This window comes from Adiantum capillus-veneris, chromosome 24, assembly GCF_014529385.1.
Source record: "Adiantum capillus-veneris isolate H3 chromosome 24, ASM1452938v2, whole genome shotgun sequence".
Taxonomy (NCBI): Eukaryota; Viridiplantae; Streptophyta; class Polypodiopsida; order Polypodiales; family Pteridaceae; genus Adiantum; species Adiantum capillus-veneris.
This window is the reverse complement of record NC_140954.1, coordinates 23,179,096-23,467,453: the sequence shown is the minus strand read 5'-3', so window position 1 is coordinate 23,467,453 and position 288,358 is coordinate 23,179,096. Positions and strand designations below refer to the sequence as shown.

The window sequence follows — 288,358 nt, the reverse complement described above, 5'->3', positions numbered from 1 at the left end:
GGAGCAGATTTCCTATGTATGACCATGAATTCCTCTAGCAGATATTCAATGACTTCATTAAGAAAATGTGTCCCAGAATCACTGACAATTTCTATTGGTAAACCGTATCGTACAAAATATTCTCATACAAAAATTGTGCAGTGGTCCGTGCATCTGCTTGTTGCGTTGCCTTGGCTTCCGTCCATTTTGTGAGATAGTCCATAGCCACAATGATATATTGGGTATGAGTGCGATATACAGGGGGTGTTATAGGTCCCACAAAATCAATGCCCCATTTTGCAAATGCTCTTGCTCCCATCATTGGCCGTAATGGCATCTCATCTCTTTTTATCGGCACCTTGGTGCGCTGACATGCGTCACAACGCTTTACAAACTCTTCAACATCCATGTGCAATGTAGGCCACCATATACCTGCGATTAAGACAATTTTTGCCGTCTTATCGCCCGAAAAATGGCCTTCACTTATTCTGCTATGTGCATGTTCTAGAATCAGCAGGTATTCTCTTTCACTTGCATAGATTCTAAGTTGATTGTCCTTTCCTCGCTTATAGAGTTGGTTCCCAATTAACTGAAAGTCACGAGCTTCCAGCTCTATAGCTTTTTTCCGTGGTCTTGTTATGCTCTCAAGAAACGTCCTGGTGGTTAAGAAATCAATGATATATTGACTCCATGCAGGTGAAATGTTTACCTGAAATAATGTTGCGTGATCCATTGGTGGTTTGGCACCACATATAGTACAATTGGTAACATAAGAATGTGTGTCAGCATACATAGTTGGCCAATAAACCCCTAACTGTTTCAGTCTTTGGTGTGTTTTCACTCTTGAAGAATGAAATGCACAATCTTGGACATGTGCTTCTTCAAGGTAGCACTCAAATTCTTCCGGATTTATACATAATTGTAGGATTTGGTCCGATCCTAGATGATACAGCCGTCCTGCTATCAACTGGAAGTTTTTTGTTTTGTCGAATTGTTTGTTGTTTGGATCTGTATTATCAAACCTACTTCCAAAGGAAAGAATGCTAACAATTTCCTGTGACCATTTGGGTATCATTTCAATATTAAAAAGATAAGCATCTAGTATGTCATCATCTACTCCTTCAGGAGCTTCCCCGTTGTGTATCCTTGAAAGATGGTCCGCTCGTAGATGGGTTTTACCCTTTTTGATCACCACTGTGAAATCAAACTCTAGCAATATAATAAACCAGCATACAATTCTCCCTGTATTGCATGGTTTATTTACCAGATACAAAAGATCTTGACGATCTGTGAAGAACACAAATTTGTTTGCGAGCAAATAATGCCGAAATTTCTTTACAGCATAAATCATTCCTAACCCTTCTTGTTTGGTGGTTGTGTAGTTCTTTTCTGCACTGTTTAACTGTCGGCTTGCATAACAAACTGGAAAATCCATTGTTCCGTCCCCAGGTTGAGCCAGAATACTCCCGATTGCATATGCAAAAGCATCAATGTGAACATGGAATATTTTTTCCCAATCTGGTGCTTTAAGTACAGGTTCTGATATAAGGTTTTCCTTCAGCTTTTGGAATGAAGTTTCACACTCTTCGGTCCAATCCAAATTGACTAGAAAACGATACAGAGGCTGTGCGATGACCGCATACATGTATATGAATCTTCGATAATATCCGCAGTGTCCCATGAAGGATTGCACTTGTTTTGCATTAGTGGGCCTGGGTAGGTCTACTATGAATTTGACTTTGTCTAGGTCAGTGGTTATGCCATTTCTTGAGACAATGTGTCCTAAGATGCGGCCTTGCTTAACCATAAAGATACACTTTTCTGGGTTAAGACAGATTTGATATGTCCTGCATTTTTCAAATACCTTTTGCAAATGGTCAATATGTTCCTCTCGTAGAAGGGAGTGTACACAAAGATCATCCATGTATATTTCTAAGAATATTCTTTGAACGCGTGCGTCATTAACCTTTGGAAGGTAGCTGGGGCATTAGTTAAGCCAAACGGCATAACTCGATACGCATAAATTCCCCATTCTGTGGCATCCTCCCTTGCAATTGCCAGTTGGTTGTATCTTGAAAACCCATCCAGAAAGGAATAAGCCCGTTTTCCGGCCACCCACTCAAGTACATGTTCTGTGATTGGCAAGGGATAATTATCCCTTATGGTGGCTGCATTTACCTTTTTGAGGTTTACACACACTCGCAGTTTTCCGTTCTTTTTGGGAACTACCACAATGGGTGACACCCAATCTGTATGTTCAATTTCATAGATGAATTCAGCTTCCATCAGCTTGTCAATCTCCTCTTTGATTCGTTTAGCAAATGTATCATTATATGTATAAGGACGTTGTTTGCTAGGTTTTGCATCCGATTTTAAAGGAACTGTATGTTGGCATATCGATGGATCAACTCCTTTGAGGTCTTTATAGGACCATGCAAACACATCTTTATATTTCTTGAGAAGTTGTGTTAGCCGTTCTTCTTCTTTAGGCTCTAAATCGTTTGCTATATAGACCGGCTGAGGCTTTTCACCTGGTTCCGCGAGGTCTATCCTTTTTGCATTTTTTGGCCCATCGTAAGATTCTTGGTTGGTTCTTTCCCTGACTGGTGGTGTCATGATGATTTTTCTATCCTGGATGGTAAATTTCCGATAGTGTAATGGTACATTCATGTTTCGTTTCTCTGACTCCCCTTTACCATCACTATCTTCTTCAGTAGTCCATATCTCACGTAATGACCGTTTCAGTTCTTGGTATTTCTGTTTACGCTCCAGGTTGGTCCACTCTTGGTCTTTTGTTGTTTGTTTTTTTTATTTTTGATATTTTTATGATTTTGTTTCTGTTTTAGCTTTTCGTTCCTGTTTTATTTCCTCTCGCGTTCTTTCCCTTCGATCTTTTGAGAATCTTCCTGATATTTGATCTTTTACACAATCCTCTACTTTTACAAGCATCAAATAGTGAGTTGTACCTTTTATCCTAGGCATCAGGTTCTCTCTCACTTTGTTTCCTGCTCGTTTCCTCCTATAGCGTTCCTGGCGTCTAGGGTGCTGATTAGCAAAATCATAAAACTTGATATTCTCGATTTCCCTTCCACGCTCACTTGAGGTGTCTGAACACTCATTATTTGCATCATCATTTACTTCCAGATGTTCAGAGGAGTTATAAAACTCTTCTTGTCCTAGTGGTTCTATCGTCTCATCTTCTCCTGGTATAATGCTTACCATGTAGTAGGGTAGCACATCATAGCCATCCTTATCGCAAAATTTTGTTGTTGGACTATCTGTGATGGTACAGACATCCAATGTTGCTAGTATGTGTTCCCATTCTAGAGGGTTCCAAGGCATCTTCAGGGAAAGGTTCCGAAATATACTCCTTGTCCTCAATCACTCTTTCTAACACGCATTCCTCTCTTCTTAAGCTTCCACAATGTGAAGCTCTGCACATCCATAGCTCTTTTTGTTGCCCTAACCATGCTGGGAGTTTTGATCCTGCTACTGTAGCTGAATCAAACTCTTCGACAGGTGTTTGGTTCACATCTTTGTAACTATGGTCTATTAGGTGTATTTTAGTTGTTGTCTTGCCATGTTTGAGGTATATGTGGTCGTAACCCCAATCTTGGACCATCTTCAATTGTCGCATGAATCGTCTTCCCAAGATGCTTTCATAATTGTTCTTTTTGTCAAAATCGACTATTGCAAATGTATGCTCATACTCGATCCCGCACGAAGTGACAATCACTTTTTCTAAGAGTCCTAGAGGCTTCTCCATGAACCCATCTACCAATTGTAATTTCATTCTGGTAGCTCTTAAAGCTGGTTTTCCCCATTTTTCCAGATTTCCTTGGTGGCGATAGCAACTCCCACTCCACTGTCAAGAATAGCTTTGGAAATTACTCCTTGGAATTCTACTGGTAGCGTGGTGTTTCCATCTTCTCCCTCGTAATACTCTCCAACCTTGTTTAATGGTACTGGCCTAGTGTTTAGTTGAGGCCTGTCCAACTCTCTGATCCTTTCCTGTAGCCTCAAGGTGGGGTCTTTCACTCCAAATTTTTCTAGGTATTTACCTACTGTGGTCCACATGTTTGGTTATAACCTTAGGAGTTCGGCTAATGTGATTGTGCATGCCACCGGGGTGGACAATAACTCAATCAATCCTTGTGAATCCATTACTTTGTAAGAAGAAAGTCTTTGAGATGGGATTGCTCTCACTTCGGACTTGGCTTCCTACTCTCCTAGGTAAGAGGGTAAAGTTTTCAGCGAGTCTGCTTGGCTGTGCCCCGAACTAATTGATCTCTGGTCTCCCCCTTGTGAATGTATCTCAAAGTTCATTTGTGACCTTACCTCAAATTCTTCAATAGGAGGTAAGATCACATTCTTCTCTTTTCTCGTGCTATTCATGTGGTTACTCATTCTGTTAGCCTCGTTGGCCTCATGGATTTGCTTTCACAGATCGTCTAGACAGTTACAGTCCTTACCCATTTCTGTCAATGTTTTAGGCTGGAACCTGTCACTTTCCTCATCTGTTGTATTTGGCACTATGATAGGCTCTCCTCTGGACTCATAGGCATTAGTGAGTCTTTCCTTTGTTTCTACATGTTCCTCTAAAGTTGGTTGGATAGGCATTGGAGTTGGTGCCTCATGCCAATTTGCAAGTTTACCCAGCGGGTCTTCCATCAATGATTGAGTTGTTTCAATCATCTTTTTACACATTTCCAACCTTTGTTTTTCTATTTCCGCATATGGATAAGTCATCCACCTTTGCTCCTGGGTTTGGTTCTTTTTGAGTCTGGCTTTATAAGCTTTTAGAAGAGCATCCAACTGCTCATTTACCTTGTCTGTCAGTACAGATCCTCTTGATCTTGCACTTTTGGGCTCTGCTATTTCCTTGGGTGCTATGGTTGCTGTGGTGTGTGAGCTTAAGTTAGCTAGATCCTCTAACCGCTCTAATCTATCATTTGTATGTTTTAACTCCTCGGATAGAGCTGTTTGCTCTCGTTATTTCCTAGCTTTCATACGCACCTTTCTAGCTTTCCAAGTGCTTCTCTGATTTTTCGTTTCTGAACTTTGGGCATCGGTTTTTGGCTCTTCAACTATGGGTTCGTTCGTCATTCTTTGAGCTTGGGCTCGTGTTACCGCATGAATAGGTATGATTGTTTCATTTTCTGACCCTCCACTGGAAGGTATTGTTTCTAGCATGTTCAAGGTGGTTTTTGCTCCTTTGCTCGGGTTTTTAGGGCAATCGGGAATCAAGTGAGTAACTCCACACTCGGTGCAATATGCGTTGACTCTAATGATTTCATCATGAGGACAGCCTCTTAGCCAATGTCTCCACCACACTTGTAGCAGGGTCCCTTGGGTTGTTGAGGCATTCCTTGAGCTCCCCTTTGTTGGTATGCATGTCTCTATCCGCCCATGCCTCCATTGGCTATGAACAACAATGTTTGTTCATCTAAGCTATATCTTCCTTCTCCTGCTGCCTGTGCAATTGTTGGTGGTCATGTACTTCCTATCATGCTCCATGGTTCTGTTGTTGAGGGTTCTTCCGGTGGATAATAGAGAGAGTTTGCCACATATCCGTTGGGATCTTCATAATATACATGCATAGGCACCAAAGCCTTATCCTCTTATTCGATTACGGTTGGTGTGTATCTTATACCGACTGGTCGTAATCCTGGTAGGGGTGGTTGTTGCTCCAACACCGGTTGTGGTCTTTCTACACCTACAGGTCCTGGTAGGTTGCCTGCTTGATACCTAGGCATCGGTGGAACTTGAGGAGAAGCTACCGGAGCTTGGGGAGCGTAAGGTCTATCTCTCACATATCCCTTGTTATAATAACATTCCTCGGTCCCATGGTTTGTCCATTTTTTTTCATTAGCACACCACTTGGGCTGTTTAGCCTGGGGTTTGGCGTACAAGTTAATCTTTTTTAGCACTTCATCTACAAGCAGCTCTTGGTTTATAGCTACTTCTCCTTTCGGTGATGTCTTAGAAGACTTGCTTCCACTCTGTTGTGAAGATGAATCGTCATCAAGGTCCTTGAACTCCCCCTCTTTGTAGACCGCACAATTGTTCACAAGGTAAAGAGCCTCCTTGGTCAATTCATTCAACGTAGTGCTCCTCTTCATATGTAAGTCTTTCTGGAGATCCGCATTCCTTAGTCCTTGGATGAATATAAGCATAAGTCTGGACTGAGTTGGCAGTTCTTCTACAAGACAGAACTTAACATATCTTTTTAGTCTTAGGGCTGCCTTTCATACAGATTCCCCATCTTTCTGTTTGAATTTATGGATTTGTGAGACGGTATTATGAGCTATCCCCCTTTGTGAGAATTCCTCGATAAATTCGTCAAACACTTCCTCCATAGACTCAAAGTCTCTACAATCCACAGAGTCAAACCAAGTAGCAGCATCATCCTCTAGGGTTAGTCCAAACCCTGCAAATTGGGTAGGGAAGTCTAACACCTCTTCAGCTCTAATTACACGCACAAAGGCTGCTACATGATCTCTTGGGTCTCTGTTTCCTATGTATTTCTTGTTTACCCATTTTTGCACTTGAGAAGGTCTAATTCTACGATGGTCTACAAATCTCATCATTGGATCTCCACGTCCTAATCGATATACCTCCCCATGTCTTCTGTAGTAGGCTGGTTCCTCTCCCAGTGGTGCTCCTAAGCCATAATTTCTAACAGTTCTCGCCAGAGATGGTTCATCTCTTTGAACTCGTTCTATGGGTGGACCTCTAGGCTCTATTGACCCTTGAGTCTTTGGCTTACTCTCTCCTTGATACCTTGAATAGAGTGGTGGTTCTTGCAAATCCTTTAGCCCTCGTGCGGCTTGATAACCATCTCGGTTTTGGTCTTGCTCCATTGTTGTCGACTGTCGAAGCCATGCCTGCAATGATGGCTGGTTTGCTGGTTGGTTTTGATTGTTGAATGCCTGCAGTCGGGTGGAATGTGAGGTAGCGTCATACTCTTCAGAAAAGGGATTTGTCGACTTGCTTGGGGTGTAGGTGGCTCTTGGCACTTCCTCAGGGACATATGCTGATGCTCGTGGACCTGTTGCCTTTACGTTGGTATTCTTGCCCGTATCTATCAATAAAAATTATACCCTTCCCCATAGCAATTTCATAAGAGAATAAGTAAAGAACCTTGTCTTTGCTTAATTCGTTTAAGTATGGTTCTTTGCTACGAAAGTAAGCGACTATACCCTCACTCTCATGCTTGTAGATTTCCACGTTCTCATTATAAGTTGGAACCCTTGTTGTTTTCTTATCATACATAAAAATAGCTCCGGGCCGATCAATGTTTGGTGGCGGTTCTTGAGCTTCTGAAACCGTTTTCCCTTTCGCCACATTATCTCCATTTCTGTTGTAATCTTCAGGGTTACTGACTATCAGATAGTGGTTCCCCTTTTCATCTCGAAATCTATCTCCATCATCATAGACTCAGATTATTTCCAATCTCTAAGCCGGCCTCTCTTCGATACAAATGCACTTGCGTCCTCGATAGTCAAAATAGACTAGGGCTCCCCTCAAGTTTGTTCCCTCTAAGAAGATCACAGTGAGCTTGGAATCATTCAAAGGATTTAGGGAGGTGCTTCCTCCTGGCTTTGGTCCGTCATAGGTGAAACCTCCTGGCTGTTGACTACCCATCATGAAGAAAGATTTGTCTGACGAAGTGTCAGTATCACTACCTTCCTCAATAATCGGTGCTAGTGGATCTAGCCTTGCCCGAGTTACACTCTCCTCGGTGGACACTAAGCTACCTTGGTCACCTGCCACCTTCTGGTATCTAAAAATGTATCTTCTTGATCTTAAATTCATCAAACTTATCAATGCAATTTATCACAAATCCAACCACTCACCTGGCAAAGGATCAGTCTCCGCACAACTTCTTGCTTTGCTACTGAATATACCTGTACACAAGCGTTTAATTTCGGCAATCGAATCAAAACATTTATTTGCTAGAGGTTATCTTAGTAATTATTAGTATAACTGGAGAGTTAATCTCAACCACTACTGTATTTTATATACTGTTGATGTTCTAGATTAGGTCTGCTAATCTAGAACTGTACTTCCGTCGGATGTTGGTCAATTTACGTGATAAATTCTAAATTCAATCTTTGCTCCGTCAAATGGACAAACAAGGTCCAAATCCACTTCTGAAAGAAGTTATGGAACACTTAAGCCAACTCGAATCTCACTGTTTAAGCCCAGTCAAATTTTCTCTTCAGTAGGCTCCAGTAGACATCCTATGCGTAGGATGTCTCCTGCTTTGTTTTGCCTATATTTTTTCACTATGGATTCCCCTTGATGTGCTGAGTCCATAGTTGTTTTTACTTCTTGATTTGGACACCTATAAGCTGGTCAATGGATCAGAAATTTGTTTCGACAGCCTGTTGCTGATCTTGATCAGTCTAATCAACTCCAATTTGGACCAAAATTGACCAGGAGGCTTGCCTCAAACTATACAACACCTTGCTATGCCCACTGTCAGTATCTGGCTTCAATTTCTTGCTTTAGACATCCTACGTGTAGGATGTCTATTTCATCAGAATGGCTTCAAATTCAAAACACAGGCTCCCCTTGAGTTGTTGATCACTTTGGTATGCTCAAAATTAGGTTTGGAGTGTAAAATCACACAGAAGACATCCTACGCGTAGGATGTCTTTTTGGCCTGTTTGACCCTAGACTTGACCCACAGCTTTCCCTTGGTGTCAGTAACCCAGTGGTATGCTTAGATTTTGGTTTGGATTTCAAAAGTCCCCAATTTTAAACGTTCTTGCCTTTTTCAGTCAAAAGTGCTAAAGTCTGCTTTGAACCCAATTTTCTCACCCAAATGAGATGAAACCCCTCTCAGTCACTCAATATATCATGCAAGTCATGCTCATGCAGCCACCTTATGGTTTTGGTCTTAAAATAATTCTTTGGCACAATTTGGGTAAAATGTCTGGCAATTTCAGTCTATCTGGCCTTATCTTGTCAAGATATGGTCAAATTTCCACTTTCCAGTTGAAAATAGGGTAAACCCCACCTTCTGAACACACTGGTCAACTCAAAATCCCAAAATTCCCACCAGATTAGCCTGTAGTAGACATCCTACGCGTAGGATGTCTCCTGGCTCCTAATGCTTTGCAGCTCTATCAGCAACACTCACAGTAACTTTTGGACTTCACTTAGGCCTTCAAACACACTTTTGCGTCTTTTTGCATCTTTTACAAACTTGTGATGAATTTACCAAGCAATTATACATGCATGAAGTGCTCTAGAATCTGAATCATGATGTCCTACTTACTCTACTCCTACTCATCATGTGGAATGGTGATAATGGTGTTTTGGTTGCTTTCTGGCCTCTCTAGACTCTCAAGCTCTCCTCTCACCGCTTCTACCACTCCAACTCCTACTCAAGAACTCAACTAATACCTAAAACTATCTTAGTCTCCCTAAATCTACCTAAGTCAAAGGATCTAGGCCAGACACATGCTTCCTAGACTTCCTCTAAGACCTAGAGAGTCCTCCACCCTCTGATCCTATCTAAATTTAAAATGAGACTCTTAGCAAGCCAAAAATCTCTATCCTCAAGGACTAGTCTCAGTCACCTACCTAAGGTTTTCGTCCCCGGCAGCGGCGCCAATGTTGGACGGATACGCCACGACGGACGTTAGCATAGCGAGAACTCACCTAATATATAATGTCAGCTAAGGACGAAGCTTGACCCGCAGGCACGTGGAAGCAAGCATAAGGTGTCAACCTACACTCGACCGACTCCTAACTAATTCCTACAGAGGTCTCTACCAATTGTCTAAGTCATAGCCTTCAAGAGTGCATAAGAGGAAACTTCCTACAACGCTGTCTAGAGCCGAACACCCATCAAACAATCTCGAAACACCATAGAACTTGAGGAGACCCTACTAACACCAGTAGGTCGCTCTCCCTAAGGTCTATGAACCAAAATTCCAACCCAAAACACCTGGTGCAAAATCACGTAGGATGTCTGTCCGAAATTTGCAGGTCTTCGTTTTCGAAATCTAAAGTGACTAATGTGTAGCTCTACTCAATGTGAACGCGTGGATATGCTGCAAGGCAAAATCGGACAACGTACGCTCACCAAATCACCAGATGAAGCTCGTAGAAGGAGCTCGCAAAATCGGACCGTACGCGCGCAATGGTAGCTCTCGTCGGGGGCAATACACTGCACTTCTCCGCACTCGATTCCAACCACCGGTGCACACGTAGGGTCAAGATGAAGCTCACACTCTCTCTCGTACACAGTACGCTCACTCACAGACTTCAAAACTTCTTTTTCAAAAATGAAAAAAGGTTTTTCATTAAGGTCAAAAGTGGTATATATACCTTACAATTATCAAACCCTAAAGTTCCAAATCAACCATCTACTCAATCTAAATATCAAAACTGGGATACAATCTGGAAACTTCTGTAAGCCCCAATATTTACAGGTGAAAAATCAGGTTTCCTCAATAAATGAATAATTACAAAAAATGATAATCTTCCGAGTAGTCAGTTTCCGTGGGGTGTGTCCAGCTTCTAACATGGTCAGACGAGGAAGATTCAAGGATGACTTCACACTTTCCAAGTGGAAAGGGAAAACTACTTAACATGGATATGAATAGAAAATCTATTGACCAAGTGGGTGGACTTGTGGACAGTGACAAAGACAAGGCGTTTGCAAGAGAGAGAATCATGGAAACAAGCATGTAGGAAGGAGCGCACCCCCAGTGCCTAGACACCTTGCATGTTTCCCAAATCTCATTAGTGTGTAGTGGATTCATGAGAGAATGACCGAAGCAAAAGCGAGCCATTAGGAAATTTTGGAGGTCATTTGAAGGGCCTTATTGAAGAGAGAGAAAAGAAGGCGTAGCTAATGAGCAGCAACGTTACGTAACATAGAAATACATGGAAAACAACACAAAAATAAAAGAAAACATTTTAAAATATTGAGTTTGTTCCCATTTTTGTAAGGTAACTTCCTCGTCTCACAAAGTAGGGCCCACTGCTAGTAGCCATTGATGGAGCAAAAGACGTCGTACGCACACTCACACACCCAAACAACTCAACATGTAATGGAATTGGCCTATTTAATTTGAGAGTAGCGGAAATTAATGAGAGTACTTTTGAGAAATGACTTTGTGAGCATAGCGGGTGAACATAATTGAAGATAGCAACATAATCATAGCAATTAGTTAACTTGGCATGAACAATAATTTGGCAAGAGAGAGAATTTAGAGAACATGACAATAGTTGAGGACCGGATATATGTGGAGCCGGTCCCCCCTCCAATAGGCATTTGTATTATGATTTCTCACATTAAGAGAGACTTGTTACAATACAATCTTTGTGTTCCTTGTGACCTAGGTGATGCAATGAAGATGGAAAGCTTCATGCATCACAAACATAACATAAACTTGAAGAAAGCTTTAACTATCCCAAGCCTCAGTCCCAAGACCTCAAACACCTTCGAAGGTGGAGAGAGCTAGCAGGGAATGAGGGTAGGGAAGAGGAAGAAGAAACATTTCGTAGGAGAAAGAATTAGTTCCTCACTTATCATAACTCTTGTTGCTAGCATACATAATAGCATAGTAATGAAGAATAAGGAGATGGCAAGCTTAATCATTGAAGCATGGCTCTTGGATGGATTTGCACTCCATATCCAAAAGTGTTGGTGTAGGCTCTCAACCTCTACTTGCTTGGAGAAGGAGAGGGAGTTCTTGCACTTTGCATAGCACACAATGAGAGTGTTTGTGAGTGTGTGTGGGTGAGTATACCCTCTAAGCAACCCCCTAGCTTTCTCGGGTCGACCCCCCCTTGTAGCTCATGCTTGAAGCTCATTGGACCCCTCCAGGCCTAGCCAATCACAAGCAGGAGGCATTACAAGCAGCAAGGGTAGCCTTGAGACAAGTGTCCCCCATTCCCCTTTGAGAGAGAGGGCTAGATAAATTCTAAATCAATTAATTAAATCTCCTAAATTATTATTGGACCCCTTGGGTGGCCAACCAATAGGCTTCAGGCACACCACGAGGGCAACATGAGGAGAAACTTGACAAGTGTCCCTTTTGCTTTCTTTGTACCATGCATGCCTTGTGTGAGTGTGTGGATGTTCTCTCTCATCCCCCCTCATGTAGGGCTCGCCCCCTCCTTGTAGGGATTGAATATTTGACTTTTTGACACCTCAAGCCCCTCATGCATAGGCCCAGTTCCCAACCCACAAGCTTGGCTCATAAGCACTTTAAGCTTGGGCTGGGTTCTCACCTCAAGTGCAACTCTAGCATCTCAAGCATGTCAAGCACCTCAAGCATCTCAATAATTAAGCACCTCAATCATCAAGCACCTCAAGCACCTTAGTCATCAAGCATGACAAGCAGGACAAGCACCTCGAGCTGGGTTGGGTTCCCGCGCCTCAAGCTCAGCCCTAGCTTACCTAAGGTCAAAGGCCTTTTACACACATTATTGGAGGTCTTCAATGAAGTTAACCCTATGGTCTTATGCTCCATTTTTTATCCTTGCTCTTTGATAGACCATCTCTCATTTGGGCCCCTTTACCATTGGCCCTGTGTTGAGATAGATCTATAAGCACATGTCTATATCTTAACACTTGTTCCCGTTTATTCTCCCACATTAAGTGATCAATTTAATATGAGAAAATCATTTGGGTTGGTTAGATATTAGATATTAGATTTTATGACACAACACCACACAAGGAATTCACTTAAATTCCTCAACTCACTCACCACAACTCAAGAGCTCTCTAAAATATCTACTCACAAGCTCGATTCAAACTCCAAATGCCTCGATCGACAAATCACACTCGATGGTGACCAAAATATACAAGAAAAACCTTCAAAAGGTCAAAAACTCCAGCCACAAAAGGCCTCTCTCAAACCATTGCAAATCCTTCACCAAATTCCACTCTCTTGCTCTCTTTGGAGTAGCGCCAACCTTAATGGCACCGATACAGGGTCACATAGTCTTGCAGAAAGTTGCACCTTCTTCCCACAATTCCTTGCACATACATCCATGGAAACCTAAAAACTTCCATAGACTCTCCCAAGTGCAAAATTTAAGAGAGAAAGCTCTCATTCACTCCTCCACACACTCGAAAACAGGACCCGAATGCGACGGGATTGCACTAGACCACCTGTAGGAACCCTGCTTCCTCCCACACATCGAGAGGTGAAAGTGCCAAGAATTGGCTTTAAAAATACTCCCTCAGATGGAGCATGCATGGCACCGTGAGTGATGTGGAAATTTGAAGCCTTTTCACACCATTTTTGGTCATTTTTTAACTTTTCTAGGCCTAGTTTTGGCCATTTTTGACCCCTGACGAATATTTTTCGCGGGAAAAACCCCAAACGGACTCCAAAATTAACCAAATTTTGTATGATTTACTCTTGATACCCAAAGTACTTTTCCACATCCCCACATTCCATTTTTGACCACTTCTAGGGTGGTGCACGCATCATCACAAATCAGGCACCGTAAATAGACAGTTCCTGCATGTCCCATACTTCTCGAGTGGGATGAGAGTGCCCGCACTTGTTGCTTGCATTATTTACATTCTAGAAAGCTCAAACACATTCTCTAGAACCAAAAGAGGCCACTTGGAACCATATCCAAGGCCCCGATACCCTATCCATACACGTACATGTATCTGACTGCCGGCACACACGAACGACTATTTACAATATGCATACGCTACATCATTTTTAAAACTTGAAACCACTTTTCAAAGCTCCCAAATACATGTATTTACATCCTTTTGTACATATGACCATGCATATACGCACTACTTTGTACAGACCAAAAGTGGCTTATCACCGTCAAGTTCATGACACCTGACTACTGATTGATAGCTAACTCTCTCCGTTCATTAAAAGATATCCACTACCTTTATGAAAGGCTTTCAAAACTCATTTTCCCTCCATTTTACCTATGGCTTCATCTTCTACCCGCCCAAGAAGTTCTAGAGGTTTCTCTACATTGTCCCCAACTAGCTTCACCATTAGTGTGCCAAGAAGACCATGGAGTAGCATAAGCACTATCTCAATCTCAAACTCTCTCACTACAGATAATAGGTGCCAAGAGTAGAGGATAAGCAAAGGTTCCTTGGTTCTTATGCAGCCAAGAAGGAGAAAAAGCTCGAAAGCAACAAACATATTTCGTTCGGCATGGAAAACAAGAGTTCTAGATTTCAAAGTCGAGGTTGGTAAGAAGACTGTGAAAGAAGTCTTTATTAAACATGTTTTCACTCACTCTCATGTGATTGCTAATGGTGGTGATGTCTCCATGGTGCATAATCCACGGTGCAACTGTAAGTCAATTATTTAGCACTCCTCTATAAATGTTATCTTACATTTCAAATGTGAATTTGTTTTTTTCTTCTCTTATCATAGGTATATAATTAGGTTATACAGATGTTTGTATTTATTTCTATTCAGTTACATTCACAGATGTTTATCCTTCGTCTTTTGAGGAATGGGATCCACTGGAGTGCATTATAGGTCTCATCTCTGTGACACATGCTCATATTGGAGTCTTGCAATATGCTGGCAGAACTAGCAAAAGCCTGGTAGACGAGGGTATTTTCTTCTATGACCATTTCTACCAACTCAATCAAAGGAATCAGAGAGGAGTGTTGGTGAAGGTTCCACTACCAACCAACTGGAACTTCGTGGATTGGCTCGTTTCCAACACAACAATGAGTGAGGCATTGAGGAGCAGGCTCTATAGGGATGTTCAGAGGTCTCTCTGAAACTCTGTACCCACTAAATTGGTGAAACCTGAAAATTTTTGTCATGTTGGTCTCTTTGTTGAGTTATTTCATACCTGTAGAGTACATGTTGCTAAAACTATGCTGCTCTGCAAATCATTTGACTCCCTCTTGTGTGATAAGCTTCTTGATCGAGGGTGGTATGTAAAAGAAACAGATGTCATATGCTGTGAGATTGCTCTTGACACTTTCATTGTCAAGTATATGCTTGCAACACAGACATTAATAATCTCCTTTTGGTACAAGCGTTCTCACATTGTTGAAGGTTGCTATGTGCCTATGGATCAAGAGGCAGCAAGTTTGGCAAACAATGTTGTCATAGACGTGGAAGTGGTGGACAAAGACCTAAATCTTATGAAAGTAATTACAATAAGGCAACAATGCAATCTTTTGCAACTTCGGCATGACATAGTGGAGGAGACTGCCAACATTGACTCTGTAAACTTTTATTTCTTGCTGGGCGGACGAAGAGTAATGCAAACAAAGGGAGAAGCATTTTTTTGTGGAGATCTTTCTGTCCGTATTCAAATTGTGCCCATGTAATCAACCCTTAATGGCTTCAACAAAATGTAACTTTTTTGACTAGTTTAATGTTAATATCAAGTGTTTTCTCAAGGCTCTCTCTCTCTCTCTCTCTCTCTCTCTCTGAGCATTCAAAACACATAGACAGGTAGACAGTATCAATTTAAGGTATAAACAATGAAATACTAAGTACATTTGTAAGTACAAATTCCGATGTGCTCAATGGGCTTAAGTACATTGCTTGCAGGTATGGGACCAAAATGTCCTCTAAGTAAAAATTGTGAAGATGCCCTTCAAATGAAGGTGGGGAAATAGTAGTGCCGGGTGGATTAAGTAAACCCTTATGTGGTGTGCCATCAATCAACAAAGTATTGAAAGCATCATAAGGCACATTGATATGTTCAAAGGGCTTGTAGAAAAATGGTACATTAGCTTTAGTTGGGTGGAAATGTCCCGCAATGGTATTACAATTTCTTTGACTATACACAAAATAAAAATCTGATCTCTGAATTTCAGCCAAATTTCAAACTATGGTAACAAGGGGATTTAGGTTTTGTACCTGCATTGAAGACCAAGTAGCAACCCTAAACCGTGGAATCAAAAAATTCAAAAATTCCTTTATGCCTGGTCGAATTAATACTCTGACATTTCCCAAGCGAAAACTATGTAAATTGGAGAACTCTGTATGTACACTGTACGGCTATCGTAGCAGCAACAATCCATTGAGATCCAAGATAATCAGTCTCTGCAATCATTGTGTGCATACATATAAGTAGTTAGAAACAAAAAAGCCTATATTATTTAAGTACAATGGATATTACCGGAACAACCATATCTACTTGAAGCAAGAATCCATACTAGTCATTTCTAATGTTGACATTCTATTGTTGAGTGTCGATGTTTCCTTCTGTATTGCCAAGGGTATCCAACTCTTGTGGTTGTGTAGTACATGACTCTTATGTTTCCATGGCCGAATGGTTAACCTGTTCTGTTGTCTGTTCCTGGCCTTGATGTGCAATTTTGGACTCCTCCTCTACATGGTCAAGACACTCTGTATCTTCTCTCGGCTCTGAAGAGCTCTTCACATCTGCAATTACAGGAGATTGGACTCCCTGATTTTGATCATGACCTGCATCATGTGCCACAATAATAGGCATTCCCTTATCCTCCCCCGCTTAGCCTAGAACCTCTTTTGCATTCCTCGTCTTTGAGGAGCATTTTACATCTACATTTTTAGAGGCTTGGTCTACTTCACATTGATCAACCCCAACTTCGGATTCAGCCGCTCCAACTGCAAAGCTTACTGGTGTCTTTTCCTCTAATATGGGGTTAGTTTTAGGGATTTGGTTTCTAGTGGTGGAAACTGGCATGACTTCCTCTTCACCGCGACATTGTTAAAGCTATAATATGGTCGTCGACAAAACTGTCTTCTACATCTAAAACGCTTGGGGTTGAAAGAGATAGTAGATGTTGAATCATTGAAGCGTGGTACCTTTGTAAATATTCCAAGGTATAATTTTCCACAGCATTCTATAAAATTAGGTTACCTTATGGTCAATACTTTAATTAATAATAGCACCAAGTTGGTCCAAAGCATAGCAAAGAAATACCTTTAACATAAATGGATTCAAAGAAAAAAAACTCTGGAGTATGTACTTTGCATGGAGAAGACATCTCCAACCAACAGGAATTTGGATCTGTCTGATTAGGCACTTTGACAGCTTTAAAGGTTGACTTGTAGAGTTCATGATTTCCACAAAAGGCTTCCATAGACATGAAGTAATCTTTTTACACATCTTTGAATAGTGAAGGTTATTTGTTATTAATAATATTCGGGTCATCAACCATACCCCAAAAAACACTAAAGGTTTTATCAACACTTACACTCTTATCTCTGAATGTGTTGCTTGTATGGAGTTGATAGTCCATACCACTTGTTTGTCCAGTTCAATGCATACAAGGCTCCAATGGTTATTTGATTCATATGGCAACACCAGAGTTGTGACCTGAAGCATTAGAGAGTGGACAAACCATCTCTCCAATGTGCCATGAGGGGTGTTTTTTATTCGGAGTGGCACAGACAACTGTGGATCTGTGAGGGCCATGCCGGGTACCACCGACTGTACCATCTCCACATGGATACACCGTGATCTCCGACATCCCTCCCGCTTGAGACCGACACCAAGACAGGACTCCTCATGCTCTTCAATGCCAAGCCAAGGGGGTGATAATCTTCAATTTCTCTCATACGGATCCCTTAGCCCCGGAGAACCTTGCTTATCGATCAATCTTACCAATCGAAGTCATCAGACTAACGTGGAACTCAACCTCCCAGGGTCAACTGGGGGAGTTCTCTAATTCACCCTTGGTTCAAGGTCATTGACTCTTTTTTCCCAGTTAGGACCGAGCACAGCCGTCACTGCGTTCCCCTAAGGTGAGTGTATTATAATCTACACGAATCCCTCGATCCCAAGTTGTTCCCCGCTCCGTAGATCGGAATCCCTTTTTCCCCCGCTTTGGACTTAATTGCTAAGACAACATAAAATTGGGTTCAACTTTCCGGCCAACAATTAACCCTCCGGAATCCGTCCACCCACTAAACCGTTTGATAAATGCACCTTCACAAGGTAGTACTATGATACTAGAAAACAATATTCCAATCATGGCGAACCAAGAATACATTTCAAGCATTTGAAAGTCGCATGCAAGCTGTTGCATACCCTTGCAAATGTGCATTTATCAGGTCGTTCCCACCTTTTCCTTTATAGAATATTTCACTTCCTTTTTCCTTTAATATTAGTAAGATTATCTAGTTATCTTTCAAGCAATCACATATACTTCTCCTAGCATATCTCGATCCTCGTCCCAAGACTCGGGTATCATGTCTCCTCCGCCACGTGAGAAGGCGGCGCCTTTACACAGATTCCAGTTCTTACTTTTCTTTATCTTGTGTGGGAAAGGCTTCAAAAATAATCTACTTTAGATTCCTTTTAAATCAATAATCCCGAGAAGAAGAGCAAAGGTCCGGCTGATGAGGACAATTGCGGAATAGCCCATTTAGGTTCCTAGCCTTTCCAAGGTTCCTTTTTCCCAAACAATTTGAAGAGTTCCTTAATTAAATCACATCTTCCTCCCTTATCATGATCCCTCCATGGATCCTTTTTCCTTCCTCCTTTTCCCGTCGGCATCAGGCCTACCCAGACTAGGCCGATTTCCAGACGCATCCGCCGGTCACATCCACCCGTTCGGGACACACTCCCATTCAATCCCATTTGTAGGGCAATGAATGAACCCTGAGCTCAAACATAGACCAATGGTTATCAGCCCTAGCTGAAAAGGACCATCCCCCGTTGTATCCCACAGGTAAACACCTGCGCCGGCCTTTTTCCAAACATGAAGACAAGTTCACACTTAAACCGCTATGTTATGATAGGGCTATCCACATCATTCTTCTTGATAAAGGTTTTAATCCTAGTTTAAATTTTTTGATTAAGCTCCTTGAGTTATAAACCCTTAATTCCTAATTCCTTTTAATTTTCTATTGAAACAGGACCTTAAGAAAACAACGAATCTCATGGAAGTTTAAGGTTTTGTCTCTATGTAAGTTTCAAGTTATCCCCGACTTCGATGAATCCCATTTTGGTCCCTTTTCATCATTTGCAATCCATGGGGCATCTCCATGGAAGCGATGGGAGTTTTATGTTCAAGAAACACGGTCATGACATCCGTGAAGCTATCCCCTTACTCCCCCCTTCGAATTTGCAAAACAAACTTGAAAGTAGACAAACTTGAAATGGACAATGCATATGCTTTCTATAATGAGTTTTTACTTTGGTGTGATCTACGCGTGATACACACAAAAAATTCGACATGCACCAACTTACAACTTGGGCAATTAATCAAAACTTCCTTTGAGTGCTTATGCAAAAGTAAAACCCTTCTATGCATGGTAGTGTAAAATGGCAAAGTTCCTAAGAGTGGACTTGCTAGTGTATCATAAAATATGCATGTAATAGTGTATGAATGATTAACAAATTATTCTTTAGAAAGGGATTTAGGCGTACCTTTAATACCGTGGAGAGGATTAATCAAGTGGCTTAAAGAGGCTTAAGGTTTCGGAACCTTACTATGTAGATAGTAGGGTCTTCTCCTTGCTTTGAACGAGTAACGGCAAGCGTATTGACGTGGCCGGATCTTTTCTGCTCCCTTTTGCTTGAAAACCTCCAGTTTGGTTATGGGAATAGAAAGAGATTAAGAAAAATTCAAGCTATGGAAAGCTTGTAGGTTAAGGGAGAGAAGGTGAAGAGAGTAATGGTGATTTGGATTATGGTTATGGCTTCTCTTGAGGTGAGAGGGATGTGTAGGTGTGTGTGTGTGGAGGAGGATTAGCATTGTCTTTTCATGGCTCACTCTATCAAGCTAAGTGAAGTGAAGCATAGCGAAATGTAGCGAAGTGAAGAGAATAAGTGTTTAATGAGTAGGGAAGGCCTCCTTTGAAGCTTAATTTGATAAGGCCTTTAACTTATCGTGATAAGTTACTTTACATATTTTGATATGCTTTCTTCCTTCTCAAAGCTTCTCCAACAAGCTACTTATGCAAGAAGCTAATTTCCTAGAAGTGGCTTATGCATGAAGCTACTTTTCCTACAAGTGGCTTCTTCCACAAGCTACTTTCAACCTAGTGGATTTTTTTTTTCAACAAGTTACTTTTTCACCTTACCCTATTCTTTCTTTGTTTTCTTATGCAAACTAATATCCCATGCATTGGTTATATCCATGTTCCCACGGTGATAACCGAAAGTGTCTCATGGATAACTTTGCATTGATTATACCCATGTTCCCATGGTTAAAACCAAAAGCATCTCGTGGGTAGCTAGGGTGCTTTACTCGATCGTATTCGGAAAGTTGACGGCTTAGATACTTCAACAAGTGTAAGGCTAAGAGGAGGACCTTACAGGATCTAAAATATATATTTCAGTATGGGTTTCTTGAGGGAGTTGGCTCTTTATTAAGCTATAATAAAAAACAAGGATTAAATTAGAGGCCAAGTACAAAAAAAAAAGGATCTTAAAGGTAGAAAAGAGCACTTACTTTAGGCATAAATAAACAATAGAGTCTGTAATTTGTGCATTTGGATCTATTAAAATCCCAATATCAACAAAATCCAGTGCTAATGGCCTAGTACCATTAGCAAGGGGAATGGTTGCTAACAATCCTTCCTTCATGGAATGTAAAATATCATTGTTTCTTTCATTTAAGTCTATGGTAACTCGCCCATAATTTCTCTTATGGGTCTCTTCATCAGCAGACTGTATCCTCTTTAACTTCTCTACTTCAAAGTGACGTCTTTTTTCTTGCTCAACTCTGGCTCTGGTGTTCACATCATGAGTAACCTCATGAATATTAACCCCATGATCCCGGTGGCCTGGTGGTATTAGCAATATATCTTTCATTTTTGGGATGAATAAACTCATTAGGGATAAGGAGCTTATCGTATCTCCGACGCACTCTCTTGAGAGTCTCACTGTCCTTGTCCATTATTGTCACCCGGTGAGCATGAGCAGCAACAATGGTAATATCATTAAAATACTCCATTAAAAAATCTTTTGCTGCTTCTTGAAGACACAGCAGGGCAACAGCCTTCCATCTCATTGTATAAGCACATGCTTCTTCACAAATTTGCCTTTCTACTCTTTGTAAAGGAAGTTTAGGGACACAAAGCTCAATACATTTCAGAGCTTTTCTGATCTCCTTAAATAAACCCATGTTTCTTTGAATATTCTTCATTCTTGGTCCCTTGAATATCTTCATTGGTTTACCTGAAGTTTTCTTCTTACTAGCAGACCTTCCACATGCTTTCTTTGCAAGCCCTGGTCCTTTCCCTGCCTTCCTTGTTGTTGCCTTGGTTCTTGCCATTCCACTGGAAGAGAAAGATGCAAAGGATCTCTCTCTCTCTCTCTCTCTCTCTCTCTCTCTCTCTCTCTCTCTCTCTCTCTCTCTCTCTCTCTCTCCCCTTTTTTTGTGGATCATGGCACGCGGGCCCAGGTTTGACATGGGCTAATAGCCTATTGTGCATCGTGATCCAAATTTGAAATCTAGTTCATGCCTTTTAGGCAACAAGCCCCAATTTTATTGATTATGAAATTGAGTGTAAAGTAGTAATCTTGAGATGTAGAATACTATCTCTATCTCTCTCTCTCTCCCCTATCTCTCTCTCTCTCTCTCTCTCTCTCTCTCTCTCTCTCTCTCTCTCTCTCTCTCTCTCTCGCAGAGGTCGTCTTTTCCGTTAGCTGTCTCTCTCAACTTCTCGCACAGGTCGTCTATGTCGCCTTTTTTCTCTCTCTCCCTCTCTCCCTCTCTCTCTCTCTCTCTCTTATCATGAATTCAAGTGTGCATTTGTTACTATAAATGTACACGTACAAAAAGTACTTATTTGGTCGTATCGCCCATTAAATGCATGTCCTTGTAACATGTGTACAATATCCGCTTCGTTAAAAACGCCAACATTAATATCTATTATTGCATGAAAAGGGCAAAGGAGAGAGAGAGAGAGAGAGAGAGAGAGAGAGAGAGAGAGAGAGAGAGAGAGAGAGAGAGAGAGAGAGAGGCTTGAGACACAGAGAGAGAGAGAGTGAGGGAGTAAGAAAGAGACACCTAAGAAGGCCTCTGCCTCGTTCAAGGTGCAGGAATTAGAAGCTTGAAGACCCAAAACTACATTCCCATTCCTGAACCTCTACTCCAACAACAATGTCTAGTCCTAACGAGGGTAAAGTCAATCTCTTCAGTTTCATTATGTTCTTCGTTTAGTTGTGTCTAGGGATTGTGCTTCAAAATGTAAAAGATCATTTCACAATTCAATCACCATCATTGGATCATGGCGTGCCAGTAACATTATGGCGATTCGTTTACATACTCCACGTGACGTGATCCTCTTCTGATATTTACAGAGGATTTTTTGTAGAATAATATTTTAGGTATTTCAATGCATGAAAGCCTATTAAGTGGATCACGGCGTGCTAGCAGAGTTGTTGACGTTAGTTTACATACTCCGTGCGCTGTGATCTTCTTTTGATATTGTACAAACATTTTTTTTTTTAATCTTTGATGTTTTGGTAGCTATTCTATTTTATGAAAGCCCATTAAGTGGATCACGGCGTGCCTGTAGCTATGTGGATTTTTGTTTATGTACTTTGCATGCCGTGATCCACTTGTATGGGTTTTACTCTCCACAAATATAACCCAGTTTTGTATTTTATCCATACTAATCATCTTATTTTATAGTCTATATGATTAGTTGGTAATAATTGTGAGATACCTAGCTATAGTTTGCTCAAAACTTATATGATCATTTGGTGCTCTCCTTTTTATGTATGTTTGATGAAACTTATATTTGTGAGTATGAAATAAATGGCAGGTTTAAGATCACATAGGAGGAAGAGGTAGAAAATAGATCCCGAGCGCATTGTTGGCCAAGCAAACCTTCTAAGAAGACTGTCGGAGCTGTTAAAACCATCAATGAAGAGGAATGTAGACTTCACAGAACCCATTGATATATCTATTGCAGAGCCTGCCATTAGTTTGGAGGAGCCTACTCTAGGTTTGGAGGAGCTGATACTGACCCATCTGTAGAAACGGAGTCCTCTTCTACTCCAAAATTTACTTTACCCAACTCACTTAAGAGAGAAGTGGATTTTTCAGCACCTACTTTGCAGAGTGCCCAATGTGTTGCAACAATCCAAAAGAAAAAAGAGACAGTTATTTATGAAGACCCTACAGTGATTGATGAAAGGCTTTTAGATTTTACAGTTTCGTCTGGGGCTGGTGATAAGTTTGATTTAGTCTCCTACATTTTTAATGCTCCATTTAATCTTGATGTGTTTATAGCTGAACAGAGTGAACACTTGAAGATGGAACGAGAGAAGTTTGAGCTTCACACTCAAGAGGGCAGGGTTAATGTTGGTGAAATGGTGGTAGTCCATTTAAAATACTGTGATCCTAAAGACAGTCTTACAAGAAGTATAATCAGCTGCCTCTTATGTACAGGCCCCATTGGTGCAACTTACATGAACGGGAGTGCAAGCTGATCCAAGAATCCTTTAGATTTCTAATATTTTTAAATGGATTATTTACAAGTCTTATGAAAGATCCTAAGGAGGTCATGGAGGAACAAGATTTACTAACATATGAAAAAGAGGAAAAGAATGAGGAATATATTAGTGACAGAGATAGAGGAGTCCATTGATCTTGAAGAAGAAGCAAAAGAGGTGAAATGAAGCAATCTTCTCTCAGTGAAAACCTTAGATATCAAGCTACCTCTAGATTTGTCAGGTTTCAATGAGTGGCAAGCCACCTTAATGCTACCAGGAGTGCCAGAGTTTAAATTTGGAGATAGGTCATACATTTTCCTTCATGATATACAAAGTATTTTTTGTTTGCATGAGGACTTTGCACTGGCCACTATCTCCAAGTATCAAGAGGAGAGGAATGGATTTGTTTCAAATGGCAGTAGTGATGACGAGGCAATGGAGATCTCCAGTAACCCATTGGACTGCCTTAAACTCTACTTTGAAAAGGTAGAAAAGTATAAAGAAAGCCTTTAAGATGAAGCCACATTTCAAACTATTCGAAATAATCTTAAGCCATCAACTAGTAAACAGGATATGGAGGATTGGTTTAAGCGACCAGCACAGGAGTCAACCGGATCAGTCAACCTATGGAAGGATGAGATTTTTTTGCAAGATGAGAGTTTCATGTTATAAGATCCTGCCTCCCCCCCCCCCCCCCCCCCATCTCTCTCTCTCTCTCTCTCTCTCTCTCTCTCTCTCTCTCTCTCTCTCTCTCTCTCTCTCTCTCTCTCTCGGATAATACTCTCAGATAGAGGTGGCTTCCCTAACTGACACCACACCCCATAGGATAGCAGATTATATTTAGCACCCGTGTCCAATAAGGCGTTATATAGCACTTTTCCATAGGCACTATTTAACTCAATAGGGTATCGTAGAGGTGTGTCAGAGTCCAACCCATCCTCTTCGATTTCCACGTGGAATGCATTTGTGACTCCAAGGTTAACCTCTCATTTTTGTCTTATACGTTGTTGTCGCTCCTTAGCCTCAGCTTGAGCTTGTATCTTGTTTAACTCGGTTTGTGCTTTGGCGGCCTTCTTTTGATGAATGGCCCGTAGTTCTTCTTGGCTTAAAGGATCATAATATCTTTTGAATTTACTCCCATTGAGGAATCCAATGGTTTCAACTCCATCAAGAGTTTCCACACGAAGGGTACCTTGTGGGGTAATTTCACATACTCTATATGGTCCTTTACCAGCATATTTCAACTTTTTCTTCTCTTTACGTACTCCATACATAAGGACTTTATCACCAACTTTGATGTCATTATCCTTCACATGGTGATCAAACCACTTCTTTCTCCTATCCTTTTCCACAAGAGCATTTTGCACATCCAACTGTCTCTCTTCGTCTAGTTTTTCTAAGATATACAAACGCTCGGTTAAGGGGTTACCATTCCATCCTTCCTGTGAAGCTACCCTAAGATTAGGAATGACAAACTCCCAAGGCATAACCGCTTCCTGGCCGTATACCATTTTGAATGGCGTACAATTAATAGCCACTTTATAAGCAGTACGATAAGCCCATAAAGTAGATGTCAACTTCAAATCCCAATCAATGCGATGAGCTTCTACCGTCTTGGTTAAAATAGAGATTAGAGTCTTGTTGGTGCTCTCGGCTTGTCCATTAGCTTGCGGGTAATAAGGTGTAGACTTATGGTGGGATATCATAAAGGTCGTTGTAAGCTCTCTTATTACCTCATTTATAAAATGGGTACCATTATCACTAACAATTTCAAAAGGGCAACCAAATCTTGTGATAATGTTCTCAAAAAGAAACTTAGCTGTTGTCCTCGCGTCAGCTTTTTGTGAAGCCTTAGCTTCAGCCCACTTTGTTACATAGTCCGTAGCAACTAGAATATATCGAGATTGAGTGTTGCGAGCTGCGGGACTAATTGGACCTACAAAGTCTAAGCCCCATTTTTCAAATGGTTGGGTTACTTTAATAGGATGTAAGGGCATTCTGTCTTTGCGCTGTGTGGTCTTGTAACGTTGGCACTCATCACACCCTTTTGTAAAAAGTGACGCATCCTTAAATAAAGTTGGCCACCAATAGCCTGATTGCAGCACCTTTCTAGCAGTCAGGTCTCCTGAAAAATGTCCTCCTGCTATGCCCATATGTGCTTCTTGCAAGATATACAAATATTCATCCTCGCGGGCACAACGCCTAAGAATATCGTCCTTGCCTAGTCTATACAGAGTTCCGGCAATCAAACAATAGGGTTCACATTCTTTTACTAGCCTTCGAGCGATATCCTTACGAAGTTCCTTGGGTGGAAAACCATTAACTAAAAAGTTAACAATGTTCTCACTCCATTCAGGCATAGTCTCAACTATGAATAGGGAAGTATCGGGTAATTCATCATCAACTCCTGTAGGGGCTTCACCATTGGGTATGCGAGACAAATGATCAGCCATGACGTGCCTTTTACCGGGTCTCACTACAATCGTGAAATCAAACTCCAGAAGAATTAACAACCATCGTGTGATTCTTCTTGTGGAGCATGGCTTGTTTACCAGATACAGCAACGCTTGATGATCCACATAAAATACAAACTTGTTTGCCAGAAGGTAGTAGCGAAATTTCTTTATTGCATAAACCATTGCCAAACCTTCTCACTCTGTAGTGGTGTAGTTCCTTTCAGCATCGTTCAATTGACGGCTTGCAAAGCTAATGGGATAGTCCAATTTATGTTCTCCTGGTTGAGTGAGAACACACCCAATAGCAAAGTTTGATGCATCAATATGCACATGGAAAATGACATCCCAGTTAGGTGTCCTTAAAATCGGAGCACTTGCTAGTGTTTTCTTCAATTGTTCATAGGCCTGGTCACACTCTTCAGTCCATTTAAATTCAATGAGAAGCTTGTACAAAGGACGTGCTATCTCAGCGAAAAATAAAATAAACCGTCGATAATAACCCACGTGTCCCATGAACCTTTGAACTCCCTTGTAATTGGTTGGTGGTGGTAACTCTAGAATCACTTTAATTTTGCTCTCATCGGTTGAGATACCATTCTTGGATACTATATGCCCTAAAATAACTCCATGCTTGACCCAAAATTTGCATTTGAACAGGTTCAATGAGATACGATATAACCTACACTTTTCAAACACCTTCCGCAAACATGATAGATGTTCTTTCCAAGAAGAGTAAACACAAAGGTCGTCTAAGAAAGCTTCACAAAACTCTCTCAAATATTCTTTAAAAGCAGTGTTTATTAATCATTGGAATGTAGCAGGGGCATTTGTTAAGCCAAAAGCCATCACACGAAATGCAAACACGCCAAATTCCGTGATGAAGGCAGTTTTAGCTTGGTCCTCTAGCGCTATCGTGATTTGGTTGTAGCCTGAGTACCCATCTAGAAAGCTATAAGCTTCCTTGCCTGCAACTCTTTCGAGTACATGTTCGGAATATGGTAGGGGGTAATGGTCTCTTCTAGTAGCTGCATTAACTTTTTTGAGGTCCACGCACACCCTGAGTTTCCCATTCTTTTTTGGCACGATAACTATTGGAGACACCCATTCAGAGTGTTCAATAGGATATATGAACCCACATTTGATAAGCTTTTCTAGTTCTTCTTGAATGATCTTTGCGTACTTAGGATTCATCGGGTAGGGTCTTTGTTGTACGGGCTTCGCAGTGCTAATCATAGGGATTGTATGTTGGACCACAGAAGGTGGAACACCTTTCATATCATGGTATGTCCAAGCGAATACGTCCTTGAATTCCTTGAGAAGCTCTTTGAGGACCGCCTCTTCAACTTCTGTGAGGTCTTGGGCAATAAAAACAGGTTTTGATTCTTCACCGGGGTCAGCTAATTCTATTTCTTTAACTATTGCCGGACCATCATAGATTCCATTATTCCCATCGATTGGTATTCTTTGGGCTTTTGTGTACACAACGTTTGCTTCCCCTGTGGTGTAAGATTTGAAATGTTCTGGTGCAGGATGCAAGTCTGTGGATTCTGGTTGTGCTTTGGTTTGTGCTTCCATTTCTGCTTTCTTGTGTTGTCGAGCTAACTCTTGGTTTTGACGCCTCCTTGCAGTGCAGCTCAACTTTCGCTTGTCTATGATCTCTAATTGGGCTATGTCATGGGGTCGTGGTCTACACCACATAACATTTTGGAGATATTCACCCCAATCGTCTACCAATTTTCGATGAGCATCACATGCTCCTATATAACCGAGCCATTCCGCTGAGGATCTCTTCTTTTTTATCCTAGCACGTACATTGGCTCGATATCGACGCCTCTTAAAGTTTTTCTTTTTCTTATTTGAGACCTGCTTTTGATTTGCATTTAGATCTGGCTCACTAAAGGAGTCCTCGTTGGTGTCCTCTTCATTCTCAGAGGAGCTATCATCGGTTGATGTGCTCGGTCCTTCCGAACGTTTTGACTCTGAACTTCCTCCACTCTCTAATTCATGAGATTCAGAATCCGTTTCACTCTGGAAGTTAGTGTCTGACTCGTGTTGGTTAAAGTCTTCTATTGAGCTATCGGTGTCACTGTCAGATTGGTCCACAATTGCCTTGCCCTTAGAAGATGCATGTATGGCACTTATCATGTTCAGAGGTGCAATTTGTGGTACCTCTTCCCCCTCTGGTGTGACCCAAGTGGTTCCTCTCTTTCCCCAGGTATCTATGGTTGCAGCTAGGTGTACCCAGTCTACGTTGTCTGATTCCGTCATACCCGGTAACACATCCATGTAAGGAGAATCTTGGGCAATGTCTGTATCCTTCTTACAAGTGTAACAATATTGTAGTGGGGCCGAGTGAACTGTGGTGTCAGAGCGATGATCAATAATGGTTTTACTCCCTAAGGGGTGTACCTTACCAGTCACCAAATCCACTCTAAGGACAGAGTCTTGGAATTGCAAATAGACATGATTTTTAGACCAATCATGAACCATTTGTGCTTCCCTCATGAATGGTCGTCCTAAAATCATTTCATATGACATAAGGTGTTTAGAGAAATCCATTACAATGAACGTATGTCGTACCTTGTGTCCTAGAACTTTGATCTTAAGATCCTTGAGCATCCCCATAGGTTTGGCTATGGTACCATCTGCCATTTTTACCACAATGTTAGTAACACTGAGGCGGGGTTTTCCCATAGATTCCCAACAATCTTTTGTAACGATGCTAACTCCCACACCACCATCAAGAATTCCCTTTATAGTTAATCCCTTGGTAGTGATGGGTAGGGTCACATTAGACTCGTCGCCTTCAAAATACTGCCCTAATTCGTTAATGGGTACCTCGATCACAGACTCGTGTCCATCTAAGTCAAGTGATTGCGCATGATTTTCCTCATCAATCATAATCGAGTCAGGCCTATTTGGTTGCGCAAACTGCGGTAATCCCGTTCGTAGCTCTCCGTTAAGGAATGCTCGAAGTGCAAGGAATAACTCAGGATCTCCATACAGCTTTTCTATGATTGTGGTTCGGACCTCAGAAGACATGAAGTCCACTAGTTTGGCAACATTCATTGGCATTTTGCAGGGTGTAGGTCCTTGACTAGGAACTGGTGAGGATGGAATCTCATATTCCTCAATGGGATCAGGTATTCCTTCGTTAAACATCCTTTCCAACAAGAAGGGTGTATGCTCACTTTCTGATGTCCCGTCCTCACTCCCTTCTTGGATGATACTAGATATGGTTAACGGTCTATGGTTCATGTGGGGTGGATGAACTTGCGTGGGAAACACTGTGTCATGAATTTTGACATGCATGGGTTCTGGTTCTAGTTTCCCTTGAGTCTCCTCCACTAAACCTCTTAGATGTTTCACCTGCTCAATCTCGTCTACTGGGTTTGGGTACGTCCCAATCTTCTTTTTACGATTCTTCCCTTTTTGCCCCTGCAGTTTATCTTGGGGGTCTTGGATTGGATTTGGAAACACTTGTGGTGTTTTCAGAGGCTCTTTATGGTTTTCTCTTATTCGGTTTTCATTTGGTTCCATGTTACGGTTTTCTTTGTCGGTCTTTCCCTTTGTGGTATTGGTTCTAGTCTCCATTGTCTCGATTGAATCTGAATCATCCTCGAGGTCATTCATATACACGGGGTCATCTCCTGTTCCTATGTTTGTTTTGGAACTCGGCTTTGAATTTCCCGTATTTTGTGACCTCTTCCTTCGTGTCTTCTTTTTCTTTGCTTGGATAACTGACGCGGTATCTCTCTCTTCGAGGATATGGCCTGGCCCTTGAAACATGGACCGTGTAATCGCATAAGCGGGTGCGACGGGTGGTATTGGCGATGTCACACTAGCAATTTCGACCAAATTTAGGGGTGTGATTTTAGGCGCATTTGGGTTATAGGGGCATTGGGCAATCAAGTGATCTATGCCACAACGATTACATGTGAGTATTGGCATTGCAGACGTGCTCCCTTGATTCATTTGCATTTGTGCAGCATTCTTTTGCAGCCTAATAGGGCACTCCGCTGCCCGATGTGGTCCACCACACTCGTAGCATTGAAAAGGTGGCCTCCTAGCCTGGGTGTTGATATTTTGACCTCTGGATGCGAGAGCAGCAGCTTGATAAACCGGCTTGACTTGCCCCCAACAATCTTCCATGTAGTATATAGGACACTCTTCCAATGTATCAAGTCCGTAGGCAATACTAGTGTCTATTTCCTCCTCACAGCCATCTGCATAAGCATTTGATGGCTCGCAACCCACTTGGTTCATAGGGGCGACTCTTGGATGCGGGGGCTGCGGTCCTAGCACAGGAGGTGGTAGCGGTGTAGCTTGTACAACATTTTGAGATCTAGGGACCATGTGTTGCGGTAGTTTCTCAACAGGTGGAGCAGGCATCAATACAGGAGCTCGAGGCGCATCCGTCGAGGCTACAGGTGGTCTATTTGCCATCATACGTTTGATCATTAAACAATCCTTAGCTTGGTGACCATACCTACCACATGCGTTGCAAGTTCCATTAAATTTTACTCTAAACGTAGGGCACTCACTAGTGCTATGTGGACCCAAGCAAATGGAACACCATTGTTGCTCCCTTCTTGGATACATGTGACTATTTTGAGGGGGTCGATTGTCCTTAAGAGACTCTTGGATTGCCTTGGTCAGGTATGTCAAAAATGTCTCAAATACCTTTGGCTCATTGGCAATGGGCTTTGCAGTCATGGGTTCATACTGAATGGCTTGTGAGCTAGTGGATCTCGTGTCAGTAGACACCCTCATGCCTGCTATCATCAAGTTGTCCTCTAATTGGATTGCATTGGCAGTGACATCTTCCCAGGTTGTGATACCTCTAATCACTAGTCCATTATAGATTCCTTCATTCCTCAACCCTCGAATGAATCGATCAAGCAGGTGGTTATTGTTGAAGCGCTCATTTACAGGGCAGCGAGAGTTTAAGTGCTTTAGACGACTAATGAAGTCCCTTACTGACTCTCCTTCCTTACGTTCGGCCTTCTGTAGCTGAGATGCTACACCCCAAAGCACACCTTCTCGTATGCACTCCTTTAGAAACAACCTTCGAAGGGTAGGGTAGATTGTTTTCTCGTCCACCCTTAGGGTTCTATACCAATCTCCAGCCTTCCCACTTAATGTCAAGCTTAAGGCATTGCACTTATGTAGTTCGTTGCGTTCCCCTAAGGAATCACATACTTGTTCAAACACTTCAATGTGTTTTCTAGCATTTTCGTCCCCATTGAATTTTTGCGTGAGTTTGGCAATTTGTACTGCCTTACTTCTAGGCTCTCTATCAGATGCATGACACATATTTTCCTCGATAGATCGACCTATGGTTTGAGCAAACGCTACCAAGTCACCTATGTGAGGAGGCAGGGCCGGTGGAGGTACTCTTGGAATCATATGTGGGAGAGGGACGGGTACCGGTCTTGGCATATGTGTGGATGATGCAGGATATGGAACATAACCGGGCATAGGTCCACTCGAATAAGGGCTAGGGAGCGGCACTCGAGGAGCATAAGCAAGTGGTACAATTGGAGGTGTGGGGGCCATGTGTGCATAAGGGGCTAGAGGCACATACGGTCGAGGCCCCATATTAGGTACTACGACACTAGGTAGTGGCACTGCGCTAACTGTAGATGTCATCGGTACATTCTCTGTCAGGCCTATCCCTGGAGTGAGCACTGTGTTTTCCTTAATAGAGGGTTGAGCCAAGTTAGGGAAGCTAAAGTTTTCGCTCGGAGGCTCACATTGCATAGAGACCCCAAGTGAAATGACGTAAGATGGGTCCATGGGACTCATTAGAGGAGTCTCCATTTGTGATAGAGTAGGCTGTTGAGCCTTGCTCGTATCCAAAAATCTCATGGGGCTAGTTGAGAGTATATTTACCCCTCGGTTTTGCCTTTCTGATTGAATAATGCCATGGATAACATTACAGATCATTTTCTGTTGATCTTCGATGCTCATGGCACTAGAGGTGGATTGTACAATCTCTATCCATCCTACATGGTCGGCGTGGCCAGAGTATAGATCCGTCAACACCTCAGTGTGGAGGTCGTATGTCCAATGATCATTAATGAACAATCCTTCTAGAGTCGACGTGTTAACGGTTTCTTGTGAGGTAGAAGCAATGTTGCTCCCCGTGGTTTTACTTGTCAGCAACGGTACTCTAGAGGGAACTTCTGAAGGAGGTAGCTCAACAGGGCCTTCTTGGTAAGAAGTTGGCAGGATATCCACATGGACACTCTTTGCGGGTGTGGGATCCACGTGCGATGTGAAAGGAGAGTCCACTTCCCCACCCCCTTCGTGTGCTTCGTTCGCATCAGGTTATGAGCGAGTAGCTCTACCTAATGTTTCCATGAAACGGCTAAACATACTAGTACTAGGTTGTGGAGCTTCGGGAGGTGCATGGCCTTCTCTCTCAGTGTTTTGGGTAGGGTATGCTTCCATGATTTCTGAGTCGGAGGAGGAATCACTAGCGGCTATTTTAGGGTCTTGGGTGGTGCTACCTTGTGTCCCCGCTGAGGGTCTAGAGCCTATCGTGGATGGGTAATGGGTGTCCGTATGAACAGAGGCACCCTCAATATGCTCGTGTTCTAGCACCCGCCCAGAGCGTAAGTGCATGTGCTTTTGATACCCTAAGGTGTCAAAAAGCTGCTCTAGGGGGCCTTGTGACTAGTTTTTTGCGTGTTTTTTTTGTTTGTTTTTTTGCTAGATTTTTTAGAGCGTGTCGTGGAATGGGCCGTGTGATAGCTCGAAACGAGCGTATCGCTAGGAGGGACGCGCTGTGCTTTACAGCCCGCCGTTTGGTTCTATTTTGCTCCAAAAAAGCGCGAAACAGTCTTTTCCTAGCTGGGGAACTAGGCTCCAAATAGCAAGTTTAAGGGTGCAAGTGGGAAGACAAGGGAGGAGAGTGGAGGACTTGTCCCACATGCTCTCATTCCCTCTTGAGGGGGTAGGGTATATATATAAGAGTGAGTCTAGTATATATCATAAGACTGAGGCCTGGGCTTGGGCTTGGGCTTGGGCTTGGGCAAACGATCCCGCTCTAACTTTTATACAAACCAACCCGTCTGTTTTTATAACTCACGTTTTTTATTTTCGAAAATCTAACCTCCCCCTAACTCACGTTTTTATTTTTTGAAATTTTTTTTTTCGAAAAAGATTTTTTTTTTTTGATATTATTTGGTACGCGTTTTGGTGCGCGTTGACCTCACCTAACTATTTACTGTCCCACCTACCTACTAACCTGCTAATCAGTGGTTCACCTAATTACTAACCTGCTTAATTAACTAACTGTGCGCCTAACTGTGCACAAACCAGAAAACACAGAAAATACAAAAATTGAAACTTAACAGAACTGTGCAGTGCAAACCAGAAAATGCAAAAAACGCAAAAACGCAAGAAATGCTATCTGTGTAAGCTGAAATCGGAGCTTAATAGAACTAACAAAACAGAACTTAACAGAACACAGAAAACTTGAATGCAGTCAACAACATTGTGTCTTTCTCTACTGTTTTTGCATAACAACAATGATCAAACTTAAGCTGCGCCTTTCCTACATAAAAAATAGCTTCAATACAATTTACAGGTCGCCATTGGAGCTTCACGCGCAGCAGCTCCCCGACAACGGCGCCAAAAATGTCAAGGCTAGGGACTTGCTACGCGCCATGTGCGAGCCACAAAGGCTCCTAGCACACAGTCATACAACAAACAAGCTCACAAGGAAGAACGGTGTGTCACTCACCTTCCTGCGTAGTTGCAAATGAAGGATTCCCGCGCCGCGAAGAAGAGGGAGACACCGCTACGCCGCGCTCAACCACCTCGCCGCCGTCGTGCCGCCGCAACACTCGATCGCACACACACTCTCACACTCTCTCTCTCTCTCTCTCTCACACGCACACACACAAGGAGATGGTGAAGGAGAAGGTGGAGATGGAGCAAGAGCAGCTTCTATTGCACAATGAGAGAATGACTCAATTTAAGGTTTAATTGGCTTTTATGTGAGCTCACCCCATTCACACTTGGGCGCCCATGCTTAGCCAACTAACCCTAGCATGTTCGTGTTAGAGTGCGCCTCTCATCGGCGATCACTCTACCTTTTCCTATTGGACCGACAAGCCCGGTGCCTGACTCTACTTAAATAAATAATACGGTTACGGTGTCCGTGAGCCACGAGGGTTAACACTCTCACACACACACACACACACACACACACACACACACACACACACACACACAAACACTTCTTTTGTTTACAATCATGGATTGCTGAAAAGGACGACTTTCTTCATCGTTGAAGAAGACAGTTCCGTGGTAGGGATGCAGTTCTAGGACAATATCTTCCTAGTTTATGTGAGGCACCCATCCTAATCTTCCACAACGGAATGTCACAAGAGGGGAATACTACAACCTATGCTTTCAAGACATTAGCTTGCTTCTTAGGTGGTCCAATGCTGCCAAAAAATGCTGACAAAGTTATCCTTGTCGACAAGGTTTTTGGGAGAGAATGTTTTGGTTACTCGCCAGGATATACTGGCGGCCATGCAGTATAGTACTACACATACACAGCAATGGCATTCTCTTTAGGGAAAGAAAACCCTACTGAACTCTTAGAGTATGGCAAACATTTAATGATCAGATACAAGGGCGAGGTTCCAAATTTATTTGCAAATCATCAAAATGTTGAAATAGTTGTGGTACATATTGAATTTAATTCTACAGGCATTTGTGGTACATCCGATCATCTAAACTCTAACTCTCTTGTTCCACCGATGATTGGCATATTGCATTGTCTCTCTCCACCTGATTTGACTTTCAAGAGCACTTGAGTTGTTAAATGCATCTGCTCGCTTTCTTTTCTGAAGTTACAAATGTCTGATTGCCTATACGGTTGCTGAAGAGGCCAATACTTTCTTTTGTTGCATGCAATGAATGATTCTGCATAAAACCACTGAAATGACCCCTTCAAATTGTTTGCCTTATTTTGAGAGCCTCCATGTTGTGTGTGTCTAAAGTAGGCATTTCTAGCCATGTAATGAGACTTCTCCAGGCCCTGGGTGTTCCATATACCTGGATTCCCATACTTTTGGATGAAGTACGGCAAATGATTAAAAATAATGTGCTGCAAAAGAAGAAATTGAAACACAAACTTAGTACTAAGACTATCTGAGGTGCTTTGAATTTACCATGTAATGAGTGATTTGAGTGTCAGTCCATGCTGTCTTGAAGGATTTTTTTAGTAGCTGAAGGTTCTGTTTAAACTTGCTGAGATTATCCTGTGACCAATCATCATTTTCACACATTTAAAATAATATTTCAATGGAATACCACACATCACCCTTTGTATTGCGAGTTGTTGGCTCTTGGTCTTTCACTACTAAACGAAGTTTTTTTCAGTGCATATACTCAACTTTACTAATATAGGTAGAGTGGTATACTCTCCCTCGCTTTGTTAGCTTCACATCTTTCTTACCTTGAGGTTTAGATACAAAACGGCATGCCTTGACCCCACCTATGGATGGTTTGCAGGGTACATAATTCTCATTGGTTGACCTTTTTTCGTCCCGCTGTATTTTCACATTACCCCCATGTAGACCAATATTTGACAAAACTAGTGCCAAAGCCTCTAGAGAAACTTGTCATTTAGATGACTTTTTGATTTTCCAAGCAAACCCAATGTACAAATATACCAACTTCTCTACAATTCGGCAGAGACCGTACATTGTACAAATATGGACATTAACAAGTGGTATATCCAGAACTGGTCGAAAATTAGAGTCTTGATTGTGACGAGTAGGAGCCTTTCGCCACCACTTTGGGTCCATCACTTTTGTAGGCTCCATGCAATACAAGCATGGAGACTTTGCCATGGCACCCATTCCACAATTATACATACACTTCAGTGTTTTGAGGTCACCTGCAAGATGCCATTGAACTTGAAAGTCTCCTCTCCCATCTATAGCCAATACATCTCCTCGATTCATTTTCCTATCAATGATATCTAGAATAGGGGTTTGATGGAACACCCAAAATAAAATTTCATGGTCTTCTTTCTTTACCTGCAAGATCAATCCTTATGAGATACAAAAAATAAATCTAAAATCTAGGTACAATACAGGGCTTCCTAGAGCTGCAAAATTGGAGATAAATGGATTACCTGAAATGCACCAAGCCACCATATGTTTGTTTGTGATTGAACATTGAAGTATGAAGGGTCATTAGTGGGACATTTGGAAAGGGTCCTATTCATTAATGTGATTGTAACTTGCTCTAGCTTCTTCTCTTTAAGAATCTCACACACTCATCTAGCTTCAAAACAAAATGTAGAACGCCACATGTCTCTTCAAATGTGTTATTGTAGAACTCTACCATTCTAGTTTGGAACAAAGTGAGGTCCATGAATATAGTGTTGTACTCATCATAAGTGATAGTAGTTCCCTGTGAGCTATAAATATCTTGAATATGAAATGGACATCCAATGAAGTCTATTTGTTCATTATTGAGCTTAGACTTTATTCCCTTCTTCACAAACATGGAAGAGATAGACTTTTGAATAGCTGAGTAACCTCTTTTACTAACTCCAAGGGAGTCCAATGTACCCTGTATATGCTTAGCAGGCACTGCATTCTTTGAAATGAATCTGTCAACGACATCTTGTTGCAAAACCTTAAATTTTTTGTCATGCATGATATCCTTTGCAAGACCACTAGTTATCAATGGCTTTAACTGCTTTCCTACATTGGCCTTCGGGTCTATGTTTTCTTTGTCTAGATAGATGGAATCTCTATAAAGAAAGCATAACTAACATAAACAAAAACTTAGATTAGTTTAAATTAATTAGACAGTTTACAATGCTCATCTCAATGCTTGGATTCTTTTCTTAAGGCCGCCAGAGCCTACGTTCAACGTTTCAAGATTCCGTTGTCTCTTCTTTTGCACACGAGTGCCTAACATTGTCTCTTTGTTTTGTAATGACCGCACCTTTGTTCGCAAGACCTGTGATTCTTGTGTGCGCTGCATTACAGTCTTTTGGTCCTCATGATGCAAGTTTGAAAGTCTCTGAATCTCATTTTCTGGGTGCTTCACCATGTCTTTATAAGTTTTTGATTTGTTGTTTAGAGCTTTATAGTAGTCAAGCAATCCATTCTCTTCATTACCTGCAAAGGTCAATAAGTTACTGGGATTTGAAAATGTTGGGAAAGCATTTGTCATGGGATTTCATGGATAGAGTGAGTCTTTTGTCCAAATATCTAAGTGTTTTGCTCCCTCTGCTTTGAGTCTCTCTGTCATGATCAATGTCACTTTGATGTTAGTTTTTCCTCGCTTACACAGTGGTGTGTATTGGGGATCCAGGTCAATGTGTAGATGATAAAAGGGTCTTTTAAGGAGGACATTTGTGGGGGTGGAAGAAGAAGCCATGTGTGCAACAGGGCAAGAAAGGGAGGATTTCTTTAAGGTCAGTGCACAAACAGTGAGAGAGTAAGGAGAGAGCAGGCTTGGAAGGATACGTCCTATTTCCTTTAGTCATACATTCCATGTATAGGAAACTCCCTCCAATTATAGGACGTTCATTAAATGCAACTGAAAACGATTATTCTTCAATCATCACGGCCGTTATGACATTGTGGCAAGAATCTACTTGTAAGTGCACTTTTTGAATGGTTATTCCAAGTTTACATTTGCTTTTACCACACCTATTTTCTAGAGAGAGAAAGTCAAAATTCTATTTTTCTTAGAAGGCTCTCCAAATGACCTCCGAAATTTCCTAATGGGAGAAGACATCACCAACAAAGAATGGGAGTATACACAAGGCTATGTACCAAAGGTAGAGTACTCATATACCTAAACCATATTGTAAATTTTTTCTTGATTTTATCTTTGTTTTTGATAAAAGATATTTTCCTATTTTGTAGTGCCTTTCCTTTAACTCTGTGTTCAAAGGGTGGTCTCTTTCGTACGCACCAGATTGATGAGCGTAGAACCACCATGGATTGTGCCATGGGAAACTTTGACACAGACGGTGATGAAGCCAGGTACTGTGGAACTATCGAAAGGATAATAAACGTTAATTTTAGAACCTTTCCTACCTTCATCTTCGAGTGCATGTGGTTTGCAAATGTGTCTAGACGACATGAGAATGGCCTCTATATGGTGGACTCTAGTGTGCATCACACAGGGAGGTATGACAATTTAGTTTTACCGCAAAATTGTGAGCAGGTGAGTGACAACTACCTTTTTTATTCCTATTTGCTTGTAGCATTAATTATACCAATGTTACTCACTTTGAGCTTCTGTTTTATAGGTCATCTATATCCCAACAATCCACCAACCAAAACTTTGGTTCATAATTCTCATAATACCCCGGGGGAGAACCATTTTTTCCACTAATGAAGTGGAGACCATCTTCGACCCTCTTCCACCTCCAAATTTGGATGAGGTGGAGACAGAGGAGTAGGAAGTCGATGAATCAAGTCCGGCGGCGGCAAGTCTTAGCGAGGATGATTGTCATGATGATGAAGATGATGAGATGGAGGATGACGAATTCCAAGATGATGAAGCCAATGCATCCACAAACGATAATTATGTTTCTCTCTTTATATATTTAGGAGCCATGGGCTTAAAATTGGATGATGCTTCATGTAATCTTTTCGAAGATGATTCATAAACATTTTTCATACTTTAAGTTATGCAGATTTTTGGTCGTGTAATCCATTCATCTCTCTCTCCCCCTCTTCCTCTCTCTACTTTTGTGAACATCCTCAGTTATGTTAATCAAGTGACAGCATAATCAAGTGTAATTTTATTATCTCCCCCCCCCCCCCCCCTCTCTCTCTCTCTCTCTATCCCTCTGTCCCACTCTCTCTTTCTTTGAAAATTTCATACAATATTCTTTAATTTTTATTGAGAGGAGGGAAACACCAAAAAAAAAATTATTTTTTTTTTTTTTTTTTGGGGGGGGGGGGGGGGGGGGAATGTTTAAGCTAGAATTTGAAAGTTTAGGCGCTAAATTTCCCCTTGGAGATAAGCGTGATAATACCAGCGGTAATAATAGCAAAAATAAACACGATAATAATTGCAAAAATAGTTGCAGTAATAGTTTAAATACAAAAAAAAACCCGCCCTCCTCTCTCTTCCCTCTCCAGTTGAGTTTGGACCTTCTCTCTACAAAACGCGGAAAAATACCGTCGTAAAAAACTAGAGATTTTTATAGTGTGTGTTCATTAAGATAGAGAGAGAATAAGTATTCTCTGTAGCACTAGTGAGAGAGAAAGAGTAGCAAAGCGAAAGAAGTCGATTGCAGGTCTCTAGTGTGTGACTGTCTGCACGTATGTGTGTGTTAGTATGTGTGTATTAGTGTGTACATGCAAGAACGTGAGAGAATGGGAAGGGGAAGCAATTTGTAGAAACGCTAGGTGTGTGTGTGTGTGTCACGAGTTTCAGAGAGAAAGTGAGGGGAAAGAAAAATAACTGAGAGTAACTGGGTGAGTGCAAAAAGGCTAGAGAGAGAAACAGTTCAAGAGTGAAAAGAGAGAGATTTCTATTATCGAACGTGCAAGAGAAACTGACGACAAAGATGTACCAAATTGAAGCTTGGTGAACATCAAAAGCAATGTTAACATCAAGGGCAAAGCAATTTGTGGCTAGTCAAGTCATGAATTTTAAAAAAAATAAGAAATAAATAAAATAAAATAGTAAAATCATAACTGTTTGTCACTTTTCAAAAATGGAAGCATAAATGAAATCTTTGGATTTTGCATTAGTAAGCTTACAAGCAGAGTCATATTTTAATATTATTTCAAATTCAAAAGCAAACTTTAGTTGTTTAAAAGTATTTGGCAAAAGTCTGTAAGTCAAAAGCAATGATTGCAAAGCTGGCATATGCATTTTTAGAATAAGCGTTGGGTTGGGAATTGAACAATTAATTATTTCTAATACAAATATTTTGGTTGGTGAAATCCACTCTGTCATGATGAAATGGGTATATGTCTGTATGAGTTAAGAGTGGTGAACATTGTTGCAAAATTGATAAAGTAAAGAAAGAAAATTTATTATTTGTGAATATGTCAAAATTGTTTATAAAAGGATTGTTGTTGAAGATGCTTAGCAAAAATTAACGTACTTTAAATGTACTTTAAATGTTAGTTAAGAGGTTGTTGGCCTAGTTGGACTACAAAATATAGGAGAGTAAGTAAATTATGAATGCTTATTTATAAATCTGTTAAAATAGGCTTAGAAGTAGCAAGTAAGTGGAAAACTTGTGCACTTTTACATTAATTAAGGGGGCCATTGGATTAGTTGGACGAGGATAGAAAGACTTGGAAGGCAACGTTCATTTGGTGCGTCCGACGGGAGCTTAGCTGGCTATTAAAGCTACGGGGCACCCCGGTGCATACATTTTGCATGCCGAGTGTACCCTGGTTTGAATTAGAGGCCTAGAGTGAAATATAGAGCCATTTAGTTTAGGAAAGTGATCGAGTGCACATGTAAACATTCCCGTGGGGTCCTTGGACTTAAAGAGCCATGGTTGTTTGTGTGTGAGTGACAAGCAGATCAAATAAAGTACACGAGTGTTCGTAGGTACTTAGGTTTCCCAGTTGCTAGAGCATAATTATTAAAATCTCAATAGCGTAGGGTCTCTATACTGGAAGAGATACGACTAAGGTCAAGGACCATATGCCGTTAGAATGGGTCAGCAAATTGCCTGACTTAGTCAAGTGGAAGATACTGACCAAGCTTCTTAAAACTACAACTTCCATTGACTATACCCATAAAGGCATGTGCATAGGCTGGCTATGCACTATGTTAGGGAAAGAAGGAGAGTGCGTAAACGAGTACACTGAACCGGAAAGGGCTCTTTAGATAGACGCTCAGCAGTTAGAGACCTCTAAAATAATTATCAATACACCTAGTGATCTTGTGCCAAAGCCTTTAACGCATTTAGATACATACGCGCAATTCAATTGATCGCCCATTGAAAATTAGTGGATGTGATCTATTATAAAACTATAGCATTTGACTTTGGTGGGGGTTACTATTGTGAAAGATATTCAATCCCAAGGGAAAGACCGCTAAATTTTCAAAAATACCTAGCATTAGGGAGCGGGGTTCCTAGGGAGTTAGATCCGTACATGATTAAAAAGCATAGATATATCCTAGAGTGATAGAAGAAGGCAATAGCTGATTGGCTTCTTTAGAAGCAAGCAAACCTAAAGAGGATGCTTGGGGACCTAGAAGCTAACATAGAGTGGCTCGAAGAATATAAATACTAAGATTTTAACCCCAAAAAACTGAGACGACTAAGTCTAGAGAATTATTAAATCAACCACAATCAGTACAAAAGAGAAACACTTGTTGTCGATATTGTTGTCGAGTTCCACATCCACCCTGTGTGATAGGAGGTCCAAGTGCAACAATTATAGTCAAGCAAGCTAATTGGTAGATTGAGATACGCCAGTAAAATAAAACTTCATCTACGGCCTTTAGTAAAAATTACTTCAGTCCCTTAGGGAGACTAAAGAAGATAATATTAAGATAAAGTGAGAAATCTTATCGGTGGTAAACGTGGCATTAGAAGATTAGTCTTAAGAGAGGCTATAACAAGGGGAGTGTCGTATGAGTGGAGTGGACTCTAATAGAAGAGAGAATCAAACTAGGGCTAGAGAAGCACGTAGGAAGAGATGAGAAGAGCTAATTGCTCAAAACCTCCTTGAACAAATTAACGAGTTGATTATAGATCAACTTGAATGAATTAACAAGTTGATTATATATCAACTTGAACAAATTAAGGAGCTGATTAACGAGTTTTTAGTGTGCTCCACCTCCTTGACTAAGATCCAACTCACAACTGATTGCAAACAAGTTGCACAATTTTTTTCTAGGATTTTCCCATGGGAACAAGAATGTTTCTCAACTGGCAGGCAACTAGTTGACAAACCCGTGCTTCTACTTTTCTAGAGAGAGAATGTTGTTCTTGATTAATTTTTGCAATAACAAACATCTTTTTTGATAACGTGAACCGTAACATCAGCCTCTCTCTTATTGGTGGAGAGCCTTCTTTTCCAAACTCTTAAAAGGCCCTTTGGAGACCCCAAATTTCCTCTAATGCCATAAAGGAAAGGACAATACAATTGCAATTTTTTTTCGTCAAACGATCAATCACCGCATATGGTTGTAGGTTGCATTGTCATCATTGGCATGATATAACCAAATTACATGGCCATGAATAGATACCTCTTCTTTACCCATGCAATGCACTCTAGCTATAGCGAATTGTCATTCAAATGAACTCCAAATAAGACGGGAGAGCGACAAGAAGGGCCTATACTTATTAATGAGTGATTAAAGTGTATATTAAAAACATGTTCTTATGAACTTTTTAATATTTTTCTCTCATTTTGCAAAGAAAAAATCCATACAAGGCAAAACTCAATCACCAAGAATATTTATTATTTAACGACATAATATTGGCCAATTTTTGGACCAATAATAATTTTAGTTTAATTTCTTGATTTTTAGCTAATAATCATAAAAACCATACAAATTTTAACTCAAATCACCAAAAAGGTTGGAATCATGTTTTCGAAGCAAACAAAAAATCTTCAAAGGGAGTACTTTAAGCATATCAAATATGAAAAAATTTGAGAGATGTCAAATTTTGAGCCTAACCTAATTTGGCAAATATCACATGCACAAGCAATATAGTGCTCACAAATTAAACAAAGGATCACAAAATCCCATTGTTGGTATCTATTGCACGAAGGACCTTTGGGACTTCAAACCATTAAAAAAAACCACTAAATGCTCATAGTGAATTCTCTTATAGGTTGGTGTAATCAGATTTGAAACATTTGTGGTACATAGATCACAATCCATATACCCCTTCTCAGTGCAAGGAGAAAGGTTACCAACAATTACATCCAGCAATGCTTAGTGCAAAGCTATGAAGGATTTTCCATAAAACCAAGATTAGGGAAAAAGCCATAGATCTAGGTGGTGACCAACCCAAAATTGGACCTACACTTGACCTAGCACACCAAAAACATGGAAAGTAGTGCCAAAATTATCCACATAGCATGGGGAATGTGTGTTACAAACCCATGTGCAAAATTTTCAAAATGATAAATCATGATCCACCATTTCTAGAAAAAGTGGTACTCAATGTAGGCATTGATAAGCTCCAACCACTTATCCATCAACGCATCTCATATGAGATGATACCTCACTTCAATGTGCTTTGACTTAAGAGTAAAACATGGGATTCCTTGCCAAAACAATTGCACTCTGACTATCACGATGCAAAACTCGAACCTGGTCAATGTTTAAGCCTCCCACAAAATGTGCCAACCATATAGGTTCCTTGCTGGAATTTGACATTGCAGCATACTCAACCTCTAAATAAGAATAAGATGTACAATCTTGGAGAGATGACATCCAAGAGCTCCTCCTACAAATATGAATGTGTAGCCAGATATAGACCTCTTGCTATCTTTGCAACCTACATAATCCGCATCCAAGTAACCAAAAATAGATGCATCACTATTACCAAAGTGTAAGAACTTGTTGGGACATAATGCACATCATAACATGGGCACTGTCATTTCTTTTGTGCTTTAAAATGGCCCCAAAACCTATATATATCTGACATTGTTTACAACCCTAATTTCATGCATCTGTATGACCCCTTTTGGTGCAACATCAACCCCCATCTTCTCAAATTATTTTCACAAAATTCAGCCCAAACATCACATTTGTTTATGGCCTCATTGGGGAAGAGGGCCTCCAACCAACATCAACATAATCAACATTATCATCACCGTAAGTACATAGACTCAAGAATCAAACCAAACAAAATACATGCATCAAAAAATGTCATATACAACTCTATGTGGTAATCCTCAACGAGGTGAATGCATCCATAGTAACTCTCTGGCTGGCTCACAACCATCTTCCCAGCTTCAGGTCCTTGTTTGCCCTTGCTTCACAACATTGAATGAATCTTCCTCAACCACACTCTCTTATTGAAGGTAAATCACTACAAGTTCAAAAATCATTTGGCTCTTGCCATATTGAACACTCTCACACATGGAGAGTCTCTTTCCCCATCATTGATAAAATCATGTGAGTCCGTAATCTCAAACATATCCTTATCATTAACTATCATACTATGCTCTCTTTAATAGAGCCCTCATCATGAACATGATTGGTCTAGCACAAAAGGTCTGACTCTCCACTCCATCAACAACAACATCCACAAAAACTTGGCATGCTATACCTTGCAAACATATCCACCAACAATTAGTGCCTCTTATGAAAAATTTAGGAAGCTCATCAACCTTTTGTGAAAGCAACACATTTTGTATACATTCTAACCAATGTGTCCCCTAAGAATGAGTAGTTTTGAAGTAACCTGTTCTTGCAACTCTCATTGTGTATTCTACTGACTTGGTACAAACACTTCTTCTGAGCAAAATTTTTATCGTTTCTTTAATCCCCCTTGTCATATTTTTTTTTACATGCTTGACTTGTGTAGTAGTCATTGCTTCTTCCTAAATTTGCAAAGGGATTTCAAGGTGCTCTATGCCAACATAGACCTCAACTTGTCCGTCATGCTAGGTCTTAACAATCACAAGGTCCTCAACTTGTCCATCATGCCAAGTCTTTGCAATCACATGGACATCAAGTCAAGGATATGAAATGCATGATTTATCATCAACAAAGCTATCCTTCCTCAACAAGGTAGTATTGGTAATTTTCTAAAATCCCATGATGACCATCAAAACTCATTGTGAATTTGTGTATTAAACATGTCAACATGAAATAACATATAAGTGATTGGATCTAAAGAGAAGTTCTTATGTTGCATGTATCAAAACAATGTAAAAAAAACCCAGGTTGTGCTGGAGTTTTCCATGTTGGGCATATCTTGGATTCAATGAATTCAAGTAGACCATAACTGAAAAAGGAAGCTTGCGAAGGTCTTAGCCCTCTTGTTCGACTCATCCAAGCATGACAATAATAGAAAAAGGAAGCTTGTGAAGGTCTTATCCCTCTTTTTTGTCTCATCCAAGAGTGAAATGAGCGTGACAATGAGCACAACATGTTTTAACATCAGCCCATGATAGACATTCTCATTCTAGCATGGTATGCCCATGTTAACGTCCTAATTAGTGCGGCAAACCTTCAAGATGCAAGCTCCAATTAAAGAAATATTGGATATTCTTAGAGGACCCAAACGAGACACCAAAAATTACTTCTTGTAAGATTGATTTGTGGAATTATGGAAATATGAGGCTTGGGTTTCCATACCTTGATTATTGGTGGTATTTGAGATTCAAGTATCGAGCTACTTGTTGATTTGCAAAGCTCTTTTTTCCTCCATATCATTTGATTCTTTATTGTGTTATCATTGGCTTGACTTTGAGGCAAACTTGATGGTGTTTGTTGTCTTTCTTTGGCAGCCATATCCAATTTGTCTTGGTTTGCTATGGTTATTGGTGTCTCACAAATTATAGGCATCCACTTGTGGATTGGCTTGTTTAATGGTTGGGTGGTCATTTGGCAAGGTGATTACCTTTTTTGCTAATTTTAACTTGGTAAGGCTCTTGGTGAAGTCTTGGTTTTAATATTGGTAACACAAATCAAAGTAGTTGAGCTTCAAAGTGGTGTTTTAGAAATCCAAACTTTCATGATCCTCTACATGCTTTTTGGTTGTCGTTGGTGTATATGGCTAAAGATTTTGGAAGTTGTACTTATTTGGATTATTGGCTATATATGATCTATTAGTACATTCTATGGTATACCATTGTGACAAAATTGTATGTTATCCTTCTACCAATTTGATGCTACTTGCTATGTATGCATCTAGGGTACTCCCAAAATGAATGCTTCCCCAATGTCATGGTTAACTATAATATAAAACTGATGTAGACAGTGATGTCCATCAACATTACTATTCAAATTTTCACTTCCTAGGCTAACTATGATGCCATTATTGCATGCTCAAAGCTTCACTTGTTGATAATCTAGAGATCTACTATCCATTTGGCAACAAGTGGAGTAGTTCATTACATTTTCTTTGGTGGTGTCGGCAGGTTGGGGATCCCTCATTTGATATCAGAGTGTGTGTTAATTAAGATAATGGACCTAGAGATTTAAAAAAGTGGGTTTTGACAAAAGAGTTTAAAAATGTGTGTAATTGAAATGAGAGAGATAAAGAAAAAGAGAGAGATTGTTCCCATCTTTGGGGAAGAATTCGATTGGCCCTTCAATATCATGTTTATGGGAGCATGCACATCTCGAAGGTACACAGTTTAGAAGAGTGTGATGAAGCTATTGGACTACATGTTTTTCCCACCCACTTGGGAGATTAGTTGGGGAGGTTCTGGTGGAGTCTTCCTCATAGATGTGAGAGAACTGGAAGGTTTTGCATTAAATCTAAAGAGACTTAAGTGGGTTGAAGAGCTTCGGGTAATGCAAAATTTGAAGAGACTCAAATGGGTTGAAGAGCTTCGGGTGATTGAAGTTTAATTTTTCTTTGGAACAGAGGATTCAAGTGAAACCTTGGAAGTAGATGGTATACTAGTGTCTCAAAATCAGTGGGTATTGGACCAAGTAACCACTATAGTCTACCCCGGAAAAATTAGGCCCATGGGTATAGGTCCTAGTTTTAGAGGGCCAAAAGATGTTGTATTTTGTGATTGTATCCAACCCACCCATGGTTCACAATCGTTCTATATAGGAGTATTGATATCCTTGTATATCTTGGTTGCTCTTATATCATTCCTTGTATATACCATGGTTTTTTGGATATTGTATGTCATGCTTATTTTGAATAAAGAGTAGAGTGTTTATTCAGTGCAATGCAAATGAAGTGCAAAATGTTTCTTTTGAAAGTAGAAATAAAATAGAGAAATCTTAAAGTCCATAAATTAATCCCAAGGTAACCAACCCATAAATAGCCTCTACACTGTTACACAAGAGAAGAAATTTTGATTAAAGCAAATCCGACTCCCTACTTTCAAGGGAGAAGAACCCAATCTAGAGCAAAATGCAAAAGCATGGTTAGATTCTACGGATGATTATTTCATAGCTGCAAGAACTGCTCAAGAAAACTAAGCAATGTTAGGTACATTGCACCTCACGGAGATAACAAACTGTGGTGAAAACTTTTGAAATTAGGGTTGCACGCAAACACACACTGCTTGGTGAAGACGAAGGAAGCTCAAGGCACACCACAGAGAAATTACTTAGTGTGAAATGGAAAGTTAGATAGCCCTAGAATGAATGGGCATTCATACAATGCACGACGGGAAAAACCTCCTAGAGAGGGGAAAAATGCTCCAGCAGTCCTAAGTGTGTTCACACACATCACTACCACATGTATATGGTAACAAATTCCCCCTGGACTGATGCAGTGAACGAGATCTTCCACATGAGTAAAGGGAAGTGCCATGCTCTGAGGACATGATCAGTCCACAAAGGGGATTAAGGCCAAAGCTTTGTGGAAAGCTTTGAACTTCTCATGGGACAATGCCTTTATGAAAAGATCTTCAAGGTTGTCCTATGTTGGCACATAAGCCAAGCTAATCTCTCTTGCTGAGAGCCTCTCCTTGACATAGTTGTAATGCACCTCCATGTGCTTTGTGCGAGCATGAAAAAGTGGGTTCCTCGCAATTCACAATGCGCTCTAACTGTGAGTGTGAATAGTGTTGGCCAGGACAAGTGCCATGCCCTGAGGACATGATCAGTCCACAAAGGGGAGTAAGCCCAAAGATTTTTGGAAAGATTTATACTTCTCACGAGACAATGCCTTTATGAAAAGATCTGCAAGGTTGTCCTGTGTTGGCACATAAGCCAAGCTAATCTCTCCTGCTGAGAGCCTCTCCTTGACATAGTTGTAATGCAACTCCATGTGCTTTGTGTGAGCATGAAAAACTGGGTTCCTCACAATTGACAATGCGCTCTAACTGTGAGTGTGAATAGTGTTGGCAGTGTCCTGTCCAACACCCAAATCAGCCATAAGGAAACTGAGCCATACACACTCAAGTGTAGCTGTGAAGACTACCCTGTACTCAGCCTCACAACTAGAAGTGGCCACACAGTAGGTCGCTTCTTGCTCAACCATGATATACATGAACTGCCAAGCATGAAACAAAAACCACTTGGGGACACTTGCGTGTCTAAACAACCAACCCAATTTGAGTCCGAAAAAGCATGTAAGTATGGCATCAATGATCCCCCCTTTGGATAAAACAAACCAAGATGGAAAGTGTCACTCAAGTAGCAAAAAATCCTCCTGACATCCTTCCAATGCTTAGACCCTGGGTTATGCATAAATCTGACGACCTGTGAGACTGCAAGCTGAATATCCGGCCTCGTGTTGCATACATAAATGAGGCATCCAACATTAGTTTGGTAAAGAGTGACATATGTAGGATCGCCACCATCATGAAGACTCAATTTCAAAAATGTTTCCATGGGAGTGGCAATAGGTTTGCAATCCTCAAGTCCAAACATACAAAGGAATGTCTCTATGTAACTTTTCTGACACAAGGCAATACCACCATCACATTGCTTAAACTGTATACCCAAGTAATGATGCAACAACCCTAAATCTTTCATCTTGAAAGTAGCATTCAAATCAGCCTTAAATTTAGAAATATGTCTCTCATTTGGTCCAGTGATCAGCAAATCATATGCATAAAGAACCACAATAAGAAGTACATCACCCTCATGCTTTACATACAATGTTCTTTCTGTTGGACTGTTACAAAAGCCTCGTTTGACCAAATGAGTGTCAGCATTCTCATACCAAGCACGAGGAGATTGCTTCAACCCATACAAATCTTTGTTAAATTTGCACACCTTATGTTGTTTTCCATTGTTGACAAAACCGCGAGGCTACGTTACGTAAACTTCCTCAAATATTTCATCATTAGAGAAAGCAGTAACAATGTGTGATTGATGTATATCCCAACCAAAATGAGCTGCCAATGCACATAGAAAATGAAATGTAGTCATACAACAAGTGGGAGCAAAAGTTTCTTCATAATCTCTTTTTGTTGCACATAACCTTTTGCAACAAGTCGAGCCTTATGGTGATCAACCTCACCATCCGGCTTGTGTTTCAACTTCTAAACCCACTTTGTACCAATGGCCTTTTTGCCAGGAGGCAAATCACATAAAGTCCATGTGTCATTTCCTATAAGTGCATCATATTCTGATTGCATGACAGCCATCCAATTTTTTGAATTCTGTGCTTCATCAAAAGATAGAGGTTCCTCAACATCATGTAAGCTAGACATAGCCAAAGCATAACAATCTGATGCATAAAATGCATTGCAAGAGTCTGAACGAGTACGACTAGACAAAGGTGCATCCAATTTACTATCACGCAATGTATGCACCAGCCATTTTGGCATACCTCTAGCTTGCTCATTTTCAGCCCTTTCATCATCATGTACATCTACATTAGTAATAGGCTGATCTGTAACATTTTCAGAAACCCTTATAGGCTGTACATTTGCCTCATTGGAATTTACATTTGAACTTCCACCATTGAAAAGAGGCAACAAAGTGTCATAAATGTTGTGTGAGCTGACATTATTGTCTCTAGTACATGACAGCAAGGGCTGAATAGAATCTTCCACAAACCAACATCCCACGAGACAAAGAAACATATTTTTTGTGGATGATACAATTTGTAACCTTTGCCTTCAGCACTATAGCCAACAAAAATACATTTGACAGCCTTATCATCCAATTTTTTGCGCTATGTTTGTGGCACCAAAGCATATGCCAAACAGCCAAAAACACGTGTGTGCTCAATAGAAGGCTTTCTATCATGACATACTTCATATGGAGTAATAGATTGCAAAGATTTTTTAGGACACCTATTTAGTACATAAGTGGCACACATGATGCCTCAAGCCAAAAAGAATGGAACAAAGCTTAACTTTTGACCATACATCATGCCATTTTCGTAAGTGACCTGTTTTTCCTCTCAGCAACACCATTTTGCTGAGGTGTATAAAGCACTGTACATTGGTGTTTTATCCCACAACTAGCCAAAAATGCATTAATTCATGAAACATATACTCCCCCCCCCCCCCCCTTCGATCGCAACGGAGGGTGCCCATAGTACATTTCGAGATATTTTCATTCATAGCAAGAAATTGTTTGAAGCACATAAATACTTCAGACTTTGCTTTAAGCGGAAATACCCATGCATGCCTGGAGTAATCATCAATGAAAGTCACAAAGTAAGGTGATTGCCCAAGGAGGGAGTTTGCATGGGCCCACAAACATCACTATGCACAAGGCGCAACTTGCATGTGGCCCTAATTGAACCATCCTTTGGAAACTTAGAACGCTGCATCTTTCCCAAAATACAGCCTTCACAAACATGTTTGACAGGTGCCTCAAGACGCGGCAAAGAAGCAGCCATATCAAATTTTTGCAAACGCAGCAAACTGGCAAAATTTAGATGCCCAAAACGTGCATGCCACAATTTTGCATCTAAAACAGTCCTTGAATTTGCAACTACATTTGCAAAATTTTGTCTACACTTGTCACACAAAGTGAGCTTATACAGCCCATGGCACAAAAGGCCAGATGCAACAATTTCATCACCAAAACTAAGATCATGAACTATACTTCTGTCATCCACAAATTTGACTATAAGTTTGAGTCTAGCAAGTGCAGATACAGACAAAAGATTCTTCTTGATCCTAGGTACATAAAGTGCATCAACAAATGTGAAAGAACTGCCATTTGCAGCAGTAACCACAATCTTCTCAAGTACTTGAACAAGATAAGAGGCATTGTTGACACAAGTCACTGTATTCCCATGAGGAACATACTCAATAGGGGTAAACAAATCACGATGTGAGGTAATGTGGTTTGTAGCACCACTGTCAAAATACCACACATGTGAATCTTCAACAATTGACATACATGCATCATGGACAATAGGAGCATAAGTGCACTCTGCACTAAATTCCCATTCTGCATCAACATCAGCATCACAATCTCCTTTGATAAAAGACTCTATAATCGATGCACTTGTATTGGACCTTGTAGTGGATCCAACCTCTTTCTTCTTAGCCTCTTTTGACTTCAATTTTTGACACTGCTTGATCAAGTGATCATTAGCTTTACAATAATAGCAACACGTCTTCTTTTTGCTCTTATCACCAGAGTTGCCAGACGAAGTGCTGTCAGTAGAAGCATTAGGAACATAAAGTTTTTCCACTCGCAGCAGAACCATATGAAGTGGTTACATTGCTGTTCCCACCTTTTCTTTGAGCTGCAATAAAAGCTTGTTCAAATGCACTCTGCCTAGTCCTGATTTTTTTAGAAAGTGACTCTTGCAACAAGAATGTGCGTAATGCATCAAACTTGACAACTTCAGGATTTCCTTGGGTCATAAGTCTCCAAGTACTAGCGAACGTCTAGTAAGAATCTGGCAAAGCATCAAGAACAGTCTGCACAAGTGAACTGTCAGAAATGACTTCTCTTGCAGATATTAGTTGCTCATTAACATCCTTGACACCAGCAAGGAAAGTGTCCATTTCATCTTCCTCATGCATAATCTTTCGATTCCATCTCTTTACGCAACAATGAAATTTTAGCCTCATTGTGGCTTGCATAAAGACTAGCCAAAATATCCCAAGCTTGTTTTGCAGATTTCATTGAACGAATGTGAGGAGTAATGGTGCACTTCACAGACAATGCAATCAATGCATAAGCCTACGCATCCTTTACATCCCAATGAGCTTGTTCTGTCGTGGGCAAAACAACTATAACAGCAACAATCCTTGCAGCAAGACCTGCAACATCCTCAACATTTCCTACATCCTTAGAACCAGGACATACATCAATGCCCTGCACAATATTCCAGATAGCCTTTGACACAAGAACATGTTGCATCATGTAAGCCCACATCAGGTAATTGTTCCCATCCAATCTGTCCTTAGCAGCAAACATCTTGAACACACCGACATGGTAAAAGATGCACCTGAGTGTAAGGGACCTGTTATCAAGAAAACGGCACTGACAAAAATTCTACACAAAATGACAAAATAGCCTATGCAGTATTGTCTGTAGTGGAAACGAAGGCCGAAATGAGCCCGAATTAAAAATCTGAGCAGAACTGTGAATGCTCACCAAAGCTCATTGAAATCGAAGAAAGTGAGCAAGCATGTGTTGGAGCTGCTGGTGACTAAGCCCGGGAGGATGCAACTTGCTCTGATACCAATTGTTGAAATTAAGGTTGCATGGAAACGCACACGGCTTGGAGAAGACAAAGGAAGCTCAAGGCACACAACAAAGAGTGTATTAATTAGTGTGCAATGGAAAGATAGATAGCCCTAGAATGAATGGGCGTATATACAATGCACGGGGGAAAAAACCTCCTAGAGAGGGAAAAAATGTCCCGGCGGTCCTAAGCGTGTTCACACACATCACTACCACATGTATATGGTAACAGAAACAACATTGCAGAGAAAATCCCACCAGTAGCCCAACTTGGGAGAAAATGAAGCAAGCCATCAAAGAACACTATCACCCTCCTCCTACCCAAGCTATTAAGATGAATGAATTCTTTGGTCTACACCAGTTAGGACTTTCACTATAGGAGTACTACACCAAGAGTGTGTCTTTACAACGGTATGCTCCATGGGTGACCATGGAAGAGCAAATTTCCTGATTCTGCTAAGGTTTCAACAAGCCTTTGAGTACACGTCTCAAAGCTATGAGGCCTACATCAATTTAGGATGCCCTTCTTAAGGCCAAGACTCTTGCAGTTGAAGGAACCAACCCTACCAAGAGCTATAATCATTATAATAGTTATAGAGGAAGGAAAATTTCAACCAAGGAAATCAACGGTGTACATTAACTCCTACAGCAACCTTGAACTGGGTACTATGAGTTCATAGTCATGCCCTTTGGCCTTACCAATGCCCCGACAACTTTAATCGGCTCATGCAAATATTTTGAGCATACCTGATTGATTTTGTATTGGTATTCTTTGATGATATAATGATCTATTCTAAATATGCTAAGGAGCATGAGAAACATGTATGCAAAGTCTTGAGTATCCTTCGACAACATCAATTGTATGCCAAGATGAGCAAATGTGTCTTTTGTACTCCTGAAGTCAGCTATCTTGGATTTATCATATCTTCTAAAGGGATCTCAGTTGATCCTACAAAGGTTAAGGACATAATAGAATGGCCATAACCCAAAACTATTAATGAAATTTGAGGTTTTCTAGGTATTACAGGATGGTATAGAATATTCGTCAAGGATTATGCACTTATTGTTGCACCCTTGACTCAATTACTTAAGAAATACTCCAAGCTTACATGGAGAACAAGAAGACTGTTTCTAGAAACTGAAACAATATCTCACCTTTTCTCTAGTACTTACGCTACCCGATTTCACTCAAGATTTTGAGGTGGTAACAGATGCAAGTGGACTCGTTGTAGGAGGAGTCTTAACTCAAGAAGGCCGACCAGTTGCCTACACTTCTAGAAAATTAAGGCTTTTTTGAGTTGAATTATCCTACTCTGTAGTTGTTGACTGTTATTCACTCTCTAAAGCTATGGAGACATTATCTTTTGGGATGCCAATTTCAGCTAATCGTTGATCACCAAAGTCCAAAATGGATCTTCTCCCAGCAAACCCTCAACATGAGGCAAAGATGCTAGATAGAGCTTCTCTTGATATTTGACTTTCAAATAAAGTAAAAGCCAAGTAAGGAGAATATGGTAAATGATTTTCTTAGCAGGAAAGCCTTCCTTGGGGCCAATATTGGACTGTTGTCCATCTCCATGGCCAACAATACAATATTGGATAAGGTGAGGGAATGTGCATAAGAAGATAGAGCCTATCTTCAAATTTTACAAATCCTCAGTCAAGAGGATGCAACGACAAAAGAAAAATCCCTAGTTAAGGACCATTCTATAGGGGATGTCCTTCTTTACTCTAGGCATCGGCTTTACATTCCTAAGGATACCTCCCTAAAGCAATTAATTATACATGAAGGTCATGACACCCCAATAGTAGGACCTTGGATATGCAAAAACTCTTAATGCCTTAAGGAAAAGTTACTTCTTGACCAGAATGAAGGGTGATGTACTTTGATACATTAGACAATGCCTTTCTTGTCAAAGAAACAAGGCTGAGCGAGGGATGATGCTAGGAAAGCTGCAACCCTTGGACATACCTCAAATGAAGTGGAAATTCATTAGCATGGATTTTGTCACCGGTCTTCCCACGGTTCAAGGAGGGTATGACTCTCTGATGGTAGTCATGGATATGCTCACCAAAGTATCTCACCTAATACCAGTAAAAACCACTTACACAGCATCATATATAATTAAAGAGATCTTTAGAGTACATGGGCTTCCAAAAACAATTATAAGTGATTGGGATGTGAAGTTTACTTCCAAATTTTGGAAGGCTCTATTTGAAGCTTTAGGAACACAACTATGTTTTAGCTCAACATACCATCATGGATAGACAGAATGGGTAAATCAAGTGATTGAAGACATCTTTTGAGCTTATTACAATAGAGAACCTTGCAAGTGGATTCAATTTCTTCCCTTGGTAGAGTTTGCCTATAATTCCTCTTTCCATAAAAGCATTGGGATGTCACTTTTCAATGCTCTCGATAGGCATGAATATATATCACCTTTGAATTTCTCTGACCCTACTATAAGGCTAGAGGCCTCAAAGAGAATGCTGGAAGAAATGGAAGCATAGACCAAGGCCATAAGGCAAGATATTCATGCTACTAAGGACCATCAAAAGCATTATGCGGATTAACGATCAAATCTTCAAGCAGGGAGACAAGGTATTTCTTTGAGTCCGCCCAAAAAGAAGCAACCTATCCTTGGAAAAGTTCAAAAAGCTCAGTCCCAGGTATTGTGGACCTTATGATGTAATCAAGGTCCTCAGTGTCATCAACCCTACAAATTAAAGCTGCTTGAACATATCAAATTTCATTATGTATTCCACATCAGCCTACTAAAACCCCACATCCCAAATCCCAATCATACATTGGATGATGAACAGATTATAATGCAACAACAAGGAGTACTTGAACTCCAACCATATTGTATCCTTGAAACCAGAGAGAGAACTCTTAGAAATAGAGTAATTAGGGAACATCTGGTAAATTGGAAAGATTATCCCACAGAGGATGCCACTTGGAAGGATGAAACCTCTCTTCTCAAAGATTTTACAAAATTCGGTTGAGATGAGGACATCTCAAATTCTTAAGTTGGGGTGATTGGAAGGTTTCAGCTGCTAAAAATACGAGAGAATGTACAAAGCTTAATTAAACAGATTTGATTTTTAAAAATCAATGAAAACTTACCCGATTCAAGAAAAGGTTGGTATTTTTGGAATCTTAAGCATGACAAACCTATAGCTAGGAACTCTCAAAACTAAATTGGGAAAAAAATTGACACCGCTATCCCCTCTGGAAGTTTTACAGGCACTTTAAATTGCAAAAATAATTGAATGGTTCTAGTAATCATTAAAGCTTAAGACTTTCATTATAACCTCCTGAATATTTCCTAGATATTTACCAAAAAAGCAAAAAATAAACTAGGAAATTAGCAGTTTTGAGTTTGAAGGTGAATAGGAGCTAGGGAAGGCCATCACTGACCTGCCAGGCATAGATATAGCAGCAATTGGTTCCATCTTGAGCTTGGGGGTTTGCTTGGACTACAAGGAAGTGCCAGATTCATACTCTGTGACTTCGAAAAGCTATAAATAGGACCCTATGCTTCACAAATTGGCTCAGACTCAGAGTCCTGGTCACAAATCTCTTGTGTAAAAGAGATACTTTTCAAAAATCACCTAGAGAGCAAAAACTATAGTGATTAAGCGAGGTAATTAGTGTTACTCACAGTAGTTTAGTAGATGATATTAATTTATGTCTAATTTTTCTAATAAACTTATTTATTAAAAAAGATTAAGACACTCCCTACAATTAACTACTCTCTTAAACATAATTAGATTGTTGACGATTTAATCGTGAATTATGATTAACATTCTAATCAATCTTTCATTCGTATGAAGGCTTAAATTGATCAATTGGCCTTAATTAAGGAAAATTATATCATTCGAACTTAGATAATTACACCGTAATTATCAAAGCTTGTTTATACTATTAGGAGCTAGAAAATTTATGTGATAAGTTTTTGATTATTTTCTGCTTTTAATTAGACAGATATTAGTAGTTTCTAACATTAAAACTAATGGAAAACTTAGCAAATGAGCTTAGATAATTAGAAGGTAATTATCAAAATTAGAAAACACTAATACCAAGCCGAGATAATTATCTTATGATCAAAAAATTAGTTTAGATATTTAATTAAATAGCTAAATTAATTCTTTTATCATGAGTGAAGCTTGGTATTAGTGTTTTCTACCATGTGATTATCTAAGCTAATTAACTAATTTTGTCTTTAATTTATTAGCTAAAATAAAAAATAATTTTTTGATCATGAGATAATTATTGCAGCTTCGTATTCGTACTTCCTAACTTTGATAAATATCACATGATTACCTAAGCTAATCAACTAATTTCTCCCTTTAATTTATAACAAAAATCAAATAATTATAGCTATTTAATTAAGCTAAAATAAAAATTAAAAGAGGAAATTAGTAAATTAGCTTAGATAACTACATGGTAGTTATCAAAGATATAAAACACTATCAACAAGTCAAAATACTTATCTCATGATCAAGAAATTAGTTTAGCTATTTAATTAAGCCAAAATTGCATGATTTTAGATGTAAATTAAAGGGAGAAATTAGTTATTTACTTAGATAATTACACGGTAGATATAAAAAATAGAAAACACTATTAATAAAGGAAGATAATTAGCTCATAGATAGAAAATTAGTTCAAGTAATTAACTTAATTCAAAAAGCCTAATTTTGATCAAAAATTAGTTGGGACAAATAGTAAATCCATCTAAAAGTATTAAGAAAAATTATTGGAGGTGCAAAATATTGTTAGTAAGTTGAAATAATTATATATCAAGGACATAATCACCATAATAAATATGAAGTGAAAATAAGCCATTTTTAGACTTGGATATGAAGGGAAAATTAAAAAAAAAGGTTTAGATATTTATAAGAAAAATAAGGTAGTCTAAAAACCCTTTAACACTAGAATGGTAACAGGACACTTTTATGTCCTTGGACACTTTTGTGTCCTGTTAAGTGACCATTTTGCGTGAATTATTTGAAGAGTATGAAAATGAATTTCTAGGTGCTATATATCCACAAAGTTGCCTTATGAGCTGAAAAAAACTTAGCATTTTTTTTTTAGTATCGATCTCACCATTAACCTTACTCTTGCACAACATTTTTGAGCCTAAACTGTGTGAAAAAACGGGTCTTGTTTTTGGCTTTTTTTCAATTTTTAGCCACTATACCACTCTAAAATTCATGTTTGTGAGGTTTAGATGGCCAGAGGTTAGGCCTTCATAGTTCTCAACATGTTTTGATGCTTGTAGGGAGAACTAAGTGTTAAAATTGAAAGTTATGACCAATTTACAAGAATTGCATAATCCTGTTTTTTGGCCAAAATTAGCACTTTAATGATTTTTTTGTTGGCTTTCTTGATATCCAAATTCAATTTTGATTGTGTAAGTGTAATGTATAACATAAATCTAATCTTCCTTGAGTTTTGGGGGACCTAATATGCTATATAGCATAGTATATGATGATGGTTGAGTTTTTTGATTGCTGAAGAATACGATACATTTTAGAGTAGCAAGTATAACTTTCTCAATATTGCTAGTTTCTTAGGCCAATTGTATGTGTTTTGTAGGTAGTAACCATATCTAATCATAGACTACAAACTTGGTTAGATATTGAGTAGTTTCTATGGGTTTCTAGAGGTCATAATGCTAAACCCAGTTTTTTCATGTTTGCTGTATTTAGCATTTTATCATTGTCCCCAAGGTTCCAATTGTAAGAGATCCATTATCCTTTTGACATGCTCCATGGCTCCTTTTGAATCCAAATGCCCAAAGGGAACTAAGAAAACATGTATATAGTATCTGTATTGAGCGTGACTATAGAAACTTTGATGATAGGTCTACAGAATGGCAAAAATGTAACTTTTTTGTACCTATTTTTTTTGCCCAAAAAAAATTAGTGAGGTAAAAGCAACCATATGTTTTGGTCACCAACCCATTGAAGTTAACGGGGCATTTTATCTCATGTCCTACAAAAATCCCCACTCTTATTTATATGCAATCAACCGTAAGAAATTGCTGTTTTGGGCAAAATGCACTAGTCCATCAACTTTGGAGGCTTGTAGTGACCAAGGGATGAGAAAAATTACAAGTTTCTCATTTTTTCCATATGTAGTAGTTATTGAACTATAAGCTCATGAAAGGATTTTTCAAAATGAGTGGATCTACTATGGTTTTGGAATTTTTTCCCAAAACCCTAAAAGGACACTTTTATGTCCTGTTAGGTTACCATTCTAGTGTTAAGAAAGTTAGGATAAAATTATCTTACATATATAATCAAATAAGAAATTTGTTAGGATAAAAAATTATCCTTTATGACTTCAAACTTAACCTTAGTTGAAGTAAAAAGAGAAAATTAGATTCATTACGAAGGTGAAGTCGAGGTTTGATGATTTACCTAATAAGTAAACGTCCTTTTTATAAGGATAGAAGTTATGGTTCCAAAGAGGACACGAGCAAACCCACAAACTAATGAAGAAGATAGTATTCCAAAGAGAACCAGGGGATCTTACGACCATGACGCAGGATCCAATAGTAGGCCTACAGACGAGAGTGTTCGAGCCCAGAGATCTAGGAGATGCCCAATTAGTCCTAGGTGGGTCTTTGTTATATTCTAAGTTTTGAGGATTTCAAGTTCTTTTTTAAAGCCACAATTAATAACATTGCATACATTAAGGACTGGATAAGGAGTAGGAAAGATGAAATTGACTGGGTATCTGCTAAAGAAACAACATACACTTGTCTGTAAGTTAGGAAAAAATTGTTTGGGTTAAGCCTGGTTGATATAGGAAAGAAATGATTGGTCATCCTTAAGACAACTTGTCTCAAGACACCTCTAATTAGTAATGATGTATTTCCAGCCACAACTGAGTCGGTCTTTCCCATTTACGAGGAGTTTTTACCCCGTACATGTGTACATTTGTTGATACTTCTTAGGATACCGTTTTAATCCTGGGGGAACCGCCCGGTTGTATGGGCAACTGGTTTTGGCGTATAGGTGCACCGAACTTTGGGTGATGGGCTTCCACTCCCGATTATGAATAAGGAAGGGTGCCATTTTTCCACCCATGTATAGGTGTGCTTGAGACAGGTGGAGTACAGGTCAGGGTTATCAAGAAATATTATAAGTGACCGTATCTTGTCTTAAGTTTAAAGATGTCTGTTTGCTAAAAGATTGTTTTTAATGTTGATTTTCAAGACTTGTTTTACTAACATTTACTGTACGAGAAAGCTAAAAAGGAAACCATTATTTTAAATGTTAAAAGAATGTGGTTGTAATTAAGAAACAAAGAATCGTGTGTGAGTGTCGGGTGGTAAGTGGGGATTGACTAAGGTTGTCAATCATTGGACGGGTGGGCCTGATTAGTCAGGTAAGTATCCATCCCCGTGCACTAAAAATATTAATAGACTTCTTCATTGGAAGAAGAGTCCACCAACAGTTATGCCCTCACTCATGTAGGGGGGGAAAGTGTTGGATGAGGATACCTTAGCCCAACTACGGAAGTTATAGGGTCAAAAAAAGGTTTTGAAGTTTAGGATTTTTGTCCCGTTTTTGTTGTGAGACCGGACTAGGTCTTCTTCTAGGGCTATAGTCTCAAGCCATTTCCAATGGTAAAGGTCTATTCCCTGGATCCTTCTTACTTAGAGACTTTGACTTTTAATAGACTTCAAGACCTGTCATGGAGCCCACCTCCACTTTGGTGTCGGTGGGTTGGGGATCTCTCAATACTAAAGGACAAGTGTTAGGGTAATCCCACACTTGTGGCACCACATGGGAAAGATCCCTAGTCTACCAGGATGGATGAAATGATGACTTGGTCCAATAAGGGAAGTATGAAACCTCTCTAACCAATGGATGTAAAATACCAAGCTTATTTAAGAGGCTATTTTCTAATCAATCTTGCACCTTTATGCTCTTACTCTAAGCACTAGCCTAACCCTAATTACTCTAACCATAACCCTAACACCATGGTGAGCTTAAGGCTTCACCCTCCATAGCTTACTAGGCCACCATCGTAGCTTGGAGAGCACGATCCATTCCTTTTCAATTGGTATCAGCAGAGCAAAGGTGATGTTCGCCATTAGTTGTCTCTATCTCCCTAATCACTCATTAGTTAATCTTGGGCATACTCTTGGCAATACCAATGAGCCACTACCCTTCTCGATTAATGGAATCATGAAGATTAGTGATATTCCATTATTCTATATGTGTACAAATTTTTAAAAAAATTAAATTTAGCCGCATTGTGTTCATTTCTAACCAACTTCACACCACCATAGCTCTCATAATCCGTATTGCATTTTGCTACTTATGTGCATGTAGAGTACTTTACAACGTCGTTTCATATAGCCCTTAAGCATCAGAATTCCTTTAATTGGCCAAGCATCAAGAAATGGCGTCTTGATCTAAGTTTTGTGCTTTGTGCTTGATTTTCCCTAAAATATCTACTGACATTGCTTTGATTAAGTGTGTGTGAGTGTGTGGCTTTGAAGACAAAATACTTTTTTGAAAGGCCATCACTAGTGGTGGGAACCATTTTCCGATTTGTGTTTCTCTTTATTTTGGCACTTTTTGCTCGCTAGCTGCTTGGAGCCTCATGCCCACACACTGCACATTAACTGCCCAATCACTCCATTGTTTTTCACGGCCTGTCTCAAGACACAACCTCACTAACTTCACAATCAACCCTGTACAGCTTTGCCGTTTGTGGTCATCTTTACCCCCCAACCTATTGTTGAAATTCAGAGTCAAAAATTTGGAGTAGTGTGCTACAACACTACCCTATCCGTCAAGGTCCAGGGTCAGGGGGCAAGCAATCTGAGTTGTTCATCTACTCCATATGACTAACAGTAATTTTATGAACAACCGTTAGATCTGCGACAAGTCAGCATGTGTAATAAAAAATATCACTTCATTTAGCTTTGCCATCCACAACACAACACATCAGCATCTGTAATTAAACCACAGTCTGACACATCAGCACTTAGAAAAAATGATGACACATAAATTTTCTCACTAATTATTGTGCAGTCAGAACTCAGTGTGTCACTAAAACTGTCTCAATCTGATCAAAGCACACCTGATGGTAGATTTTTGCGAATGCACACCTGCAACTTCAACAACACCACCACCTGGATGTTCAAAATCGGCAGGTCCTGATCCCTTTCCCATTATAATCTCGAAAGCATACGGTCGTTGTGCTTCTTGGCGTAGCTAACTCCATATCAACAGGCAGGAGAGAAAACGAAGGAGTGGAGCCTGCATCACCTAGTATGTCTGGCGGAGTCGACTTATGAGCCCTCTCGACCATCTTCTTGCCTCGCCTGGATCCCATACGAACGCAAACAGAAATTTCATACCTCTGCTTCAAGCTAGTGCACGACACACAGGTAGCGCGTAAACCAACCTCGCACCCTAAGTTCACGACTTTCACATTTGGCCCCCTTCCCCTGGACCTTGACGGCCGGGAATGGTCATTTAGTGACCATTCCCCATAATGTTGACGACCACGTGGCGACCGGCGGAGCCATTCCCTACCCCATAATCGCGTCCACCTTCATTTGCCACATTCATCTATGCTCTACCTGTATGCGCTCAATTGCCCTGCAACCTGAAGACTACAATTTCATCACTGCCACTGGGGGTTGCTGCCTTTGCCTCCTACCTGCTCGTATTGCACTACCCTCATTGACCTTAGCTTCGATGCTATAACGGAGTGATGCTTGCTCAGCTTGATTAAGCTTGTCGTTGTGAGCCTTGGCAATGCCATGACTGTAACAATTTTCTCCTACCCAAGGTTGCCTCATCACCATCTGCAGCTCCATGATCCCCTCATTTTTTTGCACTATGGGGCATGTACCACCTGCCTACACCTGCACCACCATCACTCGTTGGCATACCCCACTACTGTGTGTTGCATGATATTGAAGAGCCTCATCTCATGCCCGCACATCTGCCTATGTTATTAGCTTCTCGCAGCTCTCGAGCCTCACAATAGGCTGCTACACCGGCTGTCCATTCTGTTGCAGGCCTACATCAGCGAGCCCACCATCGGAGGCGCGTATACACATTTATTGTAGGCACTCATCATCAGCTACTGCAACTGGCCTACCATACAAACCTTATGCACACGAGCTTTCATTTGTACCTTTGTTTTTGTTTCAAAACCCAAGATCACATTCCCGCACACACAGAGTGCTTCCAAACAAAGCCCTGCAAAGGGTGGATTCCCACAGTCAGCTCATGCACAAAGGAAGGGCTTTCCCATGGTGGCCAAAACCTCAAACCTTTAGCTTGGAAAACCTACAGATTCACTGCCCACAAGTTTTGGGTCTTCTAAGGGTTTTGTCTCACGAGCTTTATGCTCCTCCAAAGTTCCAAGCCAAAAAAAAACATCCAGGGGCACAAAGACTATGTATGAAATGTTTGTGTTTAAAAGCACCATGTACATGGGTTCTAGACACTACCTATACTATATGTATATGGTAAGACCGCCCATCATGAAAAGCACACACACGAGCACCAAATTTGGTATGTATGTGTATCTTTCACCGTGAGTCATGAAGGCTACATACTCGACAAACTCGACCAATGAAGAAGAACAATATGACCATATGATGATGAAGATAATGACAACAACATCCGACACCAAAGATGGTGCAGGGGGCGACAATGACTACCCTATTTATGTATGAATAAAAAAATTTATGACATGAATATAATTTTGTATTCCCATAGGTCTACCTTGTGAGCCTAGGATGAGTACTATTGAACCATAGGTGATGACTCCATAATGAGAATTGCCATGATGAATCATTTACTACACCTAGATATATCAGTAGAGCCTCGGAGTACACTATGACATGAAATTATGACATCTTTGTATTTTGCCCCAAGCATTGGCTAAAGGGGGTGATTGTTAGGGTAAGCCCATACTTATGGCACCACAAGGGAAAGATCCATAGTCTACTAGGATGGATGAAATGATGACTTGGTCCAATAAGAGAAGTATGCAACCTCTCTAACCAATGGATGTAAAGTACCGAGCCTATTTGAGAGGCTATTTTCTAATCAATCTTTGCACTTTGAATTTATTATCATTGTGTCTACACTTTACCTTTATGCTCTTACTCTAAGCACTAGCCTAACCCTAATTACTCTAACCATAACCCTAACATTATGGTGAGCTTGAGGATTCACCCTCCATAGCTTGCTAGGTCACCATTGAAGCTTGGAGATCATGATCCATTCCTTTTCAATAATTTTGTCTTTAGCACTTGAATCTTTAACTATTATCTCTTTTCTAAAGCAAGAGATACCAACTTAAGCACTCTCTTTTAATTTTTATAGCTAACCATTCTCTTCTTCCTTGGAAACTTCATTTTCTTCAATTTGAGTACTTTCTATTGGACCCTCGTCATAGTGTACCTAAGTGTACCCTAGTGCTCAAAGCCTAAGTGTACCCTAAGTATACATAGGTTGTACCTAAGTGTACGCTAATGCTGAGAGCCTAGTATTGGTGCCTTTTTCAAATAGGATATTGGGATAGAGCAAGGAGGTAACTACACATTATATAGTGATCTTATGGGAATTTTGTTAAGTGATGTTATGGGAAACACACTCACACCTTAGCATTGATAGTGAGAGTGCAGAGATCACAAAGAGAGAGTGTAGAGACATTGTGAGGCATTAGGTCATCTTGTATAAAGTGTTGTTAGCTAGGAAAACACACTCTTTGTACTTAAGAATTTAGTCTCTAGATTGGGTTTGGAGATCAACCATTGAGTCTCTCAGAAGAACCTATATTGTGTATCATAGGCACTTTCATAGCACTTATCAAGATACTCCACCATACCTTTTATAGATAGTAAAAAGTACTTTAAAGTACCTATTTATGTACTTTAAGTACTTAGATTGTATCTCACGATAGTTCTTTGATTGTTATAGATTTCCATTACATTATATCATTCTCTCTCTCATATCTGAGTTGTGTTTATCTTGTCTCTCTCTCACATATATCTTGGCACAAAGATACCTCTCTCTCCCCTCAAATTTTCACACTTTGAGATTGGAAAGAAACTATATACTTGAACACCAGATTACAAGTTTTACAAGTTTGGAGATGAGATGCGCAAAGAGAACATGACTTATTGTCAAATTTCTTTGTGATATTTCCCTTCTTAGTTCCATGTCTAGAGAATTTTGTGAGATGGAAATATTCTTCAACTCTAACCCCCATCCTTTTAAGCTCCTTCCTTTCCTCCAACAACATGAACTTTTAGGAGTCAATCAAAATTGATACATCAAACTCTCTCTCTCTCTCTCTCTCTCTCTCTCTCTCTCTACATGATGGCTTTAAGTAGCTTATCGCTTGAGGTTTCTTCAAGGATCTATATCCTTGGGTTCACTCATGGTTCTTGCTTGCCTTGGGCTATGCAAGAAATATATTTTTTACACGTACGAAACACCCTTAACACTTTGTGTAAGAGCAAACTCCAAACACCCAAACCAAGGATAAAGGGATGGACTTAGAATGTTGGAATGCTTGATTTTTTTTTGTGTAGGTAGACATACAAATGACTAGTTATGTAGAAAAGGAATGTATGTGAGAGAGAAAGGAAAATATTTAGAGAAATGCAACAGTTGTTGTATATGCAAGAGATGAAGACCGATGAAAATGACGCTAATGTCAAATTCAAATAGTGAAATTGACCTATCAAAGTGTTTTACTATCATTTTGCATGTGCATTGCTTTTTTGCCACTCCAATCTAGTCCCTCATATCCTCTTTGTTTCCTTTACAAAGTGATAAGAACCCTTGGAAGATATAGCAACCCATATATTTACATTGCCTTGGCATCCTTCTAGAAGGAAGTGATAGGGGTTGAGTGAAAGTCTCACTATTTCCTTCCTCACTTGATTCAAAAAAATTGCCCACATGAAGCATATTGGGGGTAGCCAATTGTTACTCATGCCTTACTCACTTGGTTTAGACAAAATTGACTCTAGAGGGGATTTTTAGTCGTATAATTGCCTCTCTCTGTGTCCGAGTGAGGAATGTATCCAATATTTTCTGGATTTTTGAGCACTTTGAATGCAATGATGATGCAAAATTTCCAAATAATCTCTGATTTTATAGTTACACGGAAACATTCTCCTTGCATCATGCGAGCAAGCAGGGAAAGAAGGAGTAGAGGTCCCAAAGATGCAACAGTGAAGGGTGTTGATTCTCAAAGATGCGCTCCTCACATCGTGCAAGCAACAAGGTAAAGGAGGACCTTAGAGCCCAAACATTGTGATGTAGGATGCACTCAAAAGAAAAATATCCTTTATTCACATTGGGTGAGCTAAACACTAAGAAACCTCCCAAATGATATGATAGATCTTGTAGTAGAAGAAAGGAAGATCTCATCTAATTTCACCAAATGGGCTTGATGGAATGCCTTGGGAAATCAAATTTGTGAGTGTTGAAATATAATTGTTGATGTCACATGTCACTTCATAGGTGCCATGTGGCATCAATGGCTATATTCCAACGCTTGTTAGCAGTGGCTAACACAGGCTACACCGAATATGCATCAAGCAGGAGATATCTATGGTTGTGCATAATATTTCCAACTCACTTTGTAAAGTATTGGGCTCACTTGGAGTTCCCAAGTTGTATATGCTAGTTTAGAGGGCTCAAGCTTAAACCCATTGTAGAAGGGATTGTGGTGAAAGCCTTTAAAGGGAAGCCTTTATGCAAGGAGTCTTCATTCTTGAGTATCCACTCTCGAGGATCCACTTTTGAGAGCTTCCTCTCTCTTGAGTGTTCACTCTATGGCCTAGCCTTGAGCTTAATGTTTATGCTTAAGAGGCTAGTGTTAATCCAATTGTAATTAGAGTAAGCTCTTCTTGATTAATCTAATTCATATTTTCTCATTAGTCTACTTCTTCTCTACATTTCATCATGTCATGGAGTAGTATTACACTCTCATTATTCTAGATTTGAGAGAGGTATGTTCTTCTTGCTATTAACCACTCTTATCCTTCTACGAGCAATTGATTTGTGATATTTAGCATCACAAATTAGGTTGATTAAGTTGGGTCCTAATCTTGTAATTTGTGTGTGCCGTATTCTTTACTTGTGTGTGTGGATAGGTTTTATGAAACTCTAGCACAATTCACCTCTTGTGTGTAGCTATTGAAAAAGTGCCGTGATTGACATATGGTAATTAGTGTGTGCTTATCATTAGTGTGCTTGGGGTTTCTAGGTCTATGTTAAGTCGGACTTCGATGGACTTGATGTGTGTAGGAGTTGTTAGATTAGTGATTAGAGAATGATTAGAGTTAGTCTTGCCATGGCTAATCTCTACTTGCATTGGAGAGTGATCTCTTGCATCCTCTATTTCTATTCATCCGATGCTCGTGCTTCCATGCCCTAGCCGGGTTGTCGATCTACGGATTTGATAATTTTATGTGGGTTGCGATTAGGTTGTACTACAACATCTCCCTACATTTGGTGCCGCTGCCGGGGATCGATAACCTAAGCTAGTGAGTATAGGATGTTTAGAATAGACTAATTTCATTACTAATTTCTCGATTTTTGAGTGTATGTAACTCAATTTTTGTGTGATTTGATGATTTTGTGCAAGTAATTGATGCTAATGTTGAGTTATGAATACCCCAAACCCCCAATGCCACCCCCAATTTCTCTAATTTCATGCTAGCCCTTACTAATTTCGCTTCATTTCCATGCTAATTGTACTAATTTCATGCTAATTTCTACTACCTTTGACTAAATTTGCTAACCTAACCGCTAACAATTGAAGTGTAATGTATGATTAATCCCCTTTTAAGAGGTGGAATCATCACTCGAATCAAGTTAATTGTGCTATTTTATGCCTAATTTGATGATTTGAGTGTTTGATTGTTGGCCTACGGTGGTCAATTTTGGAGCCAATTTGATGATGTACACACTTGTGTGTCCTATGATGCATCTTCGCGTGGAGCAAAGAAACAGCTTGAAGTGTGATTATGATGTAAGTGCACTCACTTGCTCATGTCAATTCTTGATTGATTAATGCGGTTCAATGTGCTAATTATTTGCTAAAATTAGCTGTGTAACACAAATTGACCTACACTTTGCACCTAATTGATTCATTTGGAATGAAATTCATGATCAAATATTGATTAATTAACCTTGGGTGTGCAAGATAATGCTTAATTCCTATCAAGAATTCATGTGTGTGTATAAGAATCATTGTGTGTGTGCATACACCAAAGAGGTAAAAAACTGTCAAAAAATTCAAGTGTGTGTGCACCTAATCTTGAATGTGTGCATACATAAAAATAGATGGAATTGATGATTTATGAGTATACGACCATGTAATTGATGTCATAAATCATAAATCATTGGATAAGCCTAAATGCCAAAAAATTGGGCAAAGATTGAGTGTGTGTGCCTATCCAAGACCACTTGATTTTCTATGATTGATGGTCAATTAGGGCACCTAAATGATTTTTGATAGAGAAATGTTCATAAAAAGAATGTGCAATCATTAGGTTTAAGCCTAAATGCATTGGCAATTAAGCCAAATTTGATCTTTTGTGCTTAATTTTTTAGTGTGTGCATTGCTTGATTGGGTAAAAATAGTGTATTTTTTTAGAAATTGAGCATGCATTCATTCATTTATGCTTGATCAAGTGTGCAATTTGAGCATTGCAATGTGAAATTGATGGATTAATTTCATAAATTTTTTTGTCTAAATTTGGGTGCGTATGTCTACTCAATGGCATGTGCAATCCGGTCCTTGAATGAATAATTGGTAATTTTTACCAATTATGATGATTAATTTGGCCAAATAGTTGATGTATGGCATTCAATGTCCAAATTGGGGATGAATAATTGGTAGCAATTATCAATTATAATGATTATTAGACCTAAAAGTTGGGGTGTATGATTGACTTGAGATGATTCAATTGATGCAATTGAAAGTGATTTTATGAATTACTATTGCTATGTATGCCAATGGGGTATGGTAATTGGTGAATGCCACATGAATTAAAAGTGTGTGGCAATGTTATGACAATCCAATTGGGTTTGAATGATTAGAGCTTTGGATATAAGCATTTAAAGATGCAATGATTAGTTTGGATTTGCAAATGAAACCTAATTGATTGTAATTCAAGAATAGCATTTTGCAACTTTTGAACTTTATTACGTGTATGGTCATGCAAGCTTGTGGGTTTATGACTAGCTTGGCAATTTGAAATCGAGCAATCAAATGATCATGGTTGTAATTGCCAAGGAAGGAAAATTTTTAATTATAGGTCGACAGATATGCAATTAGATTCATGACAATTGATCTCCGGGGTATGATTTTGCACGATGACCATGGGCAACTTATGTTGCAATGACTTGAAATAAGATCAAATTGGTAATTGAAGGAAATGTATGCACTACATCTTTGAATGCGAAATTAACTTTTTAAAGAAGATTTTTTTTTTTGAGGGAATGTGTATTATGTTTTTCCATAACTTTTGATGATGCATGAAAATCAATCCGGTCCTCGTGTGCAAAGGATAGAGATTTCGATTGAAAATTTTCTTGAGGAAAAGGCTTCTGAAGCATCCATTGCATGCTCCCGGGAACCTCTTCTTTAAAATATAATAAAAAGAAAAGAAAAAATTGTGCCCACTTGTTTTAATGCCTTGGCGTTTTCGAAAGAACCACACACACACTCTTTTTATGGGAGTTCCACTTTGGATGCTTTCAAACCAAGACAACTCAGACCTCGCCACTTTTAGCAAAAATACACACACACACACGCCCTTTTATGGCTTCATGCTGCCCGCCAATGAGCCGCTTCCACACTTTCTTCGACTGCAGATGCTCGCCACATAATCCACCTTCTCGGCCTCGTAGTCTAGCTTGGCCTGGCTCACACTGTACACACTGCCCCCGTACCCTGCCTGGCCAAGATTCTCGCCATGAAAACACACACACACACGGGCCCGTAGCTCCCGCCTCATGTCAGCTCATCCACTCGGATTCCCTGACTCCATGGTCCCGCGGCTCCCGCCTTGGCACAGCTCGCCTTTGTTAGAAAAACACAGTTACACACACACACACTGTCCATGTCTTCTCTCAACTCTGCTCCACTTGAATAGAACCAAGCCCCACAATCCCATCGTTGGCCATGTCACTCTCATACCTGCCGCTAGTGCACTGCACCTGCTTCTGCCACCTGTGGCTCGACATAGGCCCGCCTTAGCTGCTCTTGGCTTCATCCACATACACACACATGACGCGCTGGCTCAAACACGCACACACCTCCATGCTTGCACAAAAACCCCTGACCAGCTCTCTCTCGCCAGATTCTGCAGCACACAAGCCATGGCACTTTGAAAAATGATGTGTGATGCTTCTACTGTAGCCCCCCAATGACTTGCATCGCTTGATTCGTGCATCCTCCCTCTGAAATAGTGAAGCAAATAAAACCTTTGGGCCCTCATTGCTAGCAAGATGCATAAACATTACTCACGATGCGGCCTGCTGATGCAATACACACACAGCTCATGCTCGCGAGTTGGCGCTTGGGCTCACATGCTCATTGTCTATCATTTTGACTACAGGTCGCCAGAAGGACAAAATGAAAAAAATGAAAAAAAAACTCAGCAATGGACTCTTGTCAAGAGGGGGTTCTCACTCCTCACTCCCTTAAGCCCCTAGAAACCCCTTTTTGATCACAGTAAGAGTTGAAAAGTCATCCCTCAAAAATTTAGAGCTGTGATTAATCAAAGAGAATTGCAATTTTGCTTTGAGAAACATTTGAGGACTAAAAATCATGCCTCGGGTTGTTTTTTGGAAATATTGCTTGATATCATTTTTAAATGCTTATACAATGATTGAATTTTGGAACGGGGAATGACAATGGGGATCAAAAAGGCCATCAAAAGAATGCAAGCGGTATAGAGGTTGATTAACTTTTGACCCTTCATATTAAAGCTAAAACTTGAAGATTTTTTGCCATGCTGACGTGATTATTGTGGGTGCATGAGAGAACGAGTGACCGGTCGCGTATGCTTTCATGAAATTTCCTCGCTTTTATTGCTTTGTAACCTATCCATACACACAAACAAAGAATAGGGCACACACACAAATTACAAGATTAAGACCCAACTCAATCAACCTAATTTGTGATGCTAAATATCGCAAATCCAATTGTTCGTAGAAGGATAAGAGTGGTCAATAGCAAGAAGTACATACCTCTCTCAAATCTAGAATAATAAGAGTTTAATACTACTGCATGAGATGATGAAATGTAGAGAAGAAGCAAACTAATGAGAAAATATGAATTAGATTAATCAAGAAGAGCTTACTCTAATTACAATTGGATTAGCACTAGCCTCTTAAGCATAAACATTAAGCTCAAGGCTAGGCCATAGAGTGAACACTCAAGAGAGAGGGAGCTCTCAAAAGTGGATCCTCGAGAGTGGATACTCAAGAATGAATCCTCCTTGCATAAAGGCTTCCTTTTAAAGGCTTTCACCACAATTCCTTCTACTATGGGTTTAAGCTTGAGCCCTCTAGGCTAGCAAAGACAACTTTGGAACTCCAAGTGAGCCCAAGACTTTACCAAATGAGTTGGAAATATTATGCACAACCATAGATATCTCCCGCTTGATGCATATTCGAGCATGCGAGCTTTAATTCTATGTGTCTTTATTGCAACATTGAAAATTTTGCATTGAGATTTTCAACCGAGCATTATTTTTATTTAAAATCTCATTGCACTAAAAGGAAAGCTCTTGTTGAAATGCATGTGAGTTTCTCGATCATGAGAACTACATTGGGCATGAATCCATGTTTGGTTGAGTTATTTTGTGCATTTTAGTGCCTAATATGAATGAAAATCCTTGCAAAAGCACTAATCATTGAGCTTGTTTTAAAGATCATGAGATATCATTATCACAGTTTGTGATTGAACATGACATTTGTAGTGCTTGTATTGATTGACCAATTCTTAAAAGCACTAGCAATTGAGCTTCATTTTGAAGTGGTATAGCAAGGTTGAGCTTTCAATTAATCCGAGAAGGGGTCATCATTGCAAAATATTGCAAAATTTTGCTACTTAGAGCCATTCCAAATTCTTTGGATTAAAAGTTGTATACATGCTAGCCATAGCTTGGTCAAAAGTTAAATATTTTCATTTTTGAGCTAGTGTTTACCCAACTTTTTTGGGAGCTTTCAAGTAAAAATTTGGCTATTAAGAGCTATTGAGAATCATTTTCATTTCATCAAAGTTGCAGTCATCTCTAGCTCATAGATTGCTCTAAAATTGTAGAATTTCATGAGCTAGTTGTTAGCCAACTTTTTGAAAAGCTTTAAATTGTAAAATCTAGCTATCAAGAGCCACTTCATTTCATTCAAAAGTTGCATTATTTTCAGCTCTTGGCTTGTTTTTTCCATATCTCATTGAGCTAGAAATTAATCAACTTGTGAATCGTGCATGAGAGGACTTTAAATTGCAAAATGTGCTTATTTAGAAGCAATTTTCTCTCTCATGGTTGATATGTATGCATAAATTTGCTATCAAAGAGCATCATGTGCATAACCAAAGGCATTTTTTTCCCTTGGGTTTTTTCCCTTTGGCAAATTCGGGTATGCAAGACCCTAGCTTTAGGTTTTCATTAATGTTTTTTGTGTGTTTTTGGTTTTCAATAATTGGCTTTTGTAGCTTGTGTTTACACTTAGAGCTTCTTTTGCAATTAAAAAGATCAAGAGACTTCTCTACAAAGGGGATGCTTGCTCAAGGATGCTCATAAGAGCATGAATAGGTGTAATCCTTCCATGATTTTGCTCTTCTTTCATCTCTCCATTCTCTATGCTTGACTTAAGTGAAATCTTGCTTCTAAGCTATGGTTCTTTCATGTTCAAAAGCTAGGCATACTAAATTTTCAATACTTTGCTTTGTGAAAATTAACTTATCAAAAAATTAGGTTTTATGTGTGCTAATGATAGGTAATTGGCCTTGACCTTAGATTAATGTAGGTTCATTTCTCATTAGTCCTAGACTCTTAGTGATAGTCTTAATACTCCATTCATTTTTAACATGACCTAGGGCTATGATTAGGTTTTAGTCCTTTAGTCCAATTTCCATTAACATATCATATTGGAAGAAACAAAAAAGTGCTTAAAAATGAATCGATGAAGCAAAAGAGTGTCAAGAAAAAGTAGCAAAAGTGCTACTAGACACATGAAAAGAAAATTTCTATGTTATGTTGTGTCCATGTGAGGTCTAGCGTCTTATTGGCACTTGGCAAGCGAGGGGAATCACCTTGGCTTGATTGGTCAAGGCCCTAAACCGATGCCCTGGGCTGATAGGGGTTAGCCATCGCCTTGGTAGGCTAGTAGGCTTTTGGAACACCTTCTTGAGGGTTCAAGAAGCTGAGAGTCGCATCTAGACTTGCCTTGGGGTGGTAGCCTTGTGTTGTGATTTACTTTTTTCAATGAATGACAAAAAACAAAACTTCCACGAGCTTCAAAAAGGATGTACTAATAGATTAGGAGCTTTTTTATAGCCCATAGACATGATAGACTTGAATGATTTATTAATATTGGTCACATAGTTTTTAGGCTAGTGGGTTTATGAACTTGCATTAGCTTAGGGTCATAAATGATTGCTTGTGTTTCATGCATAAAACTAAAATTTCAAAGTGGTTTAATCTTCACGATAGTTTAGGCGTCTTTTTGCTTTAAGTTGTCTAGTTTTTTACTATGATTCACCCATCTTTTAGAAGCAAAAAATTCACTTTGCATGATTATTCATTGTACTTCATGTTATGTATCCTTGTTGGCCTTTGATGCTCATTACTTGTTCTTATGATTTGTAGCTCAACATTTCTTCCATGGACTTGCTTTCTACCATGTCATTGTGTTTTGCTTCACCGGCACACGAGGACGTGCACCAAATTAGGAAGGAGGGAATGTTAGCAGCGGCTAACACAACCTACACCGAATATGCATCAAGCGGGAGATATCTATGGTTGTGCATAATATTCCAACTCACTTTGTAAAGTCTTGGGCTCACTTGGAGTTCCAAAGTTGTATATGTTAGCCTAGAGGGCTCAAGCTTAAACCCATAGTAGAAGGGATTGTGGTGAAAGCCTTTAAAAGGAATCCTTTATGCAAGGAGGCTTTATTCTTGAGTATCCACTCTTGAGGATCCACTTTTGAGAGCTCCCTCTCTCTTGAGTGTTCACTCTATGGCCTAACCTTGAGCTTAATGTTTATGCTTAAGAGGCTAGTGCTAATCCAATTGTAATTAGAGTAAGCTCTTCTTGATTAATCTAATTCATATTTTCTCATTAGTCTACTTCGTCTCTACATTTCATCATGTAATGGAGTAGTATTACACTCTCATTATTCTAGATTTAAGAGAGGTATGTACTTCTTGCTATTAACCACTCTTATCCTTCTATGAGCAATTTATTTGCGATATTTAGCATCACAAATTAGGTTGATTAATTTGGGTCTTAATCTTGTAATTTGTGTGTGTGCCCTATTCTTTGCTTGTGTGTGTGGATAGGTTTTATGAAACTCTAGCACCATTCACCTCGTGTCTGTAGCTATTGATGAAGTGTCATGATTGACATGTGGTAATTAGTGTGTGCTTATCATTAGTGTGCTTGGGGTTTCTAGTCTATGGTAAGTCGGACTTCGGTGGACTTGATGTGTGTAAGAGTTGTTACATTAGTGATTAGAGAATGATTAGAGTTAGTCTTGCCATGGCTAATCTCTACTTGCATTAGAGAGGTGATCTCTTGAATCCTCTATTTCTATTCATCTGATGCTCATGCTTCCATGCCGTAGCAGGGTTGCTAATCCACGGATTTGATAATTTTGTGTAGGTTGCGATTAGGTCGTGCTACAACCTCTCCCTACAATGCTCATAGTGGACCTTTATAAACTTCTATGGGGATTTGTGAACTCATTTTAATTCTTGAAAAATAGTCCAAACGATGCAATTTCACATCTTCATGTTTCCATATATACAAAATATTGCATACTCCGTGCTTTCTCCATTGCTATGTTTGCTAGATCTAACCCTCCCAACCCCTTGCTCTCTTCATCCTACATGATGTTGGAAAGGGGGAAGGGGATACACACCTGAAACACACAATGTGCACCTCTCTACAGACCAAGGTAAATACAATACCCCTAACCACTAGTTTTCACCTTCAAAACGACACAATACCCGTTTCAACACACCAATGCACACATACGCTTCACAGGAAGCTCCAACACATATCACACTCTATTCCACACTACAAACACATACTCTTCTCTCACACTCATGGAATGGGATCATGCTAGCTAGGGTGGATGAAAGACAAACATTGTGCACAGAAGTGAGTGTGTGTAGGCTAGATTATCACTTAAGCAAATTAGGTTCCAAAATCAATTAACTTGAGCTCATAAACACAATCTTGAGTAGTTACTAATCCATCACAAGTTCACTGTAAACAAGAGAGAGATGTAATGCAAAATGGAATGGATTTTTTATTCATGAAATGAGCTTTAAGTAGCTCTACAGCCTTGCACCAATACATGTGGAATAACTCTACCTTTTTCCTCCTTGACTCATACTCTAGGACAAAGCTCGCACTTTACAATCCTCCCCTTGGGGTTTGGACTAGGATGAAATTGAAGAAACGGACAACTTTGGCACACTCTAATCTAGAAGCAAAAAAGGACATCTCCAGTCCAAGAGACCATCCCCAATCCAGGAGACAAACTACCTCTAATCTAAGAGATACTCAACACCTCCCCTCAAACAAATGTATAAAATTGAGACCAAGCTAGTCCAAGCTATCTCAAAACAAATACAATTGAAGGGGAAAGGCAAAACAAAACAAAAAGCTAGCGAATGTTGTTGTAGACTAGAAGGTTATTGCCACCTTCTTCTTCATCATCATCTTCATCTTTTTCTTCTTCTGCCAAATAGACTTTGGGCCTTGGATTTCTATTGGTGTTGCCTTTGTCCTTTTTGAAACACTTGGAAAGAAGGTGACCCTTCTTCCCACAATGTTGCAAGTCTTCAATACTAGATAGTCCTTTGCTATGTGCCCTTCTTTGCCACACTTCAAACAAGTTTTGTTACTAGAGCTAACTGCAAAAGCTCCTCCCCTTGAAGTAGCATTCCTCCCTTGATTCTTCTCCTCGAACATTAAAGATTTGATTACATCTTGGAAATCTGGTGCTGGCTCCTTCTCCTCAATGATGGTCATTATCTGGTCGAAGCTAGGTGGTAAGGCTGCTAGACGAACTGCAATCATGTCCTCTGCACTGTTTACATAAGCTAGTTGTGTGGTCATGCTATTGATGCGATTGACCAAGCTTACAATATCTTCGTTATGATCCATTTTTAACTTGTATGGATCCTTCCTTAATCTCACTTTAATCTTCTTTTTCCTAGCTCCAAAGTTTTTTTCTATTGCTTCCCATGTAGCTGATGAGGCTTCACAATCATCAATAAAGTGTACATATTTGTAATGTAGTGCAGTGATTGTGATTCCTAATGCCTGCTCATCCTTGGCTTGAGTTTGTGATCTCATAGCTTGTGTTCGTATGTGTGCTCCAACAATGGATGATGGATCAATGATCATTGGCTTGACTACTCCCCACAACTATTTTTTCATTAAGTATCCTTTCGACTTGGTTTGCCAAGTATAGAAGCCCTCCCCGTTGAATTTCATAAGCCCTTTCTCTTCCATTTTGCTAATAGAGGGGTCTTAGCTACCTCTTTACACAAGCACCATTAAAAGGTCATCCCCGTAGATGTAGACAATGATATTCATTGCACATGGTGCTTGGTTGCAAAAAAAATTAGAGTTTAATTGCAAGGGGGAGAGAGAGAGAGAGAGAGAGAGAGAGAGAGAGAATTTTCTTCGAACTGTGTGAAGCTCCGCTTCACAAAGAGATAGTGTCCTTTGCTTTGATGACGTCATTGATGCCCTAGAGATCCAAAGAAGATTTTGCTATGAATGCTTTTTGAAAAAGCTCAATGGCTTGCCTTTGGATGCCTTGGTGAATCTTCGAATGAGTGCTTGATAAGAGCGTGAAGTCTTGGTTCTAATCAAAATGCTTGATCTCAAAGCCCTTTTGAACTCGGCAGGTATGACATGCCGAAAATATGCAACAGGTGGGAATGCTCCCCAAGAAATGCAAGTCCCTTGGAGTGATGATGCCGCAAGAATAGGACCTTTGAGGACTGAGCAGCGTGAATGGGCTGGCCACGGGACACACACCTTATTCAGACCCAAAAAGGGCTTTAGGGTGGATTTTTTGGTTTGGCACGTCTAGCTGCTATGCCATAAAGGAAGTGGCATGTGAATTGTAGTGAGCGGACATGACTAGGCTTGATCAATTCCAGTTGAGCACCATTCTTTGGAGTCCACCCGGCTGGCTACTCAAAAACGGTGTAGAGACTAGACCCCAGAACCTTGCAAAGGCCCCCAATTTTAGTGTCTTTGCCTTCGACCATGCTGCTAAATCGGCCTCTTCTCGAAACAGTGGCTGGTACATAGGTTAATTTTGCTGCAAGGTTGTCCAAGAGTAGGGAGCTCAATTGAGCTCCAGATCAAGAATACTTAGGCTCATTAGGAGGGAGCTTCGCACACACATGAATTGCACATGTAGAATTCGTACACACACAAAAAAAGGGGATTTTGATTAAGCTTGCTACTTTTGCACAATTAGAAGGGGCTTTTACAAAACCTTTTGCGGATAAATTGGCGATGTTATGATCTCTTGAATGCAAAGACTAAGAGCTCAATAAGAAGCTCTTATTGAGTTCTACTTCCACATACAAATAACACTTCAAATAGGCACTCACATAAGGAGTAATTAAAGGAATAAATATATGAAAATTGAAGCCAAATAGTGCTAATGCAAAGCCAAAATGCAGGATTCAAAACACTAATTGCAAAATTGCAAACACAACCAATGCTAAAAGTGAATTCCCCTTCACCTAATCACCAAAGGGTAGTGGAGCCTGTTCTTGCCCAAGTGGTGATTAGGGATTGGGGTTATTAAGATAATGCAAATAGGGGTTAGTGAATTCTCATTAAAGAATGCTAATTACTAACACATAAAAGCATAGCAACAAACCTGGCTAGCACAACCTAATGTTTTAATACCACTTGATGGGAATGGAATCATTGTCGTGCCGCTCCGCTTCCATGATGGGAATAAGAGCAAATAAATGCAAGCTAAGCTTCTTTGAAGCCTACACATTTATTGAGCAATGATCAGTGCTTGTTAACATGCCAAGTTTAATGCTAAATGTATGCCAAATGAGGCTTTAAGGGGCCACAACTTATGTTTTTTATGCTAAAAGTGGGTACATCTGAAGTGATAATCAATGGAGTTTATGGACTAAAATTGTAGTGCTCAAAGTGCTCTATGGCTTGGCTTACAACTCGTTAATTGGAGCTACAATGACGAAGTTATGTCAGTTTAAAGTTTGAGTCGATTGTAAATCTGTACCCGATTGGGCAGCCACCGCAGATGAAGGGTCAAGGGTGAAGTAAGTGCATGGACCTGAAGTGCTCCTCTTGTGGAGCATGTCGGTCTTTTCAGATTGGCAATCGGAGCTTTGGTTGCCAAGATGTTGGCAGTTTAATTTTCCCCGAGGGCCAGTTCCGTACTAGTTTGGTCACCTCGGTGAGTGTGCCAACTGGAAGTTTTTGGCTTTCGACCAGGTTCTAGAATGTGGTGCACGTAATAGGGCAATAGCATTTAGCCCGAAATGCCAACTCCTGCAGTGCATTGATAAGGTATGCTTCCAGAGTTGTGCTACACTACGATGGACGGTATGTATGCGAAAAATGGTAATTTGACAATGCTTGGCTGGGATGTACCCAAAAGGTTATTCTTGGCAATGCCTAGAGGTCAATAAGTGCTTGAAGAGCTTTGTGTCCGGGATGTCGTCTCTTAGAATGCAATGATCGCGGGATATATGTTAAGTATGGAGCTTGATTTACCCTTGTAATTTTCTGTGGTAAAAGCGCACATTTGTAAGGCCCCCATTATGAGGAGAAGCCATCGTGCGTGAAGGAAAATCACTCGCCGGAAACCAAAATTTTCACGGCTAAAAATCAGGGGCAACTTTACGGGCCTCGGGGGCCGAAGCCCCCGAGACTTTTTTTTCCCCTCGCCGGAATATTCCTTTTTGCCAGAATATTATGGTTGGGCAGCGGCCGGAAAGTGGTCGGAAAACAACCGTCGGTTGGCCGATGGCCGGTAGTCAATGGCCGGTGGCCGGTGGTCGGAAGTCAATGGCCGGTGGCCGGTGGCCGAATTCAAAAGCGGACTTGTCTTCTCAAGGGCAGCCACACATGGGCGGATTGGAGGGTCCGATTTGGACTTATCTACACAAGGGCGGCTACACATCGCTGCCTCTCATGAGAGGGGGCAGCCCTTTTGGCCTATAAAAGGAGGCCATTTCTATACACATTTCATAGTGTGAAGTTGATGCAACAAGGTGAGTGTGAGGTGGTGAGAGTGAAGCAAGGCGGGAGCTCCATTAAGGGTATAATCCCTTTGTAAACTACTTCTTGTTTTGAAGTACTAAAGCCATTGAGTGGCTGCTTTCCCGTGGACGTAGCCCACATTGGGTGAACCACGTATATCGTGTGTACTCTCTCTCTCTCTCTCTCTCTCTCTCTCTCTCTCTCTCTCTCTACTCTATAATCTTTTGTGTGTGAAATCTATCTCTCGCCATTAAGTAATCTACTCAAATATTTATTTAGCTACGTCTTATTTCCTAACAACTGGTATCAGAGCAAGGTTTGCTCGTAGCTAAATTATCTCAAGGAAAGGATTCCTTGAATTGAGTGGGAGTTATGGCGGAGGAAGGGAAGCTCAAGATTGAGAATTTCAATGGCAAAAACTACCAACATTGGAAGATGCAGATTGAAGACTATCTCTACCAGAAGGACCTCTATTTGCCACTAGGCGGTCATGCAAAGAAGCCCACAACGATGGCAGATGAAGCATGGATTGTCCTTGATCGAAAGGCACTAGGAACAATCTGATTAAGCTTGGCATCAACGGTGGCCTTCAATGTTTCAGAGATGAAGACCACGGAGGACTTGATGAAGTCTCTTGACAACTTCTACGAGAAACCATCGGCATCCAATAAGGTATTTCTTATGAAGCGCTTGTTCAATCTAAAGATGGCAGAGAATGGTTCAGTTTTGCAGAACACCTAAATGACTTTAACACAAACATAAGTCAACTTTGATCGGTGAAAATCAATTTCGATGACGAAGTGCGAGCTCTCCTTATACTATCATCTCTACCGGATAGTTGGGACAGCCTTGTGATAGCTGTAAGTAATTCTATTTCTGGCACAAATACTCTTAAGTTTGATGATGTTGTGGGTGTTCTCCTAAGCGAGGAAATACGAAGGAGAAGCACAGGAGAATCATCAAGTGCTGCACTGTCAGTAGAAACAAGAGGAAGGCCTAAGGAAAGGTTCAAAAACCAAAAGGGTTGTGATCGCTCAAGGCAGAGCAAGTCACGCACAAAGTCAGTTCTTGAATGTTGGAACTGCGGCAAGAAGGGCCACGTCAAGAAGGATTGTTGGTCCAAGAAGAAGAAGGAGACAGAGTCTCAAGACAACAAGCCAACATCGGAGGCCAATGTGGCAGGTAAAGTAGAGCAAGATGCTCTAATTCTCTCATTAGACAATGTGTCTAATTCCTGGATAGTAGATTCCGGGGCTTCATTCCATGCGACACCACACAAGAAACATTTCCAAGACTACACCAAAGGTAATTTTGGGTATGTATACTTGGGAGATGATGAAGCTTGTGAGATTGTCGGCAAAGGTACAGTTTCTGTCAAAACTACTAATGGAAATGAATGGAATCTTAAAGATGTTAGGCATGTTACTTCTCTTCGCAAAAATTTGATCTCTACAGGACAATTGGACGATGAAGGGCACAACATTGCATTCGGAAACAAACGGTGGAAGATCTCAAAGGGATCTTTGGTGGTTGCCAAGGGAGAAAAGGTCGGTACACTTTACTTGTGTACTGTTAGCACGCAACCTTCAGCTTGTGCAACAACTACAGAAGTTGACAGTGCGGTGTGGCACTACCGGCTTGGGCATATGAGTGCCAAAGGAATGCAAATCCTTCAAACAAAGAAGCTTCTACCAGGTTTGAAAGAAGTGGACTTAGAGTTATGTGAAGATTGTGTTTATGGTAAACAAAAGAGGGTAAAATTTCAAAAATCAGGAAATGAAAGAAAAGATAAAAAACTTGAGTTGGTTCATTCTGATGTTTGGGGTCCTGCAAGTACACCATCACTTGGTGGCTCATTGTACTATATAACATTCATAGACGATGCGACTAGAAAAACATGGGTTTATGTCATGAAGAATAAATCCGATGTATTTTCCATATTTCAAAGGTGGAAAGCTTTTGTGGAGAATGAAACAAGTACCAAGGTTAAATGCCTCAGATCCGACAATGGAGGCAAATATTGCAGTAAAGCTTTTGAAAGCTTTTGTGCTAGCAATGGCATTCGGAGGCAAAGGACAACCCCAAGGACACCTCAACAAAATGGAATTTTGGAAAGGATGAACAGGACAATCATGGAGCGAGCACGAAGCATGCAGCTACATGCAGGCCTACCGCTTGAGCTTTGGGCGGAAGCTGTAAGTACGTCTGTGTACTTAATCAATCGGTCACCCTCAACTACATTGGATGGGGGAGTTCAAGAAGAGGCGTGGACAGGTAAACCTGTGAATTATGGATTTCTCAAAGTGTTTGGGTGTGAGGCTTTCATGCACATAGATAGAAGCCGAACATCAAAGTTAGATGCAAAGTCCAAAAAGTGTTTCTTCATTGGCTATGGAGAAGGTGACTTTGGGTATCGCCTATGGAATCCTGAAGATGGTAAAATCTTAAGGAGTAGGGATATAATTTTTAACGAACAAAATATGTACAAAGATTACTTGGAAAGAAAACAAACAAAAGAAACAGGTGATGAGTACATGGAGCTTGAGGACGGTGAAGACTCAAGGACTGTAAACGGTGACAATGTGCAACAACGTCAACCTTATGAGGAGCCTCAACCTATTCCCCGAAGATCTACAAAAGCAAGTAGACCTCCAGAAAGGTTTGTTCCTTCCGTAAAAGGGTTTTCTCAAAAGAAAGGTATTGACTTCAATGAAATATTTTCTCCTGTTGTAAAAATGAACTCAATTAGGCTTGTCTTAAGCCTTGTGGCTGCTCATGATCTAAATCTCGAGCAAATGGATGCAAATACGGCATTCCCTCACGGTGACTTAGAGGAGGTAATCTACATGCTTCAACCAAAGGGGTATGAAGTAAAAGGTAAGGAGAAAATGGTTTGCAGATTAAAGAAGAGCTTGATGGTTTAAAGCAAGCATCAAAACAATGGTACTTGAAGTTTGATCGATGGATGTTGGATCATGGATTCACAAGATGCAACTCGGATCACTGCGCCTACACGAAGAATTTGGGAGATGGGAAATTCATCATCCTAATGTTGTATGTTGATGACATGTTGATTGCAAGTACTAACATGCAGGACATCAAAGACCTAAAAGAGGAGCTGTCTAAATTTTTTTCAATGAAAGATTTAGGTGTTGCAAAGAGGATACTTGGTACGAAAATATCAAGGGACAGGATGAAGAAGACAATAAAGCTATCTCAAGAAGATTACATCAAGAAGGTACTAGAAAGGTTTGCAATGCAAAATGCAAAACCAGTTTCTACACCTTTTGATGAGTACGCGTGTGCGTGTACGGAGTGTGTGCAAGAGAGGGGAAGAAGAGAAATGGGGAAGGGTGAGATGCACAGGCAACCATTGTGTGGGTTAGTGGAGAAGAAAGAGAAGAGTCAACTCTACCTCTTTTTCTCCCTATATTGATTAGGCGAAATCAAAGTGTACAAGGGTGGTTTCCCACAGCCACCTGGCCTACACCCCAACAACCTCCCACTTGAAGGTCATGGTGGCCAATAGTGGCATTAGTATAGTTAGTCTATACAAAATTGATGAAGCATTGCCGAGGCTTCATCCTACACCCATAAGTTCTATACAATGTGTAAATCGCTCCGAGGCTAGGCTCTTTGTGAGAGCATCTGCGGGGTTGTCGTCAGTGTGAACCTTGACAAGTTCGATATGCTTGCCAGCCAATGCATCTCGTATGACATGGTATCTGCCCTCTATGTGTTTCGACTTTGAGTGAAACATTGGATTCTTTGCCAAAGCAATGGCACTCTGACTATCACAATGTAGTATTGGAACCTCGTGAATGCCCAAATCTCCCACTAGACGAGCCAACCATATGGCTTCCTTGCTGGCGTCAGACGCAACAACATATTCTGCCTTAGTGGTAGATGAAGACGTGCAATCTTGGAGACACGATCTCCAAGAGATAGCTGCTCCAGCAAACATGAACACATAGCCAAATGTGGATCTTCTACGATCCACGCAACCCGCATAATCCGCATCCGTGTAACCTACAATAGATGCATCACTGTTTTTGAAGCGTAAACACTTGCTAGCTGTACCTTTCAAATATCTGAGGATTTTCTTCACTGCTTCCCAATGCTTCTTGCCAAGGTTTTCCATGTACCTACTAACCACTCCCATTGCATGTGCAATGTCTGGTCTTGTGGCTACCATAATGTACATCAAACTGCCAACTGCTGAAGAATATGGTACTTTTGCCATTTCCTCTTTCTCCTCCACTGTCTTGGGAGAGTCTTCCTTGCTAAGTTTGGAGTATGCTTGCATTGGGGTACTCAATGACTTCCCCCCCCCTGCATACTGAAACGTTGCAAGACTTTGTGAATGTACTTTTCTTGAGATAATTCAAGAATTCCACGTTGCCTGTCTCTTTTGATGTGCATACCAAGAAAGTGATTGGCATCTCCCAAATCCTTCATGGAAAACTGAGTGTTTAGCATCTTTTTCAACTAATTGATTTCATCAATTGATTTGTCTGCGACGATAAGCATATCATCTACATACAAGATCAAGATGATTAAAGAACCATCGTTCAACCTTTTTGTGTATAAGCAGTGATCCTCTTGACTTCTTATGTAACCCTGAGACTGCATGAATTTGTCGAATTTTTGATACCATTGCCTGGAACCTTGCTTGAGGCCATATAGTGCCTTTTTAAGTCTAAAAACCAATTCTGTCCTCGTTGGTTTTTGGGTTTCACATATGAATCCCTCTGGTTGTTTCATGTAGACATCTTCATCTAGATCCCCGTGAAGAAATGCTGTGTTCACATCCATTTGGACAAGTTCCATGTCCTGGATAGCAACCAAGCCAAGCACAATGCGAAGTGTAGTCATCTTGACTACTGGAGAGAAAATCTCATCAAAATCCACACCTTTTTGTTGCTTGAAACCCTTGGCAACTAGACGAGCCTTGTATCTAGGCTCGAGATCTTCCGCTGTATACTTCTTCTTGTATACCCACTTGCAAGGTAAAGCATTTTTGCCTTTTGGTAATTCAACCAAATCCCATGTCTCATTAGCCACAATCGAATTGTATTCTAATTGCATAGCCTGCTCCCACTTAACGCTATCCTCCATTTGTATAGCTTCTTTGTAGCAGGTTCGCTCTCCACTGTCAGTGACCAAAATGTGGTGTATACCCGGCTCAAACTGCTCGGGCGCACGTGATACTCTCTCAGAGCGTCTCAGTGCATGACTACTAGACTCTGCTCTCTCCGGAGCAATAGTAGTATCTTGCACTTGAGGAGTAGGTGCAACACTACTGAACTGAGTTGGTTCGGAGGTTACATCCTCAAAACAAACACGTCTATACTCAACATCTTTGATGGGATTCTTGTGCATTTTTTATTCATTGAAAATCACATGTGAGCTACGAATGACTTTGTTTGATTTTGGGTGCCAGAGACGATATCCCATCTCTCCGTTTGCACCATAGCCAATAAAGATGCATTTGTGTGATCTGGGATCTAACTTCCGACGAAGTTCTTTGGGCACATGTGCATATGCCTCACATCCAAATACACGTAAATGCTCATAGCTTGGCCTTTTGCCAGTCCATAATTCCTCTGGAATTTTGAAATTCAAAGGAGAACTAGGTGACCTGTTGATGATGTGCACTGTTGTCAGAACAGCTTCCCCCCAAAACTTTGGAGTAAGCTTCGCCATAGACATCATAGAGACAACTCGCTCTTGAATCGTACGATTCATTCTTTCAGCTATCCCATTTTGTGCAAGTGTGTATGGAGCAGTAAACTGCCGCCGAATGCCTTTTCTATTGCAAAAATCCTTGAACTCTGTGGAGACGTATTATCCACCATTGTCCGAGCGAAAAGCTTTGAGCTTTGAGCTTTGTTCCTGATTGGTTCTCAACCATGGCGAGGAATGTTTGGAATGTCGAAAAAACTTCTTCCTTACGCTTAAGGAGATACACCCACACCTTTCTGGTAGAATCATCTATGAACGTGAGAAAGTAGTTCGCCCCCCCTAGAGTTTTATGTGGCATTGGACCACACAAATCACTGTGCACCAAGTCTAGAGGTTCGCCTAGTTTCTTATTCAATGGCGAAGATGTCAATCTAGTCTGTTTGCCATACAGACAATGCTCACACAATGGAAAGTCCGTGTAATCTAACACAGGTAAGTAGCCAAAACGCTGAAGTGTTTTCATTCCCTTTTGGCTAATGTGCCCTAGCCGGCTATGCCACAACTCAGGAGACAGCAGCTCAGCAACATAGATAGAGTGTTCGTCGACACTCAAAACAAACAAAGAGTACAGGGATCCGTTTTTATTGCCTTTCATCATGATAAGGTTGTTCTTGCGGATCATCCAAGAACGATTACCAAAAACTGTAGTGTAGCCAAGATCATCCAATTGCCCTATAGAAAGCAAGCTTTTCGTAAGCTTGGGCACATGTCTGACATTCTGCAGCACAAAAGTAGTGCCATTATGCATTTGAAGTTTCACATCACCAATGCCAATAATGTCAAGCTCATAGGAATCACCAAGATTGACTATTCCATGCATTGATGCATAAGAGGAAAACCACTCTCTATGCGGTGTGACATGAAAACTTGCACCAGAATCAAGGATCCAATTCTGTGCATAACCCTCATCCTGTGCAACTCAAGCATCTGGAGTGAGATCTGAAGTGAAAATGAGAACATCTGAGGCATCTGTTGTCACCTCGGCATGAATCTCTGTGGGCATAATGAGCATCACTGGAGGAGGAGCATCCTCTACTGCAGTGGTAGGCATGGGAGACTCAACAATATTGAGCTCCTCAATCTTTACTGTACTTTTGCCTTTGCCAGAATTATCCTTTTTCATGTTTTTTTGATCTCTTAGGAAATTGCGACAATCCTTGTTGTAATGACCCTTCTTCTGGCAATAGTAACACTCAACATTTTTGGCATTGCGGTCTATACTTTGGTTCCTGTGTCTACTAGGACTACGAGGATTCCGCTCTCTACTTTTGCTTTTGTATTTGTTCCTGTCACGGCCTCTTGGCTTTGTTGAACTGCCAGCCATATATGCATCTCCATGACTAGCGTTATCGAGAGTTTTATGATGAATCTATTCAATGAGCAACGCATCTGTGACAGCATTGAACTCTAACTTGCCATTCGGAGCTAAATTGCTAATGGCTGTGCAAAAGATATCCCATGAACTGGGTAGAGAGCATAACAAGAAAATAGACTTGAGTTCATCGTCAAACTCCTTAAAGCCCTGAGATGTCAGCTTACTAAACAAGGAGTTGAACTCATTTAAATGACTAGAAACTGTGCTACCTTCTTTCATGTTGAGCTTCATAAGCTTTTTCATGAGAAAAACTTTGTTGGATGCACTTTTGCTCTCCCATGCTGAACATAAGCTATCCCATAGTTCCTTGGTTGTTTTCTTCCCTATGATAGTGAAGAAGACTGACTCGGCTAGATGTAGACGTATCGTAGCCATGGCTTTTGCATCCAAAAGTTCCCATTGAGCTTGTGTATAATCATCATTCTCTGCGCGCTCTTTCAACGGTTCTGAGAGGCCTTTGTTTATCAAAACATCTTTCATGCACTCTTTCCACATGGTGAAGTTGCTACCATCAAACTTCCGAATGAAATACTCCTCCTTTTCTGAAGAGGAAGCCATCGCTGATAAGAGGGTTTGAGAGGTGCCAAACTATGGCGAGAATCTGTAGAAATTTGGGCAGAGTAACCTTTGTATCGGGAGTAAAATCTCAACCGAAATAAACTCAAAAGTGCCAACAATGGAAGTCACGATTCGCGGGAAGTAAATCCGGCAGAGTTTCCATTGTATGAGGAGTCAAAACTCAACTCAAAATGCATACAAATGTGCCAACTGCACTAACTGGGCATCTGCTGCACAAAACAACTGCTATGTGAGTGCCAACTCGACGTCAAAAGCATAAATAACCGTCCAAATACATATCCTATGGCGAGGGTACCGTAAAGGGGGAACTCCAGCTACCTGTATCACCGAAAGTGTCTCAACATTCGAGCACACCCCAGCTCAAAGAAAACCTCACGCTATCGACCCTCCAAAGGCTAATGCAGACACAAATGGACTAGCCACTGTCTCACAAAGGGCTCTTCCGGTCCGAGTCTCAGGTTTTGTGGATGTTGTTTTCTTGCTCTAACAATCCTTAGGGACATCTCCTTCATTGAAAATATCACAATTGTCTCCCAAGTCAATAGCATCTAATACATGAAGTTCTTTATTGAGAAATCCTTCTAGAAACAATGACACTAATCTTTCTTCTAATGGTATTTTTAATTCTGGGCATCTTACAATGTATTGCTTCATCCTAGTTGCACAATCCCTAATAGACTCACCTTGTTTATGTTAGAAGTTATAGATTTGAGCTACCGTGTTATGTTTTATCCCAGTTTTGGAACATCAACTATAAATGCCTGAGCTAATGTATTTAAATCCATGATTATCCTTGGTGAAATGTTTTGGAACCATGTCAAAGCTTTTCCTTCTAAAGTCATTCCTTATCCCACAAATTGAGTGTGGAAATCAAATATTATTCTACTCTTAGCACTTGCATGAAGCTAGCTAAGTGGTCATATGGATCCCCAGATCCATTGTATTTTTTGACCCATTTTTGAAAATCAGCTGGTCTGACATGTCTGTTCGGCTCAGCTCCAACTCTTCTAGTAGTTGGTCATGTCTCGAGTCCTTCTCAACTCTAACTCTTCTGGTAGTTGGTCATGTCTCGAGTCCTTCGAACCAATCTGTTGAAAATAGTGACTCATGTAGCCCTGCACTGGCTCTAATGTCACTTGGTTTTTTTCATGACGAGGTAGGTTTGAATTTTTTAACATTGCTCCCAAAAGATTTCTCATGGAGTTCCTCTCTTGGAATAGGATCAGGTCCCTATCCCAATATCAAATCTCTTATAGATTATCCTTGGTATTTGGTATGTTCTACCTTCTTAGGACTCATCATAACAAAGTTATCGTTATAAAAATCCCTTAATAAGTAAGATGGTAGATCTACTAGACCCTTGTCCTTGATCTTGAAGATATAGATGAAATTCATGGGTGTTAACTGCCCTGGTTTGGCATGAGAGGTCACTAATCATCTGGGAGCTCTAACCAAGGATTAGCTGATACAATCTGGAAGCTTACAAGTCCGTCTCATAGATTACAATATCCACTCGTCAAATAGAAGTTACAATATTCCCAATTTATCAAAAGAATAATTGTTTTTACAATGGAGCTCCCGAAAAAATGTTACATGGTGGTTATCTTGCTGCTAACAGTGACACACTTATTTAGGCATTAGTGCACACACATTGATTTCCTTGTGCATGAATGGAGTAGCTACATGACTTCATCTTGTATTGCAGAAGGTTCATTAAACATTTAATGGATTGAGTATTGCACAAGTAGGAAAGACTAAGCATATTGTTCCAAGCAAGTAGGTCTAAAGTGGTTGAGCTCGCAATGATCTCAATATGCATCTTTCAAAACCACCAATCAGTGGTGTGTGTAGATAGTTTTCACGCTCTTCAGTAGGTCAACTTCCAAGTTCACTAAATTGACAATTTAGTCAATTGGTGTGAAGCATAGTATTGTGGCCTCTTAACCCTTCTTTTAGTGCCGTTGTCGTGGACAGTGAAATAAGAACAAAGCCTAAATGATGTATGGTTGCTTGCATTCCATGTTTCTTGGGCCGTATCTTCATTCACTAGATTAGGTTAATAGAAGTGAAAGGAGAGAGAGAGAGAGAGAGAGAGAGAGAGAGAGAGAGAGATATAGATTTTTCATCCTTGACAATTAAATATGACATATGGCACCAAAAGTAACATATCATGTCGGGTTGGAAGCTAATAAGTGGCTATCAATGCTCAAGAATTTGTGGAAATGAGTATCACAATTGACAGTGCACATTGTGGTTGAGAGAGGAACGTGCATAGTCATGGTTGTGCCACCGATAGATGCGACAACACTCCCAACTTTGATTTTAGAACATGCATGCCATCAACTTCCCCAACTATGAAAGAGAGATGTTTTGGAGAACTTGCTAGGTCTAGCAAAAAAATAATCTAATGCGAGATTCTTGAGAACGAAGGAGTTAATAATGGTCAATGAGATCTCAAAGCACTACAATGATGATGTTACCTTTGACTTTACATCCAATACTAAAAGGTGCTAAGGAATGGATGTAATGGAGTCCAACTATGATCCACACCGAACAAGGCACTTGCTAGAGTGCTGAGAAAACCTATGCATAAAAAATCTAATGTGTGCAAATAACATGTACTCAAAGCTGCAAAATTATGGCTTTGGAACCTCCTTAAGCTTTGTTGATGATGCCCCCACAAGTTAGACAAACATATGAGGGTAGTGAACGAAAGCTAATCAAACACTTTTATGAAATTCTAATGTGTACAATGGAGTGTTCTGCATTGGTGTACTATGTAGTGAACATAGATAAAAGCATGTGATGCTCTTTTGCAATCACGATGACCATGCCACATGGAGTGGTACTTCAAAAAGCTTAATCAATTGCACTAAGGCATTGTAACTTGGGTGATAGGATCAACCCACAAATATAGAAGGGAATTGCAAGAAACTTTGTTGGAGTGGAAGAGCTTGCAAGCATCTTTAAAGAGAGGGCCCATTAGTTGAAGATGTGTGGTAGCCAATGCTTAGTGGTTTTTTAGGGTTGCATTTTTCCTCTCAAAAGCTCACCATCTTGTCTATTTCTAATAGATTAGGTGACCTATGGTAGCAACTCGGCAAGGAGGTTCCTAGGAGAGCTATGGCTTTGATGCCTTGTTGAAGCTAAAAAAAGGAACGTGCATATTATTATTTTTTGCCATGGGAGTTGCAAAGAGGTGTTTATTTTTAAGGTTTTTCCATTAGGTTGGCATCCAAGCTGGACCTTGTAAACCAATGAGGCACAACAAAACTGGTAATCAACATCAAGCATGGATTCAATTTTATTAGCTTGGGGGGGGGGGGTCACTATGTATATATTATGTATATCACGTGAGTTTAAGGACTATTTATTAAACTCCGTATCTGTGATTTTTTTAAAAATTGAATACACCCTTTTTCTATTCAATCTGTAAATTTTTTCCCAATTCCGTTTTATGGTACCTTTCTCTATGTGAAAATGTGAGAAAAAATAAAAATTAATAACCCCTTCTACTGCACTCATGTGATAGTCACATAATTATCAAGTGACTCCCCGGAGTTTATTAGTGTCTAGCTTGGCCACATGAAACTAACCATCCAAGCTTCTTTTTTTTTTGTCTCTTCCACCTTGGTGTGCTTCATAATCTTGTCATGAAAACAAGAGTTACCTGAGCAATGCTTGTGCATCTCAACATGAAATTACTATTCAAAATTACTAAGTATGAGATGAAAGACGAGGATATGGACAAGCAATGTCTTTTTGGAAAATCTTTAAATGAGTGATAGTCAAACACGATTGTGAGCTAACATACTTTCATGGCTTCATGGAAGATGAAAGCCCAAGCAAATTGGAATGTTGTTTGAGGAGTTTTCGATGGAGATAAGCAAAGTATGGGAGAACTTATATGGGTGCCAGTTGAATCACTTACAACTTCATTCCTATCATGTTGTGGCCCATGCCGAAAGGTATCATAAGACAATGTGCAAGGAGTGGAAAACTATGTCAACAAAAGAAGCATAAGCTGCAAAAGCCCTAGCAATGTAATAATGGTGGCACAATGGACATGTTCAAGACCAAGACATCCCAATAACAGGGATGTATGAAAGGAAAAGAACCATAGGTGAAAATTTATTGAAGTTTAAATGTTGTCGTTGGCTTGGAGATGAAGGGTTTCAAAGGAAGATCTCTTTATACAATACATACACAATAGAAATGGAAAATTCAACCCTACAAAGGAAAAGTGCATGGGCTCAGGTCCAAGAATAGAGGTTCTTAGGAATAGAGAAAACAACATTCCAACGAAGGTGGTGAGAATGGTGAACACATTCACTACTAGACACCCATGTATCGAGGCAAGAGCAAGTTCCTCATGCGGGAGACTACAAGCAATCAATCTTTTAGATGATTCTAGTCATCTCTTGGTGTACAATGTGCATACCCGAAACAAATAATTTGGAGGAAGCCCTAGAAAGATTCAATTTTTTGACACTACTACTAATAGGAGGCCATAAAGCAAAGATGAGTATGTGGTGGAGCAAAAAGTCAATGAGACATTTTGGATGATGCGGCACATCCCAATCAGCAACAACATAACATGTAGTGGCATAGAGAATGGGAAAAGAAAGCACAAAAAACTCATAGCAAGGTGTGCCAAAGGAGCCCATGCACGTTTGTTTCACGGCTATTGCAAGCATCCTAAGGGTCCTTGGAAACAAATGAAGTGGTAGTTCTTGGATCATGAAATCCATTGCTATGTAATGGATTATAAAATGGATCCAAAGCCCATTACTTTGCAAAGCATATGGCCTCTAACTCTAGGGATTACTTTGATGGAGGAAGAAGTGAAATCTTTGCTTTAGGAAAACCAACAAGGTGCAATGCAAATGAGAACTGCAACAACAACACATTTAACCAAAGCACGAACACCTACGATAAGATAGGGAAACACCCCATTTATCAATGTTTGCAATGGCATCTATGTGAATTACCGCTTATCAATCTGAGAGGAGACAGCCAAGAGGATAAGAAAGGCACTTGTGATGAAAGGGAGAATAACAAAGGAGATCGTGCCAATGGAGAAAGTTTGTGAAGGCACATTGGGGTAGGGAAAATTTCAAATGGACCATTTAAAAGCTTCAAAATTATTCTATTTTGAAAGCAATTACTTGTCTAAAATCAATATGGTTTAATATCTTGATGCAGATGAAGTAGGGGGTACCAGATGGGGTAAAATCAATAAAAGAAGGGAATTCGAGTTGATGCAAGGCGGAGGTGATCGATTTAACATGGGAAGGCCAGTGAGGCGCCGCGCCCATTGAGACACTTGGTAGATGCAGATTCGCAGAAGGGCTGTGAGGCGCTCGTCGAGGCAGGAGACAGACAAGCAGCGTTCACGATGCTCATGCTCAATATGTTTTTTAAAAATATATGGCTTCCATATTCGAGCAGCCTGAGGTCGGTGGTGGGTTGTCTACAGTAGCATTCCTAGGGCGTAGCTTCCATATTTGTGTGTGTTTGAATCTACCTTCTTCCTTTTAGAGAAAGCAAGCGAGTTCAAAGGCTGAGAGTGGGCCATAAGCATGGTTGGGGGGAATCTCTCGAAAGTCGAAATAAAAATATCGGAGTAGCCAGTAGGTGCTATGAGTAATGCTATGTTGGAAAATTGTGTTATGAAATATGACGTAGCTAAGTAGATAATTGAGTAGATTACTTAATGGAGAGAGATAATTTTCACACACAAGAGATTATATAGTAGAGAGAGAGAGAAAGAGAGATTACACACGATAAACGTGATCCACCCATCCACGGGAAAGCAGCCACATTAGGAAACTTTCAAAAAAACTCGGATATCAGATTTGGGGGGTACGTTTATTAAAACTCTCAAAAAGTGTTCAGACAATGATAACATACGACGGCTCCGAATTGAATGCCAATTGTCTCAATCTTTTGGATTTTTCAAAACTAAGATTTGGCACTCAACGAGGTGCATTGAATGTTATTCTTCTTCTCATTTTCGCGTCTCTCTTGCTTTCCGCCTGCGCGCAGTCTCCTCCTTTGAGCTCTCTTCCATTTGCTTCACTCTTGCGCTCTCCCCTGTTTTGAGCTTTCTCATTCACCAAGTCATCTCAATGTCATTATCATCTTCACAGAGAACTCAGACAAGGAGTCAAAATGATGTGTATCATATGCATATCGAACTGTCCAGAGAATACGAACCCCTCCACAAGAAGAATAAGCGAGGCATCCTTTCCGAAGCTTCAAAAGAGAACTTCAGATTTCAAGGTAAAAAAAGCGTCGATCTTTGGGTGGATGGCAGGATATATCCTGAGCATCCTATCACCAACTCAACTCCACCATTTAGAAACATAACGTCATTGCTGAACTATGTAGGAGACGGTTATTCTGGTTTATATGTCTACACCAAGCATTTGGCGGCCAAAAGTGATATTCTTAAGCTTGAGAGAGACCTTGCACACAAAGAAAACTTTTTCTTGGATCAAACTGTGACAGAGTACGCTCAACAACTGAAAGGCAAGGACGAAAGCATCACGCAGCTCACGCAGGATCTCAGAGAAAAACTCGGTTAAGAGAACGACGCTTACGAGACATTGAACAACTGAAGGTTGGTTCTGGGGGTTTGAAGAAGAGGGTTAAAGCAATCAAGTAAGATTATCATTCAAACAGGTTTAATTCATCTTTACATTTGTAGTTTTATATCTTACTTTTCATGTTTATGCTTAGATCGTTGTTACATCCTCAGTCAAATATTGACAACAACACACCAACTTCTTCAATTCCTTATGGTCTCATACTAAAACGCAAAGATGTCGCCGGACTTTTGGACGATAAGCGCTACTGCAAGATTGTTGCTAAGCAACTTGACACTCTTTTGAAACAGAATCAACTCCAAACACGTGATGTTCAGTCAATTCTGGATGAAGCCGGAATATCCAACAAAGATTATTCTGCAATTTTTAGGTATGTCTGGTGTTTGAATCAATTGTCTTCACCTGTCAAATCAAATGTTTGCAATTTTTAGGTATATTGGATATGTGTAGCATTTGAAAACTTGGAAATAGTCCATTTACTTAATTTTCTGTTTACAGAACTATGCAGCAACAAAGTAAGAAGTTCAATCTCAAGCACACGTTGCTGCCAAATCCTTCCTCCATTCGAAAGACAAGACTGGAGGTCAACCAGGAAGTGCTTCGGACATTGGGCACTCCTTTTCACATTGAAGCAATGTACAGATCGCCATCAGCAGAGGAAGTGGTCTATGACAAATACAATAATATATTTTATGATTTAGTAGCTTTGACGACATATATTGTTCAATTGTTCAAGGTTTCTCAAGAGGAATGCAATGGAGTCTTGAAGTTTGTGCTTAAACTGGATGAGTACGAGCTAGTGAAAGAGACAAAGGTTGAGCATGTCACAATAACACTTATGAATAGAGCATTAGATGAAAGCATTGCTTCAGACGACCCTAGAAACTTTAGCGTGCAATCCGAAAACAATATTTTCTTATTAGCCGCATTCAAGGTTTGATATCAACAAGTTTTTTCTTTAAAAAATGGTTAGACATGTTTCATTTAATTGGTTTGGTTTTCCCATTTCAGGTGCCTGCAGAGAATTTCGATATTCTTAACTGGGTTTTCCATCAAACAAGTATTCCTGAAGTATAAGCGAACAGAGAAATGGAAAGACACTCGATGTATTAGGCATGGGTTCATACACAGTAGAGTGGCATATGGCTGGAGATCTCAAAACCCTAAAGTGTATGTACAACATCTCAAAAGGAGAAACAAGTAAAAGCCCTTGTTTGTATTGCTTGGGAGGAGTCATTGGTCTTGACAAAAGAAATTGGAGGAGAGCACCGGACAGGCACTTGCAGGACCTTAACTTCCGCCCAGTGTTGGATATTCCACTATCCAGAGTACATATTTGCACGATGCATGCACTCTGCACAATCATTGAGAAACTTATGTTTCTGTACATTTGTTTTGCTTGGACCACTCGGCCAGGATCAGCAAAACAAAGGGCTATATTATCATTGGAAACATTTTTCTCAGATATGGGCTTGCATGGAGGATATGTGAAAATAGAGCAGGACGAGAAGAGGTCTAAGAATGGTCGAGATGTGCCAAAGAAGTTGTCTATTGGCGGTGTGAAAGCCCGTCTCTTCTTGTCGATGCCAACAAGTGGCAGACAACGCAAAAGCCAAAGTGCTCGGGAAAGGTTGACATTGAGATACAACCGGTGGAGAAACCTGCACAATGCAGTGGTTGACCACGCAGACAATGGTGCAGTAAGGACTCACAAAGCGAACGTGTGGAAAATTTTGGATTCCATATTCAAGTTTTGTGAGCTCAATACTTGGAGAGATACTGACTATACATTGTTTCAAGACGCTCTGGAGACCTTCCACAGGTCTTTCATAGCTGCATGGACAAATCAACACATAACTCATTACATGGTATATTACTTTATTTGATAAAATTGTGTTTATATATTTACATATAAACAATAGGCTGGTTTTTTTTTGCAGCATATCATATGCAACCACATGCCTTGGTTTTCTAGGCAGTATGGTAGCTTGGCTATATGGTCTACACAAGGTATGGAGAAAACTCACTACCAAGCCCGTACTGGCTATTTCAGCCACACTCGTCATGGAGGTGGTGCAAACAAAGCCAACAATTTGGAGGAACTACATCAATGGACTTATCGAAAACTTATGCATAGAACACACCGAAAGGAATGTGTCAAAGATAGTCAGATTGGCCAAGCAATGAGATTAGCAAGCAAACGACGGAAGAAGGAAATATGGGAGGCATCTTCTGCGACATGCAGAGTGGCGACTTCAAAAAGAACGCATCGGAAAAACTTGGACAACTCCGACCCAAGTTGTTTGAGACTTCCTAAAGATAGTGCATTGTAACACAATATAATTTTTTGTGCCAAGAGAAGACAACCAGTCACAAAAGTGAGAAACAAAATGTACTCATTGTTTTGATAGAAAATGTACTATTTTTTGGCATCGACAATATACATTGGAGCTTCTCTATTCTTCATCTTCGTCAGAAAAAGTTACAAAATATTCTGGCCTTTTTGCCTGCTGTGTGTCTTCTTCTTGCCTTGGTCTTTTGCAACCTAGTCCTGCAGGTTTGTTTGTCGACAGTACATTTGTCTCCACCTCCACAGCCACAAGAGACATTTCTTCAGTAGGCAGATGTGCAATTGGTTGTTTATTGCGAAACATAGCATGCTTGTCATACTCTAGTAATTGCGCAGGGTCAGTGATTCCGCATGCCAAACCATATGCTGCTTGGGTCAAAAAATAGCGACTATGCAAACCATACATTCCTGGCCCTTGGTCAAACATATACAATGCGGACTTTTTTTCTAAAAGCATTATTTTATCTGCGTTCCACCTGATGACGGCCCCTCCTAAATATCTTGAAAGTGTCTTCAACGTCATCAAGGGTAGTTCCGCGTTGTCATTGGAGAAGGACGAATGGAAGACCAAAAAACTCGGATACTTAAGATTCTTTAAGTATTAGCCGAGAGAGGAATTCTTCCCTAAATCTCCCATGCCTCGTCCACGAGGGCGAGGAATGAAGGTATCATCATAGACCACCAACTGCAACAAATTAAAGTTATGAAATGAGATAAGTAGAAACCAAAAATGTAAGGCAAATAAAAAAAGATTACCTTCTGGTTTTCATCTTCCTCAAGTAAGTCCTCATTCCATAGGTTGATGCCGCCGTGACCTCCAGTGGGCGCATTGGAGGTTGAGGCCAAAGATGATGAAGAAGTGCTTGCCTTACCCATTTCTTCAATCCCTGGCTTTTTTTGCACTTCCATGAACTCCTTTTCTGCTGGAAGCGTGCGCTCATACCTAGCAACATCATTGTAAATCATCACAAGTGCACTTGCGGGGTCAACGAACTCATCGTCATTTACATGGGCATCTATAACAGAATACTTGTCGTGCTCAGGGTCAATGACAGCATCATCCTCTTCGAGATTCTGTGCCACAATGGCAAGGCAATAGTCCTCTCGAAGGTCAAAAAGCTCCATAATGTCGTTAAGCAAGACATACTGCAAATCACCAATAGGTATGGTAGGTAGAACACTAGTAGGCAAAGCACCCTCTGGAAGCTGCACTCCCTCTGAAACCTGCAAGGCAAGGCTTCCCCGAGACTTGGGCTGTTGACCCTCCCCAGTCTGATCCTCTAGCGAGGCCTCTGCAGCATCAGCATGCTCATCCAAAATTAAATGCAAATATAAAATAAAACCTGCATAATATTCAGCCACTCGACACTTGCGGTTATGAAGTGTACACTTGTGGTCTGTTATCCGCAAGTACACCGGCAGCTTAAGGCAACTCCTAGAAAATATGTGTTTCTTGGAGGAGTCCGAATTGATATCCTTCATGTGAACAAAATGAACTCCTTGTATCTCGACAATGCCACCAGACGTTTGCTGCCGGTAGGTCTGCTCAAAACCTGATAGGTAATGTTGCGCGGAGACAATCCACTCATGCAAATAAAAATCTGAATTGAACATCGGCCTGATCTCTGTCTCGCGCTGCTGAAGCCCAATGCGGTATAGAAAATGAAATAGTTTGTCTTGGGGGGCATCGTGAGAGCAAGGCACTTCCTCCTCTGCTTCAACATTGAAGGGGTCCATAACGGAAATTCAAAAGCGAAGATAGACGAGAGAGCACAATATCCAAACAAAGGGCAAATGGGGGAGCAAGTCATATTTATAGGACTCCCGAGGACAATGATGACATCGATTGACATGCATCATGGGGCCGGCGTGCATCATGCAGTCACCGTGATGATTACGCCACATGTCAGCCACCGTGGAACGATCGCGCCACAACGCGAAAGTGGTGCCGCCACACCAAAAAAGCACCGCTATCGCGTTTTGGCGCGACAACTTGTTGTCGCGTCATAACGCGATAGAGCCAATCAAGAGTACTGCAGTCCGCCTCCTCACGTTGTGCCGCGACGCCTTTTTTGTCGCGCCACACGTGCATCATGCAGTCGTCGTGATGATTACGCCACGTCTCAGCCGCCGTGGTACGGTCGCGCCACAACACGAAATGGGTGCCGCCGCTCCACAAAAGCACCGCTATCGCGTTGTGGTGCGACAGCCTGTTGTCGCGTCATAACGTGATACGACCAGTGCAGAGTATTCTGGTCCGCCTCCTCACGTTGTGCCGCGACATACCATTGTTGCTAGGGCAACCCGTTGGGGCGCTTCTTTCCTCGTCGTGCCACCTCGCGAATAGGCAGTGCCACTAATTTCGGCACCACCAATATCGGTTTTGTCCCGTTGTGCCACGTGGCGCGTAATCATTATGCCCGCACGCTTTTCGTCATACCTCGCGATGTCATGATTAATGCAGCTGCCTCTTCTCATTATACTTATTCCACTAATATAAACACACCCCCCCCTTTTTTTCTCACCGTTTTTTTCGAAGTGTCTCTAGTCACTCTGCCTTGTTACCCACATCCAGATTTTCATATTTCCTCGCATTCTCCTCGTTCAGGTCATGGCCTACACAAAGCAAACAGCAAGGAAGGTTTATCCTGGCCATTTTGTTTCGCAGGGCCAGGCTAGCTCGTCTACAGTGCAACTCTCAACATCGCATGTGATTCAGGGCAAGACCATGCCGCAGTTACGCGCAACAATGCGAAGAAGAAGATACGAGCAGAATAGGAGCGTTCTGCTCGAACTTCGTAAGCTCCAAAAGCACATTTCATTGGCAATACCTAAACTGCCATTCCAGAGAGTTGTTCGTGAGATTTGCGAGCAACACAACCTGAATTTCCGGTGGTCTCGAAGTGCAATGGGGTGCTTGCATGAGGCCGCCGAGGATTTTTTTGTAGAGCTTTTTCAGGATGGCTACATTCTCTCGGCCCACGCCCATAGGACAACATTGATGCCGCGAGACATCAACACACTTCGCCTTCTCAGGTTCAGGTATGACAAAACAATACCACCTGCCGGTATTTCAGACCGAAAGATGGACAATATTCTTAGAATACCACCTATTGACAAGGTCAAAGTTCGTGAAGTGTCTACACAAATGCATCGATACAGCACCCGTCTCAACATCGAGCTGGACACAACAGAAGACGATAGTGAGAGATTGGAGCAGTTACGCCTTGAGATGATGGAGGAACAAATGGCAGATGCCATCAGCGACGCCAACGCTGATGATTTGTCATTGCTGTTTCCTCATTTCCATGTTGGCCTTCCTGTGTGGAGACGCATTCTGTATTTTCCTTATCACCCCCACGAGATTGCAATTTTACAGAACCGGACGAGGGAACTCACAGACTCAATCATCAATTGCTTGCTTTGGTGCGTTCTATTCTTTTTTTCACAATAAATTCTTTTAATATATTCAATTTTGTATGACACGAATTTCTTTACAGTTTTGTAGTTTCAAATTTGCCTTGGAATATGCAAGATGATGTCGCCGTCCTTGACTTGAACCTCTCGGTCGTTTTGACGGCCGAGGATACATCTTTAGTGGAAGTAGTTGACTGGTTCCAGTCAGTGAACATGGATACGGAATTTTTTTTTGTTCTGGCTTATTATGAAAGGTACGCAATGTTTTCAATAGTGAAATTATTTTATCTTGAACTCTAATTTATTGTGATGACATATGTTTTGCTTATGTTTATTTGTAACAGATCTCATTGGAGTCTTGTTCTCTTACACCTTAAACGAAACCGGTGCTACCTTGCTAATTCATCCCATGGATTTCATGGTGAAGTACGTAGGTAAGAGGTTTTGTATTTTATTCGACATCGCATAGAATTTTGTTAAAAGTCGCTTATGAAATTTAATTGTATTTTGCGCAGATCTGTTCGAAATCTTGTGTCTGATCTTGAAGCTTTAACGCCAGAGCAGATATATGAGAATCTTACGATTATTAGTTGCAAAGTCCCTAAGCAGGACAATGCCTACTCTTGTGGATGGAGGGTCTTATTCAATGCAGAAATTTTGTTAGGGGTCATGCTTGATGGAAGTCGTAGAAGTGTAAGCATTTGACACTCGTTTACAGATTTGTATCTTAATAAGTTAGTAGCTATGTTAATAAACATGATGTTCTTAACGGAGGTAAGAAATTTGGCAGATTATTCAAAGGCTGATGTTTCTTCCTTTAGAAACAGAATGATTGAAAACTTGATCAATTGCGTGACCATGCATCCAGACGGAGCACGTGATGATTTTATCCCGCCAGCACCAAGGCCCACGCCTAGGCCTCCGCCGACAAGATACCCCGTGTCTGCCACACCAACACAAGCACATATCAATATCTCCCTAGATGCCTCTCCAACCCAAGCTGCCACTAGCTCTCGTCCTGAAGAAACAGCTCCAAAACCCTCAAACCCACCACCCAGCACCTCTCCTGCTCATGAATCAGCTCCAGAGCCCCCAAACCCCCCACCCAGCAGCTCTCCTACTCATGAAGCAGCTCCAGAGCCCCCAAACCCCCAAGCCACCACCTCTCCTCAACCTCAACCAACAGCCCCCACATCACCGCACGCACAAGATTAGAAAGAGATTATGAAATGTACTTTTGACAAATTGATTACAAGCAGTGGATCAAAATTTGACTTTTGTTTTGATTATGGTTCAAAGTTTACAAAATGTTGAGTACAATTTTCCAAAAAAATGGTTGAGTGAGGATCCAATGGTGTTTGGTAATGTAGAGAGCTGCCTTTGTCGAGTAATCTTTGAGAATAGTATTTGAATCATTGTGTAAAGTTAGTTCACTATTTCAAGTCTGTCGCTGGTAATCTATGCACAAAGAGTTGTTTTTTCTTGTCTGTGAGGTACCTGCAATGCAACGTACGCGATAAGACATTGAGATACATGAGCACGATAGAGACATCAACGTATAAAAGTAATACATGTAGCTTAGTACCTTTCGCATGTCACACTTGAAAACAAATTTTGAAGGCAAATTGAGATCGGACTCATTTAACAGATCCTCTCGAACCTGTCTTAAAGTGACATTTGATCTAACCACAACAACTGAAAACCATATCTCGATGGACATCAAGGGATTAAAAGCATCGTCACTTAAATCTTGATCCATAGCTACCAACTGACCATTCACTCGATGCCACCTTATATAGTAGAAAGAAACTATAATATTCTGTGATGCTATCATACACTTGCACACAACCGAGCGCTTGTCAACTTTGCACAAAATGCGTTCAGAATCACTGACATCCCAATTATCATCCAAAAAATCAAGGCAAATTTGGGATTTGCAGATGAACATGGTTTCTGTTTTTCTAACCTCCTCATCGTGGAAGAAATCTATAAAGACATGTAATGGCATAAATAGACTGACTCGTGCTTGCCTGCTTGCAATGTTTGGTCGCAAACACTTCAAAATTTTTTGATGAAGCTTGAGTTTAAAACACTCAGAGGTTTATGAAGTTGGAACTGGCCACTTTAGGGAATCTTGTTGGGGAAGAGGGAAAGGTTTCAAAGTGCCAAATCCATGGACAGAGCAAGGGGCGTTGTAAAAGTAGTCGTAAAAGAAAACTCCCCTCTCTGCGAGAGCTCTTCTCGCACTAGTTCTGTACATAAGTTCTCCCACCGAAGCATGAAAAGCATAAAAAATACCAATTATGCACTCAACTGGTTGCCAGTCTTCTTTGTTAGAAGGATAAATATCTGCAAAAACAAAAGATAAGAGAATGGTCACAAGAAATAGTCAACAAAATAACTTAAAGGATCTTTAAAAACTTTTTAGCAATATAGTAGTCACACAGTTTGGTCTATGAGCAGGAAACCCCAAAGGTGACTGTTGTAGTCGTAGTTCGGAGTGCATATATGCATGCTCAATGAGCACCTCTTTCACTGTCTTTCCCGTTTGAGACAAGCAAAAATCTTTCACACGTCCTTTGTAGCTGTTGATGAATTCATTTGACATCTGTTTTCTTCTTCTTGTTTGAAGCAGAACACAACTACCAATGGTGACTGTGGTAGACATCCAGCGACCATGGTCTAAGTCAAAGCTGCTGAATAGTTCCACATATTTAACAGAGGCGGATGGTCGTCGTGGTCGTCTTCCTTCTATCTCTGCTTCTATTAGCTACGAAGTGAGACTACGCAAAAACGATAAAAGAAAAGAGGCTCACTAGTTTACAGAAGAAGTAGTAGCTTGAAAAGTGTTCATCAAAAGACGTGCCTCATTGAATGTGAGTTATGGCACATTCGACGTTCGTTGTCCATGGCAAGAGAATAATTTGCACAAATCGCGTCGTATCTTCTTATTGAGATCTTTTTAATAGAAAAAACTCTTTTTTGAAAACGCACAAATTTGAGATAAAAATCAAATAAATTGGAGCTACCGTTGTGGTGACTCAAACTCTATTGGTCGAACAACATTCTCTCTCTAACGCCAAAAAGTCATTTTTTTGAGTCCAAACTTTTCCTAATGAATGGCTTTAGTACTTCAAATAAGAAGTAGGTTACAAAGGGATTATACCCTTAATAGAGCTCCCGCCTTGCTTCACTCTCACCACCTCACACCCACCTTGTTGTATCAACTTCACACTGTAAAATTTGTGTAGAAATGGCCTCCTTTTATAAGCCAAAAGGGCTGCCCTCTCTCATGAGAGTAGCCATGTGTAGCCGCCCTTGTGTAGATAAGTCCAAATCGGACCCTCCAATCCGCGCATGTGTGACCGCCCTTGAAAAGACAAATCCGCTTTTGAATTCGACCACCGGCCATTGACTATCGGCCACCGGCCAACCGGTCATTTTCTAACCACTTTTCGATCACCGTCCGGCTATAATATTCCGACGAAAAAGATATGCCGGCATGAAAATTTTGATTTCCAACGAGTGATTTTTCTTCACACACGATGGCTTCTCCTCATAATGAGGGCTTTACAAATATACGTTTTTAATACAAGGGATAAATCAAGCTCCATACTTAACAAATTAAACTCTTCAAAAGCCTATTGACATCCTCTTTGACACAAGTCTATGCTATAGCTACCTTCACTTGCATAATAGAGCAAGTGCATTCGATGTGGGTTCAATTCACAATTTCGATTCGAAAGTTAAAAACTTACAAATTGAAGAAATATACTTGATTTTTTACCGGTGTTTTTATCCATTTTTGGGAGTATTGGGGCCTACGAGCTACCTTCAAAAATTACAATAAACTAGCCAAAATTATGTTAAACTCTTTGAAATCTGAAGGGCTAGGGTGGGCATCTAAAATCAACATTGTAGTCAACTTCCCCTCAAGAATTTCCACATGTTTTATGTTTTTGAGAAATAAAGTATTTATAAATCCAAATCTTTGGCCTGCAAAGACTTCAAATGAGATCTTAAAAATCCGTTCTCCTTGGTTGTGTGTGTGTGTGTATTATTTTAAGTCTGAAGTTGATATTAATGCAAAATTGGTGAAAAAAGTGGGGATCGTACATTTACACCACCTAGACTTTTTAGAGGAGAGGAATTCAAATTTGCACTCACTTACACGCACTTGTAATATCATCATCACATGCCGTTGATTCACAGGCTTCAGACTTTGCGCGCACAGACAGAGAGAGAGAGAGAGAGAGAGAGAGAGAATACTGTGGACCACAGAAAAAAAGAGAGAGAGTACGTAGATACCCTTACAAGCTGACTCGCGCATGGGGAGCGTGTATGACCTTGGAAGCTGGGTGTGTGTGTGTGTGTGTGTGTGTGTGTGTGTGAGAGAGAGAGAGAGAGAGAGAGAGAGAGAGAGAAGGTGCGCTCAATCTGAATTCAGCTCCTAGAGGAGTGAGAACTGAGTATGTAAGGTGACTCCGGCTCAGATGAGATAGACAGGTGTGTCGGTGTGTGTGTAGAGAGAGAGAGAGAGAGAGAGAGCGCCGTATAGGTGTGGGCAGTGTGTGTGTGTGTGTGTGAGAGAGAAAGAGAGAGAGAGAGAGAGAGAGAGTGTGAGCGCGATTAGCCGTGGCCCATATCTAACTTACCTGCAGACAGTTGAGAATATGTTATTTTGAATGGGGTGCTTTTGTGGTGTTCGAACTTCGGCCCATGAAAGGGTCCATGCTCTATTTTCACTCCTTTCTTCCCTCAACCACGTCCCCCACCCTTCCCAAAGCTCACCTACCACTTTGGAAGTCTGTAGCCTACGTACATCATCATATTTGTGAGCTGACTAACCTACTTTTGCCAATTTTTTAATCGAATCTTCCAAACCAAGCAAGATAGGTTTTCTCTAACTACACCTCACATTGCCTAGCAATGTAATGTGGCTCCCTTCCCCACCTTTCTACACCTTTTAGAGTTCAATTTAAAGTTGTTCAAAATTGCACTTGGCTTTCGTGCAATGCTCATTCAAGAATATCTCTATTTCTAAATGGAACCAAATCTTGTGTTACATAGGAGGGATAGAATGCACTAACTATGTCCACTATCTTCTATTTTTATGTTCTACTTATATATCTCTCTACTTACCTATCTACCTACCCATATGTATATCTCAGTCTATCTAGGTGGTCATACATGTGTCTATCACTCCATATGCCCATCCATCGTTTTGTCTGTCTCTTCATCCTAGTTTACTAACTGACTAAGTTTTGATTCATGAGTCATTTTACATCTTCAAATCTGTAGTTGCAGGCACACATCCACACACACACGGATACTCCTTGCCCTTTGATGGCAATGTTATGTATGCTCATTACATGCAACCACAAATGGGTTGTGTGTATAGTTTCTTGTCCCTAAGCCCCCTCAATAAACTAAATAAAACCTACATGGCTACGTTTACAGACTCTTCGATGCATATTATCATGAGAGAGAGTTCTTCCTCTAGGATGATGTTTTGAAGCGAGCCTTGCTTCAAAACATCATCCTAGAGGAAGATTTTTCCATGATCAACACAGAGCATAACATCAAATTGTAAATGTTGCGATCGTTCATGTAATTTTTCATGTCTTCGTTTTTGTAATTCATAGACATGTCCATAATGCTCCTAGTTAGGCATGTTTATGCATGCATTATAAGAGATATATCTAGATATATAGTAGGTAGTCTCTCTCCATGCCCCCTCCAAGATGAACACACCTCAGCTAAAGCGTCGCATTGTCCAAAGACAAGGAGCATGACGAGGTGTCACATCAGTATTAGTTGCTTGTGTGTCCCTAGCAATCGCCAATCATTTTAACAAAAGCATGTAGCATTGCTTATGTGAAAATAGCCAACAACATGCCCATTGTAAGTAGAATTAAGCTAGAGCGTGTGTGTGTGTGTGTGTGTGTGTGTGTGTGTGTGTGTGTGTGTGTGTGTGTGTGTGTGTGTGTGTGTGTGTGTCTGTCTGAGAGAGAGTGAGAGAGAGAGAGAGAGAGAGAGAGAGAGAGAGATTGAAAACATTGAGGTAAAAATAAAGACTCAATATCAATAGAACACTTTGAGTGTGATATATACAATGATCTAAGGGATCCACTCTCTATAGATAAAAAAGAGTCATAAAAAATCCTCCTTCCTAGAAACTGTATAAAGTAAATTTGACCCTCATTTTTTCCACTTGCACAATTTGAAATGAATAAAATCGTTATTCCCCTATATAAACTTATATATGGTTTCTATCAAATGATCTAAGGTGGAGAGTAGTGAATAACCCCACATTTAAAAATTGCATAGAGTTGTATTGAAAAATCAAGATTGATCTCTCTCTCCAAGAGCGACTCGTTTGATCCAACAATGTGGACCGGGTGAAAGGAACAGGGCTATAGTGGGTGCTTCTGATGAGGATCCATGGCGTAGAGGAGGGTGCAGAGCATGAATGAGAAGGAAGGGGGGGGTGGGGTTGTGTTTGAGAGAGAGAGAGCATAACGACACCAAAGGAAAAAAACAACGCTATTGATTTTCTTGTATTAACTTTGTCAAAAGGCCTTACATATATAGGAATCCTTGCCATGCAAACTCAACTAACAAGAGGGGCTCTCACTAAATGTATCTGCATGCTATAGGAGAGCGTTCCCACGGGTTTGACACCAGACCAGACTCGAGCTTGAAAACCCAACAACCCCCCCCCCCCCCCCCCCCCCCCCCCCCCCCCCCCCCGTTTGACAACAACATAGGTGTGTGTGTGTGTGTGTGTGTGTGTGAGTGTGTGTGCACTTCCCTCGGACAACAATCAAAGTGAGACAGCAAGAACTCGGCCATACAAAAATGGGAGGTCTTACCACTTCTATGTGGCACTGTCTATAACCCGTGCAATATTTTGGCATGACAATAACTGCCAAGTGATAAGGTAAAAGAAGGCTTTGAATGAAAATATGTGATTGTGTTGATGACAAGTGATAAGCTAAAAGAAGCTTTCAGTGAAAATATGTGATTGTGTTGACAACAGACAAACTTTGAACAAATCTATGACACTTAACAAGGAAAGAACAATTTTGAATCTGCGAGATGATTTGTGGTTGCACTCGAGAAGATCCAAATTGCAAATTCTTTGGAATGTCAAAAGCTTTTGGAGGATGGATAGCAAAAAACTCTCGAGCTGATGATGCAAATTGAAATTGGTCACCTCTATCAAACTTGTCAATCTTTGATGCCGTGCGTGAATCTTCAACTTCATATGCTTCATGGTAAAGTGTCTGCATACAAGTACTTGGAACATCGTCATGGATCTGGACCTGGATCACAAAACTTCAAATACTTTGAACTTTAACTCGAAACTTTGTGATTTGTACAATCTGAAGTCAAATTGTAATTAGGCAAATTGTTGAATATCTCCTTCTGAAATGTATAAGGAGTGCGTTGTTGTATGAGGCTTCTGAAAAACTGCTCGTTTACAAGCAATGCTTCACAGTAGCGTTTTGAGAAGCTAGCAAAAGCTCACCTATTGTTGCCTTGACAAGAGCATAAGCGTTTCAATGTATTAGGGTAGGGAACTCATCATCTAGGACGTTTTGAGCTGTTGCAACCACTACCACTGCTACTGCAACTGTGCCACCTTGAAAACTTGAGAGCGTTTTGAAACGCCAGGTTCAAGTGCTTCCTCCCACCTTGAAGTGTCGGGCATGACCAAACACCGGCAACGTTTTAGAACGCTCACCTGCAGCCCCAACGCTTGGGATGGCGATTGTCCTCCTCGAGCCTCCTTGGCTCTGATACTACATGAAAGGAACAGGTCTATGGTGGGTGCTTCCAATGAGGATCCATGGCATGGAGGAGTGTGTAGAGTAGGAACAAGAGAGAGAGAGAGAGAGAGAGAGAGAGAGAGCAGAACAATAGCAAAGGGGGGGAGAACACGCTATTAATTTTCTTGTATTAACTTTGTCAAAAGACCTTACATATATAGGAATCCTTGCCATGCAAACTCAACTAAAAAGAGGGGCTCTCACTAAATTTATCTGCATGCTATAGGAGAGCGTTCCCACAGGTTTGACACCAGACTAGACTAGGGCTTGGAAACCCAACACCAGGGAGATAATGTCTAAAGATAAGACTTTTTGGCATATGGGAGCCCCTTTGTTGGGGGTGGACGTAACTCACAAGAAAAGATTCATATGGGTTATGAGAAATTAAGGAATAAGATGCGAAGGTGGGAGTTTGTGCTTCTCCCCTTTTTTAGTAGAGTAAAGGTAATCAATTCATTATGCTCCCTTATATAGCCTTTAATGTTTTGTTCCTTAAGCTAGCTTGATGCAACTGGAAAGCTTTCTTGAAACCAGTAAAGAGATTTCTACAAAAGAAAAACACTAAAGATTCGACGCCTTGGTAGTAGGCTAAATGGGAGATAGTTGCGAGACCCATGGAGCAAGGTGGTCTCAAGATTCTTAACCCTAGCACCCATGTGGAGGCCTAGTGTGCCAAGTTTGTTGTAGCACTAGCAAAGAAAGACCAAGCTTGGGCTATTATGGCTAAGGCTATGATGGACAACTCCAGAGTATGCTCACAAGGTGGCCAATGGAAAGGGCTCGAGGTGCACAACAAGCTGTTGGCCACTCCATGGGCCGCCCTAAAACTTGGGGGTATGATAGGTGAGCTCACTCGAAAGTGCAACAAAGCAATAGAGTCCTTGAAATGGGGAGATCTATCAAGATACTTTTATAATGATGTCTTGTACTTTTATAATGGTCTCCCCAATCTCAAAAAAGTAAAAAATCTTTCAAAACATATTAATGAGTAAGCGTGAGTTTAGGAAATGAAAAGATAGATGAAGGTGGAAAGTAAAAAAACCTTTTGTGTCCATATAAAGAGGTGGTCGACATTTGTGTTTCCTTTCTCCTTTATTTTCCCTTTAGCGTTTTCTTCTCTTTAAAGTGTCCTCTCTCTCTCTCTCCCTCTCTCTCTCTCTCTCTCTCAATGTTGTATTCGTCCTTCTCACATCTATCTGATATTGTTGCAAATCTATATGGTTTGTCATTGCCTGTTGCTACGTGCTATAAACTAACAGATCGTTTTTGTTGTTATTGAGAGAAAATTACAAATACCTTTTAATTTGTTTGCAGCCATTAGGAATACCTTTGAATTATGTCTCCCCAATCTCTGAAAATTAAAAAGCCTTTCAAAACATCAAAAGGAAATAATTGAAGGGTGAGTTTAGGAAATGAAAATACCCATGAAAGTGGAAAGTCAATAAACATTTTATGTCCCATACCACCAAAAATTGCATACACTATTGGTTTGAAGTGAACTTAATAATCATTTTTAGCATCACTCTATGGGAGGATACAATGTGCACGTTGCTACATGTATAGCCCTATATGTGTTGAGCGATATGACACTTCCCAATTGTGGTAAGGGTAAATCTGTCTTATTATGTGTCTAATGATATGGTGATAGCCAATGTGAAAGAAGATCAGGTTGATGTGCCGAAGCTTGTCAAATAGGATAAGTTGTCAAGGGACATGCTGATGGGAGTTGCAGTGGTAAGTGTTGTTGTAGTGAAATTGGTTCGAAGCAAAGAAGAGCAAATCCACATCTATGGATAGCAAAGCGGGTCTAGCAAGTCGACAGAAAAATGATGATGAAGCAGAAACACAGGGTGTTGGGCATTTTTATGGTGCTCATGAGGGGCTAGATGCTGATCAAAGGGAGGAGCAGTTGGAGTTGCTTACGAATTGCCATGATGATGCTTTGGATGTAGGTTCTTTAGACCAGGTATGCTAGAGGATGAGTCTGATTGGGGATTCAATGATGCTAAGGTTGCTATGGATGAAGGGATGCAAGTGCTTGTTGATAGAGCTTTGACAAGGGTAGTACATGTGATGCGAATATTAGTCCCCCCAAAAGAGGAAATTCCAATGGATGAGCAATGTGCTATGGTTATACTGTCAGAGGAAAATGTGGTGCATTAATTTTCTCAACCGTAGTGCTCTTTGGAGGGGAGCCCTGCTCTATATGGTTGGAAGGGAGGGTCAGGTACGTCTATTTTGAGTGATGGTGAGTTTGATGCTGCTTCTTTGGATTGTTTCCCAATGGATGCATGGAGTGCTGAAGGAAGGCCAGGGGAAGCCTATTAGTTATTATAAAACAAATCACACAAAATTAGGAGAAAATAGATTAGAGAGAATGTATTTAATATAGATGGACTTGCTTGATTGATTAGAATAAGAGAGAAAATTACAAGTTAAGCATGTTGGTTGTATATAGGATCAAAGGTAGAACAACAAAGCATTCATCATAGTGAGAGCTTCATCACAAAATTAAGAGCAAATAGATTAGAGAGAATGTATTAAATATAAATGAACTTGCTTGATTGATTAGAATAAGAGAGAAAATTGCAAGTTAACCTTGGTGGTTGTATATAGGATCAAAGGTAGAAGGTTGAAATTAAGGCAAGAGGAGCATGCACCACAAATGTGGGCAAGTAGCATGTGGGCTACAACATGTAGCTTGTGGTTATAAAGTGTAGCATGTGTGCATGGAATGAGAAGCATGTGTTAGGGTTCATTATGTAGGAGGTTATATCTATGAATATAGAGGTGCATGCTAGTATGCTTGGCTTTAGGGATTGTTCATGTATTGAGTGTAAACTAAAAGGCTTACCTCAACATTCCATACCTTTGTAAGAACTTTTAAGAAATTAAAAGTCTTACTGAAGGCTCTTTTCTATTTTATTTTATTTTGCAAAACTCACAATATGTGAGTGGAATGTATTTAAAAACCAAAAAAATTACAATCCCAACAATGCTCAAACCGAGATATGGCGTCCATCATCACCACAATAAACCAGACCATATTGCAATAGTTCAAAAATGGATACTAGCTAGAATAGGGGAGGCCAGCCCCAACACAAGAAATACAAACCGAGTTATGGCATCCACCATCACCACACCTAAATCAGACCATATTGCAATAGTTCAAAAAAGGATACTAGCCAGAACAGGGGGAGGCCAACCTCGATACAATGACATAGGAACCAATCAAAAAATGAAGCACACATATCTTGTTGTGGCTTGGCCAAGGAAGGCTCTTTTCTAATCTTATGGAGAAGTGTATTCTTTTCAAAGCTATGCATGTACTTTATTGTCTATTCCATTTGAAGAAATTTAGAGTCTTATTCAAGGCTCTTTTCTAATCTTATGGATAAGTGTATTCTTTTCAAAGCTATCTATGTACTTTATTGCCTATTCCATTGGAATCTCCTAGTTCAAAGGCAAAAAGCATTGCCCCATTGCCATCATGGGTCTTTGTGTGCCATGCACCTTTGGAGGAGGCCGAGGACCACCACGAGACACACAAAGAGAAGAATCAACATAGTCCACTACATCATCTATCTCTCATAACCCAATGCAAGAGGATTGCACATGACATAGACCAAGAAAAATCTCTCCCTCTCTTGCTTTCACTTGCACATCGCACTGTCGAGATGACGCATGCCCAAAAAAGTCTCTCTCTCTCTCTCTCTCTCTCTCTCTCTCTCTCTCTCTCTCTCTCTCTCTCTCTCTCTTGCCTTTGATCTCACATGGAACATGTCTTACTTTAGCTCCATGTGCGTGTGTGTGTGTCGCCTCAACACTATGACTATCATCATCCTATGTCTCCCCCCTTGATCATCGCTGCATGTTTGCCTTGCTATGCCTGCAATATCAGTGCTTGAGAGCCACATATGTCCTTGCTCCATAGCTACATAGCTCTGATGTCTGATAGCAATCTTGTCCAATACTCGCCCCATCCAAATGATCAATCTCATAAGCATTACCTTAGCTTCAACACACACAACTTTGTATAAGCTATGATGTGAGTTGGATTCTCCTCAAAAAGCTTTGTAGTAAAGAGTTTACATACCTTGATCAGAGAGGCACCCTCGCCATCGCCTGCTTGTTTTGGCTTCCTTGGATGCGTAGCCCCCTTCCCTTTCTGTGCCACTCAGTACTAGAGCCCACTACACCATATCTCTGTCATATGGCATGGTGCAGTCCACTGCATCATCTCTCTCTCACCTTATGATGGCAAGAGCCTTGAACTATCGCATTGCCAAGGCCATGCAAATTTAAAAATCTCTCCCTCTCTTTGTCTCTGCTTGCACATGGCATCTCTCTCTCTCTCTCTCTCTCTCTCTCTCTCTCACTCACACACACACACACACACACACACACACACACACACACACATGGCACCTCTCCACCTTTTCACCTCAAATAGCAAGAGAATATCTTACCAAATTATTTTTAATGAAATTATTTTTCAAAATCTAGCACACCTACTCCCTTATTTCAAAATCCTATGCTATTATCCAACTCAGTGTACGTACGTTATGTGTTCCTTTTTTTTTGCACGGGAAGTGAAAGCAATCAAAAGAACATTTTGTGTGTGAGAAACAATTTGCAATCTGAGATGGATCATAGATGATGTCTAAGTTAATATGATTTGGTTTAGATAAATGTGGCTTGGGGTTCTCTTGGGACATAACCATGGTTATATACTCCTTATCAATTTTATTGTCGTGCATTAATTTGGTTTCATTACTTGGAAGTTGAAAGAATCACAATGCATTCACGAGAGGTTCTGTTAAATAACCATAACACATCATTGTAGATGTTTGTGCGTGTGTGTGTGTGTGTGTGTGTGTGTGTGTGTGTGTGTGCGTGCGCACGCGCGCATGCAAGTGTTTATGCGTGTTGCATGCATATGTGTGTACTCAAGAATGTGAATTTGGTGCTTTGCTCCACAAATATCTGTCTAAATGGAGTTAAAAGGTGAAACTATTGAGAAGAATTTCATAATAAGGGGCTTATTTGTGTGAGAGAAAAATAGAAAGTGACACTAGTATTTTGAAACATGTGGTATCCGAGTCACAATAAAATATTATGTTTTTGGAATAAAGTGTAACAATGAACTATTTAGATTACAATATATTCCAAAATCATAAAAAATAATGATTGAAAAAACAATTGGAAGCATTGTAAGAAATTAAAAAGTAAAAAACAAGGTGAAGAATCATGATGGCCTACTAAGGAAATGTAATGCAAAAGTAGATTAGAGTTGTGTTTGTAGGACCTTTTCACAACAAATATTTTAAAATGTTTTAGAGAGGGTATATTATAAAGGGAGTAATAGATATATAGAAAAAGATGACTAAAAGGTCAAGTTGTTTCAATGATAAACATGGAAAAGTTACTTGTTGACCAAATTTGGTGAAACTTGGAAGTTTTAATTTGTTGTTTTTTGAGATAAATGTTGTAGTGAACTTTGTAAAGAAACCAATGTGATTAATTCATTATAGGTTGCAATTTTAGAGTTAAAAATATCAACATTTAAATGACATCAAAGTCTGATCAAATGACATTGATCATTGCATTATAGAAACTTATACAAAGGAATTATGGGCCTAAGTAATTATAGAAACCAATGTGATTAATTCATTATAAGTTGCAATTTTAGAGTTAAAAATATCAACATTTAAATGACATCAAAATCTGATCAAATGACATTAATCATTACATTATAGAAACATATACAAAGGAATTATGAGCCTAAGTAATTTTTGTGTGAAAATTCAAGTTAACAATAATAATATTTCATGAGATGACACTAATTAATGATATTTTTTTCTTACAAAATTCTCTTAATCAAGTGTTATATGTGACATGTATATATGAGTTTCTCAATTGAAATTTATGCTATCAATATTGAGAATGTCTAAACCTAATCTCTAATGATGATACATGTTACACTAAAGTAACAAGGCAACATTTGCATATTAAAAGCAAAAGTTAAAAAAATAAATTCTTAGTTGTGAAGAAATTCTTTCATTTAAGGATAATTTATATTTTTGGTGAAGAAATTTATACCTTTTTTACGATTTATAATTCTGTCATACTTGGTTTTGAAAAAGTTCTTTCATTTAAGAATAATTTTTAATATTTTAATTATAAATTATCTTCAAATAAAAGAAAAAATTATAACAAAAAAATATGTTTTAAATAAAAAATTGTAAAGAAAGCCATTAGATCCTTAAACGAAGGGACCCATTTACAAACTAAACAAAGACAAAAAGCAAAGGAAGTCAAGTGAGAATTAAACCAAAGGACCAATTTACAATGATGAAAAAAACATTTACATTACAAAAGGAAGATATAATACTTATAAAACTTTACTTTTCAATAAAAGAGGATACTTGTCCACCATCAAAGACCTCTATATCAACAACTCAAAATATGCACATTTTCTTAACCTTCCCCTATGGATCTTGCATGCCAAAGAGTGAAAGAGGATGTGAAAGATTGAGTTTTACACAATACTCAATGCCCTCTTTAAAGAGAGAGGTACACAAATGTCAACACCCTCGGCCTAAAATAAATAATAAAACAAGGTGAGGAGTCACGATGACCCGATGAAGGTAAGAGGAGAGAAGATTTATCGAAAGTAGGTCTTAATCAATGTTGCAATTGTATTGTTTTAATATAAAATTGTATTGTCCATATACACATAATTACAAAGTAGTGATTCCACTACCTGCAACTACAACTGATTATGGATGTGGAAAATGCACTTTCCCTTCATTCTTAGCCTCCACACACAAATGCACACATCTACATAGAGGTGAAACGATCAACAAACTGTGAGGTTAAAATTTGTGTAAATGTAGAAAGAAAAGGGGAGTTTTTTTGTGACCTTGAAAATTAAAAAAATTAGAGTCGCCCTTAAGCTGATCCGTGGATGCCTTGAGGTCTCACCATTTTTCCCAAGCTCCATAAATAGGTTGTAGAGATGCCTTGTATGTTATGATGGGCCACTTAGACAACAAGGTGAAAAGATCACATTGGCATTCATGAATTTTATAAAAAGGAGTTAAATAAAAACAAGTTAAAAAAAAAGAAGAAAAAGAGACGCCATTATAAACTAAAAAGTAGATTTAATAAGCATAGATAATGACAAAATAATTTCTTTTTAAGAAGTCCTCAAATAAAAATATTCTTTCACAGTTGAGATATTAATGTCTACTTCTTTAAGGACTTTTTAAGCAAGCCGATAATAAAATTTTTGTAGCATTATGGGCATTCCCACCGGATCAAATACAAAGGTGTGCTTTCAGGCATCACTCAGCCGCAATTCACACCATAACTCAGGTCATAGAGATTGAATGCTCAATTAATTAAGCTACTCCTATCGACAACCGATAATATTTTAATGCCTTCATAAAAAAAGTTAGGTTTAATAAGCATAAGAATAAGAAAACAATCTCAAGAAAATGTCCTATTAAGAGGTACTTAAATGAAAGATTCTTTCATGAATCAAAATATTATAATATTTCACATCATGGGATCAAACTTCCATGAATGCACTTCTAATGCTTTATTCTGTCAGGGCTTTTTTACTCATTCCAAATAAACAAAGACCAAAAAAAAACGTCAAGAGAACTTTAAATAAAGGACCAAATTACAATGATGGAAAGACCCATTTACAATTTAAAAGGAAGATATAATCTTTACAAAACTTTCATTCTCAACCCAATAGGACAGGTGTCCACCATCAACAACCTCTGCATCAATGGTTGAAAATTTGCACCATTTCTCCACCACCCCCCTATGGTCTTTGTCAGACCAAAAAATTATTATCATCAGCTTGCCATGTGGCACTAATCCACAAGCTTTATCCAATGGTCTTAAGATGCACTCAAAATTCAGCCCTTTACTGAGGACTACTTATGTAGTCCAAAAACGATAGGCTAGGAGAAGATATGTGGAAAAGTAGGAATATGCATGGCAAGTATTAGTTCATGTAATGGTGATCAACAATGGTAGTTTACAATGAGATAAACAAGCTATGTGATTCCCAACACTTCGGTCATTATTTATGTGCGTGGAAGGCTATTTTGCCATGGCAGTCATGGTCTGTTTTTGTAGGTACTTTGCAAAGGGGAGATTTCTTTAATGAGGTGTCTCTGCAGTACATTGGATTTGTAGCATCTTAAGATGAGTGATAAAGGGAGTCAAGTCATTGACAAAAAATAAAAGTATATGATAGCACGTGTCAATGCAAGAAACTAAATTATGGAGTTGCAATGGCAATCACCATTGAAAGTCGATGATCTTTGCAGCATGAATTTGTTAGAATAAAAGCTTCAGTTGTAAACAAAGAATCTCATAAAAAAACAAGTGAAAGGTTCACGGTGGCTTTCTAAAACAATAAGAAAGTGATAAAATAATTAGGTTGAGTTAACTAGAATTATATAAGGTAAAGCATTGTTCAAGAATGTCTCTTTTATTAAGCGAGTGGGTTTCCTCTTTGCAAAGAAGCAAACCAGAAATACTAGTAGAAATTTTGAATTTGCAAGATTTTTGAACTAAGTTCTCACATATTTCACGGGTTTTTCTTCCCTTTACCATGGTCTGCTCATTCATATATATATATATGTGTGTGTGTGTGTGTATGTAAAATAAATAAATAAATATATGGTCTGCACATACATACATATATATATATATATATGTGTGTGTGTGTGTGTGTGTGTATATGTATAGAATTTACTAGAATTATGCAAGGTGAAGCTTCACTTTAGCATTCTACAATAACAGAATGCAAAAGAAGTGAAGCCATGTGAGGATGTGAAATAGAAAGATTCATTTGATATTTTAAAATAGAAAGAACATTTAAGGTAAGTCTCAATCATCGCTGAAAACATTGAAAGTATACCTAACTCAACCCCCCCCCCCCCCCCCCCCCCCCCCCCCCCCCCCCCAAAAAAAAAAACAAAAAAAACAACCAACCCCCACAAAAAAAAAGAAAAACACACACACACACATACACATGGGCCAAAGGATTGACACAAGGGTCAAGAGGGAAGTTGAAGCCATTCATATTACTACACTCAATAGACTTCATTTGTTACTTTGTAAATTGCTGGATTTTGCACAAGATGAAGCACCTCCGAGGTACTAAAGTTAATTGCTCTTTGAATGAGCACCTATATGCATATCAAATTTTGGTCATAACATAGGCAATTAAGGTAAACTTAGTAGCCACCTAATATACAAGTTCCAAGCATTAAAAAAATAACCTTCTTCGGATAATACTTGATAGAGCATCAAGACAAATCCATTTTCATGTAGCCCCTGGGGGATGCACCACTAAGAATGTGGCTCTTTGAAGAGTTGAATCTTTCACCTAGGGTCCATGTTCTTTATATATGTCTACCAGGGTCCAATGATTTTAGTCAAGTGTGTGTTGCATACCATCTTCCCAGACCACTTATAGGGATCGTGCATCCATTCTAAGCTCAATATTTTTCTTCTATCTTTTGGAGCTTGTTACTCCCTCTCATGAAATTTTAGAAAGTTATTGTGGGGAGCTTCAATGTATCTTCACCCTGTACTCCACAGATCTCTCCATGTCCATAATCTCATTGGGAAGTCATCCCTGCTCAAACAAAAAGGAGCATGTAAGGGTTTTGTACCCAGAAACTCTTGAACTCCAACCCTAATGTGTGTGAGAGGCTTGGGGGGGGGGGGGCAAGAAGTCTTGAGCTCAAGACCTAATGAGAATGAGAGAGAGAGAGAGAGAGTGAGTTGCACAAGCTTTGTCAATGATGTCCATATGGTGCACATAATTGCATCCAATGGTCCCTAGAACTTTGCTTGGTGCACCATTCATCCTCACTTTAGTGGTTTGATGTGCTTGCTCATTTGCCATTCTCATTCTACTATCATTAGCTAGACGAAGAAACTTATTGATGCATAGGAGAAATATCATATACTTAGTGGTGCATTACCATAGTTCGAGGATTACAAAAAAATAATTCAAACTTCTCCATTTTGGAGAGGAGGATCATGTTATGCGAGAGCAGAGGCCGTGTTCTATAATTAGCCACAACAACACACGGGGCACATACTAGTTTACAAGGTAAACAAGGTGAAGAGTCATGAAGGCCTACTAAAGTTAATAAGGGGGGACAAGAGTTATTGGGAGTAGGTCTTAATGAGAGCCTACAATTATGTGTCATTTTTTTGTATTTTAATATAAATTTGTATTTGTCTAAATACACATATAATTACAAATGCCTTATATGCTATGACGGGCTCACTTAAACAACAATGTCATCATTGCCATCAATGTAGTCAAGATATATGAAATTGTATGTTGAAGATGGTTTGTAAAAGTTTTCTACTTGAGCAGTTTAACGTACAAATAAAAATTAGCACGTTCAAGATCTGGAGAGGAAGTTATGTAGTGCTCGTAGACATTACGTGATACTCTAGAGATATTCTTTTTAAGAAATTGGCTAGATGTATTTGTGGGTTACAATGGAAAAAATATTTTGAACTATAAATTTACACACTTACCAAATAACTTTACAAAGACAGAGGTTTACTCTTTATGCTATAACTCTCAAGGAACGGAACATGCCAATTCTTTCTCTTTGCTTGTTTCTAAGAGTCTGGAAGAAGCACTTCTCCCACCATGGGAATATTCCAAAAAGAAAAGGATGGGTGTGTGTCAAATATGTGCAAAATTAAAAGCAAAGCGAGATATAGCAAAAACATCAAAACAAAAAGGTACGCTTAATCTAGATTTGAAGTTCAAGCATATTTTTTTGGATCATTCTATTCAATAAGTAATATTCTTGTTTTGTTTTGAAGCTCCTATTCAACTTACACTCAAAATCCACCAAGAACAAGAAAGTGAAGAGCAACAAAATCTAGCAAAGCATAGGAAACAAGTGAAAGAATCATGGTGGCATTCTAAAATAATTAGAACGTGATAAAATCATTAGGTTGAGTTCAAGTAGAATCAATGTTCAAGAAATGATTTCCTCAGCTTAGTCTTGAGCCGGTTGAAAATGGAGGATTACCTGGTTGCAAACCATGGTAAAGAGAAGAAAAACTGGTGAAATATATAAGAAAATAGTTTATAAAATCTGCAAGTTTTTAATTTATGCTAGTATTTCCGGTTCGCGTCTTTGTGGGAAGGAGACTCAGTCGACGGCCCCTTAATAAAGGAGACTTTCTTGAATGTTGACTAGAATTAAGTTATAGAATATAAGAAAAGTCAAGCCATGTGAGGCTGTGAAATGAAATGTGAAATTAAAAAAAGATCATTAATATATATATGTGTGTGTGTATCCATAGAATTTATTAGAATTATGCAAATGAAGTTTCACTTTAACATTCTAAAACAATAGAATGCAAGAAAAGTCAAGATATGTCAAGAAGTGAAATAAACATTTAAGGTAAGTCTCCATCAGGGCACTCAAAACAATGAAAGTCTCCCTAACCCAACACAACACTAAGATTTCTTTTATAAAGCCAAAAAGCTAGCAAAGCATAGAAAAAGTGTATGAAACACAAAGATTAATACTTGGGATTAGTCATTGATGGGATGAATTAGAAGAATTTGCTGCCTCATTTTTTATGTGCTCCAAAAAATCTTTAAAATCTTGTGCAGCTACATGTGGTTGGAGAACTTATCTTCAATGGTGTCATGACATCCACAATTTTCATCAACTTACCTAATCTACATAACAATCCAAACCTCACAATCACTATGATTGAAAAGATTTAAAATGAGTGGGAAGGATAACTACTAGGAATATTGTATAGCTTGACAACACAGCTCGAGTAAACAAGAATCAAGTTTTGATAGCTTATTGAAGCATGCTAGTGGGAAAAAAGGTAAACTTAGGTTTTTGTTAGTGGGGCATACCCAAGACCAAATTGACCATATGTTTAGCAGATTTTTGGTGAAACTGGCAAAGAAAAGTGCATTTGATCTTCTTAAAAATTTATGAAGTGCTAACAGAGAATCTTACGAACCTCAACCTGAAGTACATGTTTTCAAAGGAACATATGATTTCAATGAGTTTGGCATAGGTGGAGCTTTAGGTACATCACCCTTTGTGCAAGTAAATGATCATAGTTTTCAAGTACATTGCAAGTCTACTACCGCCTCTTCTGAATGACAATGGAGGAGGAACTGAAATATTGCAATAACTCACATTATGGGATCAAAATTCTATGGCTGGGTTTAGATGATGCCAGAGGAAGAACATTTTGGTGCAAGTCTACCACTACCTCATTTGAATGATGTTGGAGGAGGAAGGACAAAAAAGAGAGAGAGGTTGAGAGAGGTCAGCAACTCTTTCGAGGGGCGGGGGGGAGGGGTTTACAAGAAAAATGGCGGGGTTGGAGGAAGACAATCTCAGCTGCAATAAATCATCTTTTTGCACCCAACTTTGATACCCTGTGCAAAGGATTTCCGCCACCTAGTCTGAACTTGATCTATTCGTGCACTCCCTAATGCTTTATTATCTAAGGACTTTTTTAGCAAGCGAACAAAGATTAAAAAATAATAATTCAGGTGAGCCTTAAAGGAAGGGACCAAGCTCTAATGACGAAAAGACCCATTTACAATGTAAAAGGAAGATATAATCTTTACAAAACCTTTCTTTTCAACCAAAGAGGACACATGTCCACCATGACAAGCAATGCATCTATGGTTGAAAAATTTCAACCTTTGTGCCACCACCTCCCTATGGCCTTCTGCAGGCCAAAAACATAACACCAATGTACAAAGTAATATCAAGCACCCTTGTCATGTTAATGCTTGTTTCATATATATGGACTACATTGATGGAAGTTAAAATTTTAAATAGTCTTATAACTATAAATAATTATCTTTTTCTTTTCCAAGAAATAAATGAAATAAATTTTTATGCCCACATCCCTCTTTTATCAAACAAGGTGAAATGTCACACCGGCATTCTAAAACAATTTAAACCTAGCGTTGTGATTGTACACTCAAGTGTCTTGTTTTCCCGCCAAAGCTTTAGGTTTATTGGCTTTCTCAAAGAAGCCTTAGAGAAGTGTTCAATTAGCCATACTTCCAATGTTTTCAAGTGATGATGATTGAGACTTACCTTAAATGTTATTTGGTTTTAAATAACATTTAAGTTTTAAAGTATTAAAAAAAATATTCTTATTTCACCTTTATTTCACTTCCTCACATGGCTTGACTTCTTTTGCATTCTATTCTTTTAGAATGCTAAAGTGAAGCTTCACCTTGCATAATTCTAATAAGCTCTATACATACACACACACAGACACACACACACACACACACACACACACAATACAAATAAATAAATATAAAATATATATTAATGTGTTCTTTTTATTATATATGTAGACTTTTTAAATTTTTATCTATTTATACACACACATATATTATTAATAAGTCTTTATATATATACATATATATATGAGCAAACCATGGTAAAGAGAAGAAAAACATGTGCAATGATGTCAAGACTTACTTCAAATATCCTACAAATTTCAAAAAAATAGTTAGTATTTTCATTTTGCTTCTTTGCTAGAAGGACACTTGGTAATTTCTCAATAAAAGAGAAATTCTCGAACAATGCTTCACCTTATATAATTCTAGTTAAACTCAACCTAATGATTTTATCAAATTTTTATTGTTTTAGAAAGCCATCATGATCCTTTCACTTGCTATATGTATTTAGAAACAAAGTTTTCAAATTTGGTAATTGTGTAGTTAGGTAACAACATGAAGAAAATTGAGGATTTTACTCTATGTCGGAAAAGTATTTCACCAAAATTTAAGTGTTTTTTCTTGAGACTTTTATAAAATGCCTTTTGGCCTTTTGCCTTTTATAAAATGCCTTTTACCTCTATGTAAAGTATTACCCAAAATATATTGTCCAATAAACCATACATATCATAATGAATAATAGGCCAATTCAAGTGCAGGGGGGCCTTGAGTCCCCATCACCTGCCTGGTTCTCTTGAGGTGCCACCATGGAGCAATTGTGCCATACCCTGCAAGGACCATAAATGATACAATTTCATCATCCGAAACATAGAGCCCACGAAAGTCAACTAGAACACCAACATGAATCTACATCTTAGATAAGGAATTCCTTAGCAATTGAAGGTGCAAACCAGCATCAAGCAGAAAACAACACCCAATGAACTAAACCAAGGTGATCTCGCAACAACACTAAACCATCCACATGAAGGCAAGGCGAGCTTTTGCCCCTGCAACCACAGGAGCAGGCCAATGCCAAGCCTATCAACCCAAAAATGGAGCGGGTATGAGAGGGTGAGAGTCAGCAGCAACACCGCCAGCTGGAATGTATGCTCATTTAAAAATGAGAATTTTCAATGTGTGCAGTTTTGCAATGTAGCAAAATCTCATAGTCGTAGTTTAGAGAAACATCAATAACTATCATCTTTTTCTACTTTTAGCAATGCTCACATAGTGTTAGCTAAATTTTGTATTAAACAAACCAAAAAGTTTACAAGCTCATGCACCTAAATGCCATGAGAGACTAAGACAGTTCACAAGTACACCAATTCAACCCATACAATTCAGTGGCTTTACAAGGAGCCCATACTTAGCTACAATAAAGACGAAAAGGAAAAGGAAAAACCATGTACAATGCAACAACAGTCAACATAGACAGTCTTGGCACGGGTGGCACCAATATCCTCGATTGAATTTGAAACCTTTGGTAAAAAGCATAGTAGCTGAAATCACAAGATTTGAAGGGGAGCCTCAACGCTACTATCTTTATTTGCTGATGATGCCACCAACGAGCAATAAACTTGTCACAAGTGTCGTCCACCCCATTGAATCAAGAGCACAACAACTTAGTTGCCACATTTTCACCCTTGAGAGGGGTGGGTGGGTAGACCACTCCCAGTCATAGGACTACCGGAGCCTCCCTCCCTCGTGCTGACCCCTTTCCCTAAGGAGCAAAGGTAGAGACGATAATACAAATTTGATTTGCATACATCAGGATACAAAGCTTCACCTTACCTACCTGGTTGTAAATTTTTGCCCCTTCTAATATACTCTAAAGTGCTTTAGTACTAGATGGGAAAAAAAAAGGAAGGTGAAAAGAAAGTCACTAAACTCTTCAACGAAGGACACAAATTACAAACTAAAAAATTGGATCAACAAGGTGAAATTTCACTATGGCCTACACAAGGTTAAGACGCCAAGAAGAATCTAGTAATAAAAATTACTTCGCTAGAGGAAACAAGAAAGTAAGAAAGTGACAAACTTTTTAAAACATTTGTTATCACAAATGTAACAACAAACTATCTAGATTATCATATATTTAAAAAACATTTTAAAAAAGTTTGAAAAACCACTTGAAAGCATTGTAGCAAATTGAAGAAAAGAAAAAGTGGAAAAAAAAAACAAGACCCCAGTATTCAATAGCCCTCTTTAAAGAGATAAGTACACAGATGTTAACACCTCTCACAAATACCTAAAAACAATGTTAAGGAAACAAGTTTTTTGCCATATGGCACTAATAAGCAAGTTTATCCAATGGTCCACAATCGCACCAAAAAATCAACGATTCACTAAAGACTCCTTATGTAGTCCAAAAAAGAGAAAGGGTGAAGTTCGCACTCTAAAAGTGCTACATGACGTATGACGTATATGAGGCTCTTAAATGAAAGACTCTTTGACAAACTGTAATATCAAAGAAAATTTTAATCATTCAATACTTCATATCAAATGCATTTGAAGTATCATTAACTCCCTTTTTCACTAAAGGCTTGTTTTAGAAGCCATAAAAAGACCCTGTATAAAACTCTTGAATGAAAAGACACACATAAACTAAGGTCTGTTTTAGAAAGCCAAGAAAAAGCATCCTCTAAAAACGTTGTGTAGGTTGCTGCCATAACCTTTTGAGAGAGAGAGAGAGAGAGAGAGTATGCTTCCCTTCTCTCTTGCAACATAAGAGAGAATAATTTCAATGAAGGAGAAGCCCCATAGTGGAAGTGCCGCTAATGCTGTTTCCAATCCTCATCTTCTAGGATGCCTCTTTGCAGACAGAGAATCCACACACTTTGCCACCATAGATTCTTGACATACCTACCTCCAAAACAAATCAGGCACAAAGTAATTATTGGACCGATCCATACCACAAACCATAGAGTTGCGTTCACTGTAGAACAAGTACAAGAGAAACGTGACGATGTTGCCATGCAACCTTGAAAACAACATGCAACTATTGCATGCAAGAGCTTGTAGCTTAAGCAACAAGCTTGCATTCATCAAGATGAAAAAAATGAAGAATTAATAACTTATTAATATGAATTAATCGATTTGAATCAAAACTAACTTCGGATTATCAAAAATGAGATCCAATATCAATCCAAATTAATCACAAATCAACCATATTTAGCACCATGCATATAAATTTATACACAACAATCTGTTCAAGAATCCATTTGCAAGCCTCAACACAAGAGAACTCCTCTACAATGCCAAATACTGCTAACTAACGTGAATTCCTTTTCCATGATCATTAGAAGCTTTTCCATACCAATGTTATCCCATGGCTAGGCTCCTTTAAGGCGCTCCTCCTTAAGCCCATAGGCTAGAGTCTAGTGAACCATCACCCAAGCATCCTATATAGAGGCTCCTCCTATATATACTCCCTGGACTACCAACTCCACTTGGTGTAGGATCCTTGTCATGAATAATTACATCTTCTAGACTTGCATCAAAAGATTGGCTGATCCATAACGTAATTTAAAACCTACGTAGGTTGTACATGTGCTTCATTAGGACTCACATTCGCACTCCCACAATCAAATAGAGGCAACAACGTGCATCTTCCCAGAACCTACATCTTGAATTCATCAAGATATGTTGATGATACAACATGTACCTTTGCGTTCTAGAACATAACCAATAAAAATACATTGTATAGTCTTATCATCCCATGTTTGTGTTGCTGCTCGGTCTTCAAAGCATAGGCATAGCAACCAAAGATAAGCAAGTGACAAATATATGAATTCTTGCCATGCCAAGCTTCATAAGGAATGATAGATTGCAATGCTTTAGTGGGACATCTTTTTAGGCTATACGTAGTGCACATGACAATCATGTTTATGAGGGGTATAAAACTTGCTAGAAATGCATTGAATTTTCTAGACAATATATACCCCACCTCCCATCAGAATGGAGGGCACCCACTCTAGAGCCATATACATTTTTAGCCACAAGCAGAAATGGCTTGAAGCACATAGACATTTTCAACTTTGCCTTGAGTAGATTTACCAATGTATGCCTAGAGTAAACATCAATAAAAATCACAAAATAAAAATGATTCTGTAAAGATGGGTGAGAGGACAGAGGGAATGGCATCCTGTTTCACCGCCTAACCATTGCTTATATAGCCTCCTAACTACTTAAGCCCCCTTGCGATGCCATGTGGGCTCATAGCCCCTTGTGTAGGCCCTATCCAAGACCTTTTGCCCCCAGAATGGGGTATGCATCAGACCAAATGCATCACTATAAACAAGTGGCAATTTGCTAGTAGCTCGCATAGAACCATCCTTAAGAAACTCAAAATGCTACAGTGTGCTCAAAATACAACCTTCGCATACATGTTTCAATGATACCTCCAGAGGGGACACCAAAACATCCTCGTAATTTTTTTTGCAAATATAGCAAACTAGAAAATTTAGAAGACAAGGACATGCCTACCAAAGTTTTGCATTTGTATCAGTCTCATGATTAGAAACTACACATGCTGAGTTTTCACTGATCTCTTGTAAGCATTGAGCTTATACAACCCGTAAAACGAAGATTGACAGCCCACATCATTAGATAATTCTGGGCCACTAATTCCACTACTCTATATTATTCTCCATCGTTCAATGATTCTCGATTGCTAATCCCATTAAGGATGGGCGGCATTCTGGGCATCATGGGGAAAATCGAGGCCATAGATTTGAGGCCCTGCTTCAGAAAATGTTGCCCTAAATTTTCTAAATTTCCACAAATTCACATTGGTCCGTATCTACAACATCAAGCTGACCCCAACTTCAAAAGCGTGAATGCGTGAAGCAGTTAGGGCACCGAGCTCCGAAGGGTGATGCTCTGGGTTCAAGTCGCAAAGAGGGTCCCAAAATTTACAGAAGTGCATCCGACGGCCCCGATGCTGCCAACCGTTGATCCCCTCCCCGACATGCCAAAGTGAATTATAGAGAAGAGGGAAAGCGTTAAGGGCCTGTCGCAGCGCCTCGAGACCCAAAACCGAAGTGCCGGAGCTGGACACTGGTCCGGTCAGGTGCGGCTCTCTCTCTCTAGACTCTCTCTCTCTCTCTCTCGGGCACTCACACTCACGACATTGCACTCATTCGTCTTGTGCCCGTGACCGCTGCTTCTGCAATTCAAACTTTCAAAGCCTCATCATTGATCATTTCCATGCGCTCTTCCTCTCCTTGGCATTTTTGGCCCAAGACCTTCACATTACTCGCTCACACAGCTTCTCTCAAGGCTTGCAAGAAGGGACATGCACATCATTATAGCAACAAGCAAAACGCAGACAGATTTTGCAGAAACTCGCATAGAACAAGGTGTCATTTCCAGCTTCTGCTATGATGGAGAGAGCGTATCTAAACCCATTTGGCCACATTATTGGAAATGCGGCTGAATTCGGGTCGCTGCAGTCCCGTTTGCCACGGAGAAACATTGCTGACACACATCTTGGGAGTAGCCCTGGATCAGCCATAGCATGCGACTCTTGCTCTTTACATGTCGCAACTAGCCTGGATTCTGTAACGACATATGACACATATACTCCACATCCAACCAGCCCGGCTGCCATAGCACATGATGGCATAGATATGATGTACGATGCTGCCTCTCCTCATCTGAGTTTTGAGAGACCTGTCATGATGCAGAAGACTATGCATCTGAATAGTGAGACTTTGAATGCACTTGTTGGGGAGCATTCATTGCGATCATCCACCTATATAAGTGATAGGGATGATAATGCAAGTGATACCAGCAGTGACATTAGACAATTTTATCTGCAGCCCAACAACAGGAGAGATAGGTCATCAAGCCCGCCTTCTGAATGCGCCCGTCTTGATGTCACAAGAGTTGGGAGTGAGTGCTCCAATGGAGATGGTGATTGTGAGAGCTTCAATACTTGGTGTGAGCAAGACCAAACGCTAGTCCGTGAAGTCTTGGCTGCTGAATGCAGCTTGCCCGATGGTGCTAAGATGGACAAGGAGGTGCATACAAGACTAGCATCTCACTCCAATTATATGGTAGGCCTCCTTCGTTTCTTGTTTCTTCATTGGTAAATCATCTTCAGCTTGTTATGGATAACGTTGTTCTTAATGTGGATGTATTCACCAAACACATTATTTGATCTATGTAGTTATATTCTTGTGTAATTTACAAAGATTATCACTAAGAGCCACCTAAGATTAATTGGTGGACATGAATTTAATTGGGGATGAGAGCTAAAGTTTATGGTTTTGCTTCTCAGGGTAGAGACGATGAAATGCAATTCTGTGGTTTAAGCAGTTCTTTGTATCAAAATAGCTACAAAGGTCAAGCAAATGGTACACCACAACCCTCATACAGAAACATGAAAGACATGTTATGCAGCGAGAATAGTTTTGCAAGGTGTGACATTCCGATCGAAAGGACAGCTAGTGGGCCACCAGAAGACCCTACTTTGGCCTTGCAAGGCAGGCTACAAGACCTGTTACTTGTCGCCAGGGTCTCCGATTTTGTATGTAGCCCTTCATCATTTTGGGTCTTGAAAATGTTCCCCTCTTGCTGGCTCATGGAAGGCACTTGCAGGTGCAGGAGCAAGAGAAGGATGTGCATGCATCCTCACATTCTGGGTCGCTGAATGTAAGAGAAGATGAGTATGAAGATGGAGGAATGGGTATGCGGAAAATCGATTTCATGAAGAGTTTGTCAGAGGACAGAAGAACTGCTACTGAGGTAAGATTTGCTTGAGTCATTAGAAATACGAATATTTGTCATAGGGAAGGCTTTTGTGCCTGAGTAGGCGGTACTTGCACACACCTGAAATGAGGGTACCCCTGATTTGAATTTTCCTGGCAGGCCGAAGTGCTTAGAAATGAGTTGAATTCAATGTCTTCTGAGCTTGCTGAGGTCAAGAAAGCCCTTGCTTTTCAAAAGAGAGACAAGCTGTTATGTTCCGGAAGGCAGACACAACAGGTGAATTCCCCTTTTCTTGTTAAACCAAACCTTCATGTTTGGACATAGAATGCTGTTCGCTTTTCCACTGCAAATAAAAACATTGTTGGGTTTCTTTGCACTTAGACAGCGGCAGAAGCGATGTATTGCAAGGAGACTATACAGAGATTAGTACAACAAATGCAAGCAGAGATGGAGCAATGGTCTCAACTGCAGGACATTCTTTATAAATTGCAAGGAGAACTTGCTAGTCTGACTGAGGCACAGAGGTTTTGGGAAGAGCGAGCGCATCGTGCGGAGGCGCAGCTCTTATCACTTCAAGAGGAGGTAAAGATTTGTGGCCAAGCACAACATTTGCACTATGCTATACCTTGTGTATTGCCGAGGGAAGGTACTGTTTGTAAGCAGCTGACCTTATTTACTTTGTGATGATTGCCTAGTTGCATGATTGGAGATGTCTGGCACAGAGTGCCAAGGAAGAGCTGGTGATGCTCCGATGCGAAAGGCAAATATTGAAGGACAGAATTGAAATGATGGAAGATGCCCAAATGTGCATGTCAGGTGTGAATGAAAGACTGGTGGAGGAGCGGAGAGGTGCAATGGTTGGAACGCGGCATGAGGAATTCGGCGTCTGCGAATCCTTTGTGCACAGCCGGAATGAGAGTAGCCGCAGTAGTGTCGACCTTGGGGCATCATCTCAGAGGAGCTTTCGCAAGGGCGTCAAGAAGTCGATAAATTTTTCCACCAACAATGAAAACATCAACACAGATACGTTTCAGTTTGGCAACGTAGGAGTGTCAATAAGAGCAGAGGCCGCCGGGATGCAGCAGCTTGCTGGCAAGAAAGATGATGCGGGCAGCAAAGGGAAGGCCAAGAACCCAAAACCATTTGCTCATTTCATGAATGTAAATTACTCCAAAGATAGCTCTGCCCACGTAAATAGGCAGGAAAGAAAGAAGGCAAGGTTATTTGCATTAAAGGAGAAACTAAATATTGCAAGCAATGGAAGCAATTTTGCCTTCAATTCAGAGAATGTGAAATCTGGGGTGCTAGTAGGCCATGCGATAAGCGCAAGGCAAGATCATACTGACACCTTGTGGACGTTGAAGCCCAAGGCATCACTACCTTGTGCTCCAACCTCAACACCATTGCCCTCTGCTCCAACTTCAACACCATCAAGGGTACTATTTGGCAATATTGTGAACATCAGCAATCATTGATGGTGCCCTTTCAGAAACCTTTCCAAGATGGGGAATGAAACAAGAATCGAACACAACACTCTGTGGTCGTCATTAAGTTTGCTTTCCATATAGGTTTTTTAACTTGAAAGTATCCCAAAGCCCTTTCAAGGCCTACCTTACAACCCTTATTAACTTGTGAAATTTATACTCTTTGGCAGGATTGTACAAAACATAATGAAGGATTTAAAAGTATAGACTATCTATTATAAGCCATTTCTCAACTAAACTCAAGCATTGGCATTTATTAAATGAAGGGTCCCTGGCTCAGTGACCGGCAAACATTTGACTCTGGTTTGCTTGTTCTGTGTCAATCCTTAACTTTACATGTTGTTGAGGATTGGTTTAGGTGCAATGAGGTTGAATCTTGAGTGAACAAAAGGTGTTTTACTGAACATTGATTGAGAACACTCTATTGTAGGTGAAAGTGAAATGGGGTTGAATCTTGGGTGACCTCAAGACTTATTCTTCATGGTGCCACCACATGTCTCACTTTTCTTTGGGGGCATACATCTATTTTTGGGTTCTCATTGAATGAACATTGGTGATAAGTACTCCATGTTTTGTCTTCATTGAGTATGGGCACCACAAAGTTGCGCACATTGCAGCCAATGGATGAAGGCAACTCCATCCCATGTCCCGGTGGTTTAATGCTTCCAATAGAGCAGTGGTGGCTCTCTAACTCTCTTTCTTTTGTAAGGAGCAGCAAGGTCTCCTTGGATGCTTACCATCTCCACCTCAGATACACAATACACACCTTCCTTTTGTTTTTTTGTGACTCTAGATGCAGTGATCACATGAAAGGCGCTCAGAAGGCCAGCCAAAGAATACAGGGATGTGCTTCTTGCACTTCAACATGGACCTTTCAAAATTGTAAGAAGATTGGGGACGTAGCTTACAAACTTGAGTTGTTTGGGAGATGCCAAGTGCGGTTTATAGCCCCCAACTCGCCCGTTGAGACCTGCTGTACCCCTTATGTGCTAGGCCTATCTGGTAAGCTGCAACTTGCAAGTCTTACTATCGAACACATGATAAATTTGCTTCAATTCTAGCATTGCTACGCTTTTGCCTTGATCCAATTGCCTTGGCTCTCTCAGATTCTATCTCAAGCTCCCACAAAGCCTGCATAGCTGCGTTGGAGGTTAAAGTGTATGAAGCCATAGTAATGATGACATGGCTATGGCTCTCATTACTTCATCCTTGATTTGGATGGAGCAAGCTCATGCTGTTGCTGCTGCTTTGGATGCAGGGTGCGCATGCCCTTGCTGATGACTTGGTCATCACCGAGTCCTGACTTGCAAGCAATGGAAGCCATCAAGCAGGACTTTGTAAGTTGGAATTATGAGATCTCTATCCAAAACAATATATATATATTAGATATAAGTAAACTATGGTACTTAGAGATTTGATAGGTGAAGAGGGTTGCCATGTGATGTGCTTTGATTACCTTTTTGGCAGGTATTAAGTGAGCCTGTTTACTAAACGTGTCAACTATCATTCAAATGTTTTAATTTCAATGAAATGACTTTGGAAGCCCAAATATGTCTTTGGTGGCTTTTGTGTAGTTGCAAGGTGATGTTCATAGGATGAGGTTTCTCATCGTCTCTCTTGCTTAAAGCCACATTGGCCTTTAATTGGGATGATGTTGGGCTTAAAGGCTAAGTGGTCCATCATCGAGTGTGGACACACATATATACATAATATATATGCATATAGTCTATTTATTTTCTAGTAGTCCAAGGACTAAGACTGGGGGAGCTCACCATTGGAGCGTCAGCTATAGAGCTTCTCTCTCTCTCTCTCTCTCTCTCTCTCTCTCTCTTCAAGTGGTTAATTGTCACTGTGGACACACACACACACATATACCCATCACATACACACACAATGTCATAGTGTATTTATTCTTTGTAGTCCAAGGAATGAGTGGGGAAGCTCATTGAGCTCCAGCTATATAGCATTTCTCTCTCTCTCTCTCTCTCTCTCTCTCTCTCTCTCTCTCTCTCTCTCATGCTTCCTCTCCTATCAAGTGTCCCCTAGAGAGGAAAAGCTTAGTGATGTAGCTAAAGAGCTGGTTAGAGACCCACACACTATAATTGTAACGTGCTTAAAGTAACACACTTGACAAATGATTTCCGCTTAGACTTTGATGGGGAGCTAAATAGAAAAAGAGTCGATTGGCCAAATTTCCCTAGACCTTGTGTATGCTCTGGTATTGACCATCTTGCTAGAAATTGCATAGAAAGACCAAGATACTTGCTAATCCATGAGTCCAAAAAGAAAGGTAAGATGCCACTCTATTATCCCCTCTCCCAACACATCTAAAAATGAGTGAACTAATTCCTCTTATAATGGTGACAAGAGCCCAAGCTAGAGTAAGTGCAAACCAACCTAGAGTGCCCTCAACTTAGGGGCCAATGTTGCAAGAGCTTTCTCCCAAAGTCACAAAGGAACCCAAGACTTGGGTATCACATATGAGGTGCCAAAGACCAAAATCTAAATAGGAATGAGGGGAATGGTAGTGGAATTGATACAACAAAATCTTGCTTCCGTGAGTCCATAGTGCTAGAAATGCCCAATGGAGTTTGCCTTGAGTTGAATATCACAGTTCCCAATGGACCCATTGCGCAAGGATTTAGAATACCTGTACCTCCAAGAGAACTTCAAGAGGCTTAGAAGAATGAAGAAGAACTCCCAAATGGTATGTCAGACATCTCAAGTATATCCTTGTGTGGAGCTATAGTTATATGTAAAAGTTGTTGAGGTCCTCGATGCTGTGAAGATTGCCATGCATGCAAGGAATTCCCTTACAAAGAATCTCCCTAAAAAGATTTAATGCTATCCATGTGTATTGGAAGAGGCTGCCCATTTTCCCTTGAACCAAAAGTTGATCAAAACCACCCAAGCCATGTTTGGGTTGCACAGTCATCCCTGCTTCAAGCAAGCACTTTCTTCCCATAACACACTAGAGATGATATTTGAAGGAGATGAAAGCTTAGGAGAGTCACAATTGAGTGGAGCTAAAAGCGCAAATCAAAATTGCAACCATGGAAATACCTAGGATCTTGATGAGGCACAAAAATTAGAGGCCTCATTGAGTCTATATTCAAATGAGCCTATAGTTGGAAGGGCGTATATTGAGAAGTCCGCATCTATGATGAGCTCAAAAATAACTTTCCACCTACAGAACCAAATCTTGATACTAGAGGAGCCTGACAAGGATGAAAAAGAGGCTCTAGGCTCCTCTACCCTTCGAATACCTTGATTTCTCCAATAAGTTTAAAAACTTAGAGATATGAACTCAAGTGTGAAAGACCTCCTTGATAATGATAATGATAATGATAATGATAATGATAATGATAATGAGATTATTAAAAACACTCTAGCTACACTTCCAAAATACCTAGGGGAGTATAAGTTTATATTAAAGATAGTGCCTCGGCCAAATGTAGAAGTGATAACCCCTAAGAAAAGGACATAGGTAACTAGCAAGTTGCAATGTAGGCCCTGATGATATGTACTCGGCCCTTGCCACATTTACTTAAGATAATGCCTAATTAATGGTAAGAGCTTGGGCATATAAAATTAATGACTAATTTTTGTGACAACCAATACGAGCCTACTCACCAAGAGTTCTTGAGACTAGTAAAATGAAGGAAACAAAAGCAAAAGCCAGTTCCAATCCACAAGGTATCTTAGGAACACAACAAGGTAGACAAAGGAAACACAACCCTATATAATGAGCAAAAGCCAATGTCAATTTTAGATACTAGGGTAGGAGGTAACATTGCCACAAAAGACACGTGGAAGAAATGGGGAGAATAAGGATGACAAAAGACGGATATTATTTTAGCTAGTAGGTAATGGAAAGCTTGAGAAACCCATGGGGCTACTTGAGAACATCCCCTAAACATCAAATTCGTTGGCTGCGGGATGAATATACATACCCATTTTCCATCCTAGATTGTGGCAGGAGCCCCAACTGTATTTTAGGCATATTTTTCATGAGGTGATTCATGGCTATCCAAGACAAGGGATGCACCTCTCATGTTGCCTTGTGAACAATTTGGGTGAACTTACAAACAAAGAGGATACCGACTTGAAAAAAAAAACACCAACTTGAAAGATACATTGATTTTACCTCACTGCTTTGATTCTTCTGCTGTTGTGACCTCTACCTCCTTCCTTGGGACTCTCAATATTCTTCAACTTCTTTTGTATTTATCTAAGCCAAGCTATGTCCTCTTTCTTTTGGTTGTATTCAACAATGATTGTAGGTTCTTTACCTTCTCCTTGCTTTTTTGAAGTTGACGATGAAAAGAATCTTTGAACTATTGTAGCAAATGGTTCTTGTTACCCCATATATGTGGTGTTGATGTGTGTGAACACACTTAGGACCATTGAAACATTTTTTCCCTCACTAGGGGGTCTTTTTTCCCTGTGCATTGTATATACATCCATCATTCTAGGGCTAAATTATCTTTCATTGTGCACTAAGCAATATACTCTCTATTGTATGCCTTGGGCTTCTTCATCTTCTCCAAGCTGTGTGTGTTTGGAAAATGCAGTGGACAGGCACCTAAAGAGCCGGCTACAAGCCACACTTCATTGTACTCTTATCTTTTTTTCGAAGAAGCCTTGTAATGATTCTTGAGGTGTATTCATCTAGCCTAGTATTCTCTATTTTTCGCTCAAAACCTACAAGCCTTGTAAAGTGACCAATGGCCGTGGGAAAGGGTTTCAAGTCTTTGGGTCAAAACCCTAAGTTTCTAAAGTAACATTATCATTATCTGTAAGGAGCTTTTGGACATCGACTGTGAGCTGCAACTCTGCTACAACTTGTAATCAATCTTTCTCTTTGCTTGGTAATCAAAAAGTGATTCCGATTAGTGCATTGTGTTCCTTGTCTCTTGCTCTTGAATCTAAGTGTAATCATTCTCAGTTTTGTTGTGGTTCATGACAACTTGTTTGTGAGCTAAATGCATGGATTTGAGTGCTAAAGTGATTATTTTTTAATGTTTTAACCATAGGAGAGTATTCCTAGACCATAGGACTACCCTTCTGAATAGTTCTGTTGCAATTTTTTTGTACATTTTTTTTGGATGATCGTGATTTTGGTACCATCTCTGATGATTGCGAAACTTGGTAGGATTGTGTCCTTAGGTGTTGTAATACCCCTCCTTAAGTTCCATTGCATTCTGACCTTGTTTTGATATCAAAAAGGCGTGATGACCTAGAGCCGTGAGAGTAGACATAGGTAGATTTCTAAACTAGAGAGTGATAGATTTTCTATAGTAGTCGATTGTGTAGTTTCGTAGGTTCACTTCTTGAGATTAACAACCTCAAAGAGTTTTCGTGTCCCATCCCGAGTCGCTTCCTTGAGTATTGACATATGTTAGTGTTAGATAGCTATGATGTAGACGTCCGTCGTGACGATCCGCTAACATTGGCGCCATTGCAGGTGAATTGATCCTTAGTGGTGAGTGACCTAGTCATATGAAAAAGCCTCCTTTCTAGAGATTTTGACACCCATTCCATTTACAGTTAAGTAGCAAAAGCAGCTAGACGAGGGTTTAGTGCTTGGTAGAGACTGGAGTCGAGGACTGGCCAGTTCAACTCTTTAGGAGCAAGGAGAGCTATGATGAGATACAAAAGGCATTTCATTCTTTGGTTTTCTCTATGCTTAGAAAGGCTTGCTTCTCCATCCATTACATTGTTATTTTTGCATTGTTTTATTCATTTTCATTCATAGATTCATTTCACTTTATAGGAGTAGGCTAAACAACAACTTCAACCATCAAATGGGGCTACATGAATTAAGATAAAAACTGCACCCGAAACCATATTTTGGTACAAGAGACCATAACTCTAAAAAATTGAAAATTTGATGGTCAGAGCATAAAACCTGATTCAAACTCAAAAATACCTTGCAAAAAGGGTTAAGCAAGCTTGTAGGAAACAATATGAACAATTTCTTTCGAGTTTTGTTGAGGAGCATGGATTGTGATCCATGTACCTTTGTGACCAATTGACTAGAAATTGTCACCCATTGGTTAAGCTTGCTCCCAGATACTAGAATCTTGAGTGTGACCATAAATGGACTGCTAAAGTACATCCAAAATCAAGAAATTGGACAAATCTACAAAAACCTTGGAAATCTAGTCAAATTTGGAGGAATTGAACTTTTAATGTTCCAAATTCCAAAAGGGGTGAGATTTAACTTCTACAGAGATAGGGAAATGAGATCAATCTAGATCAAGAGTTCTACCTCGACGATATCCGCTGATCACTATACGGTGATGCATGGACAAAGATGTTGGAAGGCAAAAAACCTCAGACTTTAAAAACTTTACCTTCGTTCATTGGCAACCGTGAAACAACATAAAAATTTAGGAAAGTACCATCTCAATGGAAATCTGATCCTAAGATGATGGACACTAAAACTCTTCATCATGAGTTGATATCGTCTCCTATCCATTGTACGCTAACTCTATCCGAGTTATTGCAGATTAGACCTCATCTTTGGAAAGAAGTGGTTTTTCTTTTGAAAAAAATAGGGTTGGTGGTTCCGCAACAAATCATTCCTTCAAAAACATCAATCAAACACCAGAACAAACTAAAGCAGAATCTGTATCAGTAAATAAGGTGGGAGACTACTGCGAGGGAGAAGAAGGAAACACCACCTTACCTGTGAAATACAAAGGAGTAAAGACGGTTGCGATATTAGAAAGTGGGACTAGAATTGCTATTACAACCAAGGGGATGTGGAAAAAATGGGGAAAGCCTGCTCTAAGAAAAACTCACATAAAACTGTAATTAGCGGATGGATACATGGAGAGACTGATAGGAATATTAGAACATATCATTGTATCCTCTTGTGGCATTACGTATGAACACACCTTTGCCATAATGAATTTTGACAAGAGAAGGAACTTTGATATCATATTGGGCAGACCATTAATGCGTCTACTCAAGATGGTACAAGACTAGGACTATGACTATATCTACTTGAGACATAAAGAGGTCACTATGAAAATCAATGTCAAAGATCATAGTTATAGAGATGTCGAGCAAACCCTTAGGGAAGAGTTAAACTCCATAACTGAACAGCAAGAGGAGATACCTGCATGGCTGCAAAGCAAAGTGCATATTTGGATGTGCGAAGCTTCGGAGTGTGGAAGTTTGAGAAAAGAAGATCGCATTCTTGATCGACCAGTAAAGGATGACGCGTATGTACCAGAGCCTTTTCTGAAAGAGATGTTGGAACCATTTGGATGACAAAAAATATTGGCCACCCTTGATGTGTGTATGAATGAGGTGACACTAACCAAATTCTGTGATGAGGAAGGATGTGATATAATTCCATTCCAGATGATGAGTGTTATCTTGAATTCAGAATCAAAACTAGAAGAACCCGACGTGGAGGGGGTTACAAATTGCAGATGCATAGTGGATGAGATCTCCATAAGAGACCTTAGAAAAAACAATGAGGAATTATTACAAGACTCCCAAGCCAGACCTTTAGAGGACGACGTAGAGGATGAGCGCTCTAGTAGCTTTGATAAGGACATCAAACTTAGGGATCAACAAGCGGTTTTTTAATGATTTTTCTAACCAAAAACCACAAAGACAATGAAGATACCAGGAAAGACGCGTGAACAAATGAGATTGAAGAAAAGAAAAACCCATAACTCTCTTGAAAAACAAAATGTAGTGTAAACCAAAATTAGAACCCGAGAACACCTCTAAAAAAGCAACAAAATCGTCAAAAACAGAGCACAAACAAAGATACAAAGAGTTGAAACAAACTTTGAAAGAAGTTTGGACAATGGAGTTGGAGATTGAGGAAGAATCCGATAATGATAGGTTTGATGCACCTTCCTACTACAAAATATACATTATCCAAGACAAAAAATTATAGTTCAAAAGCCAAAACGAGACCCCAAAGAACCTGGAACCTCATACGATGGGCCAGAAAAAGCCAAGTGCATAGACCTTGCAGAACTAGGAGAGGAACCAAAGCCGACATACATTGTCACTGACCTTACGGAAGAAGAAGAGCAGCTATTGATAGCAATGCTCCGATAATATAGAAATGTGTTTTCATGGTCATACAAGGATCTTAAGGGGATAGATCAGAAATCTATCAACACACGATACCCCTTAAGAGTGATGCAAAACCTCGCAGACAACATCCCTATACATACAATGAGACATTTGTCAAAAAGATTAAGGAAGAGATATACAAACTAAAGGACATGAAGTTTATCTATGAGATTGAACACATCGATTGGGTGTCTCCAATTGTGGTAGTGCCCAAGAAAAATGAAAAATTACAAGTCTCTGTGAATCTCAAACAAATAAATTCTGCTACTATCAGAGACAACTATCCCCTACCGATAACAGATCATGTGATAGAGAGAGTTATAGGGAAAAATGCATTTAGTTTTTGGGATGGGTTCTCAGGCTACAACCAGTTGACTATAAAACTAGAGGATCAACATAAGACGACCTTTGCAACAGGATGGGACATATTTGCATTTATGGTGATGCCTTTTGGCTTGACTAATGCACCTACCACCTTTCAGAGACTAATGAGTCATGAATTTAAGGAGTATCTCAGATAATTTTTGAAAATATACATGGATTATCTATGCGTGCATTCTCAATTGAGAAATAAGCACATAACACACTTGGAGAAGGTATTTGAGAAGTATAGATCTTACCTATTTGCTTAAACCCTAAAGAATTGTGTCTTCATGGTAAGACAAGGTAAAATCTTGGGACACATTGTGTCCAAAAATGGGATTTCCACTTATCAAGAGAAAATACAGGTGATTGCTGCACTTTCAAGCCAACCAATTAAAGGAGATACAAGCCTTTATGGGCCATTATGGGCATTATAGGCGTTTCATATACATGTATGTTGTTATAGCCAAGCCTCTTTACGTGCTTAACACCAAGTTTTAGTGGACGAAAGAATGCGAGAAGGATTTTCAAAAATTGAAGCAAGGACTAATCACTGCTTCAATTTTGCAAGCCCCTGACTGGAACAAGATCTTCCATGTCCATGTGGATGCATCAGCCTATGCCATAGGATGCATATTAGCTCAAACTAGAGAGGAAAACATGGAATTTTTTCATTTGTTACTCTAGTAGGTAGCTAAACAGTGCAGAGAAGAACTATAACACTATGAAAAGAGAAGGCTTAGGATGATCTATACCATCAGAAATCTTAGACATTACCTTCTCGCGAAGAAGTTTGTTTTCTTTGTCCACCACCAGTCACTATTGTACTTGCTAAACAAACCTTGCAATACGGGAAGGTGTTCGATGGTTTATCATATTGCTTGATATTGATTTCATCGTGGTTGTCAAGAAAGGTACAACGCACCAGAGAGAAGACCATCTTTGAAGATTGTTCTATGGAGAAGCACTCAAAGGTATTGATGATGATCTTCCAGATTCTTATCTGTTCAATGTTGAAATGGTTCCAAGGTGGAGTGAAGAAGTAATTCTTCTACTCACTATGGGATCATTACAAGTAGAAAGACAACCGTCAATCATTAATCAGACAAAAAATATCCAGCTTTTAGCTGGATGGCTATACAAGAACGGTAATGACGATATCTTGAGACTATGTGTAGAGTTGAACGAGCATGAGCACTACTTGAGACTTGCCCATATACAACACATGGGGTTTCATAATGGGAAAATGCAAACATTCCAAAGACTGATGAGACTTGGTGTGTACTAGCTAAACATGGGGAAAAGCATCCATGAATACATAAAATCATGTGAAGCCTGTAAGGGACAACCACACCACACTCTTTAGAGTAATTGGAGCGCCCAAATGGAGTACTTAAAAACCAAGAGCTTCCCAGAAGGATTGAGTAAGGCACGAATGAGAACTATCAAAGGGGAAGCAAAACACTATGTGCTGATCTCGAATCAATTGTACCAGCGGGAAAAGACAACCAATTGAGATTTTGTGCTACTCAAGGCAAATATTTCTCCATCCTAGAACAAGCACACGTAGGCTAGCCAGGTGGACATTTTTCGACTGACAAAACAACAAAGCTGACACTTCTTTCAGGAATATGGTGGCCAACCTTGTTCACAAATGCAAAAACATATGTAAAATGGTGTGATGAATGCCAACGCACTAAGGCATCTCTACAGAGAGATGAGATGCCCTTAGGATCGATTGAATAGGAGTTCCAACTTTGGCCAAGTGAGGCATAGATTTTGTAGGCCCCATAATACCTCCTGCATATCGAACACACACTCAATATATTATAGTAGCAACAAATTATTTGACCAAATGGGTGGAAGCAAAAGCAACATAGAAAAATGAAGCACAGACTACAACACAATTCTTATTTGAGAACATATTTACCAGATATGGCCTACCCATTGAGATTGTGAGTGATCGAGGAACCTACTTTGTGAACACTTCCATTGAAAGTTTGCTCAACGAATTCATGGTGGTTCATCGTAAATCGGCCCCCTATCACCCCCAAGCTGATTAGGACCTAAAGCTACACTCAACGTTATGGGCTTATAGGGTAGAATTTAAAACTCCATTGAAACCACTCCATTTAATCTTGTGTTTGGAATAAATGCTATTCTCTCCATGGAATTCTTGATTCCCACAATTTGAGTCGTAGCACAGTTAGGTTGAACGGGACACAAACCCTCGAAAAGACTAGACATCTTGGAACAACTAAACAAAACATGATTGAACGCGGTAACAGGGATATATGCCCAGAAATGACAAATGAAGGCTTTCCATGACCAACCTATAATAAGCAAGGAGTTTCAAAAAGGGGATTATGTGTTGGTGTATACCCTAAGCAACACTCCAAAAAAATCATAAAGCGTGGGATGGGGCCTTTTGTGATCCACTATATATCGCAAAGTGGTGCCAGCATACATGCAACATTGGCAGGTGAGGAGATGCCTAATTGGATAAGTGGATGTAGGTTAAAAAATTATCTTCTCCAATTGACACTAGTGGAGTTAGAAACAATTCATGCAGCAGCTAAGCGGAAGAACCAAGCCCATGCTATCAAAGCACAGGCCAAGGAGGAAGACAGAATGAGGATATTGAAGCAAAAGGAACAAGCCAACCATAGGGAAACTTGGCCAAAATGCAAAGATCCCAATCCTCTTCCAATCACATCAATTCAAACGGAACCTATGTGGCTTGGTGGTATGGATGTACGAATTATCCTTCAACTTCCTGATGGTTCCACTGAACGAGCACTAGTAGACACAAAAGCACGAGCCAATGTCATAAAATAATTGGCACTCTTGAGAATGGCAATGCAACCTCTAACACAAACCACAATGAGCTCACGGCGGCCCATCAAGGGACAATGCTCAGCTTGTCAAGCCAATTTATCAATCGATGTTGATGTTCACAACTTCCCTCATCAATTTCATGTAATGGCTACTACCGATCTTAATGAAGCAGTGATTCTTGGAGTTCCTTGGATGTGCACGTACAAAGAAATACCAAATTGGCAGGATGACACCTTACAACTCAAATTCCATGACACATCCTTCACCACTCCATTGGCGCAAACAAATCACTTTTGGAAAATTCAGTCTCTTTTAGAAAAACCTAAACCTACACCGTCACGTCCAACCAAGGCAATCAGAAATGTTTGGGTCAAGAAGTCCATGATGCAGTCAAATCCAAAGAAAATATGGATTCCCAAAAGTAATTTTACTCACATTCAAACCCTGCTAATTGGACCTAATTCTTCAAACACAATGCCTGCTCATCCCAATGAACACAAAGCTTCTCATGCCCAATCCGTCACTTCTCATTAGATATCAAGCCAATCCAACCCACCCACAAGCACCCCGCAACAACCACATGGCAGTGGAGACCAAAACAACATCAACAACAAAATGGATCACAGTCTCCACGCTTCCCCTCAAAGCAACTCCAATGGATTTAAAAAAATAACCAAACCAACTACAAAGGATATTAGTTCAAGGTTACTAGCCTCCATAATTAAAGAACGAGTGCATCTTCTCCAAATCCTTTTATTTGGGCTTCATAGCTTCAAAGAAACCTCGCCAACACAAACCGCTGAACAAACAGTTCAGAACCCATATCTTGCACAACATTTTGTTACTCAATGCATCTCTTCAATTTGCATAATAGGGACACATTACACGGCCTTGCATAGACACATAGTTCGCGCCCATGCACCACACCACACCTTCGTTCGGGACGACTCAAAATGGGAAGGGGGGAGTATTACGAACTAGCAGCAAGATGATCATACTTTGTATATATTGTTTTCTTGTTAATTGTTTGCCTTTTCATGAGACCTTTTATAAATTTTTATCTCTTAACAGGCATATTACTGAGCCATATTGCAAAATTCATGAGAAGTAAGATGTTAGACTGAGAGTATGTATTTATGAGTGAGAATAATAGTTTTGGGATTTTTTTGACTAAATAATAATAATATTGGTATTTTTCTTTTAATTTCAGGCTAAAAAAGCTTTAAAAATCAATAAGTTGAGCCAGGACAACTGAAATCAAGTTCTGAAATCAAACACTGAATCTACAAAGTAAGGACTTCAGACATGAGAAATATGGAAAGGTTTGGCACTGTTCGGATTTTGGGCCAACCTGTGAAGGATCAAAACTACAGAATAAAAGCCATTTGGCGATCGAATGTCCAAATGATGAATCGTTCAAACTGCAGGTGGTATGACAGAATGATATGAGCAATCAAGGTAAGTGTACAAATGGCATTCCGATTAGGCTGGGGGAATATAGTCAGAATGTGGAAAAATCAAGCTCATTTGCATTGAGGGGGAGAGAGAGAGAGAGAGAGAGAGAGAGAGAGAGAGAGAGAGAGAGAGAGAGAGAGAGAGAGAGAGAGAGAGAGAGAGAGAGAGAGAGAGAGAGAGCTAGGAAACCTAGATATCTTTGTCGCATTTCTACCTGTTGCGACCACCACATTAGCTCTTACCTCACCAGATTTGTCAAGTATGATCACTAACCCAACATTTGTGTATATGCTACACTGCACCAAAACAAATCAAATTAGAGGTGGGAAACTTTGCAAACTGTTAGCGCCAATTGGGGACAGCTACACATGTCAAAATAAAATAGTTTTCCATCGGGAGGCTCTTGATACTTGGCAGAATCATCCCAACTAATCACAGTTTTAAAAGGATGTGGAACATGGATCACAATCCATGTTCCCAAAACTTTAATTTCAAAAACAAATGGACAGTAGACTCCCCATAAACCCAGGAACACACTGTTCTACTTGGATCTGCAATGCATGCTCCAACATGGATTGCGATCCATGTACTACTGTCTTTCAAGAGATAGACCTTGACGAGAAAAAGCAACAGTTTTGTGCGGGATTACTTGAAGAGATGGCCGAGTATGTCAACTCTCAACGGCCTGGTTCTATCACTGAAGTAATCCACCACACCATGGTTGCTTCGCGCATCAACTGCCAACAAGGGGATAGAAGGAATGTCAAGCCCATGGAAAATAAAGACAAAGGTGATGCCAAGGGAAAAACCAATGCCCAAAATTCTTCCCAAGGCACTTCCAACAACAACAACAACAACAATCGGTCCAAGGAGAAGGGAGTTTACAAAGCCAAAAACAAACTCTCTCCTGAAGATCTTGAAGCTTTTCGCAAGGACCATAAGTGTTTTAAGTGTGGGGAGCAAGGACATGGCTATCGTTCTTGCCCCAAAAAGAATGCTCACAGTGAGACTCCTAGGGCTTCCACCATCAAAGCTTTAAAAGAGTATGCTCATTGCAAAGGTGCACCTCTCTCCTATGCTTGGGTAAAGGTAAGAGAGCACGATGCCTTCATCTTGTTTGACCCTGACTCTACTCACAACTTAATATCAACGGAGTTGGCCACCAAGTTGGGCATTCAAGCTTTCGAGATGGGAAATGTTGTAACAACCGACACTGCTTTCAAGGGACAACGAGCCTCCGTTACTCCCTTGATTGGGAAGTTGAGGCTCCATGTCCAAATCTATGTTGACAAAGAAGATTTTTTTTCATCTCTCCTCTCCAACGTGAGGATGCTATCCTAGGGGCACCATGGTTTGATCGCATGGCTGCCAACCTAAAGTTCCTTGAAAGGAGAATCTACTTCACCTATAGGGGAAAGAATATGTATATAGATGCTTGTGAGTGTGGTCGTACTATACCACTTGTAAATCCTCCTGCTTTTGATAAATCAATGAAGAGCTCAGTTTTTTCTACGTCAAAGAGTCTCTAAAAGATCCTAATGTCATCAAATGTAAATGGTAGGAATCAAGAAGAGTTAGAATTATCTAATTTTCTAAAAGGATTCCATGATGTGTTCATCGATGATATCCCTATGGATTTACCTCCAAAACGAGGGGATGATGACCATCACATTGAGCTTCTTCCAAGAAGCTCACCGGCTAACAAGCCTCTCTATTGAGTTTCTCAAGCTCAACAAGAGGAGATCATAAGGCAAGTATAAGAATTGGTTGACAAAGGGATGGTGAGACCTAGCTCCTCTCCCTTTTGTTCTCCAGTCCTTTTAGTGCAAAAGAAAGACGGTACATACCGTATGTGTGTGGACTATCAACAAGCACTAAATCATATCACTATCAAAAACAAATTTCCCATGCCTCAGGTAGAAGATCTGTTTGATAAGCTACAAGGCTCTACCTACGTCAGTAGGATTGACCTTAAAAGTGGCTATCATCAAATAAGAATAGTGGATGAAGATATCCTAAAGACTGCGTTTCGCACACGTTTTGGTCTTTATGAATATCTAGTCATGCCTTTTGGCTTGATTAATGCACCGGCCATGTTCAATCGTCTAATGGAGAAAATTTTTAGACCCTACCGCAAATTCACTGGGAGTGTTCTTTGATGATATCATCATCTACTCCAAATCTTTGGAGGAACATAAGCACATCTTCAAGTGATTTTTCAAGCATGGAGGGAGAATAAGCTTTTTCTCAACCAAAAGAGAAGCGAATTTTTCCTTCAAGAGATTCAATACCTAGGTCATATTATCTCTCAAGATGGTATCCGTATGGATCCATCAAAGTTCGAGGTAATAAAAGCATGGCCTAATCCAAGGAATCTACATGAGCTAAGAAGCTTTATTGGTATGTGCGCATATTATAGACGGTTCATAGCAAAATTCTCTCAAGTAACGGGACCACTACATGACTTAACAAAGAAGAACGTTAAGTATTTATGGACTGCTAAGGAGAAAAATTCTTTTGACAAGCTCAAAGAGAAGCTTACCTCCCAGCCAGTCCTCATGCTTCCGGATTCCTCAAAGCCATTTGAGGTCCAATGTGATGCTTGTGGTGATTGCCTTGGAGCAATTTTGCTTCAAGAAGTGCATGCCACAGCATATGAGAGCCGAAGGCTCTTTACGGATGAACGAGTCGTGGGCATTTATGAGAAAGAGCTTTTAGTTGTTCTACATGCCCTAAAGACATGGAAGCACTACTTATGGGGGACTCCATTTATTCTACAAACCGACCACCCAAGTCTCAAGTACTTCATGACGCAAACCAAGCTTTCCAACAAACAACTGAGGTAGGAAAATTTTCTTTCGCAATTTAATTTTCATATTGGTCACATTACTGGTAAGCACAATCAAGTGTTTGATGCAGTTTCACGACGACCAAAAGTTAATGTGGTGTGTATAGCTACTCACAATTATCTATCTTCTATGATTGATGAGTATGCTACTGGACATAATGTTAGCCCTTGCTTTGGGGAAGAAAGAGGAACCATTCACCTTGCAAGATGGTTATCTTCTCCTCGGAAATAGGCTATGTGTTACCCATTCCCTTCGTGAGAATGTTATGTATGAATCCCATGCTCCTCCCTATGCGGGGCATAGAGGAATTCAACCTACTCTTCGTGGAGTAGAATCGTATTTCTATTGGCCTACCATGAAAGTGGACATACAAGAGTATGTTTCAAAATGTGTAGTATGCCAAAAGACCAAGTATGATAGAGGGAAGTAGCCTGGATTACTCCAGCCATTGCCTATCCCATATTCACCATAGGAGAGTATATCCATGGATTTCATCTTTGGATTACCCAAGTCTATCCATGGGAATACGGAAATATGGACAATAGTTGGCAGGTTTAGCAAGCAAGCACACTTTATTCCTATCAAAAAGACTATCAAGGCACACCAAATGGAAACTCTCTTCATACCACAGATTTTCAAACACCATGGATTATCAATATTCATCGTGTCAGATAGAGATCTTAGAATGATCAGTAATTTTTGAAAAGGTCTCTTTGAAAATCTAGGAACAAGATTGAATTTCTCTTTGGCCTATCACCCACAAACGGATGGCCATAGTGAGATAGCCAATCTTACAATACTCAATCTACTAAAAACTTATATTATAGAAGTAGATCAACACTCACAATGGGAAAAGTAGTTACCTCTTGTAGAGTATGCCTACAATAATACTGTACATACTTCTATGGGAAAAGCACCTTTTGCGATCATTGAGGGAAGAGCTAAAAGTCTGTTGCTAATCAAAGTACATGGGAAGATCTTCGCTGCTGATGAGTATAGTGTGACCTACAAGAGTCTTTTCAAAAGATTAGGGAGGCTATATCCATCTCTCAACAAAGGCAAAAAGCTGTTGCTGACAAGCACAAAAGGGCCTTAACATTCAAAGCAAATGATTTGGTCTTACTTAAGTTTCCTAAGGCTCGATTGAGGCAAACGATGGGCAAAAATCCTACGGGCCATCAAAAGTATTATGCTAAGCTAGCAAAAATATACTGTGGTCCTTTCCAAATCTTGAAGCCTATCAATGAGACGGCTTATCAACTCAAGTTTCCCAACCATTGGCTCATACAAAATGCTTTTCATGTGAGCCTACTAAAGCCCTACAAAGGAGAGCCACCAAGTGAACCAATTATTGAAGACCGATCCCAAAGTTGAAGACCAAGAAGAGGTGCTACAACCCGAAGCTATCCTTCGGCATGAAGACAAGGTATTACGACATGGTAAGATTATCCAACGGTATCTTATTAAGCTAAAAAATTATCCTTTTGAAGATGGTAGGTGGATGCAAGGAATACAAATTAAGGATAGTATGAACCTTTTCGATGCTTACAATGCGTACAAATTTCTTTTAAATGACCAATGTTTTTGTCTTATAAGACTAGTTCTCTTTTTATTGTGCACAAATTTAAATATAATGTATGCTTAGAGTCATGTTTGTAATGACGACGTCTCTCAAACACCAAGTAGAATTTTTCACTCTACTTGGGAGAATGAAATGGACTAAAGAGCAGACATGCTTGCGGCAGCTACGTCTCCCAAGCACCAAATCGATTAGTCATCCATATTGGAAAGATATAGTAAGGTAAAAAGGGATCCTCTACCCGCTAAGTAACATTGACTAATGATTAAGGCTTTATCTCTTCTACCTCATAGTCGAGAATGAATATGATTTCAAGAGAGATGTAATGTCATAAAATCTAATATCTAACCAACCCAAATGATTTTCTCATATTAAAATGATCATTTAATGTGGAAGAATAAACTAGAACAAGGGTTAAGATATAGACATGTGCTTATAGATCTATCTCAACACGGGGCCAATGGTAAAGGGGCCAAATGAGAGATGGTCTGTCAAAGAGAAAGGCTAACCAGTGGAGCATAAAGACCTTAGGGTTAGCTTCATTGAAGACCTCCAATAGTTAGTGTTAAAACTCCTTTGATCTTAGGTAAGCTAGGGATGTGCTTGAGGTGGGAACCCGGCCCAAGCTTAAGCTGCTTGAGATGCTTGTCGTGGTTGATGACTAAGGTGCTTGAGGTGCTTGATGAATAAGGTGCTTGAGGTGCTTGTCGTGCTTGCCGACTAGGGAGCTTGAGGTGCTTGTGGGAACACCACCCAAGCTTGAGGTGCTTTGTCATTCTTGCTGACTAAGGTGCTTGAGATGAGGTGTGCCAAAAAGTCAATATTCAATCCCTACAAGGAGGGGGCGAGCCCTACAAGAGGGGGGATGAGAGAGAACACACACACACACACACACACACACACAAAATCACACAAGCATGCTTGGTACAAAGAAATCAAAAGGGACACTTGTCAAGTTCCTCCTCATGTTGCCCTCATGGTGTGCCTAAAGTCTATTGGTTTGCCACCCAAGGGGTCCAATGATAATTTAGGAGATTTAATTAATTGTCTTTGCATTTATCAAGTCCTCTCTCTCAAAGGGAAAAGGGGGACACTTGTCCCAAGGCTACCCTTGTTACTTGGTATGACTCCTGCTTATGATGGGCTAGGCATGGAGGGGTCCAATGAGCTTCAAGCATGAGCTACAGGGGGGGGAGGGGGGGTCGACCAAAGCAAGTAGGGGGGCTACTTGGGGGATATAGTGTCCCATATACACACACGCACACACACTCTCATTGTGTATTGTGCAAAGTGCAAGAGCTCCCTCTCCTTCTCCAAGCAAGTAGAGGTTGAGAGCCTACACCAACACTCTTGGCTAGGGAATGCAAATCCAACCAAGAGCCCTGCTTCAATGCTTAAGCTTGCCATATTATCCATCTTCATTACTATGCTATTATGTATGCTAGCAAGAAGAATGATAATAAGTGAGGAACTAGTTCTTTCTCCTATGAAATGTTTCTTCTTCCTCTTCCCTACCCTCATTCCCTGCTAGCTCTCTCCACCTTTGAAGGTGTTTGAGGTCTTGGGACTGAGGCTTGGGATAGTTAATGCTTTCCACAAAGTTTATGTTATGCTCGTGATGCATGAAGCTTTCCATCTTCATTGCATCACCTAGGTCACAAGAAACTCAAAGATTGTATTGTAACAAGTTTCTCTTGATGGGAGAAACTATAATACAAATGCCTATTGGAGGGGGGACCGTTGGCTCCACATAAATCCGGTCCTCAACTGTTGTCATGTTCTCTAAACTCTCTCTCTTGAAAAATTATTGTTCATGCCAAGTTAACTAAATGCTATGTTTATGTTGCTATCTTCAATTATGTTCATCCCCTATGCTAAAAAAGTAATCTCTCTAATTTCCTTTACTCTCAAGTTAATAGGCCAATTCCATTACAAGTTTGTGCTTTTCCATTATGAAGAATAATATTTGGAATATATAAGTGAGCCAAATAGACAAGTCTTTCTTTAGGCTCAATGCATAATTAAAATATTTGGTGTGATTCTGAGACATTGATAGACCGCTTTTAGCATGTACAAAGTAGCACGTATATGCATGGGCATATGTACAAAAAGATGTAAATAAATGTATTTGGGAGCTTTGAAAAGTGTTTTCAAGTTTAAAAAAATGATGCGACATGAACACATTCATGCTTGAGTGTCGGCAGTCGGACACACATACGTGCCTGGACAGGGTGCCGGCACCTTAGATATGGTTTCAAGTGGCTTCTTTTGGCTCTAGGGAATGTGTTTGATATTTTTAGAATGTAAATAATGCAAGAGAAAGGTGTGGGCACTCTCATCACGTTGGGAAGTTTGGCACATGCGATAATTGTCTATTTGCGGTGCCTGATATGTAGCGATGCGCAAACCGCACTAGAAGTGGCAAAAAATGGTATGTGAGCATGTGGAAATGTTGTTTGGGTATCAAGGACCAACCCTAGAAACTTTGGTGGATTTTGGAGTCCGTTTGGTAATTTTCTCACGAAAAACCCTCCGGGGTCAAAATTGGCCAAAGCTGGGGCTAAAAAGGCTTTAAAATATCTAGGCTTTAAATTTCCACATCACTCATGGTCCTGTGAGTGTTTAAGCTAAAGGAGGATTTTTGAAGTTCATTCTTGGCACTTTCACCTCTGTGTGTGTGGGAGGAAGCATCTTTTTCTCTTCAAATTTTCACTTGGGAGATTCTATGGAAGTTATGAGGTTTTAGTGGATGTGTGTGTGCGAGGAATTGAGGAAGGGTGTAGCTTTCTTGCAAGACTATGCGACCCTATATTAGTGCCATTAGGGTTGGGGCTACTCCAAAGAGTCCAATAGAGTGGAGTTTGGTGAAGTTTTTGCAATGGTTTGAGAGAGACATTTTGTGGCTGGAGTTCTTGAGTTTTTGATGGTTTTTCTTGTATATTTTGTTCACCATCAAGTGTGATTTCAAGTGTTGATCAACTCGACTCACCTTATAGTGTTTGCAGCAGTCAAGGGCTTGTAGGTCAAGGTGTTTAGAGTTTTAATAGGGATTGTGGAAAGGATTTTCATTGAGCTCTTGAGTGGTGATGTGTGTGGGTTGGAACCTAAATAAATTCCTTGTGTTGTGTTGAGTTGTCTAGATGTGAGTGTGCGCACGGTGTCTTTTGCTCCATCATCCTTTGGTGATCCCGTTGGGGAGAGAAAATTTGATGGTTCTACACCCAAGTGAAGCAGTTTTGATGTGAAGTTTGAACATCATTGAAAAAAAGTGATGGTTTGGTTGAGGTGCAAGACTTCAGAATATGTGGAGTTACTCACGCAAGGGAGAAGCGACTTTGAAGGGATGGCATATAGTCGGCCATTGTTCATGGGGAAGGAGGATGTGAAAGACTGGATTGCTGACTTCGAGTGGCACACGCTTGGTATGCACATTGTGAATGGTTAAGCAAAGCTTCATGTATTTCCTCTTGCACTCAAAGGAGAATCTCGCGAGTGGTTTGAAGGTTTAGAGGAAGACAAAAAGCAAACATGAAAGCAGGTGAAGCAGAAAATTTTTGACAGGTTTGGAAAGAGAATAACCGCAACAGAAGCAATGACAAAAATGAGAGGTTTGCAGCAAGATATTCATGCTAATTTTCAAGAATTTTTGCAACACTTCAAAGGAATTTGGGTGCAATTAGAGGTAGCATCCCAAGTACCTCTAGGGGATTTCTTTAAAGTGCATCAGTTTATGAATTTTCTCCATCCAAGTGTAAGAGAGAAGGTCAACCAAGAGGAGCCTGCTACATTTGAAAGAGCTATGGAAATTACCGAGGCCAAGAGAAAAAAGATTAAGCGAAGGTGGGAGCAGGGTGTGACACATGTTGAGCCAGTGCTGGTGCAACCAATGGTTCCTATGGTGGCAGCGGATGATAGAGTGGAACTAATGGTTCAAGTTCAAGGTCCTGATCTTGTTACAGCCAAGGCTTTGCATGACCTTTCTAGTCAGTTGTAAGAATTAAGGATTAACATGATAGATAGAAACCAAAGAGAAGAGAGGCCAGCTAGGAGAGTCATGTGATGCAGGCTACAAGGTAGGTGCTACAATTGTGGTGAAGAGGGTCACCACGCCCTTGATTGTCCTTAACCACCAAGAGAGAGAGGAAGGATGTACCCCTTATATGGGCGTGGTTGAGGGAGAATATAAGAAAATCATCAAGAGCGGACACTAGAAGCACCACCTCCGCAACAACAACCACAATTGTTGCCTGCAAATGGAGAAGGTAGGGCTATCAACATCATTACCCTTGAGGATCAAGATGTAGATGTCTTGGCCAATAAGAGAGCCAGGCATGATAGGGAGAAATAGACAAAAGAAGAGAGGGAAACAAGAGTAAGGAAAGGGAAGGCTAAAGTGGAAGATCAACCAGAGAGCAGCAAAGAGGTGGTGACAAAGAAAAATAGGTCCAAAAAATTGCCTTCTTGGCCAACGGGTCAAAGACTATGATATTGTTGACACCATATGAAATCAAAAGGCCAATATATCTTTTGGTCAGTTGGTAGCTTTAAACGCTAAATTGAGGAGGCAGTTGACCAAATGTGTGAGTACGTGGCTTTCTTCCAAAAGGGAAAAGCATCAAATCATGGTGTCATCCTTGAGTTGAAGTACATGAGTCATTTACGAAGTTCGTTTGTGTTTTTTCTACTATTTGCTACTAGCTCTAACCTAACCTATAACCTAAACCTAACCTAACCTAATCTATAACCTATAACCTATAACCTATAACCTATAACCTATAACCTAGCATATCACCTAAACCTAACCTATAACCTAACCTAACCGAAGTCCGTTTGCGCTTTTTGAAGTAAACGAGTCATTTTTGAAGTTCGTTTTGATTTTTTTACTATTTGTCGCTAGCTCTAACCTAACCTATAACCTAATCTAACCTATAACCTAAACATAACCTAACCTATAATCTATAACCTATAACCTATAACCTAATGTAACCTAACCTATAACCTAAACCTAACCTATACCCTAACCATCAACCTAACCTAACCAAATTTCATTCGCGTTTTTTGAAGTACACAAGTCATTTTCAAAGTTCGTTGGTGGTTTTTCTACTATTTGCCGCTATCTCTAACCTAACCTTACCTATAACCTAACCTTTAACCTAAACATAGCTTAACCTAACCTATAATCTATAACCTAACGTAACCTAACCTATAGCCTAACCAAAGTTCATTTGTGTTTTTTGAAGTACACAAGTAATTTTTGAAGTTCATTTGCGTTTTTTCAACTATTTGCCGTTAGCTCTAACTTAACCTATAACCTAAACTAACCTATAATCTAACATAACCTATAACCTAAACCTAACCTATAACCTAACCTAATCTATAACCTAACCTAACCTATAACTTAAACCTAAACCTAACTTAAACCTATAACCTAAACCTCAATCGCATGATGATGATGAGATGGTAGCAAGAACGTTCCCCAAAGCATAATTTCAAAATAAAATTGCATAAAATTTTGTCAATACAATATGATTTTAAAATAAAATTGCATAAAAATTAAGAGCACTCACATGCGGCCTATTTGAGCAAGAAAGAGTCTTAAAAACGTCTTTAAATCTCCAAAAATGCACACACACACACACACACACACACGCGCGCGCGCTATGTTACACACACACTAAATTGCACAAACCTACAAGAAAACTTGAAAAGAATCTCACCTTGATGTTGCGGAGTATTCCACCAGCGAGAATCTCACCTCCGGTGGGTCATTGAGTGGCAAATATGCAACAGGTGAGGAGGAGGAGGGCAAGAGAAGAGACAAAAAAATGAGGGAAATGCGCGGGGAAAGACCCATAGTTTTCATTTTTACAGGGTCCACCGGTACAAGTGCCGGTAGGAGCACTAGAATAGGCGCCAGTACAGACTACGATAATTTGACGTCTGAATTTAAGCGATATCTTGTAGTGTAAGGCACTTCTCAACCCAAGCACTATGGGAATCAACACAAGGCTACTCAGCATAGAACTTGCTAGGGGAAAGTGCAATTGGTGTAGTGTACATGGGGGTACTCCCGGATAGTCAAGTGGCAGCTGTGAAAAAGTTCAAGGATGACTGCCTTGCATGCTCACAGGAAGCATTGCTTCGAGAGGTGCATATCATGAGCAAATTAAGGCAATGAAAGTAGTAGGATGCATCCTTAACCTAGAATTACGTGCACTGGTGTTAGAATTCATGCCAAATGGGAGCTTGAAGCAATATCTTCAGAATCATGCAGAAGAAGTAAGAAGGCTAAGCTGGGAGGTTTTTCTCAAGGTAGCTCAAGGTGTTTCCAATGCCTTGGCATACTTGCATCGTGAGCATGATGTGTGCCCATCATCCATGGGGATATAAAACCAAGCAATATCCTTCTCGACTCCGAGCGAGCTTGAGCCTCATCTAGCAGACTTTGAGCTTGCAAAGTTTGCAAAAAGTGACGCGGGATGTGCCTCCATATCTTCCAACCTCCAAGGGTCCATTGGCTACCTGGCACCAGGTATTTGGTGATAGCATCTAGTTGTGTACATAGCTCACTGCCTCTGCCTATGACACACATACTCATGGCATTGCTAGTCACTTGAAATTCTTAGCACAAGGTAACATGCTTCAAGTATATTGAATTGAACATCCTTTTTCCAATTATTTGACAATGCAAACTATATTGCACTAAATTAACATGCAGAAGTGGTATTTCAGACAACCATTAGTTAATGCAAACATGATTGTTTGCTAAAAATTGTTTGTATCAGAGTTGGCATATGCATCAAAAATCACAACCAAGGTGGACATCTATAGATTTGGAGTGGTTATCTTGCCAGAGGGCCAACTCATGAGCTCTTTCATGAAGTTACCATCCATAAATGGGTCAAACAAAAGTTTTTGCTATATTTGTGTGATGGCATCAATTTACGAGAGAATGTACTACATGGGATTTTGTTGCAAAGCACCTCCTCAGAGACAAACATGGATCATGAGTCACAAGTTAAGCTCTTATTGCAAATGGCTATGACATGCACAGAAGAGATACCAAACAAGCGTCCAGCAATCCAACATATAAGGGAATTCCTCAGGTCACTCATGGTCTGCTAAGTATTATGATGTCTCTCAAAGATGACTATCTTTTTTATTGTCAATAATATAATACAATAATTAAAACCCATGGTTTGAGATATGCTCCTAATAATTCGCAACTATGGCAAACAAAGGTTTCAGATTCCAAGGCATCAATAATTAGGGGCTATTTATAGCCCAATGGCTATTTTTCAAAGGTCGGGTATCTTTTGGTTATTTTACAAAAAATCCTTTGTCAAAGGATCAACCAAAATTTCCAGACTTTTGTGGTTTTGAGAGAGAAATTTACCAAAAGTATGGAATAAAGTGCTTTTTTGTTTTGCAAAATTTCAAAACCTAAATCCTATACACATATAATAATGGGTAAGATATATTTGTTGTCCCATCTATAATTACAAATTCTTGAAGGGGTCTTATTTTATCCGTGGCTGCAAGAAAAGATTGCAAAGGATGCATTCACTATCATGCCACTCATTGATGGACTCTCTGACAATGGGATTAAGTTGCTTGTTGCCATATTAGCAGATTGGCTTCACTTGCATATTGGCCCCCTTCATGAGGAATTGCCTTCATTAATGGCCTTGGCCAATCCCACTCTAAATGGAATTTTGACAAATCGAAAGAAAAGTGGGATCATATATGTATTACCTTCTTTGTTCAATGCCTTTATTGTGAGTATTGTAGGCTCCTTACTACTCTAGAAATGCAAAACATTAATTGTTTGACTACATCTTTTTCTTCAAACTACCAAATACATCTACATTAATTGCCAACATACACCAAAGACTTTTTCCTATGAAAAAAACTTTAAGAAGTTGAAAAAAAAGCCATAACATTTGAGGTTTTTTCAATGCTTGCAGCTAAATCTTAGCCACTTGTTCTTACTAGGCTGTTTGCTATGCATCAAATGTGATGCACACGATTCATTATGAGGCTCAAAACTGCACACACACACTTTTGCTATTTGGTAGTGCAAAAATAGTTTTCCATAAACATAAGTATGCGTGCGCGCGCACACACACATAGCACAATGTAAAATCATGCAAAAAGTGTATGGATATAACCAAAAATAGTGTGGCATGAAGTTTTGAATGAATTTAATAAACTATTGTATACTCTCTAGTTAGCATTTTTTGAGATATGCTATTTTGGTTCACATTGACATGCTTCTAGTTCTTCATTAAAATGAGAAAAATGAACCAGGTGGAAGGACCATTTTATAGGCCTAGAATGGGAGGCTAATGTTGACATCATAGGTGATGGAAGGGCTCAAACGAGCCCCAACTAGTGGGTAACAAGTGTGGGAGTGGGTGGGGCATGTGAGGGAGATCCCAAATCTACCAAAGGTCCTCTAGCAAAAGTACAGTGTATATAGTCAAGATGGTTTAGGGGTAATGCTCCATGATGTGATCTAGTCACAAATCCTAATAATCCTCCCCTTTTATATCTAAAAACAACAAAAGATCAAATTTTGTTCTAGTGGGTCTATGTCTCCCATCTAGATAAGCTCACAAAGTAATTGCCTCCCCAAGAGAAAAGTACCAAGAGGGTGTATGCATATCAAACTTCTTCCCCTTGAGAATAGTAGTCAACAAGATGATAAGAACAAACAAAGTGTGTGTCCTATAGTACATCTTCTACAAATCATGTTGCTCCTTTGTCTTTGTCACTTGAATTTTGGGCTATTTTGACTTTGCCTTTACCTTGGTCTTTGTACAAACACCAATTATAGCCATAGTTATTTTTACCACAATGCACATAAGGATTAAATTAGGAAGTGAATGGGGTATAGGAGGGCCTCTTTATTTGACAATTTAAGGAAATATTTAAAACGTAATCAAGCTTTGACCAAGGGCTAGAATGGTAGGGTAGATAGCTTAGACATGCCTTTATAAAAATACTTTTGCTTATTTTCTTGGAGAATATATGCAGATTTTACTAGGTTTGGTTGGAGTTACTCTCCCCCAAAAAGCACCTTTTCAATTTTCAAATATTGAAAGTTTCCCTCTCTTGTCCCCTCTTTGTCTTCTCTCTCTTCTTGTTTCTCCCCCTCCAAAAGTTTCCCAAGATCTCTTTCTCTCCCATCAGCTGCTGAAAAGTGCATATCTGCAATCTTTATCCCCCCTCTCTCTCTAAAATGCCCTGGCATATTTCTCTCTCCTCTCTTTTCATGCTAGGGCATCTTTTTATAAAGTAGCCTACCACACGTCATTCTACCTCTATAACATCTCCTTCTAGATTTGCAACCTCTTCCTCCATAGCTACAACCTCTCCTTCTAAACCTGAAACCTCCTCCATAGCTACAGTATCTCCTTGTAAACCTGCAACCTCTTTCTCCATAGCTACAAAATCTCCTTCTAGATCTGCAATCTCTTCCTTTAGATCTACAACCTCTTTCTCCATAGCTCCAACATCCTCTCTTCTATATTTGCAACCTCTTTCTCCATAGATCCAGCATCTCATTCTAGATCTGCAACTTCTATCTCCATAGCTCCAGCTTCTAGGTTCCTAGTCCACTTTTGCTCTCTTCCCAAGCTTGCATCTCTCTTTCGAGTTCCATAACCTCTTTCTTGATGTGCAACATCAAATTTCTTACTCTAGCTCCCTATCTCTTTTCAAAATCTTTTTCACAGTTGCTGCAACATCTCTTTCTTTACTGTGTGTATGTGTGTTTGGGAACTATGCACTATGCAAGTAATTTCTAGCAAAATTGTACTTGCTATAGCTACCCGCCAAAGGATTACAATGTAGTATAGATCTACTATACATGGTGCCAATGTAGTAGAATGCAAGGGGTGTATGTAAGGCTTATGAAAGGTCACAAGTTTTCAATGTTGGAAAAGGATTCTAAGGTAAGTGTCAGTTCCTACAAAGCATGTGTAATTAGTGTATTTTTTCCATGAATGACTTATTGGAGCTCTTTTTTCTTTGAAATTAGAAGGATTATTTATTAATCATCTCTTGTTTTAGCAGATTCTCCTATATTCAATAACATTGAAAACTGGTACTAGTGCCTCCAAAAGATTTATTGGAAAGCTATTGTCAATGGTTGGAAAACTTGACTCCAATGCATTTAAGCAATGTAGGCCACAACATGGGTTGGTCTAAATTCAACAATGTTCAAATACTTGCTCTTGAAAGAGGTAAAGTTTTGAATGTTTATATTGCAATCGAATTCATCTATAAATTTAAGAAACTCACATTGTATTTAGCTTTTGATATTGTATATCTATGTGTTCATGTTTCATCTGCAGAAGGTGTATCGCAAAAGTTAATAGCATGGAATTCATGCCTATAATATTTAAATAGTCAAGCCCTAGCGAGATATAATCAGTCACTTTGTGGCTCAATTGCAAACCAAGAACCAACAAAGTCAAGATGGACATTCAAGTGTGGAGCCAAATCTCAACAACCAAGAATCGATTGAAAGTGTCTGCTAAACTTACAACTGCAAAGAAAGGTGTTGCAAATGGAAGGCAAGACGAAGGGGCCAAAAGGCGGAGCAATAGAGTGGTTGTGTGTGTGAGAGAGAGCCTAGCTTGTTCTCATGTACGGAACGGTAAAAAACTCATATGCTAAGCCAGTGGGCTTATGTAATTGATTAATGCAATACAACCTTTACCATCTTATTGTTTCATCTCTTTACTCGCAGTGAACTTTGTCATTGTTTTAAAGTTACTTTATGTTGTCATTCAGGTTAATTGCATGCACTTGTCTTGAAATACTATTGTTTCCCTCATTTTCTAGGCCCTCACAAATTTTTTTTGTCAAGAACCAGGTTAGCCAAGAATGTTTGTAGTTGACATGTTCTTGTACATAATTGGATATCAATAGTGGCTGGTGAAAGCTCATTATTCGTATTTCTAAATAAAGGGCATTTAAATCTGAAATGTGAACATGAAAATATAGTTGCTAATAGTACAATTAGCCTTTATAGAAATTAGGAAGAGAATGGGATATAGGAGGGCCTCTTATTTGGAAGTTTAAGTAAGTACTTAAAACTTAATGAATCTTTGACCAAATGCTAGAACGGTCCGGTAAGTGGTGGACTTTAGGACATATGCACAAAAGTTCCTTGGATCAAGTTAGTGGTTTAAACCACTCAAGTACAATATGAAATATTCATGGAAGTATAATTTTAATGCGTTAAAAACATGATAAGACTTTTATTTAATTTCAAAGGACCCAAAAAATGGATTTAAAAAAAATAGAAGTTATGCAATAAGTTGCAATTTATTAACTGAGCCTAAATGAGTATTGAATTCCATCAATACATCTCGGGCAAAGCATTGCCTAGCACAACATCTTTCTTAAGCAGCCCCTGTTGAGCTAGGTATATCCCACAATCAATACGCTCCATGAAAGGAGATTTCACAGACAAAGAGCTTATCAATAACTTTTTGTGCTTTCATAACTGCACCACATTTGGTATACACATAAGCCAAAGCATTACTGAGCTTCCATAATTGTTGACCTAAGCACTGTTGAGCTCCATTTTGGCCTATCAAGCACGCCCAACTACCAATGCACTACAAGTGATGAAATTCTGAACAAACCTCACCGTTGTTAGTCATTGTAGCTGAAGTCAAGCATTAATATCTTACAACTCCGGACTTCGATTGGCAAGCTACAAATTCCTATGGACTTCTCAAGCTGTATAGAATGCATACAAACCTTGTTGAGGGTGTAAAATTCCCAGATGGCACACCGATCGATCTGACCAGACTGGTGCGGAACTTGCCCCCGATGAATCTTTAACTTGCGATATCTTGGCAACCATAACTCCAATTGCTGATCTGAAAAGACAAACGTGCTCCACAAAGTGAGCACTTCAGCCCCATGCATTCATATCAACTTTAACCCTTCATCAGCAGGCTACCCAGTCTGGTATGGATCTGCAAACATCTCGACTTCAAACTTCCATAACTTCTTTACCATAGCTCCAATAACGAACCGTAAAGACACACCGGTAAAGCACTTCAAGCACTACATTTCTAGATCATAAACTCCCATCTGTGCTTACTTCAAGCAAGCTCATTTTTAGCATCATTAAGGCATCTGTTGGCCCTTTAAAGGCGCATCTGACATACATTAATCATTAAACTTGAGCTGTTAACAAGCCCTGATCACTGCTCAATAAATGTGTAGGTTTCAAAAAAGCTTAACTTGCATTTCTTTGCTCTTTTTCCCATCATAAAAGCGGAGCTGCACGACAATGTCTTCATTGTCACCATTAATCATTAAACTTGGCATGTTAACAAGCCCTGATCACTGCTCAATAAATGTGTAGGTTTCAAAAAAGCTTAACTTGCATTTCTTTGCTCTTTTTCCCATCATAAAAGCGGAGCTGCACGACAACATCTTCATTGTCACCATTGGCTGCCCAATGTGCTTGGCATCAATATGTGGTGTAGTCCATTTTTTAGCTTATTGACGTAAAAAAAGGAAAAATATTGGATTTACCACATAAGCCCCTTTTGCCACAGCTCACCATTTTTTGGCCTTGCCCCCTCCTTTTGGTTGCCAAGTCCACAAGTTCCCATGGCCATACCAAGTCTATCTTCCCATGACCACAATTCCCTTGTCCAAGCGCAAGATTCTAAGACTCTCTTACTAAAGATATATTTGGAACTAAGACCCTAGCTCCATTTCAACAAGAAAGCTACACACTTGATAGCCACATAATACTTGTGGTAGCTCACATGACCCTTGACATTACCATATGTGGTGAATATCCATCCACTCATTGATTCCATTCTCCTATCTTGAGCCTACATAAGGCCACTATCCAAAGCTTGTAGCCTCTCTCTTACAATTTTCACAATTGATCAAGCAAGTTATGGTTTCTACTTTGTGTATTGAGATCTACTTTCTAATCTACCTATTATCTATTGGTATGATGCAAACACAGCCATGAATGGTACAATGGTGTATCCTCCATATCCATCACAACTCCAAAGTGTCTCTCCAAAGTGATCCAAGAATCATAGGAATTAGTGCACTATCTAAGTATGGACATAATTGTCTCCTATTGACTTGAGAAGTATGCCCAATGCTTGTTCATATATTGTCATCGATTGTGTGATGTCTTGCCTAGTTTCCATTCTCTCTCCTTGCCCTAATGGTCTCACAACTAACCACAACTGCTTCTTCATGAGGTATCCCTTCATCTTAGTTTGCTAGGTATAAAATCTTGGCCATCGAAGATGGTGAGAACATCTTTCCTTATATTGTGTACCCTTAATGTGTGGTGATGAGAAGGTCTTCCCCTTGTTGTGGTAGTGTCTAGTCTCTTGTGTTTACATACATCTCATGTGTGGAGAATTTTAGCTTGAAAAGTACAAGAACACTTTGTGGAATTCAAGCTTGAATGAACGTGACTTTTGCAAATCCGTGACTTTTGGTGTGAAATTTATCCAATCAAAGTCCCTAGAGCGTTGTAGGTTGCAAGGATGTCCTCAAAATGCGTGCTAAACAAGGCCGTGATCTTGGAGCTCCACTAGCTTCACAATGTGATGGTAATGGTTGCCAATGCAAGGAAACAGGACCAAACATTCATTCCAATTAGAGGCCACAATTGTGCAAGAGAAGGGAGTCATCCGATTGCGGCTAGCAATCAAATTCGCTTGCATTATAAGTTATATTGAGTGTTGGAATGAATTTTTCCCCATAAGACCACTTCCAAAAATAGTGTTTTGTATAGGATTTGACCTATGGCACACACACCTATGATTGGATTTACTAAAATGAGCTAATGACAAGGCAAGATCCCTTTTTTAGCAAACGTGGTGAAGAACAAACAACTTTCGTAGATGTATAGAGAGCAATTGGAAAGGCTTCTCTCCACCAAATCAAGATCTCAACACCTCATGTAAAAGTCCTTGGAAAGCTGCTTGTAAAGGGACAATCAATTATAGAAGATGTCTACTAAATACACACACAATGAACTAGTGATTGTGGGTACTAGCATATTCCATTCGGGGTACATAATCCATTAGTAAAGTATCAAAAGAAGAGTAGTGGATTAGTTAAGACTATGTAATTCAATGCAAAGAGAACTTGATTTGGCAATCACATGAGAGAGAGAGAGAGAGAGAGAGAGAGAGAGAGCACTTGATGCGATCTAGCTTTGTAAATATGAAAATACACCTAGGATCTAATGCCAAATAAAGAGAAATTCTAGCTCTTAAGCTATGATACCACTTGTTAAGTAAATGATGATTAAGATGGATATACTAAACTAGCATGCATGACTTAATCATGGACTTAATTAGATAGTTCTAATTAGGATTAGGGGTTCACAATGACAAGGTATTTACACATAAAATAAGCTTCATTAGAATGAGCAAACTGAAGCAAGTATAAGGGCCATTATATAGGCCTAGGAGGGGAGGAGACATTCATGCTAGCCCATAGCTATAGTGCTGACTTAATCATGGACTTAATTAGATAGTTCTAATTAGGATTAGGGGTTCACAATGACAAGGTATTTACACATGAAATAAGCTTCATTAGAATGAGCAAACTGAAGCAAGTATAAGGGCCATTATATAGGCCTAGGAGGGGAGGAGACATTCATGCTAGCCCATAGCTATAGTGCTGAACACATAGTAAATTGTTTCATAGTGCATATCACCCTTCTAATTTCAAAGCTTGAAATAGTACAAGAAGCTCAGTAGCATGGGCATCTAGGCTCTACCATCTCCTACCCATGCTTTTTGGTAGAGAGAGGGATGAGACCACATAGTACCCCATCATTGGTTTTGAGATAGATACCAAAATGCTCGCAGACATGGCAATGCTCCTCCACGTGGTCACCCTCTTTCAAATTTAATTAAGTATAAAAAACAATAAAACATATTATAGATTAATCATCCATTCACCATGCAACTTAGGCCGTGAACACATGATATGTTCAACTAGAGGATAGTATGCTAAGTGGTTCCCCTACATGTGATCTAGTGCGTTTGAACCTAGTGCATCTAGACATCTGATAGAGATCAACAAGATCTGGATGTGATGGCTAAGTAAATGAGAACTAAATGAGATTTTAGTACATTAAGATGTCAATCTAGATGAGATGACTAAATACTGTTGTGAGTGCATCAAGAGTTCCAAAAGGATGAGATGCCTACACAATTATTTAGGCGCCCTAATCTACTATGATGATCCAGGATAGGTCCCCATATCTCCACTCCATAAATCATGGTGGAAGTGACCAATGGTTCAAATAGCCACAACGTAGTGCGTGGCTCCTAAAATTGCACCTGTGAACATAGATCCTCTCTAGTCCTCGTTAAGCTGCATATACCCTCATCATTCTTGCCTCTATGGCACTCTTAAAGAGAAAGTAGGTCCACTAAATACAACACCAAGGTACTCCAATATCTCCTATCCATATGTAAAATTAGGTGTTGATCTACTGACCCATCGTGTTGTAGTATTGAATACCATCACTACCACTCGGGGGGGGGGTCACTTAATTATTATGTGACTATCACGTGAGTGGAGCAAAAGGGGTTGTTGAATTTTATTTTTTCTCATATTTTCACATACAAAAGGATCCTATAAAATGGATTTGGGAAAAAAAATTACAGATTGAATGGGAAAAGGGTGTATCTTATTTGTCAAAATTTCATAGGTGAGCATTTTTTTAAAATAGTCCTTGAACGCACTTGATATACACAATTTATACATAGTGAACCCCCCCACCCCCCCCCCCCCCCCCCCCAAAGTACCATCATCATCTTGGTCTTGCCAAGGGTGATAGAGAAACCATTGTCGTGTGAGTAAGCATCTAACTCTTCTAGATGTCTCTACATACTCTTTGGAGAGTCCAAAAGAAGCACAATATCACTGGCATAAAGTAAAAGAGGTATCTATCTACCTGATACCTATGCTCCTCTATCCCCTATAGTCTCAATATAGTCAAAAATCTCATCAATATACAATCCAAACAAATTCAAAGAAAGTGAGCATCCCTAATTCACCCAAATAGTAGAGTGAACAGGATTTGAAAGACCCTCTGCTTTCCATACTCTCCCTATAATTATCTCATATAGTTCCATGATACCCGACACACAACAAGATCAAGCTACATAGTATGAGTTAAGTCTCTAATTATAAAAGTATAATGTTTCCATAAACGTTCATCTACTTACCTTTTTAATAATTCATTCTCGTAGTGTCTCTTCCTCACAAGTCCCACAGAATATATCTACAACTTTGAGACCTTCTTCAACCCCGATATCCTCTCCGTCTAGGTTCCACGTGTCTCCATGTGGTGTAGCTAAAGTTGGTCGATGCTATGAAGAGGGAAAAGTAGGGCTATGCGTGTCTACAGGTGCATGCCGAAGAGGTAAAGTAGGTATAAAGATGAAGGGCAAGCACATTATTACAGTTTTGTATGCTTCTTGGGCCAAGGTACTCTACCATAGGTCCTATCAAAGGTTTTAAAGTGCAAAATTGGAAGTGCCAAAGGTGGTCCAAAAAGTGTTCTCCAAGCTGGTCTAAACGGTTCCTCAATCGGAGGTACAAGGTGCAAGATATGACAGCCTAAATGTGAAGGTGGTTTGTAGATCACCACTGGATTGGACAGGTGTAGATGGGTGGTCAAATCATGGATATTCCAATAGGTTTGAAGCGCTCACATTTTTTAGCATGCCGGTCTTTTCGGATCAGCAATTAGAATCCAATCGACCAAGTTATGAGCAATTGAAGTTTTGTCAAGTCCAGTTATGTGTCAATTTGGTTGCCTTGATCAGTGTGCCATTAGGGAGTTTTTTTAGCTTTCAAGGGTTTGCAAAGGTAGTATGCAACATATGAAACTAATCAGCAGTTCCAAGACATCAATCAGAACTGTGAGCACAAAGTTATGTTCAATTGAAGTTGCTAGAAGGAAGCAACGATGATGAGTCATATGACTTTTTGCCGTATTTGGGCTCATTGTTTGAGGGCACAAGTGATTCAAAATGTAGAGCAAAGGAGTGAAGTCAAAGTGGGTAGTATAAGCTTCTATGCGGTTTTTACAGCTTGTTCAATAGGATACTGTGCAGAGAATGGGAGCATTCCCAATTGGGGGACAAAAGAAGGTCTTTTGCTTTGAGTTTGAGAGAGTTTTAATTTTTTTGAGAATTTTGAAGGCAATTCCTAGAGATGCCATGTAAAGCCACATGAGCCCACATGTGGAGCACTGAATGAGGAGTTTGGGGTATTTATAAAGCATGGGGACATAGTCATTTGCAAAAAAGAGAGGAGAGAGAGGAGCTCCAATGTAGCTCTCTCCCCCCTCGTGCATATGTGTTGCATAGGCATTGTTGATCGGTGTTGCCCGAATCCATCGGTGGTGGTTGGCTATGTTGTGTTATCTCTAGCGGACTGTCGGAGTCTGTTTTGGGAAGATTTACACTATGGGGACCTATGTGGTCTCCCCCTTTTCAATGAGGTGAACTTAGCCTTCTAATGGAAACAGGGGCACGTGGTTGGCTTCCTAAGAGGGAAGCTCCATGCAACTTCCCATGCAATAAATATAAAGGGAACTCAAACATGTGTCCAATGAAGGGGATTTTGCTAAAATGGTCACACATTCCTCGTAAAGGGCTTTTTTTTGCACATTTTGGATAGCTTTTGGCTGATAAGAGAGAAGGAGAAGCCATCACAAAGGAATGTGTGTATCTCTTGTTTTTTTCAAAAGAAATTCAAAGCTCCTTATCTCTCATTGTGCTATCTCTCTTCCCATCCTTTCTCTCCCTTTATTTTGCATGTGTGTGTGTGTGTGTGTGTGTGTGTGTGTGTGTGTGAGATCCCCGCACCATTTGTGGTGTGCAAAGTGTGTGCAAGTGAGAACTTGTGTGCTATGGGGGTGTAAGAATAAAGCATTAAGGGATATGTGTAACTTTTGATCATCACGATGTTGTGTGCATTGGTTGGGGTGTAATCGATGGTGTGTTTCTCAAGACTTATGTTGAGTTTGAGTGGATTGGGGTGATGTGAGTATCCTAGGCTATAGAGAGGCACCTTTCATAAAGAGGATGGGTTCTAGGAGGGCCTCTTTATTTGCCATGAGATTATGGAGGTGATTATCATTTTGACAAATAGATGCATGCCATGTGAGGAGGAATGGTAGGTGTGCGAGTGAGGTGTAAGAGTGGTCAAAGGATGCACTTTTCTCCCCAAAAAAGGGAGTGAGGACAACTTTATGATTTTTGGCTTTCCATAACTCCTACATATGGTCTCCGATTTGAGTGGAAATCATAAATCCGTAATCTACATTTCGCGCTCTTTTCGTATATATGTTACATGATATGATTTTGCTTGCTAGATTTTAAATTTCATTTTGGGGGCAAATTTTGAATTCAAATAGACTAGCCATTTTTCCATTTGAATTCAAAAATTGTCCTTTGATTGCTTTCTTAGTACTAGAGGTTTGACTCCTTTAAACTGCCAAATAAAGAGGCCCTCCTAAACCCCATTCTCTTCCTAATGAATGTGTGCTTGGTGTGTTCCCATTTTCCCCTTTCTATCTTGTGGTGCCCCCATTGAGAAGCATCTGGTTGCTCATCAATTGGTGAAAAAAAGTGGTTTTTATTTTCAAGAAGTGACGGTAGCACAAAGCTACATGCCAATCTTCATTGGCAAGGACAATCCAGAGGAGTGGATGGTCAATTTTGAGTTGTGTATGCTATCATTGCGTATGTCAAATGAAGATAGTAAGATGCAAAGGCATTACACTGTCATTAGCTAGACCAAACTTCCACAAGTTGTATCTTCCTAACGAGGCACCCAATTGTTAAGCCATAACTTAAAGCTAGCTCCATACGGTGCATGTTTCATTCTAGAACTTGGTTGAGGCCCAAAAACTCTCAACAGGCATTCGCCATCCTTAGTTGAGTGCACCCGTCATCAACTACCTACTCTAGGCTCTTGCCTCCATCATCTGCCACATCACCACAGTAGCTCTACTCGTTTGCAACCTCAAGCTATCCCGCGATTCCCACCCTTTACATTGCATTGTCTCTCATTTGCCAAGCCTTATCACTTTTATGCTACTCTCCTTTGCAAATAGGTATCGTTTAATTCAGTAACCACACCCCACGCCACTCAACCTTGCACACCCACGGAATCAAAGATCATCATCAATTGTCGCTACATGTTTGAAATGATGTCTGCAACATCATAATACTGGTCACCTGTGGTCTCTACTACCCGCCAAACCTCACTCGCTGTCCTACTTACTTCTTGTACAATGCGACCCATAAAGTTTTACTTTGCCATTCTAAGTGTCATCACCTTTAAACCGTTCTAGAGTTCGTGGAATCTGACACGTTCATTGAAATTCGCGTTTTTAAGCCCACAAGAAAAATAGTGTAGGTTTTACCTCCAAATTATATAGTTTCGGACAATGTCTAAACACTTACAAATTCATTGCTTTATTTAGGGAACTATTGGCCTCATCTCCTATGCATTAACTTGCTTTTTGGGAATCTGGGGTATTCTAATGATGGTGCACATGTAGGTGCATGTGGTTTGATCCGTGTTAGATGCATATTCATAATAGAAGCAAGTTTTGTGTATATGCATAATTATGTTGGTGCTTCGGTTATGGGGTGGTCTTCCCAATAGATATTAGTAGTGTCTATAACTCCTTACAATCTTAAGATTAGGTATGTCATGGATAGCTTAAATGGTTGCACTTTTTTGTACAAGTTTTGATGACTCAAATTTTGCATACATTACAATTCTACCCAAAAGCTTGAATGCGTAAACGCCTTAAATTCTCATGCTTGAATGCTTTGAACTACTTTTTGCTACTCGTGCTTGAATGCTTTGAGATTACTTTGAAGCTCAGATGACATGAATGCTCAAATACGAAAATCTACCACTCTTCTGCTTGTAGAAGCAAGAGCTTTAGTGCCTCGTAAAACAAAAATGAAGGAGATCCTTGGGAGCCACAATTAAACTTTTTGCTTTTGGTGCCAAATGGTACCACCTAGCAATCTTGTCCATTAAAAGATAATGTGCAAAGCCCCCCCCCAAAAAAGTTATGGCATGAGAATATGGCCAAGTGGTTGTGGGAACCCATCAGATTCGATCTTTATGAGCCCCATGAAGTTACTTGATGTAACCCATGTTAGACTCCCTAATCAAAGTCCATGCTCTTATCATTTGAGCTTCAGCTTACGGGGGTGTTTGTTGAGGTAAGCATGTAGCTTACACTCACGGTAGAAACAAATCCTTGTGGTAGCTAGCATGACCTTTGTCATTTCCACGTGTGATGCATATCCAATCATTGATTGCACTTCTCCACATTGATTATATAAATGGCCACCATGCAAAGCTTGTAAACTCTCTCTCCAATTCTAATCAACGCAAGTTCATTCTCATTGCATTGAGTACATTATCTCTAATCTACTTATTCCTACTTGTTATGAATCTCCTATTACAATGAATGCCTCATTGGTCTATCCACCATAGGCATTATGCATGATGTCGGTGTCATGTTTTTGATATGGGATCTTCCCAAGAAGAATTTAGATCTTTTAGGATAGAATCACGCTTCTTCTTTTTCTGTTGCTCTTGTAACTTTTTTCTCTCTTTAGATAAAGTAGATTGTGTTATCGCAGCTCTCTTAGCAGAACTGTTTGGATTTCTTACGATTTTCACACGTGACACACTTATGAGGTGTGTCAAATGAACGTTGGTTCATCCTTAGTGATCTCACTTTCAAGCTCCTCTTCAACGCCTTTGTCTTTATACAAGAGTCTAAATCTATAAGCATCAATATTGGGGTATCTTGCACATCCAAGACCCCTGATGCTATTCATTGCATAGCTTTCCATCTGTAAGGTGATCTCATTCTCTTTATTGGTTGCCTAGAAGAGTCATTTAATCGTCCTCTGGGATGATAACCCCAAAGAACACTAATTAATACTAGAAAGGTTAGATTCCTCATCAAAAGATCAATTTATTTTCATTGGTAGAAGATCTTGCCCTGTCTTTTGGTTTGACCCTTTTGCCATTGTATTGAATGTCACGTTCACTCTGGCTATCATGTTTACTATCACCACTCCTCCTTTGTTGTTCCTATTCCTTCAACTTAGCCTCATGCATGCTTGAGAAAAAGAAACCAACAGGACGGAGGTTTTCTCCATAGTTTCCATATATTTGACAACTTTCATAGGTTTGACTTGTATTTTTGGATTTTTAAGAGGACCCAAAGGGTCTGCATGGGTACAACAAGTTGCAAAAGCCATGGCACACTCAACACAAATAGGTGCAAATAGCCCCCTCCATGCTCCTTTTTCCCAAACTACAAACGCGATTATACTCCATGCTGTGAGGGCTTGTTGTTGATGGTTACTCTGTCTCGCATTGTCCCTAATTGTCTCTCTACACTGCCTTGAAACGAGTGCCTTTTTGTCAACGCACTTAAATAGCACAGGTGATCACAAAAGTTATCAGTAATAATAAGCGTGTGCAAATGAGTCAATGTTTCTTGCGATGAAGTTCTAATCACTCCGTTGCTGTTAAATTAACGTGTACTGTAATGGATGCAACTCTTGCAATTGTATGAATCCTGTGAGGGTGCAAGGAGAAAAGGCAACCCTGTGGTGATGTATAGGACTTTGGGTTGAGGGAGGCTTATGAGGGGCCATACAATTTTGTTAACTTGTTAACGGCTTAGATTTCAGCTACACGGAGCTGCCTTTTGACTCATTTTACAGAAAAGGCCCCAGAGGGCTCCCCCATAAACCCTCTAATGGTGCTATTAGAGGGCCCTCGCAAAAAAAAAAAGAACCTCATAGGCTATGCAAAAGTAAAGGGGCCTTCACCTAAAATGTTGCACAAAAGTTTTAAGGGATCAATACCACCCCCTACATTTCAAAAACGCCATTACATAGGAGGTTAACAAGTCAAAAGTGAGGGGGTGCTCTGGATTTCGTCGTGTAGAAACTTCTTTTTAAAGGGGTATATGGGCACACAACAGTAGGTTCTATCGATTTTGGAAAAGAAACAACAGGCAGAATCTCTGCAAATTCTGAAAGTCGTCCATGAGTTTGTACAGCTTGCACATGCCGCCCTTCTTGTTGCATCTGTAGAACTGCAGAACTACAAGGGGTTCTCTCTCTCTCTCTCTCTCTCTCTCTCTCTCTCTCTCTCTCTCTCTCTCTCTCTCTCTCTCTCTCTCTCTCTCTCTCTCTCTCTCTCTCTCTCTCTCTCTCTCTCTCTGATTCTGCCGACAACTTTGCATGTGTCCGTTCTCGGCCGTGTGTGTGTGTGTGTGTGTGTGTGTGTGTGTGTGTGTGTGTGTGTGTGTGTGTGTGTGTGTGTGTGTGTGTGGACAACAATTGTTTAGGGTTCGGGCAAGTTTTTTAGGGCACGTGCAGGCAACAACAGGTTGCTCTCTCGTGCCTCCTCCATCCCCTGGCTACGCACACCCCTTTGGCTGCTCAGTGTCACCTCCCTGGGCAGCGGGCTGTGTGTGGTTGTGTGGGTGTGTGTGTGGTGGAGGTGGAGAATTTTTCTCGAACATGGCGCCATTTTCTCTCGTTGTTAGCCTCGCAGCTGGGAAAGGTCATTTGTCCCCCGAAATTAGATGCAAACACAAATCATTTCTGCATCTTATGGGATACAGATATTCCTACACCTATTGGTATTTATGTAAATTCAGGGGATCCTTTGGTGGGCAAACGACCTTTTAAACTGAAATGGGGTAAATTTGCCAATTCATGCTTTCGTAGTGGTCAGTTCAGACATATGCAGTACGAATGCCCTGAGCCGAATTTACAGCCTCCTCCTTCAACAGTTCCAACCTTGCAATCCATCCCGCTTGCAAAGTTTCCACCTGTGCATAGATCTCTTGGAACGGCGGTTTCTACATCACCTTCGTTGACAGATAAAGGGAAGGGGAAGCAATCTACAACTATCACCACTATATCAAAAGAGAAAGATAAAGGGAAAGCTATAAACACAGATGCATGGATGGTCCCTAAGAAACCTGTTAAGCTTCGAACTCCGGCTTCTTCACGTAATTATGTACCGTAACCAAAGATTGTGGGTCAACACAAACTCCCTTGTAATGACAATAAATCTTTGGCAACAACATAGGATAAAGTAGTTTGCTCCTATAAGGATGTGGTTACAGGTGAAGCTTTTGGCTCGGATCCGCATCCTCGGCCAAGTCAACCATTAACTTCCCCTTTGCACATAATGGATGAAGACGTGTCTATGGGCATGTCGACCTAGCTAATACTTTCTCGCCCTTTGTACATATGTGGTGTGATGAATAATAGTATAGTATGCATCTCATATACTATGTGAGGCTTATGCAACCCCGACAAGTGGAGGCTAACCTGGCACTTTAGACATACATGTAAGGCAGATGTCGTGGTTTTACAGGAACATAATCAGCATGTTATTGGATAGCTTATGCTGGCTTGGCTGGCTTTTCGGGTGTTGTAATGCTAGCTCAGCTCGTCATGAACTACAGCTCTAGCTCGTCATGAACTACAGCTGGTTCTTGCTTACAATGATCCGGGTGGTTGATGGATGGTGATACAATGTATGTTGCATGATCAAGTGTATGAGGTGGGTGGTGTTTATGCGCATACGACATCTGGGCACAGGGCTGTCTTGTGGCAAGATATTAGCTCTTACTCATGGACTTCGAATGCATTACTTTGTGGGGATTTCAATAATGCACCGAATATCTCTGACAATACTATTGGTCATTCTCATATGCTACGAGCTGAGAGGCAAGCTTGGGATAATCTTAGTGCTTCTATGTACATGCAAGATCTGTGGACGTGTTTACATCCTAATGTTTCGGGCTTCACTTTTCAACATAATGCGCTCTTCTTACCATGTACGATTGGACCACTGGTATTTAATGAATTCGCAACAATATGATGACTTTGTCTATGAGATGAGAATTGATCGGACATTGATGTTATCTAATCATGCTCCATTTATTTTGACCTTGAAATTCGGCCCGCCAACGTGTGATCAGCCTCTTCCTTGGAAGCATCTTCTGCAAATGAATAATGCTTATCTTTCTCATGACCGTTTTCGAGATATGGTTAAGGAGGCCATTCCTCCACTCTGCGATCGATGCATTATGACCCGAATACTGCATGGTGTCGTTTTGTCATACGTCCAATGTGTTATCCGGCATTATGGTTAGCAGTACATGCACCAACTACGCGGGGATGTTCATGGGGCAAAGCTGGTTTGTCAAAGTCTTCAAGAGTTGGCTGACTCAAGACCCTTATCGGCTTCATAAGAGGCCGCTCTTTGTCAAGCTCGTCTATGCCTACGTCAGAATGATCATTGCAAAATTGATAAATGGAAAACTCGCGCTCGCAAACGGGCTCTTATGGATACAAGGTGTGCCTCTAAACAATTCTTCAAACACCTGCATCATACTAGACAAACCCAAAGTATAAAGCGGGTTATGCTCCCCTCAGGCTCTTGGACTTCTACCAAACAGGAGCTTGTTGATGCTATGGTTTCTCACTACATTTCTGTGTTTGCTGCTCCTCCCTCAGCCTCTGTTGAGGCTCACCAAGCGCGGCAATTATTGTTATCTCGAGTGCAACCAATCCTTTCACCATAGGCTGCTAATTGCTTGAGGCAGCATTTACGCTGGATGAGTTACACTTGGCCTTGCTTGCTCTTGGTAGATGGCATTCACCTTGCTGGGATGGTTTCACAGTTGAATTCTTCATCTCGTTTTGGTATTCTCTCAAGGAGCCTCTGCTTCTCATGATGAATGCCGCTTGGGACACTCAGCATCTGCCAGAATCTTGGAAAGAGGCTCTTCTTGTATTGCTACCTAAACACAAACTCTGCGACCATTTTCCCATTGGCGGCCTATTACCATTATGCCCGTCATTTATAAGATTTTGGCCAAAATGATAGTACTTCACATCAAAGATTATCTTTTTGTAGGTCTTCATCAGGCGCAATACGGATTTATCCTTCGTCGCCAAATAATGGACAATCTGACGAATATCCTAGTGGGTATGGAATTTGCTAAGTATACTCAACAGGATGTGCTAGTGATGCAAGTTGACATAGATACGACTTTTGACACTGTCCTCTGGGATTATATTTGCGGATGTCATACAGTGTCTCGGATTTGGCCCAAAGTTACCACATATTGTGTATTTTTTATACGCTCACAGTACGACCTCAGGGATCCTTGCAGGCGAAGTGACAGATTCATGGTCCCTTGGATGCTCAGTTCGACAAGGTTGCCCGCTTAGTACCTTGTTATTTGCCATTGCTACCCACCCTCTGCTTTTGCACTTGGATCACTTGATCTCCCAAGCCCGCCTTCATGGATTACATTTGCCTTCAGGCCAAAATTTTATTGGACAGGCCTATGCGGATGACTCCTTGTTCACGCCCAAGAATACTCTAGAGAACATGCGCGAAATTATGCATGCGCTGGACTTATTTGGTCTTGCGGCAGGTCTTAAAGTTAACTTCTACAAGTCTAATCTCTTGCCTTTTCATGCACAAGCTTGGCATCAGCTTTTGTGGCCTGGAAAGATTGTGCCTCCGCATGAAATTACCCGACATTTGGGATATCTTATTGGCTGGTAGGTTACTGGCACTCAACAGATTGAATGGGTTATGCATCGTCTCAATATCAAACTCCAATATTGGAAATTGTCTACTTGGCCACTACATGTCAAGCTCCGCATTGTACAAAGCATCATGATGGCATATGTTCATTTCAATTTGCCCTTGTTGCCTTGGCCGCAACATCGATTTACCTCTCATCAATCGGCTATATTGTCACATTTATGGCATACAAAGGCTAACAAATGTGGTTTGCACTTGATGTCCATGGGCAAGATTTGCAGTCCAAAGCGCTTTGGTGGCCTTAACATCTTGGATTTGCGCGGACATGCTCTTGCTCGGAAAGCATCGCTTTTGCCCACGCTTGTTGAACAAAGACAACCATGGACAGTGATGGTTGCTTTCTTATGTGAGCATGTGGTTACCTCCTCATTTGGCCATTGGCATTCATCTGTTTGGGAGTTTGTGTTTGAGAAACTTGATGGGCATATTCTTGGTTGTCCTCACATCTCTGCTTTGATATCGGATTGGAAAAAGGTCACCTTGCATTTGACATGGGCTGGGCACACCGAGCATGAAGGTAACTCTTTGAGGTTGGAAAGCATGTTCATTGGAGCAGGGCTTTCCCGCTGACTTTGGTGGACAGCTTCACATGCCAGGCATACTTTCTTTCTCGTCGTGGGCTACGTATAGTTGCTGATGTCGTGAATTTAGAAGGGAATGTGCTTCGTTTTGACGAGATGGCACGCACTTTCGGTTTAGGCATGCATTATCGACCTATCTGGCGGCAATTGCACCTCATGCTGGCTGACCTACTCCCCATTCCACCTCTGGCTGATGGAGGCCGTATCATGGATTGGCAATTGCATCAATTCAACTTCACTACAGTTTAGCTCACCAGGTTTACAACATTTTGTTGCCCGATTTGTGGCTTGCGGACCACTGCAATGCCCTATGGCCAGTCACTACAATGTTCCACCCGGTGGTGGCAGAAACCCCTTACTACCATTTGCAAGAGCCATTTGTCTCTTAAGGAATGTCTATTTCTGTGGCGTTGCTTGATGGGTGTACTATCGATTGGTTCTTTTTTGCAAAAGCGTCGGATCAGCTCCTCACGCTTCGTTCATTGCTTTGCTTCCGAAGAATCTGTTCAGCACTTTCTATAGGATTATCGTTGTACTAAAGTCTTTATTGCTCGGGTTTCTACACTCATGCGTCTTCCTTTTCCCATAGCGATCTTTCAAAAGAAATTCTAGCTTTTTGGATTCATGTCGCTGACGTTAAAGCCTTTCTCTACTTTCTTCATATGGGTCAGATATTGGACCTTCTAGAGTATCTGTCGCCAACGTAACTCCCGCATGTTTGACCACATTGATCTGGACTCTTGCCCCTTCTTTAAGACGTCTCTTCGACAATCCTTGCGCTTTGCCCTCGCTGCTGGGGATATATCGCTGACCTTTATAAGCTTCCTTATGTTGGCTTTTAGAACTTTTTCATACTTGAACACATTGGTGTTCACCCTGATGTATCGACTTCTTGTTGTGGGTTTTCCTTCTTTGAAGGTTTCCCACTTGTAAATTAATCAAATGCACTCACTATTAAAAAAAAGTGTGGACATGGGTTTTCCTTCTTTGAAGGTTTCCCACTTGTAAATTAATCAAATGCACTTACTATTAAAAAAAAAGTGTGGACAGATGCTTGTAAATTAATCAAATGCACTTACTATTAAAAAAAAGCGTGGACAGATGCACCAGTTTCGCTCTTTTTGCATTCATCAAACGGCAGATAGTATTGCTCTCCTGCTTGTTGCCCCTTTCGATGTACAGACCCTGACAAGGGTGAAAGCATTCACGATGAGATTGCTGGTCATGCAGGGCTGCTACAGAGACGCTGGACAGTGGCTGGGAGATGACTCTTGAGGGAGGAGTAGCATGAGGAGGGGAGGGGCTAGGAGGAGGAAATGGAGTAAGGAGGAAGAGCATGGCTGTGAGGCGTGGCTGGACGACGCAGGCGAAAAGGAGGTTTTTTTTGTTACCATAAAGGGCGCAAAGCAGATTCATACTAAAGAAAAAGGAGCAAATATACGAAACGGGGGATTTTTCATTTAAAGAGGAGCGAGATAGGTCGTTAAGGGCCTTTTTTAAAATTGTTTCGTAACCATACGGCGCCACCCTCAGGGCCACCCCCGATCGTCGACTCTCTCTCTCTCTCTACAGGCGCCTCTCTCTACGCGCGCGCGCACACATTTGTGATCGTCGACTCTCTCTCTCTCTCTCTCTCTCTCTCTCTCTCTCTCTCTCTCTCTCTCTACGCGCGCGCACACATTTGTGCAGAATGTCGATGTTCGCCGAAGGATGCTGCGAAGCTGTCCGCTGTGCACAGGGTCATCCAATCAATTCCTTCAATGTGCAAAACCGTAACCTGTCGAACACAATGCGGATAAGCGCGTCTCGCGATCCACTGCGCTTCAACCTGGATCACCCTGCTTATGACATCCCTGTGGCACCCCTCTTCTTCCGTATGCAGGAACCCACCAGCGCATGCAACCTCAATTACATGGGATTCACCTTCTCCTGCTTCCACAAACACTACAAAGCACTCTGGGGTGACACTTTCCTCAATCCCGATCCGACAGTGCCATCTCGTCGCAAGCGCAATAGAGTCAATGAGCACATTACGCTACCAAAATCCATGTTCACGCGCCAGCCGAGGTTTCCATTGCCACGCACTACTGCACATGCAGGTGTGCCGTCTGCACCACAACACCCTGCCACTCGAAGACCGCTTTTTGGCCATGCAGTTCAATACCTAGCAAGGAATCCAGGAGCCCCATTACCGCCTGAGTTGAGGTCTACGCAACCCTCTCAGCAAACAGGCCCAACAAGTACGTCTACCCAAATGCAGCCACCACATCGCACGCTGCAAGATTCAACAGCAAAAGCAGCTTCACAAACACAAGCTCGTAAGCCCGATGCAACTTCAACGACAGTCCCAACCAGAGTGACTGCGCCCTTGACCAGTGAACCCAGGGGCCATCACCGAGTAAACCCGCTACCTCCTCCTGTGGGGAGTAGTACTTCTCTCATAGATTTTTCCGCTAGTGCTGTAGAAACAATGCGGCCAAGCTATGCGCGTCAGAGACAAGTTGTTCAAAGAACACCCATGCCAGAAGCCATTAGGCCGCTTCAAACCCTTGTACCTACAGGCCAACTCGTACCCATTCCAGGAGCGTATCGACCACAAGTACCAGTACCAATGCAAGTACCATATCAACAACCAGCTGCTTCCCCACCCATGCCAGACCCATTTAGACAGCGACCTTCTTTCGTTGAAGGCAGACTGCAACCTGCCATTGGACCTTTCTCTGTACCAATCAGATCTTCCATTGTCCCAATAAGACAACCAGCACCCCGCCAATTTCAACAGCAACCTCCTTTTCAACCACCACAACCATTTCAAGCGACGTATCTACAGCAACCTGATGACGTACCACCGCAACAATCGACACCCCTACAACATCAACATCAACTTTCTTTTCAGCTATCAGAAAATTATCAAAGGGGTCTACAGCAACCTGATGACGTACCACCACAACAGTCGGCACCCCTGCAAAACCAACAGCAACTTTCTTCTAACCAACTATGGGAGCCCAATCTACATTGGCCTGATGATGCACCAACACAAGAACTGGCATGGCTGCAACATGAACAACAAATGTCTTTACAACCAGGAGCACGATACCCAGGAACACATCATGTACCAAAGCAAGAACCGGCACCTCTGAAACAAGAACCGATGTTCATGCAAGAGACAGATCAACCATGTCCGTCAGAAAGAGATCAAATATTTTCACAAGCAGCAGCACAATGGGAAAGTAATCTTCCACCTGCAGAGGACTGGTTCGACTTCACACCTAGGCAAGCACCAACGCCCATGGAAGGTATAGGTCAAGTGTCCAACCACATAGCAGATGAAGTACCTGCTCAAGGTGTGGGTCAAGTACCAGTGCAAGGAGCAGATCAAGTACCGTCAGCAGGTATGGGTCAAGCGTCCATGCAAGGAACAGATCACAAGCAGTAGTTCGATAGCCACCTCCTGAAGACAATCAGCAACAACTACCCGCTAGAAAGAGGAATTTCTGAAGTCTCAATGATGCTGTCTGTAACTCTAGTATTCTACCCTACCCAGCACATTAAGGAATGAAAAAGGAGGCCTCTTCATGCTTTTCGAAATATGGTGGTTACACGATCAAAGTTGACCAAAACTGAAATGTGGATTATGCGACAGGGGGAATCAAGCAGTTTCCACAAGAAAGGCATATATGTGTATGACTCCAAAAAGGGCCTGGATTCGCTTTCAAAGGAAAGTTGAATAGGCCATCTGACATGTGCTCTAAAAATCCACCTTTGGAAATATTAAGATGATAGTCTCCAAGGTCTATGCCTAGTACACCTTCTGTGCTTCCTGCTTGGACGAGTTCAAGACTCACATCTTGCAGCTATCATGTCCCTATTGTCATGCTAATAATAAGGGAAACCCTTTATGACATAAAAATGAACACTAGAGATCGACAATGGCATTCCATTAGAGCCTCCATTCTCGAATAAAATAGGTCCTTCAAATGTTTCTGAGTCATCGCCACATACAGAACACAAATTCTGATTAGATAAGAAAAGCACTTTGCGCTATGAAAAAGAAAAGGCTCAAAATAAACTTCCTTTTTTGAATCATGCATTGACAATTGTGTATTTAATGTTCAACAAATTCTGCCACACTGATTGCAAAATTTAAAAGAGAGGGCCGTAATGTTGCCAAAAACAATCTTTAAGGGAAGACTAGATAGGATGTATTCTGGGAGTTTTTCTACATTCAGATTTTGAGCATTGTGAAGCTGAAGACTACCACATTACACCATGCCCCATCTATTCTCTCAGTTACACACCTGCCTATGGACAAGAGTTGCATTTTTCCGCTGATTTGTTTGTTAAACGTTCCTGTTAGGTGAGCAATTCTAATTTGAGATGCTGTGCATGGTCTTCTATCAAGATTAAAGCAGAGATCTGTTAGCTTTGCTTCTGTCATATCAAACTTGTTCTGCTTCACATGTTCAAGATTGAACGCATGTGACAAAACTTGTGAATACATGAATTATTGTGGATGAAGTATCACAAGCGGAAGTTGAGCCTATCATTGGGCAAACTTTCCAATTCGGTTGAAAAGGATTCTTACATTGTAGGGTTGAGTTGCACAAAGGGAGAGAACAACTCCCCCAAGAGACATCCAACTAATAACATCTGTAAGCTCGAACAGCTTGCCTCTCTCAATTCTCACTAAAGGTAACTGCTTGATGACCAAAGCATAGCTTCAAAAACCATGTCTTATGGGCCTTCTCGTAGTTTATTGCGATCTCTTAGCTTTTCCATGTATATTTCGTGTATATGAACGCCATTTGTTAAATTTTTACTTTGGTCTTTCAGATGGTCCTTAAAACTTCTCATTCTGATCTTTCAGATGGTCCTTAGTCGCCCCTTAACAGGTCGACCATCCACATTTACAAGTAATAAGATGCCTGAACAACATAAGCTATGATGTTAGTGACGCTTGCTCATTTTCAAAATAACCACAGCACAAACATGATCTTTTAACTACAAAAATAATTATTATCAGCTAGATCACGTCAACGCATGTGAATCTACCACAGCAAGAGTTGTTACCTTGTTTTTTTCAAGCTTAGAGTATTTTAACAAGGTCCAATCAAAAACATAATCAAATTGATATCCTACATATTCAACAAATGAATCATGTTATCTCAGTAGTCATGTTGGCTTCTTTGTAAAGCAGTATCATATTTCACACACAACAACTTGCAACAGCTTAATTTAATGTCGCTATCCCCTTCAAATTTGTGACACAGAACACAGAGCTACCTTGTTGATTGAACAACTCTCGAAAGAGCTCCCTAGCATAAGTGTAGTTTGGCTTATCAACAAAACGTAATGATCGGCAATAGTGAAGATAGGTTGCAAGCTCTACTGGATGAGACTTGCAGATTTCCTGCAAAAGGATCTCTCTCTCTCTCTCTCTCTCTCTCTCTCTCTCTGTGTGTGTGTGTGTGTGTGTGTGTGTGTGTGTGTGTGTGTGTATGTGTGATATATATATATATATATATATATTACACACAGATATACAAAAATGTGTATGTGTGTGTGTGTGTGTGTGTGTGTGTGTGAGAGAGAGAGAGAGAGAAGAAGAAGAAGAGAGTCTTAACGTCGTAGGAAATCGTCCCAAGAGACCTCAAAGATCTAGCCGACGAGGGGAGAGAGAGAGAGAGAGAGAGAGAGAGAGAGAGAGAGAGAGAGAGAGAGAGAGAGAGATGAAATGAAATGAAATGTTACATTAGCGTCTTCAAAAGGCCAAAGTGACCTATGAGACCAGAAAGTTACAATGTGGTGGATCTGATACAAAGTTAGAGTAACAAGATGACAAAATGACAAAATAAAATACTATGGAATCCTAAACTGCTAGGTGTGAACTAAGCAGCTAAACAACTAGCTGGAATAGCTAGATCACAGGAGATCCAGCATCCGTCGCTGGCGGATCTCATCAATCTCCTCCATGGTCAGTAGACTGACCGGGCGTCGCGCATGTCGAGCCAAAGTGATCCAAATCCTCTGATGCAGCCTCCGTCGATGCTGTGTAGTCAGAGAGAGAGATTGTTTTCCACAAATATATCTTGATTTCTTTGCTTCTCTCTCTTCGAATTCTCCTTTTCCATCTTCTTCACATGCTCTACACAGGTTTAGACTAAGAAAAATTGACATCTCTCACACACTTCAATCCAGTAGCAAAAAGAACATCTCCAATCCAAGAACCAAGCTATCTCTAATCCAAGAGACATTGAACACCTCCCCTCAAACACATGTATAAAACTGATTCTTAATGGAAAAGGATTTTGGGGCTAGGAAAAAGAAGAGCAAAGTGAGCTTGAAGAAGGATCTATACAAATTAACCAACGAACCCATTGATATATTAACTAGCTTAGACTTCCCAATGGAAAACCTCGTTTCCACCACTTTCTTTCTGTTTAAGATCTCTTGGAATAGTTTCCTACGACGTTAAAATTCTCTTCTTCTGGGGTGTGTGTGTGTGTGTGTGTGTGTGTGTGATAATAAGAAGAGGAAAATGGTATAACCTTTCTATCACCCAAGTGTGGTAGATTGGTTATGCCATTTCCCTCTTGAATAACAGGTCTTGAGTTCACCTCTCCTCGTCGGATAGATCTTTAAGGTCTCTTGGGTACGACGTTAAAATTCTCTTCTTCTTTCCTTGTTGTGCATCACGCCAAGTCTTCTTCTCTCATTCAACCCTCTGGACTGCTGCACTAAAATCCCCGCCTCGCTTGCCGACAAGCTCCACTCACTGCATAGGCTGGGCTGCACTCAGCATATCTCTGTACATGAATCTGGTCTGGAGCTCCACTACCATTAAGTATTTTTTGAAAATCTTTTTTTGATATTCATGCTTACAAATAAACTCATGAAAACTATCTAATTCTTGCCGTGGGTTGCATGATGGGTAATGGATGACTGTCGAGATGAAGGCTTAAAGCCTTACATTGTAAATGGCGCCCTCTGCTTCTTATGGTAATTTCTGCTCTTTTTTTTCTATGCTAAGGTTGTAGATACTAGGCCTGCCATGTCTTGCTCCCAATGGTAACCCTATCTGCTCTACTACTTGTGATTAAATGAAAGAAATAAAGTTTCTATGTAATTGTAGAACTTCTCCTTGTCTAGATTCTCAGAATATAGCCTCTGGCAAGTTTATGGGTGTATAGCTACAGCTATGAAGTGGAATGTCATGCTTCTTAAATCCTCCTACCTTTCACCTCTGTATATAAGGTGAGGGATTCTTCGTCCCTCACTTAGCCTTGGGTCCATTTTCTAGTTTCTGTTGTTCAGTAGAGAAAGAGAGAGTGTTTGGTAAAGAACAAGACCTTGTGAGGAATCTCTATTGTGGCTTTGAAGGTGAGTTGAAGTTATCTCCCCCCTGCTACTATGGAACTGGTTTTGCCCAGGTTTCTTTCATTCTCATTCTGCTCACTAGTTTTAAGTTATACTTAGAAAAGCCTTCAAGTGTTTGAACCGGAAATGACTGATGATATGTTGATATACTTGACTTTGTAAAGTTTTTTTGATGTCTTATAACCTCTAGCCGGGGAGCCTCTTCATTCACTAATGACATAAACTCCTCTTTTGTTCTATTGGTTAAAGGCTTCGTTGTACTGCTGGTTCTATCTTCATTAAACAAAATGGAAAGAGTAGAAAGGCTAAGTACTCTAAATGTAGTTGGATTGAATGAACTGATTTCATTGGATGACTTTATGCTAACTTAGGCCTTGAATAAAAGAACTTTAACTTTTTGTTGGTTTTTTTATACTCTACTCCTTGATGATCATTTCCCTTCTTGATCTCATAAATAATTGTGTGGGCAAGGTGGTGGTAATATATACAAAGGCCTAATTCTTAGGCCTGGCTTAATATGGTTACTCTGTTGCTTCCTTGTGACTTTAGACATAGGTTGTATCTGTTGAGAATCTGGTGGATTTTGGCCACTGGTTATTGTTTTGCTTGCATGTAACACCTAGTCTGGTTCTGGTGGTTGACTCTCACTTTTTGCTCACTTACTTGATGGTTTGCTACAGTCATCTTGACTCATACATAACTCTGGGGAACTTTTATGATGCGGTTCTCGTGGTACTTTTATGTCCCCAATCTAATGGGTTATTGACATCATCTTGACACAGAGATAACTCTATTAGTATTTTCTTGCTGTGTATCTGTGTGAACTTTGATGGCCGATTTCACTTCTTGCTCTTGAATCCTACTATTTCTTTTAATGGTATGGTATGCATAAATATCTACTTACACTTACGGCTTTCATATCATTCTCTTGAATAATTAAATCCATGTCCCCTTGTTGCTTCATATTGACTTTGAATTGGTTTTTTTGAGAACTTGGCACACTCTGGGTTTTAGTTTTACCTATAGTTTACTCATTCTAACTATGCCGGTCTACTTCTGATAGATTGCTGCTTAACCTAATCCAAATTTTCTCACTTCTATGCTTGTGATGATGACTAGTTTTCTTTCTTGCTTTAATGCCTACCTCAGATGATACTCATTGGTTCTTACTAGCTAAAGAGCCTGATTTGGATTTTATTACTAGAAATTACCAATAAACTATATCTAAACCATTGATTGAATGGATCTTGATGCAGGTTATTATAATAGAATAATTATGGCTCTACTTCAGGGACTGTTGGATGGATTTGCACTAGCAGACTGAAAATTCTTTTGGTCTGAGGGATACATGGCTTTTACTGCCTCGTAAATTCTTTGAGTTGACAGAAAAAAAGAAAAAGATTGTTAAGGTTTATAGTGCTCAGGAATCTCATGGTGCAACTCACATGCTGGTGTTTGCCTGGCATAAGTTTTTCTCAGACTTGTGGTAAAAAAGTTTCCAAAACCTCTTATAAATTGGTTCCTAACACTACTAGTAAGGATAGACTCTATAAAGGTGGGAAACCTTGGTATTTATATGTTTTAAAGGAACTCAAATTAGTCACCTAGCAAAACGAATGATGACCTTTTATTGTGGTTTCTGTTTAAAGAAAGAAGGTTTTCTTTTATAAACGGATTCACACAAACTAAGTACTTTTAGGATAGCCAAGGAAATAAGAAACCTTGGTATTTGTATGTTTTAAAGGAACTCAAATTGATATCACCTACAGCTCTAATCCTAATAATTAGGAGTATTGGAATGATTCCTCATTCTGGCTATATTGAACAGAAATGAATCTAATACTGAGTTGTTTTTGTCTAAAGCCAGTTAGTTGTCTTTTGAACATCATGTTCTTTTGTGTATAAATATTAAGTTAATAGAGCAACACATGCACGCACGCACGCACACACTAGGACTCACAGCAGGCAGAGCATCAAGCGTGCTAAAACACACGCGCACGTGCGTGTCGGCCTGCACTAAGCACAGAGGGCGAGGGGAGGACGCTGGGAGTAGAGGACTCGAGCATCAAGAGCTGCTCAAGGCAAGGCAATGGGCGTTGCAGCTGTGAGCGTGCAGCAACAGGCAAGCAACCCAGACGCGTGCTGAGAGGAGCAGCAGGAAACAAGCGGGCGCCAGGCCGAAGCTGAGTGGGCATGTGGGGGCGTGAGTTATTAGCCCTAGCAGGTGGATGGTGCAGGAAGAGCAAGCCCCAAGGGCAATGGGAGCAGCAGGCGAGAGGGGCAACCAGATGTTGTCAACGCGAAGCTACAGGCGATCGGCAGTGAGACCTCCATAGCTCTCTCTCTCTCTCTCTCTCTCTCTCTCTCTCTCTCTCTCTCTCTCTCTCTCTCTCTCTCTCTCTCTCTCTAGCCCCGCCGCCCCTCGCGCTACGCCCGCCCCGCACGCTGCTCTGTCCCCTCGCTCTACCTCTGCCCCCCGCACTCCCCCCTGCTGCCCTACCCCCTCGCGTCCCCCCCCCCTCTGCACCCCTACCCCCTCGCGCTCTCCCCTTGCTGCCCTGCCCCCCTTGCTGAAACACGATCAAGAAACACACTTGATGAGGGAGAATTAAAACCCTCAATAATAGAAGAACTCAACACGATCAAAGCGCAAGTAAAGTACAGGCCATCAAAGAGGGAGAAGAGCAACACAAAGAATTGACGACTTCTTGGGTGCATGTTATTACAAAGACTCAACAGAAGGCGGATGAAGCCGAGAAATGGATCAAGGTTGCTAAGAAAGGAAAAGGCAAGGAAATAACGTCCACGTCCACACCCACTATTATTAATCTGACACTAGAGGAGGAGCAAAGACGACATGTGCGTGCTTTACATGTGAGAATTTGCGAATTTGTGGCCTTAAAGACAAAGATAATGTGGACGAAGAGGTAAAAGAACTCATGGCTTTGATGGGGGTTCATGAGCCGATGCACACAAGAGCTTGGAGAGTGGGCAACAAGAAAAATGGAAGCAATGGGGAAACCTCGAAAGAAAGGGCACTCATCCTTCGTTTTCCCTCCATGGAAGCGAAGGACGACTTTTTGAAGAAAAGGCCAACTCTTAAGAAGACGGGCATCTTTGTCGGGGATGATCTTACCCTCTCACAGATCGCTCATATGCAGGAGATAATGCAGGAGATTAGAGCGGCAAGAGAAAAAGGCAAGATTGCCTTTTACCAAGATGGAAGAGTGGTAATACTGACGCGACGCTCCACATGACAGTGCGAGACCTATGGGACAACACTCAAAGTTGCCACCTGGAGTTGTAATGGATCTATGCGCCTTGATGTGGGTGCTTTTGAGAATAGTTTTACTGGAAGGGACATCATCTTCTAATCTGAGACACATCAGGCCCCTGGGCAATCTATGCCTCACATCAGTGGATACAGATGGGAGACAGCCTGCAGACACGAGACACGATCAAAGCCACAGAGGGCGGGGATCAGGGGGAGTGGCAGTGTTATTCAGAGAGGAGTTGCAGCCATTGATACATATAGCCCGCAAGGATGAGCACGCTAGGTACATGTGGGTGAGATTGAGAGCAGAGACAAGCAGATATCTTCACATTGCTATTTGCTACTTTCCCCCCAGTACGTCACTCTACGCATCACACAGAGCAGTCTCCCTTTTCTATTTTGGATGATGACATATGGGAGTTCTCTAGAGATGGCGACATTATCATTCTAGGGGACTTCAATGCTAGGACTGCCCATCACCAGACAGTATTTTATGATACGTCAGAGGAGATGTTGAGAGAGCTCGATATTGTAGAGACGGGCCTGTCCAAACTATCACAGGATGTGGAACATATTGAGTATGGACGACACTTGATAGACATAGGAACTGCACATGGACTGGCCATCTTGAAAGGCCTACAGAGATTTCCCGTTGCAGGAGGTTTTACATGCTTTCCACACAGACATGGAGCCAGCACAATGGATTATGTCATGGCACAGACGAGTGTCATCTCTAGTATCCAGGATCTCACAGTTGGACCCAAACATATTGGGGTGGCGGTGGATCATACCCTTTTGTTGATGACCATCTCGTTTCAGTTTAATGTATCACACAATACACGGGCAACAGCACCTGCTCGCTACACCTTCACACGGGAGACGAACTCTGTATATATAGATGGGATATACAGACGGCTATGCACTGAGGAGCCAAGGCGACCTCTCGAGGAGCTTACTACTCTACTGACACTGACATTACATGAGGCAGCAACAGAGGCGTACCCACACACTCAACCTAAGTAGAGACGCCGTTCTGGGAGCATGCCGCAGAACAGTTGGTATGATGCGGAATGCCGCGAGACTAGAGCCACACTTCAGAGGGAGGTGCTTTTGGGGGACATCACTCACAGACAGTCACAGATAACTTCCGACACCTAGTGCGGCGGAAGAAGAGGGCATTTTTGACTCGACTGGAGCAGGATCTATACCAGCTATTCTTGAGTCAGGACTCACGTGAGGCATCACGGCTCTTTCATGAGCACTCTCCCCCCCTTGCCATTACCTCTACAGAGGCCTCGATCAGAACGCTTCATCTTTGTACACAATTCCTGCAGTCGCCCCTTCCCGACCCTCTCGATCCATGCCCACACACATGTGCTTTTTTCACCGCCGTTGAGATGGTGAAGAAGGCCATTGACAAGATGAGGACTGGGAGAGCATATGATCATGATGGCTTAGTGGCTAAGAATTTAATGCATGCCAGAGATCTACTAGCAGAGCTTCTAGCACTTATGTTTAACCGTGCCATGTGTGAAGGCTTGCTAGATACTTGGAGCCTATCTACTATTGTACCTATCTTTAAGTCAGGAGACTATCTACTATTGTACCTATCACACTATCATGATTGGACACACATTGGCACGGTTGTACGCATCCATTCTTGAGCAACAGCTTAGTAGATGGGCAGAGAGGGAGAGGATACGCGCAGCCGGGCAGGTAGGGTTCAGGACAAGGTAGAAAGGTACGTAAGGTACGGTACGTGTTCGGTACGTATTACCGAATGGATTGAGTGGTAAGGTACGTAAAATTCGTAAGGTTTTTTTCGAAAACGTCAAAAACCTACAATACGGTCCGTACTTGATAATAAATTCATAAGTATCACTTTTAGGATATTAGCTCACTGTTCTACTATCCAAGGCTGTCATAAATAGACAATCCAAGGCGAGTCATGACCACTTTCTCGACATTCAATATTCACAAACAAATACAATTCAAAGCTTCAGTTCTCTCTCAAATATACTTCAACAAACTTCAAACTTCAAACTACAGAGAACTTCATATTCATCATGATTTGCACACTGTATAGTATTCGACAAACGAGACTTGAAACTTGAGAGGCAATACAATTCATAAAGTACTGAAATGACACAGAATCATAGATGGTAGACCGTAATCTCATCAAAATACCAAGATGAATCATGATAGAATCCATACAAAAAAAATGACATCTAATAAACCATAATCCACAAAGAAAGCCACAAGTCTCGACTCAACAAAACTACGAAGCATGCTAGCAGTTGCACTGCTGCAAAGTACATACTACTAACTGAATGAGAATCAAAAATCCACATCAGACTCTAAAGATGAGGAGTCCATGTTTCCATATGTCAAGACATTGCCCTCCTCATCAAACTCTGGCTCAGTAGTGGTGGGATCTCCTGAAGCAGCCGGCTCCACTTCAAGTGGGTCGTCCTCCTCTGAAGTCTGAATGAGACGCACTCTCTTTGTAGTACTCTGTAGTCAATAGTTTGCAATAAACAGGCGCCCAAACTCACTCTCTCTCAATAACCAGGCGGCCAAACCCCCAAAACAAAGGCGAAATTAAATCCGAAAACGCGAAGGGGAAATTCGGTTTTTTTTTTTTTTTTTTTTGGGGGGGGGGGGGGGGGGGGGCACAGTACGGATCCGTATGGTACCGTACCGTACTGTACGGACGTACGGTACCGTACGTACGTACAGATCCTACCTTGGTTCAGGAGAGGCTTTTCTACTCTTGACAATATCTTGACACTCAAAGCCATCATTGAGGAGGGCAGATCACATGGGATACGGATCTATTGTAGCTTTGTAGCTTTGTGGACTTCCGCAAAGCACTTGACACAGTACCCAGAGCTAGATTAATACGCAGACTACAGGAGATGGAGTACCCACACAGCTCATTTGGGGAATCATCAGGTCAGTAGTGGGGCATGTACGCACCTCAGAGGGTCTATCTACACCAGTTCACTCCACTATTGGGGTGAAGCAGGGCTGCCCACTCTCTCCTACTCTATTCGGTATGTATGTGGATGAGGTTTCTGACTACATTGAGAGTGATGGTGATAGAGGTGCACAACTGGCAGGGACATGGATTCCACTATTCTATATGCTGATGATATTGTGTTGATCTCCCACTCTCCGGAGGGGATGCAACGTCACTTGAATGCTTTACATAGGTTTGCCCACGAAAGTGGTTTGTTTGTCAACCTTGGTAAAACCAAGGTTATGGTATTTGATACCACCCCACAGTGGATCAGGAGGCCAGCACCTACAATCACATACGGCCAGGAGGCAGTGGAGCATACAGATGCTTACACTTACCTTGGAGTGGTTTTTAGTGGACCAGCATTTTCATTGGGGAGAGCAGCAGAGACCAGATTGACTAGAGCCCATGTAGCATTGGGTAGATTGGAGAGGATGTGTTCACAGGTTCAATTTCAGAAGCCTCGGACGAAGCTCTGGCTCTTTGACACTTTGGTGGCTTCCCATTGCTCTACGGAGCTGAGATATGGGGACCTTCATTGGATCATCACGGGAGGTCAGGTCGCACTGATGGACATGAAGAAACCTCTGGTCTCTATGATCTCGCAGCTCATTAGAGCCAAGGCTTCAAAACCACGCGCCATTATCCAAGCAGAGCTAGCGGTCCCCCCACTAGTCGTTGAGGCGCTCCCCAGATGAGTCTCCTTCATACACCGCATGTGGGAACTTCCCAGAGACAAATATGCCCGCCTTGCACTTGAGTCCTCTCGACAGTTAGCCATGCAGGGAGATACAGCATGCTGGTATGGGGAGATGAAATCATGATTTCAGGCGCATGGGTTCAGCATAGACAGATTGCCACCCTTCCAATACTCATTGGATGCACCATCTCTCACTCTTACACAGTCCGAGATCACCGGGCTCATCCGCCAGGACTTGACTCAACTAGACATCAGGAGGACATGGATACAGCCAACACAGGAGCTGGGCAAGAAGATGGCTTTCTACAGAGAGCATCTTCTCCAGCTTACGGAGGACGGTTTTGTGACAAGACCTAGATACATGGACACCCACCTGTCTCATGGGATACGAAATCCAGATACGCACATCTTCACACCAGCAGCGGATTGAGACTGGGAAATACCCCTTGTGTGACATGAAGCTTGAGACAGAGTTGCACTACACATGCCGCTGCCCCGTCTACTACGAGATACGAGGCCGCTTCCATTGCTTGTTCAAAGAGGGCTTTGGACCACTCTCCAAAGTCATGGGGTATGAAGATCAGAGAGGCACACTGATCGACCGAGCGATTGAGCTGGGCCGCCCACGATTGCGGAGGACTACACAGCATCGACGGAGGCTGCTCAGAGGATTTGGATCACTTTGGCCAGGCATGCACGATGCCCGGTCAGACTGCAGACCATGGAGGAGATTGATGAGATCCGCCAGCGACCGATGTTGGATCTCCTGTAATTTAGCTATTTAGCTATCCCAGCCAGCTGCTTACTTTGCTTAGTTCACATCGAGCAGCTTAGGATTCCATAGTATTTGTTCTTTTGTTATATTGTTATTTTGTTACTCTGACTTTGTATCAAATCCACCGCATTGTAACTTTCTGGTCTCATAGGTCACTTTGGCCTTTTGAAGACGTTAATATAACAATTCATTTCATATCTCTCTCTCTCTCTCTCTCTCTCTCTCTCTCTCTCTCTCTCTCTCTCTCTCTTGAAACGCACACCCACCCACAATGGGAACTCACCTCTATAGACATACTCGTCTTTTTTTCGCTTATCTTTTCGTACTTCAGCTTTTTATTTTTAGCTTTTAAGCCCTGCCAAGGAAGACTGATATAAAGCCTTGAGATCTTGAAAGAAAACATCTTCAATATTGAGTGCAAACCCTACATTCCAATGTACTACCTGCCTTCTAGGAAGTACAAAAGGACATAACCAAGGGACTCTAAATCATCACGTCTGCTTTGCTCTGCTTTGCAACAAAAAATGCTGCTCATCTTGATTAAGACTTTTATCTGTAATAATGGGGAGAGAGTTACCTATTCCAAGATGTGTATTTACGCTTGCATAGCGTGCTGTTCCTGTTAGATCCTTGTCCTCTCTGCATTCACAGTTTGATAGAGTAAGCATAATGCTTAAAAATACGGTAATCATCCAAAATGTGCCCAGCTTTCCACATGGAAAACATGAACAGCCAGATGCTGGTGTTGATTATGACAATTAGCTATCAAAAAACAAGAAGCTAGAAGAGCAATACTGATGTCACACAACCTGGAAAGGGAATGTAGTAAAAATGAGAGTAAAAGGACTGATTTAAAATTTAAAAGAAGAAAAATAACAACATTTACTTAAAAACAAGAATCAAACAAAAGAGGGACCCAAAGGAAAATGAGAGAAGCTTACTCGAATGAAGGACTTATGTTTCTCAGTTTTTGCATGTTAGTTGACCACAACAAAAATTTCATCTTTGGAAACACATTGACCTCAGATATTTCAATCAGGAAACAACTGCCGAATTGGCCATCTCAACAGTGTAAAGGCAAGAAAAGTACAAATTCCAACAAGCCAGATAACACAGTTCCAAAAGCATTCAATAGGTGAAGAGTCTCGTAATTGACACATCTCTGAAATAATGGTCATGGCTTAGTTCATGAAACAGGCAATTTCATTGCATTATGCAGACATCAGTCACATGGACTTGTCCTCCATCAGCACAAAAGTCAGTACATCAAACACATTATCGTGGACAAGAGCACCCTAAAAAAGAGGAACACATCCACCAACCTACCTCCACACGCTTACTTCTTTCCTTTTGGTATACTATTGGACACGCACAAACTAACAACTGTTAATGTGTAAAGGAGGTGGATCAACTTCATTGTGAAGGCACCCGTGACGAAATGATGTCAGGGGTCAGGGGGAGGCACTCTGGCGTTCTCGTCTAGCGGATTCACTCTTTCAAAGGGCCCATGCATGGTTGGGTGGCCGAAGAGTAGCCCCTACTTTTTCTCCTCTGCATGAGAGCTCTTTCTAACCATGCATAAGGATCTCAGAGAGCCTAAGATTTACCAACCTATGGATGATTACTCAAACGTATTGCCCAGCAACAACTTTTCAGAATAGAGTGGAGTGAAAATCCAAATGATCTGCAATGGCAGCACCATCACAGCAAAACTTTTGCACAAACTTGATGATGCCTAGTCAATGGGGAGGCCCTTTCTTAGTGTCGCCTCTGTTTATGCAAGCTACCATCTTCCATATAGAAATCTTGTGCTTCCCCCTTCACTTCTCCCTCACCTAATCAACGTGTACACTGTAGACTCTCAACTCACTGTTATACAGCCTCAAGGACTCAATAGGCAGCACAAATCTTCAGTTTACTAGAAAGACACCAAAAGTGTTGTCTGTGAAGGCAGCCTTGCACACCATCACCTGCAAGAGTTGATTTTTGGCCCCTAGCTTAACCAACATTTTGGCACTGTGCTTGATGTGGCATTGTGACCAATTTCTTCTTATATTTCCCCTCAATCTTTTTGGGCATTTTACTGGTATTGTTGATTGCTTTTTCCACTTCTGAGTTTGGAATTGGGTAAAAGACTCGGAAAATTATCCAAAAAGGTCCTTTGTTGCACACTTAACCACAATAACTTCATTTCTCATAGCATCCACAAGTGCTTCACAAGCATCATGCTGCCTTTGCCACTAGATAGTATTTCACACAGCACACACTTTCCACACAGAGTAAGTAATGTATCACCTTGCATTTGACTTCCTTCAACTCAAAAGCACACTTCCACAAACTTTCGAGCAATCCTAAAAGGATCTCCAACCCCACTATAAGTAAGGACAGAAAGGAGTGAACAAACTCTACTCTATGGACACTGCTCCAACCACAACAAATTATGATTTTGGGTCATGCAAACAACACTTACAATACTTGCCAAGTTCTTTGTCTCCATCCTTTATGAGCAGTAGTGGCATAGTAGCCATGGAGTTTTGAAATGTATCTGAAACGAGTTTCAAAAGTTTCGAAGCGGTTTCACTACTTTATGAAACGCTACAATAGAACTTCCGTCAAAATCTTTGAGTGTCAAGCCACAATTATGTATCTTTGAGCTTACACCAAGGTGGAAAGGTACGGAGTGTACGGTACGTAATCAGTACGTAAGGTACGTACTTCTGTACGGATCGGCCTTTAAGGTACGTGACCAATACGTAACATTTGTAACAACAAAAAGAATAGTGACTTTAGCTTTTTTCAACCTATACATACTAGGAACTACATAGATAGATACTACTTCAAACAAACATCCATTAGATACTGCTTCAATGTCCATTAGATACTGCTTCAAATGTTATCTATACTTAACTCTTAGAATACATCACTTAGTCAAATTCCAATAGCACTAAACATGAGTCACGATTGCGAAAAGTTCAAACTTAAAACTTCAACATACCATGATACTGGAATCAAAATACATAAAACATCAAGAGTCAAGATTGAGAACTGATTATCAATCCTCATACGAAGATGGATACATCATACTATAGTGACCAGTCTAGACTCTACCATCAAAAAGACAGAAAAATGGGAGTACACTATATAATACAAAAAACTTTAGTCCATTGCCCAATGGCAAGATGCCCCTAAAAAAACAAAAAAAACAAAAAAAAAGTGAAAAAAAAAATCCCGTACACTATCTATCCGTACGTACGGAACCGTACCGTACGACTGTACCGTACTGTACGGATCCGTACGTGCGTACGGATGCAACCTTGGCTTACACTCATCGCATCGGTACGCACAGACTACGAGATTCAATAATTCAATTTTATGTTTAAAACTAACTTCTGGACAATACCATGTGACTTAGACAATAGTAGAAAGGATTTGCCTCCAATTTCATGGGCGTCCATAAAGTAACCCTAAAATTTCAAATTTATTTGAAAATCTCTAAATCTCACTTTTCACTCTCCAAAAGCTCTCCTAACCAAATACATGGTCAAAAAATTATTTTCTTTGACCAAAATCTGCATTTCTCAGCAATACCCTTTATTCTACCTCTTCTCTCTACTCTCTCCCCTTCTCCCCCTCCCTCCAAGCTTTCCATAGCTGCAGCACATATGGAAGCTTTCCAGAGTTGCACCACTTGTCTCCCCCTTTCATGCACACCATCCCTTTGAACTACTTCTTCTCCCCTTGCCGCAAGTGTTTTCTAACGGATTTTGGGTCTTCGTGCAACCTGTAGCTATCGGACCTCATTGAGTTTGAAACCGTGGCAACCTTGACAAACATTGGAAGGGGAGACTTCTTGGTTTAAGAACCATAGAGTCAATGGCACAGTGGCAATTGTTCAACACGTGTACTCTTGGCGTTCCATGCGCTTGAGGAATGGAAGCTCAAGAGATTTCCCAATAAATTGGAAGTCGTAAAGCATTGTTGGTTGCGGATTATAAACGCTTGTTATTTGTTTTTTACTTGATAGTTTTTGATGTTGTGATAGATATATTTCCGTCCGACTTTGTTGAGGAACAACCAATCAAGAGTCTCACAAGAACCTTCAACGCTCTTCATGCCGACATTGATGTTATGATGCTTCCCACTCGCCACCTTTGATGCTGCTGCAATGCAGAATCTTCTTGCACTCACAACGTATGTAGTGCCGGCCTCGAAGGATGGATATGGTAAGATCATTGGTATTGACAAACCTTCATTACTGAGACTGGAATGGCCACAATCCAATGCTTGGTAAGTCTTCTCTGTGAAGGAGAAGATGCTTTCTGATATTTGATCCTCATTAAAATTTGGGAAGGCTTCCAGATCACTAGGACTCAGTTAGTGCTGCCCTGTGCATGTTTTTGTACACTTGTTCAAGACGTTCCATTCAGTGTCACACCTACTATGTTTTGTACCAAGAATGTTCTGTATGAAGCACTAAAACTTGTATTTGGAGATAATTGGGGAATGGTTGAGGGAGTGCACCAAGGAGATAAATACAAGCGCAAGGTGGAGGCTTCAAGTATCGGGATACGATATCTGAAAGTGCGCACTACTTTGTATCTACGCGTTGGATGTGTAAGAGTGGAAAATGGATACCCTTACAATCTCGTGTTGCTGATTTTGTGACATTTGCATGCCTATTACTTTGTCAAATGGGGTTTTGAAATTGTGCAAGTCAATGACCACTGGACTCTCACCAACATACGGGAACACTTGATTATCTTGGGCTACGAACATATCAAAGATGCTTACTTTCGTTTCAATAGGTAAAAGGTCAGTTCAACTTTTATGTTGTCTACATGTGTCAAATGTTAAGTCTTATTAAAAGCTTTTTTGTTGTTTCAGATTGATAGACGGATGGAGACAGCCATAAAAGTGCAAGAGGAGTGGAGGGTTGGCAGCGCACTGTCTTTAAGTTGATCTCATAAATCGATGTAACAGGCTCTAATGCCACATTGTAAAGCATGCTGTTTAATGAAATTCAAAACTTTTTTTGTCGTTATAGTATCACCGTTATTGATTAAGTTTTTTAGATTTTGTTTGGGTGTTTGTGTGCGCACCCATGTGTGTTTGTATGTAATTCAAAGAGCTTTGGGATGGTATCTTTTTCTACGCGGGGGGGGGGGGGGGGGAGGGGGGTAATATAAAGGGGAGGGGGCTTCTTATTTGTTTGTCAACGCTTGAAAGTGAAACAGAGAGAAACACATAGAGAGAGAAAGAGAGAGAGAGAGAGAGAGAGAGAGAGAGAGAGAGATCGCCATGGCAGCACATGCTAGCACATCCGCCTTCAACGCAGCATTGTTTAAATGTTCTACATTTGGTGCTCGTAAAAGGGCTGCCACATCCGATTTCTTGAGGCACAAACTTAACAAATGGATGTGATCCTCCTGGCTGTGGCCACCACAGTTCTTGGATAAAATTCCTACAAGAATGAACAAAAACATTACCACAAAATTCCTACAAGAATGGACAAAAGCATTACCTCAGAAGCACATATTGAGGTGTAGCAAAATGCACCTTGTAGTTGTAACCCTTCTTTTTCGAGCATCGCCTTGGGGGGCTAAAGTCTCTATGGCATCGAAGCTCCTCTTACGTTCCCTTGCACCTAAGGGCATCTTTTTAAGATGCATGATCTTATCTTCAAGCTTCGCAATCTTAGCATCCTTCTCTTCCACGTGTAGCTTAAGAGTTTCCACTTCCCCTCTGCATGAACGATCCTTTCGCGCAATCCACTAGTGGTATGGGAAAGAAGTTGACATTGATGCAAAGAACATTGTGTGCTATCAGCTCCAATAGTCGACAATCGCTTGCAGTATCCAAGAAGAGCTTGCTCCCCTCTACCTACATATTGTAAGAATGAAGCAAGGCTATTGAATGTTGGATACACATTGATGGCTCGATCATTAGGGAAGAGGCAACCATGCACCCAAATGTCCACATTGGTGTGACCTGCACCACGGCGTTGTTGTGTAGTTTGCAAGTAATGACGCTTTGAGGGTGCCAAGTCCTTTGGCAGCCGAACATGTAGAGAAACCGTTTCCAAACATGACAATCTTGTTGTGGATGAGAGGTTTGTAATGTCGCCTAGCTCCATGGCAAGGGGAATAAAGCTGGCCTCAAGCAAGAGTGGAGAGTTGTAGTAGAGCCACGGAGTGGAGAGGTGAGCTATGGGAGGGAGAGATGCAAGAGAGCTATGAAGTGGAAGGAGAGCTATGGGATGGAGAACTGTAGGAGAGCTACGGAGTGGAGAGGAGGTCTATGGAGTGGAGAGCTATAGGATGGAGACCTGCAACAAAGCTATGGAGTGGACCTGCAACAAGGAGAGGGAAGGAGGAAGAGTGTGTGCTGAAAAGTAGGAGAGAGAAGAGAGAGGGAAGGAGGAAGAGTGTGTGCTAAAAAGTAGGAGAGAAAAGAGAGAGGGAGAGGAGTGAGAGAAAGGGGAGTGATTTTGGAGGGAAATAAGAAAAGGTGGGAGGTTTGATATTTTGCAGGTCTTGTAGTGAGATTTTGAGAGAGAAAATTGAGTTTTGGTAATACATATAGGTTAGGGAGAAGTTTTGAGTAAAAGTGAGGTTTTTTTGAATTTTTTTCTGGAAAAAGTGCTTTCTTGGGTTGAGGCTATGGACGCCCTTGATGATGTGGCAAAAGAAAAGGGGGAAGGGTAGTTATTGTCGTAAGGACCACCACCCTTTTGGGTAGAGAGAAAATGTATCTATCCTCCCTCCCTAGCCTCTATTTCAACCTACAAAAAGCCTATGACAGCCTAAAAAAAAGTTTATTAGAATACCCTCATTCAATGGCCTTGTCTCCTGAATCACACACATTTTCAGTCTTAATCCTTTAAAAATAGAGGTCCTTACAAGGCCCTTTTGGGATTCATATTTTTCCTAATGTCCTTTGTCAAACTAGGAGTGTAAGTTCTAGTACATGGGTGGGTGTTGTGTGGCTGTGGAACGTGGCACTCTACGTACAACCGTAAATCGTAGAAGAGCTTTCTCACATTAGCTTTTGGATCAAGAAGCTTTTGGTGATCTAAGGCTTTTCACTATAGTTGCTTTTATGCCAAGGGCCTCTATATATGAGCCTTGAGGGCTCACTCTAGCATTTTGGCACGTGTGAAAGCAGAGATCGAGTCCCCTGATAGTTGTATCTTTGTGAGGCAATATAAAAGAAACACGAAAAGGGGCGTTGGGGTTTTGGGGCGAGTGCTTTGGGAGTGGAACTCCGCCTCTCTCTCTCTCTCTCTCTCTCTCTCTCTCTCTCTCTCTCTCCAGTTGTTTTGAAGTGCTAAAAGTTTGTTGTAGTTTGTTCTTTTCATGTTGGCACGTGGGGCCCTCATGGAAGTTTCCGCACGTCGTATGAATGCCCATATCGTACAAATACACCATACTCTACAACCTTAGGAAACAACATACCGTACGACATCAATTAATCTTTCAGAGTTTTTTAAAAAAACACTACCGTACGATATAATTTGTAATACACCATACTTTACCTTATGTAACAGTACCTTATTTTACCATATGATTGTAACATGACAACCCTAAGTGCCTTTCCGTTAACACAGTGGTATCAGAGCGTCAGTCGTTTGCTCTTCTGACAAGCAACCCGATCCTACATGAACCTACATTAGCAAGCTATGGAGTTTGATGAAAAAGAAACAACACCAAAAGGAGGAGATGAAGAAACAAGAGTTCCTTTTTGCACTAAGAAGCTCTAAAACCATGCTTTTTGACACTTTTCTGTGTTGCAAAGGCCTCTAAAAATCTCTTCAAGAGTCGAGAATTTGGATCTGAGGGCGAAGACAAAGTTGACCCTCTCAACGAGCTCTAAACATGGATGCGAACGGATTTTGAATCCAACCTAATTTTGAAAAAGTAGGGTTTTCAATAACAAAGTAGGTTTTCAACGGCATGTGTCAAAACTATAGGTCCTTTTTGTATCAAACAAGTAGCAAGATGGAGGAAGAGGAAGTTACAAGCGGGGGAGATGAAAAAGTAACAAGAAGAACCACTTATCTTGATTTTTATTAAGATTTTGAATACTATTTGAGGATACTGCTTGAGAATTATTTGAACTAGATCAAATCTTGTTTCAACCTGTTTGACTCTGTTTGGGAGCTGATTAAATTTGTTTGTGATGATGTTTGGATGACTTTGACTACGGTTTGGGGAGCATCTAGTTGTACTCGGGACCTCAAAATGACGCAAGCTGTCCTCCAAACAATCTCTTGGTGATGGAAATTGTCTCTTATCCATCATCTTCGTCACCAATTGAACTCTCCCTTCTATTTACCCATTGCCTTACTCCAAGATCATAGCAATTGGCGGGCATATGTCCGACTTCGAGCTTTTGCAAATGTTCCTTGTCCTTATCTCTGGTTGTGGCTTTTGATTGTTCGATTTTTGATATACATTTGCAGAGTATGATGCTTTTGGTATTAAAGACGATGTTTTTCCCTATTCTATTAAGAATAATTATCTTTATTTCCATCAGGCTCTTTGTGTGGCACCTCCACTTAGAACAAAGGTAATGGATGAAGCACATGCTTCTCCTTACGCAGGACACAGAGGCATAATGTCCACGACACAGGCCTTAGAAAGATATTTTTATTAGCCAACACTACGAACTGACATAGATAAATATGTCAGAGAATGTGTACCATGCCAAAAAGCTCAGTATGATCGCCAACGACTCTTGGCTTGCTTCAGCCCCTATCAGTACGTCAGGTACCCTCGGAAAGTATTGCCATGGATTTTATAATGGATTTACCACGAACTCCAAATGGAAATGATGTGATCAGGACTATTATAGACAGATTTAGTAAGCAAGCTCATTTCATTCCCGTAAGAAAGACCATTAAAGCTGATCACATGGCCAAAATCTTTTTGGCCCAGATTTTTAAGCATCATGGCATGCCCAAAACAATTATCAATGATCGCGATCCACGAATGACCGGAAATTTCTGGCGAGAATTTTTTACGAACTTAGGAACTAAGCTGAATTTTTCTTCGGCTTATCATCCTCATACAGATAGACAAAGCAAAATCGCTAACTCCACACTCTTAGACATTTTAAAGTGCTATGTCTCAGATAACCAACGAGAATGGGAGAAAGATCTACTGCTTGCAGAATTTGCCTATAATAAAGCTCTATATTCCTCTACATGAAAAGATCCTTTTGAAGTTATTTATGGCAAACCACATCCTTCCCATATCCTTCTCACCAAGGATAAGATAGTCGCAGCTGATGAATTTGTTCGAGGTCTAGATACAGCTTACACTCAAGTGAAGCGTGCTATCCTTAGATCTCAAGAAAAGCATAAGAAAGCAACTAATAAACATCGTCGTGATCTCAAGCTCACTGAAGGACAATTTGTTCTTCTCAAGTTTGATAAAGCGCGACTTAAGAAAGATGCCAATCGAAAAGGGAAAGTTGTAAAACTTTTCAACAGATATTATGGCCCGTTTAAGATTACCGAGCAAATAAATGATGTAGTACTTAGATTGGATCTTCCAAAGAATTGGAAAATCCATAATGCTTTTCATTGGCGAACCTCCTGTAGAACCAATTACAAAAGATCTCCTTGAGGTAGATGAAACCAAAAAAAAACTTCTTCCAAAACAGATCATACACCATCACGAGCGCCAACCATAGGCTGGAAGAACTCGTCGTAAGTACTTGGTAAAGTTTAAGAATTACTACCCTCTAGATGCTCTATGGCTGACGCAATTAGGATTGCAAGAATTCTCAGACATCCTACATAAGTATCATGCAGCCTTACAGTTGAGGACGATTGTTTAAAAGCCAGAGGGATGTAAAATTTTTAGCTACGGCTACAGTTAAATGAAAATGATTTTTGTGCACACACAATGAATATACGAATTTATAAATTTATTGATATCAATCAAGAACCGGAGGATTAACCAGTGCAATGCGCCATCTTGAAATTTATCCGTGTCTGAGTAGTAAGTAGAACAGTAGCCAGACGCAGTGCAAAATAGTTCAGCACAAGCACATGAATAAGATGGTGTCCCCAGTTCGCTTAAAAAAGATATAATCTAAATGTTTTTGCGGTGGCCACCCATGAAGTAGCCAGCCGGACACAATGAAAATCTGACCCGACGGGAGCTGGAAAATTGAGTCGAAAAAGATATGAAACCGGCCAAAAAACTAGGATTTAATGCCCATTTTTAAGTCTAAAGGTTTACAATCTTATAAACCCAATGGGTAGCCATTTTAAACGCGGCCAAAGTTAATAAACATTAAAAACTAACAAAAATACGGTTAACGACACGCGCTCGCTGCTGCTATTTCTTGCCATCCATCGCCATCGCCATCACCCCCCCCCCCCCCCCCCCCCCCCCCTCCCGCTGTCCTTCAGTGCACAACCCCCCTGCATGTCCGCCTCCTTTGCCCTACGAGCGTTGTCTCGCCCTCAGCTGTGCGCAGCCCCCACGCTTGTCCCCCCGCCCCCTTTTGCCCAACGCGTCCCACGCAGTGCCCACCTGTTGTGTGCAACCCTCAACCCGCCACCTTCAGCCCTGCACCCACCCCCCCCCCCCCCCCCCCCCCCCCCCCCCCCTTTTCGGTTTAGCCTCGCCTTCTTTCAATTTACCTGTTTTTCTCTTCCCCTTCATCGATAGGCAGCTTCGACCCTACTAGGCTCTGTTGTTGTTTCTTTCTAGACATCATCTGCCTCTTCCTTTCTTCAGCAACAGATACAGAATGGCGGCTCCTGCTCCACCTCAAAGGGAGCAGATACAGAATGGCGGCTCCTGCTCCCGCCTCGGTTTAGCCTCGCCTTCTTTCAATTTACATGTTTTTCTCTTCGCCTTCATCGATAGGTAGCTTCGACCCTACTAGGCTCTGTTGGGTTTGGCCTACGGCTGTTGTTTCTTTGTAGACATCATCTGCCTCTTCCTTTCTTCAGCAACAGATACAGAATGGCAGCTCCTGCTCCACCTCAAAGGGACTCGACGGAAGCCCCCTCCCCAGACACCGCGGAGTCGACCATTCGACTTGCTCTTTCGCCCACCAAACAAGTGAGCTTAGAGGCAGAGGTGGCACGCCTCCAAGCCACCTCTGATATCTCCAAGATTATCGGCACCCGATCTAGCAAAGGGGAGGTGTGAGATCTCCTGCAGGCCCGCCTTTTAGCCGAGGTGGGCAAGATCATCAACGTACAACTTCTCGGGCACGGCTACTATCAGATAGAGTTTGAGTCTTCCGAGATGGCGTCCCAAGGTCATTGCGATGAGTCCCCAAGCCATTCGAACAACTAGAGCTCACTTTCGACAGTGGCGTCATGGATTCGATCCGGCTACAGATGTTCTTGTTGAGAAGGCAGACCCCCCCATCTTAGTCTGCTTCCCAGGTTTGAGGAGAGAGTACCTCCCGCTCCGTTCCAGGATTGGCTTAGAGATTCGGATTGTCCTAGAGACACCTCGCAGGGCAACTTCTGTAGCTGCCAAGGCAATTGGCATACCTTCAGTACGCGTTTTGGTTTGTGACACGCACGCCCTCTTGAAGGTCCCTTCTCCCTCGGGGGAGTGGTGGTTGGCTCCGCCAGACTGTGGAGTATTCGGGCCTCCCAAACCAGTGCTTTATTTGTCAACAGACGGGCCATCTAGCAAAGGCCTGTCCACAGAGGCAGCCGAGACCTTCAACACAGACTCAGACCCAACCTCCTAGGGCTGCCAGACCCAGCAGGCAGAGACAGAGGGAGCTCAAACAGACCCCTCCTCTGCGCTTGGTGCCCAAGCAGAGGAGGAATGGCAGCAGGTCCATGGCCATCACCGCGAGGGACCACCACGTCAATCCGGTCCCCCCCAAGCCAGCAACAGTGGGTTCCCACGGGGAACCGTTTTGAGTCTTTGACCCCTTTCAGCAAGACGAGACCACAGCTCCTCCCTCCACCTCAGCTTCACCATCGACAACCCCTCCTCCCCCCGAGGCCCCCACCGCACAACCCCCCCTCCCCCTTGCCGCTCCCTGCCCTCCCATGCAACTCGTTCGGACCCCAACACCTTCACCCCCTCCTACTCCTGCCCCACAACCGGCTCAGCGGGTAGGACCTTCATCGTCTGCCACGAGGTCTCTTGGCAGCGCTTGTGCCACGAGCCGTCTAGTGAGAGAGGAGCAGATATTCTTACGAGTCCCCCCTTCTAGTGCATACATCTCCCTTCGCCGTTGTCCCTCCAAGGTTAATAAGTTTCAACATCCGTCGTCGATGGGACTTCTTCGCCTACGACTTCACTCGCTTCCTCGGTGACTCTTTACTAGACTTTGATGCGGCTTGCTTCAGAGTCTATGTCCTGTTCCTGGCAGCTAGAGGGACAGAGGCCCTAGACACATCGATTGGCTTCTCTTTTCCTCTGTGTGGCAGGGACCAATGTGAGTGGACTCAAGACTCTGTGTTGGACTGGCTTCTGGCTCAGGATTTTAGTTCTCTCACCACATGGGAGACTTGGGGATTACAGATCTGGTATAAACCTTGTGGCTGTTGGCCAAGTTCTCGGTGACACCTCTGGACACAGCAAGATGTAGAAACATTGTGGTACACTTCTTTGCTGACACGCAGAGCCCACCGTCCTATGTATATATGCATGAGGACTCCTGGACAGAGGAGGTAGCCCAATGAACGGCACGCTCTTCTTGGGCAAGGGTTGGACACTCTTTACATTCACGCCAATCTCAAGGTCGCTCGGATGAGGATTACTCCCCATCCAAGACGGCCTCGAAGATAGCGAGATTTTGTTGTTGTTGCAGCATCTCTTCTCTCTCACTGACTCCATGAGGATTGTCTCATGGAACGTGCACGAATTAGGAGGATCCCAGTTTTAACGTCAGCGGGGTCGGTTGTGCCAAGAGCTTCAACGATGTCTTGTGAGCGGTGAGATTGATATTCTTATGCTTCACGAGCATCATCTATGTGAGAGTCGCATCAGACGATGTGGTCAGATCTTGCGTGGTCGCCATGAGACATTTTGGTCAACTGCATTTGAACCTGGTGGTATCCAGGAAGGGGTATGTATGACTATTGTGGACTCATAGTAGGAAGCCATTGTGGGCAGAGGTATTATTGTGCCAGGCAGGGCTCAATGGATTACTATGCACGTTCAGGGTTGCCTCGTGGGCTTCCTGAACATCTACGCGCCTATGTGGCAAGTGCACGAGCAACATTTTGGTCTCATATTGTAGAGTCTCTGCCGCATGCAAAGCAGTGGTGTGTTAGGGGAGACTTCAATATGTTGGAGAAACCCTCTACTGTTCACGGGGCTACGTTGGCAGCTTGGGAGCATCTATGTATGACTTTGAGGATCTCTAATGTTTGGCAGCATTCAGGCTTTGTGAGGCCCCCAGAAAGCTTGTCCTTCTCTCACATTGACCACAGAGTAGGAGTGAATCTATCTCGGATAGATCGCTTCTACACCGATGACCACCTCTGTGACATGGGGGGATCCGTTTGCGTTCAGGCAGGGACTTCTTTCTCCGACCATGCATCCTCAATGTGATAGACAGAAAGAGGAGGGAGATGACGATGTTGCGCATCCCTGAGAGGATTTTGTTGGACTCAGAGCTTAGATAGTAGTGGTGGCGCTTTGGACAAAGGACTTGGACACACAGGACACCCCGGCGGGTAGAGTGGCATCTGGACTTGCTGAGATTAGTCGCTTCTTCCTCCAGGAGTCTACAGCTCCCTTGGCTGCAGCCAAGGAGGAGGAGAAGCGTCTTTGTCGAGGCGTGGATTCCTCACTGAGGATGCAGGAGCATCATCCAGACAGTCCTTGGTTGGAGGACAGTTACATCACGCTCGACAGGAGCGGGCTAGCATTGAGGAGAGGCGTCATGAGTTTGCCTTTCATCAGCAAGCATCTCAATGGACCCAAGAGGGTGACATAGTTACTGGGGAGTTCTTTGAGACGGTGGGTCCCCGTCATGCGCACACCAGTGTCATCCAGTTGAGGAGACCCGACGGGTCAGTTGCTTCAAAGCCTGAGGACATGCGTGCAGTTGCTCATCGAGAGTTGTTGTCAGCTGAGCTTGAGTCAAAGCGTCAGGATGCATGCAGAGAGCAGGTTTGGGCAAAGATGCCTTGCCTAGTTATTGAGGAGATGCGTCAGAGACTAGAGCGTCCCCTCCAGTTAGAGGAGCTCCATGAGGCCCTCAGAGTACTCCCCCGTGGTAGTTGTCCATGGGAGGATGGTTTGACTCCCAGTTTCTTCTTGGAGTACTGGGACTTGCTTCATTCAGATCTTTGCAGCGCTTTTCAGTACATCTTGCACACTGGAGAGATGCCTGACAGCATGAGTGAGGGCTTGATTTACCTTATTCCCAGGGAGGGAGGCTCCTTGGATGAGATTCGGCAGTGGCAGGCCCATCACCATCCTCAACTCAGCCTACAAAATTCTAGCAAAGGCCCTGAGTTTGAGGATTCAACCACTACTAGAGAGCATTATACATGGGACCCAAACAGGTTTTGTCAAGGAGCGTAGTAGCATCTTCACTTTTTGGGAGGCGTCGCCCTCGCGTGTCTCCGTGGTGAGGATCTAGTGATACTCCTCGATTTTGAGAAGGCTTACGACAAAGTTGATTGGGACTTCTTGGAGGGCACCCTATGCAGGATGGGTTTCTCAGATGCTTGGATCAAAGGTGTGTCATCTCTCTACAGGCATGCACACAGTCAGGTGCTCTTGGCAGGAGACGAGGGAAGTGCTTCATGCTCACACGGTAGACAAGGTTTCCCTTTAGCCCCCTTCCTCTTTTTGTTCTATGTTGAGGCAATAAGCAAATTTTTGGCCTCACATCAGGTTGGCTTGAGAGGCCTAGAGCTGCCGATTAGGGCAGATGAGCTACAGGACGCTAAGTTTTCCGACGACTTAGCCTTGTACTTGGAGGGCCGGGAGGCCAATCCACACATGTGTGAGCAGGCTCTAGAGGTGTTTTCTTGTGCATCGGGCGCACAGATCAAGCCGCACATGTTGACGTGATGATCAATCATCATACTCAGAGGGAAGAAATTAAGGATGTACAAGTGAAGAGTGGATTAGTAGAGTCTAGTGGGCAACATTGACATATAGCTCAAGACTCTGAAAGCCCTAGAAAATAGGTGTGGAGTCCATTGCTCGCGTCCCTCTTGCATGTGTCACCGGGACCCACGTCCCGAGACGCGTTCCATGTGAGGGACCCCTCTGCGTCGCGTCCCTCCATCCCGCCCCACGTCCCCCGTTCCGTCCCCACCAAAAAGGAAGCCCTAGAAAATAGGTGTAGAGTCCACTGCTCGCGTCCCTCCTGCATGTGTCACCGGGACCCACGTCCCGAGACGCGTTCCATATGAGGGACCCCTCTGCGTCGCGTCCCTCCGTCCCGCCCCGCGTCCCCCGTTCCGTCCCCACCAAAAAGGGCCACGTCCCTTGGTCCCCTGTTTCTATGCTTGGGGCCCCATCGGACAGGGTCCCCATAAGTTGGTAGGACTTCTTCTTCTGTTACTTGTTCTCCTTGGGGTTTAGGCCCCTCGGCCGGCATCTGCAAGTTGGCTTCATTCTTGAGTGCTTTGACACGTGAGCAGTTTGTGACAGAGTAGACGCACTCAGACAAGCATAGTAGTGGCTGTCTGCACCGAATTTCAACATTCCGACGACGTGTATATATAATTTTCAGCCACGAAACACTCGTGAGGGTATGTCATGTGACATATCCAACCCCATGTGTCCGTGGACAAGCTACACCATAACAGGGTTTCCGTCAAGTCCAGTCAGTCTAGATTAGGAGTGATCTGGCACTTTTGTGAGTCTATTCGTAGACTGTGCATGCCCAGTTACTTGGTATAGATGCATATCCTCTGGTTGCACACAGCATGCTCATCAATATTCCCATCAGAATCCATTAGAATCAGTTAGGGGATTTTTCCAGTGCATTTAGCCTATTTTCCCTATTTTTGATATTTTTCACTTATTAATTTAAGTGACTTTCCAACAAAAGTAGGTAGGGCAATTTTGCTAAGTTTATATATAAGCAAACCAAAGCTAGCACTCTTTGGCAGATGAGCAAGGAGCACAACAGGCCTCAGGCAACAGGTACTCCCTCTCTCTCAGCAAGAACTCATCAAGCACCCCTTCAGCCCTAGCGTTTTTGCCATCGCTAGCAGTCCCCCTTCCTCAACGTTTTCAGATTTTCTGGACCACATTGCTACCCAAACACCTAGCGTTTTGACCACCGCTGCAAGCTGCCAGAAACCAGCGATTTTCAGCCTCAGAACAAGCAGCATATCAGCGTTTTGTCAAGAGATTCAGCCCTCCCAAAAACGCAAATTCAGCTTCTTAAAAGCGCAACCAAACCTGCGTTTTTCAGCAGTCCCAAACAATCCCAGATTTTCAGCCCATAGCGTTTTTGGACAACAAATAGAAGACCGCCGATTTCAGCCCTTGAGTCGTCGTCGCCATCCCCGTCGTCGTCACCGGCATAGTCCCAAGTTGTGTCAGTTTCCATGCATCATCATTGTACTACTTTTGTGCAATCATAAGTAGACCACTCTTGCCGACGAGAGTGGGGCCTTCGGAGGAGGGTTTTACAACGTCTCTGGTGTCGTATCTCTCTTCTCTCTCTATCTCTCAGTCTCATACATTTGCACGCACAGTGTCCATTCACTTTGTTTGTGATCATAGCATTCTCTCATTAAGGACGGAAGGCTCTACCTTCCATAAGAACAAAAGGAACCTTGAGCACAGTTCGGAGCACTCATCTTGAGCAAAGCGCAAACATTCATTCCGCTACACCTAACATTGGTACCAGAGCTTTGGTAGTGTTCTGTATCACTCAAGGAAAGAACCACAAGAATCACAAGAATTCTTTTTGCTTGTTGCGGTCGCACGAACCCAAGTTCGCTTGGACGTGTCGATTCCTAATCGTGTTTTTGAAGAGTGACAGGAATCCCAGGAAAGAAGGGCTTGTCCAGCCTCCCCTTGTGTCTCTTTTTACTCATTGAGAGCGGACCGTGCACTTAGCGGCCCGCCGCTCGACGTGAGATGGGAAAAAGCAACCTTGGTGTGAGCACAAGGCCACCAAGGGGTGCGCCCGCAGAAAGGAGTAGAACTCGGGTGAACACAAGATCCTTCTCAAACACGGTTTGCAAGCGAAAGGAAACGTCAAGAACCTCAGGACCCCCAAGAACCCAAGTCCCTCGTGAACTTAAGAATCAAAGATCATAGTGCATGGTCGTCACCCGAAGCGGAATGGATACTTCGCATACTAGTGATGAGCATGAGAGAGGCGACGAAGGATTCTCCCCCACCGGGAGATTTTTCCAACCCTCCCCCTTCGCCATCTAGGCCACGAGTTGGACCCACGTCTATGGAGGCGACGATGGTCAAGTCGATGTTGGACATGATGGCACAACAACAAGAAACGAATCGAGTTGCGTTGGCACAACTCGCAAGCAAAGCAGAACAACCACAAGCTAAGGACCGCGAGCGCGACGAAAGAAACGCAAGAATTGCCACACAACAAGAAGAAAATCGCATTGCTTTAGAACGGGAACGCGACGCACGAAAAGAAAGAAAAGAACTAAGAAAGGAGGAAGCGGCAACACGAAGCGCAGCCTTGGAGACCGAGCGAGAGGCTCAAAGAGAGCTACGCACTCAAGGATTGCTTCGACAAGTGTTAGCCTCAAAGTCCGAACCAGCCAAAGATCGTGGGAGTTCATCTAGTGGCGCAAGCCACGATGTGGATTCTAACCATCCAGTCACAGAGAAGTTGACTTTCAGTAAGTATGATGGTAAGATGGATACTACGGTTATTCATTCTTGGTTGCATCAGTTTAATGCTTACTTTGCGACAACTAAGAAGACAGGAAATAGCAAAGTTTTGACGGCAGCTACGTACCTTGCCGGTGATGCCATTAATTGGTACCACGCATGGCAAGAGGCACAGTTAGCCGCGCACCTAAAGGAAGCCGACAAATTCACGCCCCTTTCCTTCAATTGGGCTGATTTCCAAGACAAGCTCAAGGCGCGGTTTATGCCACCTCAATACCTCGCACGATTGAAGGACGATTGGCGCGCTCTCAAACAAAATGGTATGCCGGTTATGTCTTTTTCTAATCGTGTTTTGCAGTTAGGTACCCAATTACGCAAGTCGGATGATGAACGCAAAGAGGCATTCCTTTTTGGGTTAGACGACTATATCAAGTTTAATGTAGAAGTCTTCGACCCAATCGATCTCAACAAGGCGGTAGCGATTGCTCTCGCACAGGAGATGAAGCACAACAAGGGAAAGCCCAAGGAGAACAAGACTTCCACAAGTACCTCGCAGACTTCTCAGAACCCTCAGAACGGTAAGAACGGTAAGAATGGTAACTCTTCTAACCAATCTTCCAACAGTCTCTCAGAAAAGAATTCTTCCAATGAATCTAAGGGTAAGGCTAACACAATTGCTAAACCTAAGCTTACTCCAGATGAAAAGGTAGCACAAGGAATTGTAGGAGGATACATCACGTCGGAAGAGCAAAGCACTTATTCTAAGAAAGGTCGTTGTTTTCATTGTCACATTAAGGGTCACATAAAAAGAACATGTCCTAAGCTTGAATCGAATAAATCTAAAGAATCCACAGAACCCACTTCCTCTGTCCTCCCAATTAATGATAACACGAGTACGCCCCAAGTTTCTCATGACCCTCCCATTGATGATTCTCTCATTAAATGTTATGGTCGTACGTCGCAGCAGCATTTTGTCATATTGTTTGACCCAGGTAGTATGTATGATGTGATCAGTCCCTCTCTTGTTGAGAGAGCCCGCCTCAAATTTAGTCAGAGATCTCCTATCGAGGTCTCTGGTTTTCTTTCCGGTATGGACGCTCTCATCATAGAGGAGTGCCTTGATGTGTTGTTTGTAATTCAACAAGCTGCCTTCACTCGAAGATTTGTTACCTCTCCTCTCTCAGGATGTGATATGATTTTAGGCATTCGATGGTTTCGGGATGCTAACCCTCTCATTGATTGGGAGGCTAACAAGTACCTTCCGCTCCTTTTCAGGACAGGCTCAGCGAATGGGACTGTCCTGGAGACACCTCGCACGGCAACCTCTGTAGCTGCCAAGGCGGCCGGCATCCCCACAACAAGCGTTCTGGTTCGGGACACCTACACTCTCCCAAAGGTCATCCTACTACCTCGGGTGAGTGGAGGTTGGTTCCGTCAGAGCTTGGCGTATTCTGGCCTCCCAAATTATTGTTTCATTTGCAGACAGATGGGCCATTTGGCAAAGGCATGTCCTTGCAAAAGACCTCGACTCACAGCGCATGTGCAGTCTCCCAAGGTTGAGCATGCCCAACAGCCAGATACACAACGCACAAGCTGATACCTCAACTGAGACCAACGATCAGACAGCTGACGGTTGGCAGCAGGTGCCTGGCCGCCACCGACAGGGGCGGGCTCGCCCCACTGCTCCCCCTGGTGGCCAACCTTTAGCAGGACCCGCCTTAGGAGGCCCCATCCACTTCAGTTCCTCCACCTCCTCCCCCGGACACTGCCGTTCCGCCTCCCTTGCCTCCTCCCCCTCCCTCACCTCCACCTCCACCTCCCGTCCCTCCTCTCTCCCCGGTGAGGCCTACAGCCTCTTCTCCCGACCCCTCCTCCACTCCTCTGACGCAGGGTACTGAACACGCGTCTGCTGCGAGGCGATCTCTTGGTACGAGCCGTGTGGCTCGAGAGGGACAGCCCTAGGTGAGGCCGCCTTTTTGGGTGCAAACTTCTCCTTTTGCAGCAGTCCCTAGAGGTTTGACTAGCTTTGACATTTGCAGACGCTGGGACTTCTTCGCTACAACTTCACATGGTTCCTGGGTGACTCTTCTCCCGACCTGGAGAAGGCTTGCTTTCGAGTCCACGTCCTCTTGCTTGCAACTAGAGGCATTGAGGCTGAACACAGCGGTGGGCTTCTCCTTTCCGCTATGCGGTAGGGATTCCACAGAGTGGACCCGGCACACAGCTCTTGACTGGCTCTAGATTCAGGCTACTGAGTTCTCACACCACACAAGGGACTTAGGGGTGACAGATCTGGTGCAGACACTTTGGCCTCTTGCCAAATTCAACGTGACGCCTACAAATGCAACGGGTTGCAGGCACATTGTGGTGCATTTGTTTGCTGACACTCAGAGCCCTCCTTATTATGTACTTGTACATGAGGATTCTTGGACAGAGGATGTAGCCCTTCGAGCTGCACGCTCGGCTTGGGCCTGGGCGGGACAGTCACTCGGTTCGCGCTTGTCTAGAGGTCGTTCGGATGCAGATTACTCCCCATCAAAACCGGCCTCAAAGATAGCGAGGTTGGCTGCTATGGCAACATCAGTTTTCTCTCACCGACTCCATGAGGATCATCTCATGGAATGTGCAGGGATTAGGAGGGCCCCAGTTTTAGCATCAGAGGGGTCGGCTGCGTCAGGAGCTTCAGAGATGCCTTCTCGGTGGTGAGATTGACATTCTTATGCTACAGGAGTATCATCTTTGTGAGAGCCGCATTAGACGGTGTGGTCAGACTTTGCATGGTCGATATGAGACGCTTTTGTCAGTTGCCTTTGGACATGGAGGCATCCAAGGAGGGGTATGTATGACTATTGCGGATTCTTTGCAGCAGGCCATTGTGGGCAGAGGGATTATTGTGCCAGGCAGGGCTCAGGAGTCAATGGATCACTATGCAGATTCAGGGTTGTCTCGTGGGCTTCCTGAACATCTATGCGCCCAATGTTGCGAGTGCACGTGCAGAGTTTTGGTCTCATATTGTTGAGTCTCTGCCGCAAGCAAAGCAATGGTGCATTGGGGTGACTTCAACATGTTGGAGGACCCCTCTGACACGATTGGAGGTAGCCATACTATTGTGCATGGAGTTGAGCTGACAGCTTGGGAGAGGTTATGTATGACTCTGCGGGTTTCAGATGTGTGGCAGTATTCTAGCTTTGTGAGGCCCCCAGACAGCCTGGCCTTCTCTCGTTCGGACCGCAGAGTGGGAGGAGTGAATCTATCTCTGATAGATCGCTTCTACACTAGTGACCACTTCTATGACTTGGGTGGGACAGTTTGCATTCTAGCTGGGACTTCTTTTTGGGACCATGCATCAGTGATCCTCACACTGACAGATAGACAAAGGAGGGGGAGCACGATGCTCTGTATCCCTAAGAGGGTTTTGCTAGACTCTGCGCTCAGAGAGCGAGTGGCAGCTTTTTGGACAAAGGGCTTAGACATGCAGGACTCTCCTGCTCTCAGAGTGGCCTCGGGACTTGCTCAGCTTAGTCGGTTTTTTCTTCAGGAGTCCATGCCCGCCTGGCTGCAAGGAGAGAGCAGGAGCAGCGTCTCCGACGGGGCGTTACTTCCTTGCAGAGGATGCAAGAGCAACATCCAGACAGTCCTTGGTTGGAGAAGCAGTTGCAGTAGGCTTGCCAGGAGCTTGCCAGCACAGAGGAGAGGCGCCATGAGTTCGCTTTCCATCGACAGGCATCTCAGCGAACCCGGGTGGGTGATAGAGTGACAAGGGCTTTCTTTGACACAGTGAGACCTCGACATACGCACGCCAGGGTCAGCCAGTTGAGGAGGCCTGACAGGTCAGTTGCTTCAGAGCTAGAGGACATGCGTGCAGTTGCTACTGACTTTTATCGTGAACTGTTGTCAGCAGAGCCTCAGTCAGAGCGTCAAGATGCACGCAAAGAGCAGGTTTGGGCACAGATGCCTTGTCTTGTGACTGAGATGCGCCAGAGGCCTAAGTTGCCTCTTTAGCTAGAGGAGCTCCACGTGACCCTCAGAGCACCTCCCCGTGGTAGCTGTCCAGGTGAGGATGGTTTGACTCCCAGCTTTTCTTTAGAGTAGTCGGACTCAGATCTCTGCAGCGCTTTTCAGTACATCCTGCACACAGGAGAGATGCCTGACAGCATGAGTCTAATTTGCCTCATTCCCAAGGAGGGTGGCTCCTTGGATGAGATTCGACAGTGGTGGCCTATCACCATCCTCAACTCAGCCTACAAAATTCTTGCCAAGGCTCTGAGCTTGAGGATTTAGCCACTTCTAAAGAACATTATACATGGGACACATACAAGTTTTGTCAAGGAGCGTAGTATCCTTGACAGCGTCTTTACGTTTTGGGAGGCTTCTACCCTCGCTCGCCTCCTTGGTGAGGATCTGGTGATTCTTCTTCTCGATTTTGAGAAGGCCTACGATAGATCTGACTGCGACTTTTTGGAGGGCACTCTACGCAGAATGGGCTTCTCAGATGCCTGGATCAGAGGTGTGTCAACTCTCTATAGACGGGCACACAGTCAGGTACTTTTGGTAGGTGGTAGAGGTGATCGCTTCATGCTCACACGTTTGGTCAGACAAGGCTGCCCTCTTGCCCCCTTCCTCTTTCTATTCTATGCTAAGGCGATGAGCAAATTTTTGGCTTCACAACAGGTTGGTCTACGTGGCTTAGTGCTCCCTATTCGGGGCGACGAGCTACTGGATCTAAGTTTGCACACGACTCAGCTTTGTACTTGGAGGGCCAGGAGGCCAACCTTCACAGGTGTGAGCAAGCTCTTGAGACCTTTTGTTGTGCATCAGGCACACAGATTAACTGGAGAAAGACAGTGGCTTTCTCGGTTGGTAGTGCTCCTACGCCTGATTGGCTGCTAAGTGAGGGTTTCAGATGGATTCCCCCAAGGACTACAGTTCAGTACTTGGGTTGTCAGGTTGGTTTGGACTTGTCTACTCAGCAGCAAATTGCTCCCCTCCTGTCCATCAAGAGGAAGTTGTTACATTGGAGCTCCGAACGACTTTCTTTGGCAGGCAGAGTTGTAGTGGCCAACCAGGTGTTGTTGGCTACTATGTGGTACATCACATCTTGTTGGATCTTTTCGAGTCCTTGCATCAGTCAAGTAGAGAGGCCGATAAGGAATTTCCTTTGGTCAGGGCGCAACAATCAGATAGCTCGGGCCAGAGTGGCCTGGCAGGTCATCACTCTTCCTTGTTCTCAGGGGGGGTTGGGGATCATAGACCCAACACAGCAGAGCAGAGCCCTTCTTGGGAAGTTTGTTGTCAGAGGATTGCTTCCAAGGGAGGAGCCCTGGAAGGAGTTTTGCTTTAGCGGCTTAGTGCTAGAGTGCCTCAGGCTGGAGGCCCTTGGAGACCTTCGACCAGATGAATTTTCACAGAGATGTGCAGAGTTGGCCTGAGCAGAAGACTGGAGGACTGTTTGTTTGTGAGTCTGTTTCGCTCCTGGCAGCATTTGAGGAGAGGCCTGGAGCAGCACCAGCATACTTGCACAGAGGAGTGTTTGTGACAACCCCTTGTTTGGAACCCCATGGTTAGCACTCAAAGAGGCCACTTGGTTGGTAGTAGGCCTCATGTTTCTTGGGGTCCCATGGCAAAGGGTCCAGCACGCACCTTAGGTGACTAGTTACAGTTCTCAAGCTTGTCAAAGGAGCTTCAGAGCATCCAGCTACAAGGCGTGAGAGGGGTGCAGACCATGTGTCAGGACATCACAGAGGGAGTACTAGATGAGTGGCTCACACCTCTCGAGTCAGCAACGCGCAGATGGTTGGGGGCCTTCACACAACTTGAGGTCCTCAACGCAGTTCGGGCTTGTTCAGAGATTGTACCTTTTCGATCTACAGGGTGAGGGTTGTTTACACCGAGTTTTAGTTGAGGGCCCACAAGCTGCAGAGTGTTGTTTTCAAAGGATCAGAGTTGTGGGCATCTGTGGGAGGACTTGTGTCATCGATCCTTACCCAGCAACTCTCGAGACTTGCACTGGAGGTTGTGGGCTTGGGAGAGCTGTCCACTGGCACGAGTGCAGTGAGATCCTGGAGTGTGGTTTTGGCGGGACCCTTTCGCCTCAGCCGACCATCCAGGTGTCCCTTTCTTTCAGTACACTATTCGACTGGGACACCACATTCTGGCACGGAGAGAGGCTCGTCTTGCTGCAGCACCTCATTGGCAGGAGGAGGGTCTCACATTTGAGTTCTTGTCAGCTTTTTGGGCGAGGTTGTGGGACGCCAGACAGCCGCGGCGAGTCACTTTGTTCCAGTGGCTGGTTGCACATAGAGCTACAGCAGTGGGAAGCTGGCTTGCACATAGTGGTCTCTCGGTAGCATGCGCAGCTTGTGGCCATCCTGTGGAGTGTCAGCATCATTGTCTTTGGGACTGTCCTAATGGCACAACAGGTTTGGCTTCGTGTCCTTTGGCTGATGCCAGCTTTTTCCACAACACGATTGTACACTTGGGGGGCAGCTGCTTGGTCCACTCTGACAGACCCGACACTACAGTTTGAGTTATCCTCCACCAGCAAGATGATAGTGATCCAGGGGGAGTCGACCTACGCTCTAGCCTGCTACAGAGCTTACTCCACAGGAGTGGTGCAGTGAGAGAGAGGAGTGTTGGGAGCTCATCTGCGGCCTGACACTCTGGTTCATCCGGCGGGCCCGCTGCTTTCGCATCTTCGAGACTCGCCCTGTACCACCAGCAAAGACAGTTCGAGATCTTTGGCTAGAGCTGATCCATTCTCTGAGGGGACAGTTTGAGAGACTACAGGGCAGCTCCGACCGCATGCAGGAGCATAGAGAGGCTTTCCTTTGACTCTGGCGCAATGGGCCTTTCTTCACCATGGTCCAAGGTGGGCTCAAATGGCACTACCGTCTTTTCCCTCCTCCAATCTCCTTATTTAGCGTCATTGTACATATACTATTTTTTCATTGGGAGAGTCTCTCCTTATGATTGCTGTAAACCTCTCTAGTAGAGGTGGTTGTAGCCCTATGGGTAGTTTCATTAACTAATAAAAGGATCTTTTTCTTGGAGAAAAAAAAAACTTATGCGTACTTATGCATCTGAATAGTATCTGGGATACCAGCAACATATGCTGTTTCGGATTTATGTGCTTGTAATTGTTCATAAATAATAAGAAATCTCCTTCCGGGAGGGGGGACCACCCCATCTTCTGGTCCCTAGTGCTATGTCCTTTTCTACGTCATTCCCACGTAAATATCTTCTACAAAATCTCTTGTGAAAAAGTGAAATTAATTTTTAAGTCTTAAGTACATGCCTCCGTTTTTGTGATAAGAATACTGTCAGCCCGTCAATATCCCTGAAATCTCAGAAGAAATCAATGGCTATATTCCATCGAGGTAACCTGTGACAAAGGAGCAGAGTAACTCCCTTCTTGTGTAGTCCCCACCCCACCAGATTCAACTTGTTGATTCATCCGCAACCCTTGGAATAGTCGGTGATCCTCCTCCTCCACTTGGCATCAAGAGCCGGATAATTCCTAAACTTGACCAAATACCGTCGTATCAACTTACATTTCACTTTCCTTCTTGTGAGCTAGGACCTGTTCGGGAATGAGAATATCCTTTGTCTCTTCCTCTTCGGGCTGCTCATCTAGCTCCCTCTCCACTAGCACTTCACATTTGAAAGGTCTCAATAGACTCACATGAAACGCATTGTGAATCCTTCGAGTATCTGGTACCTTCAGCCTAAAGGATAAATCATTTATCTTTTCTTGAATCTGGAAAGGTCCGTAGTATCGCATACTTAGCTTTCGAAAAAGCCTCTCCTTATACTTCCTTTACTATAGGCATGCCTTCTCAAACCGTAGTAGCACCCAATCATCTTCCTTCAGCTGCAAGTCACGTCGATGCTTGCTGCTGCTTTCTTATGCCATGCTTCAGACTTCTCTAAAGCCTCCCATACCTTGGCAAACATAGTGTCCAGATCCTGTGTATACTCATCTGCTTCAAAAAAATTCTCTTTGGTGCTTAGAATAGGTGGAACCTTCCTGACACCCTCGATAATCTCAAATGGTGCCTTCTCCGTAGACGTATGAGTATGACCGTGTTATTGTGGTCAAACTCCACCAAGGGAAAATACTTCTCCCATTGAGTCTCCTAATCAGAGATATATGACTTCAACTAGTCCAAGACCACCGAATTGGCTATCTCCGACTGTCCATCTATCTGTGGGTGAAACAAGAAAGAGAATTTAAGCCTTGTGCCTATATTCGCCTAGATAGCCCTGCAAAACAAGCTCGTGAAACAGAGATCTCTAACTGAAACTATGATTCAGGCATACCATGTAATCTAAAAATCTGAGACAAATAGCTTAGCCAAATGGTCGGCTTTAAGTGTCTTCTTTACCGGAATAATGTGGGCCTATTTGCTGAATCGGTTGATGACTATCCAAATGCCATCATGCCCACTCAATGTCTTGGGAAGATAAAAAATGAAGTCCATTGTTATACTCGCCCAAGGTCAGCTAGGAATGGGTAAAGGTTGTAGGAGACCACGTGCCTTATGTTGATCAAACTTGACCTTTTGCCACACCAAACAATTGCGAACAAACTCGTCCACATCCTTGTTGAGCCATGGCCAATAAAAATACTTCTCCACACCTTTCAAGGTGGCATCATTGCCCTGATGGTCCGCAAGAGGTGGACAATGGTACTCTGTCAAAACATTGTTCCTCAACCCTTGAGTAACATACAACATTGTCTTCCGCATTAAATAACCATCCTGCAGAGCATAGCATGCAACTGTCTCCCCACTCTGCAATCGATCGAAGATGTCTCCAATATCTCCGTCTATGGCATACTGATCAAGCATATCCTCGAAGATGTGATGGTGAATTATCAAAATAGCATGCTCAAGGTGGTCGTGCTGGTTTGCCGAGTACAGAGATTTTCTCTTCATCGTATACATCGACTCATCGGAATCTGAACTCTCAAAGGACGAAGAGTCCTCATCCGAACTGCCTGAATCTTGCCAAGACTTCTTGCAGGATCTACTTTTCTTTGCCTTCTTCTTGCCTTTCTTGTCTTTCTGCGTGTTTCTCTACTTCTTGTCTTTTCTATTGTCATCACTAAAGTCAGACGCGTGTTTCTTTGTTTCCCGTCTTTTCTACTATCATCATCAAAGTTAGAGGAAGAGAAACTCTTTGAATTGTCTGAAGAGGACAAGGATGAACTGGGATCATCCTTGAAGCAAACACGCTTCTTCGGTTTACTAACGACCTCAAAGGTAGATTTAGACCCAAGTAGCCGGGATAGTTTGTTGTTCGACTCTTGTTACGCGACTGCTTCTTGTTCTTCATAAGTCTGTTGACTGTCACTCTACAGCTTCATCAAACTCATCCTCTGAGTACACTCTTTGTCTAGAGGCCGCCGACGTAGGTTTCTTATTCAAAGCCGACCTGAGAGGTGAATTAATGGCAACACACCATCGAGAGTGCACCTCGTCAAGTGGATGCTTCGCCAAAAAATTTGCATGTTGGGGAACCTTGCGAGTGTCGTATCATCTGTTGAGCACAGTTGTCGACCTTTGTTGACGCTGCATTTCCATTCTTTCAAAAGTTGAGGATGGAAGCGGACCATACTCCTCTCCCGATTCCTCGGAAAGGCATTGGGATCCCTGTTGGTTTCTTTTTCACCCAAGTGATCAGGTGCAATAGTTTCCTCTTGGCAGGATTTTTCAATTGAATACATCTATGCTGCAAGTAAAGGATGGGATTCTTTGTAGAAGAAGAATCGTCTGAGCCCTAATACCATTGTAATAGACTTGGACACTCCAAGCTAACGATCTCACGCAACACATGCGAGAGAAACTAAAACAGCTAAACAAAATTGAGAGAGAGAAAGAGAGAACTTAAATGAAATGAAATGTTATATCAACGTCTTCAAAAGGCCAAAGTGACCTATGAGACCAAAAAGTTACAATGTGGTGGATTTGATACAAAGTCAGAGTAACAAAAGTAACAAAATGAAAAAATGAAAATACTATGCTATGGAATCTGTAATGGAATTTGCCTATTCAATTTGAGAATAGCGGAATTTAATGAGAGTACTTTCAAGAAATGATTTTGTGAGCATAGCGGGTAGACATAATTGAAGATAGCAACATAATCATAGCAATTAGTTAACTTGGCATAGACAATACTTTTGCAAGAGAGAGAGAGTTTAGAGAACATGACAACAATTGAGGACCGGATTTATGTGGAGCCGGTCCCCCCTCCAATAGGCATTTGTATTATGATTTCTCCCATAAAGAGAGACTTGTTACAATACAGTCTTTGTGTTCCTTGTGACCTAGGTGATGCCATGAAGATGGAAGGCTTCATGCACCACAAACATAACATAAACTTGAAGAAAGCTTTAGCTATCCCAAGCCTCAGTCCCAAGACCTCAAACACCTTCGAAGGTGGAGAGAGCTAGCAGGGAATGAGGGTAGGGAAGAGGAAGAAGAAACATTTCGTAGGAGAAAGAATTAGTTCCTCACTCATCATACTCTTGTTGCTAGCATACATAATAGCATAGTAATGAAGAAGAAGGAGATGGCAAGCTTAAGCATTGAAGCATGGCTCTTGGTTGGATTTGCACTCCATAGCCAAGAGTGTTGGTGTAGGCTCTCAACCTCTACTTGCTTGGAGAGGGAGCTCTTTGCACTTTGCATATCACACAATGAGAGTGATTGTGAGTGTGTGTGGGTGAGTATACCCCCTAGGCACCCCCCTAGCTTGCTTGGGTCGACCCCCCCTTGTAGCTCATGCCTGAAGCTCATTGGTCCCTTCCAGGCCTAGCCAATCACAAGCAAGAGCCATTACAAGCAACATGGGTAGCCTTGGGACAAGTGTCCCCCTTTCCCCTTTGAGAGAGAGGACTTGATAAATGAAAAATCAATTAGATAATTCAAGTAATTTATCATTGGACCCCTTTGAAGCTTAGCCAATAGGCTTCAAGCAACACATGAAGGTAACATGGGTAGGGGCCTGACATGTGTCCTTGCTGCCTCTTCAAGTTGGGGCTTCCCTTGTGTGTGTGAGTGGGTGTTCTCTCTCTAGCTCCTAGGAAAAGGGCTCGCCCCCCCTCTTGTAGGAATGATTTTGACTTTAGGTGATCAAGCACCTTACTCATCAAGCATGACAAAGCACTTGAACTAGGGGGTGTTCCCACAAGCATCTCAGGCAAGATTCTCAAGGCACCTCAAGTACTTTAATCATGCAGCAAGTCAAGCACCTCAAGCATGGAGCCAGTCAAGCACCTCAAGCATCTTAATCAAGCACCTCAAGCATGAAAAACACCTCAAGCATGACAAGCACCTCGAGCTTGGGCCGGGTTCCCACCTCAAGCTCAGCCCTAGCTTACTTAAGGTCAAAGGACTTTTACACACATTTATTGGAGGTCTTCAATGAAGCTAACCCTAAGGTCTTATGCTCCATTGGTTAGCCTTGCTCTTTGATAGACCATCTCCCTTTTGGGCCCCTTTACCATTGGCCCCGTGTTGAGATAGATCTATAAGCACATACCTATATCTTAACACTTGTTCCCGTTTATTCTCCCACATTAAGTGATCAATTTAATATGAGAAAATCATTTGGGTTAGTTAGATATTAGATTTTATGACATTACCTCTCTCTTGAAATCATAGTCGTCCTCGACTATGAGGTAGAATAGATAAAGTCTTAGTCATTAGTCAATCGTACTTAGCGGGTAAAGGATCCCTTTTTACCCTACGACATCTTTCCAAGATGGATGACTAATCCATTTGGTGCTTGGGAGACATAGCTGCCGCAAGCATGTCTGCTCTTTTAGTCCATTTCATTCTCCCATAGTAGAGTGACAAATTCTACTTGGTGTTTGAGAGACGTCGTCATCACAAACATGATTCTAAGCATGCATACTAGTTAAATTTGTGCACAATTAAAAAGAGGACTAGTCATATAAGACAAAAACATGAGTTATTTAAAAGAAATTTGTACATTTGCTTACTCTAATGTAGCATTGTAAGCATTGACAAGGTTCATACTATCCTTAAGTTGTACTCCTTGCATCCATTTAGCATCTTCAAAAGGATAATTTTTGAACTTAATAAGATACCGTCGGATAATCTTACCATGTCGTAGTACCTTGTCTTCATGCCGAAGGATAGCTTCGGGTTGTAGCACCTCTTCTTGGTCTTCAACTTCGGGAGGGTCTTCAATAATTGGTTCAATTGGTGGCTCTCCTTTGTAGGGCTTAAGTAAGCTTACATGAAAGGCATTGTGTATAAGCCAATGGTTGGGCAACTTCAGTTGATAAGCCGTCTCATTGATAGGCTTCAAGATTTGGAAAGGACCATAGTATCTTTTTGCTAGTTTAGCATAATACTTTTGATGGCCCGTAGGATTTTTGCCCGTCGTTTGCCTTAATCGAGCCTTAGGAAACTTGAGTAAGACCCAATCATTTTCTTTGAACATTAAGGCTCTTCTGTGCTTATCAGCAGCAGCTTTTTGCCTTTGTTGAGAGATGGCTATAGCCTCCCTAATCTTTTGAAAAGATTCTTGTAGGTCACGGCTATACTCATCGGCGGCGAAGATCTTCCCATGTACTTTCAGTAGCAAGGGACTTTTAGGTCTTCCTTCTATGATCTCGAAGGGTGCTTTGCCCGTAGAAGTATGTACAGTATTATTGTAGGCATACTCTACTAGCGGTAAATACTTTTCCCATTGTGAGCGTTGATCTACTTCGGTAACATAAGTCTTGAGTAGATCGAGTATCGTAAGATTGGCTATCTCACTTTGGCCATCCGTTTGTGGGTGATAGGCCGAAGAGAAATTCAATCTTGTTCTTAGATTTTCAAAGAGACCTTTCCAGAAATTACTGGTCATTCTAGGATCTCTATCTGACATGATGGATGTGGGTAATCCATGGTGTTTGAAAATCTGAGATATGAAGAGAGTTGCCATTTGATGTGCCTTAATAGTCTTTTTGACAGGAATAAAATGTGCTTGCTTGCTAAACCTGTCGACTATTGTCCATATTCCTGTATTCCCATGGATAGACTTGGGTAATCCAAAGATGAAATCCATGGATATACTCTCCCATGGTGAATTTGGAATAGGCAATGGCTGGAGTAATCCAGGTTGCTTCCCTCTATCATACTTGGTCTTTTGGCATACTACACATTTTGAAACATACTCTTGTATGTCCACTTTCATGGTAGGCCAATAGAAATACGTCTCTACTCCTCGGAGAGTAGGTTGAATACCTCTATGCCCTGCATATGGAGGAGCATGGGATTCATACATAACCTTCTCACGAAGGGAATGGGTAACACATAGCCTATTGCCGTGAAGAAGATAACCATCCTGCAAGGTGAATGGTTCCTCTTTCTTCCCCAAAGCAAGGGCTGACATTATGTCTCTAAAGTCAGGGTTAGTAGCATACTCATCTATCATAGAGGATAGATCATTGTGAGTAGCTATAGACACCGCATTAACTTTTGGTCGTCGTGAAAGTGCATCGGCAACTTGATTGTGCTTACCAGCTATGTGAGCAATATGAAAATTAAATTGAGAAAGAAAATTTGCCCACCTCATTTGTTTGTCAGAAAGCTTGGTTTGCGTCATGAAATACTTGAGACTTCGGTGGTCGGTTCGTAGGATAAATGGAGTCCCCAATAGGTAGTGCTTCCATGTGTCTAGGGCATGTAGAACAGCTACAAGCTCTTTCTCATAAATGCCCAAGACTCGTTCATCACCATTGAGCCTTTGGCTCTCATATGCTATGGCATGCCCTTCTTGAAGCAAAACCGCTCCAAGGCAATCACCACAAGGATCACATTGGACCTCAAAGGGCTTTGAGAGATCCGGAAGCACGAGGACTGGTTGGGAAGTAAGCTTCTCTTTGAGTTTTTCAAAAGCATTTTGCTCCTTAGCAGTCCATACAAACTTAACGTTCTTCTTGGTTAAGTCGTGTAGTGGTCCTGCCACTTGAGAGAATTTTGCTATGAAGCGTCTATAGTATGCACACATACCAATAAAGCTTCTTAGCTCATGTAGATTCCTTGGGTTAGGCCATGATTTTATTACCTCTAACTTTGATGGATCCATACGAATACCATCGTGAGAGATAATATGGCCTAGATATTGAATCTCTTGAAGGAAGAATTCACTTTTCTTTTGGTTGAGAAAAAGTTTGTTCTCCCTCAAGGCTTGAAAAATCACTTGGAGATGTTGCTTATGTTCCTCCAAAGACTTGGAGTAGATGATGATATCATCGAAGAACACTCCAGTGAATTTTCGATATGGTCTAAAAATTTTCTCCATCAAACGATTGAACGTAGCTGGTGCATTAGTCAAGCCAAAAGGCATGACTAGATATTCATAAAGACCAAATGTTGTGCGAAACGCGGTCTTTAAGATATCCTCATCCACTATCCTTATTTGATGATAGCCACTCTTAAGGTCAATCCTACTGAAGTAGGTAGAGCCTTGTAGCTTATCAAACAGATCTTCTACCCGAGGTACGGGAAATCTGTTTTTAATAGTGATATGGTTTAGTGCTCGATAGTCCACACACATACGGTATGTACCATCTTTCTTTTGCACTAATAGGACTGGAGAACAAAAGGGAGAGGAACTAGGCCTCACCATCCCTTTGTCTACCAGCTCTTGTACTTGCCTCGTGATCTCCTCTTGTTGAGCTTGTGAGACTCGATAAGGAGGTTTGTTAGGCGGTGAGCTTCCTGGAAGGAGCTCAATACGATGGTCATTATCCCCTCGTTTTGGAGGTAGGTCCATAGGGATATCATCGATGAACACATCTTGGAATCCTTTTAGAAAAGTAGACAAGACTAACTCTTCTTGATTCCTATCATTTTCATTTGATGAAACATTATTAGCTTTTAGAGACTCTTTGACATAAATCATGTACGCAGAAACTGAGCTCTTCATTGATTTATCAAAAGAAAGAGGATTTACAAGTGGAATAGTGCGACCACGCTCACTAGCATCTATATACATGTTCTTTCCCCTGTAGGTGAAGTAAATTCTCCTTTCAGGGAACTTCATGTTGGCAACCATGCGATCAAACCATGGTGCCCCTAGGATAACATCCTGATGTTGGAGGGGAGAGATGAAGAAGTCTTCTTTGTCGACATAGCTTTGGACATGAAGCCTCAACTTCCCAATCAAGGGAGTAACGGAGGCTTGTTGTCCCTTGAAAGTTGCATCAGCTGTTACTATATCTCCCATCTCAAAAGCTTGAATGCCCAACTTGGTGGCCAACTCTATTGATATGAAGTTGAGAGTAGAGCCAAGGTCAAACAAGATGAAGGCATCATGCTCTCTTACCTTTCCCCAAGCATAGGAGAGTGATGATCCTTTGCAATGAGCATCCTCTTTTGGAGCTTCGATGGTGGAAGCCCTAGGAGTCTCATTGCGAGTATTCTTCTTGGGGCAAGAACGATAGCCATGTCCTTGCTCCCCACACTTGAAACACTTATGGTCCTTGCGAAAAGCTTCAAGCTCTTCAGGAGAGAGTTTGTTTTTACCTTTGTAAACTCCCTTCTCCTTGGACCGATTGTTGTTGTTGTTGTTGGAAGTGCCCCTTTGCATCATTTTTATCTTTGTTTTCCATGGGCTTGACATTACGTCTAGCCCCTTGATGGAAATTGATGCGTGAAGCAACCATGGTGTGGTGGATTACTTCGGTAATAGTACCGGGCCGTTGAGAATTGATATATTCGGCCATCTCTTCAGGTAATCCCGCACAGAATTGCTGTCTTTGCTCGGCAAAGTCTATCTTTTGAAAGACAGTAGCTTTGAGATGTAAATCCCAAAACTTATCTACATATTTGTTGATAGACTCATGAGAGAGGAGCTTCAAGCCGCGCCATTCGGTAAGAACTTTATCTTTAGTATCGCTTGGAAGAAATTGCTTCATGATGGAAACTCGTAGAGTTTTCCATGTCTTTGGGGCTTCTCCATTGCCACGAAGGCTAGCCCACCATTGACGAGCTGATTTTTGGAAGTGCATAGCTACATGGCGTAGCTTGGAGGACTCTGTGAAGCCCTCGTCCCCAAAGGCCGCATCAAATTGCTGGATGAAGGCCAACACTTTGTCGGTAGCACCAAAGGTGCCATCGTAGGTGAGAAAAGAGATACTCTTTCCTCCCTCCTTGAACTTCTTTAGCTTTTGTGACCTTCGCCATGCAGGAAATGATTTGCGATGTCCTCCCCTCTTGTATTCTCTAGGAGAATAGCCATAACTTTCATCGGAAGAGAAGGAAGGTGAAGAAGAAGGAGAAGAGGGTGACCTCTTCCTAGCCGTTTTCTTCCTTTGTTTCCTCTCTTGCCTTTGAGAGTGATGAGGAGAAGGACTATGGATTGCTCTTTTCCTCTTGGGAGGAGTAGGCGATCGTCTAGACCGCTTTCTTCGTGGAGCCACATCTTCAGAAGAACTTAGACTTTCATTGCTTTCTTTCTCTTTGGATTCCTCCTCTCGAATGGGAGAGAGTCTTCTTTTGGGGGTCTCTTCAAGAGGCCTCCTAAGCTCTCTCTCCTCTTGGAGAGGAAGGGAAATTCCATAGGCACGAAGTTGTTGAGTAACTTCGGCTTGCAAGGTAGGGTTGCCCATAGCTTGTTGCAACCTAGTCACAAGATAATTCACAAACATGGGAGCATCATCATTAGCACCTTCATGTGCAAAATCAAAGCTATCAATGTTCATTCTACTCTCTTGATTATTGTCAGCCATGTTAACAAAATTTTATGTATGTACTTAGTGTATGCTTTGGCAATTCAAAACCTTAGTTGCCACTCCTCTTAGCCTTTGAAAATCGGCTCTTAAGTATCTACACCCACGGCTCAAAGTGGTTAATTATAGAGAGTAAAGGAGTAGGTCTAACATAGCAGAGTTGCCAAGGGCTAGCTCCTTTCGGACTTCTTATGGCTCAATAATGGTAAAGCCGTAGGTAAGTCTAAAAAGACTCCATTATTAAGTCCAAAGCTCCCGAGGTGTGCACCATCCCCCACATAGTGGGCTTAACAAAACCGGTATTAGATCCCAGTTCCACTTACTCTATTATAATTAACAACATCAACCATTTATAGGCTACTTAAGGACCTCTCTTCTTAAGCAAGAAAAGAGAAACCAAATGCTCTGATACCAATGTAATGGAATTTGCCTATTCAATTTGAGAATAGCGGAATTTAATGAGAGTACTTTCAAGAAATGATTTTGTGAGCATAGCGGGTAGACATAATTGAAGATAGCAACATAATCATAGCAATTAGTTAACTTGGCATAGACAATACTTTTGCAAGAGAGAGAGTTTAGAGAACATGACAACAATTGAGGACCGGATTTATGTGGAGCCGGTCCCCCCTCCAATAGGCATTTGTATTATGATTTCTCCCATAAAGAGAGACTTGTTACAATACAGTCTTTGTGTTCCTTGTGACCTAGGTGATGCCATGAAGATGGAAGGCTTCATGCACCACAAACATAACATAAACTTGAAGAAAGCTTTAGCTATCCCAAGCCTCAGTCCCAAGACCTCAAACACCTTCGAAGGTGGAGAGAGCTAGCAGGGAATGAGGGTAGGGAAGAGGAAGAAGAAACATTTCGTAGGAGAAAGAATTAGTTCCTCACTCATCATACTCTTGTTGCTAGCATACATAATAGCATAGTAATGAAGAAGAAGGAGATGGCAAGCTTAAGCATTGAAGCATGGCTCTTGGTTGGATTTGCACTCCATAGCCAAGAGTGTTGGTGTAGGCTCTCAACCTCTACTTGCTTGGAGAGGGAGCTCTTTGCACTTTGCATATCACACAATGAGAGTGATTGTGAGTGTGTGTGGGTGAGTATACCCCCTAGGCACCCCCCTAGCTTGCTTGGGTCGACCCCCCCTTGTAGCTCATGCCTGAAGCTCATTGGTCCCTTCCAGGCCTAGCCAATCACAAGCAAGAGCCATTACAAGCAACATGGGTAGCCTTGGGACAAGTGTCCCCCTTTCCCCTTTGAGAGAGAGGACTTGATAAATGAAAAATCAATTAGATAATTCAAGTAATTTATCATTGGACCCCTTTGAAGCTTAGCCAATAGGCTTCAAGCAACACATGAAGGTAACATGGGTAGGGGCCTGACATGTGTCCTTGCTGCCTCTTCAAGTTGGGGCTTCCCTTGTGTGTGTGAGTGGGTGTTCTCTCTCTAGCTCCTAGGAAAAGGGCTCGCCCCCCCTCTTGTAGGAATGATTTTGACTTTAGGTGATCAAGCACCTTACTCATCAAGCATGACAAAGCACTTGAACTAGGGGGTGTTCCCACAAGCATCTCAGGCAAGATTCTCAAGGCACCTCAAGTACTTTAATCATGCAGCAAGTCAAGCACCTCAAGCATGGAGCCAGTCAAGCACCTCAAGCATCTTAATCAAGCACCTCAAGCATGAAAAACACCTCAAGCATGACAAGCACCTCGAGCTTGGGCCGGGTTCCCACCTCAAGCTCAGCCCTAGCTTACTTAAGGTCAAAGGACTTTTACACACATTTATTGGAGGTCTTCAATGAAGCTAACCCTAAGGTCTTATGCTCCATTGGTTAGCCTTGCTCTTTGATAGACCATCTCCCTTTTGGGCCCCTTTACCATTGGCCCCGTGTTGAGATAGATCTATAAGCACATACCTATATCTTAACACTTGTTCCCGTTTATTCTCCCACATTAAGTGATCAATTTAATATGAGAAAATCATTTGGGTTAGTTAGATATTAGATTTTATGACAGAATCCTAAACTGTTAGGTGTGAACTAAGCAGCTAGCTGGGATAGCTAAATCAAAAGAGAGATCACAAGAGATCCAGCATCGGTCGCTGGCGGATCTCATCAATCTCCTCCATGATCAGTAGTCTGACCCTGCGTCGTGCATGTCGGGCCAAAGTGATCCGGATCCTCTGATGCAGCCTCCATCGATGCTCTGTAGTCCTCTGCAGTCGTGGGCGTCTGGATCTCCCCATCTCGGTCGCTCGATCGATCAGTGTGCCTCTGGTATAAGGTGACAAACTATGCAGTGGTGGTAGCTCCTCCGGGTGTCTAGTGTCTACTCTAAAGAAGTCTGTGATCTGTCTCTGAGACTGCCTAGCATGTCCTCTCGCCACGGAGGAGTTGCAGCCATTGATACATAAAGCCCGCAAGGATGAGCAAGCTAGGTACATGTGGGTGAGATTGAGCGCAGAGACAAGCAGATATCTTTACATCGCTATTTGCTACTTCCCCCCGAGTACGTCAGTATATCCACCACCCAGAGGACAGTCCCCCTTTTCTATTTTGGATGATGACATATGGGAGTTCTCTAGAGATGGTGATATCATCATTCTAGGGGATTTCAATGCTAGGACTGCCCATCAGTATTTAATGATACTTCAGAGGAGATGCTGAGAGAGCTAGATGTTGCAGAGACGGGCATATCCAGACTATCATAGGATGGGGAATATTCTGAGTGTGGACGACACTTGATAGACATGGGGACTGCACATGGATTTGCCATCTTGAATGGCCTATAGAGATTTCCCGCTACGGGGGGTTTTACATGCTTTCCACACAGACATGGAGCCAGCACAGTGGATTATGTCATGACACAGCCAAGCCTCATCTCTAGTATCCAGGATCTCACGGTTGGACCCAGAGCTGCTGGTGTGGCAATGGATCATGCTCTTGTGTCGTTGACCATTTCTTTCCAGTTTAGTGTAGCACAGGCTACGGGTAGCAGCTCCTACTCGCTACACCTTCACGCGGGAGACGGACTCTGTAAACATAGATGGGATCTACAGACGCCTGTGCACAGAGGAGCCAAGGCAACCTCTGCAGGAGCTTACTACTATACTGACACAGACATTACATGATGCAGTAGCAGAGGCATACCCACACACCCAGCCTGAGCACAGACGCCGTTCTGGGAGCATGCCCCAGAACAGCTGGTATGATGAGGAATGCCGGGAAACTAGAGCTAGACTTCAGAGAGAGGTGCTTTTGGGGGACATCACTGACAGACAGTCACACATTGACTTCCGACGCCTAGTGCGGCGGAAGAAGAGGGCATTTTTGGCTCACCTAGAACAAGATCTATATCAGATATTTCTGAGTCAGGATTCACGTGAGGCATGGCGGCTCTTTCATGAGCACTCCCCCCCCCCCCCCCCCCCGCCAATACCTCTACAGAGTCCTGGGGCCAGTATGCATCATCTCTATATATAGTTCCTGGACAGCCGCCCCTTCCCGACCCCCCGATCCATGCCCACACACATGTGCTTTTTTCACCGTTGAGAAGGTGAAGAAGGCCATTGACAGGATGAGGACTGGGAGAGCATATGATCATGATGGCTTAGTGTCTGAGCATTTCATGCATGCCAAAGACTACTAGCAGAGCTTCCAGCAGTTATGTTTAACCATGCCATGTGTGAGGGCTTGCCTGATACTTGGAGGCTATCTACTATTGTACCTATCTTCAAGTCAGGAGACCCTATGGAGCCTGGGAATTATCGCACTATCATCATTGGACACAAATTGGCACGGTCGTACGCATCCATTCTTGAGCAACAACTGAGTAGATGGGCAGAGAGGGAAGGGATACGCACAGCCGGACAGGCAGGGTTCAGGAGAGGTTTTTCTACTCTTGACCATATCTTGACACTCAGAGTCATCATTGAGGAGGGCAGATCACATGGGAGACGGATCTATTGTAGCACTAGCCTCAAAGGCTGTCGCCCCTTCTCGGTATTTCTTCATTATTAAGCTTCAACAAGTACAATGTCCAAGGGTCCTCTCTCTAGCAACCTCCCAAGCTAATCTACTTGGAGGAGAGGCCCTGGCACACTTTTATAGGCCCATGGCCTTGCTCAAACGTAGTTACATGAAAAGCGATAGTCTAAAAGCATCCTGTACCCCAAAAGCTAGCATCCCATGGGCCGTCCGTATAGCATGCCATGTCAACGTTGTCAGAGCGATTAGCGAAGATCCGTACAGCTCGCCACGTCATCAACCTTTACGCAAGTTTTGGGTTCTTGCTTATTAATAATAATTTTAGGCCCCTCAGCCGCGTTCCATAAGTCTGGAGGGTTATTGTTTTAATTTCTAACCCTTCTGGCCACTCGGATAAGTTTTGTCAGTTGGTAAAACTTCTTCTAGCTTTTTTGCTAGGGTTTAGGCCCCTTGTTGTCCGGCCTTTGTCCTTTAGGCCATGCCATGTCATCACTTTGTGACAGCCCATGTTTATCTAGTTTTTATAGTTTTCCAGTTTGACGCCTTTAGGCCTGCTTTATAAATAGTGATGTACTTGCCCTAAGAATTGGCACCATTTGGGCATTATGAGGGATCTTTCAAGTAAAAGAAATCAGCATCTTTGTGTGTGTGTGTGTGTGTGTGTGTGTGTGTGTGTGTGTGTGTGTGTGTGTGTGTGTGTGTGTGAGAGAGAGAGAGAGAGAGAGAGAGAGAGATATTCTTGTGAGGCCAAAGTCGACGTACAGGACAAATCAGTAAATCTGAAAGTTGCATCCCACTATAGGCATCGTGCCATAAAGGCATAAAAGAAGAAAAGAAAAATTAGCTAGCTTCTAGGATCCTCTTATGACTCATAAGAGGGGTGCAATGACCATATATAAATGGTATGAACGATAGATAGATCTATGAGAGGGATGTCCTCGGTAGTGGATTCTCGAAAATCTTGATAATTGTACACTATACCAAAGACAGAGGAGAGAGAAATTATCAAGGATTTCTAAATTGATGTTCCTTTACCTTAGAGATAGATAGATAAATAGAGAAAGGGGGGAGAGAGAGAGAGAGAGAGAGAGAGAGAGAGAGTTGCCAAGGATCTCTTTCGCCGGGTTCCTTCCCATCAGCATCTTTATTGAAGTTTCTTATCAAAATCCCCCATCTCGGATGTTCTCATCCATGGGTCGTCCTCAGTCTCAACATCCTTGCGTCATGGAGGCTTCTTCGCCGGGTTTGGTTTCTCACCAAAAAGGAGTCGGCTTTGGTGGCAGACACCGTTCATTCTTTCCATGGGCGCACCCTCATTGGCTGGATAGTTGGACAAGCCCCTCCTTGCTCCATCATCAGACAATTCCTCCCATTCACACGCTCTGTTGTATCGGGCCGAAGTTTGAAGCTCTCTTTTCTGGGTAGAGGCTACTTTCTGGCACATTTGTCTACGCTATGGCTCCTATAGTCTCAGGCTATTGTATGGTGGTCCTCACTCCTGGTACCCAGGTTTCACTGTTGCTGAGTTTGAGCGCCGCCACGAGATCCCTCGATTTTCGGTTACCTTCCTTTTCCCTGGCATACAGCTTGACCACCGTGGTCCGGCCATGGCATTTCCACAGCAATGGGGCTTGGTCATCCCAAACTATACAACTTATGACTTGGGTGCCATGCGAGTACAGGTATGTGCCACAGGCTCCCCAGAGTTTTAGAATTCCTTTTAGGTGATGTCAGATGGAAAGGTTGACTCATCGTTCAGACCAATGTCTTTGGTGCAATAAGTTTGGAAACATGGCACGTGAGTGTCTGCCCCACTTTATGTCGTCCTCAACGTTAGCTACAACGTGCTAGACTTTGATCACCACCCCCACCACCTCAGAGCCCCATTGATGCCTGGCAGCCACCGCCATATCTTTCACTGTCAGTAGTCTGTTCCTCAGCACTGTCCTGTCTCTCCTCCAACCCCTCCACAGGCAGCTTTCCCACTTCCTGCTTCCTTCATAGGGCTCAGCCACCCCACCCAGTCCCCCCTCCCTCCCTAGCGCTCCGCTTCTACCACGCGGGAGCCTGCCCCCACCATTGCTGACCCTCCCCCTTCACCCCCACGTTCGAGTCCCCTACCCCATCGAGAGCTGGACCCCTCTTTTGTTATGGACACAACCTTCCCTCCATTGCCGATCATCGCACACCCTCTGTTCACTCTCGCTCTGCCTCCTCCACCTCCTAGACCCACACCAATTCGTCGTGATCCTTGCCCCTGCTCCATCTCCTTTGCCACTTATCCCTACCCCCACCTCATTGGTGCCAGTTTTACGCATCCCTCTGACTGGGTCCTCCATTGCGTTGAGCAGCGGTGATGGTCTTACCCTACTCCATGTGCAAGTATACTTGTTGTACAGGTCGAGCTCACCTCGTTGGTGGGCAATTCTCAGCATCCTAGGCTATCTTTCTATTTTCCTTCTACAGGGAAGCAGTCTTGGACAGGTGAGAGACTATCACAGCCTTTGTTGAACAGCATGCTCATCCCGCCATTCGCTCATGGCTGGGTGTTCTAAATTCTCCAAGAGGACCTTTTTCCTGCACGTTTTGCCTGATTGCACAAGTGCGCTCAACTGGTCGGATGAGTTGCAATGCTTTTGTCTCCTTGTTTTCCTCACTGTACATCAGGCATGGAAGTTGTCCCCGAGAGTGCAGGAGTGGAGTAGTCGATCTATTGCAAAAGCACTCTCATGTCTCACAATGATGTCATTGATAGCAGATCGTTCCTTTTGGCTTGGCTTCTGGAGAAGCCTCTTCCACCAGACAGGGATATGATGGCAGATGCAGACGTGCCTCCTAGGAGGAGGCAAAGAGAGGTCGCGACTAGCTTTGTGGCTGGGGTCTTCAACCCCAAGGTTCACTCTCAGATCCCTACCGACAGAGAAATGTGGTGCATCAAAAGAGGTGCTGTTGCAAGCCTTTGATGGCTGAGTCCGAAACAAATACAATGCCTTCAGAACATAGCAGAAGGAGAACACATACTAATGAAAATTTTAAGAGCAAAGAGTTTAAAATATGTCAAAAGCAGCATAAGGAAGAAAAAGAGGAAGTGCTGAAATGACAAGAGCATAGGAAATTAAACTTCCACTATATAAGGAGCAGAAAAAGTGTGAAGTCCTCTTTTCTGATTGGATAAAGAGTTGCCACCGTAAACAAGAGCAAGCTTAAACTCTAATTCCAAGCTAAACAAGAATAAAAAGAATATGTTGGTAAACCAGGGAATCTAAATGGCCCTACGTTTCCTTTTCCTAGACTGTCACAATGTAAGAGCATATAAGCTACATATAAATGTTCGTTTACACTGACCTGTAAGAAATATGTGAGTGTGACAAGGGATCTCTGTATTTCTTGGCAAGCCCATAGTCGATCAAATAAACCTGCATTCAACAAGCTAGTGAGAGATTGTTACTTTGACATAACTCAAACTTGAAACATGCAGAATGGTTCTGTTGCAACCTAATATCTGTTTTGAACGTTCTCAAAGTTTGCAATTAGACAATCAAATTCTGCCTAGATAATAATATAGTCAGTTTAAGAACCCATACCTGGTTTGCTCTGTCACCGGTCCCCATCAGGAAATTTTCTGGTTTAATGTCACGATGGAGAAGGCTCTTTGAATGCACATACTCTATCCTATTGAGCTACATGAAGAAGTGTAAGATTAAATTCTCTCTACCTATTCAAACTATTTAAAGTTTTTCCATGAGGCAGAGCATTTCAAACCATTTGATCTGCAAGCATCAGCACCGTCTTGAGGGAAAACTTCCTATTGCAAAATATAAAAAGATCCTCCAAACTTGGTCCCAATAAGTCAAGCACCAATACATTAAAATTCGCCACTGCTCCTGTCCACCTGACACTTGGAATCCCCACTGCGAACACAAACTAACATGTATTCAAAAGCTCTTCCCATATGAATACTGACCATCCCAACAGAAGATAATAAAGCACCTACTTCCTCCCTGAAGAACTTTGTAAATATCAGCTTCATAAAAGACCTGTGGATGTTGAGCTTTGGCAGTTTCCTATTATTGAAATAACAAGAGCGCTTGATTAGCATACTTCAACATAGCTAACAAAATCCAAATCAAGCAAACAAAAAGGAAAACTGAATTACAAATCCAGCCGTTTAGTTACATTCCTATCTTGGTTGCCAAAAAAGGCGAGCATAGAAATAAAATATAAAAAATTCCAGATGTACTGGGAGTTTGAGCTGCAAAGTATTATCACACACGACACTTGAAAATAAAGTAACAATGCCATGTTCTACTCTTGCTTCTCAATGTTGGATGCTTGAATTCTTTGATGACGTTGTTGCACGCATTTTGAGAACCCCGTTTTTTGTAAAAATTGTACATAGGGGCTTGAGATATAATTTCATTAGAGTGTTTGAACATGTTTTTGTGGGTTTTTATGATTGCTTTAGCAAGCACATGTACATGGAGTGCAAGTCACTAGTGTAGCATCAGCTGTCAGGTTACTGTATATGCCCATAAGTGTTTGAAGTGCCACTTGTATATAACTAAAACTAATGTAAAAACTTAAAAAATTCCGCCAAAGTTCGGAAAATTGCAGGTTTTGGGTCGTTTGGGCTTCTCCATGCTTTTGAATGCAGTTTTTGCTCTCGCCTTGCCTTCTCTACGTGTAGTCGTATCAAAGCAGCTCTCTATTCGCATCAATTTTGCATGTAGCGGCGTGCAGATTCAACTTTGGTCATCTTCAGCTTTCTCGCCATTCATTTTTCAAGCTTTCTTCCAAGCTTTAAGTGCCCCAATTGGAGTTGTTCTCTTCAGGTTACGACTAGTTCTCTGCATGGTTATGGCTATGGCAGCCTAGTGGCAAATTTTGTGTAGACAGATTGGGAGGGCATTTATCTATGAATTGTGGAATTGATGTTGAAGTTGTGGGTTTTTGATGTTCAATTGTGAAAGGGGAGGCCCTTGTCTTCATATGCATTGGTCACCTGTGTTGTAAATCCATGCTTTGACAGGGTTTTGTTCCTATGTGCTATGGTCCTTTGGGTGGGCGTGTGCTTGTAAGTTCCCAAGGGTGCATAGGCCTTTTGGTTGGGGTTTACTAAGAGTGGTTTTGGTTTACATTTTGGTGCTGAGGTTGAAGTTTTAACGCTCTTGAGCTATAAAGCTATAGAGGTGTCCCACTTTTCCTTTTGCCCAACAATGTGTAAACAACCAACAAATTTTTTGCAAATGGCATTTTTTTTGTCTTCTTGCCTTGCGCAATGACCTTCGCCTAAGATAGATTCTCACTCCAGTGAATTTTATGGATACTAAGGAACGTTGCTATTGTTTAGTGTTCTAGTTTTGATGGTTACACTTTGTTTCAAAGATCTCTGTATCAACCCCTATATGACAACCTTGTCACCAAGGGCTTAGATTCTTGGAGGTAGGGTTGCAAGAACGCACACAGCTTAACGATGGAGGAGAATATCAAGGCACACAATAGAGAATGTATTACTCAGTGTGCAAATACAAAATAAGTTAGCCCTACAGAGATGGGGTATATACAAAGCACGAGGGGGAAACCTCCTAGTGAGGGGTAAAAGTGCCCAGGCAGTCCTAAGTGTGTTCACACACATCACTACCATTTACATAGTCAAAAATCCCCCCTTAGAGTGATGCGATGAACGAGAGTTGGCACACAGAGTATAGTGAAGTTCCATGCTCTATGGGCATGCTCAGTCCACATAGGGAAGCAAGCCCAAACCTTAGCGAATAGCTTCGAATCCCTCACCATGCAATGCCTTTGTGAATAGGTCTGCAAGGTTATCCCGTGTCCTGCGTCGGCACGTACGCCAAGCTGATTTCTCTAGCTAAGAATCTCTCCTTTACATAGTGATAATGCCCTTCAATGTGCTTTGTGCGAGCATGAAAGACTGGGTCCTCACAACTGCCAATGCACTCTGACTCTCAATGTAGAAATGCCATACTCCTCGCCAACTCCCAAATCAGCCACGAGGCATCTAAGCCATGAACACTCAATCGTAGCAGTGAAAGCTACCCTGTACTCAACCTCATAACTAGAGACGGCCACAATAGGTTGCTTCTTGCCTAACAAGATACGCATAAACTGCCAAGCGTGACACAAAAACTACTCGTGGGCACCTAAGGGAGACCCTAGCAAAAAAATACATTGAAGCCCTAGTAATTGGGAAATCGGGCCTTCAAAAGAGGTAGACAGTAGCCTCAAAATTTTAGGCTCTGAAAATTATGCGCGTCAGTGCGAGCACGGGAATGAAATGGGGTCCTTAGAATAGTGATCCTAAGGTCGGGATTATTTTTAATAAGGCCTCAAGGTCAGCTAATTAAACTAAGATTAATTATTTATGCCCGGGCCAAATGCTCGGACAAGTGCGAAGAGGTGATGCAAGAGCAATGTCAGTACGACATTATGGCCGAGAGCATCTGATGTTTTCATAAGTAGCATTCATGTGACCTGAGTTATTTGCATATTTTAATAATGGCCTAGTGAACTTTTAAAGTCAAAAGTTGAATGGTTTTAAAGTTATAAAGTTAGTGTGCCAAGTGGCACACTTACCCATGCAAGAGTCACTCCTCTTCACACACTCTCGTGCTTCTAGCACCCCCCTCTTCCTATAAGCTATAAGAGAGCATCCCCTGTCTCACTTGAGAGGTTGGCAGTGCACCTACCCCCCCAAATGTGAGTAGCTTGAGAGCAACCCCTTGGACGCTAAGTTGCATTATTCGTTATTCGAGAGACGTATAATACGCGAATAATGGGCCTATTATTCGTTTATCTAAATTATATGGCCGTATTGTACGGTGCCACATCAGCATAAACGGCGAATCGTATAACTTCTTGATTTTTCGATCGAAAAACTTTTCGAACGAAAGTATTTTCGATCAAAAATTATAACGATCGAATATGTTAATATATATAGCAACACGCGAAAGGCCTCATACCAGCTTTCAAAGTCAGTGTTTTCCATGTGAGTACTCTCACCAAACGATCAAAAAATGTAATTTGTAAAAAAATAAAACAATTTGAATGCAATAAAAATTAAAATTCAATAGAATTTTAAGTTTTGTGATTCAAATATATGAATTTGTTTTGAAAAACTTAGTAAATAGTTGAAAGTTTGTATTTTGTGAAGAGTTTAATCTCTCACCTGATACAAACTGTAATTATAAGAATCACTTGTCAATGTGTTCAATTAATTGACACTTGGAAGTGACTAATAAAAAAAAAGTAACATATTATCGTTGTGTGTAGAGTGTACTCACATGAGATATTTAGTTTAAAAATATAATTACATAAAAATTAATTTTATGTAATTTAAAGTTCGATTTTGATGTGTAGAGATTTTCTCTCACTTCAAAATGAATATAATGAAACAAAATTATATTTTTACGTTTTGTGTAGAGCTATTCACACTGCTATGCTCTCACTAGAGTAAAAATTTAGGAAAAACATGTCCAAAAATAATGATATTCTCTTATCTTTATTTGGACTGCAAAATCTACCATACTGTGTGAGAGCATACATATGCTCGCATTGTAGATAGATAATCGCTTAAAAATCTATGGTAAAGTGTAAGAACTTTTTGTTCGCACTTTACATAGATACGATAATTATCAAGTATTGTAAGTGATTATCGTTTTGACATTTAAAAATGTCACTTATAGCTCTTGTATGTATAGTAATTTATAATGATAATCATTTTAATACTTGATTTAATTGTAATTATTGATTATCGTAATGTGTTAAAGATACAAGCTTGCACTTCAGATAAATCGATGCAATTTATATGTAATCCAATGGTATTGTTTTTTATTATTGTATTTTTGTTCAATCATTGTTTTTAATTATTTTAATTTCGTTCAATCATTGTTAGTTAAATTAATTTAATGTTTTAATTGATTTTGATTATGAAAATGATCATTGACTTTGTTTTTACTAGCAAACTATTTTTGTGCATCATGGTGAAAGGACAAGAGTGGAGTTATGTGCATGAGTTGAAAGCTGGGAGAACTACATCTCGACTTAAATGTAAATCTTGTGGCCACGAGTTCAGTGGTAATGTAACCAGAATTAAAAAGCATTTGTTTAAAGTCCCTGGCAATGTTGAAAAGTGCGGGGCACCACCAAAAGATATTCATGAAAAATTTGTCATGTATTCTCGCAAAGTAAAGTTGATTCTTGCAGCTAAACATAAAGGTGATGTTTCTAAAGATATTCATGCGAATATTGAACCATCTGTATGCAATGAGGCAACAGAAGAGGTGTGTACCACTCAAGTAAATGATCAAAGTTCTCAATTGAACCCTCTTCATGGACATGCTTCTACATCAGGAGGAGTTCCTAGCACAAGCAAATCCAGCAGAGCGTCATCCAATGGACAGACAATGCCTGCAGCATTAAGTAAACAATGGTTGCTTGAGTTGCATTTAAAATGGACACAAGTATTTGTTGCGTGTGGCATATCATTCAATGTTATGCGCAATCCAATATTTCAAGATGCTTTGATGAGTACAGCCAAAAAAGGATTTGTGCTTCCTGACTATAACAAGATGCGAACTGAATATCTTGATAAAGTCAAAGACAGTACTGAAGCCATTTTCAAACGCACAGTCCTAGAGTTTGTTCCAGCATATGGATGCACCATAGCATTGGATGGATGGACTAACTGTCAAAAAAAACCTTTAATCAATGTAATGCTTATTAACCCTAGAGGGGCTATGTTCGTGGAAGCAATTGACAGCTCATTGAGAGAGAAGAATATCACCTACCTAGCAGGGGTGTATGAGCGTGCAATTGCAAAGGCAGGTGGACCAAAGAATGTGACTGCTATTGTCACAGATAATGCGGCCAACTACAAAGGAGCAGGAAGAGCTATTCAAGTCAAGTATCCGGAGATTTCTTGGGTACCATGTGCAGCTCACATTTTAAATTTTCTTTTAAAAGATATTGGTAAAATGGCATGTGTGAAGCAAACTTTATTGAATGCAAATCATGTGGTGAAATTCATTAATTTGCTACGGCATACTATGTTCTTGCTGCTTTGCAAGAGTTGAAGCCTGCATTGATGGAAACCTTAGCAGACAGAAGATGGGATGGATGGCTCAGCAAGTATCCAAGTTATCAGGAAGCAGCTGGTCGATGTGCACAAATAGTAAACTCGCCAGTCTTTTGGCGTAATGTAGAAAGAATAGTAACTGTGTCTAAGCCATTTGTAGATCTTTTGAGAGCAGTTGACACAGATTCTTTTATTTTTGGTCGGGTCTACTGGTATATGTCAGAGGCTATACGCAAGCTAAGAGAAAATGTAAGTTTTGGTGCAAAGGATAAAGCTACCATGATTACAATTATTAACAAGCGTTGGGTGCAGTTGCATACGCCATTGCATGGTGCGGCTTTTGTATTGGATCCTAAGTTTCAAATGCATCAGCAATCTGCCAACAAAGAAGTTATGTCCGACTTCAAAACAGTGTGCTCCCAACTCTTAGGGCACGAAGATTGAAAAACAGCTTTTCATCAGCGAGTAGATTATGCCAACAGAACTGGTATGTTTCAGGATCCGTGGCATATAGATGCCATTGGCAAAACAAGTGCACCTTTATGGTGGAAGGAGTATGGTGGAGAGAAAGTGGAGTTGCAACACATTGGAGTTAGAGTTTTATCAGTAGCTGCATCAAGTGGAAGTTGTGAACGAAATTGGTCAGCATTCGACTTTGTGCACACGAAAAAGCGAAACAGACTTCATACTAAACAGGTTGCTGATTTGGTGTATGTTTTTTGGAATATGAGACTTATTTATAAGCCTCAAAACATTACAACTAGAGCCGCTCAAAAGCAATATGGAGTCTTCCAAACGCATGGAGCTATTTCTGCAGAAGTTGATGATGAAGATGATATGGAATGGGAGATAGTTTCAGAATGCTCAGATATGGACGAAGTAGATGATATGGTTGCAGTTTTTGAAGATGGAGATGATTTGTGAGAGTACCATTGTAATACTTAACAAGTTTTTGCATATGATGAAAGAAAGTGGTATCTCGTTGTCGTTCACATCAAAACCTCTCTTTCTCTCTCTCATACGCACATATTTACTCACACAAATATAAATTGCCGATAATATCTTGTCGAATAACAATTACATAAAGTCGATGTAGGTTTGAAATTACAACAAGGTTCTGGGAAATTACTCAATCGAAAAGAGTTTGATATAATTTTGAGATTACAAAAAGCTTGTGACTTATGAGTTTGATAGATTTGCTATAAGCTGGTCTATGGTAAAATCTGTAATTCCTAGCTCAGGGGATGGTTGAGCACCATCTTTATGCTTTATGTGAAGTGGTAGTATCATCTGGCAAAGGTCCATACAATGATTCATATCGTTGAAGCTTTGCTTGTGCATCACTTAACTCTATTTCAAGCTCAAGAATACGGCCACGAAGCATGTCCGGTGTTTCTCCTTGGCTGGCAAGGTCTTGTCCTTGGCTGGCTAATTCAGTCAGTGTTTCTGACTCTCCAGGAAGTAAAACCATAGGACGCTTGCGAGGAGGCATTGGATTATTTGCATTGCGTGCTGCCACCTTTTCTGCAATGCGTCCACGTCCAACGCCAGCGGTGCTTGGACGATCTGACCAATCCACTCTCTTCAGCAAAACATATCGAACATAGCATTGTTGGATAAAGTAAATTGCTACTTGGTTGTTGTTTGGTAGGCATCTCTCTTGTCGTATAAACCTTTGCAGCAATACACGTGTCAGTCTTTTATGTTGCAAATCAAAGAGCTTTAACGGAGCTGTATCTTTTGCATTGCCACTTATTTGAAATAGTTGATGGCGTACAAAGTGATTAGGGCAAAGCTTTTTGCACTCTTTAAGGGTTAGTGGTTCGCCCTGCAGCTCAGATTCATCTTCTTCAATGTTCGCAATAGTAGAAAGATCTACTTGTCCACATCTAACTTGTTCTTCTTTAAAAATTGTCTTAGCTTCAACGTGGTTGAGTTCTTCTTCCATATCTACATATTAGGTGAACATGTCATTACTTTTAAATACCCATTCAATTAATTTGACATTGGACAGTATATCAAATGACAAACATAGATATTTTGTTCAATTAAACATACAATTAAATCTGACACCAAAAGTAAAACAATGATGAAATCATGAGACTTGTGTTTTCATTAATCATCAACTGGTCGTAAGCCAGTTGTCATTACAATGTTGTAACCCACTCTATGGGCACCATTTAAACATAAGGAGAGGTCAAAAGCGTTAGGCCGGGTTTTGGGGTTTAGGCGCTTGCCGGTTTCAAGATGAGCAAGTACATTACTCAAAAAATGTCTCTTGCTTTGTTCTTGGGGCTCTGGTAAGCACTTCAAAATGCGTTTACATGTATGACACATGGAATAAATATCCATAGCTTTGGTCCAGGAGAGAGGATTACTAGATATACATTCGGGGGCTGCCCATGGATAATCTCTCTCATATTGTTTTCTAGTTTCTATCTGCATATCACGTAGAGGAGGAAAACCGGTTGTGGTATTTGTTTTGGTGCATGAACCCCAATCCACAATGCCGGCATAAACACCTTTTTCGTCAAAATGCAGCATCATATTCCGAGAGTGTAGATCATTGTGGAGGTAGTTATGCGAATGTATATACTTTAGAGTTTGGAGGAGAGCATTGATGATCTGCAAAATATTCTCCTGGAATAGCTCTATTGTTCTTGCAATGAGTACATAATCGCGGATGACAGGTTGGCTCCGTCTGCAGTGCATTCTTTGATCCATTGCTCCACATAGCCGCCATTCCAAAATCGTGAAATGAACATTGGTCGCTCCATGTGGCGCACCATGGCAAGAGGGTAGATAATACCTCGATGTGAAATATCCAGAATTGTTGCTTCGTCTTTAACCTGTTGCTCCATGGTGGGCCCATGTAAGTGTACTTTGAACACTTTTGCAGCATACACTTGATCTTTGAAAGCCGGATGTGTGACACCCACACGCTTCACATGTGCCCATCTTCCCTCTCCTAGCTGTGGAGCTTGGATATTGAAGACGGCTGTGTCGGGTAAAAGGTGTAAAATAGGTGGTAGTTGAGAGAGGTCTAATGTAGCAACGGATGAGTTACAGGCTCTGTTCTAAGAATGATTTCTGGTTCAACAGCAGCTTCAGAAGAGCTGACTTCCACTCTTGCACGCTTTGCTGCTCTTTCTAACTTTTCCTTGCTCTTGAACTCCGTGTAAAGCTGTTGCACAAGATGTATGCGCTCAACTATATTTGGCAAGGAAGTAATTGCAGGATTTTTCAGTTCTTGAAAGGTTTTCATGATCTGTCCAATGGTTTGTTTGACCATGTTTACTAAAGCACCTGATGTCAGGAGGGCTATGTCAAAAATAGCTGGTGCAAACTCTGCCTGGAGCTGCTCAAACACAGACTTGATTAGAGTCTCTGAAAGCTGATAAAAATGCTCCGGAGCAACAAGGTTTAAACAACGCCTGATCTCTGCCTCTGACGAGTAATGGAAGTGTCTCAAAATCACTTCGGAGACGAACTTTCGTTGATGTTTCGCTAGCTTCGTGTCTGCCATATCTGTATGACAAAATTATAAATTAAGAATCTTACGAAATGATTGTACACCATAGTAACATAGTTATTATATAATGAGTGTTAACCTTATATATATATTAAATGATGATTCAAATATATTAAACAATACTAAATTATTGCAAATTAAAGAGAAAATCTTATGATTACAAACCACATTGTGCGAATCGACCATGAAAATTAATTTACAGAGAGAGAGAGAGAGAGAGAGAGAGAGAGAGAGAGAGAGAGAGAGAGAGAAACAGGCCAGGAGTGTGAGATGCTCTCAGCACAAGAACTGGACCCTGCTATGTGCAGAAGTGTGAGATGATGAAAGAAATTACATCTAAAGGGTTGGACAATCATATATGTGAACACCTTAGCTAGTGTGAGATATTCTCAGCACAAGTCCTGGATGCTGTTGTAAAATAGATTGATAGTTTTTATCAATCTAATCCCTGATAAAGTGTGTGGAACTCACAACACAACTATCAGCGGATAATTTAACAATTGCAGATGTAAGTTACCTATCGTATGTGTTTACGTCCAAAACAACACCAAGTCATTTAATGATGAAAAATAATGTTCTTTTTGAATATGAAACACACGAGTAACCAGTATGTCACATTAAGATGAAGAGGGCATGAAAATATGCATCTCTTCACTCTTAATATAACGAGTGGTAACGCTTGTGTTTCTATGTAACACATATGACAAAAAAACTTAATCTAAAATTGTAAATTTTATAAGCTATTTCTATGGAGTGTGTGGCACGCACAACACAACCATCAGCAAACAGCTCAACAATCTCAAATGTACATTAATTGTTGTATATATCTACGTTCAGAGTAACACCAAGTCATCTGCTGATGAACAATGATGTTACTACAGAAATAGAAGCACAAAAATAACGAAAGTCGTATTAAGATGAAGAGGGCATAAAGTATGCATCTCTACACTCTTAAAATGACGAACGTTAATTTTTGTGCTTCTATGTAGAATAATCAATAATGATTTACTTTAAGATTGTAAATTTTATAGGCCACTCTGAAGTGAGAGGTGTAGCATCATGCCTACTACACTCCACGAGTCGACCTCTAATCCTAACTCATCTCTATGGTGAGAGATATACTACTACACCATACGAGTGAGAATCTAAATTTACCCTAAGCCTTCCCTGGAGTGAGTTATATAACTACACACCACGGGAAAGGAAACTATATTCTATACACCTCTGGAGTGAGCCATATGGCTACACACCACGAAGTGGCCTACGACCTGCAAGCCAACTTTGTGGTGAGAGCCGAAACTACTGCACCACACAAGTCTGGCACAACACAAAAAAAAAGTTAATATTTATTGAAAATTTAAAAAATATACCTGAAAACCGCTGTAAATCGAAGACGCTGTCTCTATCTGGCAAACTCTCAGAAGCTCCAAGCTCTCTAAACTCCAAGAAAGTCCACAATGCTTTTCGATCGAATACGGTGACGATTGTATATATATACATTTTTTCAATCGATATATTTTTCGATCGAAATACTTTTCGATCGAAAAATATATCGATCGAAAAATGTTTTATACGGCTATTCGGTAATTATTCGGAGATACAGCGTATATTGACATTTTATACGTATAATTTTTGTTATACGGGCATATAAATGCAACGCAGCTTGGACGTATGTGGTAGCTTTGAGCTCCCATAGTCTAGAACAAGGGCTCTCACAGCCATCGCCATGTTCTTTAGAAGTCTTGTCGCGAAAAGTTGCAGCCTACGCTCTCCTTCTCGAGTGTGGTGGCTGTAAATTCTCTGTTTTCAGCCCCTAATCACCTCTACTAGGGTGAATTTCAGCAAAGCATTCACAGAATCTCATTCTTCTCTACCTACCCTACCCTACGTATATGCAAAGTTTGGTGCAATTCCATTGCGAAAAAGGCCTCCATTTCGGCATTGGAACATGCTCAGGTAACAATTTCAGGTTATGTGCAGAATATTACAGCAAGCATATGTCTGTGCGTTTTGCGTGCAAAAAAATCTAATATCTGACATCATACTCTACCACCATAACTTGCCTTCAAAATTTTCTTATACGTGACATCAATCAAAAAATGTCCTCTTAAACTTCTAGTGTGTGCCTCATTGATTACTTGCATCCTTGCTTGCATGGACACATCTCCTAACACTCCATCAATGCACAATCTGTATAAAGATCCAACTATGATTGTAAATTTTAGACTTCTCATGATGAGGGCCTTCTTACTAGATTGAGGCAAGTCTTTTGATATTCCACCATGCAACTCTGGATCTATCTTTTTAATTGCCATTGTCTAAAATAATTCAGCATCCATTGGTTCATCTCTTAAGGACATCGATGAGATACCTTCTGTACTTTTGGATAGGACGTCCGTACAGTTTTGCCATGCTTATGAAAGATCTTGAAATCAAATACTAGCAAGAACATCAACCATTTGATTAATCTTCTTTCAATGACGACCTTATTAATCAAATAAAGCAAAGCATGATGATTAACATTGAAATGAAATAGCTTCCCTAATAAATGATGTATGAACTTCATGGTGCCTCTCTTTATGTGATTGAATACTCTCTCTGCCTTACTAAACCTCCGACTCGCAAAGTACACCTGGTAGTCAATTACTCCAACGGGTTGAGCCACAATAGCCCCGTCACCCTACCAGAATCATCTACATGAACATGAAAAATGAACCTCCGACTCGCAAAGTACACCTGGTAATCAATTATTCCATCGAGGTTGAGCTAGAATAGCCCCATCACCTTGTCAGAAGCATCTACATGAACATGAAAAATGACATTCCAATCTGGCTGATGCAAATCGACCTGGTAGTGATGGCTACTTTCAAAGACTGACAAGCAGCTTCACATTCGGACAACCATACAAACTTAACTCCTTTTTAGGTCAATTCATATTATGGAATAGTTGTCGTTGCGAATATATGAATAAACCTCCGATAAAAATTGAAATAACCCAGAAATGAGCTAAGTTCAGATACATTTGTTGGTGCTTTGCAAGAATTCACTAAAGATTTCCATCATACATCGTTGATAGATTGTTCGAGCATTGCACACACCAAATGGCAAAATGATTATACCCATTGTACCCATCTAGAAAGCTGTACATTTCATGTCTGGCTATCTCATCCAACATTATGTCTGTAAAGCGTAGCATGAATGGGTCTTTAATTGTTTGAGCGTTCGATTTCCTCTAGTCAACACATACCCTCAGTTTCCGATTCTTCTTTGAAACTACCACAATCTGAAACAAGCAGTCATTGTTGGCCACTTCAATGATGAAACCCACCTTCAAAAGGTTATCAATTTCTTCTTTAACCTTCTTTGCATGATTTGGGCTCATACACTATCTCTGGAATCAGACTGGTCAGACATCTGGTTACAGTGGTATCCGATGTTGGCATACTTCTGGGTCGATACCTTTCAGATTCGTATGCTCCCACACAAACACATCTTTATACTTTTGGAATAATTGCATGGCTTACTCTTTGACCTCCGTCTTCAAATGTTTATTAATCATTATAACCTTAGGACCTGACTCCAATTCCAGGTTTCATTCTTCTCTTTTTTGATTGTCTGGTAGTACCAGTTTGGTGTCCAATCTCCTTTCTTTCTAACCAAGAACTCTCTCTCTCTCTCTCTCTCTCTCTCTCTCTCTCTCTCTCTCTCTCTCTCTCTCTCTCTCTCTCTCTCTCTGTGTGTGTGTGTGTGTGTGTGTGTGTGTGTGTGTGTGTGTGTACAAATGCCCACTCGTTGTAAGGGTTATCTAAACTGGTTGAATCCTCTCTTCCTTCCACTGGTATCCTAGTGTGTTCATGTGCGTGCTCTGTATCAACTCCATCTGGTCTGGTTGTTGATATATATTCCTCCGGTGCTTCTCAAGGTGTCGCCACATCCTCGTCTTCTTACATCCTACCATCTTTCCCCTTGATTTGTGTCACCAAGAGGTGTATTTTTCATGTTGCCTTCCATAAATAAGTACTAGATATTTTTATTTATTTTTATTTTACTTGTTTCGCCCGGAGCCCTTGAAAAGGTGCAAGTGGAGATTGCATGGCCAGTGTGAAACGGCTGTGAGGCGGCCAAACAGGTTTCTCACATCTGGAGTCTAGGTCGGTCGGTCTGGGACTGGTTGGGCCAGTTAACACTGAATTCTGATGACGTATGGAAGCCTGTGTGCGCCAAATGAAGTCTGGGCCACTCGGAAAGTCACTTATAACTTTATAAGTCAGTGGGAACTAGAGAATTAACTCAAAGGGGCAAATTGGACACTTGGCAAGAGGAGAGCTGCCTGCAGGACACCTCAGCAAGAGGAGGTGCCCAAGAGAGAGGGGGCTGATTTTTTACTCATAAGTGACCTACAGTGTGTGTGTCAATAGTGGGTGCAAGTCTACAGCTTTAATGGAAAGCTTGCCTTCTCCTCTGTCTCATGTAGCGCGATGATTTTCTCTCGTGCATCTCTCTCTCCCCTTTGGCACATATGGTAATGCCCCACTAGTTGGGCTACTCAGATGAACATGTACAGTTATGGGGGTTTACGCGCGTTTGCCAAGGCAAGAGCCTTCTGAACACGAACCGGATTAGCTAATTGCTAATCCCCCACAGGTACGCACAGCCATCGTGAAAGATTGCGAGTTTGAAGAGTTTTCTCGCGTGAAAACTCGTCCAATTCACAGGGGAACTGTCCCATTGTGTGCGGGAACCCTTGGGACACGCGTAGGCGTGTTTGCTCCGCTAAAAACGATCCGAAACGGGGAATTACAAACTGCTGTGTTTTTCTACAGGTTTAGGGTTTCGCACCTAAACTGCAAGGGAACACCGGGGGAGCCTCGTGAGAGCCTTGGGATGCGTGTACACGCTTTTGGGCACCCAACAGTGAAAAACAGAGAATTACAGCCCGCTGCATTTCTGTGACAGCTCACCATGAAGCTTCCAGATAGCGAGGGAATTCGTCCTAGACAGGTGCTTTTGACCTACACGGGTTTTCGCGCCGTTATGCTGCCGAAATCAGGTCGAAAACCTGCGTTTTCAACCCTCGCCAGGTTTGGACAGCTTTGTGAAAGCTTGTACTAAGTGGTCGAATCGTCTACCTTAATTTGTATAAAGAAATACCGAAAGGGGCGCCAGTCTTTGGGGCCTACATGGTGTCGGTCTCATGTGCGCAGTGACATTCTAGTCGCTGGACGCAACTGTGTTCTCTTCCCTTCTCAATGCTCTGTGTAAAGTTAACAGGTAATTGAAATAGTACCGTCCTCTACGTTGTACAGGCCGGTTATAATTTGATTCAATAAAATTTTCAAGGTATTGTTTTCATTGTTTCTCCGCACTCTACTAATTTAATAGAACTGCATTCAGATCTATTTTGGCTACTGGAAAGATGCTCATTGACGCTAACATTCTTTCTATCTTTTTGGTCCCATATTTCGTGCATAACTTCTTTGGTCACATTGCTATTTTCCAACTTCTAGTATTTCTCTTAACCTGTATTCTTATGTTGAGTCCTTAGATGGTCAATCTTTGGCCCACATAATCATAGATGGCTCATGCACCCCTTAGCCACAGCCTTCCTAAGATTATATTGTACACACCTTGGACATCGAGAACCATAAAGCTGGTTTTGAACTTCGAAGATCCAACCTTGATCTGAAGGTTTTCAATTAGACCTCCTGCTTGCACAATTCTTTGATTTGCCATTCTTATTTGGAAAGGTGCAAGCTTCATTTCAGTTCTCCCTAATTTTTGTCTAACATGTTCGCCGAGTATTTGACTCCAACACCTCCATCCAAAATGACTCCTGACAGTGGCTCTCACTGTTGTCTCACCTTGTAGTCAATTTGAATGACGAGTACTTTGGCATCATTAATATCAGATCATGCTGCTGCCATCACTTCAGGTTCCTTCTCCCTTTGCTTTCTTATGAACTTAGCAGCTTCAGCATGTCATTTAGTTCAATGGACAAATTCTGAATCCTTTCACATGCTTTGACATATATTTCGTCTTGCTCAATTCCAAAACTGCTATCTGAACTTGAGGACCTTCCCTCTAGAAAGTTGCTTTCACGTTGCCATGCCTTAGCTGGCCTTCTATGTCTCCTTACTGATGGATCCTTGAGTGGGTATTCAGATTGTTTCTTTCGAACATTTTTTGAGCCCAGTTTCTTTCTTTAAGCTTCGGCTAAGTCAATCTTAACTTGGCACACTTCCTTCTCACGATGCTCCATAGATCCTTTTGCTAGTTTTTCAGTTGCTGCCTCCTTAGCACACTTCTTACTGAATTCAAAAGCTAGGATTTCCACTCTCACAGCTTTTGAAGCTATCGTCGAAAGCCTTTATATGGTTCTAGCCTCTAAGCATTCTAGCTTCTCTTGCTTCCTTCGCTCTGAGTTGCCAGCACCCTTTGCTCCTACCACTCATCCGCTTCCTTGGCTTTTCCCTTAGCCTTCCAAACAACCCTTTGTTTCTTCCACTTCTGAGCCTCTTTGCTTTGCTTCATTTCATTGGTTGGCTCGTCTAATAATTCTTCAATGACAATGCCAACGCTCCTAGTCATCACGCGCACTGGTATTGGCTCTGCCACCTTTGCCTCGGCCACTTTAGCTTTTAAATTGTCTTGACATTGCGCTGCAAAGTGTAGTACTCTCCACACGTGTGGCAGCTGAAATTATGTTTGGTAAAGTCAGCTCTACCTCTACCCCAACCAAAAAAATTCTAGCATCGTTCTCTTCCAGCCATATTGCTGGAACTCGCTCTATTGCCGATGTTTTCAGGTAGCTTCTCCTAGCTCCAGGTTTGTTAGAACTATCATGGAAACATCTTACCCTCCTTGAAGTGATGAATTCTGATTTTACAATTATTCCATAGGTGCTCAAAAGCTTTGCAGTAGATACATACAACACTCAACAGATCGATGTTCTTTGGATTTGCATTTTGTGCACCAGGTGGCTGGATAATGATATTACCATTTTCGTGCACCATCCTTAAGAGTTTATGGAAAGTATTCTGCCCGATCATCTTTGTCTATTTTCTTTAAATCCGCACATTGCTCGAGCACCTGAATGTGGTTGTCTGGGTCATCCTTTCGACTTTCTTTGAAAGTAAAAAATGATATTCTCAAATCACTAGATCTCTCTCCATGCTTCGCTTTCGCATAATGATCTCACTCCTTTCCCCGGCATCTAGGTTTACCATTGTACTGTGGTTTTCTCTCTCGATGTCTATGCTTGTCATGATGGTCAGTGTCTGCCTCCCATCTGTCATTGTAGTCGTTATCAATCTTTGTAATTGTGTCAATTTCTTTTCCCTTACGAGGCTTTGTTTGAGAATCTGATCATCCATTTCTGTGTGTTCCTGTATCACTCGTGTCCGCATTGATTTTTGATTTCCCTTTCCAAACTCAATGACGAGAACCGTTCGGGTGAGAGCGTCTTTTAGCTCTTTTTGAATGTCGTCATCTGGAGTTACCGCTGCCGATACGTGGATTTCCTTCAGTTTCTTCGTCCTAAGATTGTTGTTGCTCATAATCGTATTCTTGTTCTGATTCCTCTGCCACTGTATTGATGTGATCTTGGTTTTCGGTAAACATTGTGGCAGCTCCTTGTGCTCGTGTTGATCGTCGTTCAGGCATTGTGAATGATTCCCTAACTCTCAGTTCTAACTAGGGGATTGGTTCCTGTCGAGAGCTTTAGCTCACCACCTTGATCACCAAAATGGAATGTGGTGTCTCGGTCTATAAATTATCTGTAGTCTTTCATTCCACTTGTCCGTCTGAAGTCTCAACATCTGGTCTTCTACAGTCTAATTCTATTCGTTTGATCTGATCTGAGATCTGGCATTTGACTTTGAATCTTTCAGTTTGGAATAGCTGTCAAGTTATATTCAGTTGGTTCAGAAGTACATTCGGTATAGTACTCAATGCTCATAAGCTCTACAAGATACAACGCGTGAATCTGGAGTTCTACAGCCGAGTCCAAAGTCAAAAGTCTCGCCACTTAAAATGGGATTAGTGGGTCCGTGCTCGCACTAGAGTCTGACTGGTCGAACAATTGCAGAGGATCTAGTAGCTGACGGTAACTCCGCAAGGTAACTTAGAACCCATGTTCATTGTCTAAGGGTTGGTTCCCACCTTCTACAGCCATAGTTAAAGATTGAACTTAAACTGAGTGGCAACAAGAAAACTGTATATGCTATACAACACAAACAACAGTAGATTGTCGAAGACTTGTTATGCAAAAATTTGCAATGGAGGAAATTATCCACAAAGAACAAAATTGCCTGCGAAGTACCTATACCAGTGAAAACGGAGGCCAAAATGAGCAAAACGAGTTCTCCTAGAGTATATGTCGGCTTGTTGACACTGAGCAAAGCCCACCAAAATAAAAGAAAGTGAGCAGGAGGGTGCTTGAGATGCTGGGAACTCTCCTCGAGAGATTGCAACCTGCTTTGATACCAATTGTTGGAGTTACACAACCAAGAATGTATTATTAAGCGTGCGAATAGAAAATAAGTTAGCCCAAGAGTGATGGGCGTATCTACAATGTACGAGAAAAAAACCTCATCGTTAGGGGAAAAAGTGCTTTGACTGTCGTAAGTGCGTTCACACACATCACTATAGACCTCAGTTTGATCTTTTCTACAATGTTTTTGTTGATGACTATACCTTTTCTTGAGTTCAACAATGTTGTACATTCAGCATTGAAAAAAAAAATTCCAACAAATAAAAGTGTGTGTGTGTGTGTGTGTGTGTGTGTGTGTGTGTGAGAGAGAGAGAGAGAGAGAGAGAGAGAGAGAGACGATGTGTGTGTGCATATACATGACTCGTAGATGTAGGCATGTGCATGACTCGAAGCATAAGCTTGTGCGCGCATGAGCCTGCATGCACACATAGACAAACCAATACACGCACTGTAAACGAGCGTAGAGAGCGGACATCAGGCTCACCCCCGAGCTTGGGAGCCTGCAGCCAATGGGTTAGCCTCTACCACAAGGGCTAGTGTCCCATACCACCAAGCCTACACCAGACGGGTGTGCAAGTAGAGCTGCCAAGGGCTGGAGTCCAAGTGTGGTGGCCACCCAAGATAGCTCACAAATGAGTCTAGGGTCCTATTTATAGGATTCCTTAATTGCCCTAAAGATAGGGCCATGTTCACACTTGGCCGAACATAGCTCAGAGGTCCATCCTGATGTCTGGGGACGTAACACACACACACACACACACACAAATAAATTGAGATTGGAGAGCAAAATGCATCATGGACACAACATTGTCACCTTCAGGACATGACAAGATGCTTGAAAAGTCATTGACTAATATGATATAAATTGTAAATTCACACGACGCTAGTGGAGATTTGACCCTTGTAGCCTGCTACGTTGCTGGAATTCCCTAATTGTTAATGTTTATTACATGACTTAAAAGGCACTTGAACACTTGAAATAATTTTCTTGTGACAAATATTTACCAGTTTGATTGCAACTTTCTCATTTGTCTCGACATCAATACCTACAAAAAAATGTAGCATGTAAGTAACATAGATTGTAATATAGATCATGTAAGGTACTTTCTTACTTTTTCATTGTACTTCCTTATGCCTTAGCAATTAGTCAATAAGTGAGGTCAATATTTACATTCATCAACAGCTTAAACATGTAGGTTCTAGCCTACTCATGGATGGAAAACATTATGCAAGAATCTGGGGTCCGTGTTTGCAATTCCACTCTTGAATAGGAAAGAAGAGTTCGACTCGCCAACTCAATGTGGACTAGTGAATATATGTTTAAGAGGAAGGCTCTATCCAGCAATGGAAACACACTATGCAAAAAACTTGCATAAGTCTAAGAGAAGGCAAACCTCCTCAATAAGGTTTAAAAGACAAGTATAGTGATCTCTCACCCAAACCTCTCAGCTTACAACTTAACAATGATATACGAGAGCTATGTGCTTGGATCTACAACACCACCAAGGTATCCATGAGCTAGTTGCAAACATGAGATTTCAAAAGTGAGGCTAGCTTGAGAGCTGAGTAAGAGAGCATTTCATCAAAGACCATCAGGTCATCAAAAAAGGAAACCTTGTCAAATAGGAGCACATCCATTGTAACTTAAAAATGGCTTTACTAGATTGCCAAGTATTATTGTGTTCAAAATGAGGCCCACTTCAAGGAGCTGATGTGCAATAGAAACATTCTCATAACCAAGGATGAAAGTAGGGTAAGGGATGTGCAAAAGGTAACAGCTAGGTAGGGAGTGTCAAGGATGAATATCCGTGCAAAATATCCTATCAAAAAGATGAGAATGCAAAGTTTGTGCATTATTGTGCAACTACTGTATATGAAGTCCAGGTATGCTGGAGTGTGCTATTTCCCAACAAATAACTTGTAATTTGACCAAGCAAAAACCCGAAAGATCAAATGGAAGCCACCAATATGGTTCACCTTTCAAAGGCTTCCTCTTGCAAACTTTCCATATTATAGGCTTGTAGCCCTTGATCAGTTTGGCCCATATTAGATTCTAGGCTCAGGTGCACACCTACATGAGCTTGATTCCTTGGCTTGACTCTCATAAACACCTAATTCCCTTTTTCCAGCCTTTAAAATGTCGGCAACACAATTTTTTGAGGCCTATCGGATCTATCATTATCGAATAAATAGGGATCATGTGGCACCATGAGTCTTTTTTGTCTACCATTAAGGCCAAGCAGCCTAGAGAACCTAAAAAATGAAGAAAGAACGTGAGTGTTGTTTTGAGGTAGAAGAACCTTTTCCGACCGTACGAGCAATGTATGTGGGCCACCCGGTACGCTAGCATAAGGCAAGACCCCGTTCCTACGGTTTCCCAAGGTCAGCACCTTTGTTTTTTGCATGCTTCCCCTTTTGTGCACCAGTAGGTGGCCTAACTAGCAGATAGGCCAGATAGGCCATTTTTTATGGTGAGGTGGCATTTTTTCATAGCGCCCCGACTTATGGGTCGTCGATATTTTATGAGGCTCGGTCAAGCATCTGAGGGGCCTCGCTATATCAAGACCCTTGCCTCCCCCCCCCTCCTTTGTTGTATCTATTGCACTTGTATGCAGAGTGTCAACGTTTTTTGCAATCGCACACCCTCTCTCTAGCATTTACTCTCCTCCTCTCCCTAATGTTTTCTTTGCACCCTTGCTCTCTAGTATTTTCCAGATTGCAACATTTTCTCTCACTAGCGATCTCATCTCTCTTTCTCACCTTCTGTCCTCTATTGTGACGAGTCAGTGACGTGGCACTACCAACTTATGGAGCACTGGCCGAGGGGCCTACAATCCAATGATCAAAAGCTTGAACTCTCGAGCTCATTTCTGTAAATCGCGTTGATATGCCACATGGCACTATGTCACATGACACATCCAACCCCATGTTTCCGTGGACAAGCTACAACATGACCAAGGTTCCGTCGGTCCAATCAGTTTAGATTAGAAGTGATCTGGCACTTTTGTGAGTCTACTCGTAGACCATGCATGCCCATTCACTTAATATAGATGCATATCCTCTGTTTGCACACAGCATGACCATCAGTATTCCCATCAGAATCCATTAGAATCAGTCGGGGAAATTTTCCAGTGCATTTAGCCTATTTTACCTATTTTTGGCATTTTTCACTTATTAATTTAAGTGACTTTCCAACAAAAGTAGGTAGGGCAAATTGGGTAAGAAAATATATAAGCAAACCAAAGTTAGCACTAAATGGCAGAAGAGGCAACAGGAGCCAAGCTCAGTATGCAACTTCTCAACAAGAACTTGGTGGTCTCCCCTCCAAGCAAGAAGAACCATCAGCATCCCCTGGCGTTTTCTCCATCAAGCACCCTCGCCTAGATCTGCATCAGCATTGCGTTTTCAGCATTGGATCATCACCGGAAAAGCCCCAGTGCATAGCGTTTTTGCATCAGCATCCTCACTAACGAAGCAGCACCCCCTAGAGTTTTTGGAAAACATCATAGCTGGCGTTTTTGCCTCATGATACCATCGCCACAGAACCTTACAGCTAGCGTTTTTGGGAACCCATCAGCCTAACGTTTTCAGCCATTATGACCTCAGCCTGTAGAGATTTCAACAGTAGAAAAGACCAGCAAGATTCAGCCTAAAGAGCAGCAGACTCAGCCCGGTAAGAGCCTCAGATTTCAGCCCTTACGAACCTCTGTTTTCAGCCCTAAACCTGCAGAATTTCAGCGACAAAGACCCTCAAAAACAGCCCCAAAAATCAGCGTTTTTGGACCCGCAGCAAATTCAGCCCATAGCGTTTTTGGACAGCATTGCAGATTTCAGCCCTAGTGTCGGTCACGTCGTCATCGCCGACATAGCCTAGACTTGCATCAGTCCATGCATTCCATTTTTACCAAATTGTGCAATCATAAGTAGACCACTCTCGCCGACGAGAGTGGGGCCTTCGGAGGAGGGTTTTACGTCTCTGGTGTCGTATCTCTCTTCTCTCTCTATCTCTCAGTCTCATACACTTGCATGCACAATGTCCATTCACTTCGTTTGTGATCATAGCATTCTCTCATTAAGAACGGAAGGCTCTCCCTTCCATAAGAACAAAAGGAACCTTGAGCACAGTTCGGAGCACTCATCTTGAGCAAAGCGCAAACAATCATTCCGCTGCACCTAACATTGGTATCACAGCTTTGGCACTGTTCTGTATCACTCAAGGAAAGAACCACAAGAATCACAAGATTTTTTTTTTGTTTGTTGCGGTCGCATGAACCCAAGTTCGCTTGGGCGTGTCGATTCCTAATCGTGTTTTTGAAGAGTGACAGGAATCCCAAGAAAGAAGGGCTTGTCCAGCCTCCCCTTGTGTCTCTTTTCACTCATTGAGAGCGGACCGTGCACTTAGCGGCCGGCCAATTGACGTGAGGTGGGAAAAAGCAACCTTGGTGTGAGCGCAAGGCCGCCAAGGGGTGCGTCCGCAGAAAGGAGTAGAACTCGGGTGAAGAGAAGATCCTTCTCAAACGCGGTTTGCAAGCGAAAGAAAACCTCAAGAACCTCAAGACCCTCAAGAACCCAAGAACCCAAGACCCCCAAGAACCCAAGTTCCTCGTGAACTTAAGAACCCAAGAACCCAAGTTCCTCGAGAACCTAAGAACCCAAGAACTTAAGAACCCACAAGAACCCACGACTTCAGAATGGTCATCACTCAAAGCTGAATGGATACTTCGCTTGGAGGTGGTGAGCATGAGAGAGACGAAGAAGAATTTTCCCCACCAGGAGGTTTTTTTGACCCTTCCCCATCTAGAACAAGGATTGCACCAACTCCTATGGAGGCCTTGGAGCTGATGTTTATGGAAAGGAATTTAGAATGCGAAGCAAGAAATGCAGAAAGAATGGCAGAAATGGAACGCAGACACGCAGAAAGAAAAGCAGAAATGGATCGCAGACACGCAAAAGACAAAGCAGAAAGAAAGGCAAGAGTAGCAGAAAGAAAGGCAAGACAAGAATAGAGAGACCGACACATGCAAGAGTTCTTGCGACTATTTTCTCAAGTACCGGCACAGATGCAAAAGATTCAGGAGATGGAGACTCTCTCAGTCTCTTCTTCTCCAAAGCATGACACACAGGATTGCATGATTATGAGAAGCATGATGAATTGAATGACAATGATTTGCATGATGATTTGATTGACCATGATAAGCATGATGATTTGGATGATAATGACAAGCATGATGATTTGCATGATCAAGATGTGATTTCTCACAAGCATGATGAGTTGCATGAAGATGATGTGATTGTTCACAAGGATAATGTGTTAGTGGATGCTTTTTCTAGCGAAGCTAACCTCATTGTAGATTCAATCAATCACGAAGGACCGATCTTGGCTTTCGAGTCGAGGTCCAAAGAACCCCCACAGGACGGTTCGATCATTCAGGAAGAACCGATCTTGGCTCTCGAGCCTTGGTCCAAAGAACCCTTACAGGAAGTATTATGTGTTCGCATGATTGATATGCACGCATTGTTCGAGTGTTTCATTCGTGATCGTTTCCTATATTTTAGTCAACGTCTTTATGTGATCTCTTTTCCTAGGCATGACATATTGTACGTTGAGCACGTTTCACTCATGAATGAGCACGAAGGTATGCGGATTGCTCATGAAAAGCTGAAAAGTATGCATCACATTCCATGTCTCTTCCTTGGCATGAGACATTTGTAGAAAGAGCGCATGACAGTATGAGCACCAAGCATGGGCATTTCCGTTGTGAATTGCCACAATTGATTGTTTTAGATCATAAGAGAAAGATTCGATCTCATTGTTTGCGTGTGTGTGGTGAACGGTTTGACACTCCGTCTTTTCATTCATCTACATTGCATGCACAGTCTTTGAGGAAGACAAGATTTTTTCTAGTCACTTTACATGGAATAGGTATGTTCATGTTTTCCTGTTGAAAGTGGTTTCATGAATTTTCAGCCATGGAGATTCTTGAAGCAGATGGACCTACGTCCATAGACAAAGTTGAAGCATTGAAGGAGACTCGGAAGACTTTGTGTCGCTTTCGACGTGGCCCAAAGAAGCAAGCGTTGCAGACCTTTATGAAGTTCAAGTACCGCACGATCCACACCTCAGAGTGGGCCGGCGAAGACTCCCTTCCAAGATTCCGGATGTTATTGGCGCTCTCCCTCGACGCCATACAGTTCTGTACCAGTACCTCACTTTGAAAAGGAGGGGATGTCACGTGACACATCCAACCCTATGTGTCTGTGGACAAGCTACAGCATGACCAGGGTTCCGTCAGTTCAGTCAGTTTAGATTAGAAGTGATCTGGCACTTTTGTGAGTCTATTCGTAGACCGTGCATGCCCAGTCACTTAGTATAGATGCATATCCTCTGGTTGTACACAGCATGATCATAAGTATTCCCATCAGAATCCATCAGAATCAGTCGGGGAAATTTTCCAATCCATTTAGTCTATTTTACCTATTTTTGGCATTTTTCACTTATTAATTTGAGTGACTTTCCAACAAAAGTAGGTAGAGCAATTTGGGTAAGAAAATATATAAGCAAATCAAAGTTAGCACTAAATGGCAGAAGAGGCAACAGGAGCCAAGCTCAGCAGGCAACTTCTCAACAAGAACTTGGTGGTCTCCCCTCCAAGCAAGAGGAACCATCAACATCCCCTGGCGTTTCCTCCATCAAGCACCCTCGCCTAGATCTGCATCAGCATTGCATTTTCAGCATTGGATCATCGCCAGAAAAGCCCCAGTGCATAGCGTTTTTGCATCAGCATCCTCACCAACGAAGCAGCACCCCCTAGCGTTTTCAGAAAACATCACAGCTCGCGTTTTTGCCTCATGACAACATCGCCACAGAACCTTACAGCTAGCGTTTTTGGGAACCCATCAGCCTAGCATTTTCAGCCATTATGACCTCAGCCTGCAAAGATTTCAGCAGTAGAAAAACCAGCAAGATTCAGCTTAAAGAGCAGAAGATTCAGCCCGGTAAGAACCTCAGATTTCAGCCCCTATGAACCTCTGTTTTCAGCCCTAAACCTGCAGAATTTCAGCGACAAAGACCCACAGAAACAGCCCCAAAAATCAGCGTTTTTGGACCCGCAGTAGATTTCAGCCCATAGCGTTTTTGGACAGCAGTAGAAAGATTGCAGATTTCAGCCCTAGTGTCGGTCACCGTCGTCATCGCCGACATAGCCTAGACTTGCATCAGTCCATGCATTCCATTTTTACTAGATTGTGCAATAATAAGTAGACCACTCTCGCCGACGAGCGTGGGGCCTGCAAAGGAGGGTTTTACAACGTCTTTGGTGTCGTATCTCTCTTCTCTCTCTATCTCTCAGTCTCATACACTTGCACGCATAGTGTCCATTCACTTTGTGATCATAGCATTCTCTCATTAAGAACGGAAGGCTCTCCCTTCCATAAGAACAAAAGGAACCTTGAGCACAATTCGGAGCACTCATCTTGAGCAAAGCGCAAACAATCATTCCGCTGCACCTAACACACTACTGTACGCATTTCCACGTTTTGCGCTACTGACGATGACTGGCATGCTGTACAGATTTCCACAAAATTTGCTAGCAGCTATTGGGAAATTTGAGCACTAGCTTTTAGTAGCAGATGCTCTTGGGTTGGGCTCTGCTTGTGACGCTCCAAAGACTGATGCCCCTTTTGGTATTTCTTTATTCATTGATCTACAAAGGATACAAGTCCCATCGAAACCAATCTTCCAACTTTGCGTCCAGATTGTGAGAGTGAGCAACGGAGAGGGTGTGAGCCACACGCGCCGGAAACGCTGTGGAGAGAGAGAGAGAGAGAGAGAGAGAGCACTAGAAACACAAGTGCTATGCAAATGATGCTCTCAATACACAATGAATGACTACAAGATCCTTACCATTCTATTTATAGAATGTTAGGTTGAGGTAGGGCAAAATGTGTAACTGGTGCAAAAAACATAAAAGCCCAAAAGTGGCTAAAAATGTGTGCACCTAGCCAGGCTCAAAAATGATTGGCCCATGCAATCTACGTGATGTGCGATGGGTGGCCAGCCCGGGACAATCACTAGCCGTACGAAATGACGAAGCAACGGTGGTGTAACTCTTAACACCCCCTCTCCTCTCAGCACCGAGTGCGGTGCTGAGACAACACAGATGGGTCAAAGGTGAGAAGCCAAAATCCGTTGAGGTACGGCCTTCATGAAGATGTCTGTTGCATTGTCCATGGTAGGGACATACTCCAAATGAAGATCTCCAGCCAAAATCCGCTCCCAAACATGGTCGTACTGCACCTCAATGTGCTTTGTTCGAGCATGAAAGATAGGGTTCTTGGCAATAGCAATGCACCTCTGATTCTCGCACAAAAGACGAGTCAGAGCAGTCTAGGGAAAACACAACTCTCGTAGTAATCTCCGTAGCCATATGGCCTCACAAGCAGGATAGAAAGATGCTCTGTACTCCGCCTATGTGGAAGATAGTGCAACGGTGGGTTGCCGCTTACTGCTCCATGAAATGGGTCTCGAGGCGAGTGTGAAAACTACTCCTGTAGTAGAGCGCCAAGTATCTAGATTTCCTGCCCAATCTGAATCGCGCCAACCAAGTAAGGTGCAACCCTTGGAGCGACCATAGAACACACCATGGTAGACTTTGTGTCACTAGGCCATTGCGACATAAGGTCATGGAAGAGAATCATGTCCCACCGTATGCAGTGCATCGTTGTATTGATGCGACAGTTAAAGCGGTAGAGACATTCTTCTATTGGCCTACCTTGAGGAGAGATGTGGATGCCCTTGTGCGAGCATGCCTGATTTGCCAAAAGGTCAAGTTTGACGGGCAAAAGGCACCAGGGTTGTTACAACCACTACCGATTCCAGATAGGCCATGGGAAAGCATTGCTATGGACTTTATCTTTGATCTTCCAAGAACGCCAACAGGGAATGATGGTATATGGATCATTATTTGCAGGTTCAGCAAGCAGGCCCATTTTATCCCTGTTAGGAAGAAGATAAAATATGATCAAATGGCACGCTTGTTCATGTACAATGTGTTTAAGTACCATGGTATGCCACAATCGATTATTAGTGATCGTGATCCTCGCATGACCAGTTTGTTCTGGAGAGGATTGTTTGAGAACATGGGCACTGAGCTCAAGTTCTCGTCTTCGTTTCATCCACAAATTGATGGACAGTTAGAAGAAGCTAATTCTACTTTCTTAGATCTGCTGAAATGCTATATGTCAGATAATAAGGGCAAGTGGGAACAGTATTTGCCTATGCTTGAGTATGTATACAATAATACGGTGCATTCGTCAACTGGCAAAGCACCTTTTGAGATTGTTGAAGCCGGCAAAAAGTTCCTCCCATTTTCTAAGTCGGATGCCTCAGATTAACTCACTTGCTTTCACGGAAATAAAGAGTGGATTTTTGGAGTCATTACGTGGCAAGTGTGCACAAGATCAATCGTATGCTAAAGTGTGGAGTGCAGTGATCCCTCACACTCACATGTCTCTGTACAGTCAGATCAACATGTCTCTGCACGCGCAAATAAAAACTCCAACACACAGAGCTCCACCCCTACTCAGGAAGAGCTTAAGTGGTGGAAGAATTTTTCCATTAATGATGGCTACTTACTCCACAAAGGTAGAATATGTGTGCCAAAGGACTCAGACACTAGGCGCCAAATATTATTAGAGTGTCACGATAGTCCAAGTGCTGGTCATCCAGGTATTCGTAAGACGTATGCCTTAATTCGACGGCAATTTTCCGCGCTGCCTCTCCCAACGCTCCCTCCCCCCCCCCAACAAACCCACCCACCCACCACTTCGAACCGCTGCCCCTCAGCCTGCCGCTTCTCAGCGGGCCTCCCGCTTGGCTAGAGAGTACCATTGCTGGTCTTCTCCCCTGTGCTCGCCCACCTCCATTGCGCGCCAAACATTGTGCGCCCCCCCCCAAGGCCTCAATTTGTTTCACCTCGGCAGTGACATTACCGTCGTAGCTTCTCAGAGGGTGGTCTTCACTCGGTCCGTTCCATCACAGCAGCAGACACAGATGGAGACTCATGCTCTGCCCCAGAGGGACTCTCAAGAAGCCCCCTCGCCCGACCCTGCAGAGCCCACCATCCGACTTGCTCTTTCACGGACAGAGCAAGCGAGCCTTGTAGCAGAGGTGGAGCGCCTCCAGGCGACATATGTCATCTGCAAGATTCTCGGCACTAGACCCAACAGAGGAGAGTTGCGTAATCTTCTCCAAGCCCACCATCTCGCAGAGGTGGGCAAGATCTTGGATGTTCAGTTCCTCCGATGCGGCTACTATCAGATAGAGTTTGAGACCTCCGAGTGGCATCCAAGGTCATCGCGATGAGCCCCTTGACCATTCGAGCAGTTCGAGCCCACTCTCGACAGTGGAGACATGGTTTTGACCCAGCTTCAGATGTTCTAGTAGAGGAGGCAGACCTTCCCATCTTCATCTGCTTTCCTGGTTTGAGGAGGGAGTACCTACCACTTTTGTCCAAGATAGGCTCAGAGATTGGGACTGTCCTGGAGACACCTCGCACGGCAGCCTCAGTAGCTGCCAAGGCGGCCGGCATTCCCTCAGTACGTGTTCTGGTTAGGGACATCCACACTCTCCCGAAGGTCATCCTACTTCCTCGGGTGAGTGGGGGTTGGTTCCGACAAAGCATGGAGTATTCGGGCCTCCCGAATCAGTGTTTCATTTGTCGACAAATGGGCCATCTTGCAAAGGCCTGTCCACGGAGGAGACCCTGATCTACACCACAGGCCCAGTCCTAGCCCTTGAGGGCTGGCCAGCAGCAGCAGGTAGAGTCACAGAGTACGCAAGCAAAGCCACCCTCCGAGCCTGGGGCTCAAGCGGAGAAGGGCTGGCAGCAGGTTCGTGGTCGACGTCGGCAGGGGCCACCGCGCCAGCCTAGCACTCAGAGTGGTCCTCAGGCTTCTGCCAAGCAGCAGTGGGTTCCCACGGGGAACCAATTCGACCCTCTTCAGGAGGACGAGGTCTCTGCTCCAGCCTCCACCTCAGCCTCACCCCTCCCTACCCCGAGTTCCCCCCTCTTCCCCCCCCCCCCTCCTCCTTCTCCCTATGCCTCTCCATCTCACCCTCCTACCTTTGTCGATCCCCCTTCTCCCCCTGCTCCCTCACCTCCTCCCGCTCCAGTCTCGCAGCCGTCCCAGGGGGCAGGGCCTTTCTCAACTGCTAGGAGATCTCTTGGCAGCGCGTTTGCCACGAGTCGCTTGGCGAGAGAGGGACATCCTTTCTTGCAACCCCCTATTCTGGTGCAGACGTCTCCCTTTGCAGCAGTTCCTAGTGGTCTGACGAGCTTCAACATTCGTCATCGTTGAGATTTCTTTGCCTACGACTTTACACGGTTTCTCCGCGACCCTTCAGCACACCTTGAGGCATCCTGCTTCAGAGTTCATGTATTGTTCCTTGCAGCTAGGGGGATAGAGGCCTTGGACTCAACGGTTGGCTTCTCTTTTCCCCTGTGCGGCAGGGACCAAGCTGAGTGGACTATAGACTCAGTGCGGAGTGGCTGCAGACACAGGCCCTAGAGTTCTCTCATCACATGGAGACCTAGGGGTTACAGACTTGCTTCCAACTCTTTGGCCATTGGCCAAGTTTTCTGTGACACCTCCAGACACAGCAGGATGTAGACACATTGTGGTTCACTTCTATGTATACATACATGAGGACTCCTGGACAAAGGAGGTTACTTTACGCACGGCTCGGTCTACTTGGGCTTGGGCTAGACACTCTTTGCAGTCACGCCTATCTCGAGGACGCTCGGATGCGGATTACTCCCCATCCAAGCCTGCCTCGAAGATAGCACGGTTAGCTGCTGCGGCAACATCAGTTCTCTCTCGCTCCCCATGAGGATTGTCTCATGGAACGTACACGGATTAGGTGGGCCCCAGTTTCACCGTCAGAGGGGCACTACGTCAAGAGCTTCATCGATGCCTTGTGGGAGGAGAGATTGACCTTATGTTGCTACAGGAGCATCATCTGTGTGAGAGCCGCATTAGACGTTGTGGTCAGCTTTTGCGTGTACGATATGAGACTTTTTGGTCAGCTACATTTGGACCTGGAGGGATCCAGGGCGGGGTATGTATGACTATTGCGAATTCTTTGCAACAAGCCATTGTGGGCACAGGGATTATTGTGCCAGGCAAGGCTCAGTGGATCACTATGCAAGTTCAGGGTTGTCTCGTGGGCTTCCTGAACATCCATGCGCCCAATGTGCGAGTGCACGTGCAAAGTTTTGGTCTGAGATTGTTGAGTCGGCAGAGCAATGGTGCGTAGGGCGTGACTTTAACATGTTGGAGGACCCTCTGACACGATTGGTGATAGCCATACTACTGTGCATGGAGTGGAGTTGGCAACTTGGGAGAGGTTTTGTATGACTGCGGGTTTCAGATGTGTGACAGCATTCTAGCTTTGTGAGGCCACCAGACAGCCTGGCCTTCTCTCGTTCGAGTGGGAGGCGTGAATCTATCTCGGATAGATCGCTTCTACTCTCGTGCCCACTTCTGTGACTTGGGTGGGACAGTTGGCATTCTGGCATGGACTTCCTTTTCGGACCATGCACCAGTGATCCTCACAGAGACTGATAGGCAGAGGAGGGGGGGCACGATGCTACGCATCCCTAAGAGGGTCTTGCTAGACTCTGTGCTCAGAGAGCGAGTGGAGGCTCTTTAAACAGAGAGCTTAGAAATGCAGGATTCTCCTACTAACAGAGTGGCCTCAGGACTTGCTCAGCTTAGTCGATTCTTTCTTCAGGAGTCTTCGGCTCGCGTGGCTGCAGCAAGAGAGGAGGAGCAGCGTCTCCGACGGGGTGTTGCTTCCTTGCAGAGGATGCAGGAGCAGCATCCAGACAGTCCTTGGTTGGAGGAGCAATTACAGCAGGCTCGCCAGGAGCTAGTCAACACAGAGGAGAGGCGCCATGAGTTTGCTTTCCATCGACAGGCATCTCAGTGGACCCAAGTGGGTGACAGAGTGACAGGCGCTTTCTTAGAGGCAGGGGGACCCCGACGTACGCCTGCCAAAGTCAGTCAGTTGAGGAGGCCCGACGGGTCATTTGCGTTAGAGCCAGAGGATATGCGTGCAGTTGCTACTAACTTCTACCGTGATCTACTGTCTACGGAGCCTCAGTCAGAGCGTCAGGATGCATGCAGAGAGCAGGTGTGGGCACAGATGCCTTGTCTTGTGACTGAGGAGATGCGCCAAAGGCTTGAGCTACCTCTTCAGCTAAAGGAGCTACATACGCTCTTAAGAGCACTTTCCCATGGTAGCTGTCCAGGTGAGGATGTCTTGACTCCCAACTTTTTCTTGGAATACTGGGACTTGCTTGGCTCAGATCTCTGCAGTGCTTTTCAACTCATCCTGCACACAGGAGAGATGCCTGACAGCATGAGTGAGGGCCTGATTTACCTCATTCCCAAGGAGGGTGGCTCCTTGGATGAGATTCGATAGTGGCGCCCCATCACCATCCTCAACTCAGCCTACAAAATTCTTGCCAAGGCTTTGAGTTTGAGGATTCACCCACTTCTAGAGGGCATTATACATGGGACACCGACAGGATTTGTCAAGGAGCGTAGTATCCTTGACAACATCTTTAGTTTTTGGGAGGCTTCTGGCCTCGCGCGGCTCCGTGGTGAGGATCTGGTGATACTTCTTCTTGATTTTGAGAAGGCCTACAACAGAGTTGACTGGGACTTTTTGGAGGGCACTCTACGCAGGATGGGCTTCTCAGATGCTTGGATAAGAGGTGTGTCAGCTCTGTACAGACAGGGCTGCCCTCTTGCCCCCTTCCTCTTTCTGTTCTATGCTGAGGCAATGAGCAGGTTTTTGGTTTCACAGCACGTTGGTTTACGTGGCTTAGTGCTCCCTATTCGGGGAGAAGAGCTACTCGACGTTGAGTTTGCAGACGACTCAGCCTTGTACTTGGATGGCTAGGAGGCCAACCTTCACAGGTGTGAGCAGGCTCTTGAGACTTTTTGTTGTGCATCAGGCACACTGATCAATTGGAGAAAGACAGTGGCTTTCTCGGTTGGTAGTGCTCCTACACCTGATTGGCTGCCAGGTAAGGGTTTCAGGTGGATTCCCCCAAGGACTGCAGTTCGGTACTTGGGCTGTCAGGTTGGTTTGGACTTGTCTCCCAAGCAGCAGATTGCTCCCCTCTTCCTGTCCATCAGGAGGAAGTTGTTACATTAGAGCTCCTCACGACTTTCTCTGGCAGGCAGAGTTGTAGTGGCCAAGCAGGTGTTGTTGGCTACTATGTGGTACATCACTTCTTGTTGGATCTTTTCGAGTTCTTGTATCAGCCGGGTAGAGAGGCTGATCGGGAACTTCCTTTGGTCAAGACGTGACACTCAGATAGCCCGGGCCAAAGTGGCATGGTAGGTCATCATTATTCCTTGTTCTCAAGGAGGATTGGGGATCATAGACCCAGCACAGCAGAGCAGAGCCCTTCTTGGGAAGTTTATCGTCAGAGGGCTTCTTCCAGGAGAGGAGCCCTGGAAGAAGTTCTTGCTTCAGTGGCTTAGTGCTAGGGTAACTCAAGCTAGAGGCCTTTGGCGACCCTCGACTAGATGGATTTTCACAGAGATGCGCAAAGTTGGCTTGAGCAGGAGACTGGAGGACCGCTTCGCTGTGAGTCTACTCCGATCTTGGGAGCAACTGCGAAGAGGCCTGGAGCAGCGTCAGTCTACTTGCACGGAGGAGCGCCTGAGAAAGCCACTTGTTTGGAACCCCATGGTTAGCACTGAGAGAGGCCACTTGGTTGGTAGTAGGCCTCATGTTTCCTGGGGTTCCATGGCAGAGGGTCCAGCACGCACTCTAGGTGACTGGCTACAGTTTTCAGGCTTGTCAGAGGAGCTTCAAGGCATCCTACAGGGCATGAGAGGGGTGCAGAGCATGTGTCAAGACATCTCAGAGGCAGTACCAGCTAAGTGGCTCTCACCTCTCGAGTCAGCAACGCCCAGATGGATGGGGGCCTTCACGCGACTGGAAGTTCTCATCTCAGTTCGGGCTTGCTTAGAGACTATACCCTCCCTGTTTTTCGAGCTACAAGGTGAGGGACGCTTACACCGAGTTGCAGTAGAGGCCCCACAGGTGGCAGAGGGCTGTTTTCAGAGGATCCGAGTGGTGGGCATCTGTGGGAGGACTTGTGTCATAGATCCCAACCCAGCAGCTCTTGAGACTCGCTACTGGAGGCTGTGGGTGGCACGAGTACAGTGGGATCCTGGAGAGTGGCTTTGGAGGGACCCTTTCTCCTCAGTAGACCATCCAGGTGTCCATTTCTTTCAGTACACTGATTGACTGGGACGTCACATACTGGCAGCACACAGAGAGGCTCGTCCTGCTGCAGCACCTCATTGGCAGAAGGAGGGTCTCACAGCTGAGTTCTTGGCAGCTTTTTGGGAGAGGTTGTGGGACTCCAAACAACGGAGGCGAGGCACTTTGTTCCAGTGGCTGGTGTGCAGCAGTTGGGAGCTGGCTTGTACATAGTGGTCTCCCGGCCGCATGTGCAGCTTGCGACCATCTTGTGGAGAGTCAGCGTCACTGTCTTTGGGACTGTCCTTAGGCACAGCAAGTTTGGCTTCGTGTTCTTCGGCTGATGCCAGCTCTTTCCACAGCTCGGCGGTACACTTGGGGGGCAGCTGCTTGGTCCATTCTCACGGACCCGGCACTTCAGTTTAAGCTATCCTCCACCAACAGGATGATAGTGATGCAGAGGGATCGACCTACACTCCAGCCTGCTACAGAGCTTACTCCACAAGAGAGGTGCAATGAGAGAGAGGAGTGTTGGGAGCTCATCAACGGCCTGACACTCTGGTTCATCTGGCAGGCCCGCTGCTTCCGCATCTTCGAGGCTCGCCCTGTACCAACAGCAGAGACTGTTCGGGATCTTTGGCTAGAGCTGATCCATACTCTCAGAGGACAATTCAAGAGACTCCAAGGCAGCTCCGACTGCATGCGGGAGCACAGAGAGGCTTTCCTTCGACTCAGGCGTCCTAGGCCTTTTTTCACCATGGTCCAGGGTGGGCTCACATGGCACTACCGTCCACCTGTGTGGCTTTTCCCTCCTCCCATCTCTTGATTTAGCTTCATTGTACATATGTTTGTCTTTTCATTGAGAGAGTTTCCCCATCATGATTGTCGTAGCCCTCTCTTGTATAGGTGGTTGTAGCCCTATGCGCAATTTCATTAACTAATAGAAGGATCTTTTTCCCGGAAAAAAAAAACTGCTAACGTGTCAAAGCCCTTAAGAAGGGAGCCAACTTGCAGATGTCAGCCGAGGGGCCTGAACCCTAAGAAGAACAAGCAACAGAAGAAGAAGTCCTACCAACTTATGGGGACCCTGTCCGATGCGACCCGAAGTGACATGAAGGATTAAAATAAAGCAGGACCCTCACACACACACTGAAAGTCTTGCGTAACAACTGATGATGTGGCATATTTTCGGATATTATGCTGCCAGTGCTGACGTGGCATGCTGTATAGATTTCCGCGTTTTGCGCTGACTGCTAACATGGCAGTTGTACGGAATTCCATGGTTTACGCTGGCATTGCTTTTGGACCCGAAGCTTTTGAGTTTGAAGGCTTTTCATGTAAACTGCTTTTCATAGGCCAAGGGCCTTTAAATGTGCTAAGGGCTCATTCTCTGGCATGCTTCTTGGAGAAGGTGCAGAGTCTCGAGTACCGGCTTGTACTGTGTTGATGCAATATAAAGAAATACCGAAAGGGGCGCCAAGGTTTGGGGCCAATACTCTCTGGGGTGGAATTCCGCCACTCCGTGTCACGTGCCGTCTCTCTCTTTCAGTTCAGTTGTTATTGAAGTGCTAAAAGTCTGCTCAGTCTGTTCTTTTCTATTGGCACGTGGTGCCCGTCTTGTGACAGTGGTATCAGAGCATCAGACGCGTGCTTTTCTAAAAGCATATCGGTCCTACCAAAGAGGAGACAGAGCAAACCGGCGCTTCCAAAAGTATACTGGAATTTTGTATATCTTGAAATTTCTCGACATCTCTCAGTAGATGTCTCTTCTCGAGTTAATAACCTTGGAGGTCCAGTGTGATTACTATATCTTCGGACGACCATCGCCGCCAAAGGAACATTGTCTGTCCAAGAGCTTATGGACCATGGTGCGGCCAGCTATACGACCTTATGGAAGGAACCTAACCCTAATTTTTGGTGCAGGTTTCAGGATGGAAAGTCAATCGACTTTTCGAGCTCGGCTGATGTCGAGATTGCTTTTTAAGTTTGAGTTCTGTTTGAAATTGTTTGGTGATCTTGTTTGGAATTTGTTTGAAATGGATGGTATCTAATTTGAACCTGTCTTGGTGCTGATTTGAAATGTTTGACTCTGGTTTTAATAGTGGTTTCAATGATTGGTGATTTTACCCCCGGGTGGAGGGTGAGAAATGATGTTTGAGAATGCTTGTCCATACTCATTGCCCGGACCCTTGTGGTTATTTGTGAGGGGAGTATTGAATGATTGAAAAGTGCTATTTTTACTCATGGGGCGGACCCTTGTGGTTATTTACGGGGGGAGTATTGTCGTTGTTACTCATGGCCCGGACCTGCATGGTTATTTACGGGGGGAGTATTAAGAAGTCTGAGCAGTGGTTACTCTTAGCACCTCCAAACAACGCAGGCTGCGGTCTGGGGGGCGTTTGGTTGTAAAAGGCCTCTATATCTCATGGCCCGGACCTTTTTAGGTTATTTGCGAGAGGAGTAATGAGTGGTTGAACAGCTCATGGCCCGGACCTGGATGGTTATTTGCGGGGGGAGTGTTCATCGACAGCTTTATGTTTCTATGTCTTGTAACATGCATATGTGAGCATTTGTGTTGCATTGTGATATGCCAACCACTGAATATTCCTAGTTGGATGAGATTGCCTGGGTATGTAATTTTAGTGCATCAAAACACCCATGGAAGATCAGTACAGTCTGGGTGTGATGGCTAATTTTACTACGCCGGAATATCAAGAGTTCCGATTTGGACGAAAGGAGAAGCCAACTCCTTGATCAAAAGAGCCAAAAGGAGAAGTTAACTCCTTAACAAAAAGAGCAAACTGATTGTCCCTCGAAATGTCCCTCGGAAATTTTTGAGATAACTTGAGTTGTTTTACAGATATGCTGTAATCGCGGACGATTACTCTCTTTCAAGAAGGGGAGATGTCACAAACTGCTGACGTGTCAAAGCCCTGAAGAAGGGAGCCAACTTGCAAATGTCGGCCGAGGGGCCTAAACCCTAAGAAGAACAAGTAACAGAAGAAGAAGTCCATGGAGACCCCGTTCGATGGGGCCCCAAGCGACATAAAGGATTAAAACAAAGCAAGACCCACACACACACTGAAAGTCTTGCGTAACAAGTGATGACATGGTTAATTTTCGGAAATTACGCTGACAGTGCTGACGTGGCAAGCTGTACGGATTTCCGCGTTTTGCGTTGACAGCTGAGATGGCAATTGTACGGAATTCCATGATTTATACTCATAACTTTTTGGCATTGCTTTTCGATCCGAAGCTTCTGAGTTTGAAGGTTTTTCATGTAAGCAGCTTTTCATAGGCCAAGGGCCTTTAAATATGTGCTAAAGGCTCATTCTCTAGCATGCTTCCTAGAGAAGGTGCAGAGTCTCGAGTACCCACTTGTACTGTGTTGATGCAATATAAAGAAATACTGAAAGGGGCGCCAAAGTTTGGGCCCAATACTCTCTCGGGTGAAATTCCGTCACTCCGTGTCACGTGTCGTTTCTCTCTTTCAGTTCAATTGTTATTGAAGTGTTAAAAGTCTACTCAATGTATTCTTTTCTATTGGCACGTGGTGCCCGTCTTGTGACAGAAGCACTTGTGACATGGGTAAAATTTAAGAAAATTTTCACGTCAACTTGCATATCATACGAATATGAAAGAGATACCATCACGGTTTGGCATCATTTGAGAATGACTAAGAAAGATACATTGCATGACTACTACCACAGGTTTTGGGAAACTTATTTGCTAGTGTCTTCATTTCAAACGATTACTTTGAGGGACCAGATTGTGCAGTTTTGTTGTGGTTTGCCAAAAGAGATTCAAGAGTATTGTCTAGAACAAAGTCTTACTCTATTCAGAGACTTGTGGGACATGCTAAGCAAGGATTTGAAAATTGAAATGCATGCCGTCTCATTGACTTATCCTGCACACAAGATAGTATCCACCTCAACATGGCAAAAGTCTTCTAGTGAAGAGAATGAATCGGGAAAACCAGATGACAGCTCATCACAGGATTCCACAACAATAAGAGAATCAGATGGTAGCGCGTCCGAGGATTCAGACGAACTAAGGGAACCAGATGCAAGTTCATTAGAGGATTTCGGAGAAGAATGGGGATCGAACGATAGTGCATCTCAGGTGTAACAGACTTGGACACTCCAAGTCAAGAATCTACCGCGACACGACAGGAATTCGCTTCAAAACAGTTTACAATTTGATTCGACACCGGCCCGACAGAGTTCCGTGCCAAGAGGTATTGGCCCCAAAGACTAGCACCCCTTACGGTATTTCTTTTTGTATTAAAATCTGTGCTCAAAGTACAAGGGAGTGATTGGGTCTCACTCTCAGACTCTGCATCCAGATGCTCTGAGAAGTGGGAGCCCAAACCACTCTTATAAAGGTTTACAAGGGATGCCAAAAGCAGAGCCCCAAAGCTGCCCATAAAAAGCTTTCAAAAATAAAGCAATTATTCTCACAAGCAGTCTCTTGGGAATTAAAATAAAAGCAAGTAATCCCCAAAAGCTATCTTTTTCTCTTGCGTAGAAATCAGCTAGCTTTTGCGTAGGAATTCCGTACAGCTTTTTGCCACGTCAACAGCCCGAAAATTCCGCAGGATTCTGCGCCGCAAATTACGAGGGTCCGTAAGGCAGTGCCACGTCAACATTTTCAGGGTTTGTCCGGGGCTGCCTTGCTGCACCATTTCCTGCTGCCCATTCTAGGGGTCATGCCACGTCACCGGTTTGTGACATACCCCCCTCTTGAAAGCATTGTAATCGCCCTCGATTACGCCTGCAAAACAGACAGAGGCCATAAACTGTCTTAGCAGACACTAACTGTTAGTACAGACGCACTAGGAACACACATCTAGCACATGTACCAATGGTTAATCGGCAACGTATTTAGCAACCGCATCTAGATCCATTCGAGACCTCATAGATGCCCGATAGACTAATCCTTATTGCAACTATGTCTATCGAGATCTTTCAGACCGAAATGCTGCAGTCATTTCGTCTATCAGTTCCTGCACTTAGACAAGTCAAGAACAAATCAGTATCATATTATCGGGAATTCCAGATCATAAAGTCATTACAGCACATGCTATCAACTCACAGTATCCCTGAAACTAAAAAGAGACAATCGACTTTAGTATCAAAAATCGAGACAATCCGTTGACAAAGGAGTGGAGCGACTCCCCTCTTGTGCATACCCGTTGCACCAGATTCCACCCAAGCTGAGTTCGGGGTTCCATTTAGAATAGACTATGCTAATCCAAATGCTTCAAGGTAAAGATTCACAATCTGAGGAGTATCTGCTAGGTCCTCCTCCTCCATCCACTTCGCATCCAATGTAGGATAGTTCTTGAATTTAATAAAGAACCGCCTTATCGACTTACCCTTAATCTTTTTGTCTTTATGTGCCAATATCTGTTCTGGAACAAGGATCTCGTTTTCTTCCACTTCGGGTTGCTCATCAAGCTCCCCATCTTCGGGCACATCGCCTTTAAAAGGCTTCAAGAGCCTCACATGAAAAGCATTGTGAATTCTCCAAGTATCGGGCAACTTCAGTCTAAAGGAGACATCATTTATCTTTTTGGAAATCTGGAAAGGTCTAGTATCGCATACTAAGCTTTGGAAAAAGTCTCTCCTTTCCCTTTTTCTTTCTTCGGCGTGCCTTCTCAAAAGGTAAGAGCACCCAATCGTTCTCCTTCAATTTCAAATTGCGACGGTGGCGATCTGCTACCTTTTTTTGTCTTTCTTGAGATTTCTGCAAAGCCTCGAATACATTGGCAAAAGCCGTGTCCAAGTCACGCATGTACTCATCGGCTTCAAAAATCTTGTCTTTCGTGCTTAGGAAGGGTGGAACCTTCGTAGCACCTTCAATAATCTCAAATGGCGCCTTCCTTGTCAAAGAGTGTATCGTGTTATTGTAGGAAAATTCCACCAAGGTAAATACCTTTCCCATTGAGTCTTCTTATCCGAGATGTAAGACTTCAATAAATCTAGTACCACTGAATTGGCAATCTCCGATTGCCCGTCAGTCTACGGGTGGAACGATGACGAGAACTGCAACCGCGTGCCAATGTTCTCCCAAATAGCCTTCCAAAACAAACTTGTAAATTTGGGGTCCCTGTCGGAGACAATCGTCTCAGGCATGCCATGTAATCCGAAGATCCGGGCCACAAAAAGTCTCACTAAGTGATCCGGCTTGACTGTTTTCTTCACTGGAATGAAATGAGCTTGCTTGCTAAATCTATCAATAACAATCCAGATACCATCGTGACCACTCTGTGTTCTCAGGAGATCAAAAATGAAATCGATTGCAATACTTTCACAGGGGCGGGTGGGTATGGGTAAAGGCTGTAACAATCCCTGTGCTTTTATGCCTGTCAAACTTGAACTTCGTCCACGTCCTTCTTGAGTCTCGACCAAAACAAACATCTCTCCACACCTTTCAAGGTGGTAGCAATTTCGCGGTGACCCGTAAAAGGTGGACAGTGGCATTCGGTCATAACCTGTTCTCTCAACGGCTGTGTAACGCACAACATCGTTTTCCTCATCAAGTAGCCATCCTGAATGGAATATCCCGCTTCTATCTCCCCATTCTGTATCCGAGTGAAAATATCTGCAAAATCTGTATCTTGGCATACACATCGACCATATCCTCGAAGCTTCTATGATGTATCGCGAAAATAGCCAGAAGCAACGGCTTCCAAGACAAAGCATCTGCCACCAAATTCTTCTGTCCCTGCACAAGGACAATCTGGAAGTGAAATTGTGACAAGATGTTCGCCAACCGCATCTGCTTTTCTGATAGCTGCTTCTGTGACAAGAAGTAGCGTAAACTCTGATGGTCTGTGACGACAGTCAAATCCGCTCCGAGTAGGTAATGTCGCCACTGAGTAAGAGCATGAATAACCGTCAAAAGCTCTTTCTCATAAATCTGTGCTGTCAATTCCGGCCTTGAAAACAATCGGCTTTCGTAGGCAATGGCATGGCCTTCTTGCATTAAGACCGCACCCAGACTACGACCACAAGCATCACAATATACTTCAAAAGACTTCTGCAAGTCCGGCAAAGTCAAAATTGGTCCTGTAGTCAATTTCTCTTTCAGTGTCTGAAAGGCAGTCACCTCTGTGAATCCACACGAGAAAGTGACTCCTTTCTGCGTCAACATATGCAAAGGGGAAGCAACCTCTGCAAACTTTCTAATGAACCGCCTGCAGTACGAACACAAGCCCAAGAAGCTTCTAACTTCATGGACATTCTTCAAATCGAGCCAATCACGGATAGTCTCTATCTTGGTCGGGTCCATCTGCACTCCTGCTGCTCAGATAATGTGTCCCAGACAGTATATCTCCGATAGGAAAAAATCACTTTTCTTCGCATTAATCACCAACTTGTGATCTCGTAATACCTGAAAGACCCGTAGCAGATGTTCTCTATGTTCTGCCTCATCCTTGGAGAAAACAATGATGTCGTCAAAGAGAGTGCCAACAAATAGTCTGTACTCTCGAAAAATCCTGTCCATCATCCGGTTAAATGTCGCAGGAGCATTGGTTAGGCCAAAAGGCATCACCAAAAACTCAAATAACCCAAAACTCATCCGAAAAGCTGTCTTGTAGCCATCTCTCGGCGCGATTCGGATCTGATGATATCCACTCTTCAAATCGATCCTGCTAAAACACGAGGATCCCTGTAGTCGGTCAAGAATATCATCGATCCTAGGAATCGGAAATCTGTTCTTGATGGTGATTTTGTTGAGAGCTCTATAATCGATGCACATTCTCCAAGATCCGTCTTTCTTCAAAACCAACAACACTGGAGAGCAGTACGGTGAAGTACTAGGCTAGACAAGACCCTTTTCCAAGAGGTCTTTCACTTGGTTCATAATCTCTTCATTCTGGGCTTGGCTCACACAGTAAGGTGGCCGGTTCGGTGGTGTGCTTCCAGGTATCAGATCAATGGTATGATCCTCAGGACGAGCGGGTGGTAACTCGACTGGCAGGCCCTCTGAAAAGCAATCGGCATGAGTGTGGAGAAAATCTTGACGTTCTTTATCAAGTTCAGACAAATTTGTCCTATGATCATCATTCAACTCTTTCAAAAAGATAGAGTAAACAGACAGACTGGATTTCATTAATTTTGAAACGACCGAAGCAGATACAATAGGGACACACTCGCCCTTAAATTTTATATCAAGTACAATAGTTCGGCCCTTCTGAGTAGTCAAAGTCGCTTTTCTCGCCCAATAGTCGACCACGGCGTTGTTCTTATGGTACCAGGGACTTCCCAAGAGGACATCACAACCTTCCAAGGGTATTATGTAGAAGTCCTCATGCCCCAAATACCCCTGACAATGCAACCGAAGTTTGCCAATGACAGGTGTAATGGCTACGTCCCTGCTAGGTGCCGCTAGAATTGCCTCTGCTAGTGGTCCCATCCGATCGGGTGTGATCTTGAGCCGCGCCGCCAATTCTGGTCAAATGAAGTTGGCCTTGACTCCTCCATCAAAGAAAATCAAGGCTTCTTGGTCTTTCACTTTGCCCTAAGCTCGGCAAAGTTCTATACTCTCGTCAATCGTGCTTGGGTCAATACCCATGCAATCTGGAACCAGTCCTGCTTTCATCTTGCCTTTTCGTCCACGTTCCTCAGCTGCTTTCGAACCCTCAGGCCCGTCTTCATCTTTGTCATTCTGATCTTTCGGTGCCTTTTAGGGCACTTCGCAGAGATATGCCCAGTTTCCTCGCATCCAAAGCACTTCCCTTCTTTGATGTAGTTAGCTCTCTCTCGAAAAAGTAAGCTTGGGTCGTGCATCCTTTTCTTTCTTTTCTAGGTTGCTCTTCTTCTTTCTACTTTCATTGTTCAAAGTCTGTTTGGTTCTTTGTGTCATGATTTTCATATGTGGATAGGTCAAATTGCTTGAATGAATGGCAAAACCCCGTTTCGCATGACTCATCAGTTCCTGAATGGAATCTGACTTTTGCTCTAAGCAGTGATCTCGGATCTCTGTAGGAAGTCCCAAGGTAAACCGCTCAATCTGTTCTTTGAACGAGATCTTCTTAAATGAAGAAGCTGGTAGAAAAGAGCTCCAGGATCTCTCGCAATATGCGTCCAATGTATCCTTCTTGGTCATCCGAAGATGGTTCCAAGCAGTTCGTATGTCACGCACGTACTCCTGAGTCAGCCATGAAGAAATAAAAAGCCTTTTAAATTTCATCTATTTAAGTGGTGCTTTCTTGTTTAATAGAAGAGTGGACCACCAAGTTCGAGCATTTCCCTTGAAGAAAGAGGTAGCCCTCCGAATCTTGGAGTGCTCTGAGTAATGCCCTCCAGAGAAAGCTATGTCAAACTGTTGTATGAAGGCCAAAGCCTTCGAAGCATCTTGAAATCCAAAAAACGAGTCAAATTTAATTGACTGTCCACCTTCTTTAAACTCTCGGACTTTCTTGCTTTTATCTTCCAGAAAGTCATACTGGTTGGCTTTATAAAAATTCTTCTTCCTTACATAAAATCCGTTGTCGTCGGAGTCTGAACTATCTGAAGACGAGTCCTTTGTACAACTGTCCGGAACTGAGCGAGATTTAGACTTCTTTGCCTTTTTCTTGCCCTTTCCGAAGCGTTGCTTTTTGCTTCGCTTTTTTCCTTTTTTGCCTTCTTTGCTTGAGTCCGAAGAGCTAGAAGAACTGTCAGAAGAAGAAGAAGAAGAAGAAGAACTAGGTACTCCTTCAAATCGCACACGCTTCTTCTCCTTTCTTGAAAGGCAAAAGTAGATTGACGACCCAAATAACCCAGGAACTCAATGCCTTTCTTCTGCTTTTTGTCGTGCTTTTGGCTTTGTTCTGCGCGTCAAATAGCTGACTAATCCGTGTGTCACAAAGTGATGACGTGGCGGACAGCAAAAACCCTAATTTCTGCCAGAAACCCTAAAATTCCTGCAAACCCTAATTTTTGCCAAAAACCCTAAATTTCGGAAATCGCGGAGGCGGATTATTATTATTATAAAAAAAAAAAAAAAAATTTGGAAAATGATGAGCGACGCGAATTTTGCTTTTGCTTTTTTTTTATTAAAAAAAAAAAGAGAAAAGACTCTCTAAGAGAGAGAGAGAACTGATGCTTTTGATTTTAAAAGCTTTTGGGGCTCTGCTTTTGGGCATCCCTTGTAACCTTTAAATTAGTGGTGAGGGCCTCACTTCTGAGAGCATCTGGACGCAGAGTCTGAGAGTGAAACCCTAACCGCTCTCTTGTACTTTGATGATTGATTAATACAAAAAGAAATACCGAAAGGGGCGCCAGTCTTTGGGGCCAATATCTCTAGGCACGGAACTCCGCCGGGCCAGTGCAAATCTATTGTGATCTGTGAATTGTTTTGAAGTGGTTATTTGGTGCTGTCGCGGTTGATTCTTGACTTGGAGTGTCCAAGTTTGTTACAGTGGTATCAGAGCACGGCCGATTTCTCTTCTACGGGAAGTCCGATCCCCGAATTTTATTTTTTTCCGCGGCACCTATGGCTTCAGGCAATGATCAGTCGACTCCCTCTGCATCTGGAGATGCGGGCTGGGATCACAACGAAGATTCAGACAGAGAGTATGGCCCGCCTCGGCCTACTCAGGCGGAGCAAACAGAGATGGAGCGTCGTCAATTGATTGGCGATGCAACAAAGATGATGCTCAATTTTGCCAAGGACCCGAAGATGGTAAAATATATGAACCAGACCTCTTTGAAAGAGGTACAGATGGAGTGGCAGAGAACCACAACACCACTCCCGAAACCCGCTCTCAAGAAACCTTCTACCTCCAAGAAATATACGGAGAAGGAACTGGAGAACGTGGTTGATGCACGGATTGCTCAGCTTTTCGACGTGCAAAAGAAAGGCAAAAAGCACGGCAAAAAGCAGAACAAAGGTACTGACTTCCCGGGATATTTGGGTCGTCAGTCGACATTCGACAAAGCAAAGAAACGGAAGAAGCGTGTTCGATTTGAAGGAGTACCCAGTTCTTCTTCTTCTTCTTCTGACAGTTCTTCTAGCTCCTCGGATTAGAGCGAAGAAGACAGGAAAAAAAGCAAAAAGCGAAGCAAGACACAAAGCTTCGGAACGGGCAAGAAAAAGGCAAAGAAGGCTACATCTCGCCCAGAGACTGACAGTTCTACTGAGGACTCGTCTACAGACAGCTCAGATTCCGATGACGGAAAGTTTTATGCGAACAAGAAGAATTTTTACAAAGCCAACCAGTATGACTTTCTCGAAGATAACAGCAAGAAAGTCCGAGAGTTTAAGGAAGGTGGCCACTCGATCAAGTTTGATACTTTTCAGGATACTCAGATGCTTCGAAGGCTTTGTCTCTTATACAGCAGTTTGACATCGCTTTCGCGGGAGGACGCTATTCAGAGCACTCCAAGATTCGGAGAGCTGCCTCTTACTCTGAGGGGAATGCTCGTACTTGGTGGTCCACGCTTCTATTAAGCAAGACTGTGCCAGTTACATGGCTGAAATTCAAGAGGCTTTTTATTTCTTCTTGGTTGACTCAAGAGTTTGAGCGAGATATACGAGCTGCTTGGAACCATCTCCGGATGACCAAGAGCGATACAGTGAATTCTTATTGTGAAAGATTCTGGAGCTCTTTTCTACCCGCCTCTTCATTCAAGAAGATCTCGTTCAGAGAACAAATTGAGCGGTTTACCTTGGGTCTACCTACAGAGATCCGAGATCACTGCTTGGAACAGAAGTCAGCTTCTATTCAGGAGTTGATGAGTCATGCGAAGCGGGGCTTTGCCATTCACTCTCGCAGTCTGACCTACCCCACAGATGAGGCCATGACACAACGAGCCAAACAGACTTCTGGGAATGAAAGTAGAATGAAAAAGAGCAACCCAGAGAAAAAAAAAGGATGCACGACCCAAGCTTACTCCTGAGGAGAGAGCTCGCTTCATCAGAGAGGGGAAGTGCTTTGGATGCGGGAAACATGGACATATTTCCGCAAAGTGCCCTGATAAGGCACAGAAAGAACAGAATGATAAAGACGACGACAGGTCTGAGAGTTCGAGAGCAGCTGAGGAATGTGGCAAAAAAGGCAGATAGAAAAGCAGAACTGGTACCACATGGAGTGGGACTTGCACCGAATCACATGAATGAAAGTACAAACTTTGCCGTTTTTTTTTGGGGCAAAGTGAAGGATCAAGAAGCTCTTTTGAAGGAGCCAAGGCCAACTTCTTTTCACTTGGAATTGGCGGCTCGATTTGGAACTGCGCCCGACAGACTGACGCCACTAGCGGTGGTAGTTCGACTGGCACCCGGATGGGATGTTGCCATTACACCGAGCATTGGCAAACTTCGTTTGCAATGACAGGGGTGTTCAGGGCACGTGAGTGACGTTCTACTCGGGATCCCTTGGTACCACAAGAACTACGTCGTGGTTGACTACCGGGCCGAGAAAGCGACTTTGATAAATGAAGGGCTTAGAGATTGTACTTGATGAACTTCAGTTTTCTTACTCATTCTTTTGGGAGAACTGAACCATGGATAAAAGTTGAATATGTTTTGACCTGAAGAAAAGAACGCCAAGATTTTTTTCTCCACGCTCATGCCGATTGCTTTTGAGAGGGCCTGAAGATCATACCATTGATCTGATATCTGGAAGCACACCACCGAATCGGCCACCTTATTGTGTGAGCCAAGTACAGAATGAAAAGATTATGAACTCAGTGAAAGACCTCTTGGAAAAGGGTCTTGTCCAGCTTAGTACTTCACCGTATTGCTCTCCAGTGTTGTTGATTTTGAAGAAAGACAGATCTTGGAGAATGTGCATCGATTATAGCACTCTCAACGAAATCACCATCAAGAACAGATTTCCGATTCCTAGGATCGATGATATACTCGACAGGTTACAGGGATCCTCGTGCTTTAGCAGGATTGACTTGAAGAGTGGATATCATCAGATCAGGATAGCGCCAGGAGATGTCTACAAGACAGCTTTTCGGACGACTTTTGGGTTATTTGAGTTTTTGGTGATGCCTTTTGGCTTAACCAATGCTCCTGCGACATTTAACCGGATGATGGACAGGATTTTTCGAGAGTACAGGCTATTTGTTGGCACTTTCTTTGACGACATCATTGTTTTCTCGAAGAATGAGGCAGAACACAGAGATCATCTGCTTCAAGTCTTTTAGGCATTACGAGATCACACGCTAGTGATTAATGCAAAGAAAAGTGAATTTTTTCCTACCATGGATACATTTTTTGGGACACATTGTGTCAACAGCAGGAGTGCAAATGAACCCGGCCAAGATAGAGACTATCCGTGATTGGCCCGATTTGAGGAATGTCCATGAAGTTAGAAGCTTCTTGGGACTGTGTTCGTACTACAGGCGGTTCATACGAAAGTTTGCAGAGGTTGCTTCCCCTTTGCATACCTTGACACAGAAAGGAGTACCTTTTTCGTGGGGACCCACAGAGGTGACTGCCTTTCGGACATTAAAAGAGAAATTGACTACAGGACCAGATTTGACTTTGTCGGACTTGCAGAAGTCATTTGAAGTATTTTGTGATGCTTGTGGTCGTAGTCTGGGTGCGGTCTTGATGCAAGAAGGCCATGTCATAGCTTACGAGAGCCGTTTGTTCTCTAGGCCGGAGATGACAGCACAGATCTATGGGAAAGAGCTTTTGGCGGTTATCCACGCTCTTACTCAGTGGCGGCATTACCTACTCGAAGCGGATTTTACTGTCTTTACAGACCATCAGAGTTTGCGCTACTTCTTGTCACAGAAGCAGCTTTCGGAAAAACAGATGCGATGGGCGAACATCTTGTCACAGTTCCACTTCCAGATTGTCCATGTGCAGGGACAGAAGAATGTGGTGGCAGATGCTTTGTCTCGGAAACCGTTGGTTCTGGCTATTTCCGCGATACATCATAGGAGCTTCGAGGATATGGTCGATCAGTGTGCCACAGATACAGATTTTGCAGATATTTTCACACGGATACGGGATGGGGAGACAGTAGCTGGATACTCCCTTCGGGAAGGCTACTTGATGAAAAAGACTATGTTGTGCGTTACACAGCCGTTGAGGGAAAAGGTTATGACTGATTGCCACTGTCCACCTTTTACGGGTCACCGCGGCATTGCTACCACCATGAAAGGGATAGAGAGATATTTCTTTTGGCGGAGACTGAAGAAGGATGTGGAAGAGTTTGTGCGCAGTTGCTTGGTATGCCAGAAGGTCAAGTTTGACAGGCATAAGGCACAGGGATTGTTACAGCCTTTACCCATACCCACCCGCCCCTTGGAAAATATTGAAATGGATTTCATTTTTTTATCTCCCGAGAATACAGAATGATCACGATGATTTTCCGATTACATGGCACGCCTGAGACGATTGTCTCCGATACACACCCCAGATTTATGAGTTTGTTTTGGAAGGCAATTTGGGAGAACATTGGCACGCGGTTGCAGTTCTCGTCATCGTTCCACTTGCAGACTGATGGGCAATTTAAGATTGCCAATTCAGTGATTTTAGATTTATTGAAGTCTTGTATCTCGGATCAGAAGACTCAATGGGAAAAGAACTTACCTTTGGTGGAATTTGCCTACAATAACACGATACACTCTTCGACGGGGAAGACGCCATGAGAGATTGTTGAAACTGCTGCGAAGGTTCCATCCTTCCTGAGCACGAAAGATTAGAAATTTGAAGCGGATGAATATTTGCGAGATTTGGATACGGCTTTTGCCAAGGTTCACGAGACTTTACAGAAGTCTCAAGAACGACAGAAAAAGGCAGCGGATCGCCATCGTCGCGACTGGAAACTGAAGGAGGATGATTGGGTGCTCTTACTTTTGAGAAGGCACGCCTAAGAAAAAAAAAAGGGAAAGGAGAGGCTTTTTCCAAAGCTTAGTATGTGATACTACGGACCTTTCCAGATTACTGACAAGATAAATGATGTCTCTTTCCGATTGGACCTGCCAGATACTTGGAGGATTCACAATGCATTGCATGTGAGTCTCTTGAACCCTGTTAAGGGTGATGTGCCTGATGATGGGGAGCCTGATGAGCAACCCAAAGTGGAAGAAAACGAGGAGATCCTTGTTCCTGAACAGATTTTGGCACATAATGATACGAAGAAAGGTAAAGTCTGAAGGCGGTTCTTGGTTAAGTTCAAGAACTTTCCTGCATTTGATGCGAAGTGGATGGAGGAGGAGGACCTAGCAGATACTCCTCGGATTGTGAAACTTTACCTCGATGTTTTGGTTTAGCATAGTCTACTCCAAACGGAACCCAGAAACTCAGCTTGGCCGAAGATCTGGTGCAGTGGGATGCACAAGAGGGGAGTTACTCCACTCCTTTGTCAACAGATGCCTCGATTTTGATACTAAAGTCACTGATGTCTCTTTGAGCTTCAGGGATACTGAGAGCTGACAGTATTCTGCTGGATGACTTTATGAAATGGAATTCCTGATTATGATACTGATTTGTTCTTGACTTCTTGTGAGTGCAGGAACTGATAGCCGAAATGACTGCAGCATTTTGGTCTGATTGATCTCGAATAGACATGGTTGCAATAGGGGTTAGTCAATCGGACATCGATGAGCTCCCGATTGGACCTAGATGTGATTGCTAGCTACATTGCCGATAAATCATGGTCTAAGATCCGAATGAATGTTGAATGTCATGTGATGTCCTGTGATGTCTGGTGATGTCCTGTGATGTCGTGTGATGTGACTGTCGATTTTGTACATGTGCTAGATGTGTGTTCCTAGTACGTAGGTACTAACAGTCAGTGTCTGCTAAGACGGTTTATGGCTTTTGTCGGTTTTGCAGGCGTAATCGCGGTCGATTACAATGCTTTTAAGAGGGGGGTATGTCACAAAGTGATGACGTGGCGGACAGCAAAAACCTTAATTTCTGCCAGAAACCCTAAAATTCCTGCAAACCCTAATTTTTGCCAAAAACCCTAAATTCCGGAAATCGCGGAGGCGGATTATTATTATTAAAAAAAAAAAAAAAAATTGGAAAATGATGAGCGACGCGGATTTTGCTTTTGCTTTTTTTTATTAAAAAAAAAAAGAGAAAAGACTCTCTAAGAGAGAGAGAGAACTGATGCTTTTGATTTTAAAAGCTTTTGGGGCTCTGCTTTTGGGCATCCCTTGTAACCTTTAAATTAGTGGTGAGGGCCTCACTTCTGAGAGCATCTGGACGCAGAGTCTGAGAGTGAAACCCTAACCGCTCTCTTGTACTTTGATGATTGATTAATACAAAAAGAAATACCGAAAGGGGCGCCAGTCTTTGGGGCCAATATCTCTAGGCACGGAACTCCGCCGGGCCAGTGCAAATCTATTGTGATCTGTGAATTGTTTTGAAGTGGTTATTTGGTGCTGTCGCGGTTGATTCTTGACTTGGAGTGTCCAAGTTTGTTACACCGTGCATCAACCACCTCTTCTAATTCTGCTCTGTAAACATCCTCGGCGTAGGAGGTTGTTTGAGCATCGGTTTGAGGGGTGGCTCCATGGTTTGCTGCCACTGTGAGTGCACCTCGTCGAAGGAGGTTTGGGTGAAAAATTTTGCAAGTTTAGGGCTTTTCGCAAAATTCATCAACTTTGTCGCTTCATTGACCAATCTCCTATGTTCCATCTCTTCAAGCTCCACTTGAGTAGGCAGAGGCGGGCCGTACTCCTCAAGTAAATCTTCTTCATGATCTCTTCCCGCATCTCCGGATGCAGAGGAAGTCAACCGTCCTTTGCTTGAATCCATAAGTGACGCATAAAAAGGATCAGATTTCTCGGTAGAAGAGAAATCGGCCGCGCTCTGATACCACTGTAACAGACTTGGACACTTTAAGTCAAGAATCTACCGCGACACGACAGGAATTCACTTCAAAACAGTTCACAATTTGATTCGACACCGGCCCGACAGAGTTCCGTGCCAAGAGGTATTGGCCCCAAAGACTGGCGCCCCTTTCGGTATTTCTTTTTGTATTAAAATATGTGCTCAAAGTACAAGGGAGTGATTGGGTCTCACGCTCGGACTCTGCGTCCAGATGCTCTATGAAGTGGGAGCCCAAACCACTCTTATAAAGGTTTACAAGGGATGCCAAAAGCAGAGCCCCAAAAGCTGCCCATAAAAAGCTTTCAAATGTAAAGCAATTTTTCTCACAAGCTCTCTCTTGGGAATTAAAAATAAAGCACGTAATCCCCAAAAGCTATCTCTTTCTCTTGCATAGAAATCAGCCAGCTTTTGTGTAGGAATTCCGTACAGCTTTTTGCCACGTCAGCACCCCGAAAATTCCGCGACATTCTGCGCTACAAATTACGGGGGGTCCGTACGGCAGTGCCACGTCAGCATTTTCAAGGTTTGTTCGGGGCTGCCTTGCTGCACCATTTCCTGCTACCCATTCTAGGAGTCATGCCACGTCATCGGTTTGTGACATCAGGTTTCTGATGATTGAGACTGACGTGCCAGCGGACAAGGGAGGCTAGCGAGGCTACCCACAGGTCCCAGGGCACAAGGAAAGAAAGTAAAGGGAATCATCTCGTAGATCAAAGAATTCCACAAATCTAGATTGAGGTGCCAAGGACGAGGAGGCCAGAGGGCCTACCAACATGTCAAAGGACACAAGGAAAGAACAGAGAGGTAAGCTAGGTCCACCAAAAAATTTGGTCAATGGGTACTATTTGGCCCTTGATGCAAAGTGGATGGAGGAGGAGAACATCGCAAATTCTCTTCAGAGAGAGCTATAAATTGAAGCTATTGGGCCATTAGCAGTGTCTATGCCAAAAGTTACCGATGAATCACCTCGTTGAATCTGGTGCAGTGCTAACTGCACAAGAGGGAAGCCACTCCACTCCTTGTCATAGATTGCCTAGATTGAATAAAGCCACTAGTTTCTCTTTGAGATTTTAAAGTACTGACGGGCTGATAGTATTTTGCGGAATGACTTTATGAGGTGTGTGCACTGAATTGGAATTTCCTTAATTGAAATGAAAACGTGTCCTCTTTCATGTGTGTATTGTTAGAGACATGTAGAGAAAGATGAAATGTTTGCAGCATTTGGTATAATGAATGATTTGAACTTAGTGCATCTAGACATCTGTTAGAGATCAAGGAGATCTCGATGTGATGGCTAAGTGAATGAAATCTAAATGTGAACTGAATAAGATTCTAGTGCATCAAAATGTCTATCTGGATGACTATTGTGAGTGCATCAAGAGTTCCAGGAGGATAAGATGGTTGAACACTGATCTAGGTGCATCAAGAGTTCTGGACGAAATGAGATGGCTAGATTAAATGATTGAAAACACGGTATTCAGTGTGAACTAAGTGTGTGATTTTGTGAACTGCATACTATGTGGATGTATTGTCTTATGAGGATAGTCATGGGCATGGTTTGCTTAATTGAAATGTGAAATGAAAAGATATGAATCTGATTGTAACAATATTAAGTGAATCAACACATCCGTGAAAAGATCAACACGGTCTGGATGTGATTGCTAAATGGTTACAATGATCAAGATTTGTATCTATGACCCTTGACACAGAAATGTGATTGATCAATGATTGATGTCTTTGTAGAAGTGCTGGATTGGTGGAGTTAAGTGCATGAGTACACAGAGTCAATATCTACTGAAGAAAATTTATGTCCTTTGGCTGTTTTTGCAGGTGTAATCGAGGGCGATTGCAATTCTTTCAAGAGGGGGCAATGTCACAAAGTGATGACGTGGCATACCCAGCTAGAAGAGAAATGGCCGAGTGAACAAGAAAGACTGAACCAACCAACTTAAAGAACTTATGAGCACCGGCCATGGGGCCTAAAACCCTAAAAACCCAAAGCTTGAACTCTAAGAATAAGACGCGCTTACATGTTGATGTCGCAACTGCTATACGGAATTTCCGTGAACTGCGCTGGTTGTGCCACGTAGCAAGCTGTACAGATTTCTACGATTTGCGCTCGCAGATTTTGGAGTTCTAGTGCTAGCTTTTAAGAGAGCAGATGCTTTTAGAGTTTGGTGCTTTTGGAGAAGTGCTTTTGGGGCTCTGCTTTTGGGCATCCCTTGTAAGTTTATAAGAGCCCCTTGGGCCTCAATCTACATAGCATCTGGACGCAAAGTTTGATAGTAGAGGACCCTCGGGAGTCTTTTTTTTTTTTTTTTTAAGAGAGAGTAGGAACTTGAAATTACAACTCACACACCCGATTCCGTGAGGTGGAGCATCCCAACCGGTTAAAGGTGGCCAACCCATCATATGGACCATGGGAACAGCCCCTAAGGGCTTCATGTCACACGAGTTGTCAAGGAGGTTTGAACCCAAGACCCTTGGGAGTTGTGCTTTGCTGTGAGCAATAATAAAGAAACACCGAAAGGGGTGCCCGTCTATGGGGCCAGTGCATCTAGGCGCAGAATTCCGTCATGCCGTATCGACTCTCTCTCTCTCTCTCTCTCTCTCTCTCTCTCTCTCTCTCTCTCTCTCTCTCTCGTAAAGTTCAGTGATTTTGTAGTTTTTGTTCATGTGTTGCTATTAATTTCTCGCTTGGAGTGTCCAAGCCTGTACCAGACTAACACCAGATGGGGTTCCAAACCCCCCTCCAAGAGCACCCCCCCCATCGCTAGAAAGGTATTTGCTTTAGATTGCACAAATGCTGATACAATGGTCCTAGATGCTGAGATGCTAATAAGATCTTGCGTATGCTTGGATCAGTCAAGCTAAACGCTAGGGGAACTGTTAGGGATCTTCAAACTTGGCAAGGCTATGGGCTGATCTGCTATTGTTGATGTTGAGGGTGTTGATGAGGACAATGGGAATGGGCTGAAATCTGAAAACGCTGGCTGAGCCGAGCTGAATCTGCAAATTGCAGAAATGCTGGCTGTTCTCTTGTCTAATGCTGAAAACTGCTAACGCTATGGCTGATCCGAAACTGAAGAGCTGATTTGCTGTTGTGGACTGATGCTGGGCAAAAACGCCATGGTACTGCATGATTTCTTTAATGCTGGCTGAATGTCACTTATAAATAAGTTAATAACTCGCTTATAAGAGGCGCTTCACATGCAAGTAAATACCTAGGCTGGGTTACCAATGCTAGACTATGCGGACACTTCCCAATGTCTACATCTAGCAAACACTAGGTTTGCTCATGTGCAATCAGAGGGTATGCAACTAATCTAAGTGCCTAGACATGCACATCCTCTGTACAGGCTCACAAGGGTACCTAGGCTATCCTAAACCCTAGAAGTAGGTGTCCACATGCACATAGGATTAATCTCTAAGTTTGGGAGCAATTCACTGCAATTATTGTGGATGAAGGTTTCAGCATCAATCTAAGGCTCAAAGTTACAACTTACCTCTTTTCTCTGGTCTGCAGCCTACCCAACCAACTCCTTTTCAAAGTTACATTGCCAGACTAAAGAACACCCTACCCACCCGATGGACGTTTTGAAAGTAAGTTCCTCGCAAGTTGAAGATTTCACTTTTCAACTTTCTCTCGGAGATGATTGGCCCATAAGGTAGGTATAATGGCAGTGCGTTCAGTTATTTTATTACTCAAGTAAAACTGCTCTTTGCTTGAAGATACCACTCTCAAGATCTGAGTACAGCTGGCAAAGACCCTTCACCTTCATAGCTCCAGTTCCTTAAAAGCAACTCTCGAAACCTTCGCTAAAGCCATCTTGCATAGGCCAACCAGCAAAAAGCACCTGCATTGAGTCTGCCAAATCGCATCGATGCCATGTCACAGTGCCAAGTTGGTAGCTGTCTGTACAATCGTCAGCCATGCATACTGGAGTACCATGTTAACATCATGTCAGACAGTCCCGACGGTATGTGCCACATCATCATCCGATGATGAGTAATTGTCCTCGATTACATCTGTCAAGACAGGCACAATCTGCAGGGCAACCGCTAGTGTAGACGTGGACTACCCAAGCCGTTTGTGCCTGCAGGGAGGAGGGAAGGTCTTACATTGCAGGATGACAGCTCCCCAAAAGGAACCTCTCTCTCTCTCTCTCTCTCTCTCTCTCTCTCTCTCTCTCTCTCTACATGTGTGTGCAAGGACCCAGAAAGAATTACCTCCATAAATTTCGCCAAAAGAGCCGCTGCCAATCTTGTAACAGCAGCGATATCTTCCGACCTCCATCCTCTCAAACACTGTGGTGCTTAATAAGAACGTTGAAAAACCTTTTCATATTTGTTTCTGCTTAACTCCGCCTAAGGTTAACCGCCTAAGGTTAAATGTTTCAGACGAATTTTGTTGGCCATCGAGAGCACTCCATGGCATTGTGTCATCTCATGTGTTTTGAGTCCTGACATGCTTGTACAAAGCAGCCTGAGCCCAACCTAGAGTACCACCTAGAATTTTAGATTGCCTTAATGTGCATCATGTAGTGATTGCTTGGAAAAAAATTAGGACTTTGGCAAGAGCAACATTACATAAAGAAAATCATTTTTTGAGTTGGCAAAAACTTGTTGGACCGACTTGCCAGATTTTAGAGACACGAGAGACAAAACTTAGATGAAAACCAAAATACCTATAATATTAAAGAGTACAGGTGAGAGGAATACTAGCTCTAAGCTAGCTCAAGATGATAGATGGACTAGATGCATTGGATATACACAAAGTGAGTGGAGATGAAGCCATTTATATAGGAGAGTAAAATGGGGTGGATCTAGAGGACCAATACGGTCAGGATGGTCTTATCTAGGGCTAACCTATTCCTTTTGAACCTAACAAACCCCCCTTCATCACATAGGTAAAACTAACCTATGAAATGACTATTGAGATGATGGTAAAAGAGGTGGATAAATGGCAACAAACATCTGATGGGCTCAGAGGTGGCTTATCATGGCTCATACAAGAACACCATGCATGGCTCAAAGGCCAAAGAATAATGGCCAGTGTGGCTCAAAGGATGAGATAGCACATAACCATCAAACAAAAAGCCATCACATAGTCCCCCCCCCCCTCTTGCCCTCTCCTCCAAAGCAAAAGAGCAAAAGTATCCCCCCTCAAGACATACTCGGTTAAGGACCAAGTGATTTAGGGCTTATATGAATACAAGTGGAAAGGGTGGTCTTACTACATACTGATAAGTATGGGTAGTGTACAAACCCTTAGAATACAACAAACTAGATGATTATAAACATGGCAAAGGTGTAAAACACATGGTAAAAAATCCTTTCCTTATTTATGCAATGCTTAATGAGTTTTTTGAATTTTTTATTTTTAATCTTTTCGGTGAGCTACGAGAAATTCCAAGAAATTATCTTGGATGGTCTAAGCTTGTGAAAAGCCTCCTATCACAGTCAATTCTCCCTTCTTGGTCGAGCCTTCCACTTGTAAGTCTCTAAGAACACAATCTTTGTAGAGTCCTTTTTATGAAAAGTTTACCTCACAGACCGTGTATTGCCCATATGAGGCATGAAGAACCTTAGAGTTGAGTGAAGATCCATCATTGAGCTTAAAGCGCAAGCATCCTAACTTTATGCTTTAAAAAGCTAAAGTGCTTTTTAGTTGCATGGCTAACTTGTGAATACAAAGCTACATTTTTAGCCATCATTGTAATTTTTCATATTCCTCTGATCAACTTGGATATCTAAAAGCCTCAAATTTATAAAATTTGTTAATTTTCAAGTTTATATGTAATATTATGAACCGAGTAGAGAGGGTTTAAGTGCTTTCAAGTTCTATCAGCTTAATTCTACCCACATATGGACTAAGAAATCATTTATTTTTTACCACAAACCTTGGACTCAGGTACAAAAGCCAATTTTGTAGAAAGGTTTTTAAGTTTTGTATAATGAATGATACATCATTGTTCCTGAGCACTATGTACTCTCCCTCGACCTTTTGATGTTTGTAACTCTCTCATGGATCGTCTCTTTGAAGGGCCATGTGCTTCTATGCATCCACGTGTGAAAGCTCTACACAACAATGTAAATTTTTTGGGATGATTTTGTGAATTTTTTGTCACTAATCCTCTTGGTAATTAGCTCATAACTCATCATTTAGGATTAGAAACTGCATTTCAGTCATAGGAGAAGTATTAGGGCATCAAGGCTAAGCTCCCAAGTGCATTCTTAATCGTAATTGATTAGGCATGTTGGTGATAATCGTTTTTTTCTTTTTTGCAAATGGTCCTAGTGTGGATTTGAGACCCTACGTATGTGTGTCTAAACCATATCTACATATACTATGAGTTTGGTAAGGATTGGAGCTCGAAATCTTAGTGAACTGTTTTGATTTGCTTGTCAATGTGGCAATTAGCTTTCCTTCTCTAATATACAACTAAGAATAGCAATTGAAGTAGATCGGGGTTGAGAGAGAGAGAGAGAGAGAGAGAGAGAGAGAGAGAGAGAGAGAGAGAGAGAGAGAGAGAGAGAGAGAGAGAGCGGTGTGTGTGTGTGTGTGTGTGTGTAGGAAAGAGAGGGAGAGAGAGAGAGGTGTGTGTGTGTAGGAAAGAGAGAGAGAGAGAGAGAGAGAGAGAGAGAGAGAGAGAAGTGTGTGTGTGTGTAGGAAGAGAGAGAGAGAGAGAGAGAGAGAGAGAGAGAGAGAGAGAGAGAGAGAGAGAGAGATAGAGAATTAATGTATGCTTAGGAAATTAAAATTAAAGAAAAATAATTAAAGAGAGAAATGAAATGAAATGTTATATTAACGTCTTCGAAAGGCCAAAGTGACCTATGAGACATGAGACAAGAAAGTTACAATGTGATGGATCTGATACAAAGTCAGAGTAAGAAGATGACAAAATAAAATATTATGGAATCCTAAACTGTTGGGTATGGACTAAATGGTTAAACCAGCTAGCTGGGATAGGTAGATCATAGGAGATCCAGCAGCTGTCGCTGGCGGATCTCATCAATCTCCTCCATGGTCAGTAGTCTGACCGAGCGTTATGCATGTCGAGCCAAAGTGACCTAGCTAGATCCTCTAATGCAGCCTCTGTCGATGTTGTGTAGTCCTCCGCAGTCGTGTACGTCTAGATCTCCCTAGCTCAGTCGCTCGTTCGATAAGTAGAGAGATAGGGAAGTAGAGAGCGAGAGAGAGAGAGGTAAGTAGAGAGAGAGAGAGAGATAGGAAATAGAGAAAGAGAGTTATATATATATATATATATATAAAACTCTCTTTCTATATATATATAGAGAGAGAGAGAGAGAAAGAGAGAGAGAGAGAGAGATAGGAATATATATATATATATATATATATATATAGAGAGAGAGAGAGAGAGAGAGAGAGAGAGAGAGGTAGGGAAGTGAAGAGCGAGACGGAGAGAGAGATAGGAAAATAAGGAAATAGAGAGAGAAAGAGAGATAGCGAGAGAGAGAGAGAGAGAGAGAGAGAGAGAGAGAAAGAGAGATAGCGAGAGTGAGATCGAGAGAGAAAGAGAGATCGAGATCGCTTTTTTGAGCAAGAACATGGAGGCCTCGTCCGGTTTACAATCAGGTAGAAAACTTTCATTGGGTTGAGAACTTCCATGGCTTGTGCTTTCATCAAGTGCGGCATTGGAAAGCTTTCTCTGACATGCTACCTCGGAATGGAGGCAGGTGGGTTCGTAGACAGAGAAGAAACTATGGAACTAAAAGAGGCAAAGGGTTTTTGTCTGCTACATGCATTGCCATGTACACCTGGGAGTGCACGTATGTGTCTACCCATATAGGATTTGACCAATAAAGACGAGATTTTGACCCGATGGTCCTGATCTCCGTACACCTCTGGACCGAGGTGTACGAAGATTGGGCAAGACTAGAGAATGCGAGGTAGTTTACATTGTGAGGAGTATATATATAATATTAAAACAACATTTATAATCATTGTAGATGGCAACGTCATCAACTAACATGGAGGAAAAGATTGCATGCTCGTGCACGCTCTGCAAGTATCAAATCTTGCGCAAGCGTAGGATATGTAATGAGCATGTGCACAAGTACGGAGAGTTTGCTAGAGAAACCGTACAAAATCTGCGATACCACGCAATTTGCGTTTGGGCATGGCAATGGATGGAGTCAATCCATTTGGCTTGAGAAGCTCGTCATGGAGCACTTGGCCTGTGTGCCTTATCAATTACAACCTCCCGCCGTGGCTTGCTATCAAGAAGGGTCATTTGATTTTAAGCTTGATTGTACCTGGTAACTTCAAGGCAAAAAACATGGATGTTTATCTAGCTTCACTAGTTGACGAGCTCCAGGAGTTATGGCATGGGATCGACATAGCAGATGCGGTTGAACCAGTACGACAACAGCATGCAAGGATCCATGGACTTCTTATGTGGACTATGCATGATTGGCCAGCATACGGGCTTCGTTACACGGATGACGCCTGCTCAGATGGCAGAGGCTTCTCAGTACTGGGTAGCCAGAGGCACGGGTACTACGCCTCCGGGCTTCACACCCGAGGGACCGACGCCTAGGGGGGGGACGCCTACGAGGTTCAGGACGCCTATGAATACGACGCCTTCTTCTCCCATCACGGTCGCTTCGACACCTAGGGGTGGGGCAGAAGCGGGTACGTCCTCATCTCCGCAGCACAGGCGCACTCGCCGATCTCGGCGATCGTCAGGTGGAGGTGGTGGTTGCTGTGGAGGAGGGTCCACAGATGCTTCGACCCCTCCTCCCTCACGACCCCCGTCTTACCCAGGCACACCTCTCGACACACCTCTTGGCACACCTTGGACACCTTGGGGGGCACACGATCCTAGTGCCTCCAAGCTCCAAACTATGGCGTTTTTTAAAACACGATGAATCATGTATTCTTATTACTTTGATTTTTGTATAAACGCAGAATCTTGCGATGCATCGAGCTCCATCACGCGAGGAGGAGTCAAATGGATATCGCAGAGGTATCTATGAAGTACTGAATGATCTTGAAGCTTCACGAGAGCCTGTAGACTGGGAGGCCTTACAGTCTCGCTGATTGCTTGAGGTGAGACGTTAATATGTGTGAGTTGATTTAATTAAGTCAGTATATGTGAAGTAATATCAATACTAATTTTGTGAGTTGTCCTATGTGCAGGTTGCGACACCTAATCATTAGTGGACTAGATTTCATATATATGCTTTGTGAGACACAGACATGCTTCTGTGTCTCTTTTTTGTAAAAGCAATTAGTGTTCAGACAGTTATTGTTTCCCTTATGGCTATGATTATTGTCATTGTCATTGTATAGACAGTTATTGTTTCTCTTTCTGGTTATGCTTATGGTTATTGTTAATTTTTTTTATGGTTATGGTTATTTGCATTATGGTTTTGATCAAAGTGGTTATAGCCGATTATGGTTTTAAGTTATGGTTATGCTTTTAAGTTATGGTTATGGTTCGTTATGGTTATGCCTTTAAGTTATGGTTATGCTTTTAAGTTATGACTATGCTTTTCAGTTGGTACGGTTGTCTTTCATTGGCCTTAAATCTCATGTGAGATCCTACATGGATAGCATGTAGGAGGCGTATACATGATATGGTTTTTTTTGAAAAGTTTATGTAAAAACAAAGGGAACTCTGCCAAAATTTCTGCGCGCGGGAGCATGGTTGATACTTTGGTGCTACTCGCTTTCTTGGGCAGAGGGCAGGAAGTCTGGCTGTGGCTGTGTCCATCTTTTAACTGGGCACAGGCCAGGCTACCTGCCCTCTGCCCAAGAAAAATTTTTTCTGCTATGGTCGTCGCTATATGCGTCACTATGCCCTTCGCTATGAGTGTCGCTATCCGCGTCGCTAATAGCGACTAG

At 42.0% G+C, this 288,358-nt stretch overlaps 4 protein-coding genes across 12 annotated transcripts; 2 read left to right on the top strand and 2 right to left on the bottom strand.

Moving 5' to 3' along the window:
- Positions 1 to 124,929: 124,929 nt before the first annotated feature.
- Positions 124,930 to 128,311, top strand: LOC147426086 (uncharacterized). 2 transcript variants are annotated; one of them, XM_086498946.1, is made up of 6 exons: positions 124,930 to 125,911; positions 126,136 to 126,384; positions 126,462 to 126,602; positions 126,726 to 126,842; positions 126,948 to 127,148; positions 127,262 to 128,311. In XM_086498946.1, the coding sequence occupies exons 1-6, from the start codon at positions 125,234 to 125,236 to the stop codon at positions 128,039 to 128,041; spliced, it is 2,166 nt and encodes a 721-aa protein (XP_086355072.1). In that variant the 5' UTR covers positions 124,930 to 125,233; the 3' UTR covers positions 128,042 to 128,311. The 2 variants fall into 2 exon arrangements, with proteins under 2 accessions (XP_086355072.1, XP_086355071.1); XM_086498945.1 differs by having other exon boundaries at positions 126,456 to 126,602.
- Positions 128,312 to 154,561: 26,250 nt separating this feature from the next.
- On the bottom strand, positions 154,562 to 154,816 carry LOC147426085 (uncharacterized). Its single transcript, XM_086498122.1, has one exon. The coding sequence runs from the start codon at positions 154,814 to 154,816 to the stop codon at positions 154,562 to 154,564; it is 255 nt and encodes an 84-aa protein (XP_086354248.1).
- Positions 154,817 to 172,650: 17,834 nt separating this feature from the next.
- On the top strand, positions 172,651 to 175,927 carry LOC147426084 (uncharacterized). The gene has a single exon (XM_086498771.1). It carries the CDS (start codon positions 173,276 to 173,278, stop codon positions 175,019 to 175,021), a length of 1,746 nt encoding a protein of 581 aa, XP_086354897.1. The 5' UTR covers positions 172,651 to 173,275; the 3' UTR covers positions 175,022 to 175,927.
- Positions 175,928 to 176,065: 138 nt separating this feature from the next.
- On the bottom strand, positions 176,066 to 282,966 carry LOC147426083 (casein kinase 1-like protein 2). 8 transcript variants are annotated; one of them, XM_086498777.1, is made up of 13 exons: positions 282,715 to 282,962; positions 282,261 to 282,581; positions 247,401 to 247,441; positions 229,273 to 229,342; positions 229,041 to 229,189; positions 228,863 to 228,958; positions 228,624 to 228,694; positions 187,311 to 187,372; positions 187,177 to 187,240; positions 187,017 to 187,101; positions 176,869 to 176,995; positions 176,656 to 176,720; positions 176,066 to 176,510 (listed from the first exon to the last, which is right to left on the bottom strand). In XM_086498777.1, coding segments are annotated over exons 4-13 (738 nt in total). In that variant the 5' UTR covers positions 229,274 to 229,342; positions 247,401 to 247,441; positions 282,261 to 282,581; positions 282,715 to 282,962; the 3' UTR covers positions 176,066 to 176,492. The 8 variants fall into 8 exon arrangements, with proteins under 8 accessions (XP_086354903.1, XP_086354898.1, XP_086354899.1 ...); XM_086498772.1 differs by lacking the exon at positions 282,261 to 282,581 and having other exon boundaries at positions 282,715 to 282,961; XM_086498773.1 differs by lacking the exons at positions 176,656 to 176,720; positions 282,261 to 282,581 and having other exon boundaries at positions 282,715 to 282,964.
- Positions 282,967 to 288,358: the final 5,392 nt, after the last annotated feature.

Excerpts from the sequence above, each read along its gene's own strand:
- LOC147426083 (XM_086498772.1), bottom strand. The coding sequence starts at position 282,781 with ATGGAGGTCGGAAGATATCGCTGCTGTTACAAGATTGGCAGCGGCTCT. Across the intron at positions 229,190-229,272 it reads CAAAGTTCTTCAGGGAGGAA|TGGGGATTCCAAGTGTCAGG; the intron begins GTAGGTGCTTTA and ends TTGTGTTCGCAG. Across the intron at positions 187,373-228,623 it reads CACTCACATATTTCTTACAG|AGAGGACAAGGATCTAACAG; the intron begins GTCAGTGTAAAC and ends CTGTGAATGCAG.
- LOC147426085 (XM_086498122.1), bottom strand. The coding sequence starts at position 154,816 with ATGAGATGCTGGATCTATGGAGAAAGAGGTTGCAAATATAGAAGAGAG.
- LOC147426084 (XM_086498771.1), top strand. The coding sequence starts at position 173,276 with ATGTCGATGTTCGCCGAAGGATGCTGCGAAGCTGTCCGCTGTGCACAG.
- LOC147426086 (XM_086498945.1), top strand. The coding sequence starts at position 125,234 with ATGATGGAGAGAGCGTATCTAAACCCATTTGGCCACATTATTGGAAAT. Across the intron at positions 126,385-126,455 it reads TCGCCAGGGTCTCCGATTTT|GTGCAGGAGCAAGAGAAGGA; the intron begins GTATGTAGCCCT and ends AGGCACTTGCAG. Across the intron at positions 126,603-126,725 it reads ACAGAAGAACTGCTACTGAG|GCCGAAGTGCTTAGAAATGA; the intron begins GTAAGATTTGCT and ends TTTTCCTGGCAG.